Source organism: Poecilia reticulata, chromosome 20, assembly GCF_904066995.2.
Source record: "Poecilia reticulata chromosome 20, P_reticulata-male-v2, whole genome shotgun sequence".
Classification (NCBI taxonomy): Eukaryota; Metazoa; Chordata; class Actinopteri; order Cyprinodontiformes; family Poeciliidae; genus Poecilia; species Poecilia reticulata.
The window spans coordinates 12,543,995-12,822,473 of NC_088849.1; the positions used below are offsets into that span (position 1 = coordinate 12,543,995).

The 278,479-nt window shown below is 40.4% G+C and overlaps 13 protein-coding genes and 1 long non-coding RNA gene across 27 annotated transcripts; 7 read left to right on the forward strand and 7 right to left on the reverse strand.

The window, feature by feature from the left end:
- The first annotated feature begins 774 nt into the window (after positions 1-774).
- pdia4 (protein disulfide isomerase family A, member 4) lies at positions 775-5,288 on the forward strand. The gene is made up of 10 exons (XM_008438583.3): positions 775-1,077; positions 1,401-1,584; positions 1,950-2,155; positions 2,230-2,368; positions 2,467-2,672; positions 2,775-2,933; positions 3,067-3,218; positions 3,392-3,542; positions 4,290-4,523; positions 4,617-5,288. The coding sequence occupies exons 1-10, from the start codon at positions 1,002-1,004 to the stop codon at positions 5,027-5,029; spliced, it is 1,920 nt and encodes a 639-aa protein (XP_008436805.1). The 5' UTR covers positions 775-1,001; the 3' UTR covers positions 5,030-5,288.
- Positions 5,289-5,374: 86 nt separating this feature from the next.
- On the reverse strand, positions 5,375-17,906 carry si:ch211-217a12.1 (alanine aminotransferase 2-like). Its single transcript, XM_008438586.3, has 12 exons — positions 17,783-17,906; positions 17,438-17,641; positions 12,522-12,611; positions 12,261-12,369; positions 11,980-12,113; positions 10,444-10,687; positions 10,169-10,248; positions 9,811-9,947; positions 8,885-9,059; positions 6,763-6,918; positions 6,569-6,681; positions 5,375-5,900 (listed from the first exon to the last, which is right to left on the reverse strand). The coding sequence occupies exons 2-12, from the start codon at positions 17,582-17,584 to the stop codon at positions 5,810-5,812; spliced, it is 1,476 nt and encodes a 491-aa protein (XP_008436808.2). The 5' UTR covers positions 17,585-17,641; positions 17,783-17,906; the 3' UTR covers positions 5,375-5,809.
- Positions 17,907-21,617: 3,711 nt separating this feature from the next.
- On the reverse strand, positions 21,618-37,032 carry ppp1r16a (protein phosphatase 1, regulatory subunit 16A). 2 transcript variants are annotated; one of them, XM_008438584.3, is made up of 11 exons: positions 36,849-37,032; positions 28,952-29,946; positions 28,048-28,118; positions 27,208-27,353; positions 26,849-26,952; positions 26,639-26,763; positions 26,113-26,238; positions 25,959-26,034; positions 25,743-25,872; positions 25,494-25,656; positions 21,618-24,707 (listed from the first exon to the last, which is right to left on the reverse strand). In XM_008438584.3, exons 2-11 carry the CDS (start codon positions 29,196-29,198, stop codon positions 24,186-24,188), a joined length of 1,710 nt encoding a protein of 569 aa, XP_008436806.2. In that variant the 5' UTR covers positions 29,199-29,946; positions 36,849-37,032; the 3' UTR covers positions 21,618-24,185. The 2 variants fall into 2 exon arrangements, with proteins under 2 accessions (XP_008436806.2, XP_008436807.2); XM_008438585.3 differs by lacking the exon at positions 36,849-37,032 and adding an exon at positions 33,235-33,376.
- A 2,596-nt stretch (positions 37,033-39,628) lies between these two features.
- On the forward strand, positions 39,629-45,335 carry foxh1 (forkhead box H1). Its single transcript, XM_081601510.1, has 4 exons — positions 39,629-39,757; positions 41,778-42,369; positions 42,819-42,923; positions 43,448-45,335. Exons 2-4 carry the CDS (start codon positions 41,902-41,904, stop codon positions 44,411-44,413), a joined length of 1,539 nt encoding a protein of 512 aa, XP_081457636.1. The 5' UTR covers positions 39,629-39,757; positions 41,778-41,901; the 3' UTR covers positions 44,414-45,335.
- A 168-nt stretch (positions 45,336-45,503) lies between these two features.
- Positions 45,504-66,785, reverse strand: oplah (5-oxoprolinase, ATP-hydrolysing). Of its 3 annotated transcripts, XM_017301977.2 has the most exons (28): positions 66,210-66,780; positions 65,374-65,586; positions 64,549-64,740; positions 57,794-57,908; positions 56,663-56,786; positions 55,981-56,176; positions 55,684-55,849; positions 55,314-55,452; positions 55,125-55,192; positions 54,417-54,592; positions 54,199-54,333; positions 54,001-54,113; positions 53,631-53,801; positions 52,726-52,863; positions 52,497-52,635; positions 52,298-52,410; positions 51,304-51,455; positions 51,035-51,195; positions 50,841-50,942; positions 50,574-50,748; positions 50,290-50,474; positions 49,020-49,169; positions 48,805-48,939; positions 48,564-48,713; positions 47,693-47,850; positions 47,438-47,598; positions 47,229-47,326; positions 45,504-46,804 (listed from the first exon to the last, which is right to left on the reverse strand). In XM_017301977.2, exons 2-28 carry the CDS (start codon positions 65,542-65,544, stop codon positions 46,649-46,651), a joined length of 3,939 nt encoding a protein of 1,312 aa, XP_017157466.2. In that variant the 5' UTR covers positions 65,545-65,586; positions 66,210-66,780; the 3' UTR covers positions 45,504-46,648. The 3 variants fall into 3 exon arrangements, 2 of the variants coding, with proteins under 2 accessions (XP_017157466.2, XP_081457635.1); XR_001776051.2 differs by lacking the exon at positions 45,504-46,804 and having other exon boundaries at positions 47,438-47,554; positions 66,210-66,785; XM_081601509.1 differs by lacking the exons at positions 57,794-57,908; positions 65,374-65,586; positions 66,210-66,780 and having other exon boundaries at positions 45,507-46,804; positions 64,549-64,623.
- LOC103482436 (uncharacterized) lies at positions 60,009-72,400 on the forward strand. 2 transcript variants are annotated; one of them, XR_001776052.2, is made up of 5 exons: positions 60,009-60,283; positions 70,063-70,208; positions 71,999-72,033; positions 72,138-72,227; positions 72,297-72,400. It is a non-coding gene; the product is annotated as an uncharacterized LOC103482436 (long non-coding RNA). The 2 variants fall into 2 exon arrangements; XR_536467.2 differs by lacking the exon at positions 60,009-60,283 and adding an exon at positions 69,848-69,956.
- Positions 67,170-78,050, reverse strand: shrprbck1r (sharpin and rbck1 related). Its single transcript, XM_008438590.3, has 14 exons — positions 77,402-78,050; positions 75,809-75,983; positions 74,637-74,714; positions 74,401-74,542; positions 74,226-74,316; positions 73,791-74,109; positions 73,014-73,102; positions 72,261-72,431; positions 70,249-70,409; positions 70,039-70,150; positions 69,760-69,939; positions 69,311-69,409; positions 68,927-69,070; positions 67,170-68,780 (listed from the first exon to the last, which is right to left on the reverse strand). Exons 1-14 carry the CDS (start codon positions 77,675-77,677, stop codon positions 68,700-68,702), a joined length of 2,118 nt encoding a protein of 705 aa, XP_008436812.1. The 5' UTR covers positions 77,678-78,050; the 3' UTR covers positions 67,170-68,699.
- Positions 78,051-83,378: 5,328 nt separating this feature from the next.
- On the forward strand, positions 83,379-85,813 carry prlh2 (prolactin releasing hormone 2). 5 transcript variants are annotated; one of them, XM_017301946.2, is made up of 4 exons: positions 83,379-83,840; positions 83,956-84,009; positions 84,137-84,369; positions 85,421-85,813. In XM_017301946.2, exons 3-4 carry the CDS (start codon positions 84,207-84,209, stop codon positions 85,624-85,626), a joined length of 369 nt encoding a protein of 122 aa, XP_017157435.1. In that variant the 5' UTR covers positions 83,379-83,840; positions 83,956-84,009; positions 84,137-84,206; the 3' UTR covers positions 85,627-85,813. The 5 variants fall into 5 exon arrangements, with proteins under 5 accessions (XP_017157435.1, XP_008436817.1, XP_008436815.1 ...); XM_008438595.3 differs by having other exon boundaries at positions 84,142-84,369; XM_008438593.3 differs by lacking the exon at positions 83,956-84,009.
- Positions 85,814-85,878: 65 nt separating this feature from the next.
- Positions 85,879-200,528, reverse strand: myripb (myosin VIIA and Rab interacting protein b). Of its 5 annotated transcripts, none has more exons than XM_008438597.3 (18): positions 200,341-200,523; positions 191,212-191,439; positions 138,371-138,592; positions 110,768-110,904; positions 100,389-100,469; positions 99,768-99,865; positions 99,534-99,614; positions 99,047-99,199; positions 97,313-97,499; positions 96,011-96,546; positions 95,687-95,830; positions 94,773-95,522; positions 94,423-94,485; positions 91,289-91,480; positions 91,045-91,206; positions 90,850-90,945; positions 90,643-90,703; positions 85,879-89,735 (listed from the first exon to the last, which is right to left on the reverse strand). In XM_008438597.3, the coding sequence occupies exons 2-18, from the start codon at positions 191,319-191,321 to the stop codon at positions 89,692-89,694; spliced, it is 3,117 nt and encodes a 1,038-aa protein (XP_008436819.1). In that variant the 5' UTR covers positions 191,322-191,439; positions 200,341-200,523; the 3' UTR covers positions 85,879-89,691. The 5 variants fall into 5 exon arrangements, with proteins under 5 accessions (XP_008436819.1, XP_008436818.1, XP_008436820.1 ...); XM_008438596.3 differs by having other exon boundaries at positions 95,687-95,833; positions 200,341-200,522; XM_008438598.3 differs by lacking the exon at positions 94,423-94,485 and having other exon boundaries at positions 95,687-95,833; positions 200,341-200,522.
- Positions 200,529-215,987: 15,459 nt separating this feature from the next.
- LOC145549355 (uncharacterized) lies at positions 215,988-220,954 on the forward strand. The gene is made up of 6 exons (XM_081601503.1): positions 215,988-216,214; positions 217,555-217,602; positions 219,235-219,345; positions 219,947-220,066; positions 220,306-220,386; positions 220,465-220,954. The coding sequence occupies exons 1-6, from the start codon at positions 216,092-216,094 to the stop codon at positions 220,513-220,515; spliced, it is 534 nt and encodes a 177-aa protein (XP_081457629.1). The 5' UTR covers positions 215,988-216,091; the 3' UTR covers positions 220,516-220,954.
- Positions 220,955-230,990: 10,036 nt separating this feature from the next.
- On the reverse strand, positions 230,991-231,791 carry LOC103482441 (sperm-associated antigen 16 protein-like). The gene has a single exon (XM_008438601.3). The coding sequence runs from the start codon at positions 231,731-231,733 to the stop codon at positions 231,008-231,010; it is 726 nt and encodes a 241-aa protein (XP_008436823.1). The 5' UTR covers positions 231,734-231,791; the 3' UTR covers positions 230,991-231,007.
- Positions 231,792-231,809: 18 nt separating this feature from the next.
- ndufb4 (NADH:ubiquinone oxidoreductase subunit B4) lies at positions 231,810-235,890 on the forward strand. The gene is made up of 3 exons (XM_008438602.3): positions 231,810-232,023; positions 234,648-234,791; positions 235,736-235,890. The coding sequence occupies exons 1-3, from the start codon at positions 231,847-231,849 to the stop codon at positions 235,796-235,798; spliced, it is 384 nt and encodes a 127-aa protein (XP_008436824.1). The 5' UTR covers positions 231,810-231,846; the 3' UTR covers positions 235,799-235,890.
- A 292-nt stretch (positions 235,891-236,182) lies between these two features.
- On the reverse strand, positions 236,183-245,198 carry hgd (homogentisate 1,2-dioxygenase). Its single transcript, XM_008438603.3, has 14 exons — positions 245,020-245,198; positions 243,895-243,966; positions 243,477-243,565; positions 242,873-242,978; positions 242,638-242,697; positions 242,254-242,345; positions 242,129-242,163; positions 241,858-241,937; positions 241,455-241,554; positions 239,644-239,768; positions 237,782-237,886; positions 237,569-237,695; positions 237,024-237,205; positions 236,183-236,442 (listed from the first exon to the last, which is right to left on the reverse strand). Exons 1-14 carry the CDS (start codon positions 245,032-245,034, stop codon positions 236,299-236,301), a joined length of 1,332 nt encoding a protein of 443 aa, XP_008436825.2. The 5' UTR covers positions 245,035-245,198; the 3' UTR covers positions 236,183-236,298.
- A 15,828-nt stretch (positions 245,199-261,026) lies between these two features.
- On the forward strand, positions 261,027-269,224 carry arxa (aristaless related homeobox a). Of its 2 annotated transcripts, none has more exons than XM_008438605.3 (5): positions 261,027-261,495; positions 261,794-262,364; positions 263,676-263,721; positions 265,113-265,444; positions 267,423-267,609. In XM_008438605.3, the coding sequence occupies exons 1-5, from the start codon at positions 261,306-261,308 to the stop codon at positions 267,472-267,474; spliced, it is 1,191 nt and encodes a 396-aa protein (XP_008436827.1). In that variant the 5' UTR covers positions 261,027-261,305; the 3' UTR covers positions 267,475-267,609. The 2 variants fall into 2 exon arrangements, with proteins under 2 accessions (XP_008436827.1, XP_008436826.1); XM_008438604.3 differs by having other exon boundaries at positions 261,028-261,495; positions 267,449-269,224.
- The last annotated feature ends 9,255 nt before the right edge of the window (positions 269,225-278,479 follow it).

A 278,479-nucleotide genomic window follows, 5' to 3' on the forward strand; every position in this document is an offset into this window, starting at 1 on the left:
TGTAAACCAATACAACCATTTGCCTTCAGAAAAAGTTTTAGTTTTTAGATGAGCAAAGCTGGTAGGCATTCAACAAAAGGCTTGCAGCTGTAGATGCTGTAAAATGTAATTTTACAAATTATTGACTTGGGATTTCTCTGTGCATTTCTTATGTAAGTAAATTTAGAGCCATGCATCATTGGGTTTTTTTTCTACTCTTCTGCGCTACTTTCTGTTGCCGTATGACATATAATCACAGTAGAACACATTGTAGTTGGAGATTGTAACATAAAATGTAAAAAGGTTGGCATGTCTTGAGTTCAACTGCTAAAAATTTCAATATAAAGTAGTTTCACTTCTTTTTTAGAGTGCTAACAAGTTGATAGGGTTGTTGGATAACCTGTTTGTTATCAATTTCAACCTGGATATTAAGTAAATGTGTTCAAGTTGTGTTTTTAAATCTAGAAATAGAAAATATTTCAGAAGATTTTTGGTTCTCAATAACTTAGATGAAAATCAGCATACATTATAGCTGAAAAGTGACATATCACTAGTCCTGTGTTAGGTGTTATTTGGTTTTCATGCAGGATTTTTAGATTTTGTAGATATAACTTCAGAACTAATGACAAGTTGCTGACTAATTGGCTCCTCGTGTGCCAAGAATAAAATAATAGCGGTGCCTTGAACTCAAAATGAAGAAAAAGAGCAACACGAGTATCCAATGGCAACCTTCAACGTTTCAAAGTGAGAAATTCAGTGGCGATTCGTGATTGGAGGACGCCAGGTGGGTCAGAGCCAATCAGAGCGTGGCAAGTCAGACAAGTTACAGAAGGAGGAGACGGTGGTGCTTTCAGAAGTGAGAGTTTGTATGAAACCACAAACCGAAGGTTTGCACAGCATTAAGCCATCAGTATTGATCCGGGCAGCTGGTCTGTGCGACAGGCACCTTTTTGATGACATTCATCAGCGGTATTAGCTCAGTTAATTAAAGGGCTACAGCTCCCGGGTGGACCGCAGGGACAATGAAGAAGGTTGCTCTGCTGCTAATTGTGCTCCTCGGCGTTGCACACTTTGCGACTGTCTGCAGGTGTGAAGAAGGTGAGTCTGGCGTGTCGCGGTATTGTTTCAATCGAAATGACCAAACAAGCGCGTCATTAGCGCAGCTAACACCTGTTTCCGGTCAGTATTGTCATTTATCCTAGCTAGCTAAGTAACTGAACATAATTAGCCTGCTAGTTAGCATTGGCTGGAATGCCAACAAGGCTGCAGAACTCTATAAAATCTGAATTTACATGTATGCAATTGCATGTTCTCGGTGTGTCCCCCCCCCCCCCTCTTGTTTTCAAAACTACCAGTATGTCCAAATGTTTGTTTATTTTTAATCTGCTTCGATTTCTAAATCTTGGAACATTTCTGCTAAGACTCAGAAGAAAACAGAGCGGTGGCAGTTGATGAAGACAGTGATGATGAGGAAGAGGAGGATGACAACGACGAGGATGACACGGTGGTGAAAGAAGAGAACGGAGTCCTGGTTCTCACCAACAGCAACTTTGACACCTTTATCGAGGGAAAAGACACGGTTCTGGTCGAGTTTTATGCACCATGGTACGCTTGCTTATTTTAGCGTCTCTCTTCCAACTTTGCATACCAATAGAGAAATTGTTGCCCAATGTTCTGGACTTTGACGGGGCCATTCTGACACTATTTCAAGCTTGCTCTAACTGTAGTTGTCCTGTTGGGAGGTGAAAACTAGTGCATCATTTTCCTTCTGCTTAATTTTTTTTCTCTAGCTTTTGCTGATTTATGGCGATAAATGCCACTAAAATAGATGGTTTGTGGTTGCAATGGCCCAAAAAAGAAAGTTGAAGGGGCTGCAACTTTTTAAGATGAAACTGTAAGATGTATTGCAAGAAACTGCAACAAAATCTGTCCTTTTTCTTGATGCGTTCCTGTCTTGTTTATGTTGTCAGGTGTGGCCACTGTAAGCAGTTCGCCCCAGAGTATGAGAAGATCGCTCAGACTCTGAAGGAGAACGACCCCCCGATTCCTGTGGCCAAAGTGGACGCCACGAAAGCAGACGCGGTGGCGAGCCGCTTCGACGTGTCGGGATATCCCACCATCAAGATCCTGAAAAACGGAGAGCCCATCGACTACGACGGAGAGAGGAACGAGAAGGGTGGGAATTCAGGAGCAGCTCTATGTACGTTTTCTAAAGGAGCATCAATAACTGGGTTGACTGTGTCTCTGCAGCCATCGTGGCGCGGGTGATCGAGGTGTCTCAGCCGGGCTGGGAGCCGCCTCCTGAAGCCACGCTGGTCCTGACCAAGGACAACTTTGACGAAACAGTCAATAACGCGGACATCATCCTGGTGGAGTTCTACGCTCCATGGTGAGTCGCTCCTCAAATGCGGAGTATTGTAACAATTTAGACTCTGTCCTTTCTTGGTTCAGTGATTAAAATCAAACAAACCGGTTTGTTTTCCGCAGGTGTGGGCACTGCAAGCGTCTGGCTCCGGAGTACGAGAAGGCTGCGAAGGAGCTGAGTCAGCGTTCCCCTCCCATCCCTCTGGCCAAGGTAGACGCCAACGTGGAGACGGAGCTCGCCTCGCGCTTTGGGGTCACCGGCTACCCAACGCTGAAGATCTTCAGGAAGGGCAAAGCGTTTGAGTACAACGGACCCAGGGAGAAGTACGGTACGCGTTTTACAGACCAAACCATCACTACACCAAATTAACAGGACGCTCTGCGTTTTCATTGTTCCTGTAACAAGACAATGCTTTACTTTTTACCTTCAGGCATCGTCGACTTCATGAGTGAGCAGGCAGGACCCCCTTCTAAGCAGATACAGGCAGCAAAGCAAGTGCAGGAGCTCATCAAAGATGGCGACGACGCAGTCATTGTTGGCATTTTCTCCAGCGAACAGGATGCAGCCTATGAGATCTACTTTGAAGCCTGTAAGTTTTTTTTTTTTTTTTTACTTTAATGTCTGTTTTGTAGACTATTGCGGCAGAAAATGCTACTCCAGGACACCAGTGGCATTATTGGCTCCAATATTTCTTATTATTCAGTCCGTTTCCTGTCTGCCAGGTAACGCTCTGAGGGAGGACTTCACCTTCCGTCACTCCTTCAGCTCCGAAGTGGCCAAACTGCTGAAAGCGTCTGCTGGTCAAATTGTCATTATTCAGCCTGAAAAGTTCAACTCAAAGTATGAGCCAGCCTCCAACAAGCTTACAGTCAAGGTGAGGTTGTCTTTCAGTTCTCTTTCTATTTCAAGTTTAATTTGAAGGTGAAGCTTAATTAGAATATGAAATGATGCAGTTCAGTTTTGTGGCAGTAGGACGAGCAATCCTTGCAAAAAAAAACAAACAAAAAAAACTATCTGGCTTGAACTTGCTGTGTCTGAAATGTGCAGGAGTCGGTGTCTGAAGTCCAGGAGTTCTTCAAGAAACATTCCATTCCACTGGTGGGACACAGAAAACCCAGCAACGATGCCAAGCGCTACGCAAAGAGACCCCTGGTGGTCGTTTATTACGGAGTCGACTTCAGCTTCGACTACAGGATAGGTGAGTCGGAGATGACATTCTCAGCCAAGTATGCACTGTTTACATCACATTTTGATATTCTGCAACCACACCTTCAGTTGGTTTCAAAGCGATTTTATACGGTAGATCAAAAAATGTTTCCTAGTAGTAAAATGCAAGGGGAAATGCCTGTTTTAAAAAAAAACAAAAAAACATGCATATGTATTGAGGTTTTTTGAGTGAATACTTTGTTGAAGCACCTTTTGCTACATGTCATTAGTTGTACAACTTGCCAACATTTTCACAAATATAACCACCCTACAAAATATGTGTCCTCTTTCACAAGTTTATTTAAAAACCTTTAAAAAGAAAAAAAGTCAGCTCTTCAATTTCCAGCTCTAAGTGAGCCTTATTTTGCTGGACTGAAGGCAAAAAAAGTAAAGACTGCAAAACCCTTGGTTAAAAAGTTTACACTTACCATGTTTTATTTAGGGGTTTTAAGAGTAGAGAACTGAATAAATGCATGTCATGCTTGACATTTTTGTTGGTGAATGTTGTGGTTGTAGTGACATTTTACTTTTTTTTTTTTCCCCTGAGGTGAAAAGTTAATATAATTTCCCATTAAAGCTCCTCTTAGTTTACTCTGTTGGATCATTTTGTTTGCATTCTGAGCTACGATGTTTCTGCGGCTTCCCATTTAATCTAGGAGCCGATCAGACAGCTGCACACCGCCTGTGAACAACCGTCTCTGCTTTGTCGAGCTTTTCACCTCGTCTCTTTCGCTTTCAGCCACACAGTTCTGGAGGTCCAAGGTGCTGGATGTCGCCAAAGACTTTCCAGAGTACGCGTTCGCCATCGCAGATGAGGAAGATTACGCCGAGGAGCTGAAGAGCCTGGGCCTGAGCGAGAGCGGCGAGGAAGTGAACGTTGGGATTTTGGCGGACGATGGAAAGAAATTCGCCATGGAGCCGGAGGAGTTTGACTCGGAGGTGCTGAGAGAATTTGTCGTTGCTTTTAAGAAAGGTGGGTCTTTGTTTCATGGTTCATCACTTCTAAAATAAGTTTTTGTTTTGAAAGCTTGCTAAATTTTTCAGTATGTCTTCACTTTTGTCGTAGGAAAGCTGCAACCCATCATCAAATCCCAACCAGTGCCAAAGAACAACAAGGGACCAGTTAAGGTCGTGGTGGGAAAGACTTTCGACGAAATCGTCATGGATACCCAAAAGGACGTCCTGATCGAGTTTTACGCTCCCTGGTGCGGCCACTGTAAGAAGCTGGAGCCCGACTACGTGGCGCTCGGCAAAAAGTACAAATCCGAGAAGAACCTGGTGATCGCCAAGATGGACGCCACCGCCAACGACGTGCCGAACGACATCTACAGAGTGGAAGGCTTCCCCACGATATACTTTGCCCCTAGCGGCAGCAAGCAGAGCCCTGTTAAATTTGAAGGCGGAGACAGAACAGCAGAGGCTCTCGGTAAGTTTGTAGAGCAACACGCCACAAAGCTCCTAAAGAGAGACGAACTTTGAGACTCTCTCCACGAAGGAGCTGAGAACTCTAAATGGCGGCGGGGTTGTTGTCTGTTGGGGGTCTGGAGGAGTCTGGGAGGCCAAAGGGAAAACGGCAGTTTCTAATCGGTGTTACTGACTTTATTTGATGCGGTTCAATCATCCTTTTTTTAGTTTCTGTTCATTCCAAGAGGTTCGGCCTCTGTTTCTGAAAGCATGTAAGCACTGACTGTTTTTAAATAAAGCTGAAAATGATGGTGGCTTTCTGCACCAACACTCAGACGAGACTCCTTGTGGTGATGAATCGAAACAAGAAGTTTTTGTTTTGTTTTGTTTTTAAATGAAGAGACTGGACGTGCATACATCTCAGGAAAGAATCATTTTAAAAATCACAGTTTTAAACATCACAAATGGCTACATCTTGAAACTAGCTTAAACACTGTCAGACTGTACCTTGATCTCGATTACGGAGCTTAATATTAATCCTGTATTCACCTAACATATTAAATTAAGACATAATCATTAAGCATCAATACATTTTCCAGGAGAGGGGGAAGGAGACGCTTCTGTAACTGTGGCTCAAAGATCAAAAATGATCATAATCTTGGCTGTGTGGTGCTAAAAAGTGCTTCATGTACAGATGCTTAAAACATCTTCATAAGAACGTCTGTTTAACAAAACGTCAAAGGTTTTTGAGGTTCTGGCCGGGTACTGTGGAGCTGCTGCCTCTTTCACTCAAAGGCACTTGAGATACTGGCACTTGATGCGTTCGTTCATGAACAGCAGCGGAAAGGATGGGAGTTAGGAAAACTCGTTCGTAAATCGCAAGTGGAAGTCGCGGATCTTCTGCAGCACCACCTTCAGCTTCTCGGTAGGAGGCAAGATGGTCATCCTGGATGGAGGAGAGGAAAGAAAAACAAATGGTACAAATGTTGAAGGAATGTGTTTATGATGCTCGTCGGCAAACTGAAATACTGCTGAAGTTTTATGGCTGCGCTGTTGAAAGTGCTCAGAGCATCTCAGTGTTTTGTCACATTAAGGCAAAACTTCAGAGACCAACTCAAAATCACTCCTTATGAAGTGGAAGCACAATTATGCAGTGTTTTTCTAAAAGTTCTTGCAGATAATCTGAGGTTTTAAGCATTTGTATTCAGCTCCTTTACTGATGCCAACTAAAATCCAACAACTCTGTTATCTTGGAGGAAGAAAAAAAAAACATCTCCTTGGTGAAACGTCATAGAAGAAATATGTTAATAGAATAATCAAAAACCTGTTGGGGAAACCATGAAAAGGATTGCGATGATGAGGGAGGTTTGCTTTCAAGCTGAACAACAACCTCAATGCAAATGTGCAGCACATTTTTTCGTAATTTATTCATAAACAAAACTTCTCTTCCACTTTGTAATTATGCTCTAATTTATGCTGAGCTATGACGTAAAATAAACAAAAACAAACCATGAAATGCACTGAAGTTTGTGGTTGTAACGAGACGAAATGGGGAGGGAAAAGTTCAAGCTGTATGAATAAGTTTGTAATATTAACATGATGAGCGACACAAACCTGAAGTGGAAAGTTCCATCTTTCTGACCGAAGCCACTTCCCGGTACCAAGCAGATTCCCTCCTCCTCCAGCAGCTTCATACAGTAGAACATGTCCGGGACTTTGCCTTCCGCCTGCAGGTAAGCAAACGCATGCATGACTGCTAACGTGTTGGCGCTGAATCACCAGTCAACCAGGGGAATGTGAGAGCAGACCTTGGCTTTGTCGATGGCTTTTGGTGGGAGAGTGATGCGGGGGAAGGTGTACATGGCGCCCTGCACCGGATTGCAGGTGATCCCCGGTACCGTGTTGAAGATCTCCTCTGTCAGCCTGGCCTTCTCTGCCAGTGCGGCCAGCACTGCTGTCCGCTCCTGGAAGGGAAGCAACCGGGAAGAATGAGTAGGAGTTAACCGATGACCCGAAACCGAACTGAATCCATCTTTTGCCACAATAACTATTCTGAGCTGGCATCTTACTGGCTGTAATGGATCCTGTAAAGAGCGAGGCTGAAACTCTGGATCAGAGTCGTTTGTTGGGAGATCTTTGAGTTTTTCCATCAAAACAACGCTTTGCTATGTTTGCTTTGTGCTATCAATGTATGGTAATTAATCCACTGAGCCATTCTAACATAAAAAAAAATATTTTAAATCTCTCTGCTTGATCCCTGAAAATAAAAACAATCCTTCCCATTTCAGACTCATGCACTGTGTGGCAAATTGACCATTTCTGGCAAAACTTAAAAAGAGAAGTTTGCAGACTCCCTCTGCCAAAACTGGACAGGCTAGAGATGTTGAACTGGCCAAAGGTTTATGTGCAGGTGGAATGGATCAGAGGCTGAATAGAAATGCACGCCACAATTTTCAGATTTTTATTTTTTCCACATTTTTAAATCCAGATTCAACCTCATAATTTTGCTTGTGTTGGTCTATCGCTACCATCACCAGACATACAGTGGATAGAGTAACTGTACCTTAAGAAAATGTACTGAAAATATTTAAACATGTCTGCCACTGTGAAAAATGTAAGTTGGCCTTCTGTCATTCAACAAGGAACAAAAACAAAGTTTTTTTTTTCTTTTTAACAGAAAATGGCTGACTGACTGTCTGGCCATGATACTTTAATTAGGTCACTTGGTGGCATCATTCCCCCACTGAGTGAACGCTGGTGACTGTTGGCCCTTAAGTTATATAACTTTGCTAGTTAGAAATATGTTTTCACCTTACACCTACACTGTAACCTTTTGTAGCAATTGGCAAACCCTTTAGTTGTTCTGTTTACCTTAAGTTGAAGTAATCCGAGGTTAAAGTGGTCAAATATGTAACTGTAATCTATTTCTATAAAAATCAAAATGATTGCTACCAGCAATGTGAGCTACATTATCTCCTCTGAAGGAGCAGATTACAGAATCCTACAATCAAACCACTTGGATATCACTATTTATTTTATGTCAGTGACTCAAATCCTTACAATTCTTTGGTTTTGCTGGTTCACATCACCTGGTCACATTGTAAAGTTTAAAGATGACCTGTGATTCAGCCACTGAAGAGCAATGAAAGTTCAAACAATCTGGCAGCAAAACACATTCTGTGTTAATGATTCTCAATATCAAAGAGCAACAAAATTCAAACATTTCTCTCTGTAAAAGTATGAATAGCTCTTCCACAGTGGTCACAATAAAAACTAGGCTTGGTTTAACTTTAACTCTTCCTGCAGCAGTCATGCGTCTACAGAAAATATCGCACGACTGTCCCCAATGATTCGACAACAGCTCACAAGCCCAGCTGAAATGTGCAAAATGTGTTTGATTCTTGCTTTTCTTGCTTTACTGTAAGAGGAAGCAGAGAAGTATAGAGGCTTTTAAATGCAGAGTCATAAATATACTGTTTCCTACATGGAAAATTGCTGAAATATGCAGGATTTCAACGCTAGCATAAAAAATCCCTCCAGTCTCAGAGTCACGTTACCAGTGAACTCAGTAATGACCACATTATGAATGACTTCCTCTCACTGCGAACAACCCCTCCGCCTGTGTGAGTTCAGCAGAAACAGGTTAACATCATTAGTACACTGTACATTATATAATGTGCTGCATATAATCCACTTTGCAAAGCTCAGGCTGCCGTTTGAAACCAACGGCAAGGAGCAAAACTCCCGCACAGAGAAGCTGATTACTGCCTTGTGAAGCCTTCAGCTCACTCAATGCAAGCTTTGTGTGTGCAGATTATACCCGTCGGTCCTTGTGCGTATTTACACAAGTGAAATGTGTTTGCTGAAATGTTTACTGCTGCATCCGGGAAGTGCACCGTGTGTTTAGGAGAGGGTTTTTTTTTTGGTCACCTTCATAAACGAAGTGTAGGACGGTTCATCGGGCTGCGGGGGGTTCACCACCAGGTCCAGGAGGGCCTGTCCGGGGACGGGGGGGCACAGGCGCACCGACACCAGCTTGGTGAGCTGGGCCTTCACCTCCGGGTCCATGTTGATCACCTCCATGTAGCCACCACGGAACCCACACCTCATGAAGGCAAACAGAGAGAAGACAAACACGAGGATGACTAAACGATACACGTCTGCGTGGAGAAATAATTCCACCACCTGTAGAGGAAAACTTTTAACAACCAGAACAACAGAGGATGCACCAACCACAGCAATATTGGAGATAGTGCTCTACAGCAGGGACGAGGAAAACAAAAATATAAAAAGACTTTATGTTTTGAAATATCTCTCTGTCACACAGACATTATACACCAGACTGGTCTGAAAGGAAAATGCAAATACAAAAAATCACCCAATTTTAATAAGGTTTAACGTAGAATATACAAGCCAACCTTTATTTCAATTACACAAATCAATACGTCATTGAGGCAATACGAATAGTAACTATTCAAATGTCAAATAAAAAATATTCTCGCTAAGTTTTCTGGCATTTAGAAAATAAAAACAACCTGAAACAAGAAACGTTTAGTCTGAGGAAAAAAATCTTTTTTACGAGGTGTGTGAAAATCTTCGGTTTCAGCTGCAGCTAACAGCTGATAACCAAATAAATTTAGGCGTTTATTAAAATATTAGATTGCATTTTATTACAAAGCTGTGCAGCTTGAGTATTAAACACTTTCAAGGAGTATATACAGAAATGAATCACCTTCCAAAACCTTGAAAACACCTGGCGTTTTCAAGGATTTCAAGCATCTGTACGGATCCTGACTATAAAGGCAGAAAAACTAGAGAATTCCTACGTATAATAATCCTTAAATATAGTCGCTTACTCTCCCATGTAGCACTTAGAGGTGGAGTGGAAGGAGGCCATCTCCACGGTGCTGGAATACTCCGGTCCCATCTCAAACAGAACCTTCTTGAAGGAGTGAAACTTGCAGCCCTCGGCATAAACGTTATCCTGGTAAACCTGCCAGAGGAAAATGGTTTCAGAACAAACTGTTTACACAGGAATTGAATGAAGCGGAAATAAATTCATACAGATGCGCGAATGGGGCCTATGCATAGGCAGAAAATACATTTCTTTCCTCTAAATCGATGCTGAGCTCTTTGATTTTCCACCTAACAGTCCAGGTCATTTAAAACTTTGTTTGTTTGTGCTTTTAGATGATTTAAACCTTTTGTTTTTACCTCATCGGCCATGAGGAAGAGATGCTCCTCTTTAGCAAATCGGATCACATCCTCAATACACTGTCTGCTCTGGACTTGACCTACAATAAAAAGCAAAACATTACGTTTAGAGTAAAGACAGTAGAAGAGTGAATTAAGATGTTTGGAATATTTTTCTTGCCAGAAAAATTGAAAAGAATCTTAACCTATAGAAGCTGTAGATGCATTTTTTTTCTTCACAAAATAATTATATACAAATCAAAGTTTTCTGCCAGTGAATGTGCAGGGTTCTGTACCTGTGGGGTTTCCGGGGTTGATGATGCAGAGCACGCGAGGCTTGCAGTGCTGCTTGGCTTCATTTAGCGCTCTCTTGAGCTCTGCCACGTTCAGACTCCAACAGTTGTCCTCGTCCAGATAGTAGTTGATCTGCACGGCGGCCAGGTCCGCCAGGGCAGCCGAGTACAGCGGGTACTGAGGGATGGAGATCATCACCCCGGTGCGGTCTCGACCCTCGCCGCACACCAGCAGCTTCAGAATGGTCTGAGATTTGGAGAGGTGTTTTACCGGCTTGATTTTGGATACCACAAGCAGATCATTTATGAAGGAACCTGGAGTCAGGCTAAATGCTGACTCGTTAATATATGTTGTGTTTGAGATGCTTATCAATCTACGGCTGTTCAAAACCAAAACAATTTTCCAAAGATTTCACAAATACAATGAAGCCTTTATACATTTCAAACTGCGTTTTATATTATCAAGGTTTTTGCCAGTGGCGCCCCCACTGTTCGTGCTACCCTGGGTGGTGAGCCTTATGGCCCACACCAAAAATTCTCTCTAATCAAAATGTAGAGAAGAGTTTCAGTACGGCTATACCAAAATATCTGCAAGTTTCAGCAAGGCTAATTTAAGACTTTTCAAGACTGTTTAATGCCACTTTGAATAAAATTTAAGACCAATAAACTATAAATATAGAGAAACGCTTGGGGAATCCTGTTGCATTATGATCAAAAATATAATATTTTATGACATTTCTGGGGTCTGTGTGTAGTTCTTGGCAGTGGCTTTGCGCTTTTCACACTGCACTGCTCTGTACAGCCCCCATAGCGGCTAGCTTAAAAGTTGCTTTTTTTTTTTTTCTTTGCACAAAATTCACCTGGCTTCGTACGGGTCGGCTACAGAAGTGACCCAGTGTAATAAACAAACACCAGCCAGTCAACTGCAAATAAATTTGCATTTATCCATGATAGTCACCAGAAAGTTAGCTAGCTAACAAGAGCCTATTAGCTAGTTATCGGCAGCATCAACAGAACACAATGAGGCACGAGACTCAAACTTTTGCCTGACAGAAAAGTCCTGTGAGAGAAAAGACTATGTAGAACATACTAGATTGAATAGTGATTAACGTAATTAAGGTCAATGTAAACATGAATTTAAGACGTTTTAAGGACATGTTTACACCCTGCATACCATCCTAGGGGTATTTGAGTCAGTGAAATCATTTAAAAACTGACACCTCTGTGCCAGATATGCCAGTGTTTAATACTGCATGGGCTGGTTGTTATCTCTTTGCGCTAGATTATATCTTAAAGTTACTCAGCTGTGTGAAATGGTTGCATAAAAGTGAGGGTGATAAAGGTCTGTGTGCGGATTAAAGCCAGAGATGTACAAAGTACAGCTCAGTAAGTATATAATTGACAGGCGTTCAATGTAGGCCAGGTCTGTGAAACGCGTGTCGCTTTCGCAGGATTAAAGGAACAATGCGTCTATTAAGTCAGCTCTGCAGCATGTCGCCAGTCTGCGAAGGAGGAGGTGTCAGAAGTCGTGACAGATACCACAATAGCATCGCTGGCCCCGGTGGAGAGGTAGATGTTGTCGGGGTTGGAGGAGATGCCGCCGTCTCGCCTCTCGATGTAATGTGCCACATCCTGCCGAATGCACTCGATTCCCTGGCTGGCGCTGTAGGCCCCTGCAGGACACGACAGTGAACTTTGAAAGGTCTGCACAGATAAGCCGACACTGTTAAACACACAGAGACTGACTGTGACGGTACAGAGCAGCTCCAAGATGAGACTGATTGGACGGAGCAAAGGGGTTAGCGGGGAGTTGTTCTGACCTATACTGTGACCCCCGCAGGCGTCGAGAATACGCCGAGCTCTCTGCTTGGCGTCCTCTGGAAACTTGTTGTCCTCCAAAAGTTCTGGGTAAGAACAAAGAGCCAACACCTGAGAGAGAGATGAGGATATGTGGTTTAGCTACAGGCTTTGCGACAAATTTTATTTTATTTTTTTGTGTCCATCAATGAGCGCTCCACGTTATCAGCAAAAGTGCAAACACAGCAAACAGTCAGGGGATGAATCCAGCCAGTGAGTCTAACCTGTCTGAAAAATGTGATTGGTCTCTGCCCCATAGCATGGGCATCGCCTATGTTCGCCTTGATGACCTCTGTGAAGGGTTTCTTCACTCCCTGCAACAACAAAAACAGAAAGCGTAAGAGTCAAATGAATGAGGCCGAGCTTTGTTGATGCAAAATTCAAATCTGTAGAAACTTGTACTGTATTCTTGTTTGTACTTGTTATGACTTTGTGGCTTGGAAAAGTTTCAACACCATTAGAACTTTTTCTTTCTTTTACCACAGAAACCTTATTGCATTTTATTGAAGCTTCATGCGACATGCTAACACAAAGCTAGCAAGCTGTAAAGCAGTTTGTCTAACCTTCCAACAGGACTTCAGCCCTAAACGAGCCAAGGTTACGACAGCATGGATTAGATCAAAGCATGTCCATGTGGTAAAATGGCCCAGTTAAAGTTCACATCTTAATCTAACTGGGAATTTACGCCAGGATTTAAAAAACAGACTTTGCAGGTGCTCTTCGTCCAATCTGGACTCAGGAAGTTTTTCAAAGAATGAGTTTTTTTAGTATCTGCATGTAAAAAGCTGGTAGAGACATAGACCAAAAGTTTTGCAACTGTAATTTAATGAAAGGAGGTTCTACAAAATACTGACTCAGGAGAGCTCGTGACAAATGCTCACCGCACTTTTTATTAGTAACATTTATATCTTTCCTGTCGTAGTTATGAACTACGTTGTGTTTATGTGTCAAATAAAATGCTAATGATGTACAATGAAGTGTGTAAAGTGTAATCAGAAAAAGTTTAGGACGTACTTTAGCATTGCACTGCAAATCAAAATAGAAGGCGCCGCTTATTTTCACCCTGCATCGACCCGTCGCTCCCCCATTAGAACGTCCCGCTCTTATCCTTTACAGTCTGGTTGTGTGTTAAACGACTGCTGGGTCTTACAGAAACACAGTCCACCCACTGTTCGTGGTGGGTTGCATGTTCACCAAGACATGCCGGCTTAATCTAATCACAGGACAGGCTTCTGTCTTTTCTTCGCTTCCTCTGGTCATCTTCTATTCATCAGCAAAACCGGCTCTCTTCATCTCTCTTGACTTAAACGACACACCCAAACCCAGGGTCTGTTTGCTGGTTCCGGCATGCTGCAGCTGCTGCCGTTTCTCAGATGACGTCAGCCAAAACGACGGCACGCTTTATGGCAACCGGACCAAAAAGGTCAGAGTGTCAATCAGAAACGTTCGAAGTCAGCCAGGCGGACAGAAGAACTTTGATCATCATGGATTTTTACACAAGTCCAACTCCAGCCTGGTGTAGAGTACAGGACTTGACATACATGCAATGTTGTCAGTTCATGTCCAGGTCATCCAAAGATTAAAAAAAAAAAGAACTGCTTGGTTCTTTTTGATTCTATGATCACAGAGAATCTTCCTCACCAAATAATCGTTTATCTTTTTTTTGTTTTTAATTACGGCAAGGTTAGCTTCACATTAAATCAGATCCAAGTAGCTGGTTGCACCTCGTTTGCTTTTTAGTCTCGATCAACAAAGTGTCCGGTTGTTCTCCGAGCCAGTTACTTCCTGCGCTCTCCTGCTCAGTCAGCACCAGGCACTCATTACACAGGCCTGACCAGCACCGCCAGACCAAGTGACCCAGAGGACAGAGTAGAGCTCACAAACAGAAACCTTTTTCTTCCCTGCAGAAGTATTCACAACCCCCTTTCTTTTCTTTTTTTTTTTTTTACATTTTGTCCTTTTACAACCATAAACCTCAGTGTACTTTATTTGGATTTCTTCAGAATTGCTTGAAGTGTACATTTTTTTAACTAAATATATATATATATGAAAAGTGTGTCGTGCATATGAATTAAAAAACAATTAATTCTGGTGAAATTTCTACTGTCCATTTATTTATCTTTCCAAGACAGCTAGAACTCTGTCAGCTTGAATCAAGAGCATTTGTTGACATCCGTTTTCAAGCCTTGCCTCTTCAGTAGGATTTCAGTCTGAACTTTTACACTTTGGTCTGAGCCATTTCATTTTTATAATCATTGTCCTGCAAAGAGGTAAAACCTCAACCTTGAACAGGTTTCCTCCCAGAACCTCCTGTAAAAAAACAAAACAAAAAAAACATACACACACACACCATGATGTTGCCACCAAAACGCTAAATTTAATTGCATTTTGCAAATAGTCCAAAACTTTGCAACGTGTGTGGCGACATGTGCAAAACTCCAAGGGCTCTGAATACTTTTCCAAGGAATGACATAAAACTAGTTCGCAGAGTGAAACTGGACTTTCTTATGCAAACTGGAAAATTCTGTTCATTCCAAGGACAATTCTCCAAGGACCAAGCAATCACTAAGATGGTAATGAAACGAAGCAGAATTAGATATCAGGTCACTCAAAGAAACGAAAACAGAGACGTGCGTGGAGTTGTACGTTCACCAGAAAAGTTAACGTTTCCTGTGCTCCTGCTCAGATGACGCCCAGCTATTGTGAGAGAAAACATCAGACTTGCCTGAAGCTGAGATCCAAGCCTGAATTAGTTTCACCAGAACAGGCAGTGTCATGCCAGATGTCTGCGTAAGGATTCATAAGAGTCATCAGCAGCACACGTGCACAAAAGCACAAATGCATTAAATCTGCTGAGCCACCAGTAAAAGTGTTCCAGTAGCAGATCTGACAGGAAGCAAACCCGCAGATGACTCGACAACTGCTGCAATACAAACCCTCCGACCCCTCTGGAAAAAAAAAAAAACACCTTAAATTTGGTTTTTAAGATATCTTACACAAGCCACTTTGCTTCTGAGATAATTATTTTGTCAGCTGCACAAGGACGTGATCCGTCCCAGTTATGAGCGTAGAAAAACAAGTGGACAGCCGAGAAGCGCAACACTTTCATCAGAGCTGCTTGTTTAGAGCCTCCGGAGCCCAGAGGGGCCCAGCAGGCTCTTTTTTCTGAGCGGGTAAGCAAAAAGACACAAAAGAGGACAGAGAATGCTCATCTTATGTAACAAAGCTACTCAATACACACGTCCTCAGAATCCTGCAGGCAAGTCAGACAAAAGGAGAACTAAATGCACTCAAAGCCAGCCAGAGCTATCCACTGCAGCTGATCACATGTCTCAAGAAAGAAGACCTGCTTACCTTTCCTTCAGTAGATCAATAACGCCCCTGTTGGAATGTAATACAAGCAAAACACGACAGGCTGGGACTTGGAAAAATAACGGAGGCCTGCCGCTAATCGCAGAGGAAGTCGGCAAAAACTAAACTGTCTAAAAAAACGAATGAGTTTTCACTTTTTAATCAGATATGGAACAGAAGACACTATGTTTTGTTATGCTTGTCCACTGTTTTCAAAAGCTGTTTTTTTTTTTAAAGCTGCAAGCCAAACGTCTGTAAAATCGATCAACCCAGATATACTTTGCCACAAGATGCCTGATCATGTTTTTTTTCTGTTTATTATGCTTTTTTGGTGCAAATAAAGATGAAGACCTACATGAAGCAAGTTTTCACACAGACATGCCTCTGATGACATCACATAAGGCATAAGACAGCCAACTAAATCTTTTTGTACGTTTTAATGTTTTTCTCCATTTTTGTTGCAGTTTTACTTTAAATTCCTCTTTCAGGTATGTTTACTTGTCTTCTTTGGAACTGCAGTAAAACAAGGCAAGTTGTAAAAAAAAATAAATAAATAACAGGTTGATATGTTTCATGCAGATTATATATGTCTTTTTTACTTCCACCAAAACAACAAAACAAACGTTTGACGTCAGTCCCATTCGTTAACAACACCACGCACACACCGGCATACTATGTAGAGTGGGAAGTGCCACGATTTTGTAAGTAAATGAAACAGAACACTACAAAGAAAAGTGTTACTACTTAGGTCTTTATCTGACAGCTTTATGGTGCTGCTCCAGTTAAGATGATTGGTCTATTGTGATAGTTACTGTTAGAGAAACAATTATATATATTTTACATTTGGAAAACTACACTTTGAATATAAAACTTGACTTCAAGTTGAACAATTAAGTGGGAATATTATTTATTTAATTATTTTTTTATGTCTTGTAAAAATAATTATAGAATTTTACAAATTATATTACTATATATATGTATAATTATAAAATTATATAACAATTTCTTGGATAGGTGGCACTTTTTGCCTTTCGTACTTATGGCCCACACAACCACCATCATTCCAGTCAAACCCAGAGAGAAGAAATAAGGAGTTGCAAATATACACTGAAAAAAAATCAGGTAAATAATTAAATAACAGATGTGTAAGGGTTAAAAGTTCTTAAGAAGATAATTATTGCCACTGTTTGCTTAGCTTCAGCTAACAAACAGCAGAATCTATAATGCCTTGAGGTTGGAGATGCACCAATCAATCAGCCACAGATGAGATACGCCAATTTTCCCTTGAGCAGCTCCAATCAGTGACTGATTCAAACCTGAAGCTTGGAGAAAAGTTGAAATTGGTATCAGCTTTAAAAACTCGCCAGTGCTGTAAACTGGATCAATTAGTAAGCATAAGCCTTTTGCCACTCAAAAAACAGACCTCTAATACATCAGAATGCACATCGAATCACTCAGAAGTCTCTTCACTGCTGCAGTGTTTTCCGTTACTCTTTTGTTTTTCTTCGTCTGTGCAGCCGAAGAAAAGATTTTTTTACACATAATTATTTCTGTAAAACGCTGCACTGAAAGTGCATATTATATTGCTGTTAGTGAGTAGTTGGTTGATGGAAACCATCTTCAAATGTAAAGAGGAATTCCCAACAGATGTGTAAGAGGCTCGCCAAAAGGCAGTCAGTTGTAGAAAAGCCTGAGCATATAAACTCTCACACTCTGCATTATGTAAATAAAATCAACTTTTATAGTTCATTTGTTTCTGACGGACACTTCGGCTCTGTTTTCAGTTTACCTCTCGGAGCTCCTTCTCTATCTGCACCGCCCGCTGGACGATGGGGCCGCGGACCGCGTACTCCACCCGCTTCACGTTGGGGTTCATGTTCTCCACGGTCAGCACCTTCCCCCGACACGGCACCCCGTTCACTGCCTGCTGGGACATCCTGGCTGCTTTGTGCTCACCCCGCTTTCTGTCAGTGCCTCAAACTGTAAGGCTTTTCTAAAATTTTATTTTATTTTTTTTAGAATTAAAAGAAGAAGAAGAAAAAGAAGAAGAAGAAGAAGAAGAAATGAAAGCTATCGATAATAAACAGAAGTTGGTCGCGGCAGAAGAGGAGATAAAAAAATTATCGTCGGTTACCAGCTGCTCTGCGAGGAAAACAAAGTTGAAGTCAGCTCGGGGTCTTGGAGAGAGTTCGGAGCTTCCCGGTGCTCATATTCCCAACCGGGCCGCCACGCCTCCGTCCGCGGGTTGGCTGGACTTTCCTCCCTTCTGTTTCTGCCAATGGTACGTTCAAGGGCTTTAGGAAAATCTAACTTTACATACGTAACATCGACAAAGTCAACGAACATGAAGCAAGTTCTATATCCACACCCGCTTACAAACATCGGTGCTTGCAGTATAAGTTGTTTCGGGTCACCCGAACAAGGACGAAGACTTTCCGTTTTAACCTCTCCATGCCGTCCCAGCTCATTGAATGCGGCATGAAATCTGCTACAGAAAAACATCATTTTCATATGAAGGGCGAACGTTTTGCTGCGTTGTTCGGCAACCAAGAAAATTTGGCATCGTGAAGACAGGGGTGACATCAGCGATATACTTAAAGACAGCTGTGTATTTTTATGAAAGGTGGAGCAACTTATCCCGTCCATTTGCTTCATTTAAATACATTTGCATGGCAATTGCTTTCGCTTAGCTGTTAAGTGGAACCATTAATTATGAATGATAAATCCTTTCTGTTGTCAACAATGCAGTGAAAAGTCAAAGCTATTTAGGGAAGGATGATGAAAAACTTAGCTTTAAACCCCCAAATGCCCTTTTTGTAAATCAAAATGGGAGAAAACGGGGAAAAGATTAATAGTAGCAGTTTTCCTCTCGGTTTTCTATTACTGTGATGTAGCAGGGGTGCGCCCATAAAGACTTGAAAGGGTGGCCATGGCCCGGTATCACGGCTGGCAAAAAGTATTATTAATTAGACACATTAACTTTCCACTACTTACGTTTTATAATAATAAAAAAAAAATGCATTATTTAGCAGATAAAAATAAAATCTATACATTTCAAATAAAAAAACCAGCTGATTTTAAGTTGCTTCAGCCAGCAGCCTTAATGTGCTAAAGATGGCTCTCTAGAGTTACGTTATCTACACCGAGTCACATGAGATGATTTGGTCATCCGGTTAGGATGCCTCCATAAGAAGGCCACACTTTCCGTTCTTTTTAACAGAATGAACTCTAATAAAAATGAAAGAAAGAAGTCAATAAATGACACTATACTACAGTAACATACACCATCTCTGACCAGCTTTTCTGGTTAGATAGTTCACATTTTTAACAGAATCAGAGAGGGACGATACTTTGCAAAAATGGATTTACAATGTACTCATTACATTTTTAATCAAATTTGATTAAATGTAATTACAGTAGTGTAACTATTACATTTTATTCCTTATTAGATTAAAAACTGAAGAGGATACTTCTCAGTAAGGGATTCGCTTGGATCATGACCAAAGTTCTCTCTGTGTTCTGTAATAAGCAGTTATTAATTAATTAAAACTCATTGCAATGGTACGACAGGACAAACAGCATCTCACACATAGTTACATCCAGTCTTCAGCAGGGTTGTAGTTTAGCCACTTGTTTTTAAAGCAATAATTTTATCCAAACCCTTATTTTACATAATCTTGCTGTGTTTGCACCAAAACTACTTTCACATGTTTGGTGTGAACTATATATTTGTCTATATATTTACATTTTGTAAAGTAAAAGTGTTCAATGTCAAACACTGCATTTAAAAAATGACCTATCAGATTATATATGTGTAACCCAAGTAAATATAACACCAGTTCCAAAAAAACCCAGCAATGTTTGACCTCTCTGTAGTTCCTCCAGTAGATGAAACTTCTTTCTGTTCTTCATTAACATCCCTGGCAGAAACAAGTCAGTACTGGATCTTAGTCACATTCTTCAAAACCTTCAGCAAAATCTCCCTTCTCTGTTAGTTTTCCACCACATGATCTTAAAAATCTTATTGGGAAAAAAAATAAAATACCCTACTTCTTGTCCATCCACTTTCCTTGAAATACCACATCCAGCTGTAAAGAAGCATCACAACAAAGGTAGTTTATCCATTTCTGTGTAGTTACACAAGCTGTAACTACACTACAGAAATGGGTGCAGAAACAATACTAAGGTTTTTAGAGGTTTTGAGAAAAGACCTAATTTGTATACCTTTAAATTGCACTACTCAATTTACCGAACCCTGAAATAACTGTTAGCAACATCTAGCATTTAGATTTTAGAGCTATAAAACAAAACTAAAACCAGAAAAACAAGTTGCTATAACAGTCAGATTATCAAATCGGCGTTCGTGCAAGAAGGACCCTGCAGAGACACCTTGGAAAAGTCTAGGGAAAGACATTTGATATCGCCAACCATGTGATGTCCGGCTGACGTTTGAGTGTCACGCAGCATGCATTCTGGTAGCATCAAATACCAACATAATAGGTTATGGTCAAGGTCAGCTGTAAGGAAAGTAAAAACTGAGCAGCGCTAAGGAGCTCAGAAGCCAAAACTGAACATAAACCGGCTTCCATTATGACACAAAACCATGCAGGACAGCTGTAAGCCATGTCAGAGTGCTACGATCTGAGCGTTTATGATTCTGGTGCAAAATATTTCAAGTTGAGGCTAAAATAAAAGCTGTTTTGTTTACACTGAATGCTTTCAAAGTCCTATTTTCTTCATGTGTATCTATGGCTGCACTGGCAGGCACTTCAAAACAGACTGAAGTGACATCTGAGCTGTACTCAGTGTGATGAAAGAGTAAAATGAAAAGAGGAGGAGGAGGGCCGAGGGGGCTTATGAGAAAATTAACTGAAACGAGGTGTTTAAATACACTTTATCGGAAGACACAACCTGTTTTTGTGCAGAAACACAACTTATACTTTTCCTGTTTGCAGGAGTCTCCATCAGACTCGCCAGCAGCAATTAGCAAACACCTGGTGGAGCTGCACATGTGCCGAGTTTGTTATACAAACTACTTCTCAGTGCAATCCTGGTAAAAAAATAAAAAAAAAAGAAAGAAAAAAACAGTGTTAAATGATTAATAGTGACGTTGTGATGACTTCCTGAAGGTGTAGATTCAGAAAAAGTCAGATATGTTAAAGAGACAGAGGCCCAATTCACATTTGACATGTACCGTAGCTTTCTTATGACAACTGAAAGTAACATTACATTACTTGACTGTGCTATGAAATTGCAGTATGTGTCTGGAAAACGGACAATACTGACCCCTGAAGGAATATTGCTTGAAAGAAAATCTAAAAAAATTCACCAAAAATCCAATGTATCCTAGGAACTCCATATCGAGTTCATCCTTGGGTGCCAGCCTGGCTTAAAATACTATGTACTCAGCAAGGAAGAAGCTGTTTGTCCAAAATAACATAAAAACAGATTCATTGGTAAGCAAAGACAAAAACTAAAACTAAAAAAAAAAAAAAAGAAAGAAGAAAAAAGAAGGAAGTCTTGTGGTGATTGGTTTGATGCAACTAGACATTGTGACCATATGTAGGGAAAAAACATAAGCTTGCAAGTCGGAGAATACCATCTCCACTGTGAAGCATGGGCGCGGTAGCATCATGTGTGGTTGTTTTGCTGCAAGAGGAACTGGTGTGCATCACAAAATAGAAGTTGAGGAAAAAAATCAAAATATTTAAATATTGACATTACGAGACATTAAATAGATTATTATTCCAAATGGTCATTAACTCTAAGAAAACCATCAGATAAGATACAAAATGGGTTAAGGACGACAAAGTCAATGATTTCAAGTGGTCATCATGATATTGGGCAAATAGAAAAGTGTGGGCAAAGAAAGTTGAGTTTGTCAGAGGAATGGAACAAAATGACAACAATCTGCTGTATTTAGAGAAGAAACAAATGGCCTGATAATTATAAAAAATGAGAACAAGAAGGAATTTTTGTACATTGTATTTAGTCCCTGGGATGAAGTAAATATAATCTTAGTAATCTGTAGGAACGCTATCCAGATGTGCTAAGTGCTTATGCAATATTGAAATACAAAATTAATTTGTGAAAACGATGCATTTAAGTCTTTTTTTTTTTCAATCAATAAAAATAAAACAGTGATGTTTTACAGTAAACACAATACATTAAAACGTACATCAAGTCCATCATATTTAATCTCAAATCTCACCGATGTCATTTGTGGGTCATTGTGCACCAATTGCAAACCAGCCACCAAATGAAGGCACAAAACTCTGATTATCAATGTGACAATTAAGTAACTCTTTGATCATTGTGTGAATGCAAAAATATTTTTCTTTCAGTTTTTCCTTCATGTCATCATCTTTAAAAGATGTTTTCCCCCCCACCCTCTCCAAAGTAAGACAAATAAATAATGTGATTAAATTCTGAGAGTAGAAAAACAAATACTGATAGAAGAACGGAGAACAGGTTTTGACAAATGTAAATTGTACATTGACTTGAAGAGAAATAATTTCATATCAAAGGAAAATAAATGTACAAATTGCACCATTACAATAGTGAAATGTAAATTTTTTGAATGCTAAAGAACAAACGTTTTTCTAAATTCAGAATACACTGTAAATCATTCAGAAATCCAATAATAATAATAAAAAAAATAAAATCTTTAATGTACCCACATACTTTGTACCAGTCATTAAAGAAAACCTCTTTCTGTATCAAGAGAAATTAGTTAATGAAGTAGACAACTTCATGTTTATGCCCACTCAGATTTCTAGGCAAACTGGATACTGGAGTTCTCCTGAGTTCAAAACTTTACATTCAGCAGAAACGAATGACTCCAAGCAGGGGGGGGGGCGGGGCAAAGCTGGAGTGTGTAGGCTTAACGAAGAAGAAGAAACATGGGTGAAATAGACAAACTGCACATCAAACCATTATTGGCACGGGGCAGCCCAGTCTCACCAGAAAACGTGCAATGGGAACGTTCCTCTGCATTTCGAATGTTTTAGAATAAAAAAATATGAGAGAGAAATGTGTCACTAGGCCATGCTGTAGAATAGTGAGACATTAGGCATGTTAGGCATTAAACACATTTTAATGTTTAACATTGCAAACATGCCTAGAAGTAGAATATATGCGAGTATCTAAAATGAAAATGTAAACCAAATCATGACTTTAAAGATGTACTTTAATTCTCCTTTCCCAATTATTTGTGAATGAGGGTAAAATATTTAAGCACAAAAAAAAAATGGGAAAAAAAGAAAAAGAAAAATATGGGGAAAGCACCCACCAGTGAGTTTTTACATCTCATATTACAGTAGTTTTGGCCAAATCAAGAATATCAACTCCCTACAAAGTTGATACTGTCACCAAAGTCATGTCCTGCACCCTGCAACCTGTTCACATTTTGTCACATTAAAACCACAAACAAATGCATTTTGATAGGATTTTATGTGATTTACACCATAAACGGAATAAAAAAAAAAAAGAATGTCTTTAATGTGTGTACAAATAAAATAAAAAGTGTGGTGTGATTTTGCGCTCAGCTCTTTTTAATCTAATCTCCTTACACAAAATTCAGTGCAGTCAAGTGCTTTCAGTCACTTATTGAGTAATGAGACTTAATAAGAGAATATCGGATAAGAAACGGCATCATGAACATGAAGTTGGGAGAATCTGTTGACAAGGCAGTTCTCAACTAATCTTCCCTTTTATGAAAGACTGGTAAGAAAAAACTGTTATTGGAAGGAGGACCAAAATGCAACCTTTTGTTCTATGTATTTAGAAAAACGAACATGAGACATAGCATAATGCTTTGGGAATAGTTTTTGTCAGCAGGGATAGAAAAGCTGGTCAGATTGATGGGGAGATGAATGAGCCTAAACACAGAAAAATGTAGAGAAAAAAACAACTATCAATGCCATGAAATCAGAATCTGGGGTCGAAATTCAACCAAAGCAACAAAGCAGTGACTCTGAAAAAGCATCTTCATGCGTCAGAATAACTGAACTCGAGCTAAGAAGACAAATCTCTAGATGTGCAAAGCTGGTAGAGATAAAAGCTGCAACAACTGCAAAAGCAGGTCCTACAAAGTGTACAAATACGAGCCAAAGGTCAGATCTGCATTTGTATATAATAAAGGGAAAAAAATGAAACATTGGCAACCATTTATGCTTTTCTATCCACTACATAGTTAGGCCAACACAACACAAGGTAGTGCACATCAGATGAAATCCCCATAAAATACAGTAAAGTTTGTGGTTTGATAAAAGGTGAAAAAAATGTAGTAACTGATTTTGCAAGGCACTATAATTCCTTAGTGAGTCAGAAGCTTTATCTCTGCAGTTTATTATTTTTTAGAGAATCTAAGTATTGAATTTCTAAACCAACGTAGTCATTACACGTTCTGTTGTGAGATCAGATTGCATGAGGCCTAAACTGACGGTCTTCAGTGATGCATTGCAATAAAAAGTCTGTTTTTAAGGGTGTTTTGTCACTTTGGAGTGCTTCTGCCCCCTGCAGGCAGCAGAGAGCGTCTACATGAGGCCACAGCATGGCTCCTTGTTGTTGGTCTGCTCCTCCTCGGGGGCCCGCAGTTTCAACAAGGGAGGATCTCCGCTGGCCGGGGTGAAGAACACCTGACTGGGAGACGACGACGGCTGCTCTGGAGTTGGGATCGTTTGGATTTCTGGCTGGGCCTGAGCGGTCGTCGCGGTGACAGGAGGCTCCTCTACCTCGGCGGTGGAGGGCAGCGGGGGAGGAGGCGCAGGATACTTATTGAGCTTGGCAGCGGCGCGCTGGCGCTTCAGGTCGGCCAGGGTGTGGTGCGATTTCTCCCGAGTCATGTTGTCGGCGCCCTCGCCCTCCGCTTGCCCGGACGCCGGACTGAGCTCGTAGGTGCCGCTGCGATCCATACGGCCGCCGCCGCTCCACAGCTCGCCAGGCACAGAGGAAGCCAGAGACACGGACGTCTCCCCGTTCCCCACGCTGGATGATGCGATCTTTCTGTCGGCAACCTCCAGTTCCTCCACGCGTGTCGTTGCTGCTCCGGTAGCAACCTGAGAAAACAAGGGAAACTTTTAGTAAACTTAAAAATAAAAAAAAACAACTAGTTCATCAAGTCAAACAGGGCTTAATTGGAATCTTTGTGACGGATCTATTATTGGAACGATCATTGACTAATTTAGTAATCAATCAATAGTTATCTGGAGTTTACAGAATCAGAGTATTCCAGGGCTAGATACTCGTCTTTGCAGCTTGTTCAAAGAACATCTTAGATGTATGAAATCTATATAAATTTTGCATTTAAGATAAAAAACAAAAACCTTTATAAATAAGCTCTACGCAGAGCTCCTTACATGACATAGCTTTAGCTTCACTCTGTTCAAATAATGTAAAAAAAAATCTCTTATCAAGCACCGTTTGATACCCAACTACTAACTAATTAACCCAAATAATAATCACCAGATCACCTCTGCAACGTGTTGATGTTAAGTCGAGCAGAAAGGGTTGAGTTTTTCACATTGTTGGGAGTATTTCTTAGCTGCAGATGCACATTTTCCTCCAGATTATAAAGCGTTCACTAAAGGAATGCCGTTATGTTATTGTACTTCAGCCAGTAGAATATTTATTTTATTATTTAACAGAAGTTATTTTTACTTTTAGATGGGTTTCTAATGCATAAATAAGATGGAGTAGTTAAATGAAAAATCTGTAGAATGTACCAATTCTTAAATTTGATTCATCGTCAGAATAATCGACGGATCAATCGATTACTAAAGTAACTGTTAGTTGCCGCCCTAAAGTCAGACTCTGGATGAGATAAAGGAAACGTTTTCAGTCACCATGTGAGCATGCTGAAGCAGCTCGATGTCAGTCTGTCTGTCCTCGTCGTAGTCCTGTGGTTCAGGCGTGGTCGCCGGCTCCTGCCACACGATGGCCTCCCGGTGGTGCTCCCGGCGGTACAGACTGGAGCGTTCATTCACGCTGACCCGACGCACAACCTTCCTGTGTGGGCAAATGTTACGGGAATCAGGTAAAACACCTGATAATAATAAATCCCTGCTCTAGTGTCCCCGAGTTCCCTCGTTTACCCTCTGCTCCCAGTGCTGGACACTCGTCTTTGCAGCGTGCCCTTCTGCTTGTCCTGACTTTTCATGATGGCGTCGTGTTTGTTCTTCAAGTCCATCAGTTTGGCTCTGACCTCCTCATCAATACACACATCTGCAGACGGAGCAACGGGTCACATCTGGCATCGAGTTATTCCAGAGAAACATAACAAAATGCCCACACAGAGCCTCTGATCTCACCGAGCGGCGTCTCATCCAAAACTGACTTGGAGTTCAGATTGGCTCCGTGAGCCACCAGCAGCTCCACCACTTGGATCTGGAAACGAGTGAAAACAAATGACACCCCGTAACACAGGTCAAAACACAGTTACTCAAGGTGGACGGCAGAGCAAACCTGTCCCCAGCAGGCGGCGGCGTGAAGCGGCGTCCATCCGTCAGAGTCTTTCAGTTCCAGCTGAGCCCTTTGGTCGACTAGCAGCTCTGCTACAGACATGTAACCATTGGCAGACGCTATGTGGAGCTGAAATGGAAAGAAATTAACAATATTAAAAAAAAAAAGCTGCTGCAGTGCTGCTTATTTCACTGAAACAGTCTAAACCCTATTTTACTCTTGTTACACGGCTTCTGACTAATTTACTTTACAAAAAGGTTCAAACATCGAGTATAATTTTTCCTTTTCAGAATAGCACTTTGTGTGATTAACCTAATCATTAATTTAATGTTTTCCTGTAAATGACCGAGTTATGCATTCTGTATGACTGATGCTTTTCGCATCCCTTTGTTTTGCCTTCTGTTGTCTAATCCCACTGATTCTCTGCAGGTTCAGGGAGCATGTATAGTGAGCGCTTTCCTAGACTACACACCCTGGCGGACTATCACTTGTGTACCATGTGTTACAATTATTTTCATCTGCCTCTCACCAGCGTCGCTCCATTGTTGTCTTGTGCATTTAAATCTGCTCCGGTGTTAATCAAAGCCTCGACGTCAGCAAGCATGGTCAGCTCTTTCGCTCCTCTGCATTCGTCTATCCGCTTCTGAGTTATCCCTGAAAAATTTCCCCAAAATGTTATGATTAACAGTTAACGTTTTCTCCCCCCCCATGCATTGCAAACGATTTGACAATTACTGACCCTGCTCAGCCATAACCATCTCTAGCAGCTCCAGTGTGGCCTCATCCTCACAGAGGTCATAGGCCATGTTGCCGTCTGCATTGACGGCCAGCAGGTTGGCTCCACTACAAGGAAATAGACATGCAAATTTTTCAGGGTAAGAGTGGCACACCCTCGTGCACAAAGCGATGTTTTCAAAGTCAAACTGCAGCCATATTTGCATTGGTTTTGAATACTGCATATCTCAATTGGTTTATACTCTGAAAATGAAAAATAAATAAATACAGAAGAGAAGGAGAGAGGAGTAAAAGGCTAGAAGAAATTAGAAAAAAAAAAAACCTTGAGGATATTTTTCAGAACAGAAGGGAAAAGTGACGCACGCCTGAATGAGAAGCTGCACTAGTCCAGTGTGTCCACAGGTGGCAGCAGCGTGCAGCGGCGTCCACAGCTCACTGTCGCAGGCGTTCACAGAGGCACCAGCGTCTAGCAGGCACTGAACTATCTCCACAAAGTCGTCGATGCAGCACTGAGAAGTAGAAGAAGAAGAAAAGCACTGGGATAAAAAGCAAACAAGAAAATGCATACATGGATAAATCATTGCTAGATTTTGAATTAAGACTAAGTTTACTTCAGAGGAACGATTTTGCATGAATGGCTCAGTCTTCTGCTGTGCAAATACAAAGTTTTTCCTAAAACTCAACTGTGACTGATTTTATAAAGAGTTCTCTGTACTGACAAACGTTCCTTTCATGAGTGAGAAGAGGGAGAAATTTACATCAACTTATAGGGAGAATAAATTACAAATGGTTTAAATCGTTAAACACACAGGCCATTGGAGTTAAAATCACAGAAATCCCTCAACTTTCTCCAAATCTGGCCAGAAATTTTAGTCTGCTAAAATTTGAACAAAAGCGAAGTTGAATAATCTGTCATTATATAAACTAAGTTATCTTGGCATATTCAGACATAATAAAGACTTAAAAAAAGACATGATGGGTGCAAACATCACAGACAGACACAACACTGGAAAGTCACAAACATTTTGAAAACATGCAATTTCTGCACCTTTATGGTTACCCTAAAGCAAAGTAGGTCTGTGTGCATATTTAGTGGTTTGAGGGAAAATAATCAACTGAACGTAAACATGATTTTAAAGAGTTTAAGTTTTGACAATTCCAAATACTACAATCAGCAAACTCCTGAACCAGCTGCTTCTGTACCTGATGTAGGGCTGTCAGTCCGTCCTCATTGACCAGATCTGGGCTGACACCGCTGTTGAGCAGCTCTCTCACTAGAAAAAACAAAAGCACACATAAAAACAAACGCACGCACGCATACACACACACACACACACACACAAGATCCCACTGGAAGAAAGCCTGTATTTAATCAGGGTGGATTTATTTAAGGCATGTCTGTAGGTCCTAAACAGAAACAAATTTGTTTCTGGAAAGAGATCAATGCCTTATTCCAAGCAGCCAACAATAAACCTCTTGAAAACAAAATTTGGAGCTTATCGCAAAAGAATCTATAATTTCTCGGGGAAATGATCCTGATTTGTCGTGAGGTAGAATCCCTCACATAACCAATAGGGATTGTATGTGACAGACCAAAACAAACTAATGCATAACTGTGAAAAAGGGACAAAAAGCACACATAGTTTTCAATCTTTTACACAAACACAAAACTGGTAAGAGTGGACTGCATATGTTATTTTGGTTCCCGTGACTAAATACCATAGAGAACCATCCTTAGCATTTCTATCTACTTTGTACTTTCAGAGTAAATGTTTAAACATTCTTTGCAGAATAGCTGAAGTGCAGCCAGGATTGATTTGAGTGCATTTGTAAACATCAATTTTCAAGTCCCAAGAAGATTTTTTTCAATCAATTTAGGTCTGGACTATGATTAGGAGACACTTGGAGATACTTTGATTTAAAGATTTAGTATTCCACCCAAGATGCTTATTTGCATGTTTTCCAAGAATAATTTTTAAGCCATAGCATTACATAAAATCCTTGTTAAATACATTGACGTGTGTTATTGTAATATCAGAAAACGTGAAAGCCTTTGAAGGATATGCAGAGTTTCGCAAGGCAGTGTGTGTGTGTGTTTACTTCTCACCCTCCTCCACGTCATTGCGGGCCGCTGCTTCCAGCAGCGTGACAGAGTTGGGGAACTTGACTTTAGTAGTGCGTTTCTTCTTCTTGTCCGCTTTGGCCCTGGATCCTCGGGACGCATCCTTTTCCATCTGCGCCCACGCCTTCAGCTGCTGGGCGCGGCGTTTCTGGGCGTGCTTCAGGCGCTCCGTGGCACTCAGACGCCCGACCGTGGCCATCTCGGCCAGCAGTTCGCCGTGGTCTGCTGCCATGGCGACCGGGGTTCTGGCCTTCTCGTGCCTGTATTCGGCTCGTTCTCCAAGATTAGATTCTTTTAGTGATTTAGCTTTCAAAATGTTATATTAGTCTTCTCTAGGGTCAAAGAACTACATCACAGTGTTTAGCAGAACATAAAATAGGGGTTAGATTTTTAGCACATAAATAAATAAATTACAAAAAAAGGAAAATGATGAAAAATAAATTAAGTCAAGTTGCTTTTTCTCTAAATATCTCCATGATTACAATTGGGGTTCTAACGACGGTTTATATAAAAACTTTTATTGGACCAAAATGAAATGCAGTTGACTTATTACCAAAAGGAAAAAGTGCTAGCTTCTGCAAACTTTCAGTCCTTTCCATTTCAGCTGTAGATGATCTTGCAATAATACATTGAAGGAGAGAAAAAGAGGAGAAAGATGGAACACACACTCTCAGCTTTGTGTACTCGCTCTAATCCCCAAAGTGTTTAATTTGGGGCCGATAATGTCCAAGAACTGGATTCAACAGGGGGCGGTGATTTCAGAATCCACTGGTGATGAACAAACATGTGCATTATGCAGACAGAACTCGGACGCTCAATGACAACAGATGCAGGATTCAGACCTCCAGTACCAGATTATTTCATGAATCCAATTGAGGTGCTCAGTAAACACTGCATGGCTTTTTCTTGTTGATGAACATTCTTCAGGTGAAGTGTTGACAGTACGAAGGCTGTAGTTAGCTGCTCCTCTGTGATAAAGTCTGTGGGCAGGGAGAAAAAAAAAAGTGAGTGCTACGTTACAGCAGAATGCAGGAGTTCTCCACTTCTAACATTGTTATCTTTAACCCCTGAGTTCCCTTCTCTCCCTCGTCTCTCCTAAAGAAACTTGAGATGGTGGGATGCTTTTCATTAATGATTGACGCCAGCTGTAGCTTGCTTGCGATGGCTGTCCCATACAGGAACAAGATCAAGACACAAGAAGTGGTTAAAATCTGCATAGCGACACTCCGTTTCAGGGCAAGTTCAAACTCTAGCAACGCCGGACATTAATACTGTATCTTCCCCGTTGCCTTTCGTTAACTTCCAGCAGAGATACACGACTCACGCTTGGCTCTTTCCAGGCTACTCATATATTATTCAGGCTTTGGCCTGTACACACTGAGAGGAAGGTCAACTAGAGTAACTCACTAAGATAGAGAGAGTGAACGGTAAGACACTAGTGAGAGGACCCAGAGCTACTGCAGCAAGCAAGCAACGCCTGAAACGTGAGTTAAATAGTGTGCTTAAGCCACACTAGCTCAATAAATCAGTCGAATAGCAGACAAATAGGTGTGCTGATAATGATAAGATATATCAGTTACAAACTTCCTCTCAAATGTTCGTCGTTTATCGAGGTTTATCGTTCCTGCAATGTTTTTCCCGAATGTTATAATTCATAAAGTTTGGAGTGATTTACAGCTAAAAGCCCCAATGATATTTTCAGTGTATAGAGATTTACCTACATGCTGTCTCCTTTACCGTTTTGGTTGGCCTTGTGAATAGTCTATTTTAAAATATTGACAAGAGTCAAAAATCACTCTGCAACGATTTCCTTATGTTGTGGTAAAGGTCAAAACACTCGAATCAGCCACTTCAGCAAAGCACAAATAAGAAGGAACAGGCTACCGGTTACAAATGAAACAAGCAGAGAGGAAACAGTTGTGCTCATAAATTTAAATACCTTGGCTGAATTTGAGATTTTGTCCATTATTCAGAGAACATGCAGCAAACCCAAGAATATACAAGAAATTGAGTCTTCTTTGGCACAAATTTTGCGATCAAGAGTGTTTCCTCCAACGCTGATTCAAGTTAAGTGAATGTGTAGCTAAACGAAGCTCAAACCAAGCAAATGTCCACAAAAAGGTTTAAAACTGATCAGTGATTAAAAGTCCATCAAAATGTCCTTCTTTCTAAATCCATTTTCTTTTGTTTGGAAATGTCAGGGATGTAAACAACACCACTGCAAGACTTTCTCTTGACAAAGCAAAGCACTGCTATAAAACTGTTGTTTCACGGCAACCTGCGGTCAAAAGAACCGTTGGGTTGGTGACCACAGCAGGAAGAAGCTCTGTGGGGACGATTTGAGACAACAGACTGGATTCACTCTACTTGCCAGATGGCTATTTGAAGTTCTGTGTGAACAATATCATCCACACCAGAACAATGATGTGCTTCACCCAGATGTTTTCACAAATAAACACATCTTCTTCTACCTAACTTGGCATTCTGAATTGCAACATGTTATACCGCTGTTAAAATATCTCAACTTTCTTCTTTAAAAAATGATTATTAATAATTCGTAAGTATATTCGCTGTTTGATTACCCTTTTTTTTTGACTAACTTCTTTAAGAAACACTTCAATAAAACTATGTTAAATGACAAGATCTAACTTGGTAAAGGATAAAAACTGATGAAATAATAGATATTTGTTTATAATTTGTTCAAGCACAATGAAAAGAAGACCTGCACCACACAGGGACTTGTCCTGGTGAGTTTATAATCCAGTATCTTCTTAGCATTTAAAGGGCAAGGAGCAAGGCTCCAAATGCAACACAGCTCCATCTGCGTGAGCTGGTCTCGGTCAACATCTCTAAATCACTGTTAACCAAACAGTCTCTAGAGTGACAACAATCTCATTAACAACTTAAACGTCTTCTGGGCAAAAGGGAATTGTCTCTTTAAAATCTCCTAACCGTTTGCTCGGAAGCTTAGCTGTTGCCGTTATGTCTTATCCAATGAGCGCCTCTATTAACCTCTAATGGAATTGTCCACCATTTGCTGAAAGAATGGAAAACTAAAATGTTTTGAACACAAACACTAACTTTGGCACACAAACTAACTAAACAGTATCAGTCTCCTACAATCCTTTCCATTATCGCAAACACGCAGTCAGGGCACAAGAGGACGATGTTTGCAGATTAGCGACCTTGGCAGAGTGAGGTGGGCAAGTCAGATCTCAGCCAAAGCCAATCAGTGCAGGGTATCAGAGGGATGAAGCTCAGCCACAACATTGCAATTTTTACTGTTGAGCTGACTGAGAAATAAATCTTATCCCAAAAAGAGCAAACATTCAGGGTTTAATTTACAGATCCTACTGATATTGCAGATTAATGCGAACAGCGTAGAAACTTAGCAGAGCCATCTGCAAATTAAAGCACAACCTTTCCTAAACTGAGGAAAACCTTTTCCCCACACCCACATAGGTTTTTGTTGAGCCTTTCACTCAACAGCACCATCTACCCTGAAGAAAGTTTTTGTCAGAACACCCTGGTAAGTACACCAGAATACATGGATTTTTTAGTTTCTGATTGACCAGGAGATAGCCATCCAAAAATATTCATATCCTAAGCTCAGTTTGACTGATGTAACAAATTTGGAAGGATAACTTCAAAGGGTTTTTACTGATCTACTACCCTGCTCAGCCCCAGACCAACACAGAAGCTGGACAGAAATCAAAGGTTTTGTTCCGATGTGTAAACATTAGCATGACAGAGCAGCACTGTTTAAAATCAAGTTTCAGTAACAAGCTTTATTCCGGTTATCATTTATGCGTTTGCCTGCCAAAAGAAAGAAAGAAAGATAACGCAGTTAATAAAACAAAGAAAAGGGGAAGAAAAACCCTGATTCTCCGTGACTCATGGATTTAGGGATATTTGGGTTCTTTCATAACACTTGTTGTGGAATTTGTTGTTGGTAAGACTGTAGGAACCTTGTGAGTTTCTGAGTCAGGCCAAGACCAGTCAGAAGGAAAATATAAGGCTCAGTCATAACAAAAACTCCCAAGAACCTCATACATGCAGAAAAAAAAAGTGTATTTAATGTGTATGAAAACGTTCTACAGCATCACTCTGACATTTACAGTCTTCCGACCTTTTTTTAATTAGATGACCTAACAGGAAGGGGCTCTCGGAGAAGACAAACTTTCTCCAAACAGCTACGATGAATAGAGTAGCATAAACACACACACACATGCAAAAGCTCTTACATCCTTCTGCTAGGTGGTACCTACCTCAGTGCAACAACTTGATCACTTTTCCAAGAACACTGGCTGAAAATACAGCCGACACCTTTGCTCAAACTTAAAGCCGACTACCCAGAGCGCCAAGAGCTTCATCCGTGGTTTATCGCCACGAAACGAGTCCAAACTGGGCTGTGTGCTGCCAACAACCTAGTGAAGTGATTTGATGAAGCGCACAGACTGACGCGAACAATGCTGAGTCAATACGGCTTGATGGTTCGGGAACGATCCAGCATAAAACCCAAAACAAAGCCAAGTGGCCAGAACGGCCTGCCAAACACACAGAAAGGCTGTTTTGTCACTTACTATGCAGCACAGACATCAATTACGGAAGAAGTGGAGCTTGAAACAGCTTGCTGAGTAAATAAATAACAACGGGTGTCTCTATTTGCATTAATTTTAAATCAAAATTGATGAGACAAAACATATGGCGGTTTTTTTGTGGTTGCAAAAAAAAATCTGTGCATGACTTGATTATAATTTTGCTGCCAGGCCTGAGGCACAGAAAGAGCGAGTGAGGAGGATCTACAGTAAGCTCTGTCATGTGTAAAGATTTGGGTTGCACCATATAATCACCCAGAAATCTCAGTAAATCTGCCAAGTAGCCAATGGCAGGGTAAGAGAGAGGGAGAGAGGCCTTGAATGAAAAGGAAAATAGTCTGACTACATGTGGACAAAAGAATCTGGAAACTTTACTTCTAAAATGAGATAGAAGGGAGTATCTGGCTTTTACGTACCCAACAGAGAGTAATGGATACAAAGAGGAATTTGAGCACATGCTTTCTTGAGCCATCTGGACTTTTATCATCACAAACATAAACCATATCAAAATTGCTAAGAAATCTCTCTCTAGAGAGACTTCACAGTCACAATTTCAGCTACAAACATGATTTCCTCAAAAATGACCCAGTATTTGCTCTTTCCCTCATAAGCTCACGCAGGGTTCAAGTCCACTAAACCTCGTGTGTTGATATTTAATCTGGCCATTTCATTATTTTCTTCCAGAGCTGTGCTCCCGTTGTCACATTGTGCATCGCAATCTTAGTCTGCATTATAAACCCTACAAATATTTGACTACATTTACCACAGAAATGCTACTTTGCCCATATGCTGCAATACTCATGAGCAACACCTCGGTTTAATGTGTACGAGTTAAATGTGGTTAATATGTCATTGACGCAGTGAGAGCCAAATACTAAAGAGGCGTGTTCACTTTGATATTATCAATGTTTTGCACGACGATTAGGGCTCTCACAAGAAGTCAATACATCCAGATTTTCCAAAACATAACCCGATACCCACAGATGTTATGTTTGTGCCTTGCAACAGTATTCATACGCCGTTAATGTTTTCACATTTTAATCACAAACTGTAATGTCTTCAGCTGGGATTTTATGTGAACAGCCAACACTAATTAGTGCACAATTGTGCAGGAACTAATTACTTGCAAATTAGCTCAAGACTGGAGATCCAGAGTCAGTTCAGAAGTACTTGATGCCTAAACCTAAATGCTGTAGTGAATATAATCCAAGTGTCTTCATGGATTTGTTGTGGGTGGTAGTGGCGTCTTGTGAGTATTATGACAACTCAAATGACCAGGCTGTTGAGATGATATTTCACAGTAGCATCTCCTGGATGACACCTTCGGTTGTTGGCAAGCACTGCTAATCCACCTCATTTGTTTTTGCAGCTCCTCTTCAAAACTCTTTGTGAAAGCCGGGCAGAGACTTTGGAGTCAGGGACATGATCTTTGCCTATTGTGATCGATGAAAGAGATGGTTTGAACATCCTCCTTGCAGAGGCAATGAAAGAAACACAAATCAAGCACACCAATCTCTGCTTCATCTGAAGCACAGAATCCCTCTGTGTGAACTGGAGTGGTGATCTGGAACCAGGAACCTGTTCTGGTGGCTGCTATGTGCTTAGATGTAGAAATGACATTACACTCAACCAAAACTGTGTTCCTGTTCCTTGTTTGAAACCAGAGGGGACTGATGACTAGGCTAACTACTGTTAACTTATACAAGGTAATCATGTTTTTACTTCATTATTTCATTTTTAAACACTGTAGCTACATGTTTACTAAGGAAGGCTGCATAGGACTGTATGGGAAAGATAACTAAGCTACATCTGTTTGTCCAGTCATTTGTTCCACTGCAGCTCTACGTTTCTGTCCTTGTGTTTTATAGCCTCTAACCGAGGGGTCCTTAACTCAAGGCTTCGAAGTCCAGCGTCCTGGAACTTTTAGATGCGTCTCTGCTTTAACACACCTAAGTTAAACAATGAGGTCATTAGCAGGACTCTGAAGACCTTGACCGCCTGCGCAGGAGGCAATTCAGTCGTTTGAGTCAGGTGTGTTGGACCAGGGACGCATCTAAAGTTGTAGAGCATTGGCCATAAAGGACTGGAGTTTGACACCCCTGAACTAACTGGACTCTTTATAAGTATTAAGGTTGATTCATCTTCCCATCAAATGTTACCAGCTGCCTTGTCCCACAGCATAACTTCGCCGCCATCATGTTTCACTAAATGCGTAAAGGTTCTGAGGCTGTGACTAAATAGTGGGTGTGATGTGTCCAGTCATGTGCTGTGTTATTTTCCCACCATACTGAGCATTTTGTATGCAGCACTAAACTTTCATCTGAGGGTATCAGAGTAAAGGAGGGTTAATACGAATTAACATAGATTGTTTGTTTTGTGTTGTTTTTGTTTTAAAAGAAATATGTAAAATTTACTTCCCACTTAACACCAATTTCTGTTCCTCTCACATAAAATGCCAACAAAACACCCTGAAGTTTATGGTGACAAACTGTGAAAAGGAACAGATAGTATTAATGTTTTGCAAGACACTGGAAATGACAATGAATAAACAAATTTGAATAAACAAATAATTTTATTTCGACCAGTTTGAAGCTTAATAAATTCAAAAAATGTATGTTTGCATAGTAATTTTATAATTAATTATTTGATTACCAAGCCCGCACTCCTAATAATACAGAGGGAACATTTTAAAGGTGGAGCTATACTGAACTTTTATGTCACTATGTGAACTACAGTTCACAAATTTCCGGACGATTTTAATTTTAAGTGGTCGTAGAAATAAATTAAGCATGTTGGGGTTTTGTTTTTGACTTAATTCCACTTTAAACTGTAATTAGAAGCTCTAACAGAAGCAGCAGAGGCTTAACATAAACCTAAACTGTGTTGGAGCAGCAGCAGATTAGCTAACGCTTCTTAGCGGTCCACCTACATTGACTCAACAGGTACCTGTTGGTCTGACAGGTAGGAAGTACTTTAACTCACCCGCCTTCATTCACAGCAGAAGGGCTCCAACAGAGTCGACATTTTTCTTTTAATTATGCTATAAAAACTACTGAGAGGACCTGCTGACTGAGTTTCTTGAGTCGACTATGGAGAGAGGTCACGTCATGCTAGCGTTACCTTAGCTGGCTGCTGTTGAGCTGCTCCATAACCAGAAACAAACCGCTGCGGAGATTAAACATTATCTCGTGTTCTCGGCGACGACTTTATTTATTTGAAATGAAACCGAGCAGGGCGGCCACATCCACTTGAACTTTATAGAAAACGCAGAGGTGACATCTTACCTGTTGAAGTGGCTGACAGCAGCGGCTCCTGTTCAGCTCTGCGGCTATGAAAACCGAGTCAGCTGCTGTCCACCGCTCCAGCTCCTGCCTGCCAGCCCTCAGGGGAAATGCCTCACCATAACAACCTGACCCTGTACCCTCTCCTCCGACACGCAGCTTCCACTAGAGGGCGGCAGAGTCTTCGGGGGGGAAATGTTCAACTTTCATAGAGTTCAGTATGCATACAGTTCTATTCACCTCCAACATCCCCATTCACTTCAAACTTTATTGGCGGACATTTTGTCTGTTGTATGAAACATAAAACAACACACCATATTAACCATTATATTGTATTATTATTATTATTATTATTATTATTATTATTATTATTGATAAACCAATACAAATTAGTTAATAATTATTAAGTGGAATTATAATGACACGTGATATTCATTGCACTGACAGGGCCATTATAATGAGAAGTTCAAATAGTCTGTCATTATAATGACCTTCGAGGTCTTGCATGAACAGCTGTAGTTTTACTGAAATTAAATGACACAGGTGTACTCTTAATTGCATATTGGCATCTGAAGGAAATTTATTGTGCTGGATCTTTACAGATATCAAGAGAAAGAGGGGTGCACATAAATGCAAGCCACACTTTCCATACTTGCATTTGTAAAAACAAACATTGAAAACTCTGTATGGCTCTTCTTCCAATTCTCACTTATGCACTACATTGTGATCAGTATTTAAATATCTTGAAGTTTGTGTTTACCAAAGGATCAAGGGTGAAAAAGTTCAGTTATTTTGTCGTGCGACTATATGACATTGAGTATGTATTTCTTTTCTTCCCACATTGTGCAAGAAAGAAATTCTGAGCAGAATTTGACATTTCTGTGGAATCTCTTTCATGTTAGTCTCAAAGTTCCAGGAATGTACACTCAACAAACCTTTTGTAAACAGGTGGGTGTGATAGCCTGACATGCCTCAGAGTAAAAGCACACCACTATTTCCTCCTATATATATATATATATATATATATATATATATATATATATATATATATATATATATATATATATATATATATATATATATATATATATATAGCCTAAGTATAAATGTGTTAATGTGACTCCATCTATCAGAGTTGAACTGTAGAGAATAACACCAAACAGAGCTAGAACAATAACTAAACATCAATTTCACTAAGACTGACAGTTCTCTCAGTTTTTTTTTTTTTTTTTTTGCTAATTTGCTAGACATTTCTGCTGTTGATTAGGCTCTAAAAAACTATTTTGATAATTTGACAATGCAGTGAGCCAACCACTCTACCAAAACACAGCAGGAAGTATCTATTGCCCACTGTGGAGCAATCAGTACAGTTTTCCTAAAGGACTTAGAGTGTCATTATCAAAGGTTTTTATAAATACAGATCATTAGTTCATCAACCAATCTTCATAGTACTGTTTAGCTATCAGGTGCAACTCAACAGGCGAGTGGGCAGCTGTTAAGACTGGATACACTTCCAGCAGATCAGGTTGTCAATATAAGAGTTCCAGTATTACAGCACAGAGGTACTAAAGCATCATCCAGCCCTTATCCTGGACAAAACATTATTTTTTTGGGAGTAGAAAAAGGTTCCATTAAACAGAATATTTCAACCTCTCTTTTGTGAGCATTTGCTCTGTAGGAAGCAAATGCTCACAATTTGCTTCCCACAGAGCAAATTACAGAACAATATGCTCTGTAGGAAGCAAATTGTTCCTACAGAACAATAAGCTTCCTACAAACTACAGAGCAAAAGCAAAAATTAACTTAATTTTATCCGAATATAAAAGCTTTATGGACATTTCAATTAGCCTAGTGTCTTGTTTCCTTGAGTAAATCTGACAACACTGAAAATTTCATATAGTCACTGGCCACCAAGTGAGGGAAGAGTGCTAAAAGAAAGAAACTCACTGTTAGAGACATGTAGCAAGGAGAATCCTTTTGGAGTGAACAACTATAATAGTCTCTGTCCACATGCCAAATAGTTGATTGGGATTGATGCTAGTAAAGAGAACATTTTCTGTCATGGAGGTTTTCAATAACACTCCAAGAGGGTCTGCTGTGAAACAGTGGATGACATTGTGGGAAAATACATAATTTCAGTGTTAAGTATGGTGGACAATCTGTGATTCTGTGGGCCTCCTACTCTCCCAAATGCGTTGGGAACCCGCACTGTAAATTCTCTCTAAAATGTTAATTTTTCCGTGTTATTCCCCAACGTTTATCTGCAGGTTCATTCTTGTTCCCATTTTTCAGTAGAAAAAGAAAAAGAACGCAGGGACCTTTCAGAGACAGAAGACACAATCGAGACTTTCTTTCACGTTTTCACTTTCTCCGTCCTCCTCGGCAGGCGTTTAAAGCCTGCCGAAGAGGGATTTGTCCCGACACAATCAGCCTAAAGATGAACAGAATTGTCCCTGATGCTGTTCTATTCACAGGGTGTCCCATTCTTCCCCTGCTTCACTCGCTAATCCAGTGAAAACCTATTAGCTCCCACTCCGGCAGACAGGAAGAGAAAACCTGACAGTTTTTATCAGATAGGTGCTTTTGGAAACGAACATTTCTCTGTTCACGTGTAACACAGACTTTCCTGTTCAGTTCTATGAGCACAAAGCCATGTAAGAAAAAAGTTTCACCAAGTAAGTATGTATCGGCCAAAAAGGTTGCAGTGAAGCTGCAAGATGGCAGTTGAACAATGACCACTAGAGGGGGATAAAGTGTCTCAAAAATGTGACAAACTGAGAGAAGAAAACTGCAGATTGCAGCAGGTGGTTGATGGCATAGATGGTTGATGGAAGCTTGTTGCTTATCTTAGTAGCCAAGTTCAAACAGTTTGCATATGGCTTCAAAGCTGGAAAAAGCTGAAATATTAAGTGGTGAGTCCTTTTTGCCAGCGTCTCTAAAGAAGAGTTTTTTTCCCAAATATGTATGGAGTAAACTAAATTATGGGCAGATATGGTGCTAGTTCATTAAAAAAATAAGGCTGCAATAAGCACCTTAAAAAGTAATTGTCAAGCTTAACTCCAGCTAACATTTTAAGTTTTGTTGATTCTTCTTGGGGATTTGTAATGTGAACGAGTTTCCCCCAACAACTGGGTGTGGAAACATTGCTTCATGTATGAGGTGTGAATGGTTCTGCCAAGCGCAGCACTTAGCAGCCTGTAGAACATCAGAAACCCCAAACATGCTTTTGAATGGAAGGCCTGCCCAGTAGCCGCTTCCTCATATGCTAAGAAGCTCGTCCCGGGTGGGAGCAGTCTCCAGCTCCCCCCCTACCCCCTGCCATGGGAGCTCCTTGTAATCCAACTTGTTTTCTCTGGCTTGCTGGGAAGTAAGACTTTTACACATTAGCACTACATTAACCTGAACAAAGGACTTGCATTCCCGAAACTTTAGTCTCTGAGCACTGGGTGACTTTCTGCGCAGTCCTAGAGAGCCCCAACTACCCTCCCTGCTGTGGAGAACAATTCTGCTGCCAGAGTGTTCAGCAATTGGGCCAAATTATGTTCAGATGATCAGGAAGCCTACAATTTAAATCAATTTTTATATTTAATAACTTTTGAAAGTCTTGCCTTTTCAGAATTTGAAAAGCATATAGGGGGAACAAGCTGACTTCTTACTATTAAAATGTGTTAATCCCAACGTTAAAATATAAAATAATTTCATTCCATTTGAATGAAACGACCATTGAGCTGATCAAGTTTATCAAATCACAGTATATATATTAATTTAAAAATATGGTTACTCCACGAATTTCAGGTAAGCAAGAAAAACATGGAAGTGGTAGCTGAAGACCAGGATGGCATGTAAAGGTCAGATTTTAGAATCAAAGATGTTAAATTTTCATTTTTGCTGCTTGAAGCAAATTAATTTTTTCTCTCAATGGGACAGGGTCTGCCTTCACAACTGATTGGACCCGCCAGGGTTGACCAAATATCAGCAATCACTTTAAGTAGGTGTCAGCTGGTTCTCAAAATGGTGCTAAGATGTAAAAGAGTTTCACTTTTTTTTATGGTTTCGCTGCATCACACCAACATAGGAAGATTAACACTAATTCATCCAATCCAAATATGGGCCACATTTGTAAAATGGCTTAAACCCATAGAGTTAAATCCAATTCAACTTAACTATAACTTGAGGCCTACATAAAAATGTGCCAAAACTCGCTCATCTGCTGAATGTAAAATTTTTCTCCCTCCTGTGACGTCACCAACAAAGATAAACAAATCTGTTTTTCTCCATTAAATGCGTTTTATTTTTCAAATAATTTTGTGAATTCGGGCAGTGGAAATTCTCAGGTCACGCAGGTGTGTTATATTGTCAATATACATTTCTAAGTGGGGGGTAAAAAAACAAAAAAAAAACATGGATAGTCTTTTATTTAATGTATTGAATCTTTCAGTGTTTGTATATTAGCTAACAATTTTGTATATTGCTCACGGAAAATAGTTGATTAGCTTTAATCGAGATTACTAATCTCTCTACAGGAACTCCCGCCCCTTCCCGCACAATCTGTAATGTTTGACTTCAACAACAAATTAAAGATGCGCCTCTTAAGTTTAAGTCGAAATGAGTCCTTTGCGCTCTACCAGAGTTTCTCAATAAATAATGTTTTTGTCCCTTAAAAACACCGCCTTCTTAAGTCATCGGTGCGTAAATGTCCCAGGCGTTGTTCCAAAAGGAATCCTACCACATCTGTGCTGCAAGTGGTTTGTTGATATCATTATGGCATTTTACTGTCTTTCTCTGTCCTTTTCCTATGCGCAAACCCTCCCAAACCCCCCAGGGCGATCAGCCACTCTACTCTCAGATAACGCGCCATTCCCCCCCAGACCCCCCTCCACTGTTACGCAGCGGGATTTACATGAAACTGTTAATTGTTTGCTCTTCAAATAGTCAGCCTGGAGCCAGCAGTCTTCCAGAAGTTAAGGACCGACTCTTCGACCTCCCTTATCCCTCCCCCCTTTCCCTCTCGCTCCTGGCCGATCGCTCTCCCCCTCTTCTCCGGGGTTGCATCAACATGACAAAGCACTGGCCGGAGCAGAGCCTCCTGGCACCAGCCGCTCTGTGCCACAGTGGAGAACACCGCGACCATCACCTTGACTTCTACAGAAATGTGCAGCGGAGTTTTCCTTCCTGCGGTCTAGCCCAGCAGTGGCCTCAACAACCGACTGAGATGACCCCCCAGCAGCAGCAGCAGCAGCAGCAGCAGCAGCCCCCCTCTGCACGCACCGAGCACCGTGGCGGTGCCACTGGACTCGCGGATCAAACCATTCCAGCCCACTCTTCATACCAGGACGGCGACGACGCCAACGCGAAGCTTCAGGACGTGACGCGGGAGACGTGGAGGGCCGAACGGGAGAAAAGCGTTTCCAGCAGTGGGAAGAAGAAGAACTACCAGCGGTACCCCAAGCCACCCTACTCCTACTTGGCTATGATCGCCATGGTCATCCAGCGGTCCCCAGAGAAGAAGCTTACACTATCAGAGGTAAAGGGTCTTAAATATATATATAAAAAAAGTGAGTTATTTTAGAATGTCATAGCGCACAAAGTCTTTTACACTTAAAGATGACTGACTACTTCTTTTGGTTACACTAAAAAACATGCATGCATCTCGTTTACACTGAAAGATCTGACACTAAACAGTCACCTCTCTGTGACACTTGGGTGACCACCATTCCTGCCACTCATGGTTTGCTTTGATAAGCTTGGGCCGCAGTAAAGCCAGACACTGATCTGCATCAGAACACAGATAAGATATACAGCACAAGCTTAAATAAAAACACACATTTATTTTGACTTTTCTGCAAATTAGTCATTTCCACTATTAATATTTTTGTTTGTATGCCATTTTTTTGGGGCGGGGGGAGAGAGAACGGAGAGACATTCCTGTGCTGCATCAAACATGAACTGAGATGGTTTTTGCTCTTATTCCAGATCCTGAAAGAGATCAGTACCCTGTTTCCATTTTTCAAAGGGAACTACAAAGGGTGGCGAGATTCTGTGCGACACAACCTCTCCTCCTATAACTGCTTTGTTAAGGTTTGTATACTTAAGACTCTCATACTTCCACTTTCAAAGACTTCAAGGGGCCATTCTAGAAGCTGATGTCATTATGTTTCCCTTTAAGGAAACTTTGTTCCATTTGTAGGAAGCCACCCAAAACAAAATAAATAATTGTAGCAATAAACATTACATTTTGTCAAATGCCATCAAAATCATCAGGAAGGATCATATATACATATATGATGTTTAGATATATATATGGGTTGAAGTGAGATGGAGCTTTTGAAACGTATGGGAAAACACTTTGTAGCTTTTGTTAAGAGATATTTGTAAATGTATCAAAGTGCAATCATGTTAATTTAGTAAGTGGCACACAGCTTTTACACAACTTCACCAGAGCAGCCAATAAAAATGATTGACATTGTTTGAGGGTCAACTGGTTTATGCATTTTGCGGCCATTGTGATGAGATTTTTTTTTTTTGGGTGAAACTAAGCCCATCCTGCCAGACTGGGTATTCAGGTTAAACAGGCAGCAATATGTCTTTCTTTTGATCTGCAGGTGCTGAAGGATCCAGGCAAACCTCAGGGGAAAGGGAACTTCTGGGCTGTGGACCTGAACCGTATTCCCCTGGATCTCCTGAAGAGGCAGAACACAGCCGTGTCGCGCCAAGACGAGACTATCTTCGCTCAAGATCTGGCCCCCTACATCCTGCAGGGACACAAGCCGGAATCTGAGCCGCCCCCTCCTCCTCCTCCGACTGAGTGTGTGACCTCTCTCCCGCCCGTGTCATCAGGAAATCCTTCACCGCCGTCACAGGACAACTTGTTCAGGCCCAAGCTGGACTCGTCCTTTGCCATCGATTCCTTACTGCACAGCCTGCGGCCGACGAGCGCTTCTGGGGATGTGGACAGAGACGGCTGGGGTGAGGTGGAGCGCCCTCGGCCCTCGCCGCCTCCAGGCTCTCGTTACGCCTCCTCCACCAGCTCAGTAAGCCCTGCCTCCACCTCTTCCACCTCCTCCGATGAGGATTGGAAAGGCTTGTCCCACACTGGGAAGCGTGTTCCTCCCAATGGTGAAGCAGGATCTGACGGGTACGAGGACCACAGACCGCCGTTGCACAAATCCGCCAGACGGGAGACCGTTGCTCCTCCGTGGGAGCTTCCAACCTCCTACGCCAAGTATGCTCCCCCAAATGCAGTCGCCCCACCTAGCATGCGGTTCAACGGAGGCCCCGTAATGCCGCTGCACGGCGGACTACCACTTTACAGCTACGGTAGCTCTCCCATGGCGCCTGCCCACTTCATAGGTCACTCCTACTGGCCGATTCTCCCCAGCAGGCGAGTCTCGGTTCAGCCGCCTCCTCTGCTCATGGACCTGGACAACATGCTGCAGTCGGTTCCTCCAAATAAGAGCGTGTTCGATGCACTGCTGCCCGCCAATCAGAACGCTTACTCGCATCACCAACCGCAGAGTCAGTACCCCCTGCAGAACGGGACTCCTGTCAACAGGTATCACCAGTACTGAGAGTCGTTCACACACCAAACGAGGAATCCAACCAGAAAGTAAACAATAAGCTCCAGACAATCTCTTTTATGGTTTCTTGCTAGCCAGAAGCTGATTTTTTTCTTGTTTTTTTTTTGTTTTTTTATATTTACATGTCGGTGTGTTTTAAAACAAATTGCAATTCTGCCTTCAGCATTGAGTTTCATTGATGCAAAACTACCTAAAAAAAAAGAAGAAGCTATATAACTCAACAGATATCTACCTCAGTGTTTCAATGAAACGTCGTGCTGCTACAGACTCTTTGCACTGCAGATCTTGTTTGCACAGTTGTTTAATACAATGTCTTGAGGATTGTTTTTAATGCTGTCTATCCACTGTGACTTATTGAATGTATCACATGGTCCCTCGTGGAAAAAAACAGCTGAGAAGTCCAAAACGGCAAACGGAGTTCGTTACCGACGGCTGTCGGGGTTTTCCTGCGTGACATTACACTCAGGCTGGTCTTAAGTGAGAGCTGAACTTTAGGATGTATGTAAAGGTTTTACTTTCCTTGTTTACAGATGTCTCTCTTTTTTAAATTTTTTTTGTTGATGCTTGCAAGAGAAAACCAAAGAATCCAAGACATCTTGAATCACTTGAACTCACTTTTAGAACACTCCGCACCAGAGTGGCGCTAATGATGATGGAAAATGTAGCTTTAACAGTTTCATTAGTTTTTTTTTTATAGATAATTTTTCTTGCACTATTCACCTGATCTTCCAAAGGACACCACTTTTAGATGTCTCCCTGCCTCGACTGAAGAATGTAATACCAACTTTGACTACTGACCAATATGTAACTATGCATCATTAAAGTTTATACATCTGTAGAGATGTCTTGAAGTCTGACAGGTTTCAAAAAAGTTTAACAGTGTTGTACAAATAAAATTGACATTTTAACAAAACTGACTTGGGTTCATTACACTGTTGTTTTTTTTTTATTGTTTTCAAAGACTGGGTAAAGTAATCCTGTAAAGGATTATTTTTTTGACGATTTAAATCATGAAAATTGTTTAAGCTGTAATTATGAAGGCAATGTAAAAAAAAAAAAAGTTGAAAGTGCGCCGATTTTAAATACGTGGCTGACTAAAGAAAAAATGTGCTTCTCCAGCAAAAATAATGCAGCCCTATACATTTTTTGTAACTGCCCAGCTGGTGTTGATAAATCTGAAAAAGTGTACAATTTAAAATCCGTTTGACCAGAAGTATATTTATTTACCAGAACTGGATTTTCTTGGTGCAGCGGCGATATTAACGTAGCAACAACACACTCCAAAAGGACTCCATCGAAACTAAATGAGATTTTAGCATTGGGATCGATATTAAAGCTCATGCATATTTTGAATTTAGAAAAGATGAAGTGAACTCTATTCACTTTTTTTTTATCATCTCCAGTTGCTACAGGAACTTGAGTTCATGAATTGGGAGTTTCCAGCGCTCCTCTTTCTCTTGCAGAAACTCTGATTTACATCAGCAGTGCAGCAGCCGTCAGCCTCCCGCTGATTCCCCGCCCCCTGCTGTGACCACTATCTCTGTATCAGCTGCCTACGCATGCCTGCCTGCCTGCACTCCCTCCTTCCCCCCTCTGCTCATCATCATTCCTGACACCAAAGGTGGGAGGAGGGGGACGCCGCTTTAACCCAACACAACCACTCTGGGTGCGACTACCTGTCACACATCAAGTTTGCAGTCGTGGAAATTTATTTTTTTTATGTTTCCGAAACATGAAATTTAAACGATTTTCTGTTAACAAATGGGATTTATTTATCAAACCTTCTTAAAAAAAAAAAAGAGGTATATTTGTAAATTGTTGGCTTGAGAAAAGTGCTTGCTCAATTCACATTTCACTTAAGTTCATCCTGACATTTGCAGCATTCAGAAATACACACTGTGCGGTGCTTCTCGCAAACTCATAGGTTTGGATTAAAATACTAGTGTGAAACGTGATCGTTTCAGGAATATAAATCCAACAGAAAGTGAAATTTCACAGAGAAACATTCATAGTTTAGGAGCTTGATCCATTATTCTACTCTGATTCTTGTCACACCTTTAGTATGTGCCTTTTTTCACACTACAATGCTAGAAAGCATGCCTGTCACAGTTTTACCTTTGTTAACTTTCTTTATGTATCTTTTGGTAAATCCATTTGATGAAGAGTCTGACTCTCGTTTCCCACGATTTTCTCTTCTCTGGCCTTCCAGCTCTTCATCATTTCTCTTCACACTCCCTCTTGAGCCATTCTGTATTCAAACACACTCCCCCTCTCCGTGAACACCTCGTTCAGACGCCTACGCTTGCCCTGAGGTCCGCCGCTCTTCGGGTCTCCCTCGCTCCCAAACCCCCCTCCTCCAGGGGTGTAAAGGCAGAACATGTCCTGTAGTGGGAGACCAGGAGTGGGTGTGTTATTTAACTTAACGTCGAACAAAATTAGGTGCACAAAACTGGTTATTATGAGTAACTTGCAGTATGCCTTGTGCTATAGTATAACATTTGAATGTTTGCAGAAACAGAAGAGCCACAATCTGTCTGGCACAGGACAAATTGTGGCAGATCAGAGATGCTTCATGTAATTTGAATGTAAAGATCTTTTCCTCTTCCCCAGCAGGATTTTACTGCAACATTTACAATCCAAAGAGCCATTTCTGCCCTCAGTACAGTGAAACAAAACTGGAAAATCTGTTGTGTGTGTGTGTTTTTTAAAAAATTTTTTTAAGAAAAACAATTTTATTCCTATTTTTAGGTTTACAAAATGAGAAAATTGGCCACAAAGTCTCTGATTGGTGCGTCTCTCATCTCACCCCTGGCTCAAGGCTGACGCTGGTCTTTGCTCCCAGGTTGAGGATTCGACCGTCGGCTCTGTGCAGCAGGTTGAGCCCCGCGGCTCCATCCTCGCCCCCTGAAGCGTCAGAGAGAAACACGACCAAAAATGATTTTAGACCATAATAAATGGAAGAGGAGGGAATAAACGAACACACAGAGGAGACCTGGAGCAGGTTTCAGTGATTACCTTTAAGGCCATAGGGGCGGATGGCCCGTCTCTCCGTCAGGACGGACAGGACCACCTTGTTCCTGAACAGAAGCTTACGGACGACGCCGTCGCCTCCCCGGCACTTCCCAGAGCCTCCTGAGCCGGGTCGCAGAGAGAAATGCTCTAAAATCACCGGATACCTGGACAGCAGACGGATCAACAGCTGCAGCCAATAACAGAAGAAAACAAAAAAACCCCCCGACAAACTGACACGTCTTCAGCAAACTGTCTCACCTTTTCTCCAAAATCTCTGGATCGGTGATGCGGGTGTTGGTCATGTGAGAGTGGACGCCGCTCCGGCCGTGCCAGCCGGGCCCCGCCCCCGCGCCCCCGGCCACCGTCTCGTAATAGCCGACTCGCTCGCTGCCAAAGGAAATGTTGTTCATGCAGCCCTGATAGGAGGAAGACAGTGCAGCGTTAAGGAAGAGAAAAAATATGCAAACACGCGGTCAAAACTGCAGCAGGGTGTCTGCAGGTTTCACCGACTCAAATTTAAGACCAATATGAATAGAATTTAAGAGCCATATCGCCAAAGAAACGTACAAACTTTGACACTTATGGAGGTAAAAAAAAAACCTAGCTAATTTATGAGTATTCACCATCATAAATACTCATGAAAAAATACATTATTTTTTCATGCTATGAAAAAATAAAATTACAAGAAAAAAGTCATAAAATTACGAGAACAAAGTAATAATTTTACAAGGATAAAGTCACGCAAATAAAGTTGTCAAAATAAAATGAGAATAAAGTCGTGGTATTACGAGTATAGTCATAATATTACAACTTCATTTCTGTAACACTGTTGCTTTATTTTCATATTATTACAACATTACCCTTGTATTATTCTGACTGTATTCTCTTAATATTGCAACTTTATTCTCGTAATTTTATAACTTCTCATAATTTTATTTCTCTATTTTTTTAAGTCTCCATCATAATTAAAAAGTTCTGCCAAGACAAAATTTAAAACCTCTGATAAATGTATTTAAAGTCAACTTACTTTAAAAAGCAAACAAACAAAAATAAGAATTTAAGCTTTTTTTTTAAGGCCTTAATTTTGGATGAAGGATCCGGTGAACATGAGAACTGTCGTTTGTCTCACCTGGGAGGCGGAGCACACCTCAAACGCCTTAAAAATGACATCCACCACTCTCTGAGATGTGAGCACGTTTCCTCCGACCACAGCTGCATTCTGGGACGGCTGGAGGATGGAGCCGGGGGGGACGATCACTGTGATCGGCTTCAGGCAACCCTTTGTGAGCGAAAAGAGGAAGCCGTTCTTAAAATCGTCTGTTTAGGATCAGAAAAACCTTAAAAAAGGCCAAAGATTGAACGTCTCCTACCTGATTGAGGGGGATGTCCTGGCCAACCATGCAGCGCAGGCAGTAGATGAGAGCGGACAGGGTGATGGCCCGTGGAGCGTTGCAGTTCCCCCACACCTCGGTTCCAGTTCCTGTGAAGTCAAACACGGCGCTGCCCTGTAACGGCAAACGTTCGTTCAATCGGCCGCTGTCTCGTCGCGTCTTCACATTATACTGACAGAACGCTCAGAGTTCACCTCTTCTTCATTAATCCGAACCCGGAGTCTGATCGGTGTCCCGTCGTCCATAAAATCTTCTGACTCCACCTCTAAGGAGTCGCTGGTCTGACGGCGCCGGCGCTGTGCGAACTCTCTGAGCATGTCCCTAACGGCCAGCTCGGCGTTACTCTGGAACGCAAACGCCACACAGGATTTCTTCAGGTATTGTCTTGTATTTAGCCTCAGATATTTTACTATCAACTTGATAGTACACTGCTACACTGAACATTAAAAACAAACTTCAACTTTAGGTAGAGGAGGGTAAACAATTGCTTTTTTGTTGTTTCTTTTTCCCCCGACAAAAGAAAGAACAAATGACAGAAAATATTTTCCCAAAGTGGCTTTAATTCCAATCATCTGTTTTGTGAGTTCAATAATGGGCCAGACTACAAGAATTGTTGTGTATTTTTGCTAGCACTTCAAAAAAACACTGTGTTTTGTTGCAATGTTGGCAGTCAGTCAAACATGACACACTTAGATGAATGGTTATTCATGTGTTGGGATGGTCCAGTCAAAGTCCACTCTTGCATAAAACTGGCAATCTGTTGAACTGAATTTAGAAGTGACCACTGGATTCAATATAAAGTCCACAAAAGTGCCCAGCTGGTAAAGACATTTGACTCGAGGCTACCTGTGAAAAGGTTGCTTTAACAAGGTGTTGATTCATTGAAGCTGAATCCAAATATGCACTACATATTTCAGAGTTTTAATTCTAAGACAACACAAGAAATGTTTAGTTTTTCTTTTTGCTTCCAAATTAATTTATTTTTTGGCCAGTCAGATTAAATCCTGACCAAATACACTGAAACTTCTGGATGAAATGTGGAAAAAAAAAAAAAAAGAAAGAAAAAAAAAAAAGGGAAACTTTTCAGAGAATTCCGAACTAGAACTCGGTGATAAATTAATTTTATCCATTAATCAATTTTCCTGTTTTTGAAGATTAAAAATAAATAAATAAATAAATAAATAAATCACAATTTTCCAAAAGATTTAACCAGTGCACTCCTTGTCATCCCAGCCCAGGCCAACCATCTTGTTTTACAGTTTCTATTTATTTGGTCTTTAAATTCAGGTCAACTCACAGAACGAATGACTGAAATAACAGACAATTTTTGAAAATATTTTCTATTTTTAGTAACTAAGCAAGTGAGAAATTACGGGAATCGGATTTGGTAAGATTATAATCATGGATTTTATGTTTTGGTCGCATCTACTCTGAACCTTTCTACTGACTTGCAGGAATGTTTACCTGGATGTATCCCATGTAGGCCTGGACCACGTCTAACCCGTAGCAGTCGATCAGCTCCCCTACTAACTGGCTGCCTCTCTGGTTGGCCGCCACCTGAGCCCGCAGGTCTGACAGGTTGTCGTGGAGATTACGAGTCCCAGAGCAGCCAGGGTGCTGAGCCGGAGCCATCAGAGCTTCGGTGACGGCTGGCATGGAGACAAGTGGAAGAGAGAGGGCCAGAGATAAACTCTGCAGGAAAACATCCGTGTTTTAACGGACGGAGGAAGGCATGTTGGTGTTTTTACCTTCTTCTTGGAAGACTCCCCCGGTGACGAGCTTGAACGAAACAAAGACTGCCCCCTCCTGCTGAAGGGAAGTGGAGTGGGGGGGCATAGAGCCGGGAGTGATGCCTCCGATGTCGGCATGATGCCCCCTGCTGGCCACAAAGAACACAGGCCTTTTGACTCCTTTTCGAAACACCTTTGGGTAGAGAGACAGAAGAAAGACAACAGTGAAGAGAGGACCAGAAATGGGGACAGATGAGGACGTTAGAGAAGAACCGAAAGCCTGACCGGCGTGATGACGGTCAAGTCCGGGAGGTGGCTGCCGCCGGCGCACGGGTGGTTACTCAGAATCACGTCTCCTTCTCTCAGCTCGTTTCCCAGTGATCTGATCTTCACAAACGGAAGGAGAAAAAAAACCATTGGACATGAAACACTCTGACTCGGTGTCAGTTTTTCCACTCAGGAGTGGTCCTGCTAATCACCTGGTACTGGACGGTCTCCTGCATGGCCCCCAGGTGGACAGGGATGTGAGGCGCGTTCGACACCAGACCTCCGTCGGGCCCGAACACGGCGCAGGAGAAGTCCAGACGCTCCTTGATGTTCGTGGAGATGGAGGTCCTCTGGAGGACTCTGCCCATCTGCTCTGCAGCGGTCCGTGGGACAAAAACACCGGTCAGCAACTTTCTTTCACAATCGCATCTCTAATCAACTCTGAACGTTTTAGTTTTTTTTTTTGAAAGCACCGTCCCACCCGCTATGCTCATGAAGCGGTGGGAGAAGATGGAGAGCTGCACGGTGTTGAGCTCAGTGCCGATGGCGCACTGAGAGTCCGAGCCGACAGCCAGGCAGACGTCGCCGTCCTCCGTCAGGCAGGCCTCGCAGGACGGCTCCACCAGGATGGTGCTGACGGGGATGAAAGAAGAGATGGTATAAACCTGCAGCAAATTCGCTTAATTATAAATTAATTTAATCCACAAGCGCAAAAGATTTTAATATTCTCAACTCAAGAGTAGGAAAAAAAAACAGATTCAGGCATTTACGTCAATAAGAAATTATTCTCACGACACCCGAAAACCTTTTCCCAACCGTTTCTACTTCAACCGTTTTTACTTTTGCAAAATTTACCAACTGTACATTTCTTCTGTCTAAGCAGATAAGCAGTATTTCAAAAAAGCTTATGTTTTATAAACAATAGTATTTCTTGTCATTAATTTGGTGTTCAGAGATGAGCATTTTATTCTGGCATCAAACTAACTGTTAGCATTTAGGCTAACATTGGCATTTTAACTAATTTTAGCTTATACAAAAATTTTAACATACTGAATGGAGTAAGACAATGTTACTCAACATGCTTATGACTCTCCACATGCTACTGAGTACATTGTAGCTTGCTTTAGCGTTGATGCTAATTCTTATCTTAAGAACTCTGGGTTCCAACCAACAGGCACACAAAAAAAAACATTTAGTCAAATTTAACTACAGAGAGTGAAAAAAAAAATATGAATGTATTTTTATTGTGTGAATGACATCTGGTTTCAACTGTCTTTATAGCAAAAATGTGCAGTTTCAAGAACTTTCCAAACTATGAAAACACCTAATTGACGTTCCTAATTGAAGTTCAAGCACTGTCAGGGCTTTCAAGCACCTGAACAAACCCTGGTTTTAGGCTCAAAAACGTCACTTCAACTAACACCTCAGTGAGCCTCGATGGAGGGCAACCAGCCCATGTCTAGAGAAAGGCCTGCCTGTTTTTGTCGATGATGATGGCCGGTCCTTGGATGCTTTTGCCACATGGCAGTTCCTCCCACAGATACACACTGGTGTCCATGTAACCGTCTTCAAAGAAACACTTGGTCATCTACAGAGGAAGACAACAGGAACACCTTCGGTGTGAATTTTTAGTAGCAAGGATGGCTGCTATTACGTGTGCGTGTTCTTGACTACCATGACAGGCTTGGCTTGTTTGTGTCCCGTCTTTGATTTATGTATGGAGTTGATCCCAGATTTTCCGCAGCCTCTCACTCTGATGTCGTCCACCATGATGGCTCTGTCTGGGATGGTGAACCCAAACTCCTTCAAATAACTGCAACAAAAACAAAACGTGACTTATTCCCATGAAGAAAAGTTAGCTGATTTACACTAAAACGGGCACAAATAAAGGGACTTGGCAGACCGCTTGGTGAAGGCGCTGCTGAAGTCGCCAGCTCGACAGGAATGGGCGTTTCTGGGGTAACCGTCAGCCGTAACCATGAGGGCGCAGTCGGTGCCTTCGTAACGCAGGTGGAGGAAAACCTCAGTAGATATCTGACCACTGGGGACGACAAGAGAAGTGCCAGAGAGTGGGATTATGTTACTGTCAACAGTCCATGTTAATCAGAAACAGCCAGGTAACATTTAAAATGTGGGATTCAATCATTCACATGGCGAAGAGCTAAGGCAGCGGTTGAAGGTACATGAGTTACCTTGGTTCTCACAAAATGGTAAAAACAAGGAGATGTTGTGTCAGTTCTCTTAAAAACATGCAAATTTTTCAAATTGATGCCAATTTTTTTAGAATTATTGAGAAAAATATTCTTAGAAAAAACATGACTACATTTTGAGTCATTAGCTGATGAAGGTTTAGAATAAGGAAAATGAAGTAAAAGGCTCTTCCAGTGAACAAACCAAAGTACAACTCCCAAACTTTTAGACTGTTTATCGGCTTGAGTCTTAATCAGAAACATGAGATTTTGATTCATCTTTAAAATATATTGTAAATTTTTTACCCTATTTTATAATGAAAGAAAGAGATCATGTATTATATTTCTATGCAATAATGCAACCAAATGTGGAAGACATTCTCAATTTAGTCCTCTGCAGTAGCTTTGCTGCCTACTAGTGGTTAAAATTGTTATATCATGAAAAAATTACAAAAAAATAAATTTTCTATAAACAGGCTAAGATTGCAGGTGTGACTATGATGAAAAGTGATGATCGTTTTAACCTTTGGTGCCTGGAGGGTTAAAGCGAAACCTCTCTTTTTTTTTAGGAAGAAAATCTATCGGTTACTTTCGCTTGCTGAGTTTTGTTGGCTCTGACCTCGAGAAGCTGCGTGCGGACAGCGTGTCGCGGCAGCGTCTGCAGAGTTGCTCCATCCTGCGGTCCAGCTCGCCGAAACACTGCTGCTCGTACTTAAGGGAGCACGGCTCCTGCACCTCTTCCACAACGTCTGCCAGGGCAAGACCGTATGCTGACAGCACGCCGCTGTACCTGAGAGCAGCACACACACACACACACACACACACACACACACACACACACACACACACACACACACACACACACACACACACACACACACACACACACACACACACACACACACACACACACACACACACTCTAACAAACCTGTTTAAGCAACAAAACATTCTTGTGCAGCAACTTAACCCTCCTTTTTTAATCTTACTTATGGATGAAGACGGTCTTCATTCCCAGAGCTCGGGCTATAGAACAGGCATGCTGGCCGCCTGCGCCGCCGAAACACGCCAGTACATGCTGAGACGTGTCATGGCCTTTGGCCTGTCAGGTTTTCAGAAGAAAACAGCTAACACAAGATTGTTTAAAATCAGTAACCCTAAAATCCCACAATGCTGTAACGACATACTTGTGTCAAAGCCCTGATTGGTCGACACATCGCCTCGTTAGCAACACGAATGAATCCCATTGCGACGTCTTCCACGCTCATCGTTGATTGGCTGTTTGGCACCATGTCGTTCTGGGAGTTTGTGGCCCTGTTGGCCTTTATTTGAAAACACAAACAATAAGTCTTTTATGTCACTGTTTGCCATTAGCGTTACTGAAATGAACGCTAAGTAGTGGCACCTGGGTTTGGTTCGCTGACAGGAAGCTGTTGATCTCCTCAGTGAGACGATGGAAATGCGTCATGGTGTCTTCCAAGGACAACGGTTCGTTCTCAGCAGGGCCGAAGATTTTTGGAAAGAAGGGAGGAAGAAGGCGACCCAGAGCTAAGTTAGCATCGGTCACAGTCAGAGGGCCGCCTGCAAAATACATTTAAAATATAAAAAAAATAAATGAAAAGAACAGAAGGGGAAAAAACTTTGACCAGAAAATGGTTACAAAAAGGCATTATTACAAAAATGTAAGATATTGGTTTGCTTTATATTCTCAGCTTCAGCCTTGTTTTTCTCTTTTTACTTTTATTTATTCTGCAATACGAAAGTGGAAATCGGTTGTTGATCATGAATCTAGTTGGTTTCTAAAAGGCATCCTCTTTACTCCCGCTTTATAGCTTTCGCATGATACAAGCTTGAGTTATGCAAGCTGAACTTGAGCCCATTTTTTCTCTTTTATGTACATTAAGCGGATTATTAACTCAGAGGAGGCTGGAGAGGGGGGCGGGGGGGCGGAACCGAAAACCCCAGCTCTGTTACTGTGGATTATTGCCCAACATCATGGAGATTAACAGGGTGAGGTATAAAAGGAAGATTCAATAAAGCCAAAAATAAAAAAAGAAATACACTGGTGTTTACTAACTGACCGTGGAGAAGAGAGAGCAGTCTGTAATCTCACCTTTCCTGTAACAGGCCGGTCCTGGATGTGCACCTGCAGATTCTGGTCCTACGACAAACATCCCTGATCTGGGGAGGTTAAAAAAAAAAAAAAGCAAAGAAATCATAAACATGCCAGGGAAATGCAAACAAGAATTCGTAAGAGTTCATTTGAAAGAAGAATAAATCCCTCTTTCAAGGGTAAGTTAACCTGAAAAAGAGTCGGGACCCCCCGCCCGCAGCCACGGTGTTGATGTCCAGCTGAGGTGCTTGCAGGGTGACGCCAGCCGTTGTGGCCTCAAATACGTGTTCGTACTGGCCGGCATAGCGGCTCACGTCGGTGGAGGTTCCTGCCGGGAAACACAAAACATGAAGATTAAAGAAAATAAAATTTAATAATTGAATAGAAAGTTTTGAGTGGTATATTTGTACTTCATTAAATTCTTTTGAAACCTTGAACCTTCTGGGATGTTACAGCATAAAAGCCTTTTTTTTTTTTTTACTTAGATTTACTGTGAAAGGAACAAAATTAACTTGTAATTGGAAGGTGGAAGAAAAAAGACATAATCTCACACACTCACCGCCCATATCAAAACCAATCACAGGCTTCTTCTCCATTTGGCTGTAGGAGGTGATGGCGTATCCCACCACGCCCCCTGCTGGGCCGGAGAGAACGGCTCTTGAGCCGCAGAACTGCTCCATGGGGGTCAGACCTCCATCTGACTGCATGAACAACACATCTACATCCTAAAAAAAAAAAGAAAGAAAGATTAAATTAGGGAATTTAGGCAGGCCTAGAAAGTTTAAATTGAAATACACAAATTAGTTTTTTATGCCCAAAATCAAATAAAACAAAACAAAACAAAAAAAAAACGTACCTTCAGGCCACCTTTAAAGCCGGCTGTGAATCCTTTTAAATACTGATGAATTTTGGGTGTGAGGTAGGCGTCCGCGCAGACCGTGTAGCCCCGAGGGACCGCCCGCACCATCGGCATGACCTCGCTGGAGAGAGACACCTGAGTGAAGCCCAGACGACGGGCGAGGGAGCCCACCGCTTTCTCATGATCGGACCAGCTGAAACGAGCAGAAAATAGAACCTGAGTCAAACATCTGGCTTATTGTGTGTGTTTGATCACACTTTCAGACATATTTGAGTGAAGAATGAGATTACAAGCAAGGAGTGTCTCACCCAGTCTATCAGTTTTATATCAAAAACTTTAAGATAAATCAGACCCGTTTCCTTGAGAGCAAAGAGATTTCTAGGAATCACAGCGTGTGACGTCTACATGAAGGGGGAGAGGCAGGAGAGGAAAACATGACCTTTCAACCAAGAAGGTTGTATAAGCCTCACAGACAATAGATGAGAGCTTACTGAACGTACAGAGCAGGAGAGATCCTGGGATCTCAGGGAGTTATATAATCACATATCAGCTGTTAAGAAAATAGTAAGTTAGGAGCAGGGAAAATGTGCTGAGATAAGTTAAAAAGTATTAAGTTACAAAAGAACAAGAGTTCAGCCTGAAAGCTAGAAGAGGATGATGGTGTTGTTGATGTACTGACGTGTACGAGTGGAGGAGGAGGACGGCGATGCTGGAGATACCGCGGGACAGAACTCCTCTCAGGTCCTTTTCCACTTTGTCCAGATCCAGTTCCTGCCACACCTCCAGAGAATCACCTGTACTGCCTAAAGAAAAAAAAGAAAGAAATAAAGAAACAAAACAGGCTGTCAGTGTGTTTTGTGCACCAATCAGTTTTGTTTGATTTTTAGCTGGGTTTTTGCCTCCAGTGCTATTAACTAGCAATATTAGAAAGATGGCAACATTTTACAAATCAAGCATGTCATTATGACAGAAACGAGGTGAAAGCTCAAAACGATGTTCGAGCACCTCTGACGTAACATGTCAAACCTTCCTGTTATCCAGCCATAAAGATAATTATTAGGGTTTTAAATACTAATACAACCATTAGCCACACAACAACAACAAAAAAAGCAATGTCTCAACATAACGAGATTTTTAAATTCACAACCATTTTCCTTTCCAGAACTTAATAACTATAACCTAATCAGTTTCTGACAGAAAACAACCACCAGCATTTTTGTTTTTATAACCTGTTAATATGTAACTTTCATTTGGCCCACAGGAAAACTTGTTAATGTTTGCAAACGTAACATTTAAACTTGATCATTCAGATCAGAAGGAGCGAACCGGCGAAGAAGCCAAAGACAGGAAACAAGTGAAATCAGACCACAAAGGCTTTGGTTGCAGATCGGAACAAAGCACTTTGTTCTCAAAAACCATGAAAATATAGTTGATGATTCTTCTAACGAGGCTTCAATCTGAAATGTATGGCAGCTCATTCAAAATATCTCCCTCCACAAAGGCCCAACCCAAAAGTTTAGGGCGATCTAAAAAGCACCAGCAATATTTTTGGGAGTTGTTTCTTATCCTGATAGATGTGATAAAAGTATAATGGCTAAAGAAAACTGTTCATTAAATGGAAATGCCTCCTAAATTAAAGCAGAAAGAGTAGTAAACATTGACTTTATGAATTTTTATTTTTTTTTGCAAAACAGTCTAACGTGCAAATATGTCCAACAGTGATGTCATTAAGGAAGCCAACAGTTAGATCCACAGTGAAATATATGAAATCTTGATGGAAAAAAGAGGAATATTTGAACTTTGCAAACACCTGTTACGACACGTTTGGGATCTTTCCTGGGCAGCTGGCAGTCGTCTTGACAGAGGACGACTCGCTCGTCCACCTCTATGACCTCCTCATAAAGCACATCAGGGACGGCGACCTCCTGCACGTAAAGGTCAAGCAGATGTACTGAAGAGAAGAACCAGACAAGTCCCGCGAAACACTGAGAACACAGGACTGAACATATCCTGGACAGCATTTAAGATTTTTGTTCACAGTTTTGCGGCAAGGCTTAGTAGATAAGTGACCCCAACTGTTAATGGTACAACGGGTCAGCGGGGGCGGAGGGCAAACGTCAGGGGTTGCCATGGTGCTCTGCAACATAAACAATACTAAAAAAAAAGAGACTGCCAAAATGTCTCTATAACTATAAAAAAAAATAACTGACCATGTATTATCAGTAGTTTTCCCAGTGTTAGCAGAATGCCTCATTAGGTTTACGGGGCAACTATTTTTTTAATTAAAAGGTAAGTTGCTTTGGATCTCCATTTTTCCCTTGAGAAATGGGGGAAAAAACAACAACCTTGTGTATGTGTGTTTTACAAAGTTTTACCGAAATATTTAACTGAGACACAAAAGCATAGATAGATGACATCTGTATTGTAAATGTAAATTGGCATTATGCTAAAATCTGATATTTGTCTGTTAATGTGAAGTCATGATTGATGCACCTCTTGATTGAGTTCATCACATTTTTTTTTAACCTGCTATTAGATGCTATAATCAGTCTTCTGAATCTAATCGAATCTTAAACAAATAGTAATGTAAATACACACAAGCTATGCTGCTGGCCTCTCTAAAGAGGATAAAGCAACAGAGAGCAGAAAAGCAACCTTGTCCAAATTCAGGAAACTGCTTCTCTTTAGTTGATCCACAATGTCAGGGAGCAGTGTTCAGTTATCCACCAAGTGTGTGAGTAGAGATTATCCCTAATGCCCTGAATTTCTCCTGCCTATTGAAGTAATCTGCAGTTATAAAGTCTTTCTCCATCACTGCAATGGAGTAGTCAATAAAATACTGTTATTTACACCCTTTGAACTGAGCCATAGTCTGCTATGTTTCACTTATTGGTTATGTATTATAGTTTAATTGGTAGATCAAATCACTGCAGCCTGATATTTTATTGGGGAATCAAAATAATCTTATCATTTTACTTACTGTAAGCCGCATGGTTCAAAGTTTAGGAAAAAAGTAGCCCGGTGCGACTTATATGTGGATTTTCCTTCAACCACCAGGGGGCTCTTTAGCAGGAAGTGAATCATTGGAAGTCAAAAATGGAAATAGAAGAAAGCGTCCATTAAAACGAGATTAGGTTTTAATGGGGAACTTAAATTTGAGAATGTTGTTGATCAGTTAAATAGCATTGAAGAGAAAAAGAAGATTTAAAAAAAAAAATAATACTGGGAACATTATGAGAATTTGAAGTATCGATATTAGGATCCAGTAGATGGCAGTAGTGCAACAATAATGGATGCAAGCTGCCGTTGAAATCTAAAGAAGAAGAAGGAAAGCGCCCATTTTCATTTAGCACATGCTAGTAGCAGACACGAAGGATCAGCACTTTTACTGTTACAGTTACCGTTCGGAAACTACCGTAATCAGTTCAGTTAAATCTAAACTTGGCAACTTTTTCTTTTTTAACCGTAATAAATGTGATATTCACTTGACCTGTTATGACTCAAATTTTGGGTGTCCGCCCCCTCTGCTGCATGAGATATCAAGATGTATCGATTAGACTATATAGATATCGATTAGATTATATAGCTATAATCTATGTAATTATAGTTTATAATTATATAGATGGATCCTGGATCCTAATATCTATACCTCAAATTCTCACAATTATAGATATAATTTAATTGATTGGGTATCGATTAGATTAGGGTATTAGATTCGATTAGATTCATAAGACTGATACCCCAGATGTGCATTTGAGTAGTCTTTATTACTCACATACCCCAAAATAAAATCAAGTGAAATCAAGCACTTTCAGAAGAAACCTGTAATAAACAAAGTCCATATTTGCCATAGCATAAACACCAATGTTTACACTGTTTTTCAATCCTTCCATGCAGTGCTTGTAAGGCACCTATTAGTTTACACCTAAAAAAAAAAATCACAGAATAATTCATTTGGTGTTGAGATTAGCATTTTCTACTAGTAACGAACTGCCACAAAGTATAAATCAGATTTTTTCTTTTGTGTTGAATGTCTGTTTTACAATATATTGACCACAAATGACTAACAAAAAAGCAACACTTTTCTGCAAAATTCACCAGCTGCACAATTCTTGTTAGTGTAAAATAAGTAGTATTTCAAAAGAGCAGAAGAAATATTATACTTTTTGAACAATAATTTTTGTTGCTAATCTGTTGCTAAGAGATGAGTGTGTTTACTGGTAACCAAGTGCCACGAAGTAAACTTCAGATTCTTACTTTTGCAAAATGTACCAACAGTAAATTTCATGTGCCTAATTGGGTAAGCATTATTTCGAAAGAGCTTATGTTTCATAAACTTTATAACTTATTAATTAGGTTTTAAGAGATAAGCGTTTTCTACTGGTAACAAACTGCCACGAAGTATAAATCGAGATTTTTACTTTTGTGTTTAATGTGTGTCTTATAATATAATTACCACTAATGACTAAAAAAATTTACTTTTCTGCAAAATTCAAAATTTACCAACAACACGTAAAGGTAGTTTACGTGTTGTTACACAATTCTTAACAAGTATAAAATAAGTACCGTGTTTCCCCGAAAGTAAGACAGTGTCTTACTTTCTTTTTATCCCCAAAAGCCTCACTATGTCTTACTTTCGGGGTATGTCTTATATTGGAAAAAAATTGTCGAATTTTTAAGCATTAGGCGGCAGTGACAAGTGCAGGGGACGGCGCGGTGACGTATGGAGAGGGGGACGGTGCGGACGTGGCCAGGAGGCGGCGCGCAGCTAGATGAGAGGGAGGCGGCAATACCCCCGTGTTTCCCCGAAAGTAAGACGTATGTCTATTTTAAAGTAAGACATATGTCTTACTTTCGGGGTACGGCTTATATTAGCCGACCCCCCTGAAACCCCCGATACTCTTACAATCAGGGGTGTCTTACTATCGGGGAAACAGATAGTATTTCAAAAGAGCAGAAGAAATATTATATTTTTTTGAACAATAACAATTTTTGTTGCTAATCTGTTGCTAAGAGATGAGTGTGTTTACTGGTAACCAAGTGCCATGAAGTAAGCTTCAGATTTTTACTTTTGCAAAATGTACCAACTGTTAATTTCTTGTATCTAATCAGATTTTTTGAAATTATTTTGAAAATTCACCAACTGCACCAAAATTCACCAACTGCACAATTATTGTTATTGTAAAATAAGTAGTATTTCAAAAGAGCAGAAGAAATATTATATTTTTTGAACAATAACAATTTTTGTTGCTAATCTGTTGCTAAGAGATGAGTGTGTTTACTGGTAACCAAGTGCCACGAAGTAAACTTCAGATTCTTACTTTTTGCCACCATGACAGGAAACGAAATCAATCAATGAGCAATGAGCATGCTCTGTGTTCATACATTCAACTTTTACTTATTCAGCGATTAAATAAATGTGTGTATGTGTGTGTGTGTATATATATATATATATATATATATATATATATATATATATATATATATATACTGCAGTGTACACAAGAACAAAGAACGGCTCTAAGTGCTCAGTCCTTAGGACTTAGTAAAGATCCGTCCAGAAGAATCGGATTGTTCCTGAATGTCATATCACTATATTGCAGACTTTGGTCACAGCGTTGTCCCATATTTGCGACACCTCAGTCAACACCTCCACACAATAATTCAGCACATGAGTGACAACTTTTTTTCATCGCAGATGCAACATGTGTCTCTGTGGACGTGATGCTTTGTTAGCATCACGTCCACAGAGCTTACCTTTCTTTAAGCTTCCCTTCCAAGTGACGCTAAAAGTTGGACGAAGTCCCGCCGTCTGTGAAAGCGAAGCGCTGCTGATTTTACATGTCGCCATATCTATGATTTATGCAGCGCTATTATATTACTGACGATTAGACAGACATCTCCTGCCGCTCAGAGGAAACCACTGCGCATGTCTGGAGCTCCGCGTGCGAGTAAAGGTGGAGGCGATGGATGACAACAGACACTAAGTCACGTTATTGCTTGGATTTTACGGCGCCACCTTAAGTCCCTGAACTTCACATTTTAACGGAAAAAAGAGCAACGCGACTTGGATGTAACGAGTAACGAGACAGTTTTGTAGAAATTTAGTGAAGTAGAAAGTACAGATACTTACTGTAAAATGTAGTGGAGTAAAAGTAGAAAGTCCCCATTATTAAATCTACTTAAGTAAAGTACAGATACAAGAAAACTCTACTTAGGTACAGTAACGAAGTACTTGCACTTCGTTACTTCCCACCACTGACTTACTCCATTTAGAATACTAAACATGGCTAATAAGTAAGAAAATTAGCTTAAAGCTTATTTTAGGTGAAATGCTAATGCACTGGCTTGCGCAAGCCAGCGCATAACCTGAGAGAAAATGCTAATAAAAGCTAATATTATTGCACCGCCTATGGCGGTGCACTTACCTGAGAGGATTATTGACTTTTATTTTGAAATTTTAAGTAAGCTTCATTTGAAATGGCAACATTAATCCCATTTGTAACAGTCTTTTGGTTAAACCAGTTATCTAATGCCCAAAAGAGCAATTACATGATGTAAAAATTGTTGACGCTTTTATTTAGAAATTTTCAGTAAGCTTCATTTGAAATGGCCACACTAATCCCATGTGTAATAGTGATTGGTTAAATCAGTTATACAATACTCAAAACACAAGTAGTTCTGAATACCAGCTACGTTCTCTTCTATAGTAACTGGCAGTTCCGCCATGTTGTAGTTCTGACATGCTTCTAAGACCTCTGAGTCTTGGCCATAGATAGAACTACAGTTATGGCAGGGGTGTCAAACTCCAGTCCTCAAGGGCCACTGTCCTGCAGTTTTTAGATGTGCCATAGGTACAAAACACTGGAATGAAATGGCTTAATTTCCTCCTTCTTGTGTAGATAAATTCTCCAGAGCCTTGCTAATGACCTAATTATATATATATATATATATATATATATATATATATATATATATATATATATATATATATATATATATATAGCTATATATATGTGTGTGTGTGTGTGTGTGTGTGTGTAAAAGAAAACAAAAGTAGAAAACTAAACACAACCCCCTAAACTTAAAATAAATATTGAAATTAAGTAGAAAGTGCTTTCTTCGCATAATAAATTTTTATTTAGTACTAAATGTCTCATTTAGAAAAAATGGCAAGTTGCACCAAGTCCGGAAAATACAGTAATTGTCATAATATATTATTTTAGTATATTTTTTAATTGTTTTAAAAGAATGTATTGAGTTCTGCTTCAGGACAAGGGATTTTAAAAACGCCATCCACCTACTACAAAGTTTAAAATAAAAAATATTCAGCAAACACCAGAAAAACATACATTTTTGTGCTCACATAACCCAGATTAGTTTAGTCAGTTATTTGAAAAAAAAATATATTTTGTGTATATTTTATTCAAATTTTGTGCTTTATCCATAGGACCCGTTTTGTCTCTCTTCTCAAGAATCAAGCCTTATTTTACTCTGGTATCTCAACAGCTGATACCATGTAGAAATGTATTGCATATTGCATTTTCAAAAGTGTAGTGGAGTGTAGTGAAATTGTTCTACTACACTGTATAGATGAGGCACACTTATTCACACATTAATACATATCAACACTTTTTTTTATTTTTTTTTAGCAATTTCTTTAGTATTTTCAATAACTTCTAGGTCATGTGACCTATTAACTCAAAATCTGAAATTATTCTACTAAACTATATGGACTATATAGGCATATTTTTTATTTCATTTTGACTCCTTTTTAAATTTTTTAACCAAATTTATATTTAAAAAATATTGTTTTAAAAAGTTCATAAAATGTATTACCTCACATGAGAAGCACATTTACAACCTGTAATGTTCAATTACATACAATTCTAGGACTGGATCTAGTTCATTACATGTTTACTTACCTGAAATATGTTAAATACAACAAATATTTACTTGAAGTGTGATCTATTTCATAAAATTTACGTCACCTTTCTTGTTTAATTACACATTAATTGTTTAAAGATGGGCTCTTTCATCTGGTTTGTGTCATGATGTGGTGTGGCGGTGGACACAAACGCAACGGGCAGTGGACGTACTTTATGTGGATGTTATTTTTTAATGAACTAAACTAACTAAATCCAAAATCCAGGGAAAACAAGGAAATCCAAAACACAATGAAACAGAAGACAAGGGATAACAAAGGTAATGACTGGCAATGTGGTGAAGATCTAAACAAAGAAAAAACCTAACTAGAATACACACACTCAACACTAGCATGTTGTTTTAATTTGTCTTGCCCCATTCAATATACTAAACATGTCTAATTAATAAGCAAACTAGCTAATAGCTAACTTTAGGAAAAAGTCTAATGCGCTAATATTATTGCACCACCATAGGCGGTGCAATAATATTAGCCTTTTTTATGTTAGCTGTTTTATGGGGGGGGAGGTTTTGGGCAGGCCCCAAATAAACCTCATGCTGCAGAAACAGAAGTCTACATGCAGCTAACTTAGTAAAAGAGTTTAAAGAGTAAATATCATACGACAAGAAGACAAACGTTACCAAATCAAAGAGTTTGGGCCTGGCCTGTGTGCCAATGTGCAGCAGGTCCTTGAAGCCTTTTGTGACCAGCAGTGCGGTCCGTTCTCCTTCCCTCTCCAGCAGGGCATTGGTTGCCACGGTAGTGCCCATTCGGATCCAGCCAATCAGGGCGGTGTCAACAGGCTGGTCACGAGGGAAGAGCCGCCCCGATTCCTGCAGTTATATTAATCGCAGTTGTTATGTTGTTAAGTGCTTTGTAGAATAATATTATTTCATAAGCAACCTTGCATTTTGGCAGATTAAATCCACATAATTTAATGTTTAGAAAATAAGAACGTATTCTGGTCTGATGGAGGCAAAATTAAACTGTTTGCTCTACATCCAAAGCAAAACATCACCCTCATTGTTCTATGCACATGGTAAAACATTCTGGTGGAGATTTATCTTCCAGTAGGACAATGACCGAAACAAGAACTGCAACAGAATGGCTTAGGTTAAAATGTATTCATGTTTGAGAAAGGTTCAGTCAAAGATAGGACCTAAATTCAATTGAGAATTTGTTCACTTTCAATCTGGGTAAGCTTTTGCAACAAATAATAAAGCTTACATCAAGATGTGCCAAACTGAATGATCCCCCAAAAAATAAGCTGAAGCTAAGATTACAATGAAAGGTGGTGACAAAATGTGAAAAGCTTTGAGGATTATAGGCACCTTTGGAAAGCACGGTATGTTTACATAAATCTTTCTAAGTCTGGTTCAAAGTTGCAGAATATTTAGAACTTTTACCACAAGACAATGATTGAGGAAATATAATAAAAAAAATTAAATAAATCGCCTTCATCTTACCTCCTCCAAGACCCGGCGGATGCCCTCAGTGGGAGCATCTTTGTAGTTCTGCGGGTCTCTGGACAGCAGTTTAAGGACTCTCTCACGGCCATCAGGCAGACGTGCGAACACATCGGTGAAGGTGCCACCTCGGTCTATGGCGAAGTCAAACTTCCCCTTAGTCTGGGCCATAGTGAGGAAAATGGAAAAACGCTGCTGGTGATCCTTAAGGAGCTGAAAAGGGAAAACAAACGTTAGACTTGAACATGTTTCATTCACACGCCCAGGCTTCATCTGTATTTGCAGTCAATTACTACCATGTTTACACAACAATCATGTTGGTTATCTTGGTTTTTTTTTCCCCCCCTTGACATTGTATTTCCAGGTTTTGACCTCTGACACGTTTATAAACATTCCTGCACTTTGCCTGCGTGCATCGAAACCGAACTCAACACAACATCCACACACTTTTTCCGCACGCAGGCTCTTTTTTGAAGCGTGAAGAATCGGGTGGGAAGGCTGCTGCTGCTGCTGCTGCTGCTGCCTCTTTAAAACTATGTGACTGTGAATTATGCATGCAGTTAACATTCGACAAACCAGAAATGCAGCAGATTATGCGTGACGCTTTTGTGACACCACGGCACAGGAAAGCCTGCAAACCACATGCACATTCATGCACAAGAGCACGTGAAGAGAGTTAGCTTCCTTCGTGTACTTCCAAAACAACAACAACAACAACACCTACACTAAATCCTCTGTCCCAGTTGATGTTTTTGCATGCATGCTGCTGCGATCATTTCAGTTCATAGGCGGATTCGGAGCAACAAACCCAAACAGCACCGGGTGTTTTTACTCACCTGTGTCCGTCGGTCGCTGCAGGATCTGTTCCTGTTGTAATCTTCGGTAATCCGGTGACGATCCGATCCGATCCAAAAGACACGTCTGAGGGAGTCGGAGCAGTTTCGGAGGTTTAACTCCGCCTCCGTGGGAGAGGAGCTCCAGGATCTGAAACCCGACCTGCTCTAAGAGGGGTCTCACTGCGATGAGAAATCACACCTGACACGATCGTACATTTCAGAAGATTGTGTGCAATTTATGGTATGGATTTAATGTGGCAGGCCATAAAGTTCTCCGTTATCGAGACGCTGAAGGAAAGTCTTTTAACATTTTCAGCCCCTCACACTCCGATACCCTCAAAATAAGTAATCAACTGCATCAGAAGTGGACTTATGCAAACACTATTTGTACTGAGCAACACTGCAAGTGTCAGGAGGCCAAGACAGTAACGGTCAGTGTGATCCAGTATTTTTGCCGCTCAGTACAGGTCAGTGCAAGGTCACGTGCTGTAGGCAGTTTGATAACGCTGGCGCGAGGCGTTAACATCTTTCACACAGAGCATAGGGAAATCTCTGACAGTCTGCCTTTCTCATATGTAGATACTTATCTTAGTAGATAATGGAACTAAAAGAAGCAAAGAAGTTACGTGGTCAAGACTTGATGTTTGTTAGAGTCAAAGAACTGATAAAAAATTGAATTCTTTACATTTCACCGAGTTTGGCAGGTTGTAACATGAGAAAACGGAAGAGATGTTTAAGAGTTATGGATGCTTCTGCATGGCAACTTCTAATTTTGCAATAAATCAGGTGTTCTACCGAACCTAAAAATCACACTCTCAAAGAGAAATCAAGGTTGCAAAGAAAAGAAGAAGAAGAAAAAAAACCTGGATAATTTATGTAGAGCAGTGTTGCACCTTCTGAAACATCTGCTGCCACCCAGAGGAAGAAACATCACCAAGTGGACCAATAAAATACGTAGACTGAGTTTAATGCATATTTATTCACAATTAAGGCACAAACGTACATCAGAGTGCTGACATGTAACAACAGAGCTTGTCAGTTCTGGACAGTAGTGTAGTAGAGACAATAGGCAGTGCATTCATGCATGAGAATTAGATTTAGAGAATAATGAATTTTTTTTTCCAAAGATATAAATCTCTAAAAAGCTGTAAAACGGGTCACTAAGTATGCACTCTACTACATTTAAGCTGTCCATCGGGAATATTAGCTTATCAATAAAAGGTGTATAGATTGACTCTCTTATTGAACGTAATAAGTTAACAGTTACATATTTTGATCAGTGCTTTTTCTCAGGCTTTGTAATAATGCAACAACCAACCAACGAAGATCAGTTTGAAAGGAGGAGGAATTTAAATACAGACAGTCTGAAATCTCTCAGGTGAACCATAAACTACATATAATTCAGTCAGTATTCCACACAGACACACACACAAGCATACTGACGACTGGTTTGTAACACTTCACGCTCTTAATGCAAAAAAAACAACAAAAAAACAAATTACACATCCACATCCCTCTCCCCCCTCCCAGATTCAATCACATTTTCTGGAAAACCTCTGTCAGTGTCAGCCTGCTACGACTTTCAGCGTGGAAGAATAAGGCCACTTCAGTTTAATACAATGCATCCCAGAGTGTAGCATCCAAAACAAGCTCCAGTGCACTTGAGGCCTGTACTATGAAGCAGAGTTCATCAAACCCGGAGTTTCTTTAAATGAGCATGTTAAGTTAACCCCAAATTTTCTGACTCTAGGTGTGAGTGGTTTTATGCAAATCAGGAGTTTGAAATTAATTGACCAATCATAGTAAGGAGGTAAGCTATAGAAATGTTTCTGAATGCTTCCATTAATAGGCTGAACTGATCACATGTCCAGAAATTACTGCCAAAGCATAAAAAGGCTCATGAGCTCCAACAGTAGACAAGAAAAAAAAAAAACCTTGATGAGTGTAAAGCTAGAGAAGCAATGATTTTATTGACCTATGGTATGGAAAAGCTTCCTTAGCAGCAAAAACATGGAGAGGGAGAAAAAAAAAAACACACCTTCACTTTCAAAGCTTCAGTTTTGTTGAATCTGGAGCTGTAAGATCATTTCTGTATCTGTTTCCCACAAAACAGACCAGGAAAGAAGAGCCATAGCTTTGTAACACAAAAACTCCCAAACTCAGCATGGAGTTATCTTAACAAAACATCGACAGGCCTTTTGGGGCCAAGCCCACATACCCAACACTGAAAAGGCACCACGTGCATTCAAAGCTACAACTCCTTTGTGCTACACTTAACCTCACTCACCGACTTACTTTTGGGTAAGCCAGGGAACGCTTACTAGTTAGAGATCTGCGGAGAGAGAAGCAAATATGAATTCGGGTGCAACACGGGTCAATTTGTACAGTTTTTGGTTTAAGTGTGACCCAGTGGTATGCTTGAACTCTTCCTCCTCGTGTTATGAAACTGGTTCATTTCCAGAGATTTCCAAGAATCCCCATCCTGAGTGTTTAGTGACAGTTTTGGCATTTAGGATGACATTTCTGATTGTTGACATTGCAGCGGCATCCTCCGCTGGTGTCTCCAGGACCCTGGAGTAGAATAAATAAGAGTAAAATTGGAACGTTGAAATGATATTTAAGCTATATTGCAAACAACCACAAAATAATAAATAAAGCAGCATCGTGCAACTTTTAGGACTTTTATTACAGAACAGGAAAAAGTAATGATTTCTTACCTTGGGTCCCCAACGAGGCCCTCTGGTTACCCAGCAGATCTCAGTGTGACAGACGGTGCAGCGCAGCCAATCACATCCATCCCTCTTTTGCACAATGATGCCACACTGAGGACAGTGCATGGCCTCCCCTGACTGCACAAGGGTCTGATTGTGGTGCAAACAACGAGAGCAGAGGAAAACAAAACGAGAATAAGAAACGAGGATGTGGTTGGTGGAAGCCGACACCGATTACTTTCTCGGTTTACAAAGACAGTGATTCATTCTTTAACAGCGAAGCTGCAAATCGATTACTCTCATGTCAGGCAGTTCGTTTAAAAAATTAAAAAAAAAAAACTAAATACGAGAGTGATTTCAAAAGCTTTAAAGTGTTATTTTGCCGCTAACCTTTAGCAGATGTGTCGTTCTTCTGGCAGCAGAGTCGTTTATTGCTCGGGCTGCGAGGTCGTCTTGGTATTGTTTACAATTCATTCCCTCATGGATGGCCTGACGAGGAAAAAAAAGAGTGAGGGTCTAAGTCAAATTATGATTTTTAGAGGCTATAAGAGTAAAGTTTTGTCAAACAAGACAAAGATTGAACTATTTGGCTACAATGAGAAGAAGAATACATAGGGAATTTGTGTGGACATCTTGAAATAATAGTGGTTGTTTGTGTATATGTACGTATTTCAGCCTTTATGTTTAAATTTCACCAAGTATGAACAAATGTATAGCCTTGTTCCATTCAAATTCATTCGTGACTCCCATAAATTAACAATAACGTTAGTTCTTGACTGGCATTGTCGCTTCTAATTTGAAGATTTACTACTTCTAAGTGTGACCTGTACGTTTCTCACCTTGCAAATGAGGCAGTTGTGTTTCCGACAGATGGGACAGTGGAAGACATTGACGGTGTCCTCGTACACACACCATCCCAGACAATCCGGAGTTGCACAGTGATAGCTGCCCTCGCAGCGAGACTCTGCCACAGAAAGGCTTCTCTGCAGCCAGCGCTCGTATTCCTCCGGAGGCACCAACTAGAAAAGCGTATAGAGTGGGAGATCATGAAGGAATATAATTTTTAAAGAAAGTGTGCTGGCGAGAATGCTCTGACGAAGTGCCTCGGTGCAACTCACGGCTCGGATCTCTCGTTCCTGCAGGGCCCACGGACAGGCGTACGCGTCGTCTCTGTACGGACAGGAAACCTCAGGCTCCTCGCACAGCATGATGATGGAGCGCAAGCACTCTCTAAGCGGCCGCATACAGAAACGAGACGGGGTTCAGTTACACAGAAAAAAAATACCGGGTAAGTGTTAAATCCGCATCTTCCCACTCCCACATCTCACTTGCAGAAACAGTGGAGACACTCTCTCAGCAGGACGCCTTCTCCCGACTGCAGGTCCACGAAGCAGATCTTACAATCCACAGGCTCGGGATTGGGCACCAGGTCCTGACCGTCCATCTTCACGAGCCGGTCAAAGTTCTCTCTTCGCTCCTGCTCCTTTGCCTGAAGGAATTGCAGTTTGCGTTAGCACTGTTTTTAATCACACTGCTAAGCTAATTTAATAGGCGAATCAAGTCACATCTGTATCTATCCACCCATCAATCTGGCAAGAATTATTTTCACCAAGCATTGACCGATCTGTTATTAAACATTCATAAGACGAGGAGTATTTGACTTTTCAGGAAATTGGAAACATCACCACAAGCTACTGCTTTTGCCCCTCAGAGAAGTGTGTAGTTAGTCGAAGATAAGGTACGTCCTTTTGGCTCCAAGTAACATAAAGATAAGGGTTCGAGTGTGCAGGTCGCAAGCGTGCAAACATTGGAGAATTGGGGCAGTACGGGTTACATCGACTTGTGCATCTGTGTCGTAACTGTGACATCTGAAATGGCGAGACTGGTCGCTGTTCAAATTTGTTCTGTTGTGACTTTTTGAATCCAGAGCAAAATTCAATAGTATGCACGCATGTATAGTATAGCAAAACAAAAATTATTTAAATCCTTTCTGCCTTATAACTGAAAATGTCAACATAAATGGATGAATTGTGGGTAATGCGCTTCATTGAAGTCTGTTTGGATGTGGGCTTAGCTGAAGTGTGGATCAGAGGCGCTAAGAGTTCAGTGTGAAAGTCCACTCCGGAAAACTGGGACACACTACACACTCGAACCATTTGAGGGAGACAAGGGCGGAAGTGCAAGTTTTGGGGACAAAGCCTAAAACTCCAACTAACATGGCCTTGTCTTGGAACTTGCAAACTGCAAAAAGTCTCTTCTTCTGGAAGGCCATATGACTCCTGCAAGAATGCTTTAACTCGTAACTGATACATACCAGGCATCTGTTTTAAACGGCTGCAGTTCTACAAGACTTTTTTTTTTAAATCAGGAAAACAAATCCTCTAAAGTCTTCAACCAATAATATTGTGGCATAAAGAATTAACTCTATGCTCTGTAAATTATAAACTTCCAGTTTTCTTGTAAAAGGAACTTAATAGACGAATTAAGAACATGTTATCGTTAATCTTCTCATTCACACATCAAGTCCAAACACACTCAAACATTTAAAACCTTTTATTTTCAGATGTATCACAAGGTAAATACAACCACAGTGCAAAATCTGGTTAATACATTCAACATACTGGCAACAAAAGGTGCCAAGGAGCTCATAAAAACATAACTTGATGTTACTCATCAGCATTTGCCGGTCAAGTTTGACTTTAAGGCAGACAAATTTTTTGCACATTTTCAACACCTTTGCATTCTGCATTGCATCGCCTGCACTACTTTCTATGAACATTAAAACAAAAATAACGTTTAGATACGCTTTTGTCGGTAACAAACTATTTAAAAGCTATGAAACTTCAGCAAAAGCAACAAAAACAACAAAACAGGATTTTTTTTACTCAAGTATGTATTCGTATATACATTAAACGGGTTCGGCATGGTTACTGATTTGCTGTTAAGTCGCTAGTCTGTTATCTGCAGTGGAGTGTGCGTGTGTCAGTATGTTCATTAGTCCTGGTCCAGGTTAAACAGCAGTGAGTTGTTATGAGGCCCAGCACTCCTCAGCATCTCTCTTCTCCCTTTCTCCTTTAGAAAAACAGAGACAAAAGAGAAGAGAGTCAACCTGAGTGAGTGAATGGTTTCAGTTCCACTGGCAGCCTTCAATCAATGTCAACTTGTTGCATGTCATTTGAAAGGTGTGTTTTTGTTTGCTTATATATAAATCGGCGAGGCATCTACGTAGCCGTTGACAACCACACATAGCCGTTACAACATGTCCCTGCATGCAGGCAACTGCAAGAAAACACCACTAGGGCTGTCGGTGAGTTACATTTAAAGAGGGTAATTTTCCTACCTGCTGATACTGTCTGATTGACTCCTTCTCCTGCAGGATCCTTCTGAGCTCCAGAGCGTCCGGCTGGTGTCCTCCAGGGATAATGTAGCTCTCAGGCCGGTTTGTGCTGCAGATCTCGCAGCCCGGCCGCGTCGGCTTGTTGATGTACGTGCAAGATGGACACGACCAACCCTGAAGCAAAACAATTAAAACTGTATTTTTTAAAACGTAGAAAACAGAAAACGTATAAAGACTCAGCTACACTACAATGACAATATTTAAAACTACGACGATTCACTTTGGTTTTGAAAATACCACTGTGCTAGCTTTTCAATTGCCTCATTTCCTAAACTCTGTCAGCTGCTGATGTTAACATTCAGTCCGAAACAGATTACAGATTCTTTAAAGACAAACATTTAGGAAACGTTGATCCTAATATCTAAAAAAAAAAATCTGTAATTACAATGTTTGTAATTGTATCATAACAAAACTACAATAAAAACCACAAGGACTAATATTCTATACATAATACAGATTCTTTAAAACAATTTCTCTTAATTATGCATCGTCTCTTCTATTACTTTTGCAGATACTTTTTACTTTAGTATAACGAGATTCCTTCTATAATTGTACGCAAGTCACTCAGGCACAATTAATATGTTAAATCATCTGGTCACATGGCCAGATGCAAAATGCTGCATACTGTGCGGTTTAGATTTCACAGGAACTGAGAATACTTTCCATCAGAAGTGTCTAAACCTCCTTGTGTCTTACCTGGGTAGAAGGCGTGTTGAGATTGAGTCGAGGCATTTCGAAATTGATCTGATCTCCAATGTTGCCGATGTTCAGTGTCTCTAGGCCACCTGCAGGAGAGGAGAGAAAGAAAGATTTTGCAAATGACTTCAAATTTTTTAATAACCTTAACAATGAAACTGTTCTCAATTAAGTCTCAACTGAGCATGACAAAATAAAATTAGCTCAGATGATTAATACTTTTTGATGGGCAAATTGGTTTACAAAAACATCACATTCAGTTTTATTTGTGGTTTTACTTATTGTTTGTGGTTGTTGTGTTTTATTTTAGATATTTAAAATGTCCAGTTGCAGTGTTCTTTACAAAATGAAAGCTTATTGGTCTTTGAGAGGATGAACTTGAATTATTACGCCACTATCGATACATTACTTGAAAATAAGTCTCAAAACAACAATATTAATGTTCATCACAATCATTTCTGGAACAATTTATCATCCAGCAAAAGTTATCACGATGAGTCTACATGAATGGTTCATTAAAACTACTCTTGAAAAGAAAATGGAACATTAACACATATAATAACTGTACTAATTCATAAGTCCAGGTTTTCCCACAACAATCTCTTGTTTTTCACCCTTTAAAATATTGCTAACAGCAAAAGAGAGACCGTATTGGCTGCTGCAGGTCCTTGTCTGTTTCACAGAACCTTCTTTCATCTCGTATTGGCCTGGATCTTAGCTTGCCTAATCACCATGATCAGGCGATTCATATCTAGTGTAGCAGAGACCCGTTCTCACCATTATCGCTGGTCCTGCGGAGTCTAGGAGGTAGAGTTGAAAATGGCCGCCCGTCGTGGGAGATGGGGCAGTTTGTGAAGGCAGCGGGGAGCGAGGGGTTTTGAAAAGACGACGGAGGGCTGAGAAGGAGGGCGTTCTCCTGGTCCTTCTGCAGAACCTGGAGGGTCAGGCGAGAGTGGCGGGCCGATAAGAGGTACAAGAAGGCCGTGTCACCATCCTGACGGACGCCGTACGACGCGAGGGTTCGGAGGTCGGCGCACAAACACTGGCCGATCACCCAGCGCTGGACCCGCGGGTGGAAGCCATACTCGAGAAACATCTGGAAAGGAGCCGAAGCCGACAGAAAATTGTTATTATTAACCATTAGATGGAGAGAGAGAGAAAAAGAAAGAGAGAGATGGTGTGTAAGGAGAACGAGATGAGCTCGATACAAACCTGCTGCTTCAACGACGCAGCAGTCATGTGAGGGAAAACTTTCACAGTGATGCAACAAGACGAGGAGGAATCCTCGACAATAACAGCTAAGCTGTTTTTAAAACAAAGCAAACGGCAGATAACGGATTAGCAACTGTGGTTTCACATATCAAATTATCGTCGCAGTCGTATTTACTTTATTTCAGTTTCTTCATAGGTTTTGGTGGAGGGCTGGATCTTCAGGGCTGCCTGTCTGCGGGCGAGAGAGGCGGCGAAGACAGAAGCGCTCTGCATGTCCCCTGCCTCGATGGCTTTTTTCAGCTCTATGCAAGCGTCCTCTAAACAACGAAATGCAGACATGAAGAGTTAAATGAATAAAGGAGCAGATGGACAGATATTTACACAAACTGGACAGGTTTCACTCTGGCACACCCGTTTGCTGTAAAGCCGAGGTATTCCGGAGATGGAGGCCGTCGAAGAGGTGCTGTAGACCGTTTTGCTGAGGTGTGGCTGAAAGCGTGGACAATGTGGAGAGGAGACGGTCAGAGCAAAAGTACAGACAACTAGAAAGAAGCAACAAATACACGAAAGCAGAAAAGTCAAATAATGTGCATCTGTTCATCAGATTTTTATCTGCATAATAATGTTCCAGTCCTGCACTATTTTCTTTTCCTTCTAACTGCGTGTTGGTTTATTGCATAAAATCCAGAGATCAAGGGATTTGAATACTTTTGAAAGCCACCATTTAATATTTACCACAATAAATGTAGCATCTAATTTTCTACAAAAAGTTTACACGAAATTAAGCAACACGTCTGACTTTGATACCAGAGCATTGCTTCCAATTCTAGGTATTTTAAACTTGGGGTTGCAACAAAGGATCATTTTAGTAATCAATTATTCTATTGATTATTCTGCCGTTTATCCAAATAAATTGTTTTTTTTGGGCACATTCAGCTGATTTTTCATTTAACCACCTACAAATATATTAAAAGATGCCAACAAATTCAATAAATTTTTTAGATAATAAAATAATTGCTTTATTGCCTGAAATACAATAACAGTATTTATTCAGTGCTCTCTTTATCATTTGCATCATCTGCAGCTAAAAAAACAACAACATAAAATTAGATTTTTTTGAGCTTAATTATTGCTCTGAGCTTGTTGGGTTTTTTTTTAGGAAATGACATTTTTTTTCAGTCTATACACTGTTAACAACTGACTTTGACAAAGGGAAAAAACACCGAGCCCTCGTCAGTCTGTGATTTCCTCAGAAGCTTGGAGCAACAATTATCCACAAAAAAACAGGTTCTTCAAGATGCTTTCAGCAACGTAATGGCAAAATGACAACATGTGCAAATTATGTAGGTGCATTCAAAACGCAAACTGAAGTCAGCAAATATATTCACACTCACAAAAAAAAAAAAAAAGGTAATTTGTTACGGAAAGGGCAGATTAGAAACGCTTAGGCGGAAACTACATCCTGTCAATGCTTCAGAAAGGAGTGAAATCCCACTGCAGAGAGGGGAAGTTGAACTCTTGGTTCTGCTCATTCATTTAGCCTCAACTAAAGCCGTCGGCGTGCGCAGAGACGGGCGACTGACCTCGATGTGCTTCCCTCAGCGAGGACATGACCACGGTGGCCCATCCCTCAGCCTCCTGCTCGCTGCTGAAGTTGAAGCTGATGCGGTCGCACGGAGGCGCCACCGATATCAGCTCGTGGCACTTTGGCGACTTCACTTCGTAATTTATGGATCTTAAATCAAATTCGTTTATGGTCTGCAAACAAGGTGGAAGAGGAAGAGACGATGAGAGACGAACGTGTGCGCACAAAAACAGAAAGGGAAGTCACATTCCAGCAATTTTCTAATCCGGTACGTCAACTAAACGTCATTAAATGACCAAAACCTTTTTTTCCATAAAGTAGGCTGCTAGTAAACACTGCATAGCTAGCCTGGACACTTTCTTATTAGCCTGTGATCTCTAATCTCTCACAAGAACTTATAAATCCATTTACTATGCCTTTTCTTTTCAGAAAAATAAACTTTTCCAAGCAAACGTGTTTATTTTCTTGCAAAATAATGGCTATTCACAAGTCTTCAGGCAGCAATAACTCCTGACTAGAGATTTAGTAAATAAACTTCAACATAATTAGAGCATAAAATATGAATACATACGAGATGTAACTGAAAACAAAGATGAAGACAGTTTCTATCAATAATAGCTGCGTTGTATCCACTAACGGAGGTCTCTGTATCAACTTTAAGGATGTATTTTTACAGAAGCATAGACTAAAAACAATGACATCACGCTGTGGGGTTACTTTCTAACAGCAAGGAAAAGGGAAGCAGGTCAGAGTTGATTGGAAGATGGATGGAACTAAATACAGGACAATATTAGAAAAAAAAAAACCTGTTAGAAACTGTAGAACGTGTAGGACAGCTCCATTTAGAAAGCCTGAGGTACAATGTAATGGCTTAGAGCTACACAATATATTGAATTGCTCTCACAATATTAACATGTGCAATGCTGTGACTGCAAAGGAATGCTTGGATGAAACATTTGGTAGGATATTACATTTCAGGTGCCATATCTATCTTTTGGATAGACTTTGCCCTAGCTGCCCAGAGTTGATGTGTATTTTTAGCTAAAGCTGAGGGAGAGTGGTGGTGGGGAGCCTGTGATTGGGGGACAGAAAGAGAAGAGCCAGGAAGACATGTTTTAATTAATATTGTGACAATATTCAGAGACAGTACCGTAATTACAGGCTTTACTGATAACGCTCTGTTCTAATATAGATCAAAGCACTATAGAGTGTTAGATTACTTTTCTAGAAAAAAAAAAAGATGATAGATAATTCAGATGGTTTTAAAAACACGGCAGGGGACAGAATACGGGGGGCTAATAGTGTCAGTTAAACAAATAAATGTTTTAAATAAAAGTAAGGATATCAATTTGAACATGTGTTTATTTACAATTCTGTTTATATTTAGTGCATAGCTGCGGTCATTACACAGTTTTGATCTCGAACCAGACAGTTTAACTTCTGCTCCACTATTTAATTGTTTTGAGTTTTTGTGTATGTCATAGTGTTGCGACAAAAATAAAAACATTCCTTTATTTGTACTTATTTCGTGTGAAAACCTTTGCCGGTCAAAACAAAACCCAAAAGTCCCTCATCGTCACTGTGAACTCACCACACTCTGGCCGGTCCCGCTGGTGCTCTGTATCGCCAGCCGGAATTCCCCGGATTTCCCCGGGTCCATGCTCAGTTGCAGACGGAGTGACTCATCACCAGCTCCCGGAAGACACAGCGGACGAACCCCGGAATGGCACACCGAGACCCGAACCGACATGAGGACGGTCTGGTAGCCAGGCTGTGCCTGCGAGGCTTCATAGCTGCCGGTGAGGGCGGTGGACTGGTCCGGCGTGAGGCCGGGGCTGTGAGTCCAGCCGCCTGAACTTAGCGACATCACGCCGACAGACTCATGTAGCAAACACAAAAACACTCAGGAGTCCCGTGGGTGTGTAGCCTCCTGTTCCGTGTAGCGAAGCGCTCCTTTCACATTTCTCAGTGTACCTTGTTGCCGAGTATTTAACAGGAAACAAGTGTGTAAAGGCACTTCCAAAAAAAAGTAGAAAAACAAGGTCGACTTTCACTTCTGCGTTCTTCTTCTCTTCAGCCGAATCACCGTCCAGGCAGATATCGAATCTTTGTATTATTTAACTGGATACTTTCACACTAAACCGTCCTGACAAAGAGTACAGCGATAGTTTGCTACTTCTGAAGCTGTTTTGTTATTGCGTTTGCTTTCTCTTCCACTGCGCATGTTCGACAGGATGTGTGCTTTTTTTTCCAACACAAGGGGGCAGCAAAACACCCAATTTATAAAACATTTATGGGCATTGGTATGGAGGTCCAAAAGGGACACATTTAATAAGTCATCGTGTAAATATTTATAAAGTTCATAATTTAAATTAAATTTGAACTAAATAGGCCATATATATAAACCAATTAATACATAATTAATTATTTGATCAACAATTATACAGTGATGATAATTTATTACTTACATAATTGCATTTATTAAAATTTATATGTAGTAACTTCAGATGTATCTTTGAGATGTATTTTTTAGTATACCAAAACATGTGTTAGATTGTTTGTTTTTTTTTGTACTAAATGAAATGAATGAATAAAATAAACATAAACATAAACATATGTAGTTAATGTTAAAACCAAATACAATGGTTTAGCTATTTACCTTAACAGAATTAGTTTATGGCCTTGTGTTCCAGCAAATCATAACTCAATTGTCAGTCATACCCATCACAGTCACTCAGTAAGATTAACTACTGAAAATGTAATTGGTCTGCAATGATGTGAATAAGTAAATCAAGTTTATTTGTATAAGTTTAAATAAATGATAAAAACAATTTTAGTTTTACGACCTGAGGGCTCATGTTGAATTATGTCCTTGTGCCCTTTGCTGAGCACGCTGACCGGTCAAATATGTATTTATTTTATTTCATGAGTTATTCCATGATTTGATAATTAACTAAACAATTAAATAATTATTGATAATGTGAACAATAATGATTGCAGATTTTATCAATGATTTTTTTCATCTGAATATTTATACCTTTAAGTAAATACTAAACATAATTTTTATTAACCTCAAATTTTTGCATTAAAATTGTTTTCTACTGGTCAGATGTAATATTCTAATCTAATCTAATCTAATCTAATCTAATCTAATCTAATCTAATCTAATCTAATCTCAGTTTACATGAGTTGTGAGGAGAAAATCATCAGCCTGTACACATGTAAAGACTCATCAAACAATGAGTAAAACTTCAGGTTTTTCCATGTAATGCTTAGCAGCACAACATTCTATTTGCAATGTTTTGTGTTTGTCACTAACTTTCCTACAATTGGATTTAAGAAAGTAAGTGCACCACAAAATGTGGTTAGTGAACGTCCCCACCCACACGCTGTGGGAGCTATGACGTATGAGGCAGTTAACAAAATATACTGTAGCATGAAAGGGGAATGCTATAAATCACATAGGTTAAAAAGGTCAAGTTGTTAACCCTCCTACAGGCATGTTTTTTTTTAATTTTTTTTTATCAACAATGTGTTCCTTAAGGCTCTCATGGCTCCTCAATAAGATGCTTAAGTTAGGAAGAAACAACATAATGTTATAAATTAAGTGCATTAACTCTATGCATTCGAAACAGCCTTCTTTTATCAGGTATCGCTGTTTAAATGTTTTTGTAGTGACTAAGCACCAGCCGAGCCTTATTAGATTTCTGTGCCAGTCAGGAGATGTCACACCTGTTCACGACAATGAACCAATCAGGTATGACCTTTGTTGTTCCAATAAGCACTCCCAGCCTTAAATCAAATCAGTTTTATTATTCAGAGACATGTGTATGCTGCACATCCCCAGGTATGTATCTTTGGATTATTGCATCTCTGTTTTGCATATGTTTTATTAGGGGCATGCCATAGCAATGCATAAGGAGAGCAGTACTGACTTGCGAAGCAAGTCAGTACTGCCTCCATGCATTGCATGGCAGGCACCTATTGTTCTACACCCAATAGAACGCCTCTTTATTATTATTATTATATATTTATTCTTCCGTCACCGTTAATGCGGCTCGTACCGCTGCGTACCCACCCACAAAAGTGGTATCAAAACGTGCGGCTCGTACCCGAGAAGGGAGCTATTACTTTTATTGGGGATTGGAGTTAAAATGATTACATAAATTAATAAAAACGAAAAAATTTGAGATTTTGTGTCTCACAGAATCAGTAATCTTTCTCTATGAAACACACACACAGGACTGTTTATGGCTGACTCAAAAACCCTTTTTAAATCCCCCTCACAGGCATAAATATCGCCCTATTGATCTGAAAGTTGGTCATAACATAGATACACATGCCTGCTCATGTACAATGTTTACAAAAATTTGCTAGGGCTTATGCTTTTTGTCAGGGTCCTTCAGACTGACGCCTGGTGTCTCCCAAGTATAGAAACTGTGTCTGAAGAGCATTTTCCCGCTCTTTGGCTCTCACAGCTGCAGGGGATTAATTACCATAGCAACAGAAGAACACAGTGTCTGGAACTGCAGCTACCCAGGACTGCACTGTAGGGTTTACTGGTATTTACAACTTCTTGTGTTTTCAGCATTATACTACTGATTCAAGACTATAACCATTACACATATGTCCCCCATGATAAAATCTGACATAAATAAGAATAAATAGTTGATTAAAAGTCTGTGGACAGAAAATAACGTCGCTGCTCCTTTAAGGAACCAGCGGCACAGACGCGGCGCCTGGGTGATGCTACAGATCACAAACCTGACAGAGAGCAGAAGAGGATTCGTAGGAAAAGAGCGGTGATGAACGGAAACGCTTAATATAGTTGAGAAAACATAAATTACCTGGTCGAAAACTGACTGGGATTTAATGAGAACTAAGTTACATCGGTTTTGGTGAGTTTTGTTTTTATTTTCTTACATTTTCATCGTGTTGTACTTTTCCTTTTAGCAGAGAGCTAAGGCTAAAAACGTAGCCGTTTGCAAGGAAATACTCCGTCATAAACTGTTATCAGGTTAATATATAAACTGTTATCCGGGTAATATATTGGGTTTATGAAGAATTTATTTGAATAATTTCAGGATTTAAAAAGACTTTTTTCGTGTTTGTGACCTGTTACACAGGTCAGGTTTTTTTGTTGGTTGGAAGCTTGGTCGGAGCAAGGATTGGTCTGCCATGTGTGACGCAAGTAATGACAGACAACATGCTACTGATGCTCCAATAGCATTCATGCTATTGTTAGCATTTTGGCTCATTTTAGCTTATGCAACATACTAAAATGAGCAAAAATGCTCATACTACCGTACGAGTACAGCTTAAGAAAACATGCTTCTGACTCCCCGCAGGTTATTGACCACACTGAAGCTTTCTTAAGCATGATTGCTTAATGCTAATTTTTAACATCATAACGCTGCGTCAAAAGCCGACGGGCACACTTTGGCATGCCCCTTTAAAATTTCTGCAGGAATTTTCTAGTATTTATTATTCTTCCGTCACCGTTAATGCGGCTCGTACCGCTGCGTGCCCACCCACAAAAGTGGTATCAAATCGTGCGGCTCGATGCCGGCATTATTGCTATTATTTTTATTGGGGATCGGAGTTAAAATGATTACATAAATTAATAAAAACGAAAAAATTTGAGATTTTGTGTCTCACAGAATCAGTAATCTTTCTCTATGAAACACACACACAGGACTGTTTATGGCTGACTCAAAAACCCTTTTTAAATCCCCCTCACAGGCATAAATATCGCCCTATTGGTCTGAAAGTTGGTCATAACATAGATACACATGCCTGCTCATGTACAATGTTTACAAAAATTTGCTAGGGCTTATGCTTTTTGTCAGGGTCCTTCAGACTGACGCCTGGTGTCTCCCAAGTATAGAAACTGTGTCTGAAGAGGATTTTCCCGCTCTTTGGCTCTCACAGCTGCAGGGGATTAATTACCATAGCAACAGAACAGTGTCTGGAACTGCAGCTCCCCAGGACTGCACTGTAGGGTTTACTGGTATGTACAACTGCTTGTGTTTTCAGCATTATACTACTGATTCAAGACTATAACCATTACACATATGTCCCCCATGTTAAAATCTGACATAAATAAGAATAAATAGTTGATTAAAAGTCTATGGACAGAAAATAACGTCGCTGCTCCTTTAAGGAACCAGCGGCACAGACGCAGCGCCTGCGATGCTACAGATCACAAACCTGACAGAGAGAGCAGAAGAGGATTCGTAGGAAAAGAGCGGTGATGCTCAGCAAGGCAGTTCATTAGCATTTGTACAAAAGTTAGCATTTCACTGTCTATGACTAGTGCACTAGCACTTTTACCTAAAGTTAGCTTTTACCTAATTTTCTCATTAATTAGACATGTTTAGTATACTGAATAGAGTAGTAAAATTAAAACATGGTCGTGTTGCTCCACATGCTACTGCCAGCATTTAAGCTAACATTAGCATATTGGCTAATTTTAGCTTATGCATCAATTCTAACATAATGAATGGTACAACTACAGTTTATTAAACATGCTTCTGCCTCTCCAAAGGTTATTGACTACGTTGCAGCTTTCTTTAGCATTAATGCTAATTTTTAACATCATAGCGCTGCGTCAAAGCCGACGAGCACACTTTGGCATGCCCCTTTAAAATTTCTGCAGGAATTTTCTAGTTGCAATATGTTCTCTGCACATGACAAATGTACATCTGTAAAGGAGACAAAGCACCTCCCTGCAGAGGAGCAGAGATGTAAAAGTTTCTTGAAGCTGGTTTGCCAACATTCTCTAAATACCTGGAGTACACGCCCTACAGTTTGTGTAATTGTTTTAAAGTTACAAATTAAGTCTCTGTAACCCAGGTAGGATTTGAACCCACAATCCCCAGCTCTGGAGACTGATGCCTTATCCATTAGGCCACTGGGTCAATCTGTAGCAGCATACTTTTGTTCAGGTTCAGAACTATGTAAAAGTAGATTATATTTAGTTTACTAAGACACTATACAAAACAATACATTAATATTTAATAGAGAAGTACATACTTAATTTAGCAGAATCATACAGACAAAAACAAAATCAGTCAATTAGAAATATTTCAACTCAATCTGTTATAAAACAATTCAGTCCAGTTCAATTTTTTACACTTGTTCATGCCTTTTGATGATGTATTGTTTTAAACTAAACCTTAAGAAACTTAAGATTCCAGTGTGGTTCCATTATATCTAAATTGCTGCTGGTTTTCCTTGTTTTCGTCTCCTGACAGATACCTTTGTACAACAAAATTATTTCTCTTTCTTGTACCCTCTCTGGGGTTTTAACTTCACATCAACACACTGTTCACTCACTCCTTTGCCCCACCAGCACAGATAATAGAGCAATCCACATAAATCAGAATCAGACAACTTCTTCTTGGATTTGCTCCAATTTTGTGCTTCTTGATCCTCTTTTTTTTTTAAAGCAACAAATGACATCTAAGTTTTGTCACAAGGGCTCTTCAGATGTATACTGCTCAAAAAAATAAAGGGAACACTTCAGTGTTCACTTAAATGTTAAAGTGTTCCCTTTATTTTTTTGAGCAGTGTAGTTGTTGGGACTTTCGGCACTGTATCTAGCTCTAATTTGATAGATTCTGGTAGTTTATGGTTCTGTTTTGCTCCCTCCAACGATGCTGATTGATGAAAGATGCCATGAAACCACCCACCACAGCCCTGGGTCACTGCTGTTGGGGTGACCCCCATGTTCACTAATTTAACGTTACCCACATGTCACAGACTCCTTGATGGACGGCTTTGCTGCGTGACAGACGCCAGGAGATTTTTCTCAAAGAGACGAGGGGTTTCAGGGAGTGGGAGGAGGAGAACAAGGGGAGGGGTGATGCTCGCATACCGTGATCTACTCTGCAATCACTCGGGGTAACTGACGTTCTTGATTCATCATCCGACGACCTCAGCGTGGCTATATAAGCTGGGGACGTTGCTGTTCAGAAAACAAATCCAGACCTCAAGAAACTGACCTCAGTTCATCACCAAAGATCTTGGTAAGTGCTTCTCGGTAATGATTTTATGGATTTTATTACCTACCGCCAAACAAATTCGTGGACATGTACTTTAAGAAGCTCAAAATGGATTTGCTTCTCTATAAATTTGTCACAGAGAGTCTCGAGAGACAAATCCCTTAAAAACAAAAATAAAATCAAAGAATAAAAGGTAAATATAAATGAAAAGATAATGTTTGATGTAGTTGTATTTGTCAATTTTCTAATTTATTCCTACCTGAGCAAACCGAGTTTGATGACAAAATGAATTGCTGTGTATTTCTTTGCATGTCCCTAAGTACAGCCGAGGTTAATCAGCAGTGCCCTTCAGTCCCCCTCAGTGCCTTGACCGACTCCCCCAACCCCAGCATGCTGCCTGGGAGAGACGCTGCTGTCCGGCAGTGCATCCTGACGAGCCGCTGGCTGCCCGCGACTCTGACGCTGCTCCTGCTGCTGTCCTCCAGCTTCAGCCGCGCTCAGAGCACCACGGTGGAGCACGACTTCCACATCGTTCACAACGTAGACAACAGAAGTAAGTAGAAGTAACTGATGTCTGTCTCCCTATTTAACTGCAGTTGCTACTGTTTTATCTGTCACCAAACAGACGTGGTGGAGCAGCAAATCTGGTTTTTGAGATTATTATTCATCATTCTACCTATTTCTCTCTCTCTTTCTTTTTATTCATCCCGTTAATTGAAATCTTGTATTCTATAGCTTAAGTTTAAAAAAAAAAAAGATATTCCTTGAGTATGTATGAAAACGTTTGATTTTTTTTATTTAGCAAAGAAATACATATGTAAAAAGTTACATTTTAGTAAATGTAAAGTATAAACCCAATTCAATCACCTGATCTGAGCTGCTTTACACAGTAATGAGATGCACAGAGTGGTGGTGTGGAAATCACCTACTTTTTCTATTTCCTTTGTTTAATAAACAAAAAAACTTTATTTTAATAGTTTCGATGGTAGTATTGACAATGCAATGTGTTCTTCAGGTAAGATGTTACAAGCTACATTTTAGAAATTAAATCGAAAACATTTTAAATGTTACACAATTACTATTTTTGTCATCCTCTTTTTTATTGCAACAACTTTGAATGTTCTTGCAGAAAGATTATTATGCTGTTTTTTTGTCTCTAATTTTTCTCTTTTGCATACCTTTATGTTCATACTTTATCTTGCCATTTTTTCTAAATGAGACATTTAGTACTAAATAGAAATTTATTATGCGAAGAAAGCTCTTTCCACTTAATTTCAATATTTATTTTAAGTTTAAGGGGTTGTGTTTAGTTTTCTACTTTTGTTTTCTTTTACAAACACACACACACACACACACATATATATATATATATACATATATATATATATATATTTTATATTAACACGCAGAACCTGAGATGTAACATTTAGTCCAAATGAACAAATGAGGTTCGATTGTAAAACAAAATTCAGAATCTGGTCAGGATCCATTTATTTATATGTTGAAACCACAGACTCTATCGATGTGCTTCCTGTTTTTTCATGACCGCAGACATGTTTCACTTCCTTCTCCTACTGATGTTGGTGTCTGAATACACTGTCCAGGTCCAGAGATAGACCCGTTCTGGTACGTGGGCCGTGGAGTGCGACCCATAGGGCGCTTTGGGAAGAGGCACAGCAGCATGGACGCTCTTGGAAACAGTGGGATGCAGCCTGTCCTAAGGACTTTGGAGCTGCTGCTCAACAGCCTCAGAAAAAAGGAAAACCTTGAAAAAGTAATCAGTGGAGAGGAAAATGTTTGGTTACCATGATGCCATGTTCTTGCCTTCTGTCCACAAACCTTTTTTTTTATTCTCTCAACTGAAGTTGTACATTCATTTCTTTTAATGTAAGCTATGAGGTTAGTCATACGTGCATAATTCATTCACCATGAAGTATCTACACGTAAAAGAACGCAATGTATATTTATCAATAAATAAGAATGTTGTTAGGATACCAGTTAACGGTGTCGGTTTTTTGAGCTTGCGGACGCACAACAAAATGTTGACTTCAAACCAAACATGTTTCCTTCAAGTTTGCAAATTTTATTTCATAATACATTTTATTTCTGAGTATTGTGGCACATAGAGAATCTGTATTTTTTGCATTTTAATATTTTCCCCAAAATCTCATATGGATTGCAACAAACGATTACACATTAAAAAAAAAAGTGAATGGCCCGCCTTTGGAGCTGTGCACAGTGTTGCTCAGACTGGATTGAAACAGGAACAAAAGCAGTGTCTGTTTCCACGCCGTTCACTTTCATTTTCAAGAATCCCAGTACAAGATGAGATTGCTGGCGTCTCACAGCTATAATTTTAACTTCCTGCATGAATCCAGCCTCACAAGTTATAGCAATTTTTACAGTCTCTTGCACACAACACTGAAAGAACCGACCGGGCAATAAACATGTTGCACTATATAATATCCATCTCTTCTTAACACATATACATACATTAACAAACATTTTTGATGACATATTATTGTTCTTTACATTAGAAAAATACAGGACACCGATGATTGGACCCTTGCAGATGTGCTTTTCATGAAAAACTTTACACCGATCCCATAAAACCAGAAACATGCTTTTTATACTACAACACCTTTTTGGAGAACAAGACCGACAAAAGTACAGAATCAGTGTGTGCAAACTGAAAGATGTGAAAGGCTGCGATGAAAAGGTCACTAATAGAAGAGGGAAGAGCATTCACACAGAGCATCATCGCATCTTTTATGTAGTCCATCAGGACATCCAACCCTGTTTTTATATTTCGCCAAAGCAAAAAAAAACAACAACCAAGTGCATGGCTAAATCAGATTCTGATTTATGTAAGTCGTCACCGAGTAAAGAAAAGTTACCCAGAATGAAAGGCAGTCTTCTCAAATCTAGTGTCTAAGGAGTATACAAGTCCAGTGTGAATCACACTGGCCACTATAAACATGCCTTTTGTAGCAACCTGTTTTTGTAACACTCATGTCACCACTGCTGATAAATGAAGGCTTACACTGAAAGCAGTTTGAATCACCACGAGTCTGGTAGAGTTAATTAGGGGTTCTTAGAGGACAGGATAAAAGCCTTTAATTTGTAATAGTCCTTGTTTCTGCGATATTGCATAAAAATGTTCTGCAAGTACAAAAATAAACTGTTTGTAACAAAATCGTGTTTTCATGACATTTATAATATAGCCCATTAGATGTTGTGTAAAAATCTCAACAAGATTTTTATGATTACAACACAAATGTTCAGCTATGACCCGGAAAAGAATACAACAAAAACAAATGTTTTATTTAAAAAGAAAGGCCACAAAGTTGAAAACAAAGAATGTAAAAATAAATTCTACAGAGAACTTTATTTTTTTCACTGAACGTCAGACCTCAATTTTTCAACTGTCTGTCTTTTTAAGAGAGATCTTTTGAGCTGAATGGGACAAACCTGGTTAAACTAAGGTTGTTGTTATTATTATTATTATTATTATTATTATTATTATTATTATTATTATTTCAGTGGTACCGTGTTCATCTTGGTTTTAGATCACGCAGAAAATTCTTTTTGGTTTGGGATTCATTGAAAACGATCAGTGCTCCAACTTTAATTTAAGGAATATATTTTAGGGCAGTTGTAAATTGTTGCCATTTTACAAAATAAGAAACCAAAGATTCACATTAGCTTAACATTTCTAAAAGGAGACCCTGAAGTCATTCGCAGTTGCTTTTTTTTCCAAGCCTAGTCACTTTTTCAACTTTTGGCCACCCAACAAGAAATTAATTAATTTCTTGCTTTAGTTGCTGACTTTTTGTCAGCAGATTATCATGCGTTATGCATTTAGTCTATTTCATCAACAGAAATAGTCTTGCTAATTGAACTAGCTTGTGTCCTACTTCATCAGTGCTAATGCTTAGCTAAGTCAACAGATGGAGAGTCACTAGCTGTGATACCTACAGACATGATTGTATTTATAACACTTTCTATGTGGATCCAAATTCGCCCTGATTAAAGACATACTGGGCTCCAACTATGGTAGAATAAGATCTTTATTTCATCGACATCAGATTTAGGCTAGTTGTTTCCCACTTCCTGTGTGCATAGATAAGCTAACTGATGACAATTCATTTGCTTAAGTTGCTGACTGCCCATTTGTTTCAGTATAATTAGCATGCACTATATCTAGACTCAAAGTGATCTTAAAGTCAGACATACTGGACTTATATTATCTATCTCATCTGCATCATCTCTTTAGGTTGGCTCTTCCCCTTTTTCCCATGCATAGCAAAGCTAACTGGCTGTTAGAGCTTCCTTGGCCTTCACCAAGTTTAGTATAAATCGTGTTTACATATACAATTGATCTTCAAGAAAGACACATTGGAATTTAATTATGGTAGAATAAGTTATTTATTTCACCTTACTTTTACTTTGTTGTATTTAGCAAAAGCCACTTTCTTCAATTAACTATAATATTGAACTTAAGCTAGCTGGTTCCCCCTTCCTCTATGCAGTGCTGTAATAAGAAATTTGATATTTTTTTTGAGTTACAATTTAAACAAAAATACAATAAGAACACCCTAAGAAGGGAAAATTTTGTTTTGGAGAATTGAAGATCAACAAATCGCCCTGAGCTCAATATCCAATATGGCTGCCATGCATATAAAATACAGTGAAAGTAGATGCTTGGCTATAAACTATTCATGAGCTTGTTGTCAGATTCTCTCTCATTAAACCAACAGCATACTGTAAACTTCTGTTTGGAAACACATTGCTTTAGTGTTTGAACACATAAAATAAAGATTAGTACAGATAGCCTACGACAATACGACAAATCCCACTGGTCTTCCAATTTGACACATGAAAAAATTTGACCTGGGGTGTGATATGAACCCCAGATCTGTGTTCACAATTTATAGAAGGAACGGAGCACGACATAACTGGCTATTGAAGGAACATTGACTTAACTGGATGCTGGATATCAATTAGCTTCCTCCGAAATTAGAACATTGGCATCTAAACTATACTGCAATTATATGAATATTTCGTTCTCATCTGTACATCAACAGTAGATTGAACAATATCACAAATGTGCTTTCCATTTGTTTTAGCTTCTGCACGTTGCAGTGGTAGGAAAAGTTCTTCCACGTTTTGGCCCAGATACTTTGCATATCTTAAACACTGTTTTCAGGTACTGTGAGTGCAATGATCTGATTTTAAATTGTTGAAATACTAAAGGTTTAAGTGTAACCGCCGTCTGATATAAGTGTGTAAAATGAAAAATGAAAAAAAAAAAAAGAAAAAAATTTATGGGAGTTGGAGGGTGGATAAATACCTGTTTTCTTTTTACCAGTTTACTTGGGAACTAAAAACACAAGACAGCATAAAAACTGTCCGGTCTTTTGATAATACTGAATCACAGAGAGTCTCACACAATCTTTCCACAGCTTCATCTTACATTTAGTAACAACACCGCAAACAGATATAGAACGGTAATGCATTCTTCTTTGTCTGTACAGATGAATATATATTTATATATATTCTGTGAGTTGTATGTAGCATGAGGATTGTTTGCAGATTTTAAGGCAGATACACCAAATGCTAAGTCAGCTTTTACATGTGTGCATTGAGGAAAGAAATACTGAAGGTTAATGGTGAAAAAGAGAAACAGCCTTTAATGTTTTCCTGTGAGGTGCAGCTGTTGAGGTTGGCTGAGGGTGGAGAACGCAGGGTGGGTGTCAGCCCTTGCTTGGCCTAGAGCTGGAGGCAGATGCTGGGTCAAGGCACTGGATGTGAAGGGCCCCTGTCCCTGAGGCTCTGTAAAATGGCCCTGAGGGACTTGTGCTGCTGCTTGTCTCTATGGCCGAAGAGCTTTAACCTGCTGCTCTGACTCCAACTTTTCTGAAATGCCATAAAAACAAAACACTTTGTTATCCAAGAAAATTAAAACCTATTTTTTTATGCCTTTTTTGTACAGGAGAGAGAAGTGGAAGACATGCAGCAAATGGCCGAGAACCCTGGTCCGAGACAGCAGAGCCTGGACAGATCCACTGTTTTCCTACCTAAATTCCTTCCTGCTCAAACTATTGAATTATCTCTTCATATTTGGCAAAGGCCTGGTCGCAAGACGTTCAATTCAGGTGTGTTAAATTAAGGAAAAGAGCTAGATACCAGCCCTAGAGGACTGACCTTGGACATCCCTGACCTACAGTACGACGGTCAGAGGGAACGAATGACGTGATCCATCACTCCATTTTCAAACCGCGCTGATAAAGCTAGCCTGACACAAAGCTTTTGTAGGGAGAAGAGTGAAGACTAAAAAGAATATAAAGAAAGCTCCAATTAGGAAAAAAAAAATCCATTTACAAACATGAAAGGGAGACGACTTCTTGTAGCTCGATAAAACAGCCTTATCAACCTGTACTGGGTGTGTGTTTCCATTTGGGTACTTTATGTCTGTTATGTCTGTTTTTAGCAAATGTATTCACTTTTGCATCTATTCAGGAGCAGCTTTTTCTTTGGAGGTGAAAAAAAAAATCTTCCTGTTCCTCTGTGTCTCTTTTAGACTCCCATACACTCATGTTATATCAGCTGAAAAAGATGTACTATTTACTCCATGCTGAGGTGATTTGGTTACTCTTCCTTACTGGTGAATATACAGAATATCAGCTTATAATATAAATTTTTCTAAATATATTTAGAAAAATGTTCTCAAATATCTCCAAAAAAAAAAAATAAATTCTATCTCTGGTTTTCTCCGTGCACGTCTAGTTTTCTGCAGACTAAACGGAAACAGCTGGATTAATACCTTTTAATGGAGGTGCTGGGAGTTTCCTTCTCTGATGGCGCGACGAGTCCAGTGTTTCAGGCTGGAATAGACACAGTTATGTAGTTTACAAACTCCGAAACGAGCAAAACTGGATTTTGATGGAGGTCATGTTATGGTACGCTACTTTTTATCAGCAAAAATCTTCAGAATATGAAAAAAATAAGGGAATCTGAAGGGCAGAGATACCTTGGACTTTGGCTTTATCTTTGAGAAGCGATTGCAGACAGTCACATTTAACCCAGCTGTTTTCAGAGCTGAAATTCTGGCCTCGATGTTTGATATCTTCAAAACAAAGACAAGTCATTCACAAGAAGACCTTTGACTTATGAACAAGCACCGCATATATCCTCCCCCCCCAAAACAAACAATCCTACTAAGTACCTGTAGTTCAGACTGCTGGACCTGAGCTGCCGCAGTGGCGACCTGGTCCTCCAGGAAGGCCAGATCAGTATCTGTGGTCCCACTGCTAATACTGCGCGCACATTGCTCCAGTTCTCCTAGCGCCCCCTCCAGGCCATACACAGCTCCAGCAGCGAGGTACACCTGCACAGTCAAGAAGAGCTAAACCGTCAGTGCCCGTCAACAACCTTTGTTCTGTTCAGTCTGATACGGTTACATAGCCTACATTCTCCTCCATCTTGGTAAGCCTCTGGTCCAGCCTGCGTGTCTCGGAGCTGCTGGATATGGGAGAGGCACTCATGGACTCGGACGGGGTGTAGCTCTCACCGCCAGCCTCTCCAATCAGATCCTCTGTGGCGTTCAAGACCTTCAGCACTTCTGTGGTGATGCTGCACAGTGAGGCTGCTGAATACTTTTGCTTTGATCGGAAAACAAAGAAGCACATGTGTCTATTTATTAGTGCCAGCAATCAAGGGTGCAAAAATGCAAGTAATACATTTTTTTGTGCAAAAAAAAACAAAACAAAAAAAAAAAAACTGAAAGAAAAGTTAAAAACAAAACTTTTCTAGTATCAAAGAAATTTTGTATACGATTGTAAAAGTAGATGTAAAGACATAAGAGTGCATTTTTATTGGGCTCATTGGGTAAAGTATTTAAGTCCAATTAAGGAGAGAAAAAAACATTCTTTTGTTTTTTTTTTTAGAAATCCTAACCTCAGAACTCTCAGGTTGTACAAAAACACATTGCAGGGACACACATCAACCTTGTTTGAGCTTGAAATTAATCACAGAAACAGCAGGAGTGCAAAACAAGGACATGGGATATGACACAAATTAGGAGAAATGTGCCCAAAAGCAGACAGACAAATTTAGAGAGATGGGTGGTGTCTTAAATATCAAAACAGCATCAGAATGAACAGCACGTGTTGATTAACAAACAGATGAATTGGCAGGAATTAGCTCATTTGATTACTAATTTATCACATTTATTTTGTGGTAAACTGGTCAGCAAGAAAGCTGTGTGTTCAAACCCTGGACTGTGTGGAGTTTGATGTTCTCTCCATACGTGCGTGGGTACTTCGGCTTACGGAGAGCCATTTCAGTCAAAATTAAATAAATAAATGGCTCTCCATATGCATGGGAAACAGGAAGTCCTGGATTACTAATTAAAGATTCTAAATAAAACGGTTCCAGTTATGTTTATTTTACAAAATTTCTCAAAGGTACCAATAATTGAGCCCCAAATAATTTTGTAAAAATGAGTTATTTTGTTAGATTAGTTAAATTATTTTCTTCACATCTTCGCCATGGGTTCCAGTGCACGTGAAGGAGTGGAGTATGTGTGTGTGTGTATGACTGAATAGCAAAGATGTGAAAGCAAAAACAGCAGCTGATGTATTCCCCCTGAAGAGACAAACACACTGCGGACATAAAGGGAGACGTGTTTTGATCAATAATGAATAAATCGTTGGGTGGCACTTTGATCAGTCCCTTCTCAGGCTTATTGATCTTATTTTAAGCAAGTGTGACTCTCTGAAAGGTGTTTTGAGGTAATGTTAGAAGAAGCAGGCACATGGATGGGAACAAAACAAAGGAGGTGGCATCTTTTCTTTCATCCCGATTCAGTGATGTCGGCCATGAGATATGTATCGATCTGAGCCGCTCAATAGCCGTGTGAAGACGTCCTCGTCCATTGGAAGGAGCCGGCATCAAACAATTTATGTTTGTTCAATCACTCTGAGCCTCGTTTTCTCGCCGTCTTGTTAAATTTCTAACGGGAACACGGACCTGCGGCATCGCACGTAGCTTCGTCCAATGATCCGCTCCTAATGTCTAATGAAATTCTGCTCAGCTACACCTGCAGCTGTAGCGAGCCATCATCCGTCTTAATTAACCGTTATTTTACCAAGAAGTCCCTTGAAATAAAATATTTATTTTCAAAGGGAGACCAGGTGAAAAGGTGCACCAAGGCTTATGTTACCCCGATATGAATCTTTATTCATGTTTTCTGAAAAACAAAAGCCAGCTTCTTATTTGTGCACGTACATGCTGACGATGACGCAGATGAGGAATATAGCGGATAATTACATCAGCCGGGCGGCTACGCAATACAGAAGAGTCACTACTTCACATTGATTCATTTAATAAAAGCCGAACTCTGTGCGGCTGTCTTTGAAAAGAGCGTACGTTTGATGCAAAAGCTGAAAATGGACAGAAAAGACCAAAATAGATAAACAAATCTTTTTCTCCCCCAATGAATTCCCAAAAGGGGGATAAGAAAACCGACAGAAATAGATGTTACGACTACATTTTCCATTCACCTTGTCGGAAGCAGGCGTGACTCAGAGAAGCATTCATGATGTCCCTAATGACCAACCATAACTCTCACTTTTCAGAGGGGTGTGTGTGTGTGTGTGCGTGAGTGTTTGTACCTGACTTTGTGCTGATTAGTCAGAGTTGACTGGAAAACAACTATTAAGCTAAGACGCTGCAGTAAGGACTTCTAATTAAAATAATTTCATAAGCATTTTATTTTACTGTCTTGTGTTTTGATGTGTGATATTCGTTCCCATTTGTACTAATTTAATGTGTGCATATCTGACTTTTTTTTCTTCCAAAAACATCAGAGATGAGTTGTCTGTTGTCTTCCTTTCTAAATGGAAAGTCAAACATACAGAGCCTCAGAAAAGTAACCAACCCCTGGTTCTTTTTCAGTTTTTCTCACATTACAGCTATTAAAATCAGTCTTACAATTATTGTTGTTTTATGTGTTACACAAACAAAATGTAACAGATAATTAGAAAGGGGAAGTAAATTTTAAATAGGCCAATTAATGAAACGGTCAAAGTACCTGGAGAGAATATGCAAACTCCATGCAGAAAGACTCCAGCTGGGGTTTGAACCCACAACCTTCTGGCAGCAGTCATACCATCTGCTCCACTGTGCAGCCCTAACCCACTTTTATTTCTACAACATGTTGAACACCAGATATTTCTTCCATTCTGCTATACAATCACACACTGCTTTCTGTGGTTCCATGAGATACAATCCCAATTAGATAAACTGATGTTGTTTAACAGGTATGAATACTTTCGCAGTGCGGCGTGCGCAGAGGAGAATGGAGGCAGACTTCTTTGGCGTGCGCTTCACAGATGAAAAATTACCGGACCAACGGCTGTGATTCATTCTGACCTTTGGAGGCTTTCATTATTAAAAATATTTTTCCAGAGAGAGAGGTTGCCAACTCATGCGCTTTAATAGTTTTACACCATGCTGGATTACGTTGAGAGTGAAGCGGATGTTTGAGTGCCTGCAAAGACGGGACGATTCGCTTTGCTCTCCGGCCGCACAATGATCTCACCTGCTGCAAGACGGAAGAGAGCAACTGAAGCCTCTGTTGTTGTTCCAAGTCATTCTGTCCCACCTGATACAAACACACACACACGCACGCACGCACGCACGCACACGCACACACGCACGCACACACACACACACACACACACGCACACGCACACGCACGCATAGAAACACACGAGGCAAATAAAACCAAGCAGACGAAACACACCGAAGCAGTGAGCGCAAAGGAGGACAAAAGCAGTGTAAATACAACTTTGAAGGATGCCATGATGGGAGACAAGCAGACAAAACAGGCATACAAGCCAGAGACAGAGAACGACTGAGAACGAATGTGTTTCTAATCTCTCGTCTCACCTGGTTGTTTGACAGCCCCCCCTCCTGGGAAGAAGGAGAAACAGCAGGGGAACTTGCACTGGATCCGCTCCTCCTGGCTCCACCTTTGTGCGCCGCCTCCTTCTCTCCATCTCTCTTGCGCTGTTTCTTACTTACTCTGTTCACCTCTCCTCTTTTCTGCTCCTTCTCGGCTACTCTCTCTACGAAACTCTCCGCTCTTTTCTCTAACCTCCTCTCCTGAGCTCCCGTTTCCTCTCGCGCCGAGGCGCTCTTTGCTAATCCGGGAGCCCGTTTCATCTGCTGCCCGTTCACCTGTTCCGTCGCTCCACTTTCTTTCTCTCTCTTGACACTTGCACGCTGCCTTTGCCTCTCCGTTTCTCTTGGTCTCGATTTCTCTTTCTGCCTCTCGCTTTCTTTCTCCGTCTGCTTGTCCTCCTCGTCGGATGAAACGCCGTCTTTGCTGTTCCCTCGGCTGACCAGCCGACTGAGCTTAGATCGTATTTCCACTTCCAGAGAATCTCCAGAGCCAGATCCAGGCCCCGGACTCCTGGAGACGATCTCTGGCCCCGGGGACATGGAGTCAAGCTGAGCAGAGTTGGGCGGTGGAGAATTTGGAGCTACCATGTCTGAGGGCTCTGGCTCTCCTGCTGTCAGGGCATCTAGTTTGAGGCCGTCTGGTGCAGCTGGTGCTGCTAGCGTACCGTCAGGCACCGGCTGCTCCTCACTTAAACCTCTCTTCAGCAGAGCGTTGAGTAGAAAACCACTGTTCTCCTGAAACACGCAAATCACAGGGGTTAAAATCATCTGGCCCACTACAGAGAATACGCAACGGCATTAAAAAAAAAACACACCTGTTTGGTAGCAGACATGAGCAAAATCGTTGGTGACACAGCAGAGATGAAGAGACACAAATAAGCAACCGTTAGAAGTGTTACCTGTGCTAAGGGGTAGATGGACTGTGCATGGTTCGGACCTCCGGGTTTGTTCTGGTCCGTTGACGACTCCTTTCTACTTTTCCTGCGTCTCCGTGATCTTCGGACACACTGCTTGTCGTCCGCGTCGCTGCTGTCTCCCGTCACCTGCTAAACAAACAGCAGGAGAGGTGAAATGTCTGATTTTCATTGGTCAGCTTCATCTTATTTCAGTAATTAAAATTTCTCAAGTTCACCTGGAGGCCAAATTACTATAGAATGAATCTAGATTGGTAAATTGTTTTTTTCTCCAACCTGCCTCTATGAAATACGTGAAGGAAGCATCACCTTGGGGTTAAAGTTCACATCCAGCGCCTCTGTGTGGGCTGAGTGTTGGGATAAGCTCTGCTGGAGGGGCGGATGGTACAACGGCTGCTGGCGAGGATGCAGCTGAGAGTCCGCCGGTCCCTTCCTCCTCAATAAGTTGTGAGTGGGTTTGCGAGGACACGCAGACAGAACCGACGAAGCCTCGGAGTCCGAGTTGAGGGTCTCCGTGTTGGTGTACAGGCCAGAGGACGGCGAGGTAACAGCAGGGTGCTGGGTGTAAGTCCACTCAGGGTCGTGCTGCGAGTCCGTGTAGTAAGTCTCATCGGACAATTTGCGGCGAAACTGTTGGAGTGCTGCGCCCCACCCGCCATCATCATCCTCGTCTTCCTCCTCCGAGTCGGAGCCCATCTCGTCGTACGCAGAGACCACCCTGGACTCCTTCTCCAGGACGCTGAACACCAGGCTCTTCCTCTTGGTGAGCAGACTGGGCCGGGAGAGCTGCGAGCTGTGCAGAGCGATCCAGTTTCCGTCCGGGCTATGCAGCACCGAGGATGCGCCTGGAAGCACAAAGCCATCAGGATGTTTGAGGAAAAAGATGAAAAAAAGAAAAAAACTTCAGAGATTTTCTACACTTTTTGGAAATTAAAAAAATCTGAAAAGTGTGGCATAGATTTGAATTTAGCCTCCCTGAGTAAATACTGTGTAGAACGACATTTTTCTGCAGGCAAAATCCAGATTTGCCGTCTGTCCAACTAAACAAGACTTGTTCAGAGCAGCAAATGCTCTTTAAGAAAAGAGAACTTATAATTTTTGATAAACATCGACTTCAGAAAATCTTTTGAAAGAAGTCCATTTTCCAACTGATTTTATGTTTTAAAATAAATAAAAGCATAAAATGTTTCCAGGAAAGAGGATGGATACATTTTCTTATGTGTGATATTGAACGTTTTGGAATGTAAAAAAAAGTTTCCAACTTAATGATAGCAAAAGTAAACCTAAAACAATTTCATTAGTTTTTTTTGTGTGTCATTCTGTCGATAAAAAACCACTTATGACATGAAAAAAAATAAAATTGGTACAACCAGTTTTTTTTTTATGAAACTCAAATTTAAAACATTAGTTGATTCTTTGTCTTTTTAAGCCAGAGTTATAAAAAGTTGTGAAAAGTTCAAAGAGCCACAGGATTTAGATCCTTGGGGTAAATCATTCTGTGGTGCACTAAACACTTTGTGACAAATACTGAAAGAGCTAAAGGGGTATAAATGCTTCTCTAAGTCTCTGCATCAAGACAAGCGATAAGGTGAACGACACTGGGATCTTTACTTGAGTTGTCCAAGCGATCCATGCTTTTCCAGCCGGGTAGCGATGCAGCCTTGCCCTCCCTCTTTAGAGAAGCGTACTCCTGCAGAGCGCCTCCACCAGCAGCAGCAGCAGCTGCCGCCTCCTCCTCCTCCTCTGGACCTTTCTCTGGGGAGTCGTCACTTGTGAGGGAGAACGCTGACCGGGACCGCTGCAAGACGATTAAACACTTCTTTAGTTAGTTTTCACCTTATTTTGTCCAGGGAAAGAAAAAAAAAATAAAAATAAAATTGGTGGTCGTGATTTAATAGTCCCAACAGCAGGTGGAGCTCCAAAACAAGCAAATAAAATACTATGCACCAATTCCCAATAACAAAACCTCCCTCTGGACACAAATTAATTAAAGGGGTTGTTTATTTTCAGAGCACAACTTCCAATTTTACATGAAATCTTCAAAGCGGGCTCATAATTTTAGAGTTCATTAAGACGTTATTTAAAGTGGTTAACAATAGCTCTCTGTGTTTAGCTTCAGGGAAAGCCAGAAAGGATAAACGCTCTTAAGATAACAGGCATAAAGCCTTATAACAAGTGGGATATGATCTTAATCTGTAGTGCTGCCAAGCAGTGAGGCGGCTCTGAGAGTCCATTTGCATCCGCTGCGTCTCGGTGAGTGTGTTTGCAGAAAGCTAATAAACAGGCGGGCTGAGAAGTTTAGGAGGATCCGCGCGTATTTCGCAGGACTTTGATCTTCTGTGAGTTAAACAGCGGGAAACTGAGAGGCCCGAAGGGGGGGCCAGCTTTGATGCTCCGCTCACACACACGACAATGACAAATCGGTGTGAGTCCCTGCTGGCTGGTGGCGGGATCCGGTGGGAGGCCGATCCTGCTGCTGGTTGGTTTTTGCTATGAACTCGTGTACGCAGCGTGTCGTTTCGCTCCAGACTGAAACATTACCTGGAAGGGTTGCAAACTAAACGGCTTGCTTGGATTGTCTTAGGTCCAATTTTTAATTTTTCTATTTAGATCTGCCAAAACTGCTTCCGAAATATGACATTTAGAGAAGAATGTTTCCTTTACTTTAACTTCCTGAGGGGGGAAAATCTACAGTAGAGAGGAAAACAAGTATTGGCCAGAAAACTGTGATATTAGAGGGAATTCTAAGCCACCACAGAGTGCCCAGTATTTCTACTAAATCAATGTCAATTTTAGGGTTCATTTCACCTTTAAAGCAATACTCTGTGTAAATAAATTTTTTTTTTTAATCTTGATCTTTTAATTGCAGCAGAATGCAGCTCTCCATTAGACAACGATTCTGCTGGATCCTCAGAGAAAATGATAAATGACCACATGGATAAAGTTCTGTGTTTTTAAGAAGAGCCTCAAGCGCGGCGTTAATAACAAGCTAAGCGGGCGCGTGCTTTGAAGGTTTACGGTTGTTAAGGTGTGTGGTCTGGGTAGCTCTTTGGAATAAAATTAAAGACCAAGCACTGACCTTTACCTTTTAAACCTGAAGATTTGATTATTTTTCCACAAAGCACCATGTCCACACACTTTGTTTTTCAATTTTCCATGAACTAAGAGGGAACGACAAGTTCACAATAGGACAGGCAGAGAAATAAGCCGGGCTATCAAACAAGACTGCAAATATGCAGCCTGTAGGTTAGGGGGAAAAAAAACAAAAAAACCCAACTGTCTCTGCACACAAATACGGTTTACACCCACCATCCAGACATTTTGGGATGAAATGGTGGGACTCACCCACAGAGGGTAGGGGTTCTTCAGAGGGTCCTGTGATGAAGTGTGAGGTTGAGAAGGAGATGGCAGCTCACCGGACTGGACTAGAGATTGAGGTTGTGGCCAGACAAAGTCATACTCTGTCTGCATCTCTGATCGCTTCCTCCTCTGAATGATCTGACGGAAACAAAAGAAAGAAAGAAAGAAAGAAAGAAGAGAGAGTGATGGAATCCTCCGAAAAATAAGCATATCCTATCATACTAATGCAATATGTTCAATAGTCTCTAGCCTCCTTATCAAAGTAGGACACTAGAATAATCTTACTACAATTAACCTACTTCGTTTCGACTCGATGTTTCATGCTCGAATGCGTCGTTGATGCAAATTGATCCACAATGAGTTCATTATTTATTCATTCTCATTTTAATAATGATGGTTTCCATTACTGCTTGCTGATGATGCGGAGCAACAAAAATGTCGTGAAAAGACAAAGCAGCCTGTCGCCGCTCACCTTCTGCACAATCGTTGTCGCGAGTTCCTCTATGAGCTCATCTTTGTGGTCCCGCAGATATCGAGCCTCATTCTGCTTCTCCTGCACACACACACACACACGTTTCATTCAGAGAGACTCAATTATGCAGAGGTCAGACAGAGAGAAGTAGGACATGGCTGGGAAAGTTGGTCATGCAAATATTTAAATTAGGAGAAGAACATAAAAAAAAAAAGAAGTGAAACAGCATCCTACCAAACTGTCCCGGAACTCCTCCGCCTTAGCGATGGCCTCCTCTATAGCTTCCTCAGCAACACGCAGGGCGACTGTGAGCGTCTCGGCCATACTGTGTCCTGTTACCACAACAACAAACATGGCTCAGATATTCACATACGTCAGGGTTAAAGCCTCTTAAAGTTATCTAACTTGACATTTGCAGGGCAAAAATACATATTTAGTTTCTTATTCAATTTCAGTTTAGATTTTTTTGTGATTTCTTAAATTTTAGGCCCCCTTCAAGCAGGAAAAAGACTGGACAAGAACAGAAAAAAAAAATAAAATAATTTCAACAGTGTGGGTTGTTGTTTTTTGTAGGGGCTTGGAGACATTGTCTTGGGTGCATTAAAAATTCACAAAAAAATATATATCAACTGCATCTTCTGCTTCCAAATATATATTTGGGTGGATTTCTGCTTAAGTGTTTGCGTGTGATTTTGTTTAGAACAACAGAGAAGGGGTCAAACTTTGAAGGTGGCGCTGAATATCAACAAAGAACGCGAAAGATTAAGGCTCTGAAATGGCAAAGATTATTTTGATGGTAATTACTTCCCGTCTGCGGCGCCGCCAGTGCCGACCGCTCGTCAACGCATCTCTCACCTTCACTCTGCTTGTAGAAGACGGAGTCGCTGCCGCAGACGCTGCCATCGTTGTCGTTGCTTCCGTCGTGAACGCTGCTTTCTGAAACACGGAGGGGAGGGAAATCATGAAAGGGTCTCTCCTTATGCTGAAACTCCAACATCCTGCACAAATCGCGCTGATTTAAGGCGCAGCTGCAGCCACGGGAAAAGTAGGTTACGGCTGGAGCATCGTGTCATGAAACCTTTTTGTTAACTGGATTTCCAACCCGGTTCTGTTGTCTCGTCGGTTGTGAAGTTCTGTTTCAGTGTGATATTCACTTAGCAAAATGACAGGTCATCTCATTGTTTAATTTCTGGTTCAAAGCAATCACACACATATACACATATGACAAAAAATATTCTGAAGCCTTATTTTTTGTTCCAGTCCTGCTATCTTTAGTTGCTCAATTCTCAAGGAAAACCTACATTTACGGCAATGTAAATGTGGTATAAAGGTGAATTCAGTCACATTACATGTTAATTGGTCTAATTTAAAGGACAGGAACCACTCTGATAAGGTTATTGGTTAAAAGATTTCCCTTTTTAGAAGCTCACATTCCCTCAGAGGCCCATTAGCTGCAGTATGATAGGCCTCCTGGGGGGCTTCTCATTAAACCGGCAGTAAAAGTGAAGTGGTTGTACTTTCACATGCAGCTTTTAAAGACTAGAAACTTGCAGAAAAAAACAAAAAAAAAAAAAAATGTAGCTGGTGATTGCCAAACCACCATGGCAAAGCAGAGAGAGGTCCATCACTAAATCCACCTCTGGGTTCATTTTCATTTCTTGACACAAGCTCAATGGAAACTCATAGAACAGACTAAACATAAAAGAAACTTGGATCCGTGTTTGTTCACACTCTTATTCCAACATGTCGTCATTTTCCTCTGCCCTCCTTAGCCAGATCCCTGTATTCCGTAGTTAATTCGGTCCCGTTGCGGAGCCTGATGGCCAGGTGGCAGACACAGACACAGACGAACGCTCCTGGTGGTTCGGTGCGAACCTGATGTTAAGCAGCACAGGCCAGGCTCACGTTTCCCTGCCATAGCTGTCAAACCGCCAAGACTGCAGCACACAAACTCATCACTCTCACACTCAAAGTTTTGACAAGTTTTAAACATGAGCCTTCCCGTGAAGGGCAGAAAAAAAAAAACACTTAATAAAAACCGTTTAGAGTAAAACCCGAAATGCATCAGAATAAAGAGAGTAGCATTCCTCCTCCCCCTCTACTTTTCATTCAGCAGGAGCAGCAGCTCCGTCTGCGAGGTGAGCTTTATCGTTTCAAGAAGAACTGCTGTTTGTCAAAACGCTGCGAGATTTTTCAAAGCGGGAGTGCAAAAACCAGCAATTTCACCTGTCACATCGACACGCGGCGACACAACAAGAAAACACAATGTTTGATGTTTCTCTGCACATCTGACTCCCTAGAGGAGGTCCTTCCCCCTTCCCCAACCCCCCCAGCCTGCACACAGCCCAGTGCAGGAAGCCCCAGAGAACGTCACCCTCTCCTTTGACCTTTCCCCCCCGTCAGTCTAATCGTTGAATGAACAGAATTGCACAGCTTCTGCTTGGTTAGAGCTAGATTATGGTTTCTGAAAACGACAACAGATCGGTGGAATTACCTGCAGCAGCAGAGGACGATGTAGACACAAAAGTACTGCTGTCAGAGAAAACGGGGTCGGGGAGGCGCCTCCAAAGATTCTCTCACTGACTAGTAGGCAAACAAGGAACGCTGCTTGCACACGCTGAATAAACTTGCCAGTCATATGGAAGGAGCCCGCGGCGTCGTGTTCTTGAATGCAAAGCATATGCTAAACCTTTAGCAAACAGGAGTACTGTATCCATTTCCTTTACAAATACTGTTGTATATCTCTATGCATTTGAAAGACTGTGGAGGTGAGCTGAAATTTTGATTTCATCTCAACCCAAACTCTATAAAAATTCTCAAATGTACACTTTTACGTTAGCTTTAGTGTGGTATATCCATGATTTTCTTTTGCCCTGGGATATAAATAGAACATGTGATGGAATATATGATTTATCAAAGAAAGCCTTTTCTCCTAGCCTTGCTTTGAAATAGGAAATAGAAGAGAGCACACGCTGAGCTACGAAGCATGTGCTGGTTTTAAGGGAAGAAATTCAAGTCAATTCAGTTGAATACTATTAGTAGCCATTATTGATAAGCAGCGGTCTGTGTTAAAGCACTTCTGACGAAGCCTCTGACTGAAGATACTGTTGTTGAGTTAATGTCTAGGTGTCTAGGTGATATTAAAGCTTGGTTGGCCTCGAAATTTTTAAATTTTAATGACAAGAAAACAGAGGTGATGGTGTTTGGACCCAGTGGGTCCTGTGAGTCCTCCTCTGTTCATCTGGGACACTTGGAGGTACATTTTAAACCTGTTATTACAGATCTTGGTTTTAAGGTGGACAGTGATTTTAAATTGGACAACCAAATCAGAGCAGTGGTTAAGTCCAGCTTTTATCATTTAAGGCAATTGGCATCAGTAAAATCTTTTCTTTCCAGGCAGCATTTTGAAACAGTGATCCACGCTTTTATTTCCACTCGATTGGATTACTGTAACACACTTTATCTGGGAGTCAGTCAGTCGCTGCTCTCACATCTGCAGCTGGTTCAGAATGCTGCTGCATGACTTTTAACAGGAACTCGAAAGAGGGAACATGTGACCCCTGTCCTGGCCTCACTTCACTGGCTGCCTGTATATTTTAGGATTCATTTAAAAATTCTTATGTTTGTTTTTAAATCACTGCATAATCTTGCCCCGGCTTACCTCTCTGAGCTTCTTTACCCCTACGTACCTTATCGGTCTCTCAGGTCAGCAGATCAGCTGAACTTGGAGGTACCGAGATCCAGGAGGAAGCTCAGATGGGACAGGGCTTTCTCTGTCATTGGCCCAAAGTTATGGAACGCCTTGCCTTTGCAGGTCAGAGAGGCCCCTTCACTGTCCACTTTTAAAGTTTTCTCTTAAAACCCATTTATTTCACTTGGCTTTCAACACCAGCGGGATCCAGTTTTAAATTGTATGTTTTTGTTTTTAAACTGTAAGAGTTTTTTTTGTTGTTTTTTTTTAGTTCTTTTTTTATTTATTTTTTTATTGTTATGTTGTGTTTTACTGTACAGCACTTTGTATCAGCTGTGGTTGTTTTAAAGTGCTTTACAAATAAAGTTGGATTGGATTGGATTAATGTGAAGAGGATTTTCAGGAATGCGCATTGTGTTTCATGAAATAGGGCAGCTGCGATCATTGACGACATTGATGGTTTATTGCTGTTTATCATTATTTTTAGTTGAGGCGTGATTTTTATGATTTCAGTTTTAAGAAGGAGATCAGCTGCAGCTATTTGGTGTATCTGTTTCTTAGTAAAAGAGAGGCTGATTAAAACCAAGCTTATAAAGTTTTTTTTTTTTATTTTAAAATATATTTTAAAAATATGAGGAGTACTTCAACTACCTGGCAATAAGTGGAAATGTGGATGCTTTGTAACTTTGATGAGCCATAAAAAAACTACAGTATGTAGTTAAAAAGGACAGCAAAGCAGATTTTTCATTTGTTAAGGTTTTGTGTGGATGCATTTGTCACCGAGTCTTTTGAAAGAATAAAATCCCAAGCATAGACATGATCAAGCTTACTCCATGACCACCTCAACACAAATCCAGAAGAGAAGCTGTTGTGCTGAGAGAATAAGGGAGGATCCATGACTTTGGTTGATCGATTGTTCAAACAGAAATAATCAAAGATCTATATTATTTAAGACTGGATTGTCCTATTGGCAAAAGGAGGATTTACAAACCTTCAACAATAGCGGCACACAATAAAACAACATACCCAAACTACTTTATGTGTTGTTTTAAAATGATTCTGCTGCCTAATTAATAAATAAATGCATAATTAGATGCTTTAATAGGACCAAATGGATTCGGTTATTCTGTACATGAATGCTGTTCACCCATAAGTTCTATGAATAATGTAACAACAGCTACGATTCAGTATAGCTGCTGGAATATAAAACAGCATTACATCAGTTGATGCAGAGTGGCAGCGATCCACCATATTACAGAATATATAGCTGGTCTTCTTGAGGACATTTAAAATTTACTGTAAGTCATTTAGACAAAGATTTCACTAAGTGTTTAAGCGAGAACTTAAGCATTAAAGGAATTATGACAACAAAATGTGGCAATCACAATCCTTCATCTCCAATAATCCTACCCTCCTTAGATGCTGATTATACTACTTAAGAGAGATTATTGACTTTTTTAGGGTTAATTGATTGAAACAGAGTGTGGGAGGAAACAGGAGAAAACCCACACAGCACGGGCGAGAACACAGTGTTCTTCTGCAGAGAATCCTAGGCAGTTGGCTGATGTAAACCAGCGAGGCTGCTCTTCCTAACCACACGAAAACATCAGCTCTAAAATCTTCATTCTGAAGCGGCAGAACAACAAAAACCGCACATATAGGAGGTAAATTCGGTTTTTAAGGTTGCAGCGCTGTGACTGTGAAAGAATATTAATTGCAATAATTTGGTTGTTTTCCTCATTACTTGTCCGAATGCAACAGTGAGATGAAGCAAAGTCACGAGTATCTTGACAAGAATAACTTTCAGCATTCCGACGTAACGAAAGACGAATCTGCGGCAACGAACGTGCCGCCAATGCAGCACCGCACTTCAATCCATCACAGTGCTTTGTTTTTTTTCCCCCCACTTCTCATAGCACCACACGCAGCTGAATTCAGAATCCCTGTCGGCAGAACATAGACATTTCGCAAGATCTGAAAGCCTTTTAGGAAGTAACTGCAGTGCCTGGCAAAAAGCGATTTCAGCCCATGAACCTGAACACACAACAGAATGTGCAGATCAACACATATTTGCACCAATTCAACCTTGTCATCTTCTTTTGCTGAAACAACACAAATATACATATATTATATATTTATACACACACATACAAAAGCATTATCTTTGTTTTTTGGCAAAGTGGAACCAAATTCCTTGTTTCTGAGCGCAGACTGGCCAAATGGAGCTGATTTTGCAGCTTTTATTATTTCTTTTACAAATAAATACCTGTAAAGTGCTTTTGCATATGTGGTCTTGGATTGACTTAGTTAAAACTTTGAAGAAGCGCTTATATGTTAAATAAGTTCCGTTTTGTGTCATTTTGCGCTGGATTTTTGAAAACCTCGCCTACTTTACACACAAATATCAGCTGCTATTTACTTTTGCCAACAGATGGCAGTAGTGGTTTTGATGCAATAGTGCTTTGATACAAACAATTCGACCGTAGCTCGAGATGTGTCTCATTAAGGTGAATTTCTGATCCAGTCTCAAGTCTTTCCCCAAAAGCTTTTTATTCAGTATTGCCCTATTTTAACTCCTCACATTGTCCCATTTATCCCGTCATTGGCTAACCAAAGGCATCCCCACAGTATGATGCTGCCACCACTGTGTTTCAGAACAGGAATAGAGCGCTTAAGAAGTTCGTTAAACTGACTGTCGCTCTTTCTTTTTGGGTCTTTATTCCTAGAAATCGCTTTAAAACACCAGGAATACTTTCCTTCGACTTCAGAGTTATTACATTTTTCCGTTGACCTTTCATTTAAAATCCTAATAAAATACAACAGGACACAGTCGTATAGTTAAAAAAAAAAAAAAAGCAGAGATTCTCTAAATAAAAATGAAGCGAAATGAGGATGTATAAATGAACAAACCACTAACAACATTCCTGAAGTGCCAGCAGCAGCAGCAGGAGGAGGAGGACAGACAGTCCAGACGGTTTGCTTTCAATTACAGCGCAGCATCTGGCAGCACACACGAGCCCCGTAAACAAAGTCCTCAGAACAATGGCTGAGCTGACAGGATGACTGTTTATATCATTCAGGCTGGTGGAGGAGAGGAACAAACACACATATGGTCTATTGTCTCTTTAATTTGGGATCAAGTTGGGAGTTTACAGTAATGTGATGGAGCTGACATTTAAATCTGTAATAAACATAAATTATACCACAAACAAGAGCTCAGTCGCTGAGGAACATATATAACTGAGGAAATATATGCTGAGGAACATATATAACCAAATCTTAATGACTGTCAGGCTGAGCTTTGACTGGTGTCTGGTTTTTTTGGGGGGTGGGGGGGAGCAAGGGAGGGGAGTTATTTGCAGAAATTAACAAGCCATAACAAAAGCTTTTGGAGATTGAAAATCGCGGAGATGAAACACAAAACGAGGGAGCAAAGGGTCCTCTGTAATTAATTTCCATAGTTTTTCAGAAAGCAACCCAAGTAATTTGTCTTTGATTGGACTAATCTTCCCTAATGCAGCAACGCAGAGGAGAACGGTGCAGCAAAAATAAATTAAAAAAAAATATAAAAAATAAATAAATAAATAAAAATAAAAATAAAAGACACAGCTTAAAGGGATTGGAAATGTTCAGCCCGTAATAGGAGGGGCGGGGGGGACAAAAAACAATCCTGCATAAATCACTTCAAAAATTAGGTCATATATGAATGCATAAACAGAAGAACAAATCTGCATAAAAGCATTTGGATCCGACCCCGGAGCTCAGATGTTTGCCTTTTTCCGGCGGCAGCTCTGGGCTCCTGTTTAACATTTGCCCCTCCGCTCCTTCCAGCCGGAGCTCCAGGTCCGTGAGTCTTCGGCTCAAACGGCACCGACATGACAAACGACTCCGGCGCGGCCGAAAGCCCGCCAAGTGTCTGAAAGACCACAGCCACAGTTCAGCAGGTTCATTTTCCAAAGTGCACTAAAAAGGCTGATTATAGATCTGCTGAAAGTGAACCTGCCTCTGCAGCGCGTGTTTGCTGTTAAATTCTGCTGCCGTTATGGCAGAACAACACCGAAACGAAAACCAAGGTCACTCTTTAGAAACACACTTTGGATTTCCATTAAACACAGGCTTTTGGAGTCACTTAATGACACGGGAAGCCCTAGGCTAAGACTATGTGTGAATCTTAATTTCTTTTAAGAGTAATTTTCACTTTAGTTCAACCTTACAAAGCCATGTTTTTGTATTAGTTCGACCTGGAAAACTTGGTATCCCCTGAAACTTAAGTGCAAAAACAAAAACGGGCTCGTCACGAAGCCTGTCCCATGGCATTCTCAGAAGGCAGCCTGGCTTAAACTCATTAAAAAAATGCCCTGAAGATAATTAGATTTGTGCAAATGCTAACTTGATATCATTTTCCTTATCATTGCATGCATCAGTCAACAGACTGCACATGAACACCCAGACACACAAATAGGCCTACATCTCTCTCTTTGATTTTTGCAGAGATCATAAGATTTGATCTGTTTGCTCTCTGATACTTCAATGCCTGCGACCGTATCCTGCAGTTTCCTTCCTCTATTTGGTTTTCCGCTAGAGAAAATCACATGTGAGAAGGTGGCACTAGGCTTTAGTATTTCTCCATTTATCTTTAGGTGCAAAGCTTCCCACGGATGTTTTGAGGGATGCAGCAGCAAACAGAAAAGGCAGGGGAGCAAAACTAGGACATCACTAATCCCCGAACAAGAAATAAACATGATTTACCCGTCATAAAAATGTTCAAATAGTTTCTTACAGGAGTGTAGTAAAAACGAGGTAAAAAAAGATTTATAAAAAAAATAAAAAGGCAAAAAGCTAGCGGTTTCCATGATCACTACAGACTGTGCACTATTTTATCACAATATGGTATTTATGGTAAATTTGCACCAGAGTGAAGGATAATAACACATAGCAGCTCACAAAATGACAAGGGAATCTCTCTGTGTGTTTTTTTTTTATAATTAAATTTTTTTTTTTACTGCTTTAGCCTTGTTCTTAGATCCACTGAGTTTGCCATCTTTAATGTAGGGACTTTCAGTGAAAGCAACCTGTTTTATAAAATGTGCCTTTTTAACCACCCTAAAATTATATTTCTGTCATATAGATCTAGCATTGCAGTGACTTCCTGTTCAGGGTTGAGTCAGCTTCACTCATCAGTTTTAATTAACAGAGAAATTAGGCCAGACACCTTTATTTAAAAGCAATAATATTGTAAAGTCATGTGCAAAAGTCTTGGAGGGAGTCATCAGTCATCCTTTATATTTTGCTTCCAAAGAGCGAGAGTCTTCTGATAAAAAAAAATCTGTAGTTCAAAGACTTTGGAGACAAAAAAATTAAGGGAAATTTAAAAGATATTAATAATGCTGTATTTAAGAATACAGTATGTTAGAATAGACGGGTTAAAGTGCAGGCTTACAATCTGCGGCAAAACTTGGCAGATGACGATCACAGATGCTGTCTGGGTGAACTTCAGATGCTTGGAAAATAAGAATGGATGTGAATGTCTGTCTCTAGATGAGTAAAAGTAGTACAAATATACTTAAAAATACTTCCATCTATATTAGCAGCACAAGATTAATTCACTTAAGGGGACTAAATACAAAATCACTGCTGTGCTACGGAGTGTCAGTCTGTAAAAATCCCCCAAAAAGGTAATGATGTTTGCGGTTATATTGTAGCCAGAGGTGGAAAATTCAAGGAGTACTGATACTTTTGCAGAGCACCAAAAATCTGTCCTGCTCAAACACTCAATGCAACTCTTAAAATGCTCCATTATTCACTGAAAAGGAGGCTTTAGATGGCATCTGACATTAAAAGGAGATAAAAACCGCAGTTTCCTTTTCGAGCTGTACAACACCAACGTCTGTTCTCACATTGAACTCTGTAAGGGGGACGGAAGGAAAAAGTAAACATATCAGACTCTTCTGTAAGAGTCGAAGACGCTCTTATAGGAAGATCCAAGTGGCTTACCGGACACTCGTATGCCAACATGTCAAAGTCCTACATGCTTAAATCATACAGGGAAACCGGGGGGCAGTAAAGTCCATTTGGCTGGTGTTAGAAATGAAACATGACCTACTCCTGATGATGGAGGAATAGAGAGGAGGGATGAACAGAAGTGGAGAGGTAAACCAAAATAGAAGTTTACAGGGGGAGCTCATTTAGTCCGAGTCTACAGTTTAGCAGAAAAGAGCTTGAAAAGTTTAGACCACCCTACAGCGGAAAAGATCAAAAATGATTTTTACAATAATAAAAGTGACAGACGTAGCAACTCACATTGAGTTGCTACGTCAATGTTAAGCACAGCCAAAGTTGTGCTTAATGGATGAAATATTGGCGTAAACCCAACAGAATTAAATAATTTAGACAGCTAAATGATTCAAGTTTCTATTTTGAACATTTCAAAAATGCATCCTTTTCTCGGTGCGCTTTATGATACCTGGTGATTTACACCGTTTATGTTGTAGATTCAACGGATTCCCAAACATCCCTTCGTCTCGAGCTCATCCACTGGCGCCTTATTCCCGACCCGAATCATCCCGTCTGTCAGCTCTTCATCCCCGTAATCCCGTGAATCAGGATATGAAATAATGCCTCTTTGTCGGGCCGCAGACGCAGCCTGATCGAGATGCAACTGGGTCAGAACGGAGTTCAATGTGAGCCGGTTAAAAACAGAAGCCCACTTGGCCGCCGCCGCCCTGAGCAGGATGCCAACTGGTCACAGCAGATTAACAAGGAGAACGGCTACAAGGAAGAAGCTCATTGACAGTTTTCCCACTTTTATCAACTCAAACGCAAAGGAATTGCAGCAGATATTTTCCAAAAATGGAAGGCAAAATGTTTGTCGCACCAAAATGTTTCAAGATAAAACGATTTTCATGTCCGGTGGCGAGCAACAATCCAAACTGCCATTTTTAAAACAATAGCTTACTTTACTAAAGGAACAAAAATGTCTTAACCTACCAGAACTTGTGTGAAAAACATAAATGAATAAATAACCAGCTTGTTAAAATATGAACTACCTTGGTTGGTTGAGTTTAGTCACATTCAGGTTTAATACTTCCAAACCTGTAGAGTCAAGAGATCTCTGAAACAGAACCAGGGTGGCAACAGGAAGTAGGCTAAACTATCTCAAAATGCATCACAACCCAGTCTCAAGAAATTGAACAACGTTTTTCCAAGCAGTGTAAAGCTGATGTTTGAGATCTGAGTCTGTGAGGAAAAACGCTACTTTAGCCTGTCAGACAGAAAGAAGCCAAACCTTCAGAGCAAAATGTGTTGGTAAAAGAAGAAAAATGAGTGATCATTTACCAAAGCAGAATAATGAGCCTATCCGTGGATCCAACTAAGACCCGACAACTTTGGCTTGATGAAGTCTGACACGTCTCTGGCCAAACCAGACAGATCCCTTTCATCCGACCATGTCTAATGTGGCAGCAGGCCGGCGACTTGATGTAGTTCACACACACGCACACACACACACATGGCCAGTCAAAGGAAAGACAGACGCTGGAGTTACCTGGGAGATCAGAGAACGCTCCTCTCTCGATGATGTGCTTCCTGTACAGAGTTTTCAGAACCTTGGCGCTGCCGAACCTCTTGAAGCGGCTCTTCACGTTGTTGTAATACCATTCAAGCGACTGCGTCCTAAAAACCCTGCAGATGAGACGAAGGAGACACAGTACCGGGGTCAAAAAGAGCTAACTTTATTTTAGCAGCCCAGGCTTAAGCCACAAAACATGACAGTTATGCAAGTGGAGTGCTTTGAGAGTAATTATTTAATCCTCTTGGAAAATTAATAAAGTGCTTGTTTGTTCCAAAGTAAGTGGGTTAAATTATGAGGGTGGTATTGGACTGAAAAGGCTGGTGGTCTGTTTGCAAAGTACAAAAATTGCTTTTTAAAAAGGGCTCACTGACATCTTTCTTACACCCAACAAAGCTTTGAAAGCCATTGTGTTTGTTGGGTGAATGCTCGGGTTTTCAGACTTGACACAGCGTCAGTTTTTCAAGCCCTTTTCTTCCATTATTGGAAGAAAAAGCCCACTGGGTGCTTCAATGACAGCCCGACAGACCCTGGCACAGAGCGCGTCATTACATAAGAAATAATAGATCCATAACAGAGAGGGTTTAGGAAAAAGCTCGGAGAAAAGGGCTCTCTTTTTCTCCAGCACTGCTGTACTGGATTGCATGAATCTCTGCCAACTTTGCGTTTAATCTCGCAGCTCCTTCTGCTCTTGTTTGGCTTTTTTAGACGCTGCCACGCTAATGAGGAGCCCAAACCAAAACAGATTTACTGCTGAAAGAAATAAAACAAATGTCCATTCTGCTGCTCAGCTTCACAAAAACATGCAAATCGCACTTCTGTGCACAAGTCCCTAATCAAACCTCAATTATTTCCATTTCACATCCGGTGAACCAGATGTTCTCATAACTTTTGAAAGTGGATCTTGAGTATTAGTTCTTCTGTCAGTCCAATGCCTGATAAAATAATTCCCACCAAACTTTTCCCACAGATATTTAAATGAGATTCTAGAGACGGAGTACCAGAGAGTTTTCAGCTGTTTGAAGCATGGATTAATGCAGTTTTTGTAATTAAATGTTTTGTCTTTTTTTTCCTCTCATGTAATATTCAAATCTTAATTATTGAGCTTTTTATTAGCTATAAACAGAAAATAATCATAATTATGCTTTTGGTCGGTGAGAGAAAGAAAAATAAAGCTTTTAACATATTAGTCTGTATGTATTTTACTTAGTGAACTAAGTTACTGAAAAAAGTAACATTTTCAATTATATTCCAATTTTTTGAATTTATTAAAAACCTGGACAGTCACAGACTGTATGTAGCATCGATATCGCTGTTATAACTGTAATTACCAATATTTTGTAATATTTTATTGAATTTCTGTTTTGAATAATTATTGTCACACGTGTGCCTTCTGAAAGGACCGACATGGGACGGGAGGGGGCTGCCACTATTACACCTCTGAGTCACAGAGAAAGCTTGTGACTGCACCGTAAAGGTTGATTTATGAAAGGGTTAGCCAGCCTGGCAGCTCGAGGGTGCGATGTAGTGATGGCAGACAGTCTGTGCGACCAGTCGGCTGTGGGATTTCGAGCGAGAACACACTGGGAGTGCGATGAATCATTTGATGCCCACCAGTTTTCACCGCCAGCACACACAGGACGAGTCACGCCGAAGCTCTGGCGGAACAGACTGGCGGACCTTAGCCAAGGGTTAGCTTCTTCAGGAGCGGTCATGCTGGAAATGAATGCAAAACTAAGTGGACAACTGTGACTCAGTGGGGTGGAGGAGCTTGACTTTGCACATACTGGTTGAACGCCTGCCTTCGGGCAAATGCTTCAGATCTGCAGAGACCAGAGCCAACAGACTGAGAAACAGTTTTTACCCATTTGCCAACACCGTGCTGAATGCTGCAAAGTAATCAATTTGACCTTGCCTATTTTTATGTCTGTAATTTAGTACAGTTTTAAGTTTTATCAAGGGATAAGTGAAATATCAGTAATTAGTTAAAGTCTATTTTTAGGTGAGACATTGTTTTTGTCTGGAGAATTGCACCCAAATTCCTTTGAACAATGTTTCACAGATGACAATGAAGATTCTGTTTTATTCTATTCTATTCTATTCTATTCTATTCTATTCTATTCTATTCTATTCTATTCTATTCCAGATTCCTCTTAACTCATGACAATGACCCCCTGGGCAAATAACTTGCCCTAGATTGCCTACAGACATGCATATTGGTGAATTAAAGCACTTTGACTGGACACTATAACTAGAAAAGTACTATATATATATATATATATTCTGTTTATGATTTGTTTGTATTACCGCTGTAAATCTAAATTAAAAGTATGCTGTTGCCAACGTGCGCACATGTTCCTCTAGTCGCCTAGTTAAAATGAATAAAACAGAGAGAAAATGTGCCTTACAGCACAAATACACAGCACATCGCCGTCTTGAGATTAAGTGTGCATATTGATGCTTTTGGTCGGTGAGAGAAAGAGGTGTGGAATAAAACAGCCATGCTAATAAAGGCATCCTGAGAGCCCCTGAGGCTGACTGAGCTGCCACGTTCATCCATTCTCCCTGTACCTTTTCCTCCCCTGGATTTATTATCCGCTGCCTCCATCAGCTGGCCAGCTCAATGGGCCTCAGCTCCTTAATTTCATGCCACGAGCCAGCCTTGTCATTTTAATAGTTGCAGGCAAGCTCCAGTAAAAAAAAAAAATAAATAAATAAATAAAAAAGCCTGGGTCTTTCTGATCTTTGTCTGGCCCCAGAGGAGGAAGGCACAGGCATCGCATGAGGCAGAAATATAAATAGGTTTCACCTCCAATCTGAAATGAGCTGATGCATTATAAGGCACCGTTTGGACTGAGAGGCAGTGATGAAAAGGAGACTCATGCATCAGAGTTTAGACATTTCTGCTTTTTTCGTGTGGCAGACTAAGGACCGGTGATGTCTACAAATGCTTAGCATTTTGTGAAACTGTGATCAGAAAACTATCAACAGGTTGCCAAAGATTAATTAACATGAAAGGAACCAAAACAGTCCCTTCATGTTTGCATCGTAGAATAATCTACACCTTTTAGCATCCCTGTTGAAGATGCATGAAAAGACTCAAAATGAATTAATTTTATTGCAATAGCATCATTTTTCTACAAAAAAAAATCCATCTGATTATGTTCATTCAAGTGAATTAGGAAGTATTCTCATTTACTTATCCTTCAGTGTGTTAGGACCTATCAGGTATTAATTCATGATCATCTGCTTTGATGAAACACTTATAACCCAAACCCCTGTTAACTCTTCTAAATAGGAAAGATAAGAGATTTGTGGGGATGCTATTTTTTGCAGTAATGAAAACAGAGCTCCATTTTCAGCTTTGAAACCATTAAAATCCCTGTGTGTCTAGTTGGTAGACTGAGGGAATAGGTACTACGATCAACAATACAAGCTAGCAAAAAAGTATTTCTCCCCCGTTTTGTACTTTTATCGATCTGTAGATATGAAAGATTAGAGATGCACTTTTTTTAGTAGTGCAATAAAACAAATTATTATTTTTTTGTTCTGCTATTGCAGTCAAATTTTTTCAAACTCATTATTCCTTTAAGTATGTCGTCCTGGAAATATATAAAACAACAACAGCTAAAATACACCGTATGTTGATAGTTTCCAAACCTTGAAAACATTTGGGTGGTCCTTGTTATGAGACCCCTGTCTTCAGTCACGTTAGCAACGACACAAATGATCAGCTAAAGGAAACCGCTGCACGCCCGTTCGCCTCCTCCCATGCAGCAACACAAACTTTTTATAGACGTTGGTTGCCCTTCAGAAAAAGAAGAAAAAAAAAAGTGAGGGATTTAGGACAGTTGGAGAAGCATCTCGGTGAATGAAGCTTGACATGGCTCCCCTTGAGTAATCTGATCTAAAAAAGTGATGACGAGAGGAGGAGAGTAGGGAGGATAAGCGGAGGCTTTCAAGCAAGAGCTCTCCTGTTCTCTAAGCTTGTGCAAATACTCATTTCATAATGAGGCCGGGAGATTCCCCGATGCTCAGCAGCTGCATGAATAAGTAAGAGGGATTCCTGTGGATGGTCCCCTGACACCAGGCTTACCCTTCCTTCATCATCACTGCACTCCGCTCTGTGCGGAGCCACCGCCTCCCTCCTTCTCGCCCTTCCCCTCTTATCTAAAACCCTTTTGCCCTCTGTACTTCAGAGAGCCAATTTTCCGATCTGAATTAGGTCTAAATAAAATATATGAAAGTTTATGAAGAGTAGCTGACGTTGGAAGCCCTGTAGCAAAGAAAAATATTAGCATAATCGACTTTCTGAGCCTTCTAATGAATTGGTTCAGCCTCTGCTGAAGTTGCCGTAGAGACAGGGTAGTGGAAAAAAAAAAAAGGTGATGAGGGAGGGAGGGTTAACTGAAAAAAAGAAATATCAAACAAACTACTGCATTCAGGGCTAAAATTTTCCCTGCGTGACTCACTGGTCATGATAGGACATAAGAGAAGATTGCTTTCAGCTGAATGGGTAGATTAAAGTGGCTGTTTGGAAGGTTAAAGCTCTTCTGCTGGAAAGGCCTAATGAATGAAATGTTTGATGGGCTATTACAGCCAGGACATTGTTACTGTCTTTATATTACTAAAGATAAAAAAGAATAAACTCACAGCAGAAGTGAAGGGATGTATGCTTCCTGACTGTGCGATATCTAAGCTTGTTTCAAGCAGAAGGACTCGCAGCCCTTCATGTGAAAGCCATGACTCTGAGAGAATTAACAGTTTGGTTCCATGTCTTCACTTCATTTCAAATGACTGATGCAATTTCTAATGCTAAACTCACAAGGCAAGATACTTTATGCCAATTTTCGTCCCAATTTCTCCCTTCTGACAATCTTAAGGATGCCCCAATTATTGAGATGACACTAAGGATAATTTTAAGAGACATCTCTGCTGTGTGTTTACTGTAAGAGGGATCTGGTCAGCGTGGAAAGATGTGGGGAGCATTTCAATCTGAAATTGGGGTTATTCAACATGTTGGATTGCATGTAGCCAGTTGGCTGATTGGCTGTTTAAGCTGTTTAAGCCAATCAGCCACGTTTTTTTACTCTGAACTCACGTTTGGTTTGAAGAGATTTTGCGAGATTTCCCTTCTGGCATCTGAATGTCGGTGAATGGAATCAATTTGACTGTGGTGCCTTGCTCCCGCCGTGTGGCTCAACACCACACACTGTACGACTAAACATGCTATACCTAAGATTTCTTCTGTGTCGTCTCAGATTTTGAAAATCGGCTTTAAATCTTCCCACGTGAACTGGGCATTAGAGGAACCAGCTGGTTTACATATAACTGAAGAGCAAACAGCTGATTGCATCATCATGGCATCATCAGAAACATATCAGACACAGTTTGCAACCACTCCTTCATGTTACAGGGTGTCTATGCGATCTAAAAAGGTATGGACTTGGATTTGATCCCTGCGCCCTACTTCCCTTCCTTCTCGCCTTCATTGTATCCTTCTTTCCTCATATCCTTCCCCCTTCTGTGAGTTCTTCATTCCTTGCTCATTATGTCATTCCTCCCTTGTGTCCTTCCATCTTGGTTCAGTGCATGGTTGCTCATTTGTGTCATTCTTTGATTGAGCTGTTCTCCATTCTGTCTTTCCTCTGTCCTTTTCTCATTGTGTCCTTCTTGAATTCCTTTATTGTGTCCTCTGTCCCTTGTGTCCGCTCTTCCTTTCATCTTTCACAGTGCGGTTTACCGAGGTTTAAAACAGTATGCCTTCAGTCTCCCTATTTCTCCCTCTCTTTCTCGCTACGGTAAGAGCAATGAATGACAAAATTTAAACAGCTGGAACTGCGACAAAGACGGATGCACGAAGCCATGTTTATCTTTCCGACAAAATGAAGAAAATCTCCAAAGCTCTCTGTTAGGGAACTGCTGCAAGGAGTAGCATCTCGGGCTGATTACCTTCTTTACAATCAGTTGCTTAGAAGCGATGCTGGGAAAAAAGTAATTTCCGTCCACCACAGTGATCAGTAGGGCTGTAGTGATACAATAATCTCACGATATAATACAATACACAATATTCTGCTCACGATACAATATATATTGCGATATTCAACAAACGATACAATTCATACACTTTTGCGATTTTCTGAAAGATTTTAGAGGGACAGAGTGATTTTGATGACATTTTGTGACTGTTATAGATTTGGACTGAATTAATTTAACTGAAAACTGATTAAAAGCACCAACTACACAATACCTGGCTCTGGTTGGACATGGACACAGACTTAAAGTCGACAACTGGACAAAATTAATCAAAGAATGGTGAGAAAACATGTTTCTTTTAATTGAAACAGTACAAACTGTAGCTTACAGGCATTTGTAAAGTAAATAAAGTGCACCAAGTACCCTGCTCTGAATAGTTTGATACCTTTTTAACCTTGACACTTAACATCTGAAGGAATCACTCTAAGCCCGATGACCAAATCACCCTCTCGGAGAAGCAAGCAGTGAGTGAGCAAGGTGACAGTTGGATGCTACGATACTTGCGGATGAATATCGATTTTTTTTCTAGGAAAGAAAATATCAATATATATCGCAAAATCGATATTATTACACAGCCCTAGTGATCAGCATTTAGAGTTTGCTAAACCAAAACAGGGTTAAATGGGAACTGTGTATTCTGAGTAGACCTGACTAAGATTCAGCAGATGAATAATGTAAGATTGCACCTAATACCTCCTGATGTTGATTATGGTTGAGGACCTCAACCATAGAAGAAGAGGCGCTTCCTCTTCTAATGGTCCTGGGAAGCTTGTTATAGTGCAAAACAACACAATCTTTGACATTCAGGGGTCTTGATGTTAATCTGACGGATTGTACCAAAAGAATAAAACAATGGGATTGAAATCAGGAATTTTAACAGAATAAGGATCCACGATGCACAACAAAGTCAACACAAAAACTCACTAGACACAAAACTAGCTTTGTTCTGGGGTCACTGAAATATCAAGAGCTGAAGAGAGGAAAGACTACAAAGGACTGCTGATAATCTGGAGAGAAAGTCTCAGGAGGAATGGTCTCTGTATGCAAACCAGAGCTGGGTCCAAACTGCTAACACTTCTTTATTTATTAAGACTTAATCAGTTTGTCAAAGATTGTAGTTGATGGAAGTGTTTTGTTTACTCCAAATAGATCACAAATAGCTAATCCTCTTTGCTATAATGTTGCTTAAAGATTATCCCGATTTGTACCCAGGTAATAAACCTAGCATGTGAAAAATTTGTCTTGTGCTTCCACTGTTCCTGCGCAGTTCACACAACCATCTTATCCCATCACCAACATCACAGTAGACTGAAGGTCAAAGGACAAGGATGTGGGCCAATACCCCTGAGACTCTCTGTGAACCTGACCCGACGCTGAGCGACCTGTCGACATGATTCAAAACCAAATAAGGCAGGAGAACGGCTGTCACACCGCAGAGATCCGAAACACGACTTTTCCAGTTAGCACATGGATTATTGATGAGCCGTCACTGCCTGTCAGAACATTCGTTCTGGCAATCATAAGAAATTAAACAATTAAAACCTTTAAAAAGGTTTAGTAAGACAGTAAGAAAAGCATTAAACTGATTAATCGACCAGCTGAGCTGATAGTCATGTCACTGAGTAAAGACGTGTCAGAAATCGTGAGTCTTACACTGCTTGTCAATCACAGATAACCAGGTTTTCCATTAGACTTGTGATAAACACCTAAAACTCACCAATATTTTCACTCTTAGCTGTCTGAAGTTCTCCCCCCCCATCACGTTGGACACGTTTCTTCTCATAATGATGAAGATCAGTAATCCGAAATAAAAAAGGTTATAGTGTGGTTTAAGCCTCTGACCATATGCGAGGAGTCTCCAGAAAGCACAGAGCATCTGTTCCTGTTTCACTGAATGTTGTTAGCAGACTCTCCTCTGAAGAGCAGCTGGTCACTATAGAGCAACGCTCCATTGCTCCAGACAGCAGAATGTTTTCCAAACAGCTTAAACCTTCACCATACATCGAAGTATTTCCCACGGATTGCACTGAAGATTTACAGAAACCAGTTTTTCTACCTTGTCGTGGCTATCCTCCTAAAAAGTCCAGATTAAGGGACAACACAGTCTGCAGGCACCGGCCAAACCATTTATTCTGCCTCCTCCTCCTATAGCTCTTCCTTTAAAGACCCAAAGCTGTCATCGTTTATTTTCTCTCCCTCTCTTTCCCCCAGTCTGTATTCCGGATGTCTGTCCCATTCTTTATCGCCCTGCTCTGGGCAGATCTTCATCGTCCACTGTAGCTCAGATGAATGGCACAGTGCACAAGATTGTAAATGAGTCATACTGGGAGAGCGGTCTCAGACAGAATACCTGAAAGAAGGACTATTGTGGATCTCACTAGAGTGCATGAAGTGTCTGCTTTAAAATGGCAGTGGTTTTAGCTTTTCGTACCGATATGATGCAAATACTAATCTTGACGGCAAGAAAATAGATTTGTTTTGTTCATTTATTTAGGTAGTGCAATGCAGAAACCCAACAATGTTGAAGAATTTTCATAATCTTTTTAGTTTAGTTGACGTCTTGTAGCAACATTTTATGAGGCTGAGTGGCTAATCTGTTATATTATGTAATTTTTACTATTTTACTGTACCACAGAGACTCATACACAGTTCAAGACGTCAACACAATGTTCGTACGTACACACACATAAAGATGAAATATTTAATCGCAAGAGAATTTCTGATTGACACATTAAATGATTACATCGCCTGCAGATTTATTGGCATTTAGAAAAATCTAAATTACTGCAAGAAAAGACACTCAAAAAAAAAAATGGAAGCAAAAAAAAGTCAAAGCAAGAACGACACCAAAGTTGGTCAGGCTTTGGTCAGACACCACTGTGAAAAAACTCAGACAGCCAAGTGAAGTTTAATGCAATAACACATGAAAGTGATGCTTGCAGGGAGTAAAGCAGTGTTGGTGATGCTCAACATAGGTCATTAATGCCATGGGGGGAAAAAAAAATCACCTTATTAGAAAAGTGATGATATCATTGTGGTGATACAATCATGCTGTGTGAATGCTTTTCTTCTCCAGGGACAGTGAAGCTTGTTAGGGGAAGCAGAGGACTTAAGACTTTGCTTTCCATCAAAAACACAAGAAAATGAGCCTGAAGCCTCAAGCTGTGACATACTTCAAAAAACGTCCATCTTGAATTTCAGCAAAACTTTGTTCCACTCAGTACAGCGTTGACTTGGGGACACAGAATGCCAATAAATGTCACACTTTGAAGATTTTTCCTCATTAAAAAAAAGAAAACCATTACACCAAATACAATCATGATCTACCTTATGGTGGTCTTTCACATAAAATCCATCAAAAATTACAGTCATAACCTGTCAAAATGTAACAAAAAACTCTCATAAAAGTTTTACATTGCTTTGGAAGGTGTTGCGTTCTGTGAGCTAATTCAAGACGTTAATAACAAAGAACTCAACAAGTAACAATACGGTACATATTAGGGTTTATTTCAAAATGACTGTGCTAAATTCATTGTGCAAATCAGAGCAGAATCAGAGGTGCTATTTCTTATATAGATTTTTTTACCTAGATGTACACTTTTATCTTTATCTTATAAAACTGACAATTTACTGACATAACAGGACTTTTGAGGTTATTCAATGAACACGCAAAATAAAAGCAATACGAAGACGTTTTTTTTTACTGCAACGCACAGTTGCCAGAGTGAAGGTGATTGTTAAAAGGAAATCTCATGTAGACATTTTTAGGCAATTCCAGCACTACTCTTTATGAATGTAAACGTAAACCAGAAAGCAGCTTTTGCAAACTATTGACCCCTTCATGTTTCATAATGTCAGCTCGGTCATTAATGAGGTACCAGAGGAGGCAGCGGAGGATGCTGAAAGACTGGGTAAAGGTCATTAACTTGATTCCAACTCCAGACATTGCACGCAGACACTTTCAGAAAAGGACAAACAGGAAATAGCATACTGAATCTGCCAGAGCCCAATGCACCGAGGTGTCAACCCTAACAGCCTATTAGAGAGCGGAGGGAACCAGAACCAGCCGACCAGAACGTGTCACAGAGAGACCGAAGAAATGAAAAAGGAGGGCAGCGACACGTGGGGAATGGATATATCGGCAAGAAGCAGGAAGACAAACACAATGAGACTTAAAGGTCATTGGAATGATTACGATCATGGATCCCAGACATTGCGTTCTAATTTAGAAGGTTCTTCAAGGCTCGCCCACCTTGCAAAACCAAAGCGATTTAATCTTCAAGAGAAAAAGGCAGCAGAAGAGAAACCGATTTGCCTACAGTTACTCTTGTAGGATGTTTATGAGCACATCTGTGGTTCCGCGATAAGCCTGCAAGCTGCAACACAGAACCCTTTAAACAGAAGAGGAGCACGGCATTTCATCAAAGGTCACAAAGCAGCTCCGCATGGGAATGTTTCGGGTTTGTTGGCAGTCTGTGAAAAGCAATATACTTTGATGTGAAAGCATGACTTTGTATGGCTGCCGTCCGCAACAGGCTCTACACATTCAAAAGCTTCGAGAGTGCACAAGCAGCGCAGATCTACAGAGCTTGTCTGGGCTTTAAAGGACGCAGTGTTTATAACATGAACCACTCGATTACTTTCTGTCAAATGCTAAAAGAGGGTTTAAAATCATGTGGTATACTGTAGCAGTAACTTTAATGTGTTGTTGGCCGGAGCTACTGTACGTAGGTGTGTGTCTGACTGTGTCCAATTTACAAATACATTACATCCTGCTGGACTTATGCCGGCGTGTGAGCGGCCCTGTGGGCAGATTCCTCCGTCTCCCGAGCTTGATTCGTCTCGAGAAAACCGCGGAGAAGAATATGGCCAGCAAAGAGAGTGCTGAGATCACACTCCGAGCATTTAGAAAACAGAATAATGAACTTCTTCCCACACAGGTCTGTGGCTGGCCTCGTCTGGAAGCAGCAGCCCATTAAGCGAAGTTATGCAACAATTACCGCGAGATCATAGCCGGTACTCATAGGCCTTGTCTGAGTTTCTTTTCATCTCGCTGTATTGCTGCTGCTGTTTCGATTGAGCTATTGTTTTAATTTCATTTTTCCCCCCTCTTTTATCGCCTCATAGCTTAAGTGTATGCATGTGAATAGATTTTGCAAGAGCAGTATTAACATTCGAGCAGCGCGTTTGGCGTCATGCAGGCTTTTCAAAAGAATCTACAGAAAACGCCTGGAGAGAGATTCGCTTTTAAGGCAACAATGATCAAGAGGAAGAAAAAAGAAAAAATTCTGTGCTGCTTGTGGATTTTCAGATTTGACACTGTAAGAGTTAAGTTCTGTATGTCAAGAAATATGCAGTCAAACAATGAAATTAATGTGGGTGTGCTGTGTTATCACACAACCAGCCTCTAGTTGATGGATGAAATCTCGGTTGTTTTGGTCAAGATTAAGTGGCTAAACACAGCCAGTCTGGTCTAGTTGAACTGTAAGGTAGATGGATTTAATAAATCACAGTGAGTTATAATTTGGGCTTTAATTAGTGTTGGTCCTTTGCAAAACATACATTTTAATTGTCCGCATGTCTGAGTTAAACTCTATAGCATTCATGGAAAAAATGCAGACGAACGTCACCCATCCACCGGAGCAGCGGTTGGTTACCATGGAGACTGCACACAGGCTCATGGACAGGCATTAGGGAAAAAGGATTTAAATTGATTTAGTTGATAATCAATTTAAATCCTGCTGTTATAGTCTCCAAAGAGATGAAAGAGGCTGTTTGATGCACTAGCATCTTAAAATACTGGAAATGGAAATTTTATACCACCTGTGAGATGAAATTCATACCTCCGTGGAACGAAATTTCTGTCACACACATTTTGTCATCTTAGCAGTAACCAGAGAACTTGCATGGACTAACTCAGTTCGTTTCCACTGGCTATTGCGATCTTAGTAGCAAGGCAGCCTGAAAAAGTGACATGATGTGATTTGTTTGTGGCGCCAAACGCAACGTTTTTGGACCACAGCTTTAAAATTAGGACTGCCGTTTTTCTCAAGTCTTGGAATGCGCTCAGTTGTTGTTGTAAGTTTGATTCTTGTCACAGAGTTGCTCTGATGGTTCATCCAATGACACCAACTCCTAGCCAATCAGTTTTTTGATGTTGCATTTTTGGCTCAACTTGGCTAGCTTGCTGGAGTGCGTGCTAAAAATGGAGCTTATTTTTGTATTTATTCCGTTTATCTTTGCCTTGTGTTGTAAACGTGACCGCACTCTAAGCATTCATATTTGACAGGCACACCGGTAAAGAGCAAACAGCTCTACGCCTGACTCAGCCAGGGAAACGAGGTGCAGGAGACGGCTGACACTGATGCTCCTATGCTTAGCATGCACATCTCAAACAAAACAAAACAAAAAAACATGACAGATGCGTGCATACACACACACTCATTATCTTCACGCTCTTACTCATCCATCCTTTTCAATTTACACAAGATTTTTTTTTTCTCACTGCACCATAACTGAGTTTGCTGAGACAGAGACAGATGAGAGGACTGAGGGAGGGATGGCTCACTCAGTAGAGAAGGAATATCCCTCTGTATCGTCGTTATTGTTGCTGATGTTCTTTTTGCATTCCTGACACTGACAGTAACCTTTAAAACTAAGTGTGTGTAGCTGATTATGACCCCTGACTCTTCTAATGACTAGTATTGGTGAATTTATCAGGAATCAATACTTGACGTAAATTATTCCAGGTTGTATTGGAACAGTTGGGGGCATAAAAATGAACTGTACTTTGAAAAAAATGTACAGGATGAGTTAAGTGAAGGGCTAGGACAAGTGACCAAAGATCACCGAATGAGTTTTTGGTTCCTTTGACAGCATGTGCTAATACCAGGTCCTTCTGGAAAATAAAATCATGATCTCCATAAAGCAGGACAAAACAGGAAGTGCTCTAACATTTCCTGGTAGATGGATGTTGACTGTAAACTTCAGAAAACACACAGGCAGAAAACAGAACACCACGTTATCACTGACTGCAGCATTCATGAAGTTAGAGGAATTTCTTACAAATAAGTCTTTACTATATATATAATATATATTTCTTTTGCTTGAAAGCCTCATATAGAGAGAACCTCCTGATCAAAACATGAAAAGCCTGAAGGAAAAACCCTCCTGAGGCCAAAAACACCTAGAAGCACTATTCTCTACACCTGTGTGCTTCATGCGAGGGGCATGAGAGAGTTGCATTATTCAGTCTGAATTACTCAGTAAGGAGCCATCAAAGAGGTGAGGAGTGGAAGAAACCATCTTCTCCCTTTACCTATGAGTAGCTTTGATTATTTTCTGTGACCTCTCACTCGATCTGAAGCCAAGGTGACCCTCCGCAGGACTGAGACAGTTTGGCAACATCATTGTGTGTCTGTGAATGTTTGAACATGCACAATGTTATAATAATGTAGTCACTCGGACCAAGTCAGTGCCATATTGTCAAGATTCAATATTTTCTTTAAGATGAAATACAGAACAGAAATTACAATCCTGTAGCCTACAAGTTTTTAAATTACATTTCTTCTCAAGTTTCTCTCTCAACACAAGCAAAGGGAATATGACGACGCAGAAAACCACATAGAATACATTTGAATTGCTACGTATGGTTAAGTACTTACTCATTTTGTACGTATTATATAATTGCTCCAACTACAAACACAAATCTAAACAGAATAATCAAACTACAGAGCCCACAGATTAAGCTCGATTAATATCCACGATTGATGTATCTTTTAGTGAACGGAGACATGAACTGAATAATTAACGCTTGGAATAAAATTCTGGGAAGCTGGTTGGAATCATGAGTGCTGTAAAGATAAGACGGTAAGAGGCACTGTGCATCAAACAAGACCACTAAAAGGCAGTGGTCATAGCGAGAACATAAAAACTAATAAACTGCAATTAATTTGTGAACCCAAAGAGAATATTTCACTGCTATTTCAGATTAACTGAGCACATGTTTACAACAGCCTTTCTTGCTCCAGCAGAAATGTGTGTATTTTTTTTAGCTCTGATCTCAGCAGTCTCTCTAACAGGGTCTTTCCAGATTTAAGATGCAATAGCTGACGTTGCCACATGCTTTTCTTCCATATCTGCTCCACAAAGGACGGTTTGTTTACATGTCAAAATGCAGGCCTACGAGTTGCCGAGAGATTTTCCACAAAGCATCATTGGAACAAGGAACAAGGTGAATACCCTCCCTATAATAATCTAGACCCAGAGTGGCCATATCAAGTCCTCAAGATCCTGCAAATTTTGGAGGCATCTCTACTCCAGATCAAATGAATGTGTTGCTACCAGATCTCTGCAGAATTGATGAGGGAATTCAGATGTTTGTCGTGACTAAAGGTTGTAGGATGGCAGCTCTAGAGAACTGGACCAGAATTGAAATGATGTAGATGCTTTGCAAAATGTTGATGATTCCATTTGTATCTAATTTTCCCACACAAAACTACCAACTTTCAACATATCCTCTTTTTCTTTCTGTGTTAGAAAAAACAAACAAAAAAACAACAAGAGTAGCTTTTGGACATCAAATGTAAATTGAAATGAATCAAAATTTTTCTGAGAAATAAAAACATGAGTGTATATTTGGTCAGGGCTTCTATCTCTTTCTTCGAATTTCCCCAATGACGGACAATTAATGACATTTTTATTCTATTTCTAGTCCATTCTTCTGCTTCTCTTGCCCTTGTCTCAAGATCTGTGCATCTGCAGATCTGCAACACAAGGTTTTTTCTTAAAAAAAAACAAAAAAACTATCTGGTTAAAGACAACTAAAAGACTTAGTTTATCTGGATGATGCATTTAACGTCCCGAGATTGATGGTGCGGTGCGGCCCATCAGCTGTTGACTCAGCTTTAACATCAACAAGAGGGTGGGAGAGACGAGGAGGGCAGAGTCAGAGGATATCAAGCTCGCTGGAGGAAAAAAGCGTTTGCTGAAACCAATTTTCCCCAAGAACTGCATGTTCTAGAAAGTGTCGAAGTAAACAGAATCTGAGCGTGGAGACCGGAATCCTGCGGCTGTTTGGCGGTGTGAAAAATGATCTCGGCTGAGGAAGAGTGAGCAGATACAATCCCTCAGAGAGAAGAGCCGAGACCCAGGAACAAAGAGCGACAGAGAGAAGCAATGAGGAGAAAAGGAGGTTGTACAATCATTGTGAATTTATGAATTGACACATCAGAGAGTCACAAAAGAACGTACAAACACGGCATATTAATAAGAGTCAAATCAATGATTTAGATTTACAACCAAAGCTGGAAGTGGAATGAAGTAATTTGCAAATGCAAGGAAACACTAACACAAAAAAAATGTCATGTTGAAAAGGAATAGTTGGAGTAACACAACCTACATTATTTATCCGATAAACCAATATGAATTGTGCATAACTGTGAAATGGAAGAAAAATGATAAAATGTTTTGTTTCTTAGTTTTATTTATTTTATTTTATTTATTAAAGAAAATGAGTTTCTTTGTGTCCTCTTCTCCTGAGCCAGAAATAGGCATTTTATGCTGCAGTTGCTGCTGTAAGCCTTCCGGGTTTGCCTTCACTAGCTTCCGAAATGCAGAGACTAAATTATTGCCCAGTCACATTGGATGTATCTGCAGTTTTCAAATCTTGCCACAGGTTCTCTCATTTGGGTTTAGGTCTGGACTTTGACTTCTTCATCCTAACACACAAGTCGTGTGCTGCCTCCATTTACATTTCCTTTTCCTTCCGCTTTAGCCGTGCACTTTGTGTTGGTCCATCTCTCTATGTCCTATTTAATGCACTGAAATGTGTGGTTGCGATGTGACAAATCGCCTGGCAATTGTGTGAGAGACAATAAGCTGAAACGGGACTCATGGGCTGATCTCCTGCATGCTAAGGCACAGCAAAGAATGCACTTGTTAGAGAAATCGTTTGTTTTTAAAGTCAACAGCAGAAGGCTCTGGATGTTTTATGCCACATTTATTGAAACTATTTCAGCATATTTTGTCATCTGCTGCTTTGGCAATTCTACTGAGGTACAGAAACAGTTAGTCAGAAAGACAATTGGAGCTGCCAGTGAGCTACTTGGTCTAAGTGACTTGGGATTGCTCTACCAAGTTGACAAAGATGGGCAAAAACATATGATGTTACTCTACGCACCCACCAGCTTCTGCATTCACATTTCTGCCACCGAGATGTTGTTTCTGCCCCTTTCCTTTTTTTTTTTTTTAACCAAAAACAGATCCAGATTTTCTTGTATCTCTCAAGAAATTAAAGCTTTAATTAAAGCTGAGTTACAGTAAGTAAGTGATGCAGCTGGCGCGATCAGACTCAATGAGTTATGTGATAGTGTGGGTAGGAAGAATGTTCCTTATGTTGTGTGTTATTTTTTCCATGTCTCGTATTGCCACTGTGCTGAAAATCCAATTGCCCCACAGGGGTAATAAAGTTTTCCACTACTACGACTAAAGCGCGGAAAAGGGCGAGGGGTGCAAATGCTTCTGTGAGGAACTGTAAGCCACATCATCCTGTTGGGAAAATCACTCCTAGTCTTTCGTCTTTACATATTTCAGACACGACACACTCAGCCTGGATTTCTGTTAAACCCTAATTAAGCCTTATTTCTACTCACAAAGCTGCAGATAATCTGGAACTCCATTCACTATTGAGCATGGAAAAATTAAAACATCAGATTCTTGTTAACATAAATATAGGCAGAGGAAAACTTATGTACTGGGAGAACAGTTTGCTACTCCAGTGGCAAACACTTGATAACTCTTAAAGATTAAAAGAAATAAACCAAAGCTAACAAGAAAAAAAAAACAGTTTGATAAACATTGTTTTGGTCCACTTGGACAACGTCTTTATCCATAGAAAACTGCAGCCTGATGAAGGCGTCCTGATATGACGTGTGTTTATGGCTTCATTGGTTCTCAGACTCTGATGTTGTCATAAAAATAACCGCGAGGGCAGACGGGGCCAAGGCGGGACAGACAGGCTTTGCTCTGTTTGTATATCTCCGAGTTCGTGTGAACTCAAGTGCCAAATGCATTCACAGTGCCTCAGATAGTGTGTGTGTGTGTGAGTGTGTGTGTGTGTGTGCGTGCCCATTTTTTGCTTTGATTTCCTCCCCATTGGCAGCTCTGGTATGAGTGGCTGCTTTGATCCAGTTTGAAGCAGACAGCATCACCAGAGTTCCTCAGCTGCTGTTCTGAGCAAACAGCCCGAAAGGCACGGAGACGGAAAGTGAGGCGGCGGGATTCCCGTTGTTTTCCGGTCGTGGCGCTGCCTCCGGAACACCGGCTGCTTTTGGTTTCAGAGGAACAACTGTGTGTGCTGCCTGCAACAAAGGATCCAAAGCACTGAGCCACTGAAGTCTGTCAGGCTTTTGCTTATTTATTGTAGTGCTAATTAAGATCTTATTTATAGGTTTAGGTTCGTAAACATAGCAAACACTCTTCATCTGTATTCCTTTACGGATCTGGAACAGCATGCGCGGTCTTCTCTGGTAAGAAAAAAAACAAGAAACTATAGAAACCAGAGAGGTAGAAGAGATCAAAAGGAACTGTGTCTTAAGGTGGGGAAATCAGAAACAAACAAGGGGAGCAGAGTGCAGTTAGCTATGCAGCGAGGCAACAGTCCACGTCTCATTTTAAGGCGCTGAGAAACGAGAGTGGAGGAGCATTGAGACGGAGGCCTGGAGCGCTGCGAAGCCATTGATATGCAGCGCTCTGCGGAGGAGCGCGGTGCGTGTACAATATATGAAGTTGGATACCAACATTTACATATTCTGCTAATTGTTATTCATCTAAATTTGCTCCAGAGCGCAGAGTCCAGCCAGCTTCATGCATTAATGTCTCTCGTAATGAATGTGCTTCAAAGACGACGGGCTAATGCCGGAAAACTGTTTGTTAAAAGAAAACAAATGTAACCCGGATGGAGTTCTTTATCTTCTATGATGACGTCATTCACACCTTTGCTCTTTTTCAGTGGTTTTTCTGGACTTTTCAGAAGGTTTGTGCACATTATAGTGCTAATTTGCCCTTAGCTTGACATTTCCGCTAAAGGTTAAAGCATTTTATAACATTCTTCTTAAGGCTCAGTTTTTAACTGTGTTTGTAGTAGTATGCCATGTGTTGTTATGCTCGTGTAAAACACAGAGGGGGCAGATGAAAGCAGCTGAAAATAATTCAATATGGCACAGTTAAGCTTTACTTAACATCCTGTGTTATTCTCTAGAGGCTTTAATTGCTCCACTTCGATAAAGATGTCAGCTGGAGTTTGACTTGAGGTAACAGGGTCTCTTCACTGTTTCTCTGCTAGTTAAGACGTTGCACAGGCACAGATAAGTATACCAATTTACGTGAAGTGTTATTATAATGACTAATTTTGCGTTTGCTTATAGTTGAGGTTGATTATCTCCAACATTGTCTTATATTTAGAAATTTATTTGGCTCAAATGTGATGTTCCATTTATTTGTTATAGGGTAAATGCATGAATTAGAAAGTTTTAGTTGCTGTTCCATACTTCTGTCATCGAGGCATGCATTTGCATTCAGCTTCATTTATAGCGGTACATGTTCTAATTAAGAAAATTACAAACTTCACAAACTACACATCAACTAAAAAAAAATATATATATATATATATTAAATGCACAAATGCATTCTCAAATGCTTGAGAAGCTTTTACGTGTTTTTAAGGAATACTTTGCACCCCTAGAAAAGAAGTGAATCGGAATAGTCAAAGTAAAGTAACCTTGGGAAAACACATGTCCAAATTAGATGTGAGTGAATCACCGTGCAACAGTGACACGGCTACACAATATTTTCTTTGCAGAAGGATTAAAGCCATGACAACAAAAGGCCGTGCTTCACCTGAACTGCATGTTGCTCCAGCAGAACAAACATTACACAGAAAGCAATCTCTAATCTATGTTTTAATCCTCTTTGTGGATATTTCTGGTGATCTATCGCATAAAAGAAAGTGGAAGCTTGTCTTCTTTGCAGGCTTGCGCTGACAGATAATGAGCACATTTGCTGATTCCAGCCATAAATTAATGTTTTATTCATGCTTTGTCATTACTTACTCATTCACTGGCAGCTCCTGCGACGCTCACCGTGTGTTAACTTTGTCTAACTTAATAGGAGGGAAGACTCTCACACACATGTGACGTTTCATGTGTCCAGCTTCGATGAAGCCCAAAGATTAAGCTTTAAAAGCGACGTGTGAACTTGTGACACGATGACCTTCATCTGGGAGTCATCTACATATTAAAATCGTAACTAAAAATAACACGGTGAGACGCGCAGCTAGGTGTGTTTTGTTCACACTGATGTGAGATTATGACTTTTTGCAGTACATGTATAGATATAGCAGCAAATTAGCAGCACTTAAAATAAAAAAAATTGCAATTCAGGCTTTTTCAAACTCTGTTCTGATTTCAATGTTTTTTTTCTTACTACTCAAATCTCCTCGTTTTGATTCTATGTGGTTTATTTTCTGTCTATTAAGTTCAACAGATAACATCCCATCTGTGTGAACTAGACAGGGGTGTGTTTTGTGTGTCAATTTTCAATTCCTGGAATGAATAATACTACTAAATCTATTTACTGCTCCAAACTTTTCCCTTAGTCCACGTCTTAACATCAAATAATAAATTACATATCGCCACCAGCTGTAGCTGCATAAATGCTGTTTTTAATGGAAGCAATAATATTATGTAGATTTTTACAGAAAGTATTTGTGTCTGCAACACAGTGAAACACTGCTTCAAGTCTTTCCTTTGATAGAAACTTTTTAAGCCACTTTGATTAATTAATTGAGCTTGATAACTAGGATCAATTGGAACTGTGATTGTACTGAAATAATTGTCTTGGTAAAGTGCTTTGAGGCGGCATTTGTTGTGATTTAGCGTTTTGTGAATAAACTGAAATCATTTGAAGTCTCTTTTTTTTATATGTACAAAAGATATAATTTAATTTAACATTCGTAATTTACAGGCACTGCTTCCTTAAAAGAGGTAGCAGAAAGCAAGGTGTTTGCAAGGCGACTCCTGTCTTTGGAGTCGCCTTGCGTTAAAGATTTTGCTGTTTGCTGATGAGTTTACACACTAGAGAAAGTGTGGATGGATTTAATTACTTGCTGTTCAGGAGAAAACTGGCCGATTTTCACGAATGGCTTATTGATTGGCGCCTCACAACTCAAACTTTCAGAAATGAAAATCAATTCCAGAAGAAAACTTAACATCTAAGCCTAAATTTAAACACTGGAGTGAGAAGACAACGACTTCATCTAGAGAGCAAAAAGGCAAAAAACAACCGTCAGGATGTGGGTCCAATCATCCCTCGTGGCGTTTTTGTCCGTAAATATAATTTATTTACATAATTGTCTGTGATTACTTTCTGAATCTTCTAAAAGGTTGCCACTTCTACTCCTGATTTCCACATTACAAACAGAAATGAGTGCTCAATCGAACTGGGCGGTGGTGGCTACAAAGTAGCATCAATGAAGGCGTACTGTCAGGGCTCCTTGTGGCAGTCGGCGGCTGCTGCTGCTGTTTCCGACCCAATCAACCCGTTCCAGCAAACAAAAAGAGCTTCGGATTCTTTCCTGACAACTTACTGCGTAAACCAATTTCAGAAATCATAAAATTTTCGATCAACTCTGTGCTTCAGGATTGCAGAAGAAGCCCCAAAAGTCACCAGCAAAACCTCCAAGCGTATAATGCTCAGCCGGTTTCCTTCATGGAAAAAAAAAAAAAGACAGAAACTGCTGCATCGCACAGCAGGAGCACAAGCAGCAGCATCACAGCAGCACCTGTGTTGCCTCCTTCCAGCGGCGGGGGCTCCACACTGAAACCGAAGCGGTGCTCAGATGAGAGATGCAACTGATTCAGTCACACCGACCCACAGGCTCACATTCAGAGGAGACCCGGATCTGGATCCCAACAAAGACTGTAGTAACTCGGAGCTGAATCTGCAAAACACGAGACTTGTGAAAACACTGAAATGTCACGCGCGCTTAGAAGGAAGTCTGCGTGTTGCATTTTGTTTGCTTGTAAGCGATTTTTCACCTGCGAGAACAAAAATAAAAGTCTGTCATGAAGCACAAATTGGAAATGCACGTCGGGGGGAAAACTGACAAAGACAAGTTCTCCTAAGGGACGTCAGGTTGAAGGTGGAGAGGGAATGTTTACAAAGCGCACTCTACCAAAATATGTTTTGTTTTTGTTTTGTTTTGCATTATTAAATGATTTCTAATTAATTAACATTACGGTGAGCCCCGCTGGCAGGAGCAAGGGGTTGAGTTACTGAAATCTGCATTAATAATACCAATGGAGTACAAAATGACTTAGACTTTTGCTGCCTAATTCAATATACGGAGGGATGTGACTGTCTAAAATGAAGGCAACAAAAACAATCACCAAAAATAGAGAGAAACAAAGAAGAAAAATATCAGCGTTTCACAGAAGCTTGAAATTGGTCAAATTAAACAGAAGAGGTTCATTTTTCAACTTTAATAGCTGATTACATGGGTGTGGCAAGCTTTAGTTATTATAAGAGCTATCATTGGGGAATGTCTGTCAAATGTATTGTTTTATGAAAACCATTAGGTATTCATCTTCTTTTCTGTGACGGCATAATGACGGCAATTAAGCAATTTCAGGAAAACAATAACTATATCTTTGTCTCTTATATCGTGTGGAAGTTGTGCAGGGTAGATATTGATGTTTTGTTGCTAAAGGCCACCAAGATGACTCCTACATAGGAGTCAGGATTTCTGGCTCTGCTCCTGTTGTTGCCACACTCAGTGGGTTGAAATCGATGTGTGCACCTGGTGAGATTCTCCATGTGCACATCGGCTGTCGCTCCCAGCTGTGTATGCAGTGCAACTAACAGCCAGGAGTTATGGGTGACTGGTGGCCTCCGTGTCAGCTGGGCTGAACATGACACACGACCGTGAAGGGAGGAATGAAGTGGAGGAGGAGGAGGAAGAGGAAGATGATTAGTGGCTCTCCTTCCTGTGCCTTGAGCTGGCCAAGATGAAGGCTTTGCATTTCGATACAGCTGCTCTTTTCGATATGAAGAAAAGCTTCCGGCGAGAACTCAGTGGGGTTCAGACACTAATTTACGTCAGCTTTTTTGATTTTGACTGGGAAACTTTTTTTTTTTTTTTTTGCTGTTGCTGCACGCAATTGTGAATGCGCGCATCTATTTGCCTCGGCACAATACTTCAAATGAAATGGACGAAATAATCAATTCTCCAGCTTGGCTTGCAGCTTGATTTGCCTTTTTTTATTGTTTGAAAATAAAAGGCAGACACAACAAGCGAGCCACACGTTCCGTTGTCACCGCCGCCGCCAAAATGACAAAAGCACAGACCAGACAAGCTGTTAAGACACACGCCGGCTGAGACGTGCGGATGTCTTATTAAAATCCGGAGCTCTGCACATATAGTTCATCTGGAGGCTGCCGCTGCAGGGCTCGGCCTCAGGTGTCACAGACCAGTCTTGTTCACCCACACTGATAAAAATACATCTGCACGGAGGACAGAAAATGATCACACTGTGACTCGCTTCCTCTGCACGCTCGAGGTTCTCCAGCGACAGAAGCGAGACAGCTGACTGCACTTACAGCGACCGTGTCTCCAGAAACACGCTGCCATTTTTTGAATATAGATTCGTTTTATTGGAGGTTTCAATGTTTTAGCCCGGCAAGGCTAAGGCGGACAAAACAGATCGCCTAAATTTGGAATCTAAATGTAGGTTTCCTGTGAATTTTTCCGCAGTTCACAGGAATTGCGGAAAAACATAAAAACAATAATATGTGCAACACAGCCAGGTCGTTAAACACAAAGCAACACGAGGGAATTTCCTTGAAAACACATATCAATTACTGTGAGTCGTACTGAAGACTAATATTCTACTTAACAGAAATGAGGTCTTAATGGATAGCTCAGTGCAATTATCTTAGCTTTTTACTGCTTGCAATCTCAGGAATGTTTAAAGCACCAACAAAGAACCTTTAATCGCTATAAGTCATCAATTATTAATTAAAGCAATATCCCCGGCAACACCTATATTGAAAATGATCAAACAACTCATTAGTCAACTGCCTGTTGAAATGATCACCACGACGCAGAAAAAAACAAGACAGTAAACTGACTTTAGAAGCAGAGTGCATGCAAGCTGGAATAAAAGTGTTATTCCCTTATTTTGTATTACTTCCTCATTTATAATATGTTATAAATGAGGACAAGCTAACATGAAGAGCATGTTAGCTTGTCTAAAAAGCTGTTCAGGTTTATCCAAACGAGTAGCAATGAAGCAAATTTTGTAAAATAGTAATTTTGTCATGTGTACATATCAATAATGATGACAGCGATGCCTCCTCTGAGTGGTACGGCATGGATCTGTGCAGTTCAGTACATTATTTTTTCAAATACAGCGTTATTTTTTTGGTCCAACTGGTAAAATAAGACACCAAACTACACCAGCCAGTGCCTATCCGCTCCGTGGGACGTAAGGCTAATTAGTGTGTACATTGGGATGAAGAGTGTTAAATTTAAAGTGTGTGACGACATTAGAAAGAATGTTCAATGCCATATATAGTTTGTGATGTAAAAATGACAAAAATAAGTCTAATTTCCCTGGCATGCCAGCCATTTAAATGAATTAGTAAGACTTCTGGGGAATTTTGCTGATGATACCACTCTCTGTGGATGTGCTGATGCAGCCACTTTTGCTTTCTTTTCCATGAAACTCATTCTGCAATCCAATTATTCCACTTAAAGTTCAGAGTAAATACAGATTTATTACTGTCCCCTGAGGCGGGCTGGTCTGTGTTGTGATCTTTCAAGTTAGTCGTAAGTCATAGTGAGCATGTGTAGATCACAGAACTAAAAAATAAAAAGAAGACAAAACGTTCAGAAAGAGGCTATTTAGTAAAATTACATTTGGCTCACTTCTAACTCACCACGCTACAGATTATTTAAAAAAATACCAAAATAATCTGTGGCAGCAACCAACCTTGTATCTGCATGTGCCATAAAACACACCTCAGTTCAGATCAAGTTTTGTTCCTCAGCATTTTGTTAAGACTCAAAAAGTAGGTCTAAGCCTAAATCTCATGTGGTGGAATCTATTTAAACGGTTCGACAATGAATGAGCATCACACGCACACGGGCTTTGTGTTGGCGGTTTATGAGATCCGCATCATATTAAGTAACTACTTGGCAACAACAACAACTACCGACCAGATTTGAGAGTGCACCCTCAGCTGGTGTCTTAAAACCTCCGGCCAATCAGCAGCTTGGCATTGTGAAGCATGCTGGCCTGTTGCAAAGGTGCAAATTACATGTGGAATCTGTTTGTCTGTGTTTTCAGAACTATAATGTAAAATACAATGGACTGTATATATTGTTATTGCTCCCGTCATTCTGCATAAAGTGAACTTTTCTTCCTCTAGTGACGCACATTTTAATGTGAGATTTGCGATTGTGTACGTATGTCACATACACACGCCGATTCGTAAGCCCCTCTGTGTTTTGCGTGTGCTTGTGTACATGTGTGGCATGCCGTCGGCCTCCGGCAGACGCCCTAATCTCCTCGCAGTCATGCTTTAGGAAAAGATTATGAAAATGGTGCGAGCAGTTTGTCACTTTAGTTTATTGCTACTTCTGTGCACACAAACACATGCGCGCCGTTTATAGGCGGGTGGGTACACTGTTCTGTAGCCGGAGGACTCTGTAAAGCCGTGAGCAGTCCATTTCTGCAGATTAAGCACAGAGGGTTGCTGTAGCTTGAATGCAAATGTGGACAGAGTGCAGGTAAAGGAAGGACGCAAAGAGGATTAACTCATTAAATAAAGCAAACTTTAACAAAAAAAAAAAAAAAGAGAGAGAAGTAAGTCCTTGCTGATATCATTTTTACTCCTGGATAATTGGAATCGGTCATTTCCTCCTTTGCCACTTCTTTTTTTATCCTCTTTCCCTCCCTCTCGCTTCTTCCTTTGACCTTCCTTTTACACTTTCTTTCCTTTCCCCCTTAGGATTTTGCTCACTGCATTGGGTGAGGAGTCAAGATAAGGAAAGAAAACAGCTCCTCACTTCTAGCTAGAAATGTTTTGACTCCTATGATTAAGCCAGAGGAGCGGGTCCAGTGTGCGTTTGTGTGGACTGAGGCTTCAGGACGCCATTAATTCAAGCAGACTCCAGACTCCTTCTGGTTCTGGAGGGAAATCTCTGTTTAGCGCAGGGCCTGCGTGTGGCTCTTCAGACGCCGTCTGCATCAGCGCCGAGCCGTCCACCGGTTTCAATCTTGTTACGATCAAAACATCAAAAACTATCGATGCCGGGTGCCTCTCGTAACGTAACTGTTTAGCACTTGATTAATGCACATTGCAGATCATCTCTCTGCTCGCAGGCATGTGTGCATCCATCCGTGTGCAGGTGGGTGACTGTAGCTTCTGAGCGAGTCCATGTGTGCCATGATTACAAATCTGCTTTTCCCTCGACGGTTCGCAGTGGCGAGCAGCACGGCCGTGCCTCTGCGAGCGCTGAAGGACAGCCGGTGCAGGCGAGTGACACCATTTGGTGAGTTATGAATTTTCACATTGAAATTCCCAGAGAAAGGCCCGAAAAGATTCCAAAAAAAAAAAGAAAAAAAAAGCCAAAGAAATACAGACGAGCACAACGTCCTTATCTGAAGTAGTTCAGATAAGCCTCGCATTTACCGTAGATATGTTCCTCTCGACATCACCCACGAGCGCAAATTACTTTTTCAATATTGCATTTTCAGCATGATGACTGCGCTCGTTCGCGCTACAGTCTATTTAGCGTCGGATCGATGTCTTTCCTTTGCAATCATTGACTCGAACGCTAACAAACCGTGATTTCCAAAACAATCCTTTCTAGAGCTCGTTTAGCCTCGATCGACCTACAAAATCGCCGTCCCGAAATGACAAGACTCCAACTCAGAGAGGCCGATTCAGGCTAAAAATCAGATGTAAGCCGGTTTAATGGACTTATAAAACGAGCCGTGTTTTAATGCGGACAGCAATGTTGTGACACACAGGGCCCATCTGCGTCTACGTCCGAACCCGTAATGAGAAGATTGCAAAGCCCCCGGGCAGAATGAGAGAGAGACACACGGAGAAAGAGAGAGCGAGGGCAAAGATGATCGATGCGAGCTTTGCCACCCTTTTTTTTTGGCATGATTCCTTTTCTTTTCTTTCCTCCCTGTCTTTTGGCTTCTTTTTCCCTCCCATGTGTCAAATAGCAAAACCAAGGGCAGCTGTTCTAACTCAACACGCCGAGCAGCAGAAATCAATGAAAACCTGAAAGAGATGGAGGACTGAGGGGAGACGATGAGCCTAAACATTTCATAACTGTGTTGGACGCTGTCGTCCTCCAAACCTCAGGTTGCACTGGCATTTACATATCATTGGGAATATCAAAATGCATTATATATTTCACTCTAAGCATCACTAGAAATGCAGACAATGAGTTTTGTGGATCTGAGACAGAGGAAACTGGTAGAGTCAAATTCAACTATAATACAAATCTCTTATAATCCAACTCTCCAATGCCTTTTTTTTTTTTTTTTAACAGATCAACCAAACAAACAAGTAGGCAGCATTCCCAACACCCCAAACGTTCCTTTACAGACACAGAAAGTTTAATATTCATCCATTGTTGGGAGCACCAGAACGACTCCCAAGGCTTTTGGATGGTCATGCATGAACAAACAGGATAAACAGATACGTACAGGCACACACATGCACACACACACGCACGCACACAGGCACACACACACGCACACACACAGCTCATTTGAATAAACAACCAGCAGCAGCACATTCCCCTGTCTGTTTCGCTTCTCTGAATGTTTTCCTCGAATTCGTTTGCGCCCCTCTCTCTCCCTGGAAAACCTCGATTTTCAAAGATCTTCAACAGAAAGTCGATTTGACGACTGCCAGAATAAATAAAGCCAAGGAGAAAAAATAAATAAATCAATGAAGTTTTGTGTCGAAAAAATAATACAAAAGAACAACAGAAGATGACATTTAGCTTTGGAGCTGCTCAAATTTTATTTAACCCCTCTCCGCCTTTCATCTTCCGGTTTTCCGACAATTCTAGTCCCTTTTCTGTTTCGGTTGCCCTCAACAACCTTGTTTTCTTTTGACCTTTGCATCACAAGGAACATTAAAATGTGAGCTAGATGTCACTTTTTGAAAACGATGAAGTGAACCAAAGCCCAAAGACGTTGCAAAACCTTAAAAGACTCGTTTACACCAGCCCGCCTTTCCCGCTCATTCATTCACTTTTCCTCTCACATCTGTGTGTCTTTCAGCCTTCTTCCCACCTTAATCAAAACCAACCTTAATAATCCCAGCTTATCTTCACACTAACAATTTTCCTCCGGCGTCCTCTGGTTGGAACGTCCCAGCTTCCCTCCCATGTGTTATCTCGCTTCATTCCTCCAGTCACCGCTGTGTGTGTGCGCGTGAGCAAACACTAACCTGCCCTTCTGGCACGCCGAGCAAAGCCAGGCTCGCTCCCTCTTGCTGTAGGTGCAGCAGGTCTTGCACACGTTGTACTGGCAATCCAGGCACTGGCGCTTGGTGTTGAACAGGAAGGTGAAGGGCGCGCAGCAGCGGATGCAGCAGTGCTCGTTGAAACGATGCTGCTTGGAGAGGATGGAGCATCTGCTGCCTTCCTCCGTGAGCTCCTGCTTCATCTCACTGGAGAGAGAGAGGAAAAGAGAGAGAGAGAGAGAAAAGGCAGGGAGGGGGAGAGAAAGTGAGAGGCTGGTGAGCGTCTGGTTGAGCAGTAGGGAGTGAAAGCGGCACAGTAAGTAGGCAACAAAGAATAATTAGAAAAGCTGCAGCGGATTAAAAATTCAAAGGGGTGCAGGGCATTGAAACAAAGCAGGAGAGAGCAGAACGGGTCATTTCCATCCACTCCCGACTGCGTGCCCATCTCTCCGTCCCTTACACCGATTCAGTGGAATTAACATGATGGCTGACATTTCAATTTGGAAAAAACCTGACATGCCTTGCTTTCCCTGCATTCGTCTAAATCACAGCTGAAGAGGGCATGCCACGCACATCTGCTTCCTCCAAGACGTTTTGTTATCCATTAATTAAGACATTGTGACACTGAACTGGCATAAATAGCAACCTAGTTTGGGAGATAAAGCCTAAAGCTAGGAAAAAAAATACTAATAATAAAATCCCTGCCGGGGAGTCGTTCAGGCACAAGCTCAAACAATTAAAGTTTGAAACAGAAAAAAAAAGAGAGGTGAAGTCCCAGTATTAGGAAGCCCTTAGGAAATAAATCAGACTACTGAATTGCAAGATTTCAGAATGAGAATCCTTCCCTATTATAATAAAGGGATGTAGAAGCATCAACACTGGAAGACTAAATTCCTCTAGAAATCAGAGGGAGTTTCAGCTTTACCATAGATATGAAAAAGTTTGACATGTTGTCTGTTTCAAATGTTGACAGGCATTGGTGCATTTCTGTTTCAACAACTCTACAGTTGTGATAATAATTTGCTGCATGGAGTTTGCATGTTCTCCCTGTGCATGCATGGGTTCTCTCCGGGTATTCCAGCTTCCTCCTAAAGGTCAAAAACATGACTGCAAGATTAATTGGTCTCTCCAAATTATCCTTACGGGTGTGTGTGTGTGCGCGTGTGCAACACAGAGTCCCATCTGTCTGTGTTGCCCTGCGACGGACTGGCAACCTGTCGAGTATGTACCCCACCTCTCGTCTATTTATTGCTGGAAGCAGGCACCGGTTCCTGACTCTGCAAGGATATGCCTGTTGGATAATGGACAGCTGTATCAATATGTCCAGTTTAGAAGATGAAACAAGACAAAATTCTAAGGAAAACAAAGAGTTTCATAAACCATCTGTATTTAATTAATCTGTAATGTAAAATAACAATAGAGATTCAGTGTTTGGCGTTTTTACGCTTGTCTTTAATCTGAAGTGGTTCTCTTGACAATTGCAAAGAAGATTTAATAGATAATAAAATGGGTGTACGGCATTTGTTCAGTGTAAATATTTTGGTTTTTCCAGGTCTGATCAGTCATAGTAATTTAAATTTTTAGCTAAAGATGATTAGATGCAATCAAAACTCGTGAAAGAGCAAGAAAGGCCCCTTCGGTTCAGCTCCTCCAGGAAGCCGACGGCGACTCGGTTGTCAAAAGTTCAAGATTCCTGGGCTTAATTTAAATTATATATTTATGTAACAGAATTCCCAAAATGATACCCACACACACACAACAAAATGTTTGGAAAACAGACATAGATGAATATTCAAACGGAACTAAAACAAAACACCAAAATAAAATGAGCTAAAAACCAAAACAATGCTAAAGGTTAAGGAAGTACGTGCAAGTAATTAATAAGAACTACAAAGCTTCTCCGAAAGAGGATACAAAGTTCAATTGATCGACTGACTTTAAAGAAAGTCTTAGCCAGTGCATAAAAAAAAAGAAGCAAAAATTAGTTGCATTATTTATCTTTTTATTAATAAAATACGTGTGTGGATATGATGGCATCCTTTCTGCATGCAAACTAGGAGCATTAGCCTAGAGGAAGGGAAAACAACAGCCTGAAAATATAAGCTGTGAATCTATGTTTTAACTAGCAGGGCTGCTGTGTAAATCCTCGACTGCTAATGTAAATGATCCACAGCCTTGGTGCAGAAATTCTGCTGACTGTGCATTAGAAGCAACAGCCTCCCACCTCCCCCCAAAAAAGAGAGACATGTTTTGCTTTAATACTATGAAATCAGTCGTCGTTGGCCCAAACAGCAGTGGTGTGAATTGTTCCTGAAAGCGTTCCCAGAGAGGAGGTGGGTGCAACACATTTACCAACACTGTCAGCCACCAGCCGTCGTCAGGCTGCGATATGAAGGCAAGGCAAAGATGTTGCTGCTGGTAAGGTGTAAAAGAGGAGTTCTGCTCAAACAGCTAGCGAGTAAATAATTTAAGATGCTCCACTGCAGGATGCGCAGGGCCAAAGCTCGTCCTTCAGGACTCTCAGTGATCCCACGCATGGACACGCGCATTCAGAATACAATTCAAATACAATGGTGCTGAGAAATGATTGCCACGGAGAATAGATGCGTCTGCGGTCCCCTACTGCTGCTGAAAATTAAATGTGTAGCAAGACAGTGTGCTGAATGCAGCATATTGCAAATTTCCTGCGTGTAATGTGTTTCCATTGGGGGGTATTTCAATCTCCTCGCAACCCCAAGTCATCAGCGCCGCTCCTCAAGCACACTCTCCGCTGCTTCGCTTATTGCTTTTCATATGCATCATTACACGGCACATATTAACAAGATGAACAAACCAATTCATAAAGGGTGTCGTGAGAACATGGCCGTGTGCGAGCATGCTACGTTGGTGCAGACATGACTACGTTTTCTGTTCTAAAGGCCATAAATGTACTTTTTTTTATTATTATTATTATTATTTCCAAGCAACATACTGTGGTTTGAGAAGATCCAATTTTTCTGTACTGAAGAAAAAAGAAAGAAAAAACATACAGAGTGTACTCATATCTCTTTAAGCAGTTGTTTGAAAATCATTTTGTTAGGTCCTAATTAGGATCAGGAACTGCATTGCCTTTCAGTGTCCCTTAAATGGGTTTAATCAGCAGTGCAGTTACTGTAGATGACGGTTATGTCTCTCCGGCTGTTTAATTACATCATCTAGCAAATGCACAAAAAGGGTTTTGTAATACTTGGGATAACTTTGCATTAACATACAGCTCAAAACATTGCTCTTCCCAGCAGTTGCACTGTTGACAGAAACACTTGGGGCATCCAGATGCCAGCAGCCACTTAATTCCAACAAGGTATAGAATTAATTTACCCTTGAACTTGTTCGCATTTGTGTCGCATTATCCACCTGTGTGTGATTTAAGCTCAGTAAATCCAGCTGTTCTCCGAAGGTGTCGGAGGTTTCTCGGACAACAATCGAGGACAGACAACATACTAAAAACCAGAAAATATGACAGGGATGAACCTATGGAGAAGTTTTAAACGAAATTTGATTATGACATCTTATTAACTGCTTTTTCATTCATCGCCAACTCAAAAACGGAAAGAGTATGTCGCAACTCCAAACTCGTGACAAAGAAAGTGGGCCGGTTACCAGAGCATCATCCAGAGATGCGGTCAAAAGGCCGTGGTAGTTCTGGATGAGCTTCGTTGTGAGCAGCAAAAAAATAAATAAAATTCAGCCCCTTTCATCACCCATTTCGTCATCTTTCATTATGTTAAAGTCTGCCAGATGTTTGGGGAGTTTTCCTGAAAGCTGCGGCCATATGTCGCATCAAGTCACAATTTTCCCGTGACATTTAAAATGCTAATATTTGAAATTAATAACTTGTTTTTTAATGTCGACAAGATTAACGGCAGCAGCTCGTGACAAATTGGTGAGGGAGACGTCTCAGAGGGCGCCGGAAGTTTAAAGTTTCCAAACTTTCAGATTAAAAATAAAAGTACCGAGTGTGCTGATGAGTCACCGCGGGGTAAAAGGTGATGTTGCTGTGAGAAACAACAAACTGAATACCGATCCCTTATATTGTGGCTTTAGGAGTGCATGTAAATTTAATGATATGCAAGTATTTCTGGTCGCCTGTCACTCCTGATGAAAAAAGCTTTTTCTTAAGATCTATGGACTCTTCCTGTCGTCATCTGTCCCTTCGTCATCTTTCATTCACATCTGCAGTATTTTTTTCCCCAGCTCACCTTTACTCCTCCGTTGTGTTTACTGGGATCTATTACTACTGTTACTTTACTCTTGTGGCTCCTTTGCCTCTCTGTTCATCTTCCTCTCCCTGACAGATATGCAGACTTAGAGTTGATTTATGCCACAACTGGACTTGTAATTCTAAATGACGGTGTTTTTAAGCCTTCAATAAATTGAGGTTTCCTACATTATGTCTTCACTCTTAACAGCTGCTGTCTGTCTGACTCAGGACTTAAGAGTTGCAGGTCACAAAGCCTAAATGACTAACATCACATTAAGCCTTATTTTAACACTCATGGTTAGTCACTTCTGATTAAAAAGTGGAAATATAATACATCTTTCTTGGAAACATGTACCAAGAAATATGAAGTTGGTACAAATTTCATATTTCTTTTTAGTTGTCTCCTGTTTTTGAGGAGTGACAAGTCCGTTAATCAAACGATTAATAGCCTGCATTATACTGCCTTATCTACATTTTTTGTCTCCTGTTTTTTTTTTTTGGATTTTGAAGCTCATCTTACAACCTGGCAATGATTTAATTCTTCTAATATTTTATATGGACTTAAAGACAGCCACATAGTGTCATTTTATAGCACAATCAATTAACTGTTGTTTTCAGTTGTTATAAAATTACTGTATAATTCAAACATAACTTAAAAGCAATTTAACCCTTAGAAATTGGCCTCTGTCTCTTTAAGAAGCTCCTGCTCTTTTTGAAACTCCGACTCCAGCACATCATCATAGCGATGCTTCTCATTATGCCTTTTCTCATTACGTCATTCTTAGGAGTGTTGGACTGAGAAGTAATTCGTTTGATGAGATCAGCAGACTCACAGTCCCACCCATCATTTGCCATTTGCTGCTGCCACTAGTCTGAAGGAGTCGAGTTGGAAAAGTCTTATTTTTTAACATACCAGTCAAAAAAATAGTAATAAAATCCTAACATAGTGAGGATCATAACTTATTTTATAAACTACCACCTTCTTTTTGTAACTTTGCAGATTCAGTTATGTTCTTGATACTTGCTGAATGGAGAATTCACTTTTAAGACATTTAACAAATCCAAATACATGTCAAAACAGTTTGAAAAAAAGTTTGCGTAAATAAAACTTTAATTACAGAGATCTTTTTTTAGTTAATGCCTTAAAAGACTATTGAGCTTTAAAGCATGAGCACAACCTGTTTCATAAGCTCGTACTCCATGGAGCCAAGCTCTACAACTTTATTTTTTTTAGCCTACAGATAAATACTACAGTTAGAAAAAAAAGAGGTTCTACATGAGGAAAATTGTTGGGGGGAAAAAGGAAAACGATAATAGCTTCAGCATTTTACCTCACTTTTAGTGTTGCTGAAGACTGCACTGTGGCAAGAACGGATATCTTTAAACTGCCCAATACAAGCCCATAAAACCGCCATCGACTGCTGGCAAGTTCACCAGTAAGTGATGCAGCTCTGGTTCAGTGGGATGTTGCAGTGCATTTTGCTGATTGAGGTGCAGTATTGAGTTTAGGTGTGTATATGTTTATTTATTGATCTGTTCATTTTCAAGCGTACACTATCTGAATGGACGTGGCGACTGAGAATTGATCGCAGGCTTTCCAGGTGCTTAATTTGCTATTAATTGGAAACGTGTAATTGTGAGCGTGTAATAGTGCATGAGTTTCTATTTGGGGTAAAAAGAAAAAGAAAGAAAGAAGTAGAAATCAACTTTTAGTGTGTGCTTTCGTGCTTAGGTGAAGTAGTTTATAAATCGACATTGTCTAATGTCTCAGTGCTAGGAAAAAACACAAGAAGGAACATTGTAATGTCAATATAAGTGATACTTAGTGGTTCTGGCTACAATTATGGGAGCGTGGGAACGTAAGCAAAGAAAAAAAAACTACATATTCTGTCATTTCTGCAATCGATATTCTGTTTCTGCTGAATGACAAAAAAAAAACAAAAAAAAAAAAAACTTTGGGCTAAAGATAACAATTAGATTTTGAGGTAGGATTATACCATTCATTCAAAACAAAACAAACCTTAAATAGTATCTTAAAAACTTGTGGAGCAATGCTGGATGGCTCCAAACTTTCTTGTTACTTCTTAAAGATGTTTTGAAGCTCCCAAGACTGTTTCAAAATTTTGTTTGAATATTTTGTCTACAGTTGCGGTTGGGGGGGGGATACAAACACTGTTGTGCTATGTAGCTATGCTACGCTGCAGCATAGTTACATATTAATATAATGCTACCTTCCATTGTGCTGTTCCATGCTACGTACTGTATGCTTGCTTACTTTAAAGAATGTGATATTCTATTCTATGCTAAGCTGGGCTATTTATTTCATTTTAATACTGATTAGTGCATTAATAATAAAATACATTATAAGCCATTATATTATTCCCTCTGGTTACCAAAGTTCCTTCCTTAGATCGCTGACTAATTCAGTCAGAGAGCGGCCATTTTGAATATACCCAGTCACACCTGTCAAGCTTGATCATGTTTTTACATTTTCCCCACTTTTAACACATCAACTTTGAGTCATATATTCCACCTACAAACAGGCGCTGTGCTAAGAAGATAATCTGAGTTGTTCAACAGTCCATTGACATAATGTCGTATGCGATTGGTTTATATCCCATCGCATTTTATCCCTGCAAATTAATGCGATTTTTCTTTCCCGGGACAATCGTTTCTGAAAATAGAACTCTGCTGCTTTTCAACACGGAAAGAAATATATCTAAATTATGCAGCTTGCGCTAACAATCCTGTTCATCTTTCTGTAGCGACCTTGGCGAGGTTCATTTGTCTGCTGCATGAATAAAGAAAGCCCACATAGAGCCAAGCCTTCTTTTCCTCCCTGCTGGATCCGCCTTCCCTCTTGTCTGCACTGTGCAATGAATGAAATGCAGACGTGCGATTTTTTTTTTCCCTCCTTCTTTGAGACCACCCGTGTGTCATCATCTAAACCTCTTCAGAGAAGCTCAAGGTGGCCACAGCAGGAAATAAAGGACGCTCTGGGTATTCCTCCAGCTTAAACGCTGTCTCACTTTCTCACTTAAAACGAACAGAGGCGGTTCAGAAGGCCACAAACCCACAAATATGCACTGTTGCCAAATTGTACAGTTACTGCAGGTGCATAAATCCAGCAATTCTTGATTCTAAATGTCAGGACAGGCGCAGAGCTCTTTCTGAGTGAGTCAGCCTACTGCTAATACCGATACCATTATGCCAGTGTGTTCCTTCGTCTCTGCTTTCCATGTTTGGGATCCCAAACAACTGTGGGCTCACACAGAATGACACGTGTCGGGGGTGCCCTGCAGCTCAAAGATACGAGTCATGAATAGACCGCTTCTGAATGCGTGGCACCGCTTTTTATGCACACGTCAGTTTGTTTTTCCATTGTGCCAGATTCTCACAGCATCTCTGAGCGTTAAGACCTGCCTTATTTCTTCACATACATCGCTTTAGCCCTGCAGAGCCACAAAAGGCATTTGAAAACAAGATCAAAATGAAGGATGATTATTAACATCCTGCGAATGCACATCAAAAAACTCTGCATAAGGACGTCTAATGTTCTGAAGATGGTTTGCAGACGGTTCAAGTCCCGGATCAAAATCGTCGTAATTCCCCTGATCTGAGTGCAGCATAGAGACGCAAATCTATACACTTCAAGTATTTTTTTGATTCGACTCCAATTTTTAGGGTCACAATTTGATTCAGAAACGATTTTGATTCACAAACTGTTCTTTATTCAGAAACCAATTTTTGTACTCAAGTGGTCTGACGAGAAAAAAACAGCGTAAATGAATTCATTTAAAACAATGGTGCAATGTTCCACACTTCACCAAATTCCATCAATTTATATATATCTATATGAAAAAAAATAGGATTAGTGCACAAAATTCTGTAACTTAATTAGTCACTATTAGTTTAGTTTAGCTGATTGGTATTTCCTAGAGTAAAGAAATACCAAAGAATTAAAATATATAATTTAACGAAAATTAAGCAGATAAGACATAAAGTGTACTGAGATTCCTTATAGATTTGATCTTTTTCTGCACATGTAGTTCTGTCAGCTAATAACAGTGTTATTATATATTCAGTTGTTCAGCATTAGCTGTTGTCCTCAGTTTAAGTGAATGCTTGTACTAGGAGAACTAATATTGACATGGCCAAGTCTTGTTTTAATGTTGACTTTATCTGTAGTTTAGCAGCAAAGTCAGAGCAATTACTGAAGACTGCGTACAGAGGAATCAATTATACAAAGCTTCTTGCCAGATTATCAATCTACCAATGTTTTTTTTTTTTAATTATGCAGGATTTAAATAACCTTCTTTGAATTTTGGACTCCTTTTTCTTACCCCCCATATGATTTTCTTCAGCTAGATTTCTGTGCCGGATCCGTCTTCATGGTAATTTCATAAATTTTACATTTTAACACTCCTGGTGCAAGGCTAGAGAAGAGTCTACCTCCATACTTCAACTATGGCCTACTTCCTGCAGAGTTCCATACATCAGAGCTTCCCTGGGTTCTTTATCTCTCCTTTTCCCTTCCTCTCTTATTTTGACCCTCCTGCTGAAACCAGTGGCTGCGGGGACAAGTCTCTCCTCCTTATCCAATAGGGCGGTAATGAGCCCTCGGTTTAGGAAACAATTCAAGTCAAATGTGCGCTCCGCTGATAACGTATCCAGTCAGCGTGCGCTGGCTGTTCGTTAACTAGTGTATGTGAGAAAACGAGGAAGAGATAAACAGCAAGAGACTGCACTTTATTTTTCCTCCACTTGAAACAGAGACAGAGACTCAGCGTGGGGCAGAAATAAATTGGGAGGAAGTCAGTTTTCAAATTCTCGCCCTTGTTATAATTTCGCTCTTTCGTTATTTATTACCGAAGTTCAAACTGAACGAAAGCAAAGGCAGATTGACTGACAACAGACAGAAAAGTGAAACTGAAACCCCTAAAGATTTTCCTTTAGATACGGTCTCAATGAATAAACTGAAGATTAGTAGGTTAAGCAACAATCCCAAAAGAAAAGCTTGCAAGCTTAAGAACACCCCTGTACCACTAAACCCTTACAAACCATAGGGGAAAGTACAGACTGTTTTTTTTGTTTTTGTGTGTGTGCGTGTGTGTGTGTTATTTTCACAAAGACATCAAATCGTGAATGCTAAGAAAATTACGGTGCCTCAGGTAACGAAGGCATCTAAAATCTGTACCTAAATGTAGACCGACTGATCTGGTTAGAGCACATAAGTAAACAGATTTGCTGTTAGGCAGCCAGAGGAATGATGAAAATATTGTTAGTGGATCAACATTGCATGCTGCCTCATTTGCAAAATACAAATTCAGAAAATGTTGTTTTTTTTTCTTCCTAAGAATCCTCTAACGTTAGCATACTTCCAGCTTCCATCTGCCACACAGAGCACAGTTTGATGACGGCTCGGTTTTCATCCTTGCTGGAGAGATTCCAGCTGTGACAGAGGACGTCACAGCTGCACGCGAAGACGAAGCCTCAGACGGTGGCCGGGGGACCCAGTGGCTATTTCGGTGGCAGCGGAAGACCCAGAGCTGGAGATGAGCATCGCTCACCGAATTCCCGTTTAATGGGACGAGAGCAAGGGGCGAGGGGCGGGAAATGAGGAGTAAAAAAAATTGGAAGAAGACAAATGGAGGGAAACCTTGGGGTTGAATCGAGAGAAGAGACGTACCTTATTTATAGGACGTGACGGCTCTATTACAGGTGATGCAGCTCTGGCATTATGACCAACAACACGGCACCGAGGCTCAGAGTCCCTCTTCAATTTAGAGGCGGCCTGACCGGCAGCTATAACCAGCTGTGCCTTAGAGACTCTGGGCTGTTGATTTTCTCATGCTGCGAGGACATAAACCCATTGACACAATTCATTTTCGAAGAAAGAAAAAAAAGTGAGAATGCGTATGAAGCAAAAGTTGAGACAGCCAACAGGTTTGACTCTTATTAAATGAAAGTATTACATTTGAACCTCAGGAGAGGTGAGCTCAGGAGAAGGACCCGTATTGACTCAAACAGGTACGAAGCCGCATGACTGATGGGTTTGAGACACCCACCGACATGCCTCATTCCAGGTCCAGGGAGAGCAGCCTTTTGTGAGAGGCAATTTGAGGAAAGAAAAGAAAGAATGCAGTATCGATCGAAGAGGAAGAAGCTATCGATAGCAGCCTCAGAAACCCCCCCCCAAAAAAAACAAGGGTATTTGCAATTGCACAGAGCTTTTGGTTGGAGCGTCACAGCAGCCGCTAATGACTAAGTGTGAGGAGGCAGCAGCGCATGTATCTTACAGGAGCGCTAAAGTTCCTCAGTAAATCTGGTGGTTACATAATGTCAAATGAGTGATTTATAAAAGACACTGAAAAATTACTCAGATGCAGCAAAGAAATGAAAACAAAATGTTACCAACTGAGCGCGACGCCTGAATGCCTTCAGTTTAAGCAGAGACGACCAACGAGCTTTATGCAAAACTGACTGTATGCAGACATGCATGTTGCCTTTGTGATAAAACAGAGTAGACGGCAAATCAATAAAGTCAGTGTAAACGTGGAAAAATCTGGATAAAAAGAGCAATCTGAAAACGGTCACTAATGCATTTTTTATTTGATCTTCTAAGGCAAGAATAATTAAAATCGATGCCTGGATCTTTCTGAGTCAAACTTCTACCAAGAACCGCAACACAAAGACACAGAGCCACTTTACTCTACAAAAATGCACTATAAAATAAAATATGCACTACAAAATAAAATAAATAAACAAAATGAAGGTGTGGACTGACAAGAATGGGAGGAAAAGCAATAAAATCCGTTCATAAAAAATGATAAGCCTAATTAAAAGTGCTACTTTGATTACTGCAGCATTAAAATTGCATTTCAGCGACTACAGTTGGTCTGATTTCTAATTACAAGGCCTTAGCAATTTTCGTATAATAGCTGCTGTAAAAATGATCTTTTTTTTTCTTTTTCAGGGCTTAGATGTGGCTCACAGCAGCCTGTTTGATAACTTCACATAAAAGCTGAGTCTGTGTCTAAACAACTAACATTCTAGCTTAAATGTAGCAGTTCTGTTATTACCAGGCAAGATTACAGTGCTAATTCGCAAGATTACAGTGCTAATTCGCACGCAAGTACCTTAAGGCGTTCACGTTATAATATTAACTCGGTTATACATCTGCACGACTGGAGAAACCCAAAGCCCAGTCGGTGAATCAAGTGAGTTAGTTGATGCCGCTGACTGTGATTGAGAGATTGAGAAGATAAAGCCCTTCTTCCCCCTACATCTCCCAGAATGCCGTGCAGTTCTGGATTGGAGTTCAGTGAAATGATTGAACAATCTATTGGACGTATTTTATATTGATATCGATCAGGTGTCCACTGCAACATATCTTGTTTTTGATTTATTTCCGTGTCCTAGTTTCAATAAAATGTTATTCGTGTGTTATAATAGCCTAGGCTATAACACCAGGCCATGACACATGATACAATGTGGAAAGGGATGAAGAGGTATGAATACTTTAGCAAGCCAGCACAGTTAGGATAAAGAAGCCTCGATACCAAACACGCACCTGTATCCCATTTGTAAATGTGTGTTGTTTCTCTGGCTGTAAAGCAATAAAACACACACTGAGTTTTCAGGGTTTTTTGTGTGTGTGTTTGTTTAATGACAGCAGTTTTCAGAGAGCCTGTGCTAATTGGAAGCCTCATCAATGGAGACCACTCGAGTAATCAGACTCAAGACAAAACGTAAATATTGTGATTCGTTCTTCATGTGGAGCCAAACGCAAAACTGTTTCAATTCAGGCTGCGAGGACTTAGATACAGGAGAGGTGTGAGGAAAGAAAAAGCTTGTGAAAGGTAAAAACCTTATGAAAAAGTAAATCCCCTTTATCCTTGCTTCCGGCTCCTTTCGGGTTTATTGAAGTCGCAGAGTTAGGGGTAAGGAGAGGACAGAGACAGAAAGAGAGAAAAAGGATTTATCACAGCTGGCCAGGTGTAGTTCAGGTTGAATGACAGGGACTATACGGGAAAATCCTTCGGAAACTGCAGCAAAGAACGCCAGAAGGTCATCCGACAGAAAACTTTACATCCTCACACAGAAATACGGGCATTCAATTTCTGCTGTGATAGAAGCGGCAGCTGCATTCATCCGTTGCTTGTTGTTGAAAACAGCAAAAGCTTTTATCAGGACAAATACAGTCTGAATAAATACCACCACAAATGAAGCAAAACTAGATCGATCTGTGCAGCAAAAGATCATGCAGTGCAATCTCACTAACATGCGTTGCTCTCCCTCCCCTCATTATAAAAGCCAGCAGCTCTCATGCGTCTTGGTCCAAAGGAATCCGTCTGCTCTTGCATAATGTTCCATATGTTTGGTCTGGAGGTGTTCTGTCCTTGGGTAGTGTCATCTCTTCAATAACTCAACTTAATGAAGTAACAAACACAGTGACAGCGATGAGAAGGCCTGACGCCAACCTGAAGCTCCATCCCATCTGCCTTGCTGGTACCCTGACTTTGGCACAAAGGTCAACGTCAGGGTAGCTTATTATGGAGCAGAGAGACAGCTCTGTGACAAAAGCCCTGTATGAACCTTATGTAATTTTAAGTTGCCACATGCTGTGCCTTACAAAGCTTTCAAATCTCTTCTACTATGTTTTTTTTATTTTTTTTTTTACACTTTTTTGTTACAATAAATATGGATGTGGTTAATCTGGTTGAGGAAGAATAATGCATAACATGTTTTCTGCGTATATTTTATAGAGAAAAAAGTACATAGTTTTTTGTACAATTTAAAATCAGAAAAGTGTGCAACTTATTTAACTGCAGTTGAATCCACCAACTAAGGAAGAGAATAATCCAGCTGCAAACCGAAGCTAAACTGACAGGCCGAGCAAGAAGAGCAGTTACCATAGAAACAGTCAATGTTACGCTGTGGTAACTCCGGAGGAGCTGCAGAGATCGGTAGCTCTGATGGTATAATGACTTCTCCCCACGCTCTCTGAATGTGGCATTTATGGAATGAGCGACATGAATGGTATTACTGAAAGAAAGTTATAAGACGTCTGGTTTACAGCTCGCCTCGAGCCACGACTGGGACACAGAAAACATGTGGAAGAAGAGACCAATAATGGTCTTAAGTGATAAAACATTGTGGTGGCAGCCTCATGCTGTGGGAATGCTTGTCTTCATCTGGTTAGAGTTGAAGGTGGATAGAGTTTAAAACTGGAAATTCCCAGAGAGACTACAAACGTATCGAGCCTGGACCAGCGGTTCATCTTCCGGCAAAAACAAGGACTGTAAAAGAGTCAGAGGAGCTGAAATGCACGGAAGGCTCCCAATTATTTCCTCCGTTAAATAAATAACCTCCTTTGCGCTTCACATTGCGCTCTGTTTTGTGTTAGTCTGTCACTGAAAGTTGTGGTTTTAGTACGAAACAATTAGACAGCTTCGAGGTTTACGTCTTCTTTTCCAAAACATTGTAGCGAAGGATTGGCGTTTCACTCACTGAAGTTTGTTTAGCGATCGTTATTTCTCCAGAGGTCCTTCTCTCGATGGCACTATAGCTCCTTCTAAAATCCCACCATAATCCCTTTCTTTCCACTCGCGCACATTCAGTGACGAGACGACTTTGGCAGATCAGAGACTTGGCAGACACCCTGCATGCAAGGGCATGCTGTGTGTTTACTTCACCATGAGCAAGTGTCAACCTTGCAACCCCAACTTTCAGCTGAACAGACAGCCTTGATGGCAGCCATTTATCTCCCCAACGGATCACGGTCGGCTGTCTATGACTGCCAAAGAATCCCAGCGCCTCCAAAAGAGGAAGAAAAAAAAAAAGAAAACTGGCGGCTGATGACAAACTGTAACCAGCATGTTTTAGAAATCCATCATATTTAAAAAAAGAATGTAGCACAGGGTGTGTAAGAGCTCCACAGGGCAAAATGTGGTGTTATTTTGGTCAAAATTATTTTGTATTTTAAAATCATTGCAGTGATCTGCAGTGAAAGTCTCTCACTGTTTCTCTATAACACAAACCTTATTTTTAATATATGCATTTTATTAAGGAAAAAATATATATGTAGCATCATCCAAAGATAAATAACGTAGTTTTCACATAGATTATGTACATATGGGGAAAAAAAACACACACACAAACATTCATATAGAAACACTTAATCTCTAAAAGAGCAACTGTAAAATGACACAACATCTAAAACAGGCACATTTATAAACTGTGTGGTAAAAAAATATGCAGATGAAGTGTGGAACAGCTTAATTTATGTGTCTGAATGAAAGGAAAAAAAAAACCTTCAAGTGGTTCCTGAATCACTCTGGTCCAGAAATAAACCAAACATGTAGCTATTTTATACATCGACAGATTGTCAGACATATAGGTCATAATAAGCCTAAGTGACTGGATAGAATCCAATTGGACTTCTGTTCCACTTTCTTCCTGCAGAACCTGTATAGTAAGAGCATTGGTTTTTGATTGAGTGCAGAGTAAGGCGTAACGTCACCGGGGTTAAATCATCGCTGACAATCAGCCTGTGCATGGCTAGGCAAGCTGCGCCCAATAAATCTCCATGGCGGAGTTCTTCACTTTGCTTTAACAGACCCAGGCCAAGGTTTCAACCACACTGACCTTATATTTACACATTAATAACCTCTCTGTGTAATGTCTAAGACGCAAAAGTTATGCTAACAATTTCAATTCAAGCTCATTGATAAGAGTTACACTACAAGGACGTTCTATTTGCTCACCTGTTTCTGGAAAAAACCTAAAGTAAAGTATCCCTTTTAGTGAGAAATGGCCTGAGCTGCTTTATTGTTAATAAAAAATCAATAAACATGTCAAGTAACAACAGACGAAAACAACACAAACGGCAAAAATGATGGTTCGAACACTTTGGCTGTGCTTAAAGAAGACATAGGAAACTTGATAATGTTGCAGAATATGTTTTATCCATATTCTGAAAAAAATCCAAGAAATGTTTGTCCAAAAAAGTATGCAACTATCATGATTCTTCAATGAACAAATAAATAAAGGTCACGTTTAAATGAATTAAAAAGGATTCATATTACATTTGATTACCTTTCATTGTGCCGTGTATACAGCATGATGCTGCCACTGTAGTGCGTAAGGACGATGTTAAATGTTTCTGCCCCATACCACTTTGCATCAAGGCCAAACATTTATTCATACATGACAAATTGAACAATAAAGAGCGGATTTCTGGAACGCATAACTAATGGTTGTGGCCAAGGGCGTAGGAACAAGTTTATCATTGGAGTGGGGACACATATCGGAAACTTGAAAGATCCGTAAATAGCTTGAGCAAAAATGTCAAACAATGGTGTCATCAACGTGCTACTCTAATCTGACCCCTTGTAACGAGTAATCTAATCTAATATTATTGTTGTTTTTAGACCATTTTTAAGTAATAAATGTTAATGGGAAAATTATAATGCAAGAACACAATCTGAAAGATCAGTAAACTTAAAATTATAATGAACCTTTAACACTGCAACTGGAAGGCATTTCAAATATCCAAAATAAATAAACAAAACGACAAATAAAAATGAATTTTGAAGTCTTTGTAAATAAAATTGTCCTTCAAAAAAGGTTTAGCTGAAACCAAAGCACCAACCTGAAAGCTTTTATCATACAGTTTTTTGTAGAAAGATAGAGAAATAAAAAGAGAAGTGATAAATCATGCCAATGGAAATTATTGAATTTGTTTTAATTTATCATGAGCATGGAGCTCGGTTCATTGTGCGCATCCTTGCTCTCTTTTTTCCTTCCTTCTCACTTTGCCGCTCCACTCCATTTCAAAAGAGCAGAACAAATTTTATGTTTTTTGAACAATTACCATTTTTGTTGCTAAGAGATGAGTATGTTTACTGGTAACCAAGTGCCATGAAGTTTTTATGTTTTTTGAACAATAACAATTTTTGTTGCAAATCTGTTGCTAAGAGATAGTTGTGTTTACTGGTAACCAAGTGCCACGAAGTGAACTTCAGATTCTTACTTTTGCGAAATCTGCCAACGGTAAATGTCTTGTATCTAATCAGGTAAGCGTTATTTCGAAAGAGCTTTTGTTTTATAAACTACTTGCTATTAATTTGGTTTTAAGAGATTTTTTCTGGTAACGAACTGCAACGAAGTATAAATCAAGATTTTTACTTTTGTGTTGAATGTGTTAAATACATTTATGAACAATTACAACAACAACAAAAAAAACTATTCTGCAAAATTCACCAACTGCACAATTCTTGTTAGTGTAAAATAAGTGGTATTTCAAAAGAGCGGGAGAAACATATTTTTTTATCAATAAGAATTTTTGTTGTTACGCTTTTAATCTGTTGCTTAGAGATGATTGTGTTTTCTGGTAACCAAGTTCCACAAAGTTCCATAAAGTAAACGTCTGAGAGAGAGAGCAGAAGAAATCCTATGTTTTTTGAACAATAACAATTTTTGTTGCTAATCTGTTGCTAAGAGATGAGTGTGTTTACTGGTAACCAAGTGCCACGAAGTGAACTTCAGATTTTTACTTTTGCAAAAGTAAAAATCAAAAAGCAGAGCACAAACATTTCTAATGTAACTATTGCCCACATTAAAAGTAGGCTATTTCCTAAAATAAGCTTTTTAGCTATTTTGTTTATTTATTAACCATGTTTAGCACACTGAATGGAGGAAGTCAATGTAAGACAACATGCTAGTTATAGCCCACATGCCACTGGCTGCACTTAGGCTAATATTACCATTATTCGATCTTGATATTGCCTAATGTTTTGTGATACCAAGTATAGGCTACAGAACAAAGACAGAAATATTTACAGAAAGATGTTTAAGCAGAATCATTGCAAAGGCAGAAATGAGAAAAAAACCCACCATTTATCTTAAACTCCTAGAACTGGCTTTAATTCTTGAGTTAAAGGAATTCTATTAAAAAACAGAAACACCTGCTTTAAAAGCAGACTTAAAATGTTCCTTTCTGTGAGCAGGAAGGATGATACATCAGATGTATCATCAGATACATCATCAGGATGTATCAGATACATCTGATGACATCAGATGTCTGATATCATCTGATATTGTTCGGACAGGTTCAGATCTGATATCACTTGCCTTGTTAAATTTCCTGTTCCTAAGTTCTCTGACGAGGCCCAGAAATTTGATAACGAGTCAGATTTCTAAGTTTTAAAATGTTATCAGAAAGGTAGAAAGTTTGCAAATTATTTTCCTTACACTTTACAGTTATGCAGCACTCTGTGTTGATCTGAAGTAATCATCTTTGTTGTAAAATATCTTGGAATTTGTGGCTGCAGCAAATGCTAGAAATAGTTATGGGATGTGAGCACATCATGGTGCTTGTTAGAGAGCCCTAAATATTGTATGTTTATGTTATTTCCCTCAGTTTCTCAACATATGCTGTTACAGAAACTCCGTTTCAAAGTTGGGGTCACATTGTATTTGGGAAATGTTTGATAGTTGTGCACATAAGAAAAAAATAATGTAGTTTACTGCTAGGTGAAATGCTAGTTAAAATCAAACCTACTTGGAGATACTCAGACAATGTGTATATTTATTTATTCATAATTATATAAATTCCCTTCTCACCCTTCCGCAGGTGAACTCTTTCATCCTCTGAGCTTGGGTCCTCTGCCAGAGGCCTGGGAGCTTGAGGGTTCTGCGCAGTATCTTGGCTGTGCCTAGAACTGCACATTTCTGGACTGAGATGTCTGATGTTGTTCCTGGGATCTGTTTTAGCCACTGCTCCAGTTTGGGGGTGACTGCCCCGAGGGTCCCGATGACCACAGGCACTACCACAGGTCCCTGCGCTCCTCGGCCCTGTAGACACAGGGTGAATCCTAGCAACCTGCGGCCTCTTTGCCGGGAGCACCGGACGCCACCTGATGGTGTAAACCTGCCGATTTCTGGCAGGATCAGTTTGGTAAATGCCAGGTTGCTGACAAATAAAACTTTCGTCATTAGGGATTTCTTTTCCACTTATTGATTGGATGTTTTATTAACAGAATCATGGACAAGAGGTTTGGTGACTCCAGCATTTTTAATGAACTTGTACTGCGGAACTGTGGCTATTTTAATGCTCCAAGGATGTCAGGGTCCGGTGGAGGAATAGTGACTGTTTTTAAAAGCAGTTTTACTTGTAAACAGTTGCCTCTGGCCTCGTTTAGTAGCTTTGAGATCAGCCTATTTGAACTCGGCAGCTCTCACACTGTGCTGTGTGCGGCGGTCTATCGGCCACCGAAGTACAACAAAAACTTTATAAATGACTTTTCTGATTTCCTGGCTGATATTATGCCAAGGTATGACAGAGTTCTCATTGTTGGTGATTTTAATATTCATGTCTGTCGTCCTACTTCACCTATGGCTCAGTCATTTCTTAATGTTACCGATTCTTTTAATTTTGTGCAGTCTGTGACTGGTGCTACCCATGAGCATGGCCACAGTCTTGATCTGGTTTTATCTTATGGTCTACCAGTTTGTAATTTAGTGATTGGTGACTCATTATTTTCAGACCATATGCCTGTTTTATTTGAGATAACGCTGTCCTGTGCTAAAGCTAAAGCATGCGCTGCAGCTCGGTTCTATCGTGTTCTTAACCCTTCTACTGCTGGTCAGTTTTCTTCTGTTTTTAATCAATTTATTGGTGTATAAACTGCTTCATAAATAAAGTTGGTATGGGATGGTATGGTACTGTGGTCTTCACCTTCCAGGTCTTTTCCAGTTCCTCTCTGAGGCCCTGGTATTCCTCCAGTTGCTCGTGCTCCTTTTTCCTGATGTTGTAGTCACTTGTTATTGCTACATCCACCACAACGGCTTTCCTCTGTTGTTTACCCACCACCACAATGTCCGGTTGGTTCGCCATTACCATTTTGTCAGTCTGGATCTGGAAGTCCCACAGGATCTTAGCTCGGTTATTCTCCACCACCTTTGGGGGTGAACCCCACTTTGATCTTCCAGTCCATATTCTGCAGATGTTCCTGTACACTATGCCCGCTACTTGGTTATGTCGTTCCATGTATGCTTTCCCTGCCAGCATTTTGCACCCTGCTGTTATGTGCTGGACTGTCTCAGGGGCCTCCTTGAACAACCTACACCTTGGGTCTTGTCTGGTGTGGTAGATCTGAGCCTCTATTGCTCTGGTGTTTAGGGCCTGTTCCTGTGCAGCCAGGATGCCTCTGTGCTGTCATTGAGTCCATGTTTCTCCAGCCATTGGTAGGATTTCCTGATATCAGCCACTTCAGTTATTTGTCGGTGGTTCATCCCATGTAGGGGCTTGTCCTCCCATGAAGGTACCTCCAGCACCTCATCCTCTGTTCCCCATTGTCTGAGACATTTATTGAGCACATCGTCTGTTGAGACCTTGTCCTTGGTGCATTTATGGATCTTGGATGTTTCATCCTGGACAGTGGCTCTCATACTCACTAGTCCTCTGCCTCTTTCCTTGTGGCTAGTCTCAGGGTGCTGAATTTGGGGTGGGACCCTCCATGCATGGTTAGTAGCTTCTGAGTCTTAACATCCGTGGCGTTCATCTCCTCCTTTGGCCAGCTAGTTATTTATTTATGTATTTATTTTTATTTCTAACAGACAGAAAAGACAATCAAGAAAGAAAAAAAATAGAATGAAACAGACTACAGAAATAAGAGGTAAAACAAATTATTATGCCCAAGTGACAAGCAAATTTTATATTTTCTGTTTGAAAAGGAGCAGGTAGAAGATGTAATATCTTATAATGTCCTGCCCCTTTCATACTTATCAATTTATAATCAATTAACTGTCAAAACATCAAAACAAGACAACTTGTTTCCATTTTACATGACATTTAAAGATGTCCCATTATTTAAACACTATTTATATCATCAATAGTATTTACAGACTTTAAAACAGTCATCTTATAGAACATATTTTGCAATAAGCTCCTTTTTAATCAGTTTTTTAAGCTGGTTTATATTTCTACTTTTTTGAACTCATCATTCAATCCATTCTATACATTTACTCCACGCACCAATAAACAAAAACTCTGCATGGTTGTTCTAATACATTGTTTTTTAAAATGTCCATCACCTCTTAAATTATAACTTCCCTCTCTATCACAAAACATTTTCTGTATATTGGGTGGAAGTTGCTGATTTCTGACCTTAAACATGAATTGTACAGTTTTAATATTTCAGTATTCTGGGACCTTGTTGCTCAGCTTGGGTTCCCCAAGGTTCAGTTTTGGGCCCACTCCTCTTTTTACTGTACATACGCCCAATAGGTTTTATTTTAAATCGCCACAGTAAAGGATTCCAAAAAGGTTTGGTTCCCTCAATTTAGAAAACTCAAGAAATCACCTGCCTTATTTACCTTCCTTGTTCCTCGTTTAGGCAGAATGCTGGATTTGGGGTGGAGCCCTCCATGCATGGTTAGTAGTTTCAGAGTCTTAACATCCGTGGTGTTTATCTCCTCCTTTGGCCAACTAGCTATTCCTGCAGGGTCTCTGATTACTGGTAAGGCATAGCTGTTTATTGCACTGATCTTGTTCTTGCCATTGAGCTGGCTTCTCAGGACTTGCCTTATTCGTTGGAGGTATTTGGCTGTGACTCCTTTCCTTGTGACCTCATCGAGGTTGCCATTTGCTCGTGGTATTCCCAGGTACTTGTAGCTGTGCTCTATGTCTGCTATTGTTCCTTCTGGGAGTGAGACCCCTTCTGTGTGGACGACCTTCCCTCCATCCGACCACACTTCTCTAGTCCGAATGACATCCCAATGTCAGCGCTGTAGATCCTGGTGGTGTGTATTAGTGAGTCAATGTCTCGCTCGCTCTTGGCGTACAGCTTAATGTCATCCATGTAGAGGAGGGTTAGGGTAACATTAATGGTGGCCCCATTCTTGAGTGGGTATCCGTAGCCAGTCTTGTTGGTGATTTGGCTGAGGGGGTTCAGATGCAGAACAGCAGTGGACACTTGTGCAAGTGGTTTGCAGTTTGCATTATATATAAATAAAAAATAAAATAAAAAAAACAAAACAAAACAAAACTGCAACTGCAGTATATATTTAAAAAAATAAAATAAAATAAATAAATAAAAAACTGCCCTGAGACAGACTGGCGACCTGTCCAGGGTGTACCCCGCCTCTCACCCGGAACGTTAGCTGGAGATAGGCACCTTAAACATGAAGGTGCCTATCTTCATGTTTAAGATAGGCACCTTCATGTTCCCAACCCCACTAAGGGACAAGGGTGTAAGAAAATGGATGGATGGACAAAAAACTGCAACTGCAAACCAATTGCGCAGTTTGCAGTATATATATATATAAAAAAATAAATAAATAAATTTAAAAAAAACCTGCAACTGCAAACCACTTGCACAAGTGTTAATCAAATGGGGCAGAAATCAAAAACTCTGGAAAGAATCATAATTCTTTCCAGGAAACTCTCTGCCCCCACTGCTGTTCTGCATAGGTCTGAATCCCCTCAGCCAAATCATCAACGTGAGCCATCCCGTCCTTCCAAACAGACTCCAGGATGGTGGCTCATGGGATCCTCCTGGTCAGAGCCGTCATGCACTCCCGCGACATCTGCCCCCGACCCGGAGTCGGTTAGGCACCTTCTGTGGGAGTGTAGCGCTGCTGTGGACCTGTGGGCAAAGGCCGGCTCCTTGCAATTCCCATACTTGCCTGTAAGGGAGGTCCTCGACACGCGGCTAGTGCTGCACGGGGTGAGCCACCGGAAAACATAAAAAAGGGCCTCATGGAGATGTGGCTCACCCTAGCCACCATATGGACCTCCAGAAACCTGCTGGTAAGCAGGCGCAGGCAGATGCCCACCCACGGTTCTGTGATCCGAATGGTGGCAAAAAAAAAAGAACATACAGAGCTACAGGTGGCGCGCCTGTAGCTCAAGGACACAGGCACAAAGAAGAATCGCCTGCGCCTCTTTGGACAAAGGAGCCGGCGCTCCACGGACAGAGGTCCCAGCAGCAGCGGCCTGGCTCTCCGGGTGAGGCAGGTGGGAAGGAGCAATGAGGGAGGAAAGCCCCTCTGAGCACCATCGCTGTTTGGAAGAACGGGATGGCTCCAAACTTCAACCAGACTGGTCACGGATACCGACTTAAGAATGCAGCCACCAAAAGTCTCCTCCTCTACATGGATGGCATCAAGCTGTACGCCAAGAGCGAGCGAGACATCAACTCACTGATCCGCACCACCAGGACGTACAGCACTGACATTGGGATGTCATTCGGACTAGAGAAGTGTGGCGGATGATTACAATGATTACAAAGAGAGGGAAGGTCATCCACACAGAAGGGGTCTCACTCTCAGAAGGAACAATAGCAGACATTGAGGACAGTTACAAGTACCTGGGATACCACAAGCAAATGGCAACCTGAATGAGGTCACAAGGAAAGGAGCCACAGCCAAATATGAGGGGGTACCCAAAAGTTTCCAGAATGACGCTGCTGCACGCGCAGTTTTCGTAGTACACGATTCTGCCTCTAGGTTAGCGGTTCTCAACGTGGGCGGTGCCGCCCCCCAGGGGGCGTTCAGAGGACGGCAAGGGGCGCTGGCGGACATTTTTTCAAAAGGGGGGGCGCTGGGATGCCTTTGGGGGGCGTTTAGTCGAAGGTAAACTTTACACCTTAAATGCACAACAATGCCAGTTTAGACTTTGAGCAACTTGGTAAAACTGTATTGTGTAACATTAAACCATGCTTGGCTGCAGCTGTATTGATGGCAGCTCTTCTTCTATTCAGTATTTGTAGCTTCTGTTAGCTTCTTGGCGCAGCTCCGTTCTTCTTCTACTGGTAGCTAAAATCACGATACCCTCGCTGTGTATCCCTCTGAAAAATGAACCCATTTAAATAAATAAATCAAGAAATCCCTCCATGGGTGATACCACGATAGAGGGCGTTCATTTTATAGCGTTAACACCGGTGCTGTAAGTGGTCCGGTATGAAACTGGTGTGATAGAACAACACAGCACTTTTAAATTTCAATAATCAGAATGCAGTATAGCCTATATGTGCTGCATCGCTTTTCCCCATCGATACGCTTCCCGACCGCCGAGCACCTTGGGGGCATTTTGTGAGACTTGAGTAAAGCATACAAACCTAATTTAAGTAAGAATAGGTATTGCCTTTTAGAGTGTTCTAGGCCAGGGCATAGGAACGAGTCTGTCATTGGGGGCGACGCATATCGGAAACCTGACAGATCAGTAAATATTTTGAGCAGAAATGTCAAACAATTGGGCCATCAACACATCAGTAATGCGTTACTCTAATCTGACCCTTGTTTCAGTAACAAGTATTCTAACATGTTACTATTTACAATCCAATAATCAGGATTCCAGGATGAACACTCACTTTAGCATTTGCCTCACAACTAGTAAGCTACATACTCTGGTAGCACAGACAGGCTACCAGATTCTGATATATCTTATTGGTCAAAAGACATTTTATTGGTCAAAATGCACTGATATAAATTGACTTGCAGTTGAACTAGTTCTACTTCTTTCTAAAACCAAAGTAAAAAACAAATAATAAAATAGGACTCGGCAGTTTTAAACTCAACACAGCAGTTTGACCAACAAAAATAAAATCTAAAAAACAAATTTTGTTCTTCTTGAACAACTCTCTACATCAGTGCAACAGTTTGATCTACAAAATAAATACAAAGGATACTTTTCACATCTAACAGACCTTTAGCTCCTCACTGTTAACTCAGTATCACTTTCCAGCCTTGAATTCAGTAACTTACCAAACATGAGTCATAAAAAACACTGAAGCAAAAAGCCTAAATGTTTTTATTGTCCTGTCATTTTTAGCCGCAAACATTTAACTAAAAATATCTACGGATGTGTGTTTCTGTCTCTGCCTCCCTCTGACTCTCTGCAGCCTGATGTCCCTGCATGGATTCATGGATTTACAACAGACACTACAGTAATTTACAGGATCAGAATGTGAACTAAATATAAAAAGTATGTTTTTATCATACAGAATGAGAATTTAAACGACTTCATTTTCAGATGTATACATTATTATACATCTGAAATCTATTTACTTTGTAGCAAAAAATTTTCACTAATTTATTTTTAAACCTCTCCTCAAGCACTTTTCTTATTGTCTCATGTAGTTAATATAATTTTTTTTATATAATTAATATAATTTTTATATCTTCACACTCTGAAACTCCACCTGGCTCTCCTATGCCTGATCTGCTCCTCTCATAATAAAATAATTTAGCTTATTTAAAAATTAAAAACAGTTGATACATATTTCACTACACTAAATGAAGACCTCACTAGAGCTTCTTCACCTTTCTTCAACATCATTCTAGCACTGCTGTTCTCCTAAATATCTAAATAATATAATATAATATAATATAATATAATATAATATAATATAATATAATATAATATAATATATAAATACACGTTAAGAGGTCGAGTATGATCAGGTGTTGCTCACTTTAAATAATAAAAAGGTTAATTTCGCTGCTTTTTCAGTCTCATTCTAAATCATTGTGACTAGACTAGCTAACTTTTAAACAAAGTTAGCAGTAAAATTTTGGACATGTGACTATTCCAGAATTAAAACAGCTTAACCAAAAAGATTTAGTTCTATATATGAAAATAAACTGACAAGATGTTATAAACGAGCGATATTCATGGCAAAATTCCTGACAGATCGTTTACCTCATTCAAACGGAGTTTTTCTGACCCCGTCTGTTGCTGCCTTTATTCTGAGCCGTTCAGAGGGGAAGCGCTCTGCTGAATGCGCTGTTGTGGGCCTTCAAAATAAAAGCATGCGAGTGGAAGATTTTAAAATTCTTCGCAACTGAGGTGAAATTATTGGGGGGGGATGAATGTGACTCTCTTCAATATTGGGGGGGACATGTACCTCCTGTGCCCCCCGCTTCCTACGCCTATGGTTGTGGCATCATCTCAGCTGTATGTCTATGCAGCTCCTCCAGAATTAAATCAATTTTTTTAAAAGTAGGTCTGATTATTTTTACTGTTTTCCTCACTTTTGACACCAGGGCTCTAAAATCTGCGCACTCACTTACACTGAAATTCCACAAACACACACGCACACACACACGCAGGCACGCACGCACACACACACACACACACACATGACAAATTGTTCCCTGGAGTGTCACGAGGAGGTTAATGAGGATCAACCTGCCTTGGTTCAAACAGAACCGAGTGAAAGCGAATCATGAGCCCTCAGAGAAGAAAAAAAAAATCTAAATAAATACAGATTATGGTTATAGATCCAGCTCTGATTTATCTAAACAGTAATCACTTTGAAAATGGACGTCCACAGATAACTCAAGCTCTTAACAGGTAAATCAATAAGGCCATCAAATATGTTTATAATTTGATCTCTTATTAACTTTTCATGGCTAAGATGTATTTGATGTGTACGGCTAATCTAATTTTATTTATTGACAGGGAATGGCGTCACACTCAGGTTTACAATATTTCTTAGATGCATGAGAAAAACTTTTAACTTTCAAATGTAGTTTTGGTGCTGAAAGAAACAGCAAGCACTACCACTGCAAAACAGATCATGAAGTATGCTTTATCCAAAAGCACCGAGTCGTCCCTTTCACATTTTGACTTTGGGGTAAGTTCCTTTGAAGTCTCACTTTGAACTTTGACTGCTTTTGTTCTCATTGATTCAGAACCTAAAGTAATGATGAAGTTTGACCTGAGGGATATTTAGACAGAAAAAAGGCTGCGAACCCAAAGGATGAAGCAGGGCTGTGCCTAACTGAGGAGGTCATACGAAAATGAACATGTTACATTCAAAACCCCATTATCTAAGTTTGAGACTCTTACAGACTGTCGGGTTGGCCAAAATATTAGGTCATGTAAATAGCATCATTTTTAAATCACTTGGGATGCAGCATTTTGTGCACTGGGAATGAAAAACAAATCTGAACAGAGTGGCGAACAAGATGTGAACAGATTGTAGGAGCTATAAAAATACTGTGACTAAAGACGATTTCTGCTTCATATCTGTGCTAAAACGAATGACAACTTTACAGCTTTTAACAAAATATATTAGTTTATGTCGGATTTAAAATTTTAATTACTTTGGTTAAGCTTTTTTTTAATTGTGAAAAAAACAAAAATAAGCATTCTAAGTGTTTATTTTAGGTATTAAACATTTTAGGCAAATGCCTAAAATGTTTTTATGGAGGCAACCATAAAATCTGCGACGCTTAAACCGAAGCACTATCGATCAAGGATACTTTAAAACATTTGAAGAGAGCTGACTCCTTGCATTCGTCAAACTTTTCTCCAGAAAATGCTGCAATACTTCAGTATTCAGTCAGTGCATGTTCAAGTTGAGTCTATTCAAAATACATTACAAACAACACACAGTTGATGTAATTTTCACCAAGGTAGCAGCATTCTGAATCTTTTAATACCAAACATGCCCTTGGTTATCACAGTAGCGTGTGCTACAGATTTCAACAACAGGTAAAAAAAATAAATAAATAAAAAAACTTCTCAGGGAGTTTTAGGGCCGATGTTTTGACAGGCGATGAGAGGACGACATTGTAGCCATGCAGGGGGAACAGTGTATGAGAAGAGCTGTGGCACAAATGAAAGGCAACAGATTGGCGGTGAAGGGGAGAAGAGAGTGATAGTAAAAGTGGAAAACAGAGGAGGAGAAAGAGCGGATTGCAATAAACAAACTGCAATTTTCAAAGAGCACAGCAGAAAAAGGATTATGATTTTTGAAAGCGCGTATTTCTGTGTCAGCTTGTGCATGTGCTCCGAGACCACAACGCACACGGATGAGTCATAGTCGGACTCCCCCTCTGATTGCTACCATTCAGAAAGTCAGTCTAACTCACAGCCGCGTCTTATGAGAGGAAGCGGCGCTCTTGTGCCGATATCAACCTACAGGCACGTCTCTTCCGATGGAAAAACTGATTCGTTGTGGGGAAGAAAAAAAAAAAGCATAAATCTATGCATGCCTGTGTATGTGTATCAGTGGACTTGTGCACAGACAGCTGGAATGACATGCAGAGATGAGCATCAAAGCAATGCAGCTTAAATCCTTATCTGGACATCAATCCCTATTTTAACATAAGCTTAGCCGGTGCAGAATGATACCTGTCTGTCTGTGATCATGTTTTTTTTAGTTTCCTATTTTCTTCTGGCCACAGCAAAAACATTTCTAAAAGCAATTTCTCAGAAAATCTGCAAAAACACATCCCATAATGGGAAGTTAATAAATCGTTTCTTGAGGCGATCGCAGCTATAAATTTGCTGTACGTGATGGAGGGCAGAGACTGCTCATTTGGGCCGGTAACGCAGCGGCGGGTGAAAGCAGTTTATCATTTCAGCGGGGTGATGCACTCGTACGTGTCAGTCATGCTGATGAATCTTAATCCTAAATCTCCTGGCAAATGAAAATGAAGCCGGTCTGATTAGTAGGTGTGGCTGCTGCCATGGCAACAGGGAATGACTGACAAGGACGTATAGGCCTGAGTAAGAGAGGAAGGTGGCCCGGGGTGAATTAAGGTTCACTCTCAGAAGACTTACGTGGTTATTTTTCATGTTTTTGATTAACTTTCCAATTTGCTTTTTCAGTATATGATTTCTATTTGGTTTTTATCATCCTCCCCACACAAGCACGCACGCACACACGCACACACACACACACACACACACACACTCTGTAAACTCCGCAGCAGGTGGTATAATTCACTGCTGCACTGATTCTGTTGTAATAACATTTGGGTCTTGTACAGTTTTGATTAGCACACCGCAATCAGCCTGAAAAAACCTTCAGAAACATCTCTAACACTCAGGCTTTTGGAACCAAATTATTGCTTCTTTCCATGCTAAACAACACAAATCAATGTTACAGGATAAATATTTGAACTACTTCTTTTCTTTGCTGCATCTGACAAATATTAATGTGAGTCAATTTAAGCCTGATTTCAAACTAGGTAGCTGTTTTGTTGTTTTGTTTTGTTGTTTTTTGGGGGGTTTTTTTTAGAAGATGCGTGCACTTGTTTATTCTGTGAGCAGTGTTGGAATTAAGAAAGAAAAAAACATCATGAATGAGAAAATCACAAAGAGACACTAAATCATTACATCTTCTGTACTGTTGCTGCAAATGTACAAGACTTTGTGGATCTGCTTTTAGTTCTGTTTTTATTTTGAAGGATGTCATTGAGTTTTGTTTATCAGTCACATTAAATTCTTATTTGAAAGCTGCTAGATTTTTTTAATTTTTATTATTTACAATTGTTGACCTTTTCCAAGTTCTGGGTTTGATTCCCGGTCCCGGTCTTTCTGCATGGAGTTTGCATGTTCTCCCTGTGCATGCGTGAGTACTCCGGTTTCCTCCTACAGTCCAAAAACATGACTGTCAGGTTAATTGGCCTCTCCAAATTGCCCCTAGGTGTGAGTGTGTGTGCATCGTTGTGTGTCTCTGTGTTACCCTGCGACAGACTGGCGACCTGTCCAGGGTGACCCTGCCTCTCGCCCGGAACGTTAGCTGGAGATGGGCACCAGCAACTCTCCCGACCCCACTGAGGAACAAGGGTGTAAGAAAATGGATGGATGGATGGATGGATGGATGGATGGATGGATGGATGGATGGATGGATGGATGGATGGATGGATGGATGGATGGATGGATGGATGGATGGATGGATGGATGGATGGATGGATGGATGGATGGATGGATGGATGGATGGATGGATGGATGGATGGATGGATGGATGGATGGATGGACCTTTTCCAACTCAAACCCTTCTATGGCAAGAATGCTGTTTTGTGTCCTACACTTCAGTATGTGAGAAATAATATTGTTTGTTTGTGATTCATCAAGTAACCACATAAATAAATTGGCACATTCTACAGATTTTTCATTTAATCACTTAAGCCTAGTTTATACTGTTAGAAATACATAACAAATGCTAAAAAAAAAAAATGTTGATTTTATTTCTCTAAAGTGCAATACCATTGCATTCCTTTAGTGCACACTAGGTTGTTTGTAGGCAAAGATGCATCTGCAGTTAAAAAATGGACTCCAACATCAAAACGTGTAACAATAAGACCTTTTCTACTTGCTAACACCAATAAAGTGTAGGGCTGACTTCTCTGTTGTTTTTGGATTAACCAATTAAAAATTGGATAGCAAAAGGTACTTAGAAGTTTATTTTTTGTTTTGTGTTTTAACAGAATTTGAACTGGTTGAAGCCAAAATTGCGCCACGTTTTAGCAAATGGCATGCTTTAGTAGATTAGTCGATTACTAAATTAGTAAAAAAAAAAATTTAAAAAATGTATTCATTCCAATTAAACTGATTAATAGTTGCAGCATATATATACAGACATAGGATATATGAGGAGTTTCCAGCTTGAGCTTGTAACAAACAACCTTTCTGTTTATGCTGCTCCCAGCAAGTACAAAACTATAAAGTGTCAGGTGATGGGCCAAACAGAGCTTATAAAATATGACCCCTGTATAGGGTGCAGTTTAAGAGGACAACACAAAATACAAGGGATGGAGAGAAGGATAAACAAGAGGATAAGGAGGAAGGGCAGCATGTGAACAAATACTGGGCTTGCCAAGGGTCTATTAAGCCAGACAGGATTTTTGTTATTCACATTACATCATGTCCTCCCATTTATTTTACAATGCATATATGTGATTTATGTTCCAAAGAGGTTAAATGACTTCAGCTGGTAAGGTATTTGCTTAATATGTTTAGAAGAGGTTGCTACCTCCCTGTCCCGTTCTGTAAATCACTTTAATGTTCTGTGAAGCTTTCTTACTAAAAATCACTTAATTAATGCATGCAGGCTGAACTGAGGGAGAGGAAAGAGCAATAAATGCTGCTGAACACCAGCTAGTGTGCTGGGATAATAAAGTGTGCTTAATACAAAATGGGGTCATAAACCAGCATCCAACATTTTATTATTATTTTTTTGTAGAGTCTGCAACTTTGCTCATTGTTGCCTTGGGAACTGGCTGATGGAAATTACAACTTCTGTCTTCATGTCATGTAATGACTAACCAGTAAGAAAATGAGTCATAGATTACTATGAATGCAGGGCATCTAATTTACACGCCTCTAAGCTCTACCAGGAGGGAGAATCCTGGAGGAAAGTTTACGTTATGTACATTTACAGATCATGTTCACACTTAAACCAGAACAAACAGGTCTTGGTAATTTAGCTTTAGGAAGTACTTGCAAAAGCTACATTCCTGAAATTCAGAAGCATCACATCTGTTTTAGACCTAAACGCAAGGGTGCAAAAATAAGCACACAGAGCCGTCTGCAAGACAATATTGATGACTGAAACAACTCAGAAGGATTTTTTTTTCTCCTCTATGTAAGCTTACCGTGTTTCCTGCTGACTGTGTCTTTCCTTGCAAACATCTCTGGGGAAAACTAATATTTTCAGATTCCTCCTGCACACATCTAAAGCTGTTTGTACAAAGCACTAAAAAGCATGCTCCCATTAGGCTGTGTCTACAGACGGAAAGTCTCTGCCGCTGCGTTCATTTAAACGTCTACAATCTCCTTCTCTCTAAAGAGACCGGCGAAATGGAAGAAAAGGAAGGAGGAAAAAAAATCAGTTTTCAGTGACAAAATGGAATCAGTGCTGTTAGGGGGGAAAGCAACACAGTTTTATTAAGAAAGAAATACTTATATAATGATAAGAAGGAACATGCTGTTGCAGATTCTCATAATGTCAGACTTAGCGATCTTACGAGTGAAGACGTTTCCAGTTGGGGAAAGAAAAGTAAAACTAAAAGGTTTTCGGAGTGTGAGAAAAATGTTACCCGCAGTCACATTTTGAATCAAAAGTGTAAATGAATTATTAATCAGGCTAATCTATATCAACAAGTCTAATCTATATCAACAAGTAATTACTGGTGAGAAGCATGAATAACAGACTAACACAAAGACAAAACATGGAACTCAAATAGTCTCCTGCTAATGTGAGTTTCAGATGAATGAATCTCCGACAATTTATCAGTGAACTAATTCGAGTTTGAAAAGCTGTGAGACCTTTTGGGATTTTTCCTCAGCTCTGGGTGGAGAAGCCTCCTTGGGTTGTCTGCTTATCTAGACAGCTGTCAAAGGATGGGGAAGCAGGAAAAGGGAGGGAAAAGGCTCCAATCCATCCCTACACTTTTAGACTTTTCACGAAGCTTTTCCATCAATGAGTCGTGTGCTGGTAACGATGTTTAGCGCCTCAACTCCGAGCTGAAAAAAGTTGCCACAATGTTCTTCGAGTCAGTCTTGGCAGCCGCCGCTTATCTCTCAAACCACAGGTGTTCATGGTTGCAGCCCATGCTTGATCTTTATCTGATGCAGATCTCAACAAAAGATGAGAACAAAAAAATCTATCGAAATTGGAATGCGAGAAGGTAGAAGGTCTGTCTCTTCGGGATGACCTCCCGGATGACCAAGCTGCTCACCCTATTTCTAAGGAAGAACCCAGACACCCTGCCGAGAAAACTAATGTCAGTCGCTGTATGCACAATCTTGGTCTCTCTGTCATGACCCGGAGATTTGACGACAGATTATGGTGTAGAGCAGCCCAAACAGCACCTGCATCACTACAGATGCTGCAGCACCAATCTGCCTATTGATCTCCTGCTTCATTTTGTGGCCTAACAATAATTTCCAAATTCTGGGATGAACAAAGTACACCTTATTATTATCTTAATGTGAAAAAGGGGGATAAACTGTTATGGGTGTATTTTTAATGCAATTTTCTCTGTGAATCCAGAGCAGACAGAGCACACAAAACTGTGCAATCACAGTTTGGTTCATTTCAAAACTTTACCAATATGAGCACATGATGCTTGATGCAATGTGAACCTGAACTAAACACCAGCGATGCTGTTTATCAGAAAAAGTAAGCCAGAAGATGCAAAAAAAAAGGGGGGTTGGGGGGAACTCAGAGGGCATGAAGGACCTTATAAGGAAAACATATTTATTGCCTTTTTCTAATATTCATGAACGCCTCTGTGCTTGGCATCATAAATGAAGGTTGTTTTGCACATTACCTCAAGGATAAAGTGTAAAAAGAAGGGAGTGGGTTAAATAAAGGGCCTGAAGTTATTAATACAAGCATTAGGAGTAAGCAGTACCAGCTTTCTCAGCATCAGACAAGGCAGAGCGCCTGCTTGGAATGCTAATAAACAGAAAGCGGGTTGGCTTGAAGGTACAGTAGTTGGGAGAGTCGAGACTTCAGGCCTCTCACCGCACGCAGAAATCCATCTTTCATTTTTAAACTAACCGAGAAAAACAACACGCTGCGGCATTAATGAAAACCATTAATCAAGGTGCAACATCCAGGTGCAGGATTCTTCTCCCCCCTCCTCTTGTGTTGGCAACGTGAAAACTAAGCAGGGACTTAACTGATCTCAGAACTCATCTGCTCTGTGCACAAACACCAATCAGAGCTGCGTGGAAGGAGCGGCGGTGGAGCTGAACTGAGCTGCACCTCTGTGCTGCTGCATTGCAGAGCAGTGACCCAGTCCTCGCATGTCACGTCTCCGCTAAGAGCAGAGCAACCAATTTAGCTCAGCGCACCCACTGAGCACGCTTCTAAATCAGTGTTTAATCACTAGAATGACAAGCTCAGCTAATTATTTCCCTCCTGTTCCTCCTCCCCTGAGCAATCCTCCTCACCCACATCCCCTGAGTTTCCTTCCCCCAACCCCACCTCTGTCGACTCCTGCTCTCTATCTCCCTCTTCTCCGGCAATGACTGGATGCATCAACCCTGAAGCCAGGTAATAAGTGTCCTGCTAATTATTACAATCACTCTCTGTGTAGCACAAAGATACATCTCACTTCACCTCACCTGTCTGTCTTGCTTGTAAAGCAGAGTAAAGTTTGACCAAACGTCTCCTCGGGTTTGTCTTTAGACAGAGATGAGACCGAATTGCTTTAAAGTGTGAGGAGACTCAGGAGATCTTTTTCTTTTTTTTTTCTTCTTCTTTTTCTGGCTCCTCTCAGAAAATGTCAATATGGAAGGACACAATTTATTTTACGATCAAAGACGTCGGTGAGCCAACGGCGACCCTGAGCACATTTCATTTGAGGAATGCATAAATAAAATTGCGTGTCTGAGCGCGCACAGACCCGTCTATTGTCAACAACGCTGCCGGAAATTAAAGCTGGGATGAGTGATGGATAAAAGAGTAGAAGGACAAAATTAACAATCAGCTTCTGCTCTGACATTATACATGTAATATTTCAGCCTTTCAAATACAGCAGACGCTTTAGAAAATCACTAAGCTGTTCACTTGAGCCAACAAACAAAATGCATGGAGATAAGACAGAAAATGAGGCCAAGTTGGTCACTAAAATGAGTAATGACACCTAAAACCCCAAGAGGGCACTGTAACTTCTCATTTATGTCCCACTGAGCCTTTTCAGACTGCATCTGTGTCCCAATGTGCATCATTTTTCTTCTTTTTTTCCCCCCACTGAATAAAGAAATTACCGCTATCAACCACAGCTCAATGCTCTATAACAACTGCTGAGAATCAGGAGGTGAGAATAACTTTAACATTATCCAATTGCCCACCGCAGTGGAGCATTCAAGCCGCCTTAAACGCTTGGCGGGCGTCACAAAAAGCATCATCAGGGACGCGCCGGGCCGAGGACTCCTCTAATCTAGCAGGCCGAAGAGAAGCTTTCCTCCCTGATGATGTGACCCCGGTTGACTTCACACAACAGCTCCGAGCATCACCGCACACATGGCTATCTCAGTGCGTTCTCGCTTGCATTGCTCGGTTTGGCTCAGGCTGCACCGCCGGTTTTATTCTTCCACGATCTACACTCGGTTTAACTTTCATGTTCGACACAGTTGCTACACTTTAATCTACGTAGTTTTATGTAAAGCGCATTCTGCTGATCTCAAGAGACAGCGTCATTACGATACCTTGCAGTGTTCACTTTTTTTTTCTTTTACTTTTTAAAATTTTGTTGTATTCCAGCCACATGTTTTTAGTTTTTTTTTTAGATTCTATGTGAGGGACCAACACAAAGTAGCACATTGTAAAGTGGAAGCAAAACTGTACAACTGTAATGGTTTTACATTTTTCTAAAAGTTTGATGAAGTGAGATGCGAGCGAGTTTGTGTTCACTCCCTTTTACTCTGGTACCCCAAAATAAAACCCTGTGCAGCCAGCTGCCCTTAAAGGTCACTTAAAGGTCACCTTATGGTGCAAAATACAATCTTGGAAGAAACCCTGTTGGGCTGCTAAGATCCTACCAGGACAAAGACCCTAAACGTACTGCCAAAGCTGCAAGGAACGTCTCAGTTCAGTGTCCAAATCGAGGTTCAGACCCAATTCCAACTGAGAATATTCACTGATGTTCTCTATTAATTATGACTGAGAAGAATACACTATGTTTTAAAGAAGAATGGACAAAAGTTGGCAAATAAATTCCATGATATATAAGGTAAGGAAAAGTCTTACATGAAGTACAGACTCAGACGGGTTGAGTCACGCATAACACACATTTTTGTAACGCATTTTCCTTCTAATCCTTACGCACTACTTTGTGTCGGTGTAACGAAATGTGACAAAATGTCCAATTTCTAATATTTCAGAATCAAAAATCGGTAAAAACTACTAAAAATAATGATGCTGCAAACAGGTTTGTGATAGAGATCCCTGTCAAGATATCTGATTATTATGCTATAATACAATTCTTCTGTAATTCTAAATATTACAGTCTAATAATATTTCACAGATTGAGGATGATGATGTTTTATTTATTTATTTTGCCTTTTTTTCTTCTTTTTAAAAAAAAAAAAACAGGCAGTTTTGGCAGAAGAGAGAGTGCCGTCTGTCACTCGGTCTGGTCTGAGGCGTGTGGTCGACCGCTGGGACGGACAGAGTGCAGCCATGTGCAGGCAGCTCCGGCTCAGTCATGACAACTTGGACAACAGTGCTCCCTATGGGTTCTGCAGAGAAGGTCATTTTGCAAGCCTGCACATAGATGAGGGTGTTCGGAGGGTGGGAGTGCATTTTAATGGGTCAGAAAATATCCCTGTCTGAGTCACAGGAGGAAGGCAGTAAAAAAAAAAAAAAAAAAAACACGGGCGAAGTTGTAAAGCAGAGCGCAAATTGGCTCCCTTTAGCCTCGATAGCACACTGCCAACAGAGCACTCTGTAAGTAGTGGAGCTCCTATATGTTTGGGCTTGTTTTGGCTGCGGTGCAGCACACTGGACTCTAAAGACTAGTATTGTTTTCAAAGGGCCGACATTCAGCCGTAATGTTACATAATAATGAGTGAACATAAGAGCCTTCTCTCAGGAGGTGCCGTGTTTTTAAAATGGTTTAATATTTCCTCACAGGGAAATGAGAAAGATGAAGAGGATAAACCGCCTTACAGCAGAGCTGGCTTCAGCACAACGCAATCATTGTTTTGTGCTGAAGTTGGTCATTCCCCAGAAAAACAATCTTATTTTTATATTTTATTTCCACTTTTTTTAGAGAGAGAGAGAGAGAGAGAGAGAGAGAGAGAGAGAGAGAGAGAGAGAGAGAGAGAGAGAGAGAGAGAGAGAGAGATCACATTCCTGCTTACAAGACCTTTTTTTTTGTTGCCATTTCAATTTCACAATCCTGCTTGTGGTTGTGCTGCAGAAAATCTGTATGCTTGAAGCGACATCTTTCGCTCCAGCGTCTGAGCCACGCAGCTGCTCAAACAACTCATTTACAACACACAGCAAGTCTCCAGTCAAACCAAATGCAATAATATCATTAGCAACTCCGATTAGCACAGCCTTTAAAAAAAACACCTTACGATGACAAAAATAGGTGGAGCAGCAACAATCATTTCAAAACCATTTTTTTAGCCCTGCTAAGTATAGCAGACAGGATGCGACCCAGGCCGGCTGTATATTTAATTGCAATTAAATATTAATACTGCTTCTCCCCAAAGGGCCAAAGAAATCTAAATATGTATTCCACATGTCTCCGCCGCTGCTTTTCCTCACCAGACCACAACTGTAATTGCAGACGCAGAGCTGGCAGTGATTCACAGCTGACGAGCAAGAGTCCCCAGGGCTTAATCCACCTACCCAGTGATACACACTGCACAAGCTTCCATATTGACTGTTTACAGAGGCTGCACAAGAAAAGAAAGGTGAAAGCTGGGACGTTAGACAGGATTCGCGGCAGGGTCCTCGGCGCGGGGAGAATGGAATATGTGTCAGGCAAACGTATTATCCGTCCAGACAAAAACCGCAAGCATCAAGAAGAGAAATGGAAAGTCAGGGAAACAGAAAATGGACTTGTTGCAGGAGAGCTGGAGAGATGTGAGAGAGAGAGAGGGGAAACAAAGCAAAAATAACGAGCGGCAGAGTGATTATTTAAATATCAGAGTTGTAGTTTGGGCTCTTTGAGTTTATTTAGTAAAGGCGTACAGGTAGGGACAATATTCTAGACTGGCGATGAGGAACTACACCTACTTTAAAACCACTTAAAATAAGTTAAATGTTGACTCAGTTGGCAGTGTGGTGCTGCATTTCTGAAAATTTATGATCTCAGAGCATAGACAAAATACCTAAAGATGCTTTGTTAATCCCTGCTTTTGTTTAGTTTTAAGGTATTTACACATTAAATGAAAAAAAGAAGCAGAATGATGGCCTAGGTTAAAAATAAATGTTGGAATGAAAGTTTTTAGGTTGGTTTAGGAAAGAAACAAGGAAACGATTTCGTGTCAGCAGTGAACTGAAAACAATATCCAATAAAAAAAAAAACCTAATTGCTCTTCTTGGCTGTTCTTTTGGCTGAGTAGCTGCTTTCTTTTAGACATTTGCTCAAACACATGCCTAACATGAATTATCTGCTTTCCCGTCTTTCCCATTTTGAAGAGTAGCTAAAAGAAATGGTTCCAGAATCCAACCCTCCCCAGGAAACAGGAAGTGATGGATTAAAAACGACAGATTACTAATATTTGTAGATTATTTATTCATTTAATTTAAAGTCTTTGAATACCACAAGAATTATTTAACAAGAATTATTGCGTCCATCACTATGAGTTTTGCATAATGTGGGATTTCCTTCCCCAAATGAACGAAATCGCTCAAATTCGCAGTTCATTTTTATTCCGTTTTTATTATTTCCCATTTAAGATTTTTGCTTCTGCTTGAGGAGACCGGCACATTTCGGAGCTTTTTAATGCATCTTTGTCAGAGATGGCAACAAATAAACAGGAAGGAGCATACTTTTTTTTTTTTGACGTCTCAAACAGTTGTAACAGAACCAAAACGTTTATTCTCCTCAAAATAAGTTTCAACAACCAACCGTTTGGTAGACATTAGGGGAAAGGAGAATGTGTGCTTTAAGCCACCGCTGCCTTCATTAACCAGATGGGGGGAGAGCAAAACCACTGCTGCTCCAGATGTGACTCATAATAATCCCTTGAAAACCAGTGAGCAATTCCTGAGAAATATATATATAAAAAAAAAAACACCCACGGGTGGCAGAGAACCACAGCTAAGTCACTAAATAATACAGCACAGTCTTACTTGATTTAATTTAAACTATTAATGTCTTTTTTTTTTTTAAGCTAGTCGTGTAAACCAACTGAAGGGCTTTTATGGGAGAGAACTTAATTAAAAGAAAAGCTAGCAATTTAGAATATTATTTAAATTACAGAGCTGATAGAGGCGTCGAGCCAATCATTTGAACATGTTCACCCACTGACTGACAGGTGTCTCGACCTATCGCATGAGGCCCATAAATGCCGGCGCCTGCTCCTCTCACCTCAGACCGCGGTGATGCAGATTCCTGGAAAGGCTTCCAGCTGTCATTATTGGCTTGTTTTGATTACAAGTCAGGGAAGCGTCTTCTTGTACGTCTGGCTAATTAAAGTCAGAATATATGTTGTTTACCAACCGTTACGGATGAATTTGTGTCACACCGATTGACACCGAATGCGCCGAGCGTTTGCGTTTTACCTGAAAATGCCTCTCGTCTTCGTCTTTGTGCACTTTAGATGACACTTCTTCAAGCTGAAGGACGTTACAGTTTGATTAGAGGGCAAGACGTTGGTTACTGAAGTTTCTAGCAATAACACTTTACTTTAGGGCATCTTTAATTTGGATGAGCTGGAGGTAGCAATAATTTGGTGAGTCCTTCTCTGTATTTAATCTGATTGTGGTTGAAGGTCACGAGGAGTGTAGGACATCTTGTTTAGTTTCCACAGAGACCAGCTCCGCTGTACGCAATGAAAATTAAGACCTAGAAACACACGTCTGTCTGAGGAGATGGAAAATAGCAGGAGATTGATTAGGTTTTCATGTTTCAGTCACATGTCAGCTTGAGGAGAAAGACTTTGATTAATTAAACACACTCAAATTGTGCGCTCAGAATTCAAAGCATTCAGACACCTTGAACTATTCCGCATTAGTTCACAGTTCTGCAAAGGTTAGCTAGAAAACATTATAGGGAACAAATGTCGTCATAAAATTTCTGTTTCATTTTTTTTCTATGCGTTTGACATCATTAGGAAGCTTGGAATCCACGCTTACAAAATCAGTAAATTACTTAAAACGTCCTGAGCCTGACTTGTTCCTGGTTTTAATCACGTAGCATGTCGGTCAAAGTCCGTAATCCCAATCTGTGTAAATTTATGAGAAGACTTGAAAGTCAGAAATGATCACAACTTTCATTATGCACATGTGCAAAGGTGGTAGCCTTGCAGCATTACTGCAACAAAATGGTGGCCCTGCAAAGTGTTTGACTCAAAGGGCCTGAAAAAAAAACGCACATCACACTTTCTAGTCTTTTATTTGGCAATTCACTACTTCCTGTTGGCTTATTGCGTTACATTACAATTCAAAATGCTTATTTTATTTAATTTTATGCAATTTGTGTTTGTAGCGTAAAACAAATGCGAGAAATGGTTCAGGATGCTTTTGAAAGGCGCCGTAGATTCGTCTGAAACATGAGCTAGTAGCTGAGGTTGACACTTAAACTGCAGATTTCAGTAAATCCAAATGTCTCTTCCACACACAGCAGGAAAATATTATGAACGCAAGAAACTTAAAGATGCATTAAAATAAAAAGAGACCACATTAATGAAGAGCAGAAGAAATATTAAGCACATAAAAAACATTGGGAAGTCTTCAGATATTACGTAAAAGTTAAGCCCAGTTTGAAGTACTTATGAGGGGATTTGTATTCATTTAAAGTGTTTTATGAGGCTCTTTAATAGGTGGTTTTAGCAGAAGTGTGAGCCTATAAAACACATCAAAGTGATACCACATTCGCTTGCAAGCATTAAAAGGGGCTGGGGAATGGTCTTCAGATACTCTACACAGGCTTTTCTGCTTTTAAATAAATATAAGTAAACCACAGCAACATGAACAGAAGATGTTGAAATCCTCCCCCCTGACAAAAACAAGATAGATTTTGTTAACGTGTAAATGCTGTGCTGTGGTGACCGATTAAATGCAGCGACAGACCCCGAAGTAGACATTGATCAAATCCTGCTCATTTGCTCACGGGGTAACCAGCGAGTGCATCACCCAGATAAACACACAAACCGGTGCTGTCTGGATCCAGCGGAGAAGAAAATGAGAATCAATGGATCCAAAATTTAAAAAAAAAAACAACTACATGTTTGCAACGCGAAACGCTTTTGTCCCTCCTTTGCGATCCGCTCCCGCAGGCAATCCTTTACGCAGAAGCCTACCAGCGAGTCTCAAATGTTGTAGACATTAAAACTGTTGTGCTTCGCGGTCAGCAACGCTGGAGCGGAGGAATATACCCAAACAGCTGAATATACCCAAACAGCTCAGCAGGACCGGAGGGAAAGCGCGACGTCTAAATTGAATTGCCTGCATTTGGCCGGCTTGGTGTGCAACACGTTTATCCGCCCTGTTACTGATGATGTCATCAGAAGTAATCAGATTACAGTTTATGCTACCAGCAGACCTCGGCTGATGCGTTGCAAATGGCTTCGTGCACACCGGAGCCCCGCGCTGTAGCCACTTAATCCACCTAGACACTGTAGCCATGGAGTGAAATCCTTCACACCCTGGAGATCAAAGTGTAAATGAATCCTTACAATGTGAAGGCAGACACAAAGTGATGTATTCCAAGCACTTAGTTCAGTCTTTCTTTTTATTTGGACAAAGAATGCATTCATTTCATCTGTAATGATTGATGGAACTAAATCAGTGTGTACAACATATTGGTGCTATATATATCAATTTAGTATTGGGTTTTCCTTTTTTTTAATCAAAGCACCAAATAAAAAAGACAAAAAAAAGAAACTTTTCAATTATGTTCTAATTTATTGAAACGTTCAGCCCTCCACCAAATCAAAACTCATGTACCCCTTGGGCAGTGTGTCCAGTAATACATTTAGATAGATTACTTCTATGCTGCGGAAAGCTGAAGGCGTTTTTCTTTTTTTCTTTTTTTGAAAGGCTTCATGTTCATCTGGAGCTTATTTAATAAGAGCACCTTTTATTTGGGATAAATAACAGATGGTACCTGTCAAGCCAGTTGACAAATTATCCCATGAGACCTCTCCACTCACCATCCTGAGCCATCAGAGAGTTATGTTGCCATCTGAGCAGCTATGTAGATGACCTTGTGCTATTTCAGATTTTTCCTTTTTTTTTTTTTCTTGTGGAGAAATATGTGAGCACAAATTAAAGTCAGGAGAGTCTCCCAGGGTGGGGAGGTGGCTGGTGCTGCCAACCACCTGGTCTGATTCACAGGCCTGTAATCTCACATGCTGCTGCTCGCCAGTGAGGCGGGTGAGTGATGAAGGCCACCAGTGTCCTGCTCTTTGCTTTATTATACGCTACGCTACAAGGAAAGGAAGTGTGAAGGCTTGTGGAGAAAGTTACAGTGTGACAACCAGCTCAGACTTCTCATTATTCTGGAGACTATTGCACAAAGGGTTGAAGTCATTTTAACTACTAACGTCTCTTTTCCCCCAGTTCTTGACTTGTCCTGATGCTGTATTCACATAAAAACTGGAACGGAGAACATCCACACCTCTGCTCAGCACTTTGCATGAAAATGACTAATTATTTGTGTTTTTGCTAATATTCAGACTGCAATGTAAAGAGGGATTGTTCATTTGAATACAGTAATGCAAAAGACATAAATGTAGCTATTTATTATGCATGTTAGTTAAATTAGACATAACTGATCATACTCCTGACCACTACATGGCGTCACAGTGCTTCCAGTACGTTCCCAGGTATGCTGAGTATGCGTATGCAGACATGTTTGTTATTGTTTCCTCATATTCGCCAAAAAAAAAAAACATTGTTCACATGCTTTAAAGTCATTTTATTCTGACAAAATGTGGGAATTGGGAATTTTTTCCCATCATTTCCCCAGTTAGCTGAAAGATGGCAGCTACCCTTTCGATTCACCACGCAAAAGACAAACTAGGCTGTTTGGAAATGTTTAGTTTTGCTCAATCTACTGGAGGTCACTGCAGAAAACTAGAGCAGCACCACAAAGTGTCAGAAATGTCATGTGTGACAGTTTGGGTTTCGCTGCTGCTTCTGCACAACTTGTTGCAATCGATGGAAAAATGAATTTTGCTCTCAACCAGAAAATCGTGATGGACGATATCCAACGATCAGTTTGTGACCTTCAGCCAAAACGCACTTGGATGATCCATCAGGCACACAAACAAGTTCGTCTCTGAATGACTCAAAAAACCCCACAAAAAAAACAAATGAAGACTGGGTTTATATCTGACTAAGATGCAGAGGTGCAGTGAATAAGTGAGTGGATTTCTGCATAGCTAATCAGTTTGGTGACAATGCTGAAGAGGTGGCTTACAGTGAAGAAATTATTTTTACTAATAAGGCTAGTCGATGTCTGGATAAATTACTCCCTTCTCCTGGAAAGAGAGCATCTGATTCCTTCTTACCTCTATTTGTCTGTAGATGTAAGAAGAGAGACACAGACAGAGGAGAAGCTTGTGCTAAAACCAAATAGACTGATCAATTTAAAGCAAGAACCAAAACACACACACATAAACACACACTATTGCAGCCAATTATTTTTTTCCACTTCTCTTGACATTTTGTCACCATCATAAGGAGTCTCTGTAGGATTACAGAAATCCAAAGTTACAGCTCAGCTGATTGCTCTCAAGCCATGCGAGTCTTTCTCCAGCTCCATCTAGAGTTTATCTTGACGAGATAGAGTAGCATGATGCTACGCACTGTTCTGTCCTCTTCCGTTTGACTTTGAGTCAGCAGAACCTTAACAGCATGCCGGATCTTTCACAGACACACAAACACGTCCTGGCAGGCAAGGTTATTTAGGTGAAACCTATCCACTCCGTCAGCTGGAAGCAAGCTGTGTATGTGTGCGCGCCGTGAAAGCAACCTCTCTACAAGTAGCTGGGGTGGATTAGCTTTGCACTATCTCATCAGCCAATCCTGTGGACTCAGCGGCTGCAGTGGATAGAGGTGATGTGCTGATTTGTTGAGCTCGGGGGAAATCAGGACCTTCCTCTTTCATATGCTGTAAACAACCATCTGCAAAGAGCATTTTATGCTAATACAGAAGACAGAACGAATGTTCAATCCCAGTTTTCCTTTTAGGTTTTGGTCCATATAAGCTCATGTTGTAAAAAAAAAATCAAAAATAGATATGCTCTGTGAATTCTGATTGGTCGAGTTAACAAGTAAGATGCTCTTTTCTGCATCCCTATACGGCAGCAGACATGCAATGCATCGTTGTGTGTGTGTTTCAATGGTGCATGCGTCAGCAAGCACACGTATAATCACCGTGGTCAGTAGGGGCCCGTATTTCTGTCTTCTAATTAAGTCTGATTGTCATAATATCATCTGCGAAGAGTCAAATCAGAACTAATTAGAAATCATAGAGTCTGTCGGAGCTCTGTAGCCCCGCATATATATAAAAAAAGCGAATTAAAGCGGAACTGGACTGATCAGAAGTCAGCGGGAAAACTCACTGTGCGGCAACGTGATGTCAAATCCTCCTTACAAAGAAAGAGAGGACAGGAGGGAAAATCGTTTACATCCACAAATCACGGCCATGTTGTCACATTCCTTTTTAACTGTGATGTATTTGCATTGTGTTTTTCCATTGCTTGATAAATACACAACAAACGATTTTGATATTTAAAAAAGATTCGGGTTTCACAGTGTTTGAATTTTTCTTTAATTATCACTGAATTTACATGGAAATTCTAGTAAAATCAGTAGTTGCACCTCAACAAAACACTTTTTGTAGCGATAAGCTTCTTAAATTAATCTGGCTGGATATGTAACCACTTATTTAAACAGAGACAATCAAAGAAATTTAAAACATTTTTTTCCCCCCTAGCATAAACCATTAAATAACTCTGTGTCAAAGTTCAAACATATGCTGCCTATTCTTGGTTTTATGAATTACAGGAGTTATATATGTTAAATTATCAACATCATCCAAAAACAAAATCATACAAGGCCTAAAATTAGGATGAGAATCATGCCAATGAACGAGTGAACTTTGCCCACAACCAACCTCTGAAGTGCACAAAAATACTTTCTCAATAGTGTTAGGTTTATAATAAGTAAACAGTCAGAAAGTCCAACAAAAGCATTATGCAAGATTACAGAAAAATCCTGTTTCACAACATGTCAGTATTGAATAATCTGATGTTTTTTTAGGGAACATAACACTGCCCGGGCAGGTCGTTTTTTAATGGTCTCTTATAAAATTATGCTTTTTTTTTATATCTGACAATGTGGCAACAGCAACAACAAGGTCGCTTCTACTTGCTATGTGCAAAAACACAAAGGCACTGCCAGCACACACACCTCCACATCAAAAACAATCCACATCAACATGACTCAGACAAATAACCCACATCAATAACGCAATGTGCTAATCCCAACCGAGGAGAAACCGCAGCCAAGAGAACACAACTGCCTCAACAACAGCCAGACTAAAATTAACGACATGAAAACCCAATTCAGTGACTACACACCGCGGGAAATATTCCACATTCACAACAAAGACAGAGGTAGATGAGGTAATCGCCCGTGTAAAGCAGTTGCTCTACAGTGACGTGTTGCATTCAGGCATTCGCTGGTTACTCATGTTTAAAAGCTGAGTGGTATCTGGTGACAGGACGACTCTGTAGCTGCTCCGGCCCATAACAGATGTATGGTACATGATTTCACACGGTTTTTGACAAGTTTCTTCAGAATGCCTTTTGCCAGACTCTTAGATTAAGCTAAAGCAACCTTATTGGTGTCCTGAGCCTAACTAACCCTACGTCAGCGTATCTACTAAATCTAATTAAATTGACCACTTCATCAGAGGACACTCCACACACTGGAATACGCAATGAAGTTGTGAGGATTTGGTTTTGTCTCTGTATTAATTTGTATTAATTTATGCTTCTGTGTTCGTTTGAGTCTCCGTGCTGTCCCGTTTACACCTGACCCTTGTGTCCCCTGATTGCCTCCCCGCGTATTTAAACCCACTTGTGTCTCTTGTTCCCTGTCGGATCCTTGTTGTGTCAGTGTGTATTGTCAACAGTCTTATGTCATTTGTCGAATACCAGTTGCTACCAGAGTCAGAGCTATTGCTGCTGCTCACCTGGACTGCCTGGATTCAGCATTAAAAGCCTTCATTTCCCACCATACTTGGGTCCTGCTGCTTCTATCCTCACCACCTCCAAAACCACAATTCATCACAGAAATCAATCCAGTCATACATTCAGATTCAGCCCAGCAGTCAAATTCAATTTGTTTTGCCAAGTAAGTTATTTCTTTTTAAAAGAAATTCAACCAACTGCATCAAGTCATTATTTTGAAAAGTAGCAACTCCTTTTTGAGGGCTCACCCTGCTAAGACAGTGGACCTTGCAGTAAAGCATTTTGCTAATTTGCTAACTGTGTTAATAAGTTGTATTTTAGCTAAACTTCACCTCTGGTGTCTGTTTTCATAATCCTGCTCTCACTGAAACGTCCCTGTGCAGCTCAGGGCTGTCCAGACATAAGGAGCAGGATGACCGTCGGGAAGCTCAGGAGGTTTCCCAAACAGTCCATCCGTTCCATCGGCGGCGTTGCTGCGCAGCCGCTTTTAAGTGAGAGGTCAGACTGGCTCAGTCTGATATCTTGCATACTGTACCAGTGGCTCCTCACAGTTTAAAAAAAAGAAACAGAGAAAGAAAGAGGAGAGGGTTAAATTAACCAACATACCAAAAAGAAATAAGAAAGAGAGGGGTGTTGCAGAAAACTTGACATCCGTTGCGTTCAGGGCACACAGAAAATTAAAGGCAACCAACTAGCAATGTTGCGCCAAATGTCCCTAAATAATTTAAATGTTTGATTATTTAAAATCAATCCATACTGGCTGGTCAGAAAAAGGCAAGTATTTCTTTATTAGAAAAGAAAACAATGTAGGAGAAAGCCTGTGTTCAAAGTAAGCAAGAAAATATCTACATTTACAGACATACATAATTGCCCTGTCCTGTTTGTCCCGTTAATATACAGGTTTTTTTTGCTTTTTTTTAATCAGGTCAAGAAAAATTACAAATAAAGTCAGTTAACGACTTCCTGTGTGTTCAGCGCTTCTCTTAAGTTGATTTTTATATTGCATTTGTTTTCTAACACAATGAATTCTACAAAGTCGATCATTGTCGCCGTTAAGTAGCAGACAGCGGCAAAGTCAGCTGAGGTCATGGAGTTATAAATGAAAGACTGCATAAAGCCAGTAGGAGTAGGAGGGAGGCGGAGGAGGGAAAGATGGAGGAGGAGATACAGGAGAGGGAAGAGGAGATGAAAGAGGAAGAGGAGAAGAAGGACAGTGTGCAGGTACAGGTGCAGTGTGTGTGGGACTGGCTTGGCATTACGGCTTCCCTTAGAATCATATGAACTTCTTAAGAACAAAGGATTGTGGTCCAAACCTCAGCTCTTCAACATCTGAGAACAGTTTTAAAATGTGTTATCTTCCCTTATGGGGCTGCACAGCGGCACAGTTGCCAGCTCTGTTGCCTTACAAAAATGTGATGTTTTTATGCTGTAAATAAAGTTATTTTGCTCGAAAATTGTGGTGCCACTTATGTCTGTTGTGTGGATCTGAACCAAAAAGCCCTTTCAAACCAAACTCCAGGACAGAATTTCATCTCCAACCCGTACTTTGTAACCACTTATTTGGGGCTGCATATAAAATAAGATCAAACCTAATATGTGGCAATTGCTGCAGCATGCATGCACCAAAGGTAAAATTAGATCATTTCTACAATAAGTAAACTATTTGCCATCCATGTGGCATCAAAACTGGAGGAAACTGATGAAACTTCTGTGTGAGTTTACAGCAATATTTCAGGCATAATCCTTACCACACTTTGCTCATCGGAGTAGAAAAAAATGGCTTCTGAAAAATAAACTGTACTGGTAAAAGCAGAACAAGCATGAATTTGGGTTTAAGAAATAATAAGTAACATAGTCGGATCCTTTTATGCTTGCCAACTATTCATTAGTGTATGATGTCTGGGTCTTTTTTATCGCACCACATTATCTGCCTGCAGCAGAAAATTTCCTCTTAAAATGATCAAATGCTAAACTAAGACACTCTCTCTGTGATGTAAGGCACAGCAAAGTCCTGATAAGTAGTAATTTAAAATATATTTGGCCACCATCTTTCATCCATAGCAGAGTGCAGAAAGCAGCTAAATACCCTGTTACGTGTCCTTTATATTATTCTACTTAAAATAAAATAAAAAAATGATATTCCTATTTTAAGAGATTATTTGTGTATTTTGTATTATCCATTAGAATATTTGGATGTACCAAACAAAATCCATGCAAAGCATTGTGGGTAACAGGAGTAAAATGGAGAGACTGGTGGTGTCTTGCGTACGAGTGAGGAATTTCAAATGAAGCTTTCAAATAAGTCTGCATGCTTCCTAATCTTAAATAGTAATTCATGTGTTGAAGTCTGCAATATAGACAATATTCATTGCCTTGTTCTTCAGGATGCTAATGTGCCGACAACATGATTCTAGATCTACGCTGGTTTCCAGTCAAAGCTCCAGCACTGGTACTGTTGAAGACATCACCATCAAGTAATGCTGGTAAACCTGCATGTTAACGTTGAATCCCCGCAACGGATTATGGCACAAAGTAGATATGTTGCACTCTGGGAAGAAAGGAATAATGCATTTCTGTTCAACACAATGGAGCCATTTCATAACCTGCAAAGCCGGACTGGACGAGTTATTAGATTTCTGGAATTTCCCACAACAGGCTCTAGTAGCGGTCAACAGTTCACTCGTCAGGCAAAATCCACTTCAGGAAAACACACATTTTAAAAACCACTTGACGTTAACCGCGACTTCTGTGTTTTCCAAATAAATCATTTGTAAAATTAAAATCTGTAATGAAAGAAAACAAATCTTCAGAGTTCAGTTTCTTTTTTCAGCAGGTCAATTTGTCCCTTTCAGTGTTGATTCAGAAAAAAAAAACGAGACGTCAGTGAAGTCTCAAGGGAACGTTAATATCCTTTCACTGCTCGGGCTCCACATTTCACTTACACCCTTTTCACTGATTCATATGAATACCAAGCAGTTTGTCTCTTATCTTGGCTCGAAATGAATACAATTCTGGAAGCTGTCCACTTATCTAAAAAGCTGTGTGTCTGTGCTTGAGTCATCTGCAGAGGAAGAATAAACACAGACGGAAATAGAGGTCACTCTGTCCCTGACAAAGTGACATCCTCTGTTGTCGCTCGCAAAATGCCCCTGACCTCCCAGGGCGATTCCTGCAGCGTGTACCTGCCCGTCTCCCACATCGTGCTAAGCTTACAGTAAATGAATGGGGTAGAAAACGGGAGAAGAGAGAAGGTAAAGCTGCTAGATCCAGGAAATATTCAATCACTCCTTGTACAAAAATGCACTTAGCTTGGACTGGAAGTGAGAAAAAAAAGTCAGCGTATATGACAAATTATCTGAATAAAACTCCAGGTGGGGTTTTGCACAGTACACTCATTTTGTTATTCGTATCAGTTTCATTGAGAACAAAACGCAAACTCACTCCGTTCAGTTTTTCTATGCTGATATAGTCCAGCACTGCATTTAACAGCTTATTTGTCCTGGAAATCCTTTTCTTTTCTTCATCCCTAACCCTGTGACACTCCAATTTCACCCTGGCTCGTAAAACATGCCACAATTTCCCCCCGTTGTTGCAAACTTGGCAAATTCAACACAGACCTTTGTATCACCACGGTGTAAACAATAAATCTTCCTGCTGGAAGGCGGCACTGTTGACCGTCTCACCAACTAGAAACATAGCAGCAAAATACTCTGTTTAATGTTTCTTACTTGGAATAAATACATCCAGTTGTGCAGCCATGACAACAAATTTCACTGGACAATACATTGTCCAAGGAACTACACATGCATGCAGGTAGTAGCAAACGTGTTCAGGGGACAGATACATTTTATTTTCTAGTTCTTGGGTTCCCTACTCCTTTCTGATGACTGATTAATCTGCATTATGTAATAATAACACGTTAAAATTTTCAGATTAGTCATAGGCATTAACGCGTTAATGTTGATAAGCCCTAGTTATTAACTAAATGCACATATATGGATAAATGGATAAATGTACAAAAGCATTCACAAGAACAAAGTGAGTCATCATTTAGCCATGAAACATTTTTTTCTCTTTAAATTCTTGTCTGGAAAAGGCAAAACTGCATTCCTGAGCCTGGACTTAATCCACACTAATAAAGTGGGAGCGACTGTGGATTTAGCCACAAAGCATTGCTTAGTTTTCAATCCCCACACTCAGAAGGAGAGTTAAATAAGAGCATATGGAGAAACCATTTATGGAAAAAAAAAGAATTACACTAATTAGCTAAATGTAGCTTGTCTATAAATAGGTTCCAATTCATGTTTATGCCGTTTCTTACCAAACAAAAAAACAGGAGATTAAAACTACTTTTAGAAGTCAAATTTCTGTGATCGTTGACACGTTACTAGCCATGACATGAAAACCTGGATACAACACATAAACACGCCTGATGCACCAGGCACAGCGTCAGCTTAAGATACTACACTAATGCAACTATTTAGCAATAAAAAATAAAAAATAGTGCACTGGGATCTGTCACCACAAGCTAAGAGGGGGGGATCCAAGGAAGTGTTGGACATAGACAAGTGAATGTTATTAAATGAAAAGACATTTCTTCTGTTTTCCACAAAGCTTTCATTGAAATGCTGCATCCTTGAGAACAAACGGGCACAGAGACAGACGAATGAACAAAAGAACAAATACAGACAGTTCATATAATTCAATTTGTTTGAGGCACTTTATTCTTAAGTAAACTCAACAGAAACAGTATCAGATATCTCATCAGCCGAAGAACAAATTGATTTGCAGAGGATGGACATAAACCTGCAGAAAGCAAAATCAGTTCTCTTCTCGGTTCGTAGAAAGACAGCTATAAACTAGATTGGTGTGGAGGTTTTTTTTTTTTGTATTATCATTATTCATCTACACTAAGTACATGCAAAACATAATTAATTTTACAAACTAAAGTACAAAAGTACAGCGACCTCAAAATGTGGCTGTCCTCACTAAGCCGCATAACAAAAACTGCACAAACGCTCCTAAAATAGCCAAACAGCCATCTTTGTCCTTTCCTTTGCATATTCATGACATTTAATATCCTGACATTTTAACTAAATATTGAATTATACAGTGCAGAGATGAATTGAAACAAGGCATATAAAGTATTAAAATATAGGCTGAGTCATAAAATGTGCCTTGAATTTCTACCAGGAACAATTCTGTACAACTCACCGAAATAAAGAAAAATAAAACAAAGCCAAATCTGTCTTGAATTTAAAATAACAGGGTAGGTATGTTGCATACATAAGAGTTAGGAATGTACATAATAGGTTTTCAAATGGGGAGAGTTACCAATTATTAATTATATTTTGAACTTCGATACTTATTTTTTTTCCCTTTTTTTTAACCGATAACACTACTGGTTTATAGACACTTTTAGTTTGCATGTATATTAAAACTTGTGTAATTTCAAGTAGAAGGGCTTATAAAGCAGTTGAAAACAATTTATGTAAAATATAATTTTTCACCGATTTGAATAACTTTAAAGTAATGTAGGACTGGGACCTTATCATAAGGATGAAAAGCTGCTAAAAACTTATGCACACAAGAGAAATGAACGATAGAAATTCATTGTTTTCTTGATTTTACGTGTACCACGAAGAAGAAACGCAACGCTATGAATCATGAATAGCAACATTATTATTGATATTTAATGTAGTAGCAAACGGCAATGTCAATTTTCTTTACGTCTTAAAGCAGCACTTTTACCTATCATGGGGCTGAGTCTATCATGTCAGTGATTGAGTAACACACAGTCAAGCCCAGCAGCGGAACTGAAGCAATCTGTCAATTTGAATCTAATATCCATTAGGAAAAGCTGCTTCAGGAAAGGAGAACAAAAACAACATGGATTCAAATGCTGATGGCTTTTATAAACAACCGCTGCCATATAAATTACCGCTTTCCAGCTCATCTTCTTTCAGCAAACAAAAAAAAAAAAAAAGCAGTAATAACAGTCTGAGCGACATAAATTATTTCTGATCATTCATGACAGCTTGGTGGGGGAAACATTTTACAGCCTAGTAATTTGGGAATACACCATCTTCGCTTTGAAACCATTTCTGGGAAAATAAGACGCGTTTCGTGCATGCTCCGCATACTGATGCTCGGATTCTGCTCTGTGATGTAACTTTGTTATGCTCCTCAGGAGTTTAGCCGAGATGTTTAGTGCTCCAATCGAAGCAGTCTAATCACTTGTGGCATCCACTCAGGAACAGTAAACTACTGATTTGTTACATCTCCATAACAGCTCGAGTTTAGGCCAAGTCGGGGAATATTTGTGCCTCCAAAATTATACGTTATAGCCACGTATAAAAAAGCAGATAAAAACATATTTTGTTGGGATACCAGATGCAATGAAGCTGCACAACATAAATTACCCAGAGTCTAGATTTTTTTTTTTGGCAATATCCACACTGATAGTAAAACAAAACCGGTTTAGTAAGCAGGCACTAAAGGACAGGAGGAGAGGGAACAATACGGACCAGAACATGTGGCAGGTTATGTATGAATCAGTAAGGTCTCCGTTGTGTTATGTGGCCAAAGGCTTTGAGATACGGATAAAAGATTGCTGAGAAAAGAGAAAAGAAATAGCCAATTATATAAAGCTGTTGGTGTCTTTTTCAAAGCTTTCTCTCAAGTTGCAGAGAGGCTATTGTAATTATTGCTGAAACTGTAGACAGAGTAAAGATAATCAAAGCAAAAGAGCATTTGAAACCATATCCTGGGGGCCCCCAGGTGCCTCGCTTTGATTATGATCACTGAAAAAAGTGTATTCATGCATGCCAGTTATACTTCCAATTTGAACAGGTAGCATTTCAAGACCAGTAAAGTTTTAATTATACCACTCCTACAGACCAAAGTATTTTAATTAAGGTGAAAGAGATGAGCTGAAGAGACTGGAGTTTCTTTTATCTGCATGGAGGATACAGTACTACCGTCCTGCCCAACCCCCACATGTTTCTGAACATTTCCACTCAGATTTTTGAAGGAAGGCCGTAATAATTGTAATGACATATTACAACTGCAACAGGCTTTGGGTCCTTCTTGTGGAGGACACAAATGCAGGCAGGACAAAGGTACGATCATGTAGTTGATGTTGAAAGATGGAAAGAATTACAACAGAGAATACAAGGGCATCAACTCGTAGCAACCTTGTGAGGTGTAAGTAGGGACTAAACAAACCGGGAGCAAAACTGAGAATGGCAATTACGCAAGAACGTATCTGCATACCCACTCTGAAACAGCAGTGAGAAAACATAAAATGAGGGAGGCCAGTTGAAGATGACACAGAATGAACACAGATAAGGTTCAGAAAAAAAGAAAAACAAAGCAAAACGACAAAATACTAGGACAACAGTGGAAATCTCTTGTAATAAAAATGGTCTTCGGAGGCAGATGCTCACACTGTGGAAATGGGAGCAGAAGCATAGCTGACCCATTTGTTTGAGGGTTTACTCCCATAGTTCCTTCAAATGTCGTGATCTCATTGCAATAAAATGAGAATTGTGTACATCTGGTAATTCAAGTAAATAAAGTAGGATGCCGGAAAAGGTTCTAAAAGGACATGCAATAAAGGATGTTATGATCAGCACTTCCAGCCAGAATATTATACCACATAACTGTATCATTTCAAGAAGGTTTAGTGGTATACTAGCTCAAAACATCCAGTGGTCCATTCGCAGGATATTGCTTCTTTTACCAAAGCAACTTTAAAACTGTCATAATGGAAGAAAAACTTCCACACAAGCCCTCTGATCGTCACTTTATCTGGTCATTTTCACTCACAGATGGCTGTGATATCTCCTCTATCAGCTCATGTCAAATCATTCTCTAAGTGTCAAATGTGGAAAAGAAAAAAAAAAAAACCCAGGCGGGAGAATGTCATCTCACCTCAGCCTCTCCTCCTCCTTCTTCCGCAGCTTCATGTCACGCTGAACCACTTTCAGCACATGCTCTGCCTCGTCGTCTGTTAGGCCCGACAGGTCCAGCTTGCGTCCCATTGTCCCTGGCCTCGCCACGCTGAGCTGCTGCTGGTCAAAGAGGGGGAGGAAGAGGATGAGGAAGAGGAGGAGGAGAATCGCAGGTGTCGGTGCTCAGGGGGCCGAGGCTGGGACAACCCTGTGGACAGGCAAAGGAAACAACGAAACAAATGAAAAAAAAATGTAAAAAAAGCTGTCTGTGAATTTGGCAAACTAATTTACTCCTCATTAAATGAAGAAATTAGGACGTTTCCACTTGGAAAGAATCAGGACGCTTCTTTTTTTAGATATATCCTGCATATAATAAAAATGTCTGTCTTTCAGCATGCAAATTATTCTGCAATGCCTGCTTTTCCTGACTTGTGAACGAGATTAGTGTTGCCAGTTTTTTGCCTGCAGGATCCATTTTCTTCCCAGAGCAGATGAAGACTGTCTGGAAGGATTTCTTCCCTTAATGTGATCCTTGAAACCGTTTCTGGACAGAACATTGGACCTGTTAAACAAAGCTCCTCTGGCTACAAGTTGCCATTTCATGAATGTTACGAGAGCATTTCATTAGTCTCTGGCTTAAATACCAGGCTGCAGTTCACCATACTTTAAAGTTCTGTAAAATGCAATTATATTAGATACAATGCACATATGCCAAATTATCCTAAAAGTGGATTCTTCCTAATGCATTTGGTTGCAAAGATAATTCTATTAAAATGTCCAGCAAGGCAATTTAAAGAGCTTCTTCTGTGTTTTATTTAATAGAGTATGATGCCCACTCTGTTAATAATACTCCCCTCTGTAATAAAGTAGATAATAAAGCAGGGCACATATTAGGCCAGAGTGAAATAATCATATAATTAATAGGACAATATCTTCGAAAGGGTGGTGTCCACAGCTCATTCAACTTTTTTGAGATGTAAAACTATTTTCCCCCCCTAACAAATTTCTTCTGTTTTTACTTTGTTGACACACATACATGTTTTAGATAATCAAAACAAAAGTAATATCTGGCAAAGACCAAAATGGCATTTTAAAATGATTATTTTTTTTATTTATTAAGGGAAAAGAGCAATCCAAACTAAGCTTGGTTGCAATAACTACAATGAAATATGGAAATAAGAGCTTAACGTTGCTGTGGAAGAATTTTGACCCGCTCTTCTTTGCAGGAGTGCGGTTGCTCAAGCATTATTGTAGGATCATGTGACATCAACATCTCTAAAAGATTTTAGTGCAGAACTTAACTAGGACACTCAGCAACCTTTATTTTCGTTTTATATGTGTTTTTTTTCCCTATATGTTTTATATCTGTTTTTTTTTTTGTTCTTTAGCTCAAATTATGATATTTTTCCTCTTTTGGTATTTTCGCCAGTCTGGTTCTGCTTAGGTGATTTCTAGACTCGACAGGTTAGGTAGTAAGCAGAAGAATATAACCAAGAATCACATTAATTACTTCCACAGTTACATCATAATTTAACAATGGAACCAGTGACATTTTCACAAAGCTCTGATAGGTTTTTTCTTTAATATATCAAATTATCATTTGAGCTCCTGCGTACTTAAGTTATCTTATCTCATCTGTCTTCATTTGATAAAAATGCAACATTTAAGTTGACGCTGGAAACTAATGACACTGAACCAACTTCTTCACATCTAAAAACAAAGATGTGTTACTCCTTCTTACTTCTTCATTATAATTTATGTACTAAATCTAAACGAGATGTTTGACAAATCGGTAACTCTTCTTCTATGACAATAACTACATTCAGTGTAGATTTTATTGTAATATTGGAAGCAAGTTTTTAATTCAACTCTTGGATTATCCATGCTTTAGCAGCATCCGTTAGCTGCAAGCAAATAAAATAGAATAATATAAATCACACCTTTGAAGCTATTGTTTGCCATTTTGGGTGATAAGATCTGATTTTCTCCAGCAACGGCACAGAGGTGAAGTCTGTCTACTGTCAACACAGACAAATATTGAAGCTACACAATATCAAGTAGTGTTTTGTCCAGCAAAAAAAAAAAAAAGCCCATGGTTTTATTGAGCATTTTTGCCTTGGCTCCATTCACTTCTCCAGGTTATTTCAGGACTCACTTCACTGCAGACTCTAGTTGAATTTAACAGCTTTAACCAAGAAAAACAAACCTGAGCTGCTGCTGCTGCTTCTGGCTTCACAAAGCCTGAATGAAACCTTTGACTCCGTTTTATCCTTAAACGCATCTCAGTGGGACGTGTTTCAGTCGCTTTACCAGTGGGATAACTCTCAATGCCATAAGCAGACGTGCGGAAATGCGGAGGTGAGAAAGAGGCTTATGTCACATTCGGCGGTGGAGGAGAATGACGTCTAAATCTGGCAGTCTCACAGATCTGTTATCAAACAGCGTGAATAGGCTGCAGACTGTCGCCTTGCCATTCACACATGCTCCCCTATTCAGCTGCTGCAATAAGACGCCCAAATCCTCGTCCCTGCCAAAGCTTTCCAGCCTGAAACGGAGTGACACTTAATTCAAAAGATGAATGAGTCCCGACATGTGTGAATATGCCAAGTCGAGTGTCACCGTGTGCCCCCACAGTTTGCAACCTGCTCTTGTTCAAGTAGATCTGTAATTATATTTGCACGACGGAAAGCTAAAACTCGAGGGTGGGGGGGGAGAATAGAAGCCGAGCATATTTACCACTCGCACGTTTATTTTTGCTTTAAAAATGACTTTTTCTTTCCATTCATGCGTTCATTACGTTTGCTGGAGCTCTCATAAGCCCAGAGGCAGGTTACATCTCTGCTGTAATATATATTATCATAAACATTCAAGCAGCAGCACTTATGAGCCTTGACTGTTCAATGCACTGACATCCTGTAATGAATTCAAATTACACCTGAAAACTCAGAGCTTAGAAACAATCACCACAACATTATTGAAACTACTTAGACTTAAGAATATGTCAGGAACTGGATATTGCAATCTTAAAAAAAAACAAGACTCGTTTTAAAACCTCGAGCTTTTCGGTTGGTAGTCAGTCACTTATGTAGTAAAGATCCTTACTTGTGGCAACGTGAAACTGAAGCGTGTCTGTCTGTCTATCTATTTCTAATGTCGGGGATAGTTGCCACCTTAGCAACTTCATTACAAGAAATTTTCTTTGTAAAACATATCCAATACTGTGTGGATTCAGTCTTATTTATTATACCAGCTTCTCCTTGCAGGGCTGCAAGGGGGCTGGTTCCCATTTCCAGCACTCATTGGGGAAGAGGTACGCCTTGGACAGGCAACACACAGACACGCCTGACAAATAACCATCCACATACACTTATTCCTAAATGTAATTTAAAGGGAACATTTCACATAACAGTCATGTTTTGAAACTGCGGGATAGAGAACCCACGCATGCATGGGAAGAACTCTGTGCGGAAAGGCCCTTGGCCAATATTCAAACCCAGGAGCTTCCTTCTCCAAAGCAGCGGTACAACCAACTGCGCCACTGTGACAAACGTTTGATTAGTCATTTCAGTTTTTAAGACTATTTCTTACTCTTCATCACTTAGTGCATTTATCTTCATCCAGCTTCCTGGATGCCTCATACGATTCAATCAAGAATCCATCGCTCCTTACATTCCGCAACAATCCAAAGCTACTGACCCCACATGAAAAACGGTCTTGGTCAAGACTGAGGTTGTAACCATCAGCATTCATGTGACAGAAAGTTGAGCTATCCTACAAACAATCATTCTCCCAGCTGTCAAATCTGAAGGACCTATGCGTCAAACTCTATTTACAACCTAATCTCAGCATGAACATTCTCAAAAGATCATGATCCTGCTCTCCTATCACCTTCAAATCAATGCCCCAACACCAACAGAGACTGCGCTGTCTTGATTTGTTGAATTTAAAGGAAGGAGTGATGGATGTGCCGTGACAGCACCGTCATTACTGTATGACTGCAAGGCATTTATTTGCTGGTTCTATATCGTGTGTGGTGTGAAAGGATGGTGACTGAGCTCCCGTCATGTCTGAACTAAACGATGCAGTTGTCCATGCACTTTATACATAGATATTACAGAAACGGTGGGAGAGGCTACAGGGCGTTTTGAGCTGCACATGGTTGACCGCACACTGACCCATAGAACTGTCCCGGCTGCATGTGATAAAAACAATCATATAATGCAGGTGGAGTATAAAAAAAAAAAAGATGTGCCTTTCACACGTAATCAACAACAGCATAGATGAGTGATTAGTGCTGAAGCAGAGGAGAAGATTGCAAGTCATTCAAACAAAAAAAATTCTTGTCACACAGTAAGGAATGGTTGAACGTTTACATCTTTTCTTCCCAGTTTGCAAAGTTGTTTTAATCAACAAACTTCCAAAATGGCCGAAACATCTCCCACAGTGTTGTTTTCATGCACAGATTTTAGTTAGCCATTGTTCTGCATGTAAAATATTAGACTTTTAATTTACAATTTAAGAAAACATTAGTTTTCTAGAAAGGCTGGTGATAAGGCAATGGATTTTCGGTAAATATAGCTGATGAAAACCAGTAGTGTCATGATGTCTGGGAGTATAATATCCAGGTACATTTTGCAGGACAATCAACATTCAGTTGTCATAAAAAAAGCTGAATATTTGAAACATGACCTAAAAGAAGTTTGACTTTGCGAATTAACCCCTTCAAATTGGCCTCTGTCTTTTTAAGAAGCTCCTGCTCAAACAAGGAATCTGACTTTAGTTTAGTTTAGTTTTTAACGTGCAAAACAGTGTTCACATGTTAAGCATAAATATAGCAGTTCTGGTTCACTGCTCAAAGTGAAAGGAATAACGAAGACGGAAACTTTCAACAGTTTGAACTGAAGCGTTTCATGTGTGCAATATTCCCAAGCACACATAAAAACTGGATAAAACATTAAGCGTTTGGAACGACCCAGACGTGAACCCTTTTTAACAATGCTTAAACTAGGCCATTGCAATTGTTGATGGAAAGACTGATGGGAATTATGCCAAGATCTCCCTCATTCTTAATTTTGTTCCTCGCAAATAAGCAACATTCATTCAGACGTCAGTGGGTTTGTATGTAAGCCTGTATGGATTATTTTGATCCTTTGCGAATCTACAGAAAAAAGATCCACAATAAATCCAGGAACTTTAAAAATCATGGAACTTGTCTTTTAAATCATCAATCCACTCCTCCAAAAATGATGCATTTTCACACAGATAATTTTAAAAATAACATATTACAGTAATTTTACACCACTAATTAGCTTACCAGTTGAGAAGCACCATATGTTCCAGGTTTAGTGTCAAACTTTATTTTTAGGTTTTCAAAAAGAAAAAAAAAACCTGCAGCAAAAAGAAACGTGTTAATTTGTCACAAATTTGTTTGGTAAGATTTTCAAAAATGTAAACACCTCGCGTGTTTTTTCAGAATCTCATGAGATACCGCACACAATGACACTCTAATATTTCCACATACAACTTCATCTGTAACATTCTGGCTCAACCGGTCACTGTGTCTGATAGAGAATGCAAAAAGACAAGGTCGGGCATTCGGTTCGCACTTTGATTGGCACTACACGAAAGTCCACCAGTGTAATTCTTTCAAGCTACGAAAGCAACACCTTCAAACTGACACTCTCACTTAAAGGGACAGGTAGTATCTGTGAAAAATAGGTCAAACCGCTACATCTCTCCTAGAGAGCGGAACTGTGAGTTTTGTTGCTTTTTCACTCTCAATGCTTCTCCTACGTGCAGCAAAATAAACTTATGAACTCAGGTGTACCCAATTAAAACCCACAAATAAATCTTACGCCATCCTGCGGAGCGCTTGGCTCTACTGCGATTCCTCACCTCAGAGAGCCGGCAGACGATGGACAAACTGAGAACAAGGCCCTGCTGGAGCACTAAAAGGGCAGATGCAGCCGAGCGCAAAATGAACTGCTTGTTTAAGACCCTCTCCGTTGTGTTGGTTTTTTTCACAGCAAGTGAGAAGGAGATTGAGACAGACTCCAGATGAATTAATATTTGGATGGTGAGTACAATAAAACGAGCTGACAATGAGTGAGGCTTTTTTTATATATACATTATATATATATATTTTTAAATCAGATATTGTGATTTAAATTATTGGGAAAGCTCTCCGTCAATACTTTGCAATTAGGAATGCACCAAACAGATCTGTGACTGAAACCAGGTTTCCAGTTTGATCCTGCTGAAAGGTGACAGGCAACACTCAAGAATCCAACTTTCTTCCAGTCAGTGAATGCATCATGATTGATTTGCTGTTGGAGCTTTTTACTCTGTGAAAAACTGCAGATATCGAGCTTTAATCAAGGAAGACTTATTAAAAATAATCAATTTAAGGGTTGGATTCTTTATCTTTATGTTTCCGTTGAGCAATTTTTATCAGGACAGGAGAAGAATTTTGAATTTCTTTTGTTTCAAATCAAGACTTAAACAATTCAGCTTGAGATTGTAAAAAAAAAGACTGAGAATCAAGAATTAAATGTATTACAATCAAACTGCATCATCAAGGAAGACCCACAATGTGACATTATTAATCTGTGTAGTGCACAATGTCACCTTCAGTAAATTGACTAGCTTAGACTTATCTACAGACTCAAACTATATCATTTCCTGCGACCATGAAATTAGAATTATTTGTCTGAGAAGTTCAAGCTTAGACTACGGTGTAAATTATTTTGATGATTTATTTATTGATGGGACTCTGTCTGACTTGAAAGATTCTTTTACATTTTAAATAATGACACTATTAATGCAAAGCTGCATTCAAAGTCAATTAAAAGTGCAAACTTTGCATTATTTGGACAATAATGAGCCTTTTAAAACATAGCTCTATTAAAATTTGCTTTGAAAAGCCATTAAAAGCGTCAGTTTGGAATAAACGTGTCATTATTTACCGAATGACACTTCATGGCAGCAGTCATAGACATTCATGAAGACCCCTTTATGTTCGTGACAGGCGTTATGTCATATCTATGACAGTGTCGTGTCAGTCTTATGCACGCCCCTTCACATAAAGTTTCACATTAGAATATGTCAGTGTACGAGAAGCAAAGACTTAAGAAAGTTTCATTTCAGTGATTGAGTGAAAACGTCTACTGCTTTCTGACACTGAATTGACTCTCAAAGCACTAGAAAGAGGATATCTATCCGTCTAATTCTGAGATTGATTAAAATAAGAGGATATAGAAGAAAGACAAAAACAAAGTCGTAGAACAAGACTTGATCCACCGCTTTTCAGCATCAGAACAGGGCTGAATGCCAACATAATTGGCTGTTTGCTCTGATGCAACACAGTCACACAAGTGCTATTCACCTTGTTACTGTCAAACCAGACTTGCTCATTGCATCGCCAGACAGACAGGTGTGATTCTGGACTCCGAAACACATCTCCACTGCAGCGTCGGAGTGCTCTCTACACCGCTGCAACCGACTCTTTTCATTACACTTGTCAGTATAAGGCTTGGAGGAAACTCCACGGGCTCAGAAATCATTTGAAGCTCTTCCGAAGGCCAGTTTTTGGTCAATCTGAGGGTTACACGCAGAGAGTTTGAGATCAATGTGCATTATGCGTTTACCCCGCTCTGGGACTGCATAATGTTTGCCCGCCTTGTGGTTGAGTCACTGTCATTCCCAACAGCTTCCACTTTGTTAGAAAACATCTCACAGTCGATAAAGGAAAATTTAGCAGTGAGGCAATTTCACAACTTGACAAACCGCACGGTAAAATACTAGAATTGACTGATCACCAAAAGCAAGTTATTCCTTCACAAATGTTTGTAGAAACAGTCTGCAGACCTGTGGCTATAGAAATTACTTCAATGGATGAGTTAATGTCGTGTAAAGGGTAGATGTGTATTTTGCCCCAAACCTGCTGCTATCGGTCAAGATGACACCAGCAGAGTGCCCAGAAAATGAAAAATAACACTGGAGTTAATGTTTCACTCGAAGCTAATAATAAAGGCACTTTGTCTCACGTAACATCAAGAAAAAAAAAGAAGAAAAAAAACTTGCAGAAGGTAAAGCAAGTATCATCCAAATATTAGAAAGTAGGTACTTTAAAATTCTCCCTCTCAGGGAGAGGATTTGATCATTTATCACTTTTTGACACCTGCCTGCTGAGCCACATCAATCACCACCCTGCCTATCCACGCAAAGCTACAGAGGAAGCTGCTGCTGCTGCTGCTGCATCCGCCTGGGAAGATGCCCTCACATCTCCAGCGAAACCCGTCAAACACATGCACCAGGAGTCACACTCTCACCTCACCTGAGGTGTTGAAATGAAAACAGATGAGGACTGGGTATGGCTGCGTGATCGTGCATGATGTGAGTGAGTGTTGGGAGCACGAGCATTCAAAAACGAAGGAATGGATTCAAATTTGTGAGGTGAATGCTCTCTTCCTGCATTCCAAGATGGTCCTCCCTGCTGTCAACAGGTGTGAAGTCAACAATGAAACACACACATACACAAACAAAACAACCTACAATATAGCATGGCGAGCCAAGCTAGGATTTTCAGCCTGCATTCCTAGGGGGAGGAGGTTAAAGTTTCTTTCCCTTACAATGCTCCCTAGACTAAAACATGACTTTACTTCCACTGGCTTCGGCTCAATCGCTTTACTTTAATTCAAAAAGATGACTCACACTCTGCACCTCCAGGACCCGGTTTTTGTTTTGTTTTGTTTGGGGTTTTTTTCCCCCCCTCCCAGCATCATGAACCTGTCAAGACACCTGCTCATTTTAACCCCTGCGTGATTACATCGATTCTCTGTTTCTTTCATTTAAAGGAGCCACCTATTCGTCTAACCCTGCCACGTTAGCTGTGACCGGATGATAACATCTGTGCAAAATGTTGCAGGAGAGACGGGTTCGGCTCTCTCGCAGGAGACTAGAGCATCATTCTGCTCCTCGCGACGTCTAAGCATGCACTGTAAACAAGCCAATGTAAAAAAAAATAAAAATAAATAAAAAAGGATGCTGGTGTGTTTCCTGCCTGCTCGTTGCATCGTTTCAAAGCCTGTTTGCGGTGAGAATCACTTACACGGGATCAGCCGGAGCCGAATGACCGCCAGTCACAGCCTCCTTATTCCAGATACTGACCAAGAGACGCGGAGGGATGCGAGCGTAAACTTCCGCGACACCTGTCAGCCTGTCTCCCGGTTACTTTTTCCCCCCCCCTCGTCTCTGCACCAGCTCGACTGGTCGGCTTATTGTCCCCCCCCTCCCTCCCACCTTAAAGCACGCCAGGCACCGGTGAATGGGTGATCACGGGGTTTGTATTAGAGGAGGAGGGAGGAGGAGGAGGAGGAGGAGGAAGCAGGGTGCACGGCGTTACGAGGTGAGCGACCAGGCACCCAACCTCGATTTCTTCCTGGTGCTCATGAACACTGATCGCGATGGAGCCGCGGATGAGGAAGGATTTAGTGAATGGAAAATGCAGTATTCTCCTCCTCTGCATGGCACCTGGGCATCCTGCGCTCCAGTCTGCCTCTGATGTTCCTGCAGGAGGTGTAGAGAGGTGGTGGAGGAGGTGGAGGAGGAGGAGGAGGCTCTCTGAGCTGACTGGATGCTTCATTCACAAAGCCATTGAATGCAGTCAAGTCACAGAGAGGCGAGAAAAGTTTGGCAGCGAGTGTAAGCAATCCCTCAATGGGCAAAGTCATTTGCATTCAAGTTTGTTTCTCAATTACGTAAATAAATAAAAAAAACATGATATGAAAAACATATAGGCGTATGAATTTTGGAGAACGTAAGTCAGATTCTATTTTCGTTCAATTAAGAATGTGTGAACCTGTTCATGTCTAACTCTAATCAATGACAAAATATATTTTTTAAATTAAGCAGTTCTTAGCGTTTTACGTGTTTTAGCTTGCATTTTCATGGCTTGCCTTTACAAAACAGGAGGCAATATAGTTAGAAGTGATGAGTTCAAAGTACTTTGAGATTTGGAAGAGCTCCTTGCCATCACCCTAATCTTAAACTCTCTCTAAAGATTCTTTGCCAGATTCAAGTCAGGAACTCTGACTGGGCCACTCTGACAAATCAATAGTACTTACAGTCAGAAGAAATATCTTGGTAAAAGTAACGGGATGCTTGAAACCCAAATCTACCTGCAGGTATGATCATTTTTTGTCTTGTGTGCAATTTTGGCCTTTGGGATTTAATGTGGGGGTGCACTAATACATACCTCATAGGAAATTAAACTTATAATAACATTTAAAAGCTTTTCTTCCCCCTTGTCCAAATACGTTACAAAAACACAAGCTTTCATAAGCTTTCCCTTTTTATTGTAATTAGTTTTGGGCTTACTCACAGTTTCACTAAACTGTATTAATGCATCAAAATGTCATTTTGATAACACTTTCTCACTATGCAAGTCCATCTATTGTTGTTTAATATACAGATGGAGGACAAATAGGTATTATGATTCATGGTAAAAAAAAAAAGTTCTTATTGGAGAAACTTTATGCTCACAAACGACAGACAGGTCACTATAATTAGACTTGGACTTATTTTAGTGTTGCGGCTCTGCTGCAGCTACAGTCTGTCCCTGAAGCAGGAGCTGCATTGCATCTCGTTTCATTCCTTGAAAGGAAGAAGCAATACAGACTTCAAACCTTTAGAATATCAGCGTTTTCAGCATTTTCTGGTGGATGAGGAGAAAACCAGCATTTAACATATTTATTTCATCCTCATTTTCCAATTTTACTGCATAGCGGTAAAAAAAAAAAAAGAAACGTACTCCTTCCATCTTTTTTCTTGACTTTTTCTGCATTCCCACTGAGCCCACATCTGACTGTTTCAGTCAAGAAAATGATGTTTTCTGTTCATCGACTAGAACCGATGATGTTCTCCAGTTTCACACGGCGCTTGGGCTGCCATGTATGGTCATGCAACCCTATTTTTGAGAGCCATGGCTCCAAATGCTGCTTTTTTATTTACCTGTTTGGAAGAAACTCTGGTGGGACAAATTGTGATTCGCTAATATTTTACACATTTAGGATGTTTAGATTTTCTGGCTCTAATATATATTTGTTCTTTTAGTGACAGTCAGAACAACAAATACTTATAGAAAGTTACAAGATCAGCTGTATCACTGTGCAGTGGGCTGGCAAGGCACCACAGCTGGTCAAAGAGAGAGAGAGAGAGAGAGAGAGAGAGAGAGAGAGAGAGAGAGAGAGAGAGAGAGAGAGAGAGAAAAAAAAAGGCTCTCAGTTCTCTTTATTGGTGCACTTACTTCCCTTCAAAACTGCTGACTCTGACACACAGTAAAAACACTTTCTGGGCTATTTGCCCTCCATAGTAAGATTTTGCAAAATAAGTAGTCCATCCAAAGCTGAAATTACTTTATAGAGCATTTAAATCATCTGGGGGCAGGGGGAGATGCTTTCTTCATCTTAAATTCAACTAACTGCTTTCTAGAACACACAGTGAGTAGAAAAGCATTGCACACATCCACACATCCTATGCATTAGGCTCTATGTATGTGTGCAAAAAAATACTTGCATGAGTCACTGTGTGCTCATATAAGTTACCTTGACCTATATGCAGAGAATGTGCAGAAATATTTGCTGTGATGCTGCAGTGTCATGCTTGCCCAGAGTGACTTTAATGGGAAAGCTGGAAGACAAATATGATAAAGCAGGGATTAAACCCAAATCCGGTTGTAACAAAAAGGTTCTTCCTCCTACTGTGTCTTTGCTATAAAATGCAGGAGACATTTACTGAACAAATATGAACACTGCCATTCACTTTAGAAGGATTGTGTTTGATACAATGCAAACCTCAGTTTATTAAATGTAAATTAAATGTTTGGGATGTTTAAATGTTTTTCCTGCCTTTTCATGGAGTATTAAATGTGATACAAATAACAACCCAAATTACAGACAGCAGGGACCTTAAAAATACAGCCATAGCTACAGTGGGGTGTTTTAGATTCAATTCTATTATTGCTCCTGAATAGCCCAGCTAAAGGCCAGATCTTAATCCAACAAAGAATCTGTGACAAAACATTTGCAGCAGCTCTACATCCAATCTGACACGTAATAATAAAATGAAAACAGGCACAAGTTTTCAGCGTGTAGACATGTACAGGTGGTCAAGACATAACATATACATTTTTTCCTTAACATCACAGTTCAGCACAGCTTTTGCATTGATGTGCATTTTAAAATCCCCTCAAAAAAAAAATATCCTCGTGGTTGCAATGTGACGAAATGTGGGGAAAGTTCAAACGGGTAGGAATGCATTGGATGGTGTTGCGTATTGCTTGAAAACTATTGCAATTACTTTAACAGTCCCACAAATCTCAAAGAAGGCAATAGCGAGAAGCAGTCATTGGGTCATTTTGTGCTGCGGCTGGGTTAAAATACACTCCGCAGGTCAATGTGGCATACCTTAACATAAAATGTGTTCTAAATGTGCTCCTAAAAGCCGGTTGGGCAGCAGTGACTGCTGAAGTGGAGCGACTGATTCTACCGTCCCTCTCACATGCTGGTGTGTTCATGTGTGTTTATTGTCCGCTTTGACATCCAGTGTCTGTGTGTGCGTATGCATGTGTGTGTGTGTTTGGAGGGGGGGGGTGGTAGATTATAGCTTCGCAAATCCCGTTTCGGCATTTGAGGTTTTTCGTTTCTCTCTGAGGAGTTCTGTGCGTGGCGTTTGTTGTCGTCCTTCAGCCAAATGTCAGCCTTCAAATCCACAAAAATGAACAATGAATCTCAATCCCGCTTTAGCCGACAGCGGGGACTGATCCATAAAGGTTCCGTTGAGGAAACAGCTCGTTTTGAAATAAAAAATAAAAAAAGTGCTATTGTTGTACAGGAGACCACAAGAGGCCTTCAAATAGGACCATTCACTGCATACAACAGTAACCAGAATTGTGCCTACAGAACCAAATAAAAGTATTCCCTTTTTAACGTTTCAGCATTTTTCTAGGTTGCAGCCACAGATGCAAAGTGGTGTAAATCTGTGAAGTTGATGGAGCATGGCGTGGGCAGCATCATTCTGCGGGGATAAGTTTCTGGAGAGAAGGCTCGTTCAGAGCTGATGATGAGATGAACTGAGCGTCGGAACAGAGCGATCTCGACAGCTGTAACTACAACGTAAGATGACTCTTAAAGTAACAGCCAATTTATGTTTTATTCGACGACAATAAAAAGAAGTATTTCCACTCTCCGTTTGGCGTTGCACTCCAATCAGTAGCATTAATTTCCGGCAGCGAGTTCATTTACGCAGCCATTACAGTTGTAGCAAACCAGCGAATGAAAATGTTTAAGAAAATTAGGTTCATAAAATAACTCAAAGAAGGCAATAAAACACGGAGGGTAAAATGAAACTGAGGAAACTGGCGTTGTAATCGCCTGAAAATCAGATGTATTCTTTTAACCTCTTTGATTTTTCTTTGCTTACTTTTCCGAAAGGTTTAAACATTTTGATTGCACATGTTTTTAAGTTACCAATATTTGTTAAAATATTGACTACATGTCTTGCTTTATTGTTATATGGTTTGTTTTATTGGATTTTACTCAGCTCTGCTTGCTTGCTAACATTGGTGTGTTTTGTTGTTTTTTTGGAGCAACGTGTTTATTGGGTCCATTTTGGTTTGTGTTTCATTGCTTTTTTATGTGCAGACTTTATGTCTTACAGTTTTAGACTCTTCACATCTTCAGACCTTCTTCCCATGCAGCTCGCGTGAATGTGTTGCCGTTTCTTCTTATTCTCCACCAGGTCTCTTTGCCATACTCGTTTATGTGCGCATCATGTCATTTAGATTTGCTTTGAATTTTTTTCATGGCTGCTTCCTTTGGTTTTGTTTTAGCTATGTGAATATTATTTATTCCTCCGTCTTCTGTGAGTTGCCTCCGAGTTTCCTTTTGGGTCCATCGCTCACCCTGCTGCCTGATGAAATTAGCTCGTGTCAGCTACCTCCCATCTTTCCAGTTCTGCCAATTTGCCTTTTTGAATCTTTGTCTCAGTGTTGTCCTCTGAGTTTTTTTACTCCACAGGCTGTCGTTTAACTTTATTGAACAGGACCTACCTACACCAAAGCGCTGTTAGTAAGTGGTAATCAGAAGGTTTTGTAGGTGATTTCATTTTTAGACCTAGAAATGGGGTATCATCATGATGTGTCTTCTAACAAACCTCTTAGGTCCTTGGACAGTTCAGCTGCATGCATATATATATATACATCCTGAGATTAAATACCACAAATGTGGACTCTGTTAAATATTTTTTGGTGAATTATAACATTTGTTTTGTTTTTTTTTTTCCAATTTAGAAAACGGCCTTTTTCACTTCTCCCCACAATTATGTTTTCATCTTGTGTTGGTCTATCATGCAAAATCCCGACAAAAACATACATATGCGTAGTTGCGAATGTGGCAAAATGTGAAAAAAGCTGTTTGGATACTCATGCAGACTGAAATTTGCAGAAATTAGTGAAATAAAACAACAAAAAAACTAGCTCATTAAAAAAAACATCATTAGTAAGCCACGTAGAACCACCTCCAAACTCCACATGATGTCTTTTAAATAATTAGAAAACTATCAATAAAAGGTTTTACTAGCAGTATTGAAAAGTGGGTTTTTATAGTCCAGTGGGTTAAACGACTGATTTTGGATCAAACCTCTTGCTCTGAATCCAAGCCCTCTTTGCACTGCCAATATTTCTTTCTGCCACCTCTCTTTCCAGTCACCCACCTTGCTCCTTTCGCAGCAGCAGCATTCTCCTGTGTTAGTCATTGGAGAGGTGGAGGTGAATCCTCTGCCTACTCAGCATGACTAATTGCCCATAAGTGCCCATTTCACCACTGGAAACAAAGCATCACAAAAACCAAACAAACACAGTGAGTCACTCAGTGCATTGCCCGGATTGGGAGTAAAGGGGAAAGCGTGTGTTTAAGTAAAAGCAAAAGTGACGGCTGCCTTTCGCATTTGGCTAATGGATAATAGCATTTGGTGTGTTTTTTTGGAATTAAATTATGCATTTTCAGATCGCCCAGGAGAGGATGGGCCTCTATAACAGAAGGAAGTCTTGAAGCCATTTCCCCTGTTAAAGTTAATAAGGAAGCACTAATTCTCCTCTGGGGTGAGTAATGAGTTATATTTGAGTGACCTGAGGAAAATCACGCTCGTAATGGAAAACAACCGTCTTTGCTCGCGGTCGAGCCGTGCGAGTCCACACGAAGGTGTCCGCTGTGGACGGTGTTATTTTGGCTCAGGTACGAGTCAGAGCAGATGTTCTTTATAACGGATCGGCATTTTGAGCACGAGTAGAACGAAATACGAAGCGCAAACATGGCAGAAACCAGAAAGCAAAGCTGTCAGACATCAGACTTGGAAGGCGAGCTCTTGCTCCAAGTGTCCATTTTAGCCTCTAGTAACCCCTAACTAATTTATTTCCCTTTCCAATGTTTTAGCAACCGCAACATATTGACAGTCTGGTCAGCCTCACTCCAGACCATATTAGTCACACAGCACCACAGAAGCCTGCTAAACCCTTCTGATCTCTTTGTGTTTATTTCACAAATGTCCATGAGAGAGGGAATTCAATTTGCCAGCCTCTCCATTTTTCAGTCTGTTTGCCAGCTGGGCTTTTTTTTATTTTTTTTTTCCAGCCAAGTTCAGCCCCAGCTGTTATAAGAGGTCACTTTTTTGGGGGGTTGACGGGGGGTTCGTGGGCTTGGGAGGATTGGTCTGCGATGTTCCAACAATGTTAACACAAATAAATAAGAGTGAGTCAAAGCTATGAGTAAGTCAGCAAACATTTCCTTGGCAAGATCACAATGAAGCGGCTTTTAACTAATTTGACTTCCGCTTTAAAGATACTAACCAGAGCTGTGTTCCTTTTTTCAATAAACTGTATAAGTACCAAAGTGGGTTAGTTAATACATAAGGATTTATTTATTTTTTTTACAAAGTACAATGTTTTTAAGAAGCACGCTGACAAAATGAAATTCTAATTTTCCTTAAGGTGTGTGCATTTGCATTGTGGACATCACGACAGACGCAGCAATCAAGCTGATTAGTGAGCATGGGCAATTTTCAGCAGTAGCAGCTGCGGCACTTCTGCAGAAAACGTCACTAGCAGGATTTTAACTTAACTTCTTTGTGGTAACTTGGCAGCTTTATTTGACGTGAATTGCTATTGCCGGCATCTCGGCATCCGGGAGGGTGTGACTTCAAAGTACTTCAAGCCATGACGTCTGGTCTGGTTAGTCTGTTCTCTTCACAAACTGCTTCCAGGTGCTTCATTGCAAACGTGATTTCATGACATTTATACGATGTTGTTAGATATGACCAAAATTATGTGCTGGAAGTTAACATGTTCCGATGAGGAATTTGGTCACAAAGACGCAAGAGAAAATTGGAAAAAGGCAAGAAAACACGGAAAAGAACATAATGTGACATCACCAGAGGCATGAGTAGGTGGAAGTTTGTTTTAGTTTGAGTAGTTTGCATGATCTATTTTCTTTTTATTTGGAACAACACATTTTATAAAGGTGATATTTTTGAGAAAATTTCCACTATGCATTTTTCCCATGCTTATCGTTGTAAGTTATGAAAACGCTAAGATAACACACTAGCATGCTTTATTCGTTTCCTTGTTTCAGTTTTTGAGATTTCCCTGGAATAAAACAATCCACGAACCATTCATTGCTTCTCTTGCGAGAAAGACTACACGTCTTGACAGAACAAGGGATACGTAGAAAATGCGAGATCATTATTGCAGTATGCACCCTAAATTGCCACTGCATGGCTGCAAGATGGCCTCATCCTGAATCCAACTATCTATATTTTTCCCCGATTACGTCATGGGCAGCTAAGGTTGTGTGTTTAAGGCTGTGACTGGGCTCTATGTCTGCTTTAAGGCTCATAAGATTGTGCCTCACCTCTGTCTTGAGAGCACAACCAATTTTATTAATGCTGACATATTGAGATGCCTCAGAACTTTGTGGATTGCTCGTGTCGTCTCTATATGTTTATATGTAGCTGTATTAATAAAAAAACTAATTTCAAACTTGCACGTGCATATGTATTCAGCCTCCAAAACGTTCTGATGCAACCAATTACCTCCAGAAGCCAGGCATAGCGATCTGTCAGTTTACACACCTTGACTCTACAAAGCACTGAATTTAGGGGGGTGAGATATTTTGCATACTAAAGTTTTCTGTTATGGTGTCTTACTTGTTGTTTGATTCACAATAAAAACAAAACGAAATATTCAAAATTGTTCTGTAAATAAAGTGATGTAAGCCCTAAAATAATGAAATTTTTTTTTCCTGGTTGTGAGGTAGGAAAGTACAAAAAAATTTTAAATGCAAAAGGAGGACGAATACTGTAGACATGGTCGGCTTTCTCCTCTCTCACCAGAGGCTTCGTCTCTTATCGTCATTGTTTGAATCCAACTTCTTGCTGTCATGGTAACAAGAGCAAAGTGAGTATGGGACATAAATGAGAGGCAGAGGGAGGCCGTGACCCGCACTATGTCTCACAGTCTGCTATGATGATGCTGCGCTCAGTGTTCTCGTGGGGCAAATGGGAGAAATGGTTAGATTTGTTTGAGTTTAATAATCGCTTGATATTTGTTTGCAGGAGCGTTTCCATCTACTACCACTTATCATAGTGATAAGTAGTAAACATAACAAAACCATCATTCATATCAAAACCTTCATAATCCCTGATTTAACCAGTCAAAGTGTAACTTAACCTTCTTGAGTGGGTCACTATTACACCTGGCCCATTTTCCCTCTTGCAGAAGATTCGTTTGAGATGTCATGGCCACACGACTTGCTGTCACACTGACTTTAACATCCAATTGATTATCTAGAGATCCCAAATCTCCTGCTTTGATGTCTAAATGTGTAAACTCTGATACCATATTAAGGATTAAAAGGGAATAAAATAGGATTAAAACAGTTTGTCTTCCCCCTGCTGTGTGGGAAAGGCAGAGCTGTGATTACAGCTGCCTTTTCATCAAGTTAACATGCCACGATAAGCAAAGGAATTACAAATGTCAGATTAAAGATAAATATTTGCGGTTTCTCGCAACGTATTTGCGATCGAGGCAGAAACAAACATGCTCCTCCTCAAACAGATAAAAGGAAAGCGAAATGCAAGACGCCAGCCGGTAATCTGTCTTTGCTCAGTGACAAACACCCAAATTGCATCAGAAGAGCGTTGTTTTGTTTTTTTTCCCCTCTGCCTTGTCCTTGGCTTCCTCCACCGTTTCCACATGACGGCACTGAAAGCCTTGCTGCTTTTTCTCTCCCTCGCACCTCTCATGTAGCCGTTGCCAAAGCAGCGGCGCAGGGGAAAGGAGGACGGCGCTCTGCAGAGGAGTATTGATTTGCAATAAGACCTGTAGCTGCACTGGCAGGTAAAAGGAGTTAGGAGCGTTCTCGTTTCCCAGCGAAAGATTTCGCTGTTTTTTGGGGGGAGGCTTCCGCCAAAAGCAGTTCATGCATAAGACCACCAATTCCACTTATGGTCGAGAATTGTGCTCATCCGTAAAATACACATCTGCTCACCGAGGCTCAGAGACATGTTTGGATAGTGTTACTTGGTCTGTAACTAAGCTGAGGCTAAATGGAGTCCTTAAAGGAACAAATATTGCACTGGTGCACAAAGGGGGTTAATTGACTGCTGTGTCGATGGCTAATTAAATCTAAAAATGACATAGTGTGTGTGAGTGTGCTTTTCAAATCCTCTCATATCAGTAGATCTTTGTGTTCAGATAGGCACACTACTACAGATGGCTGCCATTTTATTGTCACCGTCTAAGTACTCCTTCATCCCACTTTATCAGTACAACGTGGATGCCACTCAAACCAGTCGATATTTACACAACCGGCCTCTTAAAGCTCTTTCCGACATCTGAATAAAAATAAATAAATGCCAGGAGTCCAAAGGTGGTGGAGTCTTTGGTAACACGGTAGCAACTCGGACTGAATACTCATGTAGCACTTCACCACTGAACTCAACCAGTCAAAATACTTTTATACGACGAGTCTCGTTCATCCAGCCTCACTAACTGCGTTCGTGAATACACAGATTGCTAAGCAACTTCGGCAGGTGCAAAGAGAGGAAGTTGGAAGCAAATTGGCAGCTTTCTGATTGCAAGTCTCTCCCCTCCCATCGAGGCTCAGCTGCCTCCAACATGAAGAGAAAGTATGTCGGATCAGCGTTGTTCGCTTTCTACCTATAATAACGGAGCCGTCCCAATTAAAATATTTAGACCTGCATGAAGCTGTTTCATTATTAACGATTAACAATCGGTTTTGCAGATACAAACTTTTTTGCTCTCCATCCATCCATCCATTTTCTTGCACCCTTGTCCCTTAATGGGGTCGGGAGGGTTGCTGGTGCCCATCTCCAGCTAACGTTTCGGGTGAGAGGCGGGGTTCACCCTGAACAGGTCGCCACTCTGTCGCAGGCCTTTTTGCTCTCCTCAAGTGTATTGTGAAAGGTAAAGAGTGCTACAGGTCAACACGCCCTGGTGAGGTAATCACAGGCCCGATCGCTTTGCAAGTTGAGGGAGTGACGGAGCGATGTGGGGTTTGTGTGAGGGTTTTAAAAGCGTAAACAAAACTCAGAAATCGTTTCTGAATTTGAAGCGTTTGCTCAGACAGCAGCAACAACAACACTATGGTTTTGGAGAGAGTGGTATAGAGAGGCTTTCCAGGTTCCCATCCATAATTTATTTGTACTGCTGATCTCACAGCCACATTTCCTGTTGCCTTGCGTGACTGGCTTTGTTTTCTAAAACTCACAGCTGTTGCCATGTCCACCTTTTTTGTAGGAACGGTGAGAATATGCTTGTCTTCCTAGAGTCATGATGGAAATGTTTTATGAAAGAGGCTTATCTTTACCGAGCAAGAACCAAACGGCTTTGGGTGTGTTAAGCAGATTTAACTGATTAGTTTGCAGCTTTGAATATTAATTCAGTTCAGTTAAAATAATGCCAGTTCACAACAAGTGTCTCTCTGAGCTGCTCAGGTGAACTTTCTATGTTAAAGCAAAAGGAAAGAGATAGTAGCAGAAGTTGAACTTTTAGCTACTTCGTCTTAGGAGAGAAAGACAGCTAAACATGAGCCAGTTATAAAACTTTGATGAAAAGCAAAGATGCAGATTTCACGGCAGCAGTAGCTCCGTCAGCGGCTGTCTAGGAGAGATGCTCTCTGAAAATCTGAGGCCAGACTTTAAAAGGGTTTCATGTGAGCAACGCGGCCTAAAAACCTGACTCAGTCACACCCGTTCTGTCAGGAGCAATGGACCAAAATTCCAGCAAAACTATTTTTGAGAAGTTTTTAGTGGAAAACCGAAAATACGTGTGTCGAGTCGTACAGTTTGAGCAATGATTATAACAAATACTAAGGAGCTGAGAGTACAAGCAAATATCATCTCTTATTATTTTGCTATCTAGCAATCAGGGATCATTTTTGATGCATAATCTTGGTGCACCAAAGGTGGTTAATATCTGAGTTTTATTTGTTTTGTTTCATTTTTTTTTACACAAAAGCTGTTTTAGGGTTTCTTTTCTCTCTGTAGCTCTCACCTCTCTGAAATCCTGCCAAAGATAGGCAGGATTTGCACTTTTGAAGGGGGATTTTTATAGCCCCACCCAAACGGGGAATTCTTTTCATGAACCTCAAATGTGTTGCTTTGTTTCAAGAGAGTCTGTTTGCAGAGTAAAGGTCAAAGTTACATCATAATCAAAAACATCCTGCTCGATGAGTCACGTCTGCTAATCCTGATGTTGCTTCACATGTCAAATCTCCCTTTCCCACATTCAGGCTGCCAGCGAGACGCATTGTTTATTCTCGTGCCACACATAAACACATTTCCGCCAGTATTTATGCTCAGTCTACCTGTCTTCTCACCCTCCAACATGGGGCAGAGTGGAAAAAGAGGTGTTTTCTCCTGAGGTCAGAGGCTGCTAGCCGTGGAGCATCGTCTTCAGACAGACTGACAGCAGCTGAAAGCAGAGAGGATAGATGTCAGTTCCCATAGGGAGGCAGGGAAAAAGTGGTTCCACATAGCAATTTTTGGAGGCTTAACTCCCTCAGATGCTTCAAAAAAAGTATACTTTAAACTTGAAAGTGTTGAGTGAATGAGAGGGATTTGGAGAGTGAAATAACCCTCCCCTGCTGTGATTGCTCCCTTTTTTTTTTCTTCACGGCCGCATTCTGGTTTATGTGGGTCTAATGTAAACTTATAACCTTGGTAAATGGATTTTAACGTGTTTTCCAGGACCTCCTGTATTTCAAGCAAGTGGAACGAGCAGGCTCGGGTTGTCCGGCGAAACGGCTGACGCGTTTGTCCTCTCGTGGGCTTGGCTGCCGTCTGAGGCAGTGTTCGCTCCCTCGAGATCATTTTTTCACTCTTCACCCTTTCCCTCGTCTCTGGACCAAACGTCACCCTCCGTCGATTCGCATCATTAGCCCGCGGCTGTCCAGACGGCGGTCTCTCCGTGTCCCGCGGGAAACGTGTGCAGCAACACCTTTTACGCTCCCAACCTCAAGCTCCCAGAAAATAAGGGAGTTTGAGGTTGGGAGCTGAAGGTGCAAGATGAATAATGGTGTTTCTCTCTCGCCGCTTCAGCCCTGACTCACTGCGTTCGCAGTCTTTTCCCGCAATGTTTTGGAGAGAGACAGCGACCTTGCAGAAGGCAGAAGTAGTAAGTCGACTCTGACCGGAAATGAAACTTGTTTAATATCCATAGTTTGAGCAGAGAAATGAGACGTCCTCTTGGACTCGAAGGCGTTTTATTGGATTTCATTTTCTTCTTGTTTGTCTTCCTGACTCCCACTCGTTCTCTCAATCTTGCGATGCACCTCGACACAGGGTGCTTTAATAGACAACTTGCCCCATCAGGAGATGCATTCATCATGGTTACACACACCCACAGACTTACACTAACCCTGTCAACGCTCGCTTCCCAGATAATGAAAAACATGCGTTTGAGCTTAAATGTAACGCATGCTCTATTTTGTTTCCCAGTACATTTCCAAAACTTTGCAAGCATGCAAGACTTCTTCGTAATTTCTAACTGCTTCTGACAGGAATGATTTATCCACATTTGCCAGCGTTCGTTCAGCGGCAGTCTGCTAGCTGAAAGATAAACTGACAGCGCTGATAGCTGGTGGTATATATCAGATTTGACTGCCGAAGAGTAATTACTTCTTCTTCTTCTTCTTTTTTTTCCCTGAAAGCTTATAAGACTCTGATGTGTTCCAATAAGGATGAAGAATTGCATAAATTCATTGTATCAACGTTTCATCCAAGGTGATCACTACAGTGGAGAGCTATTCAAAAGACATTTACTGTTATGTGTGGATGTTGATGGTACTTCATTGGATTCGCTGCACTGCCACCAATTGGGCAAGCATGGGAAGTTCTCCAGACACTTCTTCAAACACACATGGACATCAGTCAGACAGAAATGTTGACGTCACGGTGATATCTTGGCAGTTCTGGTTTGCATGACGCGTTTAAAAAGGTAAAAAAAGGAAAAAAGAAGAAAAACATCAACTGGCAACTAAGGACCGACATGAGTGTTAACAATTAAACGTGTCGGTTTTATGATGGCAGGAAATTGAAATTATGTATCTGTACATAAAAATCGTTGCATCACTGATATCATTCTAAGCTGACTTTTTTCTATGATGCTCATAATCACCTGTATTGACTTAAATAGTTTCTCAACTTTCATCCTCAGTCATTTGGAGACACACCTCCTCCAAGCTCCGCTTCCTGTTTAACTAACCAGTGGCTTCTTAGTGAATAATGGTCAAATGTGGTAATGATTTAAAGCAGATCCGGGGAATTTTATAAAAATAAAAAAAAATAAAAAAACATATACTCGGAAACTGGCTATAAATTGGAGCTGATATCACAATCAAGTTTAGTGCATTTAAGTCAGGGAAACGTTGGAATTTGTTGTTATGCGTTTTATTTGTACATGGAAGTTAGATTTTTATTTTCCCTGTCAGAAATACAACCAAGATGCCACCTGAACTAAAAAAAAAACTCTAGCTCGGAAAGTTAAAAGTCGACCAGGAGTTCTGAGTCCAAAATGGTTTCCATCCATAGAAAATTTTGTGAAAATTGTATTTGCAGAACATTTAGCTGAACTTTTTATTGCGCACATAGTGTTTACAGCCTCAATTTGGGAACCTTTAGTGTGTTACAGCATAAATTAACATGTATATAAAAATAAATTATTTCTTCCCGCATTGCTAAAAGCAGTTAACTACATGACAACTTGCAAGTAAACCACGCTCAGCTCGGTTTTGGCGTCTTTCCCAGATCCACACTTTGGCTACTGAGTCAAAGCAAACGCACCATAATCGTAAGCAGAAATAACAATGGGAATGCTGCAGTCTTTACCAAATACAGCCAATCACAAAGTACTGTAATTTTTCACATTTCATGAATTCGAAGTGTGAAGGAACTTTTTCACAAATATATATCTTGCCGTACCATGTGTGCCACTAGTTATATGAGATATAAGCAATCACCATATACAATATTTACAATAAAACTGGGTTGTTGTTGTTTTTTTTCAGTGGAAGCCATATTGGATGGTGAATTTCTTTTCACAAGCCCCTGTAGTCTCTCAGGAGGGGTTCTTGTATTTTCAACTGAGAACCTGTAAAAACCCATCCAGTAATGATAGAATGCATCACTATAGTCAATGAATATGCCAAGAGAAATATTAACAACACTAAGATATTGACTCCAGAGTTGTGTAGTAATGGGTTATATTATTCTCTCATATCCTTGAGTAACTTCAGGGAGGTGCTTCTAAGTCTGATTTATTGCACTATTCTTTTAACATTTATTTGAGTAGTACTATTCTAAAGTAATGCTACTTTTACCTATGTTCAGACTCTACTCTGGTTACGTCCACGTTTTCACCAAAAACACAGATAAACAGACTCACATGGTTTATGATCAAAACCTTATTATCTGGACTCAAGCCTGCTTGATCTGTACAAATATATACACATTATATTTGGACACAAAAAGTCATTTTTACAGTTCAAAAATACAAATCTTACCTAACTTAAGTGTTGATCTCAAGAACTTTATGTTTTCGAGAATCGAGATTTAGAATCGATTCAGTTTATTTCATTTTTCCAAGTCTGATTAAATCTCAAAAAAATAAATCAAACCAACGGTTACAGCAAATATGTTTCACTCTTATTTGAGGTATTCTTTTGAGATAACTTTTTATTACTTGAGAACAAAAGTTTTTAAAGTAATGCTCTTCTTTATTTAAGCTGGTTGTTTATAACCTTTAAACAGAATCTCATCTTAAAAAATATATAACTTTCTCTATAATCTGGCTTTTATTCCTTTCTTCTTTTTTTTGCCGACCTAATAAACAGCATGTGAAGTTTTACCAAAGGAAGTTTGGTCCCTTACTTTCCTTAAGTAAACACATTCACACACATGTTGTTAGCAGCTGTAATGCCGACATAAGTGGAAAAATATATATATATATATTTTTTTTTTCTCTTTGGGTTTTGGGTAGAGGGCTTATTGAGGGGAAACAGCCTTTAAAAGAAAAAGAGGGTCCCCCCTCAGGATGTCTAACATGTTTCTGCTGGGCCACAGTCCGCTGGCTGGCGTGGAGCACATGCTTGTGGTAGGCTGTTTGTCTGCGCGAAGCTGGCATGGCCTCCCTGTTCCCCCTGCATCTGTTCTCCATTAGATGAGCCGAGAGTATAAAGCAGGGAGCTGACAGGGGCTGGGAGCTAGTCTAGTTCCTGCCTGGCTGGATCATGGGGTTTAGCGTGTGGCTGTGCGTTCTGTGCCTGCAGGCGAGCCTGCTGTCGCACGCCCTGGACTGCTCGGAGGGAAGCCAGGGAGAGCTGTGCGCTGCCGGACAGACCGCAGACAGACAGGTAAGTGACGCACTTTAATGGATCTGATAGTTAGGGAAGGGCAAAGTGCTCATCATGTGTCAGTCACAGTCTGTGCTGCTCAGACACCGCCGGGGTAAGTGCTGCCAATACCAGTCTATTAAGACGTTGTTTAGAGAAAAAGACATAATAACTAACCTCAGCTCAAACAAGACTTGAGACAGAAGTTGTAATATAGTAAAAACTTGCATTGCTAAGTTGTTTTCTATATTGTGATGCTTTCTTTTTAATATGCCTTTTCATTTTGTATATTTTTTCATGAAATGTTTAAAACATTTCAAAACCACTGCAAAGAACTGTATATATATATTTTTGTTGCCTACTAAGACCTGTAATTTTTCAAGTTTTATTTATTTTATTTTTTTAGATGATCTAATCATTAAATCGTTTATGTATATAGTTGTAAAGCTATATTTCCAGGTTTGTTTGCATTTTTGGGTTAAATACCTACACAGATTTTGTTCCTTTTCCCTCAGACATACTGTGGTCAGTGTTTACACTGTAGCTCGGCCAGACCAAACCAGTAACTCCGCTGGAATGTAACTTCTTCCACTCAGACTCTTACAGTCTAACCCTGACCTGTGGAGACGTGTAATTTATTTTATTTTTTTTTCGTTTCAACAGAAACAAAGTCTCATTGTAATGGTTTTTACAGTCGCAGTGCCACCACACCAAAATACATACCCATTTGTGGAACAAAATCATGCGGCTCCCCTGTTCTTTGGCTTTTCATGTGGCTGCCAGCTGTTAGACTTTAGACTGGCATTTAGCTTGTTTTTTCTCCCGAGACAGTCCTCGTGTTCTGTCCAAAGTAATCACCCTCATCTGGACAAAAGATCTGACAGCTGCAAAAAAATTAAAAATGCAGTCCCATCCGAAAGAGTTTGCGCCATATGTGCTCTTTCTGCAGCAGTTATTTGTAATGTAATTACAGCATGCACACAATTATAAGCTTCAGTTGTGGTGAGGACTAACTAATACCAGCAGCAGCATCTTTTTGCGCAGGCTATATTTACAGCGTTTGGCTTAGTTTACTTGTGTTTTGCCCTTTCCTGCCTAAATAATATGCACTTTGACATGAGAGCTGCACATTAAATGGGAAATTTATGGGATTCACCAAGAGTAACTGTATTTAGTCAAACAGCAGAGAGATGTATGCACACTGCCAGGTTTTGATGAGTAATATCAAAATGAATTTCAAAGGCAAACATCACATTTTTGTGTGGAATTACTGTTTATTCTGAATTAAATTGAGTCTGATTTTGGGTTTAAATTGTATGCTACAAATACATTTTGACTCTGACTTCATTTTTTTTTCTCAGCATGATGACAAAAGGCAGCAGAGAGGGCCACACTTACCTGAACAGCTGGTATGTGCAAAACATCAACACTTTTGTTCCATTTAAATGGCCAAATTTTTGTGCGGCCGTCAGATTTTGCCACGTTTAGATTAAACGAAAATAGAAAATGAAGTAACGTCAAGGGAAAAATCTGAAAACAAAACAGAGTGACGCTGAAACGTTTGAGAATCGCTTTAAATGTCTTTGTGTTTCTGTGGAAACAATATGGTGTTCAGGGATGCCGGATCCCTGGAGTTAGGGTCGTCTCAACGCTGCGTTTGATTGAGCTCCGAAATCGGAGGTGGGAAATGTGAAAGCCGGGATGAGCTGAGCGTACGTCCTGGTGGAAGGTTGGATGCCAGTGTGATTCGCTGCGGCGCTAACTCCTCTTAGCAATTTCCTACATTTTATGTGTGCAGCAGAAACTTTGGACACTAATTTCAGGGTTGTTTGGACACGTTCAGCTTCCTGAGTTAAAACTCAGAGCTCAGTGGGAGTTCCTCATTTTTCCCACTGGGAGTAGGAAAAATCCAACTACCAAGTGTGAAAATAACTCAGCATAAAAAACCCAGTTTCTCACAATAACTGGTTCACATTATAAAGCAAAAAAGTGTTTGTTTGTTTTTTTCTTTAAATACAATACTTGATTTTAGTCACACCATGTTGCTACCGCCACGCTTTACAGACAGCATCAGGTTCTGTGGCTTACATTTTTACACCGTTATATTATGTTGAAACATCTGTAATATTTCGTTTTCAATAAATTTTTTTCTTCAGACTTCCAGTGTGAATGCATTACTGTTTCGTGTTGCGCTAACAGTGGCCACATAAACGCCACAATGAACCAATACGTTTTTTTGGTCTATCCAAGTAACTGCCTTGTCACTGCTGAGAATATTACACACTTTCCTGTTCCTTCTTCAACAAATATTTACTGTCACACATTCCAGTAATTTAAACTATGAACAAGATGTCTGATTGTGGATTAGGGGGAGTCTTATTGGTTTGTGGTTTTATCTTTTGCTGTCTCAACCTCACCAATTTTCTTGTGTTAGCTGTCTCTAACCAGATGAATACATGCATTTATCACTCGGTTAGTAAGCGGCGACATTCTTCTGTGTCGCAAAAATAAGTCTTAGGAGATTCAAAAGTATCTTTGAACCAGAATAACAATAATTCAAGAAATTCCCCACAAAAGCAACTTCTACCTCTAAACTGCAGCAGTCGTCAAAATGGAGATTAATGGGAAAAGCCGCAGGCAATTTAAATGGAATTCAAATTATTAGGATTTTTTTTTTTTTTTCACAACTAAATGTCCTCTTTGCAGAGAGTAAAACCTGTTGTTTCTTACAGTGACTGGCCATATTTTAGGAAGATGGCCGGATCAATAGCAATGATTCATCCTGAGAAAATCAATGCCGTAAATGGTGAGAGTACAAACATTATTAATTCAGCTAAATCCTAAAATCGACTCCAAGCGAATGAAAATTAATTTAAGGTGAGGCGGGGCGAAGGAAGCCAGGGCAGAAACAGACCAGGGCTCGGCTGGCTCCGGCGGGACAAAGGGCTTGATCCACGTCTGCATTTTAGCACCCACAGAGGCATGCAGGCGTTGTTGTTTCCCTCTGTGGTCTGTGGTTGTGACTGTCTCATCCTTCCAAGGATTTGTTCAGACGTAAGAGGCAGCTGGAGCGGAGGGGCCCCACCCACCTGAGTCACCCCAACCTACCAGGAGCCGTCTCGGTCAAGGGCTTCCCTAACACTCTGATCCAGGTAAGTGGCTTCTCGTAGCCACCCAGAAACCAGGCCAAGCCGGGTTCAGGGGTGGGGGGGGGGTGGGGGGGGGAACAAGCTAGCAGCTAACTACATAACCCAAATTTTAAATCATCTACACCCTTCATCACGCAAAAGTCACTTTTTTTGTTACATTTTCAACTCCGAGCCTTGAGTTACTTCAATGCTTTAATGCGTTTCGTTTTACAAATTAAAATCTGTGCATTATATTTATCTCCACACCCTTATAAAAAAGTAAAATAAGCAAAATCTGGTAGTCATAGTCCAATTTACTTGCAGCTGTAACAGCTGTGAACTGTGGCTGTGCAAAGTTTTTACTCAGGGAGGCAAAATATAAATACACGGCATAATCTTCAAGTGGGGTATGGGGTGGGGGGGCTCAGAAAGACATTGAATAACAATTATTCATTGCTTTTTGTTGTTCTGTTCCATAAAATCCCAAAAGATCACATTAATGTTTGTAGCTGTAAAATGTGAAAACTGTTATAAGGGAGCATCAGTATTAGGAACCATGCAGTGTGTGTGTGTGTGAGTTTGTCCATTACTGTCTATGTAATCCCTGTGTCAATGTTTTTCTTAGGCTGACAGGTCGAGGAGACACTTGTCTCAAACTCTGCAGACTAAGAAGAAGAACAAGCGTAAACATCGCCCAGGCTCCTTCTCCCTCCTTAGCAACGACAAGACAGCCAACCCCCTACAGGTGGGTTTCCATGGCAAACCAGAGGCAGCGGAGGAACAGCTGGCCCATAGAGACATGATGTGATAAGGCTGCATTGCTCTGTTTCACTGGATGGGCTCAACGTTCCATGTCTGAGGAGTTTGTTGTTTTTTGTTTGTGAACCCCCGGCCAATCCAATTCACCGCCTACGAGCAGAAATGACGTCAAAGCTGATAAAATGTCAATAACTAACGCAGATGCATGTCTGGGAACGCTTTCAGGTGACCAGAGTGAGGAGACAGGTGAAGCTGGACCCACCCAAGAGGGGAAAGTCGGGTCGTTCCGGCGCGTTCTCGGTCCTGGTGAGTCATCGCTTAAACGCATCTTAGAGCGCAATACCTGGTCAGTGTTTAAATGACAGTTCGCTGTGTGCTCTGCAGGGGGACCCTCAAGTTGACGGACCGAGCGACGTGCCTGAAAGGAACATGTAAGACGTCATGTGCAGCAGGATGGAGATGCGAATTGTAACAAAGGATGCGCTCAGTGCAACTAAATGGGAGATTTTTAGCATTATAGAAGAGAAAGTCTATGAAAATCTAACATTCGCATTAAAGCCCTAACTGTTCTTATTTAGTATTTCATCAGGTGATTTTTAAGTGTCCACCATAATTATTTCAACAGGAAGCTGGCTTACACTAATCAGACATACTCTATTGTATATTCTATTCTATGTGTCTGCATGAGATCTTGTAGTACTATTTTACTTTGCCATTTTTCTGTCACATATTTAATCACATCTAAATGTTTGGAGTATATTTTTGCACAATTCTTTTTTTTTTTTTTTCTTGCTGTCGTATAAGGTTTCGGTAAACTTAAGCGGAGAGTTATAATTAACAAGTCTTTATTAATTAAACATTTTGTACACTTTTATTAAGTGAATTTCTTGCTCTTGATTCTAGAATAAGTTCTATTTTTCTTTTACTGTGACTTAACAGACGTTGCAGGTGTACGGCACGACTGGCACTGGTGGCAACGGGGTGGGCCCAGCAGGAGCTTACAAGAGACCCATTAATCCGTTCAAATTACTGCAGCCAATGGCAAAAAGCTTCCATGTAAGAGAGAGAGAGAGAGAAAAAATCTAAATCAAGTCCAGACCATCTGTTGCAGGAGCTGGACTATTTCAAAAAAAAAAAAATCTAGTGCCATTTTAATTATTTTCGGCCAAAAATGGAAATGCAGTTTAGTCTAGATAGAAAGATGTGCTCAAAATGAGGTCTTTATGCACGGCTGTGAGGTTTGGGCTTATGTGGAAAAACCACCTCTGCATCGCCACGGTGAATGCAAGATTGAAGAACAGAGCTTACCCTGTTTTCATTTCTTGGAAAACAACGCAACCCGTCCAAGGGTTTACTTTGAACAAGTTTTCTTGTCTTGTTAAAAATTCATTGCTTGATTTATATATTTTTTTGTTTCCTATGCCTCCACCAGTTTCCCAAATGTTTGTTCGTTGTTCGGAATAGGTCAGGCTTAGCGATCCAATTTAGTCAGGCTGGAGAAATAACGTCTTTGAAAGTCAAATTTCCACAGATTCGCACCTGTGTTTATGTCTGGACATGACTGGGCTTTTCCAACTTGTTTCCCTCGGTAGCTCTGGCTGTATGTTGAGGGCTTTTACTCTTCTGGAAGGTGAAACTCCACACCATTCTCAAGTCTTCCACCTCCACCATTCTTCACTTTGGAGTTTATGTGTTCAGAATGATGTGTAATGTCAAGATTTTACCATATGAAATGTTGTGCATGTTGGCTAAAAGGTCACATTTTGGACATCTTCTTTATCTAACACTTCTTTCACCTTATCTGTGGAGCTTTGCAGCTCCTCCACAGCTACTATGGGCTTCATTGCTTCTTCTCTGCTTACTCTGTCGGTTAAATTTACGGCAGCGTCTTTATAAGGTCTGCAGTCTTTCCATACTCTGTCCATCTTTTGGATGATGGATTGAAGAGCGCTCCGTGAAACGATCAGAATGTTGTTTCACGACACATCTCTTTAAATGTCTCCACAACTTCATTCACGACCAGTCAGTTGTGTTCCTTGATCTTCAAGTTGTAAAAAAAAAAAGTTCAAATAGCAAGAAATACGCTTGAAAAACGCTATATAACTAAATGAGTTGTAAAGACCATGGAGTGACTAATTCACTCCTCATTTTCTGATCAAAGCCTCTACCCTCGATGATGTAAGACGAGGAGTGCTTATGATCCCATTTTTGTGCTTTTTCCAGGCACAGACAGAATCACAACAACACACACAAAAAAATGCTATTTATAAACCTGGCATTTTCCCCCAAAGCACATAATTGGTGCAAAACATGCTTCAGCAGCTCGCTCTGGGAGAAAATAGACAAGCATAAAGCCCTGATGTTGTCATTCAGTCATCACGCAGCCTGAATTAGCAGGATGCGATCAGTCTCAGTCATCCTGGCGACAATCCATCATGGGAAATGGAAATCTGATTTCTCTGACTCACTGATGGAAAAAAAAAAAAAAAGAGACCTTACAAGGAGGACAAGAGACACGCACGCATGTGGTTTTCAGTGATAAAAAAAGCCATCAGGAAATTCCTTGTCTGTATTTGTAAAAGTAAAAGTGGACCCAACACCTCACCTTTAAAGCCGTTGGTAATTCTCAGACTACGTAAAAATAGATTTAAATCGTTCCTGAGTGTTTTTGTAAATCTTTAAATCTAAGTGTGAGTCTGAGTACGTCAACAAGCGTGGCAAAAAGCAAGACCTGTTGTTGTGCACTGCGGTGTTGTCATGGCGTGCGGCTTTGTTTCCGCTCTGCTTCGGCTCAAATCTTTCTCTCCGGAGCAAAACTGATCACAGTCACGACTGACCGAATAATCTGGAAGCTATTAATCTGGAGGTTCTGTGGTAGGAAGTGATGCAGACGGGGGTGGCATCTCAGACTTTCCCATAAAAAGCCCAGTCAGGTTCATGTGTAGTTAGTGGCTTTTGCAGTCAATTTCACCAAGCCCTAGAAGCCACGCTATAAGTGATAGCTTCACTTTGACCATCTCATCCTGAACAACACGCAATGTGGGAGAACTTAGCGATAAACATGTCTGATGAGAGCAGCGGGGATAAATTTGTCCTTCTGGAACCTTTGAGATTTATCCAATTTTTCGCGCTTTTGATTGAGTCCTTGATCGCGACAAAGAAGAACGTGTACACCACAGATAATTATAAATAATCATTAAAAACCTTCGCACTTTTATAGCTCCCTGGATATTTTTTAGTACAAAAGAGACGATGAATATTACCCATGGGTCAAAGTTGACTGTGAAATTGAGTGAAAATGTATTTTATCGACACAGCTTATTAAGAACTTAGCTGTTACATTATTTGATGGATGAATAAATGGAACAACTAAATATACTAATCCTATAAAAAATGTCATTTTAACCTCTCACATCATTTTGGATAGATTGTGTCACACTGAGGATTCAGGGTAGGAGGTTTCTTACAAACCTTTGATCTAAACTCAAGCATGGCTGCATTTATCAGCCACGATAATGGCTGATAAATAATAAACAGTTCAGTTACTCTTCAGTTTGTATCTCATTAAAGGTTTTCCATACGTAAACACATCTTTATGTACATGCTGCTTTAGTCGTTGACTGCAAAATGCACTGTCATTACCCAAATTGTTGTTAACATGTTTAGCTAGTTGTAATTAGTCTATAGTCACTGACTAAAACAATTGGAAACTGTTCTCCAACTTGTGACAGTGGTTTTTAAGACAGGCTTTTCAAAGTACTCTCCAAGGCACTATCCCTTTGAGTAGTATGTAATTAAACCAAAAATAAGTGTCCAAAGCTACTTATCTTCTGCATGTGCTTACTCCTTATATATTACAACAAATTTGCTTCATGTTTAGTTTGTAAATAACTGAAGCTAAAATTTCCTCTGAGCTCTACCACTAGAGGCATCCCAGGGACCACCGGTGTGACATTTAAATTGAAATTCAGAGATGCTGGATATGTATTTGTATTGTAGAAGAAGAGAAGTAAAATTGTTAAGTAAAGGCTGTAAATAATAAAATAAATATGAATAAAATATAGAATAACAAAGAGCAATATTCTTATAATCTGCAACAGTACTTGCAACCATCATTAAAAACATAAACCTGCAAAAAAATAATATAGTGGTAGATAATATGAAATTTGCAAAAACTAAAATAAACAAATGATAAGAGATTTATTATTTCTTTAATAATAAATCTCTTTTGAGAATGAAATTTATTAACTATAAGTACTTTAAGCTTCGACTAAAAGCCATGCTTAACAGGTGTATCTTTAGTTTGCGTTTCAAAATTGAAGTCAGTCTTTAAAAAAAAACAGCTTGTGCAACACGTTGCCTTCATCAAACAAACTGCACTCCCACATCAGAACAGTGAAACTTTGGTCAGCACAAAATAAGAACAGCTGAGAGAAATGAAAATAAGTAACTCAGCATATTTGTCCCAAAAATATGTGTTGGTTTAATTTATCCACTTGTAAAGGTTTAAAATTAAACATGGTGTTTGATGTTCCCCTGAGGTGTGATTCCAGTGTGAATGGAAGTTGAGATGAGGTACTCTCCCCGCTCAATATTCCTGAAGTGTTTCTCATCTGACCTCAGACTGTATAGCCTCCCTTTCAGGATGAACTTGGGTCCTTGTGGACATGTCCTGCCACCTCCCATTAGATCACAAACGGGGCGTTGGCTGTCTCCCCTGTGGTCTTGTCAGTCTGAGCAGCTCTCTCTGAAATCTGTCAAAACTTCCTCTCTCAGCAGTCCCCCTCTGTCACATCACTCTAACTACAATGAGAAAAGAAGAAAATAGTATGAGCTGCACATTAAAATTTACCTTAAAGTAAAATAAAAATTCAAAAACTATAGAAACCCGGTCCTGTAATAAAAATTTAAAATTAAAAATTCAGCGAGAAAAAACCAGCTGCAAAACAAAATCTGTGTTTGAGACCAAAATCCATCCTGTGGATGGATTTCCATTTTCCATTTTCTTGCACCCTTGTCTCTTAGTGGGGTTGGGAGGGTTGCTGGTTCCCATCTCCAGCCAACGTTTCGGGCGAGAGGCGGGGTCACCCTGGACAGGTCGCCAGTCTGTTGCAGGGCAACACAGAGACACACAGGACAAACAGCCATACACACACACTCACACGTAGGGGCAATTTGGAGAGGCCAATTAACCTGACAGTCATGTTTTTGGACTGTGGGAGGAAACTGGAGTACCCAGAGAAAACCCACGCATGCACAGGACCTTCTTGCTGCAAGGCAACAGCTCTACCAACTGCGCCACTGTAGAAGTTAAAACAAAACAAATATATTAAAATAGTGTAGTGATATATGGTTAGACTTGGAAATAACACTACTGAGTCAGTCAGTTTATTTCACAATATGCGGCCCTGATAGCTGAAGGCTACAGAAACGAGCTGAAATCTCACATATTTCTGCATTCTGAGAACGCAGCGCTGTTAGGACGATGGGGAAATGTTTAAAAATGATGAAGGCTGGTCATTGACAGATTTGTAGGTGAAAAGATGAAGTTTGAATTCAACTGTGCTGGGAACACCGGTGCAGAGATTTGAATACAGGAGAAATATGGCATCTTTTACTCGTCCTTATCTGCACTCCAGCTGCAGCAGCAGTTTCAATGAGTTGAAGTTTTCGTAAGGAACTTTCGGATCATCCAGATAATGTCATTTATTTAGGTACGTTTTTAGCTTCATTACAAAACATAGTTGTAATGGTATGGAAACAAGACACGCTCTCGAACAACTTGGTGCATTTATTTAACGTAGTACAGCAAGTACAACTCACCGAACGAGCACAATGGACCTTAACACAGGGGCAGCGTTTCATTGGCTAATGCCCATTTTACGTCACAGCGCAGCTATCACGTGCCTTACCGTCTCACAAACTCATGCTAATGTACATTGTGGACTACCAGACCGACACAAAGTTTTTGCGTCAGGACTCGGGGAAAAAAATGGTTCTCAGTCAGTGGGGTATCTGTACAGGCGATGTCAGGTATCCTGATGGTGTTTGTGGAACTAAAATTCACAGATTTCCAAAATCTAAAACGGAAAGCCTTGCTTGGATTAAAGCTTATGCACGACCACATTTGCTGCTCAACCGTCGTAGGATCAATAAGAACAAAGGATTGTCTACTGGCGTAAGTATTATTGCTTTGCTTTCTTTGTGCTTAGTGAATGAAAGAAAGAAAGTCAATAATAAACACATCCATTATGAAAACCTTTTAGCCAAGTACAGCATAACAGCAGTACCGATACAACTTCTACATCCCGAAGCCTGTCTGTTACAGCCTTACGTTAGCTGAACAGCCTTACGTTAGCTGAACAGATCAATATGCAATGTGTACCGTATCTGACATACATTAAAGATTTTATTTCACCTGAAAAGGCTTTTTACTAAACTGTAATCGTGTTAGCCACGTTAGCACCCAGTACTGTGTATAAGTCCTAGGCACATTCGAACCCTCAAAACCATTAATGCCCGACTTACCCAGCCTTGCAAGAACAATAGGCATCAGTGATCTTGTCCACAACTATATTTATGCTGAGGGTGTGAGAATCTGCTGTTTTTCTCATCGACCGGTAGCATTTAGCTGCGACGCGCACAATGTTGGAGGCATCGCGTGGCTAAAACACCTTGATGTTGTCCAAAAATGATGACATGAACTTGTTGGTTCCCTTGTCCATTGTCGTGGCTGATATTTTGTGAAAATCCGGCAGAAATGCTACACTAATCGACTCAGAAATACTCTGCAGAGAATGAAAAATGCCATGTTTAGACATTGGAGCTAAGCTGTTAATGTGAGACATGTAGTCACGTGGGACTTTCAAGGGGCGTTTCTGGGCGGAGCTTGGTAAGGTCCATGCCGTTACTCCACCTAATGGCGTGGAGTAGTATTACGCAACACAACATCAGCGCTCCAGATTTTAGTAATGTTGCGTAGGCAGAAGAAAGCCGGAAATAAGACTTTGGGGGGCCGGAGGTTCTGTTGGGTGATGGAAATATGTTAGTCAAAAGTATTTCCTACAATTGAACTTGAAGCCAAGACTGTACCATGAACAGAAACTGAGAATAGTATGTTAATATAATGTTCTAGAGGGTTGGAAACAATAATTTCTATTTATTCCATAGTTATGGATATTTCAGGCCTTCACATTCAATTGTGCTGTTGGTAAATGGTAGATGTCAGGTAACCTCACAGACTGATAAAGCTTTCTCACCAGCATGCAGATATTAATGCTGGGGATTGATGCTACTTGAATACACCAGTTAAAAAGTGTCAGCTCTAGCACTGAACCATGGGGAACTCCATGTAGCAGTTATTTTTATTATGTACAACAAAAAGTTCTATGACTTTGTTTAAGATAACTTTAAAACTGTTAAGTCACAGTTTTTAAAAACATACATAGCCACAGTTTTGATTGCAATATATTCGCAAGCTTCAATAAGGGTGTGGCTAAAATTTGTTATTTTTTTAAAGGACCAAGCAAACATTTTTCTGGAGTAAAGATTGTATTTAGCAAAGTGACGAACATATTTCCTTATTCTGTAGATGTTTTGCCATTTTTTTATTTTGTTGCAGCCTAAAACAACTAGACTTAAAAGATTTGATTGTCTAGTTGAACAATTACTTTGTCTCTAACAATTACTTTCATTGCCCAACGTACTACAGTAATATAGAAACTTTTGTTGTTGGTAATCTTCAAAGTTGTTCTTATCCTTGACATTACACAGAGAGGTAACGGATGTACAGTCTTTGTGCAAAGGTGAGCAGAGCCGAGTAAAATTTGCAGGATTTTGTCAGTTCTGTCTCCGAGTAGTATTTCTCTGTAGCTCTCCTTGAAAATGATTGATGTCTCTGAATAACATCTACCAGCCACAGTGTCCTGCATACATTATTAAAGCAGAAAATACAACACAGTTAAACTCGCCGCCCCCCGTATCCGCAGCAAAAAACTGATTTGTTTGAAGATGGGTGCTCACGGGCATAGTAAAATGACTGCATAAATAAAGATTGGAAAATGAAGGGAGATAATTAACGGAAGTTACAATTTACAGCCTGCATAGATGGGATTAAGGGTAGAAACCGTGCGCCAAGGCAGGGATGTTTCCTACATCTGCGTGAGCCCGAGCCAAGGTTGAGGAGAAAAAGTGCTTCCTTGTTCTCCTTTCCCTTCAGATTGATAAAAAGGTCACCGCAAGCTTTGAAGTGGACAGAGCTGTCAGGGGAGGGAAGCCGAGAGGAACACGTAGAGAGTCGGGCAGGCGGGGGGGGATGAATTGCAATCAGACTGCAGCCTTCGAAGATTGAGCCTCAAAGAGCATCGTACTGGTACACATTAGGTCATTGTCTATGAGCAACCACTTCAGTGAACTCCGAGTAGAGAAGTAGCTGTAATATGTGGTTGGAAAAAGTAACTGGTTTGTCCTTTTTGAGTCAGTCTTGCATGCGCTCATTTGAAAAAAGAAAAATAGCAACCAAAGCAACACAAAATAACCTCAGATTACAGAGCATGATTAAGTCTGACGGAGGGACACAGAGCGGAGATAGGAATCACGTGGGGCTTTTTCGTTCCCTTATCTCTTAGACAGAGTAACATCCCTATCTCTGTTGAGTTTGCACAATAACTGCATCGGCAATAAATGTCAGTCAGAATCACAGATAAAGAACTAAACACCCATCCTCTGCAGAGAAGACGTACAAGGTGAGGAAGAAGAGGAGAATGAAAAGGGAGGGGGATCAACCACACAGTGATTAATTGCTCCCGAAGCTCAAAAACTCTCCATAGTTCAGCTTCTCGACCAAGAGGCTGAAGAGGACCGGCCGGGGCAGAAGCACATTAACGTTTCATTTTCTGATCCTAAATCTGTCCCTGGAACGGACTGTAGTCTCACATTGAATTTTTATTTCAGAGTCATAAATAGATCTTTCAGGGCAGCAGAGCAGGCTGGCACTTTGGCGTTCCCGAGAGGACAATAAATCATTTGGTCATACGTACTGCAGCGGTGCCCCAGTCCCCGGATCAAAGAGTTTTCTCTGCATCTCTGCACCACTCCGCTGCCCAAGAATGAAGTTCAAAATTGGAGCGGCTGCAAGAATCAAGAGAGAGAACATGCGCTGCTTTGTGTTTTGAATGATCATCAGTTTTTCAGTTTAGCATTCATCCTGCAGACGGATATAAAGGGGCCTTAGAAAAATATTCTTCTACCCGCACATCTGACCCCATTATAAAGGAAGACGTTATTGCATTATTTTAACGTTTTTACAGTAAATCGAACCACGGTAGCTTGTCATTGCGAAATGAAAGAAGAAATGACATGAAATATAAATCTGAAAGGTTAAGTGTCTGTTTGTATTAAGACCCAAAGTATATCAACGTGTCACAAAGGTCCAGTCAAAGTCCAGACCTAAATCTGATTGAGGATCTATGGTAAGACTTGGAAGTTGATATTCACAGAACTTGAGCTTGAGCAATCTAGCAAGAAACAATGGACAATTTTTTTTGAGTAGCAGGTAGAGACATACTTCATAAGACTGTACCTGCAGTGAAACGTGATTCTTTGATGTATTAGTTCAACTCGGCTAAAAACAAATTTGTGCAAGATTTTCTTTTTTATTGAAAACTGCGTCCTTCAGTTTCCACCTCGCAATGACACTTGTTTCTATGTATCTGTGACATAAAAACACACTAAAATATATTGACGTTTGTGGTTTTAATGACAAAGTGTGAAAACATCAGACACCGTAAAGTGTTTTAACTTTAAATTTATTCATCTTCAACAGATATCAAAAAAGGTTGTAGGTTGATCGAGTCTCGCTATGCCCGGCATATTATCAAGACTACAGTAAAACAACAGCACACTGATGGAAACACTAGAAATGCCTGGTCCTCCTGCAGGGAGGAGAATACTACACCAACATGGTTAATATTCTCATAAATTCATAAACCTCTCAAAGTAATTTAGATCTGTTTTTGTAATATTAGCTGAAAAGTATTTGCGCTCTGTGGAGTCTAATAAGCATGCTTATTTCTACTCAAAGCCACACGATCTTACAGGCATCAGTGATGTGAGAGAAATCACATTTGAAATCTACATGTACTCTTTTTTTTGTGCTGCTACAACTTCTGAATGGGTTTTCCACTGTGTAAAAAATAGGCAGAGCTTGATGTAGACTGCCCTCTTGTGGTTAAAAACAGAACTTCTCAACTAAAACAAGACAAAAAACAAGACAAAATATCTGTGAAACATAAAAAAACAGATGGACACAGTTAATCTTGAATTACATACAGGAAATCAAAAACGTTACTTTTTTTTTAAAAGCAAAATGTAGCTTTTTATTTTGTCAAAACATTGTTCCCTGTAATTGTTTCCGTTCTTTCTTTTTTGTTTGGTGAATGTTTTTTAGTGTTTGGTTAATGTTAAGATTTAAGAGGCCATGATTCATACTTTCTTTTATTTGCGATAAATTGTTTAATACATTTCCTAATTATTGTTATTGTGAGGTTATTTGAGTAACCGAAAGCGTGGCGATTGTGTAAAGGTTCGTGAAATGGTGTTCCTGTTACTGCTAATGCTGATTTTTAAAGATTGTAGTTATTAAAAAAAAAAAAAACAGTAGAAGCTTGCTGTCAGCATAACTCCTCTCAGACTGAAAGTCTTACCAAATCAAAACGCTAACAGTTTTCTTCTAACTTTTTCAACTTAAAGTTTTGATTGTAAACCTTTAACCACTGCATTAAGACGGACAACAAAATTATTCGTCTTAACATTGCATTAATAATTACATTTATCGTGTATTGGAAAACTTTATCCGACAACGACCTTATATTTCACCTATCCAAAAAATTTCCAATAATGAATAAAGCACATTGTTATGAAGTTACATTTATTTCAATGAACCACTGCTTTCATTGGTGGTCTGAGATGGGGCGGCAGCCAGTCGGGCCGCCTGATTGTCCCCCTGCAGTAGCGCTTTGTCCCTCTCCAGCGCCACCTGCAGGACCTGCTTTGACAACGCCTGGTATTTGTCGCTCATCTTCTTTACTTCAGGCTGGTAGCCCTCACACTGCAGTTTCAGCTTTTTTATGTCCTCAATGAGTTTGTTTTTCTCTCCGACCAACCGTTGATGCTCCAGCCGGTGGGCATCTTTGGCTTTCTTGGCCCCTTGCAGGGCCTCGGCTGCGACAGCGGCCGCCTGCCTGTATTCCTCCTTCTCCTGCCAAGCATTTTTCAGCTCTCCGGCCAAATGCTGGTTCTGAGTGTACACTTTCGGGATCAGGTCGATGTGCTTCGCATCCACCTCTCCTTTCTGCAGTAGCTCAGACCATTCCGCTTCAAAACACGCCAAAGTCCCCATCATGCCGTGTTGGAAAAGGAAATTCAGTAAAAAATCAAACACTGAAAGCTGTTGGTGAGCGACGCTGGGCCTCCGATTAATTGAAGCGACCGCCTCTGCTCGGTCCTGGATGGCTTTCTCTGTCGCTTCCAAGTCTTCTTCGTGTCCTTCTTTTGCGCTCTGATCATCTTTTAGAACGTCCGCACACTCCAGGCCATCTCCATCCTCCGTTGATTCTTTGCGAGGTACTTTTCCATTTTTGTCAGGAGTGTTCATCTTTTCACTTGAACGTTGCGAGGAAAAAAAAAGGTGTTTTGAACGTTGTCGTGGTTACGACGCGAGACTAGCAACGCGAGATTTTACATACTCTCGTTTCTCACCAAACAATCATGGCGGACTACCGAGAGGCGCCCTTGGCTACTCGGCCGAAAACACTGGACCCAAATGAATATTTCAATCTTTCTCCGGACTACAGGCGTGCAGAGGAGGAGCGGGCAGCACTGCGAGCCAACCTAAAGAGGCAATACCAGTTGCAGCTGAACAACCCGCACAGGACCGAGCTCATTGTAAGTGGCTAAGTTAGCATATTAGCAACCAAAGTCACCTCTGATTTAAGGAGAGCTAAATGCTACTGACGGTTAAATGTTATGACCGAACCTGTACAAAAAGTGCTCAGTATCGAGTATTTGTTAAATTTGTATTTATTTCCTATTGCTATATATGGTTATAAATGCAGCTCTAACAATTATGTTTGAATGTTGAAGTTTTCCAAGCAACTTCAAGCTAGCCATAATAATGAAGAGGTCCGTCTTTAGAAAAGGAGGTCTGAGCAGATATTTATCAGAGATAAATGAATAACAAAAACATTTTCATTGGGTTTATATGCGTTATTTGACTATTGTCATTTCCTCTCGACAACCATATGGAATGGAAAAAGAACGAGATCCATAAATTAACTGATTTAAAGCTGCAGTATGTAACTAAACGGTTTGTTTGTTTTTTCATATTTGTTAAAACTGTCACCATGTCGTGACAGAACATTATGTGGCAGGTAATTTGTGAAAAAATTGATTTCCTCCAATAGTAGCTGAGCTACTATTTCAGTCTGAAGAAAAGCACTGCACCCGACCAAGTTCAACCAATCGGAGCCTAAATGAAGCTCTAAATGCGTTCAATCAATGCTGCTAAATGTGACAAATCACTTACTGTTGCACGAAACTGTTTTATCCGCTCTCATTGATGGTGATGCTAACTAGACTGTGCATACATGACATTCTCTGTTTGCTACAGCAGCACAGCAGAGATGAAGTGGGGGACAATTATGAGCACCAACATATCGTATTGTGATTGACAGCGCTAAAACCCGCCTCCTACCTCTTATTGGTTGTTTCTAGTTAGCACCGGGCAAAGGTAAAGAAGCTAGGTCTTTTTCACAGATTATCTCTCTCATACCATCCTGTCATAACAACAAATTTTGCTGGCCGATAAATTTTCCCAAAACTTATTGCGATAAATTATAATTTGTTGTTTTGAGACTGTTTTCAAGTAATAAAATGGCTTAATAATGCAGGACACGTCATCGTCAAAGATCAATACATTTTAAATTCTAATGAACATCAAACACTGAAAAGAACAATTATCAATTCATTTTCTTACACCCTTGTCCCTTGGTGGGGTTGGGAGGGTTGCTGGTGCCTATCTCCAGCTAACGTTCTGGGCGAGAGGCGGGATACACCCTGGACAGGTCGCCAGTCTGTCGCAGGGCAACACAGAGACACACAACCATGCACACACACTCACACCTAGGGACAATTTGGAGAGGCCAATTAACCTGACAGTCATGTTTTTTTTGGACTGTGGGAGGAAACCGGGGTACCCGGAGGAAACCCACAGGGAGAACATGCAGACTCCATGCAGTAAGGCTGGGAATCGAACCCAGAACCTTCTTGCTGCAAGGCAACAGCTCTACCAACTGCGCCACTGTGCAGCCCCCTGAAAAGAACAATTAAATATCAAAAATGAATTAACAAAGCAATAGAAACAACAAAAGGAATTGTGAAATATCTGTAAACAAAGGTGTCTTTACACACTTATGTTTACATACTAAATGGGTTCAGTTCACGTTGGACAACATAACAATGACAGTAATCCACATGCTATTTCTTACATGTTGGCTAAGCTTAGCATTGATGCTAATTTTTAGCCTCAGAATGCTAGGTTCCAACCGACCGGCACATTTTGGCAGGCCCCGTTTAAATTTCTTCAGAATGTTTTTCCTTCTAATCTCCTGGAGCCTTCGCTTCCAGTGGTCCATGCTTAATGTTATAAACGACATGTCACCAAGAAATATAGTGACTACTTGTCACTGGCAGACTGACTGATTACCCGCTTACAGCCACATGTAATGCTAATTATAGAACACACCTCAGTTTAACATATTGCAGTTATATGGTGAAATTATTTTCAGTCTTTTCTAGAGGTTGCATTACTTTTATCCAGGCCTTTTTCTTTTTTTTAATTTTTTTTTTAACTTTTCTTCCTTGGTTTATGTAACCACATTTTAAAACCAACATCTGATATTTATGAGTTAATTTTCTGTCATTTTTTATGTTGTGTTTTTTTGCTAGTTTCAAGTTATTTCAGTGATCTTTGTGGGCTTCATAATCATTAGCAGAGGGGTTCCAACCATTTATTTCCTGTGTGTACATTGCAAAAAGAATGTGAAGAAACTTAGCTGACAATGTTCTTGGACTGTAAACACATCAATAAGAAGATCTTTGATTTTCTTTTATTATTATTATTATTATTATTATTTCAGTTAAAGCACATTTAACACATTTTGCTTAGTATCATTATTTTTTTTACTTTTAAAGAAAGTTTACTCTGAGTTTTTACGTGTTGATTACTATTTTTCTTTCAGCAGAAATAAAACAGGCCTCAAAAAAGTTGGAGTTGGCATGAAACAATTTTTTTCCACAATAATACGTTAAAAGAACAATTTTTTGTCTCAAAATCATTTAGAAAATGAACCTACAATTCCAACTACAGCCATTCATGTTCCAAAAAATACTTTATTGATTACAATTAATTACCAGTTAAGCTGTTGTTGTTTACTAAATAAATGACTAAGTAAATCCTAATCTGATGTTTCTTTTAACTGAAATATCACTGCAAATGTCTGTGTTTGTAGGAAGACCCTGCCCTGACGAGGTGGGTGTACGCACGAGCCAATCCGTACCCTCACTTCAGACCCACAAAGAAGACTTCTCTGCTTGGTGTAATGTTTGGAGTGGTGCCTCTGTTTGCCCTCTACTACATCTTCAAGACAGACAGGGTATGAGACAAGAGGCCCCTCTGCCTTCTCTTTGCTTTATGTTTTACGGACAAGTTCAACCATGGACCTACGTGTCTAATGTTTATTAGATATTAACATAATCTGCATCATTCTTTAAGGTTAACTGCTTTATTTAAAAATTGTAGATATAAATATAGTAATTGGTTTAATTTATGATTAATTTCATTAACACGTTTTTACCATATTATTTATTTTAACTTTCTGTCACATAAATTCCTAAAATAAAAACGTGCCGTATGCATGAATAAAAGATGTATTTAAACAAAATATCGTGTTTAAAGAAAGGAATAAAATAATTTGGACAGTATATAAAGATGAAGTATTTGTGCTGTCCAAACTTTATTTGCTGTTGATATTTATGTTTACTTGCCATGTTACTTTACCAGTTCGGTTATCTTTGTTGGCATGAGACTTTGTCGTTTATGTTACAGTACTAAGAACGTCTGACGAATCAAATCCATCATCCGGACAGTTTACATGAACACTACTGCTGCCTACAGACCTTTTGTAGACTTTGAGTTTTTACACGGGAATTATATTTTTAGACAAACCAAAAAGCGATCGGAATCAATGTTCCTTCTGAGACACAGATCGGATTACATTCAAAATAAATGCTTAGTTCGAAATCTCCCCGCTTCCATTGTCATGGAGATTTACCCTGTAAATCGTAGTCAATTGAAGTTCCAGCGAAAATTTGCTGCCGTTGTCTCACTGTGCCGGAGCCATCATGCTCGCCTCTTCCCCCTCGTCTCTGCTGGGTGGAGGGGAAAAGAAAACTGCTTTGAAATCACAAAATGCTCACTCATAAAGCACATCGTTGAGAAAATGTCCAGAAGGTGAAGGGGTGTAGTGAGGGGAATGATGTGTCTTTGTTGCTATGGAAACTGTACCAGCCAGTCATCTGTTTGTCGTCTGTTTTACAGGATAAGAAGGAGGAGATGATTAAGGCCGGAACCCTCAATCGCAAGTTCAGTTTATCGTATTGAGCTTCAGTACAGAAAGTTCCTCCTGTGACATCCCCGAAATGTTGTTGTGTGTAATTATAATAAAAAAATAAATAAAATGTTATTGTTCAACAGTTACGTGGGTTTGATTTCAAAGGAGAAGTGGTGTGGTGAAAAGTAAAAAAAAAAAGGTTCTACAAGTCAAAAAAGCAAGAAGTGAATCAACAGTTGCATTAATAAGAGCTGTTTATCAGTAATATTTAATTTATATAGTAAGTAACCTGTAACAATAAGGGGAAGTGATTTTTGTTTTTGTTAAAAAAGGCATTTTTGCTGGAAGCCCATTCTTCTTCACATTTACCCAGCGTGTATTATGACACCAAATGATTTTAATTTGTAACTTTAAGAAGTAAAAACGACACCACGTACTGCAAATTGTGGTTTCCATTTTTCGGTTGTTGCTCAAACCACTTTTTTATTTTTTTAAATCATCTTCTGTATTTTGATCCAAATTTTTGTATAAGTTGCTGGGGATTTTTTTGCTACTGCTTCCTTGGCTTCCAGTTGGGGTTAAAGTGGCTGCGCAGTGGCTCCCAGCACTGGTAGTAAGTCTTGTCCAGTCTCTGGCACGTTTGCAGACCCCACTTGGTCACAGCCATGCTGAAGGAAGACTCGAACATGAAAGCCTGAAAGGAGGAGAGAACACCAGTATATGATCTAATTAACCATACTAACCATATGTACTGATCAGTTCCCGTATATTCAAACACATGCATGCTCTACTTAAAAACACTTGATTAAATATTCCTAAACAAGTTGCGTATGAACGACACACTTTGTGTCTTGATGGTTTCCTCTCAGTTCATGTTGATAATGGACTGGATAAACGTAGCTCCTATGACGCTGCCATCTGAGATTAAGGGCCAGATGGTTAAAACTAAAGGAAATGATTGTTCCGAACAAGAGAAAAGACCCCAATTACATATTTAACCTGGGTCTGCAGTGCATAAAGCAGGCAAACATTAACCTTCTGAAATGGCCCTGACCTCAAACAAGCTTTGTGCAAAGAAACCACAAATTCAACTGAGCTGTACCATTTTTATCAAATATCCAGACAGAATTATGCCAGGAATTTGCTTAGAAAATGTTTAACTTGCTAAAGGACATTATTTAAGGATTAAAGAAAGTCCAGAATAAATAGACATAATCAACATAAGGATCACCGCCCATCTTCAATGCATATAAATTCCTCTGTATGAAGTTTTACCATGGTTCCTTCAGCAACCCGCTCTGGTTTCAGCTCAGCAGTGCTGTTCTTCTCGAAGCAGTCAGCGTCCGGGCCGTGAGGGGTCATCATGCTGTGCAGGCTGCCTCCCCCAGGCAGGAAACCTTCCTCTTTGGCCTCATAATGGCCCTTGATCAGCCCCATGAACTCACTCATGCAGTTACCTGAAACGACAAGCAGGAGGCAGTGTAACACAGCTCCTCGTTGAGGAACAGAGAGCGGGGTTCCCCACTAGATGGCCTTAATGAGCTGTGGTGAAAACAGACAAAAGATCCTGGCGTGTGAAGTGAGTCATTCAGCCAGGTAGGGACACTGTGTGTGTCACTAGCTGGTAAATGAATGTGTTAGCTTCTAGCTGGGTTGCTTAAATCCACAAAATATCTCGGAAAGAGCACATTGTGACATTTCCATCCGAATTCATTTGCAAAATGTGACCCTGCCGCGCTAAAGCAGGCGCGTACATAATTCATAAAGGAAGCATTTGTTATCGCAAACAATCAGACCAAGTGTGGGTGCTGAGTTCTTACGGTGGTAATACGGCGGACGGAAGGTGTTGTCGGCCACCCCCCACCTTGGGGGGAAGATGACAAAGTCGGCAATGGCCACACCTGGTTTTGTGGATTTGGCGGTCAGCACGGTGAAGATAGATGGATCCTAGAGAGGAGTGTATACATGTTTCTGTCAGGAAATGGGATAAACCCAGACGGAGTGCCAGGGCTCTGTTTGAGTCACCAACATACCGCATGGTCAAAGGCCACACAGTTGATCGCCATGAAGTTCTTCAAGTTGTATTTGTACGGTGTGTAGTTCCCGTGCCAGGCAACGACATTGAATGGAGAGAAATCCTGCGTGTGAAAGCACAAAACAAATAAGAGAAGCCTACCTGAGCAACAAACACAAAAGACGTTAAATTGAGCTTTTCACAGGGAAAGGGGGGGAACAATGAATAATGTCTTTGTAATCTTAAATTCCAAGAAAAGTACTTCTTGACATAAAGAGAGGGAAAAAAAATGGCCATAATGAAAATTGTAAGAGGGTGTTGCTTCTTTCAATCTTTCTTCTCTTTCATTCCCCTCCCGGTTCTTTGTGAAACGAGGCACCAGGTATTATGGGGTAATTGGCTTCACAATCAAACTTTCCCAAACTTTGAGCATTTTGACGCTCGCCGCGGTGCAGTTATTGGAGGAGAAGGGTGGGCTTCGGCAAGTGTGGGTGTAGAGATATTTCTTTATCTTGATTGTTAAAAGCACAGCAATTTTATATAGTTTCTCTGTTCTGATAATGTCACTGCGAAAAAGACATTCAACAGAAGCTCTGAAATCAATATAGTTCATTACAACTGAAGCTGCTGCCAGGCTGACCTCCATGCTCCTGCGTGCGCACCGGGGCGTTTCTACACATAATGCCGGGGTCTTTCTTTTTTTCTAATTAATAAATTGAAATAAAACAAAATCAATTACAAATTTGAATAAATAGCTAACAATAGCTAAAAATAAATATATATAAAAATAAAAAAAAAGGTGTTACTTTATGCATCCAATTGTCTCTAGTTATCATGGAAAATGGCCTTTTGAGCAACCCCGGTGCAGGTAATTTCTCGGACATTCATCTGTGAAAACTCCCCTACATTCGATTAAAATAAAGACGGGGGAGTGGGGAGGAGGGAGTGGAGGGAGGAAAAATGAAGGAGAACAACTTCGCACACACACATGAACACAGAACACAAACATATTGGCCCAGTCAAGCAAATAATAAGTTAATTTGAGCAATTTTAGCACTCTGCGGGTGAACAAAACAGCAGGACCAGACAGGAGCGGCAGCATCTTCCCCTGAGATGAGGCCCTCTGTCAACCACGTCTTGGTTTTCCAGCCTCACTCTCCAGTTTCAATGAACTGGGAGCGGAGTGTCACCACTCACTCACCCCCAGAACATAATCCCCCAAGAAGAAGAGAAGGGCTCCAAAAATTAGGAAAGCTCTGTTTTGCTTCAAAAAAAAAGAAGATAGTATCATGCTCTTGTATATTGTTTGTATAGGTAATTACCGAGTGGCTTGACATGATTATAACCCCAAATCCTTTTTCTCTAAAATAAGAAAAACACACAAACAAAGCAAAAAAAAAAAAAGTCCTTATGTGTCGATCCAATTATTCGCCCAACGGGAAATTCAGGAGAGGGAGGATCATTTCCTGAGTGAAATATGGTGAAATTAATGCTTTACTTGCGAAAAGGTTTTTCCTGCTAAGCAAAGCCTCGCAGGTACGCCGTCTGCGGCACCAGAATGCCTTAACTAATTACAAGTGATTAAGACTCATAAGGGAGTCGAGGCGGAAACCGAGTGAAAGGATAACAGCTAACGCTTGGATATTAAATCATCAGGGATGGCAATTCAGCCGGCAGGAGCAGCTAATGGATCACATGCTTCACTTGGACCGTTTCCTGTTAGTCACAGTGGCACTTTGATGGTGTTTACTGAAGCAAACTTAAACCTAAATAGGGTAATAGGGCAAAGTGTTCAACACGAGCGATTGTCCGCTCTCAGACGGTGTGTACGTGGGCAATTCTTGCTGCGGCACACGGAGAGTTGCATGTGACAATAAGCACCTGCTGGCAGGCAAACAGTTTCCCTTGATACTTGTTGATGACGGTGTAGCCAGAGGGCACTTTGCGGTCCTCGTACCAAGCAACCGGACACAGGAAGTCTCTTGGGTTCGCCAGACCATTGGCTCCTGCAAAACATGCATACATGACTGCATTGGACAGGCTGTACACAATAGAAAAAGCATGACAGTGTTTTGCAGATCAAGTCGATGTTTACTGAGAAATAGAGGAAGTATAGGTGTCTCTAGAAAGTTGATAAAGGGGCGGCTGATGATCTTGGAGTGGTACACTAGCAGCCGTAAAGGAAATTCAAAGGTTTATGTTGTACGTGTCGATTGCATCTACAAATTTTATATCAATTGGTTCATCAGAAATACATTTACAGAGAAAAACATTAAACTGTTCAACGCTTATTTATTCTGTGATATTTATTAGGAATTATAGATAGGTACTGTCAAAATTAACTCAATTGAAATGCATTGTTTGAATGACACGCACCACGTGTAGAGTACAATGAACCCAATCTTTATTTGTAAAGGGCCCCGCTTGTTTCAGTTATTTTCTGCAAGTCGTTCTCTTGTTTTCCTCTTCAAATGTGTTGCTTTGATTGCTGGCACCCCAATTAATTGTTGTAAAGAATAAATGTAACAATGGTTTAATTTGATAATAATATGTACCAACTTTAAATTTGTATCCCTGACAAGATAGTACAACAGTCAGGCTAAGCAGAAGTGGATTTACCTTAAGAATGTTCTTGTTGCAGGAAAATGGATGCTTTCTTAACTTCCTCATATTGTTCCTATAGCCAGGGTGATTATTTAAGTTTAAAGTAATCGCTACTGGAACAAACTAGTCCGGATGAGGTTTCAAAATTAAACTGCCGGTGAAATAATAACTTACATCTTGGTTTCAGTAAGTTTCATTACCAACCCTTAGATGCTTAGAACCCTTAAAAGCTCTTTCTGTCCAAGCATTGCAACAAAAAAAAGCCAAAAAGAAAAAAGACACAAATACCATAATGAATATGAAACTACGCATAGTGGAGGCTCTATGATGATGTGGGTCTGTTTTGTTTCCAAAAGACTTTGGGATCTAAAGGTACTTATTTCTTTGAAATACCAGGGCTGTTAAATCTAAATAAATTTGTTCGACTCCCCCGGAAAACTGAAAACGGGTCATCTTAACGAATAATGATGCAAAGCACTCAGCCAAATCAGCAAGGAAACAGTTTGCCAGACACAAAATCAGCCTAATACCCAAATCTAAATCTTACAGAAAACTTGTAGGCTGAGCTGAAGAAAAGAAGATAAGAAGAACGCTCCAATATCCCTCTCTCTGTGCGCTCTAACCTAGTAAAAGGTGGATGAGTGAGTGCAGACCTGTCAGCAAAAAGAGGATTGTACAAAGTGGGCATTGATTTCTGCTTTCAATTCAAAGAGCTCTTGCTGTAGTGAGAGTTAGTTTTTTTGTTGTTTTTTATTTCCTATTCTGTTTATATAGAATTAGAATATTGCTATGCATTTACATTAATACCTGTACACAATACAGAAGACGCTCGTGTACATTTGCACGTGAACCTCCAAAAAGCCTGAGGCGTAAGCACATAACCGATGGCCAAGTTTGTGGCGGTTCAGCCTGAGCTGCTGATGCTAGCATGATTTCAAGAGATAAGTGTCAACAATTTAGATAACAATAGCACGTTTCAGGAAGGCGAGGCAAAGTGGCCGATGTGCGTTTTTAAAAGAAGAATGAACACATATGGTATGTTTTCATCCTTCCTTATCTACACTTAGGAGTATCATCCAAACACAAACCTATAGGCCCCAGGTCAGGGAGCTCAAAGTGGGCCCCATACACCTCAAGGATGTAGCCTCTGGTTTCTCCGAACACATCCACGCTGAAGCGCATCCCTTGCTGGAAAAATAAAAACAAGAAAAGTGGCAGTTAGAGGAGATTCGGGGCTGTTATGTAGCAAATGTGGGCTGTATCAGTGCTGAGGGGGACTAATCGTCTGCGTTTGGAAAAAAAAAACCCCAAAAAAACACATGTGCCGCAGTCACAATCCAGACGTCCAAAGCCTGAAACCTCTTTCCACTATTATCTACTTTTAAGGTCACTCTTGAAAAGTGCCAAACCACAGCTTTCTAAATATGGTAAGAGGAGAGTGGGGGCAAATACAGTAGCAGATGGAAAAGCACTGGAGAACTCAAAGCCCACCTGGATGACACAGATCTCGTTGGGCTCGACCATCATCTTCCCGAACTCTGTGGTGATCAAGACCTCGCCCTGCTGCGGGACTGGAGAGAGAGAGAAAGAGAGAGAGAGAGAGAGAGAGAGAGAGAGAGAGAGAGAGAGAGAGAGAGAGAGAGAGAGAGAGAGAGAGAGAGAGAGAGAGAGAGAGAGAGAGAGAGAGAGAGAGAGAGACCTTTGAGGAGAAGTGCTGAGAAAATACAATTTGAAGCAAAAGGAAACTTAACTTTTTCCTCACCAATCAGAAAGTCTCCATCTGAGTTGTTGAAGCACCTGAAGCAGACAAAATATTAATAAAACCCCTTGACTGGATACTTTTTGTGATCTAAAACAGATCTGTGTGAAAGTTATCTGCTCATTAACCTGTCGACCATGGAGGTGTTGCAGGCGTACACGTGGATGCCGATGCCGTTGCGGGTTTTGGCGTCTCCTGCGCCGCAGATTGTATGGAGTCCCTGAAGAATCCAGGAAAAGTAGGGATTTACTGATGAAGAGAAGTTCCCTGCGATAAAGATAAATCCGTGTCTCTTTTCCCGGACTGAGTGATGCCTCTACCTCTCCTCCCCCCACACCTATATTTATTTATTTAATTATGTATTTATTTATTTAAGCTGTGTACTGGGGCATACTGTGTCATTGGTAGTTTAAAATTCCTCTTATAATGTCCCCTTCCCTCCTAATAAAACTATTAATAATAAATAAGCAAATAAATCCGTAATGAGAAAAAAACAACAACACGAGACTCACAGCTACAAAGTCCACTTTCTTCTCTGTCGATTTGGGGATGATGAACGGCAGCCACCGCAGCTGTAAAAGGAACCTCAAGGTCAGAAAGTTCTCTTTTAAAATTCAATGTTGATTTCAGCTTCATCTTTTTAAAAAAAAAAAATCTGTTTCCATGACTGTGATCGTCTTGTTCTTTAAAGAAGTAGATGATGAAATTATTCTCCGTTCAAATTCTAAGTGCTTAAAGTTGACGTGCCTGGTTCGGATCAGGCTCCACTTCGTTCCAGTTTTCAGTCAGATTCCCACATGGCACAGCGGTGAAAGGCTTGTGTTTAACAGACGGGAGGATCCGGTACAACCAGCTGTAGAAGAAAAGGAGGGTAAGAATACGAGCGGTTTTGTTGAGGTTAAAGTTGAGATGACTCTTAGCCCAGGGCAGCAGGGGTAGGGGGTTACCAGAACACACAAAATGCACTTGCACCTTGAACGGGTTTTCTGTTGCTTCTATGCATGTAAGAACTGTAAGTATGGCCGTATACTGCAGCTAATTCCTATTCGGCGGTAAACTGTTTTCACAATTGACTCTCAACTATGTCAAAAATCTGACTTACTACTCGTAGACTCTTCAAAACACTGTCTGAGCTTCATGAATTGCTAGTTACACGTGTGAAAACTCAACAACATGCCGGCATTAAAAACTTTTTGGAGGTTCTTGTTAGGTTCTTCATTGCTCCTTATGAAAAGACAATGACACTTCTTCAAGACATTATTTGTGCAAGGCCCCCCTCTGATCACGATGCCTGGGAATCATGTTTTATATGTTTCTTACAGTGTATTTAATGTGCTAAGTTGATAAATACCTCCTCTTGTTGGCTGGACGAGGACAGGTGAAGGCCGAGCCGGAGAGCTGCTCAGCATACAGGCCGTAAGGACAGACCTGAGGACTGTTCTGTATGGACACAATGTAACAATGTTTTCTCTAAAACAGGAGCTAAAGTTTAACCTGAGATCATTATTGTTTTTTTTCTTTTTTTTTTTTTTTTGCTAATTAACATTTTAACAGCTTTGATGGGATTTTTTTTTTTTTAAGTCATTACACAGAATCACAAATTGCAGGAAAGGTAGAGGCTATTATTATTTTTGGCACATGGTTTGTTTGGTGGGAAGATATCATACTGTGTCATTTAGCATCTGAATGACTGGACGAACAAAAAAAACTGTGGTTTCGTCTCCTTTAAGATCGCCATCTCAAAGGAACAGACCGAACGTTTGCGGTACCTGTCCTTCGGGTAAGGATCCAGGACATCGTGGATCTTCAGAGGAGAACTCGTTCCCAAAACCCGTCAAATACTGACCGAGAAGACAAACAGGAAATGATCAAGAAAGAGTAATCGAAGAGATATATATATAAAAACTAAATGTTGAGACTTCTTTATGATCAAGGAGGAATATGTATATTTTGTGGGGAAATATTTTTAATACTTAGCTCCAGTGTTGCTGTTTAAAAAAAACAAAAAAGCCTTAATAGCTGTGAGAGTAAGAGGAGCACCTGGACTTTTGCCCAGTTGATCGGAGATGGGAAATAAAACAAATTATACACAACACAAGAAAAAAAGTATTGTTTTACTTTATACCTCCTGCAAATCAACCTCCAGAACATTCCCTAAAAACAATAACTTTTACCTTGTTTTCTGATCAACATCATATTGAATTTAAAAAAAAAAACCTAACTTGGTATGATGTGAACCGCTTGTTGCTGAGTCACTGCTGCTCCGCAAGAGCGATGGTTTCCATATGTGCGCGTTCGTGTGCCTGAAGTCTGGTGTTGTTTCAGGAACATCGCTGCTGTTTTATAAAGTAGTTTTGTGTCTATCAGGAATATTCATTTTGCCTTCAAGTCAAAAACTGGCAGATGGTAGAAGCTCCACTTGTGTTATGTAAAAAAAAAAGTTCTAATTTACTCAATAACCAAATAAAGTAAATGATTGAGTGTTTTTTGCACCTTTGTCTGTGCCTTACATATTAACTTTTGGAGATTAGGAAGTAACATCATTTAACCGGCGTCCACATAATTATTATCACTTTTAAACAAGCTGAAACGTTTTTTTACAAATACAAATAAAACTGATAATAGTAGCTGTATTTGTGTTAAGATTGTTAAGGCGTCTCTCAGACCACATCTGGGCAGATGCTGAATGCAGCCCTCTGATTGGCTGGAGGGAACGCCTCCCTTCAGACGGCTGCTGTCACAGAAATGATGACAGTTAAATATTTTTAATTTTAGTGCAACACAAAAACTAAGTTGTCCAATTTCACAGTCTTTCTTGCACACAGCACTAATCCCCAACACGGAAAAAGTGCATTTAGAAATAAAACATTTTATGTAACTGAATGCTGGCTTACCTTCAGTCCTGCCATTGTGCCAACTTTTGTTTTTAAGGTTGCGGTTGCTGAGTGTTGCAGTGGTCACAGTTTAACTTCCAGCTCCCCCTGTCTTACCCTTTGGCCTAAAAATCCACCTCTGGACTAGCACATGCCGGTGTGTGGACCGAGCTGCACTCAGGGGGCTGGATTTATACTCTTTCTCAATGTGGCTTTAATTACGTCCCGACTGGCTCTGTGACGCAACAGGCTGGGGGGCCCGAAACAGAAAGAGGACGGGTTAGACGGGTGTGATATGTGTGCAAACCGAAGTCAGCGTGAAAACTGACCGACTGGCACAGAATCGTGAAAATGGATTTGTACATGATGTCTTAGGATTTGAAACCTACGTGAAAAAAAGTGATTGTAGACCAAGCATTTGTCATAAAGTGACACTATTTGTGCAGAAAAACCTTTGAATAAACACCTGTGTTGACCTCTGGTGCACTGCTTGTGCAAATAATGTTGTCATGTGCATCGCCACGTCCTGTAAGGTCAACATTTAGTAAAAAAAAAAAAAAAAAACCTTTATGGCTTCATGCAAGAATCACACCTTCAATTACACAAATACAAATCTTAAGAATATGCTACGTATTTATAATTAGCCTCCTGGAGTCAACATGAAAATGTTTTGATCGACTGACATAATCGATGGAGTCCTCCCTCCCTAGACTAAAGTCTTTTTCGGCCTCTAGCAAGTCGTTTTCTTTCAGTAGGGCCCTGTTTTAGCTCCATCCATCTTTCCATCAATTATGACCAAGTCCCCACAGCATGATACTCCCAACACTATGTTTGGGCCAAACAGTTGTATATTGCTCTTAACTTAGCAAATCATTTATTTCTAAAACAGAAAAAAAGAAGTAGTTTTTCATTCGATGTCACAATTATTCAATACTCTGTGTTGGTATATCACATGAAATCTCAGCAAAGCAGATTTATTAACACAAGGTCGTGTACTTTTAAGAGCAAAGTATCGAATGTGACAAATAAGCAGATTGTTTTTACTTAAGTTAATGTGCATTTTATGGTTTATTGTGCACAAATTGATCAACAATCCTTTCAGATATCCAATCAGGGTAAGCCCCGAGTTGCATGGGGTCTCAAATTGTGAATTGTGGGGCCACTTCCACCATTACCGCTGTTTCGGATTTGGTTGGATCAGAAGGAACAGGTCAAATTTAACTGACTGGGTAAACAAGCAATCGCTGAAGAAGGTCGAGTATTCAATAAAATCTACTGACCAGCTTTCCCCAGCTCAAACAGTGCAAAGCAAACTTAAGAAAGCAGTAAGTACACATTAAAATTTCAAGCTAAATCTGAAATATTTTAAATTATGGATTCTGAAGACTTGAAGGAAGATGTGGTATATCTTGATGAACAAATATAAAATGTTGGGATCTGTGCTCAGTAGGTGTTCTCCTGATGTTTTGGAGGTTCTAACCATCCTCTCATGACTCAAACGGTCTCTGACTGATGTCATGTTTAACATATTTTGTGTTTATGCAAAATAAGTTATGAGCCCAACATTTTTTGTTTTTAATTTACTGACTCGCAAAGAGAAATGTTGTTATGTCTGGTCTCTGTGTTGCTGAGGGCAAAGTCTTTTTATTTTTTGGTTGAACCAGAACAACAGCAGCAGATGGCCTCTAAAAGGCCTATACATTACATCAAGCTAAATTTATTCAGTTCATTTCTCAAAATAGGTTGGTCAAACGAGGTGTGCCTAATGTCCCCCATGCAGCATGTATCAAAAAGAATCAATTTCGCCTCTACTGTTGCTTGCCTCGCTTCCCCTGGTTGTCTATTTCTCTTCTCTGTTTTGGGAGATGTTGGGAAGGGTAAATGATGGCAATTCTCATAGCGAGACGCAAATAAACTCGCCGCGGCAGAAGTAACTGTTCTCCGGCGATGCGTGCAGTCAGACCCGGCCCCCCCGCTGGGAGGCAGTCAGGGTGCTGTGCCAAAGACGAGGAAGCCCAATGGCAGGAAAATATCCCATCCCATCTCTGGAAATTGATCTGCTCCTTGTATGGAGAAAGAAAATGAGAGATTTTAATTTCGTCCCCCCGAGTCCTCTGATAGAATTCTGGAGTATTTGGGCCCAACATGGATGGTGCCTCAGTGTTATAAGAGAGGAGGAAATAGCTTGAGACTGAAGAGTTGCTGCCTATTTATATCTATGCATGTCTAAGTGAGCCATAAATGCTTTGTTATTAGGTACCTGCTGAATTCAATGTCTTGATGGCAAATGATACACTCACCTGGCTCAGTTTATCCCCATGTGCATTAAAAAAAAAAAGCAATATTTCATCCAAACACACAGTTAAGGAACCGTTCACAGCTCTGATAGCATCTATGGTTGTATCCAACATGCATGTGCAGACACCGCCACATGTTTGCGCCGACTAATCCTCATCATAACAGGACGATTCTGTCAAAATGAGATCTAGAATCCAGTCCTGCTTTGAAGAATATCACCGCAGCCTTATGTAATAATTATTTATATTTCTTTTAAACTTTCTCACGTTTTTGTCAGTTTGCATCCACAAACTTCATTTGTGCAATAGGCCAACGCAAAGCTGGTTGTAGTTGTGAAGGGCTTTAACATTTCCAAACACCCAGTAGTTACAATATAAAATATAAATATAAAGGAATCAACAATGAAACTCGAGATGGCTTCTGACTGCAACGTACACAACAAAGTAAAACAATTCACTGCAGGTATTTCCAAAGTGTAAATTATGCTAATGCAACGTGGGCTAACAACTTTAAGCTTGAAGGATTTTTTTTTTTTTGGAGGCAATTTAAATATGTGGAACATTTCTTTCAAAGGAGAATCGAGTTCAGCCGAAAATTGGATTTGTTGGTTAGCAGTGAAACGTGGCTCAACATAAACACAAAAAACAAAAATCCCTTAAGCTGGTATCGATAAGATAGATAATCAGGAAGAGGATGACGAGTGCTTGTTTATGTATGACACACTCAAATGTTGTGCAGTTAAAATGGATAAATAAATATACATCCAGAATGTATGATCAAATCATGAGTTTATATGGCCCAGTTAAAGTCCAGGCTAAAATTCACCTGAATCTCAGACGAGATTTGATCATTGACATTTACAGAAGCTCTCGCTTCAGTCTGACTGAGCTTGTGCTGTTTTGCAAAGTGAAATGGGTAAACAGTTTAAGTCTGCAAAGATCGACCCGAAAAATAAAAAATCTTTGCCATAAAAAATAAATAAATTGTGAAAGCCACGTATCATTTTCTTTCCATTTCATTCCATTACTCACTACATGGACAATGGTTGGAAATTTGCATTAGGGGAATTGTTTTTGTACAAACATCAAATCGGTGTAAACTTTAGTGGTATTGTTGGGCCAAACTAAAACTATTTTCTCCTGTCACGTCAGAAGGAAACAGATATAATTTGTTGTTTTTTTTTAACAAATACCTTGTTTATATTTGTAGAGCTCATCAACCATTCTGAATATTTGAACTCAAAATAAAATTTGCTTCAACAATTTCTGACCTATAGCTTACTGACATCAGGGTCAACGCTAACACTAAACCCTGGGTTGAATTTAGCAATAGACCAATGTTACCATGCTAACGGCATTTTCTCTCCCCGTCTACCATCAGCCATCAGCGAGGTTAAAAAGTATCAGGTCCACATCCACACCACTCTGAAATAGTACAAATCAAGTGAGGGCACTCAACTCTCTTAAACCCTCATTATCTGCTTCACTTAGCAGGTTATGTCCCTTTCAGATCTTCCTTAATGCACCTTGTTTTCAACTATTTATTTATTTTCCTTTTATTTGGCTAACCTTGGTGTGTGCGCTCCTCTGTGGCGCTCTCCTCAAGTCATTGTCATGCATGTACTGTATATTGCCGTAAATTGGATTAAATTAAGGAAATTCGGCGTCTCCAGACTTTTATCCCACATTTTCGTTTGACCTAACTTCAAGTAAAATTGTCTTATTTATTCAAAAGCCTGTTCGGATTTACAGACACTATAGGTTGTGTCCACGTTTCCACCGTTCGGATTTGTTCACTCAGCTGACTTGAAGTGAGGACGTTGGAGAAAGTCATCCAACATGAAACGGTTCCTGAACATGATGGCGCTACTTTGCAAGGAGTCAGGTGTGAAAACTTTATTTTAACTCCTAACATGCTTTTTTCATGTTGGAACATATTCACAAAATTTAACATCATCCTATCTAACAATTATTCTCCCTATTATGATGATACCACCACCATGCTTGATTGTTTTTGTGTGTGCGTGTGCGTGTGTGTGTGTGTGTGTGTGTGTGTGTGTGTGTGTGTGCGTGTGTGTGTGTGTGTGTGTGTGTGTGTGTGTCAAGACATACTTCTTTTAATTGCAACCAAACAGTTCTCTTCTTTAATTAATTCTCTGTTAAAATGTTAACATATTTGTCCAGAAGCATTTGGTTTGTGCAGCTTGTTCTGCTTTTTTAAGTGTTGGTTTTGGAACAAGGCGTTCTTTTTTTTTTTTTTTTTTTGCTTGGTTCCCTTAATTCTCATGCTGATGTAAACTTCGCTGAGGATAGTGACACCGTTACACTAGCATTGTCTAGTTTATGATAGCTTCTTTGGACCCGTTTATTGTTCTTGAACATTAAATCCATTTCTTCTTTCATCTGAGAGTGGCAATTTGTGTCAGATGAGCGACACTTGGACACCAGTTGGGCAATGATCTGAAAACTGGTTTCGAAAAGGATTGCAATGGTGGATGCTGAGCTTTGATTTACTTTTCATTGAGAGTAAGCTTGAATTTGTCCGTGCTCTGATATCATCACGAGCAGTCCCTTGAATGAGGCAACAAGAAGGGAGCTCCAGCTTTGAATGGCAAAAAAAAAAAAAAAAAAAAAAAGTCAAGTGAGAATGAAAAAATATTCCTCTCGTCTCCAGCAGCTGGTCTCTTCTATTGCAAATGACTTAGTTAGTGAAAGTTGATGCAACATAATGTCAAAACAATCCTGCCCTAAAACATCTAATATTGCTAAATTAAAGAAATGTATGTTACATTGGAAAAGATTTTATTTTAGGAGGTTTAAAACTGATTCAATTGCTTTAAACATTTGTAAATTATAATATTAAAAAAAACTTTTTGATTAAATTAATCAGGCAGTAGCATCAAGTGACAGCTAATTAGCATGCACTTGCTCATTGTTTGCTGTTGTATTTCTGCAGAGTGGAGTTCTCCCAACAGGCTTCTTACAGCATGAAAATATTGTCATGTTTCTAGGGAGAGCAATTCAAACTTCTCTTTTTCACACGGGGCATGTAAAATGGTTTTTGGTGTTTAAACGTGAAATCGATCTTTTAGTTGGTGTCAGATCGTAAGAATGATCCAAACACTGGCGCAAAAATACATCAAGAAACGGCTCCAATGTAATTTGCTCTAATTGGGTAATGCTTTGTGTGCTGCAGAGCTGCTGGAAGAAGTGTAAAAATTACAACACATTAAGAAAAAATGAAATTAAAATAAAGAAAATGTGATGGGAATCTACAAGCATGCATGTCACCTGCATCATTACTACCCGCTGCATTTATATGCCACGTCAAACGAGCAGCGGCTTGGATTCTTGTGTTTTATAATTACAACCCTGTTCCACAGTAAGTTGCAGTTTAAGGCTAAATGACTCCTGACATGAGCCAGCCAGTGCCACACACACACACACACACACACACATTTGACAGCTCCATTTAACGCTGATTAGATTTGCAAGGACATGTAGTATACCCTCTCTGTGTCTCCTGCGTCGACTCTCTCTCTGTCTCTCCCCTGAGTAGCTTGAGTATCTCCTGAATCTTATCTATCGCCGTAATGTTATGCAAATGGTTTAATATGAAGATAAAAGACTGTTGCAGTGTGTGGCGCTCTCTTGGTTCACAGCCTCCTGTTTCCAGGACGATAGCTCTAACGAGGAGGGCACTATTTGGGAGTCATTAAATGATGGCCTTCCTGACATGCACCCGCTCAGCGCCATCGCCGCCCGCCCCGCGTTGGCCATTAAAGCAGCTCACACCCACACCAAGACACACAACTGCAGACACCTTTTAGCGCCAGCTCCCAGTTTCTTACACATCACAGTGTCACAGAATAGAAAATTACACTCTCCTCCCACAGAGAAAATTGCTTTGGAATTGCTTGGTTATAAAGATGTGCTTTAAAGAGAGGGGGGTGCATGCAATAAAAAGAAGGACACACACAAACACAATTACTTAAGCACTCTAAGGACAATTCTTACAAGTTAATCAGAGGATTTACCAATTATTGATGTCAAAAGGATTTTGTTGTGCGTGTGTGTATGTGTTTTGTGGCCTATGTTTATGTGCTGCTTGGGTTTCTCTTTGCATTGTGGGTATTTAGTATGCATTGTGTCTGCTGCACTAAATCATGGCTGAAGAGATCCTACACATATAAATGACGAGCTCTGAATCAGATGTTGCTTTCCTGTGCAGCCATTGTTAAGTGTAATGTGAAAGATGCCCACGGAGAATGAGGTTGAAAGAATGAAACATAATTTAATACACAAAGGCAAACGCGAAAATGGAGGAGTGAAGAGAACGGGCGCGAACCAAAGGCAGACGGGACGGAGATGAGAAGAGAATTAGCTTCACAGTTGAAACCAATGCACTCCAAGAACTACTGCGCTATTTCTGTAGCCCAGATGTTTGGTTTTGTACAGTAGGGAAAGTGTTGAGCAGTTTAACAAAACACTGGAATACAAAATGCCACTTTGTTGGGTTGGAGAAAAGAAGGCTAGAAGGAGTCTTCTAAGGCTGCCATGTGGAGCTTTACAGTCGGATTCTCTTCACTGAACCTCTTCAACGGGATGAAACAAGAAAGGGTAAGATGGTAACTATATATGCATGTGAGTCGTTCAGACTTTTGGACGTGATGTTCTGTGAAGTCACCTGTACTTGCAGAATGCAAAGAATTGGTCATTAAACTTCATATTTAATAGACAATTTGTTTGAGTTTTGTATTTAGCTGTCCAAATTCGGTTTGTCAATTAAAGTCTTACCGTACATTATGAAGTTGTTGTCTTTTTTTAATACAGAATTAAAACAAAATCCTTCACTTTTTTTTAAAGATGTTTTGGCAATAGTACCAAATCCACATAGTACACTGAACATTGAACTCATACGTAGTGTTAGGGAAAAGGTCCACCTTACCCAAACCTTTAGGATATGTGAGCTACTGACCAAATCTGTACCTCAGACACCTCATCATAAACATAATTAACGTCCTGGATAGAACACAAATACTAACACCTGCTTTCCTGCAACCAAATATAATGATACGTGAGGGCTGCTGCTGGTACTTTTCATGTAGAAGAACCAAAAGGCAGGCATATCAGTTCAAATTGATATGGTGCCAGTTACAATATTCACTCCTCTTTGTGGAGGACAGGCACTGCCTCCTCCAAAGCTGTAGTTTGGTGAGGTAAGCTTGAAGAGGAGACTTGAGGTGAATGGTCTCTGGACACTGAATAAGTGTGTTCAGCATCAGAGAAGAAGAAGAAGAAAGAAAAAAAAGAAGGTGTGTTTATATCCGTGTGGTTTTCTTATCAAAGTGTGTTTGACTGCTGCAGGAGTGCGGCTGGCGTTATATCAATCTGGGAATGATTATGTGTGGGTTTTGATGCGCGTACATCCCTCTCAGTGCGCATCCATGTGTAGATGTTGGTCCGTGAGGAGCACCATCATTAGGTCGCAGGCAGCCCCGGCTGTTTTGGAGGCTGCAGCGCGGCCGCTCCAGCGGCCTCTTGGGCCAATTTAGGTGCAGAAAAAGCACTTCGATCCAACCCCTCCAAGTCTGCAGGTCCCCAGCGGGAGGCAGCGCAGCCCTGCAATCTATATTGGATTTATTCCTTTCCCATCTACAGGCCCCACAAACCCCACAGAGAGGAAGTCCCAACTCCACTCTCTCTCTCTCTGTCTCTCTCCCAGTCCCCCTCCACCCACCCAGACAACGTGTTACGGGACTCAGATGAGTACAACATAATCGCGTAATACCCACACACGCACACATATGAAGGCGCACTCGGAGGCACCAGTCTATCTCGAAGGCGCACTCCCCCTAACAGCGAGGAAGTTATAACAGCTCACTCTGTAACACTGTGGGAGCTGCGCCGGGGTCAGCTGAGATCTGTGACAGACAGACGAGCCTCATCCAACCCGAATAACATCTGAGCTGTACTGAGAACCATTGTCCCCCCCCCCTCCGCCCCCCACCCCTTAACAGAAGTGCTGTTCAGGTTTACAAAGGCCAGGATGAAAAATGCATTTTTATGATATTAAAGCATGGAGAGAAAAAAAAGAAGAATTTACATAAAACTCAGACAAGGTCAGGAACAAACGAGGTTCTTAATTTAGTCTAATCAACTATCATTTGCATCGCGCCATTTGCGCAAGGTATTGCCACTAACTGAATAAATGGACTTCTTCAGACTCAAGGGGGGGCACTCGGGTTTTGATAAGCTGGCAACATAACTGATTAGCATATATTACTTTGATTATCTCATTACCAGGATGATTCTTGCGGGATTTTTGACACTCGCGCAATCGAATTAAAATTAAGGCACGCAATCAATAAAAGGGCATCGCGGCGGTGAGAACACACCGCACTCCAGGTTGGTGTGTGTCTATATATAAATGGTCAACCGCTGATGAAGATGATGGTGGTGATGATTCGGCAGATGGCGGTGGCCGTGATGATGATTATGACCTCTTCAGCTCAGGAGCCAAAGCCGGACCTTGCGGTTGGTTTCACGAAGAGTGCCGGGCTCTTGATTCCTGTGATCGCGGCAGTAATCAGAGGAGACAATGGGGGCCGTTAAATTGCCGCTCTTGTGTGGGTGACCTATCCACCTGTTATGAATCCACGAGTGGCCGACAGGCGTCTCAGGCCTCCCCGCCGACCTCTTCTAAATCGATAGCAGCGCTCGCGTTTAGTATCTTTTGACTCGAACACCATGTAGGGAATCGTGCGTAAAGATCCGCATGGTCTCTGCGGATAACTTCACATTTCAGCTTCTATAAATGGATACACGGGGACCGTCACGAAAAATAAGAACACCAAGTGTACACCCAATGAAATGTTTTAATGTTTTAATATAGCAAAGTTATTCTTTTATCTCAGTATAAATCCAAGTGTTCTGTGAAGACTTCATAGGCTTATTGGAGAACTTTAGAGGAAAAATACAGTAAAGACTATGGGATAAAGATGTCAAGTTTAAAGGTTGTCTTGCTATGAAGCAGTATTTTTTTGTTTTTGTTTTTGCCTTGAATAGCTCAGAAACATAACCGGAGAGAAGATTTCACAACTTTAAATCATTCAAACCAACCAAGACATGGATAGCAGCCAAGGGGCTAACCTTGGAGGAGCAATCTAAGGTGGGAGACTCTGTTAGCTGTGAATTTCACACATCTGGTCTTTGTGGAAAAGAAGAAGCAGGGTAAAGCTACCAGGGACACCCTGGGTAAAAAAAACCTGGCTCCAGATAGATTGAGACTCTAAGGACTTCCACCTTCAACAAGGAAAGTGCTGACTGAAGATTGCATTATTCTTTGGGCATCTTTTGATTTGTGGGTTGCTTTTAAGAATATCCATCCATCCATCCATCCATCCATCCATCCATTTTCTTCCGCTTATCCGGGGTCGGGTCACGGGGGCAGCAGCTTCAGAAGGGAGGCCCAGACTTCCCTCTCCCCAGCCACTTCTTCCAGCTCCTCCGAATATCACGTCCACAAACTGAGTTTGAATACAGAGTTGGTGGATTTGGGAGAATGGGCCAAGTGAACAAATCTAGTTCAAACTCAAAGACATTGAACTTGAAGCATCAGATTGTGATTAAAACACAACAACCAAAAATGTATATTTAACTTTTTATTTCAAATGTTTTAGTTTATCTGTGCTGAAACCATCAAATAAAATTTTATAATGTTCTCATTCTTAATAAACAGATGTTTCGGGCCCTACACAGCGGCTTTGTTCACCCATGCCTTGGCCAGGCTGAGGTACAAGAACAACTCTAAACTCTGGACAGACAATAGGATAAAGTTTCAATTAAATATATTCATTTGGTGGAGTCTAGTCAAAGTCCAGTCGCAAATTCAACCAATCATATATAACAAGACATGAAAAGTGTTGCTCAAATACATTCTCATATTTTTTCTGAGGTCGAGCAATTTACAAAGAAGAATTGACAAAAAGTTTAGTCTCAAAATGTGGTTTTACTGTACTGACTAATGGGTAATGATTACATTTTCCAGCCCCACTTTTCAGATTTTCAATGGAAAAGATCCATGTCTCTTTTTCATCTACATCACAAATGTGTTGCTTTGTGCTCCCTATCACGTAAAATCTAAATAAAACACTTGAAGATAGTCAAGAAGTGAAATTCAAAGTATTGTCAGATATCTGAAATTACCTAAAAAAAAAAATTTAATTGTCACCGCAGGCTTGACGTCTCTAATTCAGCATATTGTGTCTTGTGTGTTTACGCAGATCATCCAGTCTGGCTGGAGGATGAAGATCTGGAACTCCTCCTCTCCCTAACAGACTCACTTGTTTGCACATTAACCGGGGAGCAAGGGCGCACGTCCGCGTTTTAAATTCATGATGCAAATAATTACAGGGTTGGAAAATTGATTTCCTTATAGGCTTCCACCTTCTCCGGCAAAACGCGGCCTCCGAAATCCCCCCTCCCCTCTTTAAAGAAAAGCTACTTCTGCTGAAGCATTAAGTCATTAATTATTTTCCTTACATAAGGACAAATTATCGAGTCAGTTGAACGAAATTAGAACCCTTTGTTTCAGATCAGACCGTATTACCGCTGGAAATTACGGATGATGGCTGCGTGCGCGCTCGCCTTTGTTGTTTCGATCATTGCCTGTCGCTCTGAACCCGCGCTAACAAAGTCATTAAATTGACTCCCTCTCGCTCCCATTATGCCGGCTGTTAATAACCGCTAATTAACTTTGCTTACGCGCGCCTTAAAAGCTTCCCTCCTCTTCTTCCCTCTCTCTCTCTCTCTCTCCCCACTTTCTTCTTATTATTCTGCTGCTTGGCCTCTCGAGCAAAGCAAGTGTCCAATTATGCCAGCGCGCGAGGATGGATGCAGGATAGGCCATTAAGGCCACTAAGTTTGGTACACAGGAACTCGGCAAAATAGTCAATTTAACCTTACTGTTAGATAAGCGTCAGATTATCGCGAAATCACATCTCTTCAGAGCCCGTATTCACGCTACGGTTAATGTGGTCAACACAGCGGGCGGTTCATGAGATAGCCAAATGTAGGAGTAAGAGAAATAGGCCACTTGCTTACAACCACAAGAGCACTCTGCTCCTCATGCTAAACACAGATGTGGAAACTTCAAATCAATAAGGAATGAATGTTATTGGTGAAATCTGCTTGAAAGGTTTATGGATTGCAGGGCTTGCACAATTACAGGCAAACAAATATTGCGATACCATTGTTAAATATGTCCATCATTTCGTCAATCTGAAATGATTAGTATTTACTCTATCTTTTACTTCTGTGATCATTGAAATCTGAGTCATGTATCTAGTGTGGGGATTAAGAGTGATGAAAGTTGCAAAAGACATCACTCAGTCAGAACATGGATGGCAGTTTGTGATGTTTGTTTCCCTATTTTCAGTCTATATCTAAGTTATAATGTGCATCTATTTATTATTGTTACAAATTTGGCTTGTTTTTGTTTGAGTGCTGTCCTCCAGCTGTTGGCTGTGGAAATAATTATTGACATGTTGCACTCCAGACACCAGTGCCAGATCAAATGAGTGAGTCGGATATTAATTTGTCTTCCCAGCTCACTTAGTGTTACTTATTTAATAAATAATTTGAAGTGATAGTTCAGAAATAGTTCAAAGTGGATTTCCTTTACAAGTTTCCAGCCAGTTAATATTGTAACATCAGTTGAATTTCTTTGTAACTCTTCAGTATGATCCAGATTAGCTTGGCCCGGAGGATAAAGCTAACAGCTAGTCTGAGACGGGCCGAGACCAAAGCTGGCTTCAACATGTATGTTGAAGCCATACATAACTATTTTATAAACCTCTCAGCTATCATCATATTTGCTTTAGGGGGTTATTTAGATAAATCTGAATTAAAAGTCTTTATTTCAAGACAAAAAGTAGTCAATATAATTCAGAAAGAAACAACAATTGAGAAAATGGAGGTTGGAGGTGGTGCTACACCAGTAATCTTCCTCTTGAAACACCTACTGAGAACAAAAACACTGGGTCATGTTTCATCATATACAAAAGTAAGACTGTAAAAATCAACAAAGCACTGTGCACCTAAATCATAAAAAAATATTTTTATTTTTTACATTGCCTTAATACCAGTATGTGTTTGATAGTGGAAGAGACTGTTTGCTTTGCCTTGTTTTTCAATGTAAATAATTATCAAATTTTCTTTAAATAACTATAACGTAACAACTGATAATGGTTAAAAGCTCATAAAATAGCATTTGTGCTAAACAATATGAAATTCCTTTTAGATTGTAATTTTTTAAGATGATTTTGTTTGTGGCTCTTATCAGCTCGACCCTCTGGAACCAACTATTCTGAATGTTAAGCATTATCTACTGCACATAAGATATTAACCGTTTGTAACCTTTTAACAGAGCTTCATTTAAAAAAAAATCATGAACAATATCTTTAAGTCAATTTAAGAGTTTTCTTACTAATAAACCATTGTTTGACTGGTGGGTATTGAATACCTGGTGCTGTGGTGGCTGGTGGGAGGTTAAGAACACTTGAAGTGGGGGCCCAAATCAAAATTCTGCTCAAGGCCAAAAACAATGTTGAGCCGGCCCTGGCTCAAGAAATCTTACAGTTGATGGAAGAGGTAAATTTTTACTAGTTCACTGTCAGTGTATAAAACTGTCTGTACATCTATTTGAGCAGTGTGCTTATCTGTCCAGGAGATGGCGCCAGTGGAATGACCTCCAAGCCATTAAGGCCCATCCTGCTGGTCCTTGATAATGAACTTGATTGGAGCTGACAGGCTTGAAGGCCTTTACAGCAAAGGATAACCTCTACTTGTAAATACGGCATGCAGCCTGTATCACAAGATATGTGGATCAGTGAGCAAATAATTTTTGTTGTAATAAAATGCTAAAAACAAAGAACCAGAGTAAAATGAAATATTAGAAAACAGAGAAAGGCCGCTATCAACAACAGTCTGCGCCTAGAACAAATAATGAACTCTCCACAGCCCGGTGTTTCCCCTGGATATTATCAAGTTATGATGTTATGAAAATACAAAGAAGGCGCTGATGATGGTGCTGCAACGAAAAGCGCCATCTCTTCACCTGCACGTCAAACAGACGGAAAAATTGGAAATGTGAAAATTGCGCTCATGGCTAAACCCTCCCTCTCGTAATGTATGCGCGTAATTAGTGCATTTAAACAAAGCGCGGATGTCCTGCTGGCTGAAATGGCGGCTGACATCTCTTTTTCCGCGGGGTTAATAACAGAGTGCGGATAAATGAATCAAATTGTGGCCCCCAAATTACAGAGCGACTCTAAATACCCGTCTGTATTACGCGCGTCTGTTTGTGACCGTGCAGGGGGAAAAAAAAGGCATAACATTTTATATTGTTATTACTCTCATTATAGTGCTGATTTGCGCGCAAATAAACAAGCTTGATAAGTTTGTGGCACCACAAAGAAAAGAAAAAAAAAAGTTAAGGACGGATTCAACATGACACCATTTGTGGAGGTGATACTGTGATAGAACTGTTATGGTGACAAATGCGGAAAAGGTTTTGGAGGAAGTGTGCGATGTTATAAATAAAGATGTTATTGCTCTATTTTTTTTTTTTTTTAAACGGTAAAGCACCAAATGTTAATCTAAAAATGTGGCCCCAATATTACTGGAACATCCTCATTTTAACTAAACTTTTGGAGATCAATCAAGCAGCAATTCCAGCTACGGTGTTTCTTTAAAATAGAAGAAACGAAAGGGATAAGGGGACAACTTGTGCAATTTTTCTGGAGATATATTTCATTGTTATTGTTCGCTTTTGCTGCGAACCTCTAGGCTGATACATAACGGAGAGAACAGAGGAGAGAGAGAGAGAGAGAGAGAGAGAGAGAGAGAGAGAGAGTAGGAGAGGAGAGAGTGTAAATTGCAGCTTGCTGACGTTTTTGGATTGAATTCTGAAAATGATCCTTTTAACAGTGATGGGCTCTGAGGCGAGGATGGGGGTCATGCCATTCACAGCGGGTTAAATAGACTTTCATTTAAAATTACATTCTCGGTCCATCTCTCCGTCTCTCCCTCCTCTCCACAGCGGAGTCCCTGCGCTCTATCCCCCCGGCCACCCCGTGCGCTGTCTCATCACCGCCACCCTCACCCCCAATGGCAGGCTCCAGCAGGGCGCAGGCAGATGGAAAGAAAGCAAAAACATAGATAGATAGATAGATAGATAGATAGATAGATAGATAGATAGATAGATAGATAGATAGATAGATAGATAGATAGATAGATAGATAGATAGATAGATAGATAGATAGATAGATAGATAGATAGATAGATAGATAGATAGATAGATAGATAGATAGATAGATAGATAGATAGATAGATGTTTCTATTTCTATGTGGCCAACATGGCTTTTTTGCAAGTGCTTTTCTGAGGTTGAACATAAACTCCGTTCCAGAATTTTAATGCTATTGGCACAAGGATTCATAGAAGTAATTGTTATATTCAACCTTTTTGAATAAAGCTGATTTATATTTCTGCAAGAAGTCACTTATGTGTCCAATATGATTTTTTTTTTCATTTAAAAATTCAATTCATGGTGTTTCTCTGCATTCATGTACCTTTAGCTCAATGAGAGCTGGAGGAAATCATGCACATCCTCGCTTTTTTCAAAAGCATACATTCTTATAGATTGATGTCCATGGATTAGTATGGTCTACATATATGTGAAATAAATAAATACATTCATACACACTGTACAACTCAAATGTCAAATATTTATATTTTTAAGCAGCGCATATGCACTGAAATAATACTGAAACGGCTTAGCTAGATCAACATCTAGGCATTTTGTGGTACTTATATGGGTTTTGAAGCAGGGGTGACTCCAAAATGTTATGAAAATGGGTTTACCAGAAGATAATGCCTGCTGATATGCAACATCAATGCTACTGGGAGTTTTATGTTGCTGCTGTTTTATGGAGAGGTAGACAAAAATAGTATGATATGGAAAACAAAAACCTTACATAAATAAATAAATAAGGCATTTCATTAGCTTATAGGGACATTTCTATTCTTTTGGAAACTTTTTAAAACGTCTTTAGGTCTTCTGCAACAGCAGGTTACTGCAGCCTTGCTATATTTTCACTAATTGTGTGAGTCAAAAATATGAATCAGCTTCCAATTGACTTTTGTGACATAGTATCTGACGTTTCAGCATTTCAGAAACAATCTACTTATGATTCACATTTGAAACATTAACAAGAAGAAGAAAACATATCTCAAACCACATGTTTATTACAGCAGCTCTCAAACTGAACAGGCCCAATAAGTCGGGTATTTTGGACTGTGGTAATTAGACTTAAAAGCACAGGTGTTCTTTATAACGTAAATAATAGCGTTGAGAGAGCTGAGTGGAGTTCAGGCACAATGGTTGTTGTTTACACCTGTTATGAACTCTTATGCCAGCAGGCATTACTGATTAAGTCATTGTGTTTTCCTGACATTGTAGAACTTCAACAATGATGTTTGCTTCTATCCTGCACGTTGGTGAAAATCTGTTAAATAAATAAGTGTTATCTTTGATCAAACTGAAATCCCACTGACTGTAAAATGCTCCTCTCTGAGTTCGTTCCGCGGAGGAAAACTGCGTATTCCATGTCGGGTTTTGTCACCTTTCCCTCAAATTAACTTTAATCGTAAAATATATAAAGCAGCTCCGCGCTGTCTCTCTTCAGGCGGACACACACACACGAGCCAATCGGGCGCGCGGTTACATCCTCCACGCACGTTGAATGAGCGCGCGGTACAGGAGCAGAGTGCAGCGCGAGACGGACGAACCGCTGCCTGTCATTAGCTCAGAGAGTGACAGAGCAGCGACAGAGAGAAGAGAGGAGTAGAGGACACGCACCCACACCCACACAGAGCGAGAGGACAGGGGAAGAGGGAGCAGAAGCACCCCGAGAGAAGTGGGAGACTGACAGAAGCCAGGCGTCAACATGAGCGCTCAGTTTGAGGAAGATATTCTAGACCGGGGTGAGAGAAAGAGCAGCAAATCCCCGACGTTGCTCTCTTCTTACTGCATAGACAGCATTCTGGGCCGCCGCAGTCCCTGTAAGGTCAGACTGATTGGGGCGCAAAGTTTGACCGGTCTGCCCGGCAGAGGAGAGTTTGACAAGACGACTGACGGTAAGCTGAATCTAAACTTTGAAAAGATACTTTGGAGAGTCAGGGTGGAATTGGTGACATGTGTAAACAGTAAGCCCATATGTCTGCTTAAGTTGTTAAATTGTATCAGGTAAGTGCGCGTGTTACATGATTAAATTTGAGTTGTTTCTACTAAGCAGGACGAATTGCTTACTGTCCTGTGAAATTATTCGATTTTATGTTCCTAACGAGGTATTAACAAATTAATTCCTGCCTGGATACAGTTTTGTGTAAATATTTTTTTCTTCTACTATGTTTCCCGCACTCCCAATTTCCTCAGGGTCAACGAAAGAGCCCCTTTCTCTCGGCGCTGACTTGCACCTGCCTCCCAAACTCCGTCGGCTGTATGGACCGGGGGGGAAATACCTACACGACCACGCAGAGAAGCTGGAAAGAGAGAGGCTGCTCCTGGAGCAGGCCAGCGAGAGCCTCAAAATCAGCCAGGCGCCGCAGGTGAGCATCAGCCGCAGCAAGTCCTACCGGGAGAACGCCTCACTTCACCGGGGAGAGGGCGAGCAGAGTCCAGGGGAGGCCTCGGAGGACGGCGCACTCGGACTGGTGGAGCTCGGGCCCCTCAAGTTCGAGGAGGACGGCGGAAAAGAGGAGGAGGGGAGCTGCGCGGACGCGGCCGCGCTGTCCCCGAAGGACGAGGAGAGGGAGGAGAGCTTGAACGCCGGAGACGGGGACGTGAGGGACGGGGAGGACAGCGTGTGTCTGTCGGCGGGCAGCGACTCCGAGGAGGGGATGCTGAAAAGGAAGCAGAGAAGATACAGGACTACGTTCACCAGCTACCAGCTGGAGGAGCTGGAGAGGGCTTTCCAGAAGACGCACTACCCCGACGTGTTCACAAGGTTAGAAAATACAAACGAATAAATATTAATTCAATTAAGGAATGGTTAAAAAAAATATATGCACAATTTAAAGAGGATAATCTATATAGCAGTACGTGTTTAATATCTGTAAATTAAAAATATTACTTAATTTTTCCAGCTCCACGGTATAGGGGACTGCCTGCTATTTAAAAAAATCTTAAAGAATCAACAGTAGTAGTACTACTAATATTATTAATAAAAAATATTACAATTTAACTTTATTATAATAATAATAATAATAATAATAATAATAATAATAATAATAATAACGTATTATTATTATTATTATTATTATTATTATTATTATTATTATTATTATTAATGTTTTAAAACATTTTCCTATTACGCAAAAACCCACAAAAAATCCCTGGAATTCATGTTTATTATTTTATTACCTAAAGTTTTTAATTAATTGCATTTATTCATAAAAAAATACAATCACTTTCTAACAAAGCAATTTAAAAAAAAATCCATCTTACGTTTCTGTGCGGGTCACGTCATAAACTGCCCATAGTATACAGGTTTCTTGCATGTTTAGCCCGGTCTTTGCTGCTCGTTTTGGGACGTTTGATAAAAACCTGAACCCGTAAAACGTGTCACTGTCAGGAGGAGAAATTGGATCAGACTATAGAGCCGATGGGCTTACAGACCAATTCAGGCACATGTCTGAAATATTGGGAAAGAAGAGCAACGTTGCATTTTATTTATTTTTAAAAAAAAATTTTTGTTATTTTGGGTTTGCAAGTTGAGTACTTACGTGCAAAACGAAACAAACTCAAAAAGAATTACACGGTCTTAAGGATATTCATTCTATAATGTCTTTTCTTTACCCTATATATTTCCACATTTCCTCTATCGGCGCAGGATTATTCATATTTTCCAGTCGATTTACTTTAAAGAGAGTCGGTCTAATTTGGACTGCGGGGCCCCATCTCGCTGCTAAATCTGGAGGGAGCGCCAATTGCTTTGTGTCAGGCTAGTTTAGATGTCATTATTCCGACCATTATGTTGTTACAGTGACAGGCCTTGGCTAAGGAAAATCTAACAATCACTAGGCCTATTTCTACCCACGCGTGACAGGGGAAAATAGAATATGGGTATGGCGTCTTTTTGCACAAAAAAAAAGAAAGAAAAAATTATCCAACCTATTTTGGTCGTCTATTGTTGACAGTTAACAACAGGAGGGGACAAAACAGCAATTCTATGTGCTTCCAAACGATGGCCTGTAACCTCGACTCCTTCCTTTCCTCTCTTTCTTCCTATTATTTTTTTTATTATTATTCTTTGCAGAGAGGAGCTCGCAATGCGCCTGGATCTCACCGAGGCCCGCGTTCAGGTGAGTGCTTCCTTCTTCTATAAAGTGAATCATGCAGTAATGCAAATCGAAAGAGAGGGAGGGGGAGAGTGTGTGTGTGTGTGGGGGGGGAGGGGGGGGGAGAACAACATCCTCTAATGCTTTATCAGTCCTCTGTGAAATGTCCCCTGGATAATAACCTGCTGATATGCGTCACTGATTGAGGATCAACGATTATGGGCCAATTTGAGGCAATAATTTATTACAGTAAAACGTGTTAAATGGCCCCCAGTCGCTGTGCGGGGAAGGTCCTTCCTGTTATTGAATGTTATTACACGCGAACTGGGGAACGTTTTAGTGGCAATTAAGCCGACGCCGGCGATTCATAAAAGACTCACTTAGTGCAGGAGCAAACAGTGTCTGTATTCCCGGGATGAGTTGGTGTTTGAATTCCCATCAGATGGGGGCACATAGAGGGGGGCGAGGCCGGAATGTGTGTGTGCGTGTGTGTGTGTGTGTGTGTGTGAGCGAGGGAGAAAAAGAGGGGAGGGATAATGCTATTTGATTTCCCATTATGTGATTGCAATAGACCTGCATTGATCCGATGCTTTGCACTTGGGAGCGAATGAGAGACCATTAAAGGTGTTTGCACCCCCTCCCCACTCTCCCCGCACGTCCACGGTTTGGCTCTGAAAGCGTGTCTTGCATGTCCAAAGGCCGGACTCATAACCACAGAGACAGTTCAAACACGATGGAAACTCCAAGAGGTTATGGGCGACGGTAAAACAACAGATGTCTCTTTAAGGGGAGGCGGAGAGGGGTGGGTGGTGGGCTGTAGGTGAACAAATCACTTAACGGGCGCCATCAGGAGGTGATAAAAACTCATAAATTCCCGAGGGGCTGTGTAATGCTAAACAGTCCCCTCGGGGAATAATGCACGTTACGTCCCTGTCACTTTCCACATGTTGACATTTTGCTCATTGTGAGAGAGGTTCCTCTGCAGCGTCTGCAGAGCAAACTGTGCAGCGGCGGATGCGTGGGAAAGTTAAATACTCTCCTGCGTGGAAGTTCTGCGGCTCTTAAGAATTTAATTTAAAGCGCATTAATTGTTATTGGAGCCAGTTCAGCGGTAATTTTCTGGATCTTTTGTTAACAACGCTCTTAATTATCTCCTCCCCCTCCCTCCCCCCGAGAAGCCCGTCTAAAAGGGAGGGTGTTTAATTAGACAGAAAGTAGATTTAAGGAGCCGTGAGCGGCGGGGTTTACCGTGCATGTAATTATTGCTGACTTTCCGCCTGTTGGCCATGCACGTGAACTAGACAGCACTGACAGTGCAACAGAGACTCGTCGCGTTGATGACAGTAAAGCTAAATTACTAATCCCTGTAATGATTTCACACTGTGGAAGACCTTCATCAGTCTTTCCGTCTTTAGGTTTGGTTTCAGAACCGCAGGGCCAAGTGGAGGAAGCGTGAGAAGGCAGGGGTGCAGGCCCACCCATCAGGCCTGCCCTTCCCAGGCCCCCTTGCTGCAGGCCATCCTCTCAGCCACTACCTAGAAGGAGGGCCATTCCCTCCTCACCCGCATCCAGCCTTGGAGTCCGCCTGGACAGCTGCTGCAGCTGCAGCCGCTGCCTTCCCAGGCCTGGCCCCACCGCCTCACAACAGCTCTGCTCCACCCTTGGCTACCCCACTGGGACTGGGCACCTTCCTGGGCACTGCTGCCATGTTCCGCCACCCAGCCTTTATCGGACCCACTTTTGGCAGGTGAGTTGCTCCTGTAGAGATATGAACTTTTAAGAGTTAATCTCCATTTGAGGCATTTATTGTAATGGTAACAATTCAAAGTATAACTTCATTCACGTATTGTGTAAACTGCATACAGTCATAACCCAAGATAAAAGTTGCCCATGATGAAAAAGACTTTATCGTCCAGTAGTAATAATTATATTCAGACATATTTTTGAAACATAAATGCAGTGATTGCTGAAACTCTTTTAGAACCAACTTTGAAGAAATAAGAAAACAGCGAAAGTAAATACCAACTGGTTTTTTTACTGGCTGTTATGGTATAAATGCCAATCTGGGTGCAGCAGCCCTTCCATCTGTTTAACCAGAATGAAAGAGCAACCTAGCAATGACATTACTTTTAGTTCGTTTTAATAAACTATGATGTTTCATAAATCATCAAAACATCCACAATTCATTGTATTCACCATAGAAAAATTCAGTTCAGGCTTAGCATGGTTTGACCAGTCTTCATATTGTGTTTTTAACATTTGTCTAAATCTAAAGTGTATTTGTAATGCCATTTTTTGTATTTTTACAAAGAGAAAAAGATTTTAGAAATCTTAAATTGTGCTTTGAAAATTTTTTAAGTCCAATTCTGGTCTGTTTAGTCTCAGTATTTTGTCATTTAAACTGGAGATTATCAAATGCAGTCTTGACTCAGTAAAAACAATGAGACATCTTTTTGATTTGGGTCCAAACTACATCTTTAGAATTAGACATTAACTTTACCACCTGCAATTTATGATAATATTTTTTTACAGTGTATGCTGTACACAGTACAGGTGCGTGCCCACTCCCCATTGATTGGACTTATAAATAAGCAATAAAAAAAAACCTCACTGGGCAACTGACATGGTACCCCATATGTTGTGCCGCCCTGGACAGTGAGCCATAATGACACAAATTGACGACTGATTCCAACGTTGCTATTTGTTTCTGGTTTTTGCAAACATCGTCCAGTAGTTTGTGTTGTTATTATCATAGTGTGATTCATTCTTGTCATGATGAATCTTTTAAACAATAACAGCAAAAGATAAAGTAATTGCTAAGCCCCAGTTGATCTGATGTACAGCACCTCCTGCAGCTCTAATATTTGCTCTTTGCTCCTGTTTATGTCTCAAGCTGCCTATCTTTGCAGCAGGCCTCCCATAAAATATGACCCTCACATTCATCCCTGTATTTTAAAGTAAATCACAACCATTGTGCAGAAAAGACCCCAGCAGCAAGTCGGCTTAGGATAAACTCCCACTGCACAGTGCAGCTCTAATGGGAGGTGGTCTTCAGTCACACTCTTGTCTATGTTTATCTCCGTGTCTGATTATAAATGTGCTACACTGCTAGCCATTCACAGTTTGGCCTAATCAACCTGTTAAATGTGTTAATAAATTAACCAAATGTGTGAACCTGCAAATCAAGCTGTGAGGAGAGGGTGATGCCCCCCACCCCAACACCGTGTGACACAATTAGCTTTACCGATATAGAATGCTGAAAACTGTGTTCGCTGCATTTATACTTCCACTGAACACAGTCAGGTTAGAAATAAGAAATAATTTAAATATGTATATACAATTATTTATGTACATATATATTTTTTATGCAAATGAAAACACGTATTAAGGTGGAATAAATAAAAAAAATATCAAAATGCACAGCAACTCAACATATTTTAAACTTTTACACTGGATTAATCAAATAACACTACAGTAAAAAATGTACAATGTTACAATGTTACAATGTTAAAATGTTACAATGTACTAACATTTTGTCAGGATCTAATTCTGAAGATCTAGTCCCATCATCGATCATTTCTCTGAGTGTAAAAGAGAGTTCCTCTTCTGCAACTGTCACACTTCACTCTAATATAAGAGCCAAACACCTTTAGCTTCAAAATAACCACTCTGATGTGCTATCTAACAATGCATAAATCAACCTAAACATGTTTATTTTAATTTAGATGGTTGAACTCTGGTCTTCCTCCAGGCTGTTCTCCAGTATGGGTCCCCTGACAAGTGCTTCCACTGCTGCAGCCCTCCTCCGTCAGCCCGCGCCCCCAGTGGAGAACCCCTCCCACGCAGGCTCTGTCCTGCCCGACCCGTCCTCTTCTTCCTCTTCCTCATCCTCCTCGGCGGCGGCGGCGGACCGCAGGGCCTCAAGTATTGCCGCGCTGCGCCTCAAGGCCAAGGAACACTCGGCTCAGCTCACCCAACTTAACATCCTGCCAGCGGGAGCCGCAGGGAAGGAGGTGTGCTGAACACTCAGCAGCAGCTCTCGCCCCTCCCCTCCGTCCTGGGCTTACGCCCCATTCCATGACACCCCGCACCCTCTGAGAAAAAAACAAAACAAAAAAAAAACAAGAAAAGCAAAACATTCATACCTCTGGAGGCTGTCGTCCTGATGATGAACCCCCCTGCCCCTTGTTAAACCTTCCCAGTTACCTCATGTTTCCCCAACAAAAATAGCATGACCAAATGCAGAAGAGCACTGGCTGAGAAAGTGTGTCTGTGTGTCTCTGATAAGCATCGTTGCCATTCTTTCACGTAGTTTCCAGAAACGCATAACATTAAACTCAATATCACGAGAGCTTTCGGTTAAAAAGAATATTTTGAAAAACATCCAAAGATTAAATACATTTATATAGCTATCTATTTCAAATACTTATTGTTCCTTCCACAGTCACTCAAAAGTGCATTGGGGATTGTTTACAGTGCATACATATACATATATGCTTAATAAAATATAAAGCAAACAAGTCACTAGAGGCGGAATGTAACAAATAAATGAGCTTTTAATTTAAAAAATAACAGTTTATAATCTTTCAAACATGAGGTATTGAAACAGCTTTTTGGTGGTTTACGTTTAACAACCAGGACTTTTTTTTATTTATTTTTTTCATGGTTTCATTTCCTTTCCTGAAGGCGAGACACACACACTCACCCCCTAGCACAGAGCTGAAAAAACGGCAGGGGAACCCAGACTTTTATAGAACAGAGTTCCTCGGATGTGAACAACACGAGTGCTCGACATTAACTCTGCTTAATCTGTATGCATTATTATGTGGGCTGAGCCAGTCTGCATGTTTAACAAAGGCGAGTCAGAGGAGGTCCACCCCACCACCCCCCCACCCTCACCCACATACACACACACACACACACACACACACACGCACACACACCCTGAACCAAAGGAAAACTTGTCCATAGACCTTCCATAGCCTTCTCTGCAAGCCTGACTCCTCTCCACTGCTCGCTTGTCCATCTGTCACACTCGGCCGCACCACTGCGAATGTATATCTAATTAAAATTTACCTTCTAGATCATCTACGTTTCTGTATTTGGTTAAATTTGATTTTCACAGCAGTGGTATTTCAGCTGACTCTGACACTCCAGGACATACGAGCAACGAGATCTGACTGTGTGAGAGAAAAATTGTAAATATTGTGTAAAAAAAAAAAAAAAAAAAAAAAAGAAAGAGAGAGAAAAGCTTGAAAAGTAAGAGAAAAAGGATCATTTTCAAAACAAGGTCGTGTATATTTTAAGAGACCCTGTTTTGATCAATTTGCACTCGGTGTAGTGTGTAATGAATGTCGCCTTGTGTAGATTTCCACCTGTGTTTATGAATTATTAGGTTTTTAGATAATTATTTATGTCAAAACTTTTCCCAGAGGAAATGAGTGAAGGATATTTGTTTTTCATATTAAGTGATTGTAATTTACTGGCTTAATAACATTAATTTGAATAAATGACATTGGTAAAATGAGTTAGTATTATTATTTTAAATTCCCTCGATAATTAGAGGCTTACTTCCAGGAAAAAAAATATTTTAAAAGTATATAAAACAATTAATAAAAGGTGCAAAGAAAAAATATGTGCTTTCTGTCTTACCTTGCAATGACAGGTGCTCAAAAGAGGAATATTTTCCCAAAAGCCAAAATATATTAGTACGTGTTTAATCTGCCGCAGTTCAGTTGACAAAATACTAACCATATATTCATGAGCTTAATCCCCACATAAGAAAGGCACGACAAAGGCGAGGGGTTTTCAATTAAAGCACCCACTTTATCTTTGGGGGGCCGTCACAAAACTTGCCTAAAAACCCTTTAAAGGCGCTAAATTGGTCTTAACATCTGTAATGCCGTGTCGATGGAAGAGAGCCCCTTTGTCATTAATGAAGTAACAAACCACTTCATCAAACGGCTTTCACACACACAAACTGGGAGAGTTAATTCCCCCCCCAAATCCCCACTCTGATGCAGGACTATTACAGCAATCAATGGTTATTCTGCTCAGTTTGACCCAGCCATGGTACCCGACCAAATCGCGTGAAATTACCCCACGGATTAATGTAGTCCCCCTTTCTTTTATTAAAAAATATATTGTCTGCATCTGGGAAAAGCCTCCTCTATAATTCTTCCAGCCCTCCAGTTTTTTTTTTGTAAACACCTGTTAATCACTCAGTTTTACTGCAGGAGACTCATATAATAAGGGACTGAAGGACACACTTAGAGCAGGCGTGCCTCTAGCCGATGTTGCACCAAAACCGAAAGCTGTGATAGATTTCCAGGAGTTTTAATATTCTCTTTTTATTTACATGTATCAGAGTAAATACTTGAAAGCAGAATGTGGAAAAAATAAATAAACATTAATATCAAGAAATAACTTTTGCAACTATTTTAGGTTCATTCTGTCTTGACGTCATATTCATGGGGAAATTATTTGTAGATTGAGGCACCAAGGGAGGAGTGGGGGTGCAGGACATTTGGTGGTACCGCTGATTTACAGCCAAAGATATGAACCAATCAGGCCGATCAGTTCTGAGTTTGTTTGTTGTTTTTTGTTGTTTTTTTCTGAAGGACTTTAACACATGAAAAACAGTTTGGTACAGGCACCAATTTTGCAGCTGGTCGATGATTGGTGGGGCAAATGTTAAGGTTACCCTATCAAACTTTTTTTGGTAGGTTTTCTTTGGGAATCTCATCTGCCAATTCTGATTTTGACCATTTATTTTTTGTCTAAGGACTATAACAGATACAGAGTTATCTGAATAAAAGCTACAATTGGTTGTAACAACAAAATTATAATTGTAAAAGTAAATTTTTTCAAAATTCTAACAAAGCGTAAAAAGAGGGGGTGATTTTTGATGCATATATCTGAGTTTTCAGTTTATCCAACCTACCCTGGACCCCAGAATCAGACTTTTCCTGCATGATATCAATGTTTTGGTTTTTTAGGTGTGAACTTTGATGTATATACACTTTTTATTCTAAAAAATACAGAGTATATTTATAGAGGTTGTAGTTTTTAATCCAACAGAAAATGAAGGAATTGCAAGATTACACTTAATTTTTTTAAACCAAGGTCTGAGTCCCCACTCTTTATATATTTATTTAAAGTTAATAAAGTGTGTTAAAGTTTGTTGATGCATTTATAAATACTAAATACAGTGGGAGATCCGTTTTGATGCATTTAAGGAATGGTGAAGAAAAAAAAAATGTTTTTAAAATATTTTATCTACTCAGAAAATTGGCCTATTCCGACATATGGCTGAATGATTGGTGCTTTCTGCACCCCAGCTGCTTCAATGTACAAAAAAAAATCTCCAGTATGTCTAAACCAGCAGACACTATGTGTGAGAGCTTCATGTTTTTTTTTTTTAAACCGTCTTTTGCTGAAACTCAGTGGAGCGTGTGTGCTTTCTCTTCCTCCGTGATGAGATTGTCCGGGAGAACTTGTAATCTTATTGTGAATATAACTAATGAATGGCAAACCAATTTGTCTCTAATATCTGCGGGGGGAATGCCAGGAGGCAGGCAGATGACCCGCTGGGAGCGAGGCTTAAACTTTCTTTGCAGCGCAAAAAAGGCGAGAAAATTGAAATGCTGTCGAAGGTTATAGAGTGGATTTATAAAGTCACACTTGTTGGATGTGTTCCTTTTCATTCAACAGGGGCCTTGTGTTTGGGATTAAAGCCAGGAGGCTTCTTGTTGCATGAATGATCATAGTAATGAATGTTGATGGGGGGAAAAGTCCAATCAGAAACACGTTGTTGGGGGGGAGATGGGGGGTGACGGGGGGAATCATGGTTGGATTCCTCACAGGTAAATCCAGGTGACGGAAAATTTCCACCCATTTTCATCACTGCGTTTCCTCCGCCCTCACTTCCCCCAACACCACCCCCCACCACCACCACCCTTCCTCTGGACTTGATTTGGCCCTGATTTGGATTCTCCCGGACCTCGTTGCTCCCACCACGTCCCTACCAAGGAGAATAGACCAAATCACTCCACAGCCTCCGCCGGATAAAGTCCTCACTCAGCCCCAGTGAGAGGAGAGGAACTCTAAAAGGCGCTTTGATGAACGACTCCCCCTCTTTTCCTCCCTCAGGCGGAGAACCAGGCCCCCGATAAAAGCCCTAAATAGCGGGGGCCACGGCTCGGCGCTCCCCTCTCGGTTCGCCCCTTAATTCCCCGTCTCTCTTGCTCTCATCCAATTAGCTCAGTGTATTAAGCGGTTTATCGTCTCATAACCACCCTTTCAGCTCCAACAAGGGAGACACTTTGCAATAGGACCAGCTCTCCTTTTGACACCCTCTCCGGTGCGGCGCTATGAATAACAGGGACAGAATAGGCGACTAATTCCCTCATCAAAGCCTACCTTGTCCATCGCTGGTCAAAACGACAAGCAATAAAGCTTAACGCCACAATACAAAGAGACTTGTTCGACCTTATTAGCTTAGCGGGGTCGAATTAATGCAAGGGACCTCATTTGACTGGGTTGTAGGGGACAAAACTGGGGGGCCCTCACTTAAAAACCTGCGGCGTGACAGAGCACTGAAAAAAAAAAAAAAAAAAAACCCCGAGCTGTTAGAGTTTATCCACTGAAACTGCGTCATCCATTCTGTTTGGGGAGATTTTAGTTAACTTATCTTATTGTAAATTATATATATATTAGAAATAAATTAGGCAAAGTCCCCCCAACTTTTTAAAGACTACCACAGAACTAAACGTGTTGTATTTCAACAATTTTTTAAAAAATTAATTTAACATAAATTAATTCTATTATTGGAAGAAAGAAGAAACAAGTTTCGTTTTAATTAATTAATTCAGAGTTAGCTCGAGTCACGAGCAAACTAAGCTGCTCCTTAGGGTGCCCAGGGCACCAGGGGGCCCTCTAGAGGCCAAACATACTTACACAATAATGCAGATGTCAAAACTTCAATTTCTCACGAAGAGAAACCACTGAAGTGACTGTGATGAAGTCACAGTAGGCGACAAAACAACAGTCTGCCTCATTGTTCAATTCAATTTATTTATACGAAACCAACTTACAACAAATGCCATCTCACGGCACTTTACACACACAGAAAAGTCCAATAGACGTTTACAAATCGATCAGTGAGTTCAAGCCCTCGTTTTCATCCTCCATGCACACAGAGAATAGGTGAAAAATCTGAATCAACTTTTAACCAGTAGCATATTTAAATAAAATATGAATAAAGTTATTTGTTGTCACATTATGGTACCATGTTTAAAAACAATCTCTTAATTCACAGAGCGTTCATTTAATCTAAATCGAGGCTAAGGCAAATCCTACAGATGATAAAACCTTAAACAGTTCTTTATTTGTTCTACAAATAAAGAAAAATATTTGGTTTATGATACCTCTACATGTGGTACAGAAGGACTCGATAGAATGGTTCCCATCAAATTTTATTTTCTCATTAAATTTTGTTTTCTAATCTATTTTTATTTTATTTCATTCAAACTGCTTCGATCTTTCACGAAGCCTGATTTTATGCTGATGTAAATCTGGGGAAAAGCAGCAGGTGGCCACAGGTAGAGCCGGATCAAACAAGCTGCTGCCTGGAGCCTCCAGTGCAGAGGGGGGCCCTCAAGAGCCTTCAACTTCTCAGATGGAAACTCCAAAACACGAGGAATCATCCCACTGTGAAATCTAACATGGTGCGAATACACTTATTTTATCTCTTAAACTCCACTTGTTAAGCTGTTAATGCTTGTCTGCATTGATTTAATTCATGTCTGGAAGCTGACTTGACTCACAGTTTCAAGGCAGCTTTTGAACTTTTGTTTTCACGTTCAAGAAGTTAAAGTTTATTATCATGCAGGGGCTTTAAGTTTGCATCAATGGTTTATGGATTAGAAATATGATATGGACCAATAGATTGATATTGACTTGAATTAATCTATATTTTTGTCAATCTTTCCATTATAATATTTCTATCACTCTCCTCAAGCTTTAGTATCTTCATCACTAAAATAAATTTGAAGGGCATTTGCATTTTTTTGGGCAAAAAATGCAACGCTGATACAAACTCAAGGCTAGATTAAGTCAGGGAAATAACATTTACTTCACTATTTAATTGTTGCTATTTTTATTTTTTTTTAAGTCACTTGAAGTTTGATGTTAATTTGATTGTTGACTTAAAAGTAAAACAAGCAATTCCAACATTATCACCCACATTCAGGACACGGTACTAGTCACAAATACAACCCTCATCACACCAGGATAAACCCTGTTTTTCCAGGTAATCTTTGGGATTCTGCAGTATGTAAACTGAAGTTATACTATCGCACGTCTGGCTCGGATTTTTACCCACTAAATACTTATCAAACTCAATATACTTTTAAGATCAGCGTAAATATCAGAGTAAGACATTTTACAGCGTTTCTGCCTTAGCTGGTCTTGACGTCTCTGTTCGTTGGACCTTTCAAAGCTGTTCATATAAGCTCATTTTTGCTCAAACCAGATGGAAGGAACATCCTCAATAATCCAATACTTTCCAAACGCAATCCAACAGAAACCTCATTGTTATGCACTTCAGGCCTAACTGCTTTGTTTTGACTCAACTTTTGACAGGTCAAGTAATATTTGTCGCTTTATGTTTGACTAATAAAGAGTGCAAGAACAAAATGTCTGCAGCAATAACAGTTCCTGAATAGCAGGATAATAAAACTGATTTAAAATGTCCTTACGCAGTTTAAACTCATCAGTAATAAATACGCCTGATTAATAGGGACACAGTTTTACAGCTGTGTGGATTAATGAGCACTTAACAAATCTCATGGATGCAGGGGATCCCCTTTTATTACACTATAGGCCTCTAATGGGGGCCTCATTCTGATATAAAAACAAATATCAGTGGATTTAAGTATTAGCTGCAAAAATAAGTCATAACTTAACCAAATATTATAGTTTGTAAACGTAATAATCAATAATAATCAATTATATATTAGCTACTTTCTTCTTTATAAAACATTACGGAAATATTTTAATTAGCTTGTCCAACATTAGCTGCTCTCTGTCCACCAGAGAACTGTGAGGGTGATATGTTCACTGGGGTCGAGTTATCAATGAGTATAGTTAAAAAAAAAAAAAAAAAAAAAAAAAAAGAAATGAAAAAGAAACGGTCATAAGAATTGTGGTTCAGAAAGTTGAAAATATCAAGTTTTAGCTACAGCGCTAATGCTAATGCTAATGCTAATGCTAAAGTCAAAGCAAGCTTTGCTTCCTCTTAACCCCTAAGAAATCCAGGGAAAGGGTTAGATCGTGTCAACACGGTGGGATATGTTTATTACCATCTCTGCAGCATTTTATGCTTCAATCGCAAACTCATTCATTTTAATAAACAAAACTGGAGCTACTCAGTTATGACTCTGCTGCCAAGGAGAACCCAGCGGAGGCTATTATATAATATTATATATTATATATTTTAGAGGATCCATTCTGTTCATGTACCCTGGCTTCAACTGTAAAAGTGCATCCTTATTGATCACAATTGATCCAAAATTGTAAGTTTTACATGTATATTAAGATAATTCTGGAAAACACATTTTAGGTACTTACTTTAATCCTGTTCAATGTTTAACTTGCCAGATGTTTAAGTTATTTAGACTTAAGCTTTAGTTATTCAAGATCATTTTAAGAAGTATTCAGACATTCAATCTAATCAGGCGTAACATTATGACCAACACAGGCACTCTGCTATGCAGCTCTATACGCAACAATCTGGAATTAATTCTGACACTTCTTTATCAGAACTGTCCTTAATTTCATATTGGATTTGAGCAACAGCAGCTTGCCTGTTTTATCGGACCACCCAGGCCAGCGTCCTGACCTTGTCATTGGTGCACCGCTGTTTGTTCCTTGAACCATTTTGATGTAAACAGGCACTGCACAAGAGTGTAGATTTGGAAATGGTCTGGACTCACTGGCTTTTTCATCACAATGTGGCTCTGGTCAAACCTGCCAAAATGGCGTCAATTTTCTGTTTCGAACACATCACAGTATCCGCTTGCTGCTGAATATATCCGCCTAGATTTTAGCATGGGCTTACAGGGGCTCCAGCCCAGGGCGGCGGCGCTTTGGGGGCACACCAAAAGATGATTTGTATTTTTGTGAATGAATAAGGTCAGGATGCCTTAATTTTATCACTGGCTAAGAGGATTTTGACAGTGCTGTTGAAAAACAGTGAATGAAGCATGAATGCTTGATCAAGCATGAATGCCAATATCGGTCCAAATTTGAGGTTTTTTTTTTTTTTTTTTCATGTATTGGGGAGGAGCATCAGTGAATAATTTCTCACAATGGCGGACAACAGAAAGCATGACAGCAGAGAAAGAAAGAAAAAGAAGAGCGTACAGAGAGGTGATGAAGAAACTATCCAAGCCAATAACAGGCTTTCATAAACCTCATATTGGACACGGAACAGAACCATCGTCCCTCTCCGCTTCTCAAAAACGTTAGCCTTGCTAACGGCGGCTCTACGGTCCCACCGGAACCTGGATGTGTGTCTGATCCGGCGCCTGCGAAGTCAGCGGCGGCGGAAGTTGCGATCTTCTTCGCCAGGTGCAAATGACGGGTAATCCGTACAGTTCTGATCCTGCGCTTCGGGTAAAAACTGTTGAGTTTACTGGGCTGAACAAGAAGCAGGGAGCTGTCAAAAATATGGATGTTCATTTTAAAGCATCGGTACGTGCGTGTTAATGTACAACTGTATAACCATGATTAATTAAGTAGGGCCCGCACCCTCCTAAATCCGGCCCTGGTGGCAACTGCATCAAACAACAACAACAAAAAACCATAACTGCTTTCTGAATAAGCCATAAAAGAAACTTTAAAAAAAAATCTATTCTAATAAGGAGACGTGTAAACTGTTTCCCTGACAACAGACCAAGTTGCGGTGTTTATTGCTGCAACACGGAAACTTTCTCAACTTCAAATGAGATCTCCTGAAGTTGATGCATTCATTCATCACCCTCACCGCCGAACACGGTGGATTTACTGAGCGTTGCATTTAGAAAATATGAATAATTTGAATGGCTTACATTTAAAACCTTCCAACAGTCCCTTTTTATAGCGTGGGGGGGCCGCAGTGTACATTCGGCACTATGCAGTCGACCCTGAAGTTGATTAACTCAAGAAAAGAAAGACGGGGGTTGGGGGGGGTAAGGGGAGGGGGGGCGCGACTGTGGGAGAAGAAGTGGAGCCAATATGATTTAATAAATATGTAAAGTTCTGAGCAGTCGGATGCAGACGCATGGAGACACTTTCTCACACACAGCATGTTCTATCCGTTGCAGGAGTGAATCACGGTTTAAGTGTTCAGCCCACTTAAGCTTGCCTTTTGCGAGTCACAGAGGTTTGAAGTGATTTGTGAGGCGTGCAGTGTTTATGGAAATGCACACGGCAGGATGGAGAGTTAAAAAAGAAAGAAAGAAAGAAAAAACAACAGACTATTAACACAAAGGAGAGTTATTGGGTGAAAAGAAAATGCTTACTTTGAGGCATGTGTGTTGAACTTCAGCAACGGCAGATTAAATCCGGGTAACATTTAGAAATGCAGAGCCATGATATGCGACTCAAATGTCATATTGGGGAGGTGGGCGGGGTCAACTCGTGGATTTGCATTGTCGGTTTTTACTTATGTTCTTTCACATGAACAGTTTACAAAAATAAATGCAAAAGGAAAACAATCTTTTATTTGGCAACCTGCAAATTCAGGAGGTGAGACGTCTAATTTAGCTCATCTGAAGGATAAGACTCTTTTACAATCAGCTCATAAATAAACATATACGTTGCAGACTGATTAGAGCGTATGGTGCACAAAGCAGAAGGGGGCATTAAGGAATGAAACATTTTAAAATTAAATGTCAGCTGTAAGAACAAAAGGCCTCGGCTGTTGCATTTCTAAAGAGATCAGCTTCACACAGAGCTCAGAGAGAATGGGTTTTAAATATAGCTGCTAAAAGTATCTGCTCCCTTTGTTTTTAACCAGTCCAACCGTCGAATCATTTTTAGCTGGTTTTCTTTGCATGTTATAGGTCCTTTAAATGTTCTTAAACCTCTGTTTCAAAATGTGATACTGTCAAATATTTGCCTCTCAGAGCTAAAAGGATGGATTTACAATTAAACGTAACAAAAGATAATTCCCCCTCCATCAAAAATATTTATCAAGCATAAAAAGTGGGAGTCAGTCTGACGCGTTTAATTACAGCAGTCGGATTTGATCGTACTCGACCTCTTGATCTCTGGCTGGAGCCGACAGGGAAAAACAAATGTGATAGATTTAAACCGATGTTCGGTATATAAGCACATTGTTGTGTATTTCACTTGTTCCTTCCACGTTTGGCTAACACTTGCTGCTAGTGCAGTGACGACTCAGTCACTTCATTTAGTATGGAGACCCCTCTTTTCACTTTTTTTTTTTTTTTTACAATAAAGCCATAAACTTCAATTTTGTGAGGATTTATTTTTTTGGCTTTTAGACCAAAACAAAGTGATTTGTATTCGGTACTCTAGAAGCAGCTTTTGCAAAGTTCCCAAGTGGATTTTTTTTACGTTCCCTCTTCCAGGTGTCAACATCTAAAAGATGAAACATTTGAACTTTCCTCTTTGCAAACAGGTGTAAGATAGAAAGTCCTTGTTAATATAGAATTTGAAGCCTTGCCATTGGTTCTTGGCTGGAATTAGATCCATACTTTGACTAAGCCATTCT

Coding starts and splice junctions, on each gene's coding strand:
- arxa (XM_008438604.3), top strand. CDS start 261,306: ATGAGCGCTCAGTTTGAGGAAGATATTCTAGACCGGGGTGAGAGAAAG. Junction 261,496..261,793: donor GTTTGACAAGACGACTGACG/GTAAGCTGAATC, acceptor CAATTTCCTCAG/GGTCAACGAAAGAGCCCCTT. Junction 262,365..263,675: donor TACCCCGACGTGTTCACAAG/GTTAGAAAATAC, acceptor TATTCTTTGCAG/AGAGGAGCTCGCAATGCGCC.
- prlh2 (XM_017301946.2), top strand. CDS start 84,207: ATGCTGCCTGGGAGAGACGCTGCTGTCCGGCAGTGCATCCTGACGAGC. Junction 84,370..85,420: donor TCACAACGTAGACAACAGAA/GTAAGTAGAAGT, acceptor TACACTGTCCAG/GTCCAGAGATAGACCCGTTC.
- oplah (XM_017301977.2), bottom strand. CDS start 65,544: ATGGCCCAGACTAAGGGGAAGTTTGACTTCGCCATAGACCGAGGTGGC. Junction 50,749..50,840: donor ACTTGACCGTCATCACGCCG/GTCAGGCTTTCG, acceptor CTCTACCCAAAG/GTGTTTCGAAAAGGAGTCAA. Junction 50,475..50,573: donor GGGAGTCTTCCAAGAAGAAG/GTAAAAACACCA, acceptor TCTCCATGCCAG/CCGTCACCGAAGCTCTGATG.
- foxh1 (XM_081601510.1), top strand. CDS start 41,902: ATGACAAAGCACTGGCCGGAGCAGAGCCTCCTGGCACCAGCCGCTCTG. Junction 42,370..42,818: donor AGAAGCTTACACTATCAGAG/GTAAAGGGTCTT, acceptor CTCTTATTCCAG/ATCCTGAAAGAGATCAGTAC. Junction 42,924..43,447: donor CCTATAACTGCTTTGTTAAG/GTTTGTATACTT, acceptor TTTGATCTGCAG/GTGCTGAAGGATCCAGGCAA.
- LOC103482441 (XM_008438601.3), bottom strand. CDS start 231,733: ATGAACACTCCTGACAAAAATGGAAAAGTACCTCGCAAAGAATCAACG.
- ppp1r16a (XM_008438584.3), bottom strand. CDS start 29,198: ATGGCAGCAGACCACGGCGAACTGCTGGCCGAGATGGCCACGGTCGGG. Junction 27,354..28,047: donor GACTGACAGCCCTACATCAG/GTACAGAAGCAG, acceptor TCTACTTCTCAG/TGCTGCATCGACGACTTTGT. Junction 26,953..27,207: donor GTGCAGCTTCTCATTCAGGC/GTGCGTCACTTT, acceptor ATTTCCTTGTAG/TGGAGCCAACCTGCTGGCCG.
- shrprbck1r (XM_008438590.3), bottom strand. CDS start 77,677: ATGTCGCTAAGTTCAGGCGGCTGGACTCACAGCCCCGGCCTCACGCCG. Junction 70,410..72,260: donor CAATCAGACAGTATCAGCAG/GTAGGAAAATTA, acceptor CAATTCCTTCAG/GCAAAGGAGCAGGAGCGAAG. Junction 69,071..69,310: donor GAACGACACATCTGCTAAAG/GTTAGCGGCAAA, acceptor CACCACAATCAG/ACCCTTGTGCAGTCAGGGGA.
- ndufb4 (XM_008438602.3), top strand. CDS start 231,847: ATGGCGGACTACCGAGAGGCGCCCTTGGCTACTCGGCCGAAAACACTG. Junction 232,024..234,647: donor CGCACAGGACCGAGCTCATT/GTAAGTGGCTAA, acceptor CTGTGTTTGTAG/GAAGACCCTGCCCTGACGAG. Junction 234,792..235,735: donor ACATCTTCAAGACAGACAGG/GTATGAGACAAG, acceptor TCTGTTTTACAG/GATAAGAAGGAGGAGATGAT.
- hgd (XM_008438603.3), bottom strand. Junction 239,769..241,454: donor CCCTGACCTGGGGCCTATAG/GTTTGTGTTTGG, acceptor CATGTTTTGCAG/GAGCCAATGGTCTGGCGAAC. Junction 237,696..237,781: donor GTGTGGCCTTTGACCATGCG/GTATGTTGGTGA, acceptor ACTCCTCTCTAG/GATCCATCTATCTTCACCGT.
- si:ch211-217a12.1 (XM_008438586.3), bottom strand. CDS start 17,584: ATGTCCCAGCAGGCAGTGAACGGGGTGCCGTGTCGGGGGAAGGTGCTG. Junction 10,249..10,443: donor CAACCCCGGAAACCCCACAG/GTACAGAACCCT, acceptor TTTTTATTGTAG/GTCAAGTCCAGAGCAGACAG. Junction 6,919..8,884: donor CCTACACTTCGTTTATGAAG/GTGACCAAAAAA, acceptor CTTCCCTTCCAG/GAGCGGACAGCAGTGCTGGC.
- myripb (XM_008438596.3), bottom strand. CDS start 191,321: ATGGGACGCAAGCTGGACCTGTCGGGCCTAACAGACGACGAGGCAGAG. Junction 99,866..100,388: donor CTTCTACAAGCAGAGTGAAG/GTGAGAGATGCG, acceptor TTGTGGTAACAG/GACACAGTATGGCCGAGACG. Junction 89,736..90,642: donor CCCAGCACCTCCATTAAAAG/GTATTAATCCAG, acceptor ATGGCATTTCAG/AAAAGTTGGAGTCAGAGCAG.
- pdia4 (XM_008438583.3), top strand. CDS start 1,002: ATGAAGAAGGTTGCTCTGCTGCTAATTGTGCTCCTCGGCGTTGCACAC. Junction 1,585..1,949: donor GTCGAGTTTTATGCACCATG/GTACGCTTGCTT, acceptor TTATGTTGTCAG/GTGTGGCCACTGTAAGCAGT. Junction 3,219..3,391: donor CCAACAAGCTTACAGTCAAG/GTGAGGTTGTCT, acceptor TGAAATGTGCAG/GAGTCGGTGTCTGAAGTCCA.
- LOC145549355 (XM_081601503.1), top strand. CDS start 216,092: ATGGGGTTTAGCGTGTGGCTGTGCGTTCTGTGCCTGCAGGCGAGCCTG. Junction 219,346..219,946: donor TCCCTAACACTCTGATCCAG/GTAAGTGGCTTC, acceptor TGTTTTTCTTAG/GCTGACAGGTCGAGGAGACA. Junction 220,387..220,464: donor CCGGCGCGTTCTCGGTCCTG/GTGAGTCATCGC, acceptor TGTGCTCTGCAG/GGGGACCCTCAAGTTGACGG.